We start from the raw sequence: 270120 nt of genomic DNA on the forward strand, positions 1-270120 counted from the left end.
AATTGCATATTCATCTCCTCTGTTCCTTCAGGCCGTTTCTGACAAAAGCATTCTAACAAAAGCAAACAGTTTTCCTGTTCTCATCTTCAGTGTTTCCATTTCCCTCCGCGTTGTCACCCTTTGTGAGGCAACATCAAATACAATTATTTTGTAGACTGTAGAGTCCAATCAGCATCTTACTGTATGGTGCATGGCACAGACACACAACTACAGAAGATCAAGGCAATGAGGCTAAAAGAACTGCTATCTGTGCACTGTTTGACCAGTCCAAAGGGCAACTAAAATACAAGGTTACTACTGATTTCAGTTCTAAATATTTTTTTGGTGGAAGGAAGGCAGTCCCAAGTAGAAATGTAGTGGCTTAGAACCACTTTAAAATGCTGCCAACGAGGCATCAAGAACTGTAGTTACAGAGCAAAGGAGAAAAAAAGAGGAACAGAGAGTTTTTCATTGGGTTCGGTAGCAGTGCAGTTGTGTAACCCCTGTGATAACCAGTAGAAGATGTGGACTGAAAATTCTGATATACAAAGAGGAAAACAGAATTTAAAGATATTGCTTACAGGTAAATTTTGGATGCTCAGAAAGACAGTATTTCCTTGGTTATCTACACTTTCCATGATTGCAATGATTATGGAGGAAAAAAGGTTATTTGCATCCACTGATTTCAAATAGCACCTTCAGCAGATCCTCATTTTTCTCTCAGCTTCCCACAAGTCGGTTCAGGGAAACAGCTCAAAGAATCTGGGGTCACATGATAAGTCTGCAACAAGCACATAAATAACAGGCAATAAAAATGACATTGTCGAGAAAACTAACTTAAGACAGCAATTTTACCATTTTCTTATATACTTACTTGCAGTTGCAGTTGTAATGATTATCAGCTCAGGCTTCTGGAAAGAAAACACATGCAGAACAAGACATTTTCATTTTCCAGTGCATTGCAATAGCGTAACACTACTTTTTTTCCTTTTTGAGAAGAAACAAGTCTCCTATCAGAACCAATAGAGTAGTAGGAAGGAACTAAAACCTATGGTTTTCTATTGATGTTTTGATACAGAAATGAAATTACTGAAAATTATTAACATGAAACTTGACAGTCCTCCCTTGACAGGTGATGACACTTTCAATCTCTGCTCACAAAGAAGCATTATGTAACCTTTGACTAAAGCTTCCTGACAGATTTTTCTACGCCCACAACTGAGTAGTTGCTTTTCACCTTGGGTCATTCATTTACACTGGAAGGTGGAACCAGACGATCTAACAGGTGCCTTCCAACCAAGCCATTCTATAATCCTATGACCCTATATTTTAGCACAAAACTTTGTTTCCTAACTCAAATGCTTTTTTTCTTCCCCTTTCTATTCTATTCAAATGTCTCTGATCTTTTTAAGTATGTTTCCCTAGATTCGCATACTATGTTTAACCACAGAGAATGGCACACATGCTCCTGCTAATTTACTTCTCAGAGGCAATACTTCCTGTTGGTATTAAGTGCAGTTCTGCTGCTTGTGACAGAAAGGAATGTGATTTGCAACTATTAGTGGTTCAGCTAATTATTATATCTATTATTGCCACAGCTCATCTTTCTGAGGATTTACATGGTGGTAGGCACTCACCAGAGCAGAAGGCAGAAGTGAGGAAGATAAGAGTCCATGGTGGGTCCCAGTTCCAGTTTGGCAATGCAGATGTGGATGTATTTCTTCTGAAGCTACACAGCTTGGACAAGCCAAGAAATGTATTTTCTCCTCCCTCCAATTCCAGTTATGCATACCTGCTGTGATGCCCTTTGCATCAACATTAGCACATTTCACTTGTCAAGGAACTGCATTATTTCACTGAACTTAGCAGAAAACTTATGAAAAGGAAAGAAAAAAAAGCATTAACTGACCAAGTGATGACTTACACTGCTTTGTTTGTTTGATGCGATTTCGATTGTTTAAGATACAGATAAGCCTTGCATTTTCCATGCATGTAACCTTACCAGTTTGACACACACACACAAAGAATCACACAGAATAGCCCAGGTTGGAATGGACCTCAAGGATCATGAATCTCCAACCACCCTGCCACAGGCAGGGCCATTAAATATCCCCATTTAATACTAGAACAGGCTGCCCAGGGCCCCATCCAACCTGGCCTTGAACACCTCCATGGATGGGGCATCCACAACCTCTCTGGGCAGCCTGTTCCAGCAACTCAGTGCTCTCATAGTAAAGAACCTCCCCCTGACATTCAACCTAAACCTTCCCTCCCTCAACTTAAAACCATTTCCCCTTGTCCTGCTGTTATCTACCCTTTCAAAGAGTTGACTCCCCTCCTGTTTATAGGCTCCCTTTTGGTACTGAAAGACTGCAATGAGGTCACCCTTTTTTATTTTAATCTACCTTACTTCATTGTGTTGCTTTTGTTTTTATATCATATTCTCACCTGGGAGATTTTTATTTCATAACACCTTCTCACAGTTCATTTCTCTGTTTGTTTCACTACCTGAGAAATACTTTCTCCTTAACTTCAACTCCAAGTATTTAATTTTAATTCCCTTCTTAGAACTTAATCAAAATCAAGAATATTTTTATTACTCTCCCTTTTAAGGTCAAAATGGGTTCATAGTACATCTTCAAACATTTCCATTATTGTTTCCACTGAATGCAGGGAAAATATAATGTTGACTTCATTAAAAAAGAATAAAATCACACCAGAGATAATTTTCATAAATCCGATGTACAGATTTCATCGCTCAGAAACAAGGATGTCAGATGTGTCCAGCTTGTGCAACCTCCTACACAGAACCGCAAGGTTTCAATGATAAGTTAGTGAAACCACAGCATTCAGCTTTTTGTCCAAGACTACCAAACGGGTGCTGCTGCTTCAGTGCAATGACTGATCACACAATAGTTTTTCCAGGCTTCGCTAAAGGTGCTGACCTGTGAAAAAAAATGAAACTCATTATGCAAAGCAACTGTCGCTTGGCTTTTAAAATGTGCACGAGTGCACATATAAAAGATGTATCTGTGGATGCGGGTGTACGCATCCATGTCTGTTATATGCATCTGGTGGTAGATGAAGGCAGACCAAACCTTTCAGTATCTGAAATTGTGCCTCAAATTGTGCCAGGGCAAGTTTAGGTTGGATATTAGGAAGCACCTTTACAGAAAGGGTAGTTAAGTACTGGAGTAGGCTCCCCAGGGAGGTGGTTGAATCACCATCCCTGGATGTGTTTAAGAGCCATTTGGATGTGGTGCTCAGGGATATGATTTAGCAGAGGGTTGTTACAGTTAGGGTACTATGGTTAGGTTGTGGTTGGACTTGATGATCTTCAAGGTCTTTTCCAACCTGGGCAATTCTATGATTCTATGATTTCTGAATAAACTGACCAAATAAAGCTTTTTTTGTTGTCGTTGTTGTTCCAGAGATACTGCATTCAAGTGTTATCTTTAAGTACTGTACTAGGCAGCCACCTCCAAGCATTCCCTAACCCGCTGCAAGCAATGAAACAGTACGTTTACTGAAGTGTAAAGTCATAACAAAGTGCATTACATTCAAAGAGTGTGAGAAATGGGATAACTAATATTCCTATTAAAGATAATTCTATAATGGTATAGTTGCAAACACATCAGAGATGTTATTGATATAACTGCCTAACAAAACAAAACAAACAAACCAACCTCAACAAAACAGTGACATAATACCTGCAAGTTTTAAATGTAGACCAGGCTGCTGAGTTAAGACTTTCCTAAATTCTCTTCCTTAAAATGATTCTGTCAGAAACTATATTTCAGCCACGGTGAAAGGGCTTAATTCAATTTGCACCTGCAGCCAATTAGTGTTCCTGGAATACTGCTGCTCAGTGATACACAGTGGCCCCCTCAGCCCTGTGTGCTAGGAGATACTTGTTGCGTAGGCGATCCATGGTTTTGATCTGCAGCAGAGCCAGTAGGAGTTTCTGTCTTCTAGCAATGCATTACTGGTTGTAAACCTGCCAGTTGTGCTATGGAGAAAGCAGAGCTGATAGTAACATAATTATAATTAAAACAAAGTAAAATGAACAAGCAAACTCTCAAGCTGTCTGCTAGAAGGATTTTTAACTTGGATTGCTTCAGTGATACCAGCAGCTGTTATACAGGCTCCTGAAAGATCAATACACTGTGATGCAGAGCCACAAGAGAATGGTGGTGACATGGAGTAGGAAGTTCTTTAAACAGCCTCGCTGCTGAAGAAGACACTCGTGTTACTACAACCGGAGGTTTGCAGGGCTGGCTCCTTTGGTTACACAGCGTGACAATAGAGCCTCTTCTCCGCTGCAGGAGCTGAAGCACGAGCACCTGATGGCTGGTACAGTGGTTTGCAGCACTCAGTGTAGTAATGCACAATAGAAGCTGAGGAGCTGGTCTGCAAGCAGATACGTGGAGTCACTTCAAGGGGAGGCAGACCACATCCTCCTGTGTATTCTCACGCTGCTCCTCCATATTCACCATTTCTCACTGTGCCACAGAAGTGGCCCAGCATAGTATGGCATGTCACAGTTCCTTGACCTAGGAAACAAAAGCCATGGCAGGAGAACAGTGTTGATGAGTTTACTGATATTTAAACCAGAAGTATCATTAAATAATTCTAATAAAAACTGTGTATGCACACACAGACACTTAGACTTTTATGTTCTGTAGTACAATCTAGACTGCAATATTTTGGTACTACAAGAGAACCAGAAAGAGAAACTATTTAAAAATAGAAGCCATATTCAGTTACCTGCTTCTACCAAGACATGCCAAAAAGTAAAACATAAAAAGCAAAAAACTGTATTTGACTTTAAAGATAAATTGATGTAGAAGGTATTTGTAAGGAAGGCAGAATCGGTGCAGATTTGCTGGAGAGGAGAGAGGCCACGGTCCCTCACTATCTGCATCCTATTGTTTGCTCTAGACCATGCAGTAGGGAAACAATTTGCAGCACAGCAGCCTCATCAGACCCAGAGAATGACTTCCAAAATCCATAACAAACCTCTCATTTTGAAGCTGAAATACAGACTGTAATGTCAACACTGACACCACAGGAAGGCCCAAAAGCCAGTGGAGTAGTTTTTGTATGTCATTCACAGCCAGAAACTGCAGCAGATTTGCCTATTTTGAGCCTGTAATTGTTTGGTTTTCACTCTATTGTAAAATAGAAGTAAATCTCTTTCAAATTCTGTTCCCTCACTTCATAAACATTAATAAATTGTTAACAAAGGTGGACTTTTTCTTTGTACTGTTCTGCTTTCCCTGTTCCCTGTCCAGTATCCGCATAAATCTCATTTGACTTTTCTTTCTGAACATTTTGAACGAACAGGACATTTATGTTTGGGTTTCAGTACCACCACATCACAGTCTGTCACACCACAGGCCGTACTGTCCCTTAATGGAATTATTCCAAAGCATGTTACATATAGAGAACTCTCCTGCGGTAGAAAGACTGCACACTCGTTCGCCATGTTTCCTAAGATCTGAAGAGCCACAGTGAAATGCCACCATGCAGTAGAGTTGCAGGAGATTTCAATGCTGCAATACAGAAAAGGAGCACTGACTTTTCTTGCTTATAGCCCTCAACTCCCTGTACTCCTGTGTCTTTCAGCTGAAGAACTACTTTCTGCCCTCAAATTGCTATCTTGATATGCTAACAGCAGTTGCCTTGTCTTCTGAAGGTGGCTGTTCTTTAGTATTGGGGAAAATGTGCTGTAAATAAAAACGAAGACGCCCTATAGAGGCTGGAACACAGTACAAGCACAGAAAGAGCTCTGAGTTCTTATCATTACCAAGATTGAACTGATAACAACTTATGCAGGAGCGCACAGCTGAGACGTGAAAGAGGCTGGATGACGTGGATGCCTGCAATGGCAGAATACTAGACTCAGTGACCCAGCAAGGCTTCCTTCACCCTACATGCAGAGAAAGGTGCTACCTAGGAGGTGGGTGGCTGCTCCAAAATTAAAGGAAATAACACTTGAAGTAACATGGCCTCAAATGGAGAGCTCTTCTGAGTATCTTGTGCTGAGCATAGCTGGTCCAGCCTTGTCTCAGGCTCTTGGTGTCTCAGTGCAGGTATTTCTCAATACACTTTTGTTATTATTTGTTGATAAGAAATACATCAACCACACTTCACGCGTAACAAACATCACTGGGTTGACCGAGGAGCAAAATGCGCCTGGTATTTAACAAATATACAATTATTGTTAATGTTAAATTGCTCTGCTTTGCAGTCACAGTCACTCCTTCTGAAAAAAAAAAAGGGGGGAAAAAAAAAAAAGGAACACTAAGAAAATAATGCCCAGAACAAAGCAAATGAGACAGTACGGGAACATTTGCAAACGGCTTTGCATTACTCACGCATCTTCACTAGCTGAAGCTGTTTCCAAAGCTTAGACAAAAACACGAACAGGGTTGCACTAGATTCAGAAAATCTCTGCCTGTTCTTGAAAGCAGGTTCTATTTTCCATCCAAGCCTCTTTCGTTCTTACATTGCCTTTTTCTGTTGCGTGGTGTCATAGCATCTCAGCCCTAACTGCAATCAAGAACCAGAAGTTATAACATAGCTGATGTTTGCTACTCAAAGTGTAAAATAATGACATTTAAACCTTGTAATAGCCAGAGGCTGAACACAGGCATACCCACAGCACCTAGGTACCAGTTCAGCCCCTACTATGAACCACCTTCTTTGACACTCATGGAAGTTCTCTGCAAACAGAAGAAATCTGTCCGCTGGATTCCTCTGTACTATATACCAGGTCATATTTATCTCTTCTCAATGACCTCTGGATTTGAAAAAATGTGTGGGACAGATATGATGCCTTGCCAGCTCCAGGGCTGTGAGCTAGTTCTGCTCCAGGTGTCCGTCACTTTGTACAGACACAATAACTGGGGCTTGTGCAGTCACATATGTAGAAGACACTCAACATGTTTGAGGAATTTCTTGCTCACGACTTTGGTCTGGTTGGGCAATTATGGTGATGGAATCTTTACCGTATCATGAAGAGTGAAAGGAGGGTGATTCTGCTTTTTCAGTATCCAGAAGCAAGGAAGATGGAGTACAACAGAGTTACTTTGACTGGCCAATAATGAATAATATGAATAATGAGTAAGATTCTACTTCATAACTCAGCCAGATGAGCACTTGTGCTCTTTTCCTTGCTTCCCAGCAACTGGAAGTTGTCACAAATACTCAGCTCAGTGTAATTGCCCTTACATGATAACAAGAAGAATCTTCTGTAATAAAAGCTCTTACATGACATCGCTTTTATTTTCAATTCATTATTTAAGGACAAAAATACACAGTCTCTTGGCACAGGAGCTCCCTTTGTTCTTCCAATTCCTTCATCTACTGCATGAGATCTTTTTATTTGCCAATGTTAGACTTCAATGTGGATTAGAAATTGTCTGTAATATAACACTGTGGAAGAACATTATGGAGAATCTCAATAATTTTATTGTCCTGTATACAGTCTATTAATTTTTCAGTGTCTTTTCACCACATTGAGAGTTGTATTTATTCTGATTTTCATAGTAAATACAACTTATAGCTAAGAAGAGGTTTTTTCTCCCTGCTCTTGGTAGCTCATTTTCTTCTTTTCTAAGCAAGGTTAAATGGCAGAAGAATTACACAGAGTTAACAAGAAGAATATAACATTCGGAAAGAGTTGTCAGAAATATTTTATAAACTACTTTCCTTAGATCTGTTTTACAGAGGTCCTCTTCTCAGCCTCCCATTTTCCAGTTTGCTTTCCTACACTCTCCCCATGATGCAGATGGCACCTGTGTGGAATGTCACATACATAAGTTACAAAAATTCTTTGAAAGCAGCTCCGTTCATTACAGGCTTCTCTTTTTTTTTCTTCTTTTTTTGGGGGGGGGAGGCTGAGCCATAGCAATGACTAAGCTATGGGAAAAGCCTCCATTCAGCTACACTGTAAAGGAAAATGTGGGTGGGGAAACTGGGCTTTCAGGGTCGAAGTCATTCAGTACTTGGGTGTTGAGTAGCAATGTCGCAAAAAGGAAAGAGGAGGACTCAGCTTAATGGGACAGGGATGGGAGGTTTTTCAGATTTCCACTCTGCAGCCATTCCTCCATGGCCAGGCAGGCGACAGTGTGAGAGTGAGTGTCATTATTTGACTCAGCATGTTCCTAAGCCACAAAAGAGAAGTGACGTATATAAAAACCATGTTGCTCACTCTTATCTGATGAGAGGGATATCAAGGAGTTTTCTCCACTGCCGAGACACAAAGGAAGTTCTTTGTCCTTATATTTCACTTTCTCTGTCAGTGTGCCTTTCTTCAATTTTTATGCTCTTAGAATCTCTAACACAAAATAGAAGAGTGTACAGCTTTAGATAAATGATATGCAATCACTTGTTATCACATTACCAAATAACTGTTTAGTTTCCCATTCTAAATGCTCCATCAACTTCATAACTGATTTATGATATAATAGATATAACTTAAGAATATTTTGGATAGAGCTGTCTCATTAGTATACCTCAATAAACCCACGAATTATCCTGCTGGACAGGTAAAGAGATGAGGTCTGCCATATTTCTGTGATGCTTCTGTGTATTAAGTGACAGTGCTTCATTAAATGCCTGCTGCCCGAGTGCTCTCCTGTGCTGTTGTACAGGCATTCTTTCACACAGAAAGTTTCACTGTAAAACACACAGGGATTTTAAGCACTTCCTACCATTCCCATTAATGTCTCCTCTGATACTATAAACTGCCTTTCACAGTGCATTCATATAAAAAGGGTTTTTTGGACTACATGCAGCATGCACAGCCTGCCAGCTATGAGCAGGGTTCTCCCTTACTTTGCAATGTCATTAAATATTCCTAAAAGTGAAGGGAGAATCAGAGTCTAACAAAACAGCTTCTTTGTTTAAAATATGAAGCTTGCATTGACACAACCTCCTTTGAACAAGGAGAGAATTTTAGAACAGTTCTCACCATGCTTAAGCTTGGTTCAGGGAATTTAAAGCTGCCTTTGTCTGCCATTGTAATTATTTCCTTTCCTAAAGTGACTTATCTCAGGACCATCCATGCACAATTATCTCACTGTTTTTCAGACTATCTCTAGAAACGGCAGTAATTTAACCTCTGATCACTGCATTAGAGCCTTAATTATCACAACTTTAGGAAAAGAAAAAACAACAAAAGATGACAATTGAAATGGTTGTTAGCTACACAGGTATGGTTCTTCTATACAGCTGTGGGACGTGGTCAAGTGCGAGAATACAATCCCAGGAATCTGGAAATGACTCCCAGAGACACAGTAATATCCAGAATGCAGCCGTGCATTACTCCTGTCCAACAAATTATCAAGGACCAACAAAAACGCAATTTCAGTCAGTAATATGTCAAGCACTTCCAGATGGTTCAATAAAAAATTATAGATACTGTACAATGAGATGTTGGGTCCTCATCCAGAATATTATCTACCATTCCAATAGAGATGCCTGCCAATCAAATGGAGGTGTGCAGAGCAGAATGGGTGGGACGATTAGAGGACAGGTACACTTCAAGGCATCAGTTTGCTTAGTCTGGCGTCAGAGGGGGTTGGACTGCTCTCTCTATGCAGAGCAAATGAGGAAACATCGGTCAGAGGAGAAAACGATCTAAGGTGAATGACAGCATCAGTGTAAGAACAGAAGAGACTAAGCTAACAATCAATGCATCCAGGCTGGAAGTAAGAATGTCTCTGATTGCTAAGCACAGAGACTTTAAGAACCAACTATGGAGGTAAACACAACTGTTAAGTAATTGTGACATATTGTCATGGCAGGGGGTAGGAGCTGATGCCTCTGTGTTGCCCGTTCAAGCCCCGAGTTCCTGAAAATACACCGGCAGCACTAACTGAAGTTCTTGAGTGGTCCTGAAGTTGTCTGGTCAATGCAGTGGCATTTTTGCATTAGTAACTGCCAGCCATCTAATAAGCTAACAGAGTCATCCTCACATCCAAATGGAAACCTTCTAACCTATCAACCAAATAAAGCTGCCTAAAATAAAAGCCAGCAGAGCTACCATGTTCACCCATAGAAGCTGAGATCAAAGAAACTTCTCAAAAAAAATTCAATTTTGAAATGCTAACAAAAAAGGCAGAAACACATCACCGGTCTGCTCCTTAACTATGAACATTTCCAACGGTATTATCAAAAACTGGATTGAGAACACAACGTATGTTTGTCTAAATTACTAGTCAATAGCCTGGAGAGAAGATGAAGATTCAGGTTAAAGAGGAGCAGACTTTAAGAATCAGCTTGAATGATAAGGAATTTGTATACAGAAAACAAACACATCAGCTTAAATGCTGAGAGATTTTGAAATGGACAGAAATCCATCATCCCATCTGACTGTCTGATTGACACACCAGACAGATAAACACAAGCATTCTCATATTACACAGACTAGCCTTCCAAGCAAAGACAACATCAAACTGAAGTCCAAACTCCTACTTTGCAGAGCATCCTCAAAGCTGTCTAAAATCTTCAAACTTCAAGAGGCCGAGATTTAAGACACTTAGGTACCTTTTCATTTATCACAGTGAAGGAGCGCAATTTTATTTGCTCTCTACCAATTCTACACAGCAACTTTTTAATGGTCATACAACAGTGTTGATAACCATTTATTACTGACAGCACATAACAGTCATTTAAAGACATTTTACCTCCTTGCAATGAAGTATTAGGAGCAGTGGAATTGAAAAGATTCCTAGAGGTGGCAGCTCGGAAGTCCCCTTTGCTCACACAGGGCTGTTCTGTGTGCTCAGCGCAAGTGAGTGAGAGCAATGAAAACGTGGCTTGGGCTGGAGGAAACTGATAGTAAATAAACAAGTAAACAAACAAACACACAAAATGAGTACATTTGGGAATGTCTACAAATACCACAGCACTCATTTAGCAAGAAGGCAACTGAGGTATCCCCCATAAGAGAACATTCCTTACTGACATCTGTTGGAAAAGCTCCTACCTTACGTGTCTTTCAAGTAACAATCTCAAATCTGCTTCCTCAAAAGTAGCATACACACTTCATTGCAGTAAGCAACAATTTTGAAGGAAATCATGGGAATTTGACTTATTTCTTAATTCAGATCATTCTGCTGTTTTTATTCTCTGTTTAAATTTTGTTAAGTGCATTTTTAATCTATTTCACACCGCATAAAGATATTTCTTCGTTCTCAAGAGAATTCTCTGGTCTCAGAGAACTTCCATTGAAGGAGTTGCATAGAGAAGCGAAGCTAACATCCAGCCTAACTGCAATAAAACATAACTGAACATGTTTAGCTGCCATATCCACTCAGTCACAGCCTCAATGTGATAACATTCTGAGGGACTGAGAGCAACTTAGTCCCTGGCCCTCCAGTATCGTGCCCATCTGGGCAATGGGCATGGGATGGGAATCCACTTCTCCTGTAGCAATGCATCTCCATGAGCTCAGACCCCTGCAAATGCACTTTCAGTCCCCAATGGACATGCTCATTAGCACAATGATAAAAAATGTAAAATTAGTTTGAAGTAAAAAGTGGACCTCAGCTGGCTTAAATGTGAAAATGACCTACTCACAGCAGTTGCAGAAATCATGCATGAGTGTAAAGGTTCAAAGACATCAGCTTGGACAAGCTACATATCCTCTGGAGTTATAAAGAAAAGTAGGATAAATTAGCTTTCTGAAAAGAAGTCCTGTCATATTTCATCAGCATGATATGAATGAATTACAATTGGATTGAAGAGATTTGTTGCTGCAAGAAGCAGGGAAAAAAAAAAAAAAAAAGAAAAAAAAGCAGAATCTTTGTTTACCTGGGCCTGTGGTTTCTAAGCATCTACTTTTTACTACGTTCATTTTTTGACTCAAAGCGAAAATGGGAATTCACCCTTCTCTCTTTTTTTCCTGTCCAATGTGCAGATGGGGCATATTTTAATTCACTCCATCAATCCCTGCCCCCTACGCACAAACTCACCTTGCCAATGGAAAAGAAAAAAGGGTTACTCATTAATCCATTCTTCAAAGCTTTCCAAACTGAAATGGGTGGGTTTTACATATGCATCAAAGACCAATATATAGGTAGGTGCGTGGCATACCTGAGCACTGCTCAAACTGAAGTGTTCATCTTGGATAGCACAACTTTGCTCCTGACACAACAAAACTCATCAGTATGGAGAGGATGATTGTTTTCTGTATGCTCTTCTTCTGTTCCAGTATGGTGCTGACTGCAGCTCCACCAAAAGCAACAAAATACAAACAGCTTGCAAAGACAATTGACCAACTAAAAGATGTAGTGAAAGATAAGGTAAGCAAAGCATTTGTCCTAATTCTGAAATTATTTTCAAGTATGATGTATTGAGTGTATCTTTGGAGGGCATTGCTCAAATGCTAAACTTTTCTAATTTAGATTTGTTTTATTGTAGGATGTTGAATTGCTGCATACACCAGAAAACCCTGTGGTGAGACTGCTTTAACATTTCTTTCTAACTATATCAAATGTATTTTGTATTGGCTGTTTCCACTGACAAATGGTAGATGTCTTCCTTTTCACATTTATGTCCTAGAACACTTAGTGCAAGGTGGTTTGAAAATGCTTTGATAAAAGTTCCTTATTCCTGGATTTTTCATGCCAGAAGCCTTTATATGATACAGTCTTAGTTACTGGGTTAGTGATAGGTTAAGTTGTGCATTCTAGCACATCCACAGACTCAAATTTCTAAGTATTCCCTTTACTCAGTGCCATGAGTACAAAATCTACATGACTAGCAATGCTCCTGAGGATGCAGTTTTTGGGCGAGGAAGTGTCTGCAGGTACTGTGAGCTCCAAGTGCATTGGCAACACTGCTGACCAGACCCTGAAGGGATCCCCTTTCCCTCCCACTGGAGATAAATGTCAATATTATATTACATAGCACCTCCTTTCATGCAGTCACACTGGTTTCTGTCAGACTTCTTGTGAGCAAAGCTTGTGTTACCACATAGACGAGGAGACACAGCTGCATTATGCAAGTATTATCTTTACATTATGACTTGTTAGAATAACCACAGCAGGTCCCTGCAAATCTCTTTTTATACCAATATTTATGCATTTTAAAAATGATGATGTTATGTGTTACTCAAAGTCAGGAACTTCTCATATGTATTAAGTTACGCCAGTCACAGAAAGCGCATGCACATCTACACACTGGCAGGATGTGAGATTTACAGCACAATGAAAAGCTACAAACAACAGCACGTCTTACAAGTTTAGAAACTTGTTGTGTTCTGCATTCTTTTGATAATCCCCAACACGCAATGAAGACCTTGTTATCAGTTATCTTAAATTTACCCATTGCGTTTGTTTGTGGGTATGGACACCTATTTTAGAATGTAAGCAATTTTAAGCAACGTGCAAAAACAATCATTGTGCATATTTAATACAAAAACAAACCCACTTGCAGAGTATAAAGGTGTTTCACTCAGCACTGTAAACTTTTTTTGCAAACTGCAAGAAGAAAGGAAAAAAACTCACCTCTTTTCACAAAGCTGTTTGCTTCCTCCTAAGATTTACAGTTGGGTGCATTTTTGACTTGCCAAAAAACATAGAGGAGCATGACCAAAACAGATACGTTCCATTCCGTCTTATTGCTAGAAACAACTGCAGCGCAGAAAGCAATACAACCAATATAACTGTTGGGTTTTTTTCACTAGCACTCTTTCTAACTCGTACTGTCAAACTGAAAAGAGCCAGATGGTTCGCCGTCATTTTACTGCAGAGTTTACTGCTACCTCTGAAACAAGCAAATACAGCCAGTGACTAATCACTTCATCAGGTTGTTGCTTTTTTTTTTTTCTCTTGAAAAACACCATCACCTCAGGAAGGAAGACAACAGTTCATTTACAGCACAGGGCTTTACGGGCTGACTCTGGGGGGGTCCTGAGTACCTCTGTCAAAAAGTATAGGAGATAAAGAATTTAGGTATTTAGAAGGTTCTAAGATCGATATAGGTTTGACCCCCGATGGAAAGCTAACAGTAATTATTAAGAGTAATTGTTAACAGTGATTATTACCAGCAATTACACTGATAAGGCTTTCATTCTTTGGAGTGAAATATACATTTATTGAATTATCCAAATATATATATGTTATACATTCTGTTATTATACTATATATATTATACGTCCTACCAGTACCTAAAGGGAAGCTATAAGAAAGGGGACAGACTCATCAGCAGGGGCTGCTGAGATAGGACATGGGGAAATGGCTTCATACTAAAAGTGGGGAGATTCAGATTGGTTATAAGGAAAAAGTTTTTTATACTAAGGGTAGTGAAGCACTGGCACCGGTTGCGCAGAGGTGGTGAAGATACTCAAGGTCAGGCTGGACAGGGCTCTGAGCGCCTGATGTAGCTGTAGGGATCCCTGTTCACTGCAGGGGAGCTTGACTAGCTGGCCTTTAAAGCTCCTTTCCAACTCAAACAGTTCTATGATTCTATACAAATTACAGCACGCTAATGTTGCAGTTACACCTTAATGCACGAAATGGGATTTAATAAGAAGTATTTCAGATAACTGCACTTTGAATATCATAGTATTACTTATATGATGTAGATTTGAATTTGGCCTGGAATATGTAGGAAGATGACTATTTTTATTACATCAAATATTTGCTTGTTCAGGAAGTAAAGGATTTTCAGGGCAATCTGTAAAGTTAGAGTCAGTGCAGAATGTCTGCCCCTAACACAGCTATTTTTCACATTTACCTACTGCCCCTCAGACTTCACCAGCAATACACACTTTTTTAATGCCTCTTCATCAAAATGCCGAATCCATCACAACACACTAAAAATGCAATCCTTGTGACCCTCTGACTGTTGGCCTGCCTACAGCTAACTGTTAACTCAGCAAAATAGAAAAAAGAAAAGGCAGCATGTATGAGATGTGCTGGTTTCTCAGCTCATCACGGATGAGGCACAAAACGTTTTCAGTTTCAGCTGGAAAATCGATCTCTTGAAAAAAAAGAGGGCTTTTTTTTTTTTTTCCAGTAAGCAAGTCTGGTTACGGTAAAAAGCTTGAAACAAACACAAAAGTGTGGTTTTTAATGAAAATAAAATGTTGTATCTAACCAACATAAGATGATGCTATTAATGTTTGCTATAGTCAATGTACACCAAGGTTGCCTTGTCTGTGCAAAACCAGCACACTGCAGCGACATCTAATAAATCAGCTTTGGTGGCTGTTGGTATGCAAAATAAAGATGACGTCTTTGGAGCCATTCTAATACGCATCATCAGCATTTCTAAGTGTGTGTTTCTTTGGAAAATGGAAAACACGTTAGAAATGGGCTACAGTAAACACTGCTTTTCGTTTTCTGTTGACAAGAGGCTGGCTTTGGCGGTATTTTCCACAGCTGTATGCCTAGTGAGGAAAACAGCTACCACACAGGAAAGGAGATTCTGGAGTTTGTAGCCTGCTAGCATAATAAAAATTAATGTGCAGCCACACCATGAAAGAGAAAAGGCAGGCTGCTGTCATAATTCATACCCAAAGGGAGACTTTAGGCACGTATTTCAGGAGGACATAAGCAATTGTCAAAGAATGGGAAAATGAAAGGATTCTTTGCACATCTAAAATTATATATTAAAAAAGGTACTGTTGGATCTTCTCAATACGCATCTTGGATTCTTAATTTTGCATGAAAATCACAACTTAACACTCATGCTGTGATGTTCCTTTTAAAACGGTTCCTTTTTTTCCTGCCCTAGGATGGATGCCTGCACACAGCTGTAACCTGCTTCCAGAATGGCATACTGAAATTACAGCCAAAAAACAGCCATGTAAATGCTACATTCAACAAAACTGTTAAGATCTTGAGAAGACCCATTTTCCCAGACTCTGGAGAGGTAGGATTTCCTGCCACTGCTCACAGTCTTGCTCATTGCTCCTTATTTTCTGCAACAGACACACCTCTAACAGTAGAACTTCTAGAGCTTTTTAGAAAACCAGATCAATCTTTCATTACTTTGGAAATGAAAAATATCATTTTTTCTGCGCTTCGAAGAGACAGTCACTCTGATCCTATCAGTCAATTGCATGTATGCGCTTTAATGATTACAACTACATATTGACGTACAGGGCAAAGGAACAGGGAATACTGCAAAAATTGTAAATGAAAGGTGTAGCAACTATTTTCAATCCCTTTCTGAAGTAGCCCGTGCCTTGGTTTTACTATTCATAAAAGGCTTTGATTACAATCAGCTAGATTTTTTCAGTAAGAAGTCTTCTGGTATTATTTACAGTTATGATGACCTCCTTCAAAGTGGCACACTCTGCTTTATCTTTCAGCAATGTGAGTCTTCATGTGAATCTTATGAGAGAAAAAAACCCCAAGAGTTTCTGAACAGTTTTTCAAAACTGATGCAAAAGGTAATCGATCACATTTGGATCTTCCCGTCTGGTTTCGGACATTTTGTACATAAGCACCGATAGCTGTATTTTCTGTTATTCCTAACAATGCATTTTTTTCACAGTTATTCAAGAACTGTGGATACACCAGAGCTGAAGGCTGCTGAAAGTCAACTATTTAAAACAGACACTATGTTACTTAAGACAATGTGAAAAATGTAAATATTTCTCATTGCTAATTTGCTGTGCTGTGTGTGTGGTAAGTGAAAGCTTCTCCCCAGAATATTAGGCTTATTTGGATGGCTAAGCATAAGAATGATGAGGATTTGAAAGTAATCCTAGTCTCATCTCACAGTGAAATTCAAACAGTAATTTCATAAAGCAAGAGTCACTTATGGGATTTTACTGTCACCTTATGCTGAACTAGAAATGCATGAGATGGCTGCTGGTCTATTTTTGCATTCATCTCAAATGAATCTCATACTAAGTGCCCGAAACTTTGTAAAGAAAACAGACAAAAAATTATCAGTATGTTTGAAGACTCAAGTTCCTACTTGGACTGATCTCCTTATCTACAACAATAATACCACACACACAGATCTATTTATAAGTTTTTAGATTATCTTAGCTCACTAGGAAAAAAAATCCTTCACGAACTATCACAGAACTAGTGAAAATACATTTACAGAACATACCGTATGGTATGGATCTGATACGCTTCCACATTGAAGTTAATGGCGCATTTGCCCCTGGTTTCAGTGGGGAAAGCATTAACTCAAATGCTTGAAGTAGAGATGTAGAATTCACTGGGAAAAAAAAGCTTCTCTCAGGAGGCAGAATTCCACCTCGACTCCTTCAAGCTAACATGGTAAATTCATGGTTGATACAACCAGCCACTGCAAGAGATCCAGCAAATATAGTAACAGGATTATTCAGAGTGAAGCATCTCATAAACCCAGAATACTGGGTTTACTCTTATATCCATGTACCATAACACTATTTCTTCTGTTCACTCTTGATTCACCAGAATGGTTTAAATAGCATTTTTTTTTCTTTAAAACCTGTCAAGTTTTTGTTATGTGGAAACTTCACTGTACAGCTTCTGCACCTCGTGCATATCTGTAAAACTTTGGCCAGAAACAGCACTTGCTTTTTTTTTTTTTTTTTTTAAGTTTTTAATAAAACTAAGGATCACATCAAACTTAGAACTAGTTTTTAACAACTGAACTATGTACAACAATATTCTGCTTGCTCTGACTCTGGACCTTGATTCTTCTGTCTGTGAAGCAGCTATTAATGTACTCCCCAAAGAGAGCTTAGACCCACAAAACACTGCACTTGGAAGGGAGCGTAAAGACTTCCAGTAAAAATAAACCTTCCATCTAACTTTCTCTTTACTTAGTAGAAATGCAGTGTAGAAAGGAAACTGGAAAGCTAGACCAATTGTTACAATGGAAAATGATAAGCTCAGTTACCTCCAGAAACAGTGAGAGGTATTATTAAAAATATTTCCTTTCTTACATTTGTCGGCCTGTAGGAAAACTAACAGAAAAAGCTTTTTTGCCTCCACAATTTTACTGTCCTAAAATGCAAACGTCTTCAAAACACAGATATGTTAAGAGGAGGAAGGCAGATCCTCAGGGCAACAGTGAACAAAGTTTCCACAGCAAGTTCTTTTGCTTTCCATCTTCTTGTTTCTTGCTGATGTCAATTTTGCTTCAGATTGTCTTTATTTTTTGCTTTTCTTTGTTTCAAAAACAGTTTTTCCTCTGAATAATGTTCCACTATATCTCAATGTTTCTGCATTACTGAATGAAAACTAGCATTCTAAAAATGAACTGCCTCTTGTATGTATGGGGAAAGAGCTTTGTTTTTGTACAAAATATAAGGTAGGCATTGTTTTTTTGGTTCACGAATCTCTTTTCCATTAATTTAGTATGTGCATTCAAATCAGTGTTTTACAAAACCCTGTTATAATCACTGCTGCAGAGGCAAAATGTGATTAGCTTGCTTTAAGAGAACACTGTACATTATATACTTACTGTTTATCATTATAAATCACTGAGAAGCAGCTCTTAACATGAGAAGGATCTATTAAGAGAAAAAAAAAAAAAAAGCCATTTCCTTACCAGAATATCATAAGCTAACTGGTTATTCCTGCCTACACTGAAACTGATTGTTGTTGGCTTTCTGTTTGTTTTTGTACACAAGGCAGCATGTAACAAACTAAGTAATGTAGCTATTTCTGTTTAGTGACTTGCCCCAGTGTTTTTAATTTACGGATCATATCACAGCAAGTGCAGTGGCTGAAGGTTGGTTGGTAGGTTTTCAGAATCTCAATATACTCATTTGTAAAGTAAGACTGTTTCTTGTATCTGCAGAGTAACTGTAATCAAAATGCTAATGTTGTGATTAAAAAAACCCAAAACCCACAAAAAAACAGTGAGAAGCTATAAGAGATTTAACTTAGAGGGTTAATTGTCCCTAAATCCTGAAGAAAACGGTATTGACTGGATAATCCAGTTCAGACATATGGGAAAGATTAATCACAACATCATCACAGTTGCTCTTAGTAAATGCCACCCTTCTGGGCAGTGCCAGCACAGTCACTCTGGAACTCTCCGTACATTTAAAATGCACTTAAGACTCACACAATGCTGATGCCTCTTATTAAGTCTTTGATTTGTGACAACTATGAAAGATTGAGCGAATTATTCAAGGATGTGCTATTTTAACCCCGAATGAAGAACAAGAAAGCAGCAAAGGGCAGATCAGCCTTCAGGACGACATCACCTTGTTCTTCAACACTATTCTCAGGAGAATATTGTGAAGACAGTCCAACTCGTCATGTTGGGAGGACTAGTAACCACAATTCCAGACATGAAACAATCCTGATGTATTTTTATTTGTAAGGTGAACTCTCTTTGTACTGACTGCATTGTTAGAAGAAGAATGCTTCTAAGTGCATAGAGTAGAAGTGCATAGAGTAAGCCATAAAAGCTCATTACCTCCCAAGGAGGTTTAACAATGTATTTATGATTTTGGTCATAAGTGCTCATTGTGAGCACTTCAATATGTGTCTTAGCATGGTATATACAGTTCTGTATAATACGTACTTTTCTTGAGAAGTTTCTTTATTATTATACCAATTGTCTCATTTAATTTAATTATTTATTGTATTTTGTGAATTGAATGTTTTTACCAAGAACTTCACCGTTTGATTTATTTATATACCTATGATATTAAATAATTTTAGCTAATTCAGTTTTCACTTGTTTTTTTCTTAAAAAGCCTCCAGCCATTTCAACCCTTACTGTGGTTCATAAGACTCCTCATGTGAACAGTGTTCAACACACAGCAGTCCACATGTGCCATATAGCTTAAATGAGTCAACTACCATCAAGTTCAGATAGCACACTTACTGCTGACAGAACCCTTTCTCTGGCCTCTTGTCCCCTGGTCTGTATAGACATCCAGGGTTGCCCTGTCCCCAGGTGCAGAATCCTGCACTATTTCTTTTTAAACTTCCTAATGTTGGTGACTGACAGAGATCTTGTGATAACATCAGCCAGCTCTTTGAGTACCTTAGGTTGAATCCCATTGGGCATTCAGCTGAAGCAGAAAATCCTGCACAAGTTCAGAGTTGGCTGGGAGTTCATCACTCCCCACAGTGAGTCTTAGAGCCCTAAAAAATGCATTAAATACCTCTGCTTTATCTACATTCCTATTTGTGATGTGATCAGTCTCAACAAATAATGGTCCAGTGTAATCTCAGCAAGAATCAATGAATGTCAATTTGTGCAATTTTTTCACATTTCCACAGCTTTGCTTCACACGTACTTCCATGTCAGACATCACTCTGTCAGACTGCCCCTCTGCTGCCACTTGGCACATGACAACAAAATGTAAGAGAATATTGGTGGGAAGGTTCAACCTCTACTGCATTACCACCACCACCTGCCTCTGTCATCACAGGCTAACATCATGGAATAGCAGGCATTATTTTCAGAGCAGCCCTCATGAATACAGATTAAAGATGTTAGTCTGATTCCAGAAATATTATTAGTAGCTGATGAAATAGTGTCTCTGCTGTGTCCAGTCTATTCTGCATAAATAAAAACCTTGATGCTGCCCCGTGACAAGCAAACAGACCCTCTAGTCCTGTGATCAGACTACTTTATCTTCCTAAGAATCTTGCTCATCTGTGGTCTCTTAACTCATATTATAGTGCTCTAGTCATAATACAACCTGAAACAGATTTCTCAGTTTTAACATAAGGCTTCAGGCTTCCAATATGTTTAGAACTATTTGCTAGAGCAGAGGATACACTTTATGCAATACATGGGAATCTGCAGAGCCTCTAGAACCAAAGGACTGTGCCTACACTAAGATAACTCAACTACTTATCCCCACTGAGAAATTTAGGCACCATCATGTCTGTACCAGCCCAGACATCTGGGCACAGATGCTGCTGCATAGGCATACCACCAATATTTCAGATGTAGAACATCTCAAAAATGTTAGTTTGTTCTGTATAGATAATGCTGTGATCCTTCTCTCAGTTGTTCACATCTTCACGGATGTATTTTCCCTACAGCTGTGGGTTGTACATTGCTCTTGCTTTTCACTTTTACTAATGATCCATGTTGTAAAAGGTGCAAAGCTGAAAGCGAACATTTCCTACTCAAACATCCTTCTCCAAGTTAATGACCTGAATTGCTGTACTGCCACCTGTTGATAACTATAACAAAGTCCAAAACAGTTCCACATAAATAGATGAACTGAATCATCCTCATGACAATACGTTTTGCTATACTTTTTGTGGAGCAAAGCTGATTACATCAAATATTAATATGCTGTAGAAAGAAAATACAGATTAAGTTCTCAAAACTCACTGCTGGTACCAATTTGCCAACAGATTAACAGTCAACTAAGACAGTTCACAACAGCTCCCTCTCCTTATCATCTGTACACCAAGTTTAAAACTGTCCTCATAATCAGGAACTTAATAAAGTTAGCAGTGGATATGCCTGCTGTTCTTATCACTGTCATTGGGCAGAAGTAAGATTGCTGTTTCTGTATGTATATAATTGCTAAATATTCATCACACTCTGCCTTTAGGCAACTTGACATCCTTATGTCCAGCAGTCTTGCCTGTGTTTCTTCATTCACAGCCATACAAGGGAGATGCCAGGGGTACAAAGCCTGAAAACCTTTCTCACTAACAACCAATTCGGGAACACCGTTTCAGGAAAGGCTGCCATCACTTTAACCAACCCCTCGTGCAGAAGCAACTCAGTAACAGTGCAAATCTCCACTATTTCCAGTGGGTGGCACTAGGAAACTGCCAGCAACAAAGTGGTTGAGTTTGGTGAATACCCACAGTACTGTAGGGATAAAAGCTTCCAGATACTGACAATTTGTTTTGGACTGCTAAAAGCTTCCACAATTCAGTCAAACAATGAGAAACGCAGTAAAGCACTACTCAAAGTATCTTATGCTGCAGCACAGCTCTTCCAGACACCAGAAGTTATATTCTGATTACATGACAGGTATTCCAGTGAAGGACAGACTGAAGAAAGATTAGAAGATATCAAAAGTAAGCATAGGCTTCAAATCACAAGGGGAACAACACAGACATTTTAAATGATCTTACTACAAAGATACATTTTTCTCTTAATATTTTTCATGTTCTCAGTTATAAAACTGCAGAAAAACTCACATTGCTGTGGCTTGGTCTGTGCAGAGACACGCTCTTCCCAACAAGGACTTGCATGTTCCTGCTGGGCTGGAGCTTGTTTAACAGCTTCCATCTGTTTGGTGTGGGACTCTATCCTTTCCATTTAGCACAGAAGCTGACGATGTTTCTTGTGACACAGAGATTAAGGCACTCACTATACACACCTATGGTACCAATGACTTCTCTTCAGCTGTTAGTCTGGTGAACTGGGGACCAGGACTTTTGGGTAGTGATGGAGACAGACACGACGTCAATGCTAACTTTCCCTTCAGAGAGAAAATATGGGTCAAATCAAGCATTTCATCAAATCGGGTGGAAATGATTTTTAATGTAAGTAAACAGAGCAGTGTAAAGACCAGATCACAGCACAAGAGGGCATCAGGCAACTGAAAACAGACCTCCCTGTTTCAGTTTTTTAAGGAAATAAATCCCTCTAATCCTTAAATGCAGGGAATTAATGTTCAGAAAGATTTACTGGAACCAGCAACGGTGCTCTCATTCCTGAGAAATAATTAAGGATCAAAAGTTATAAAGTTGGCTTTTTCAATACAAAATAAGGTAATTTAGGATATAATTACTTGTTTGGATGTAAATCCAACATTTACCTGCAATGGGCTTAACTCAGTGGAACAGATCTAATCAGTCCTGAAGTTAATTATCTTAGATTAAGAGGATAATGCCTGAACTGACAGTATTAACTACAATACTAAGGATAAGGAAGATTATTTGAATAAATTAGTAAATCTCAGTTTATACATCAGACATTTCTAAAACATACCATCATTTTGCTTGAGGACTTCATAAATACTACTTCACCTAATCATTACTATTATTATTCCTTTCTTAACAAACAGATAAGTCAGGCACAAAGTCATCAGACATTTTTACCGACACTACATATAAGCTCTGTCAGAGGCAGACAATAAAGAAGAATGAATCTAACAGATCCAATCTAGTCACCTTTGTCAGATGGGTACAAGCGCGACACACAGTATCTACATTCTTCCTAATGATTCACATGGTATTTCCAAATGCTTTTCCCAAAAGTGTGAGACATCAGTCAGACAAGGCTCAATTTCTAATGCCAAGGCTATTTCAGGAGGAATACACAGTATTTGCAAGAAAGCAGGCAGGAATTTTCTACAAAGTTTTGCTCCCTACCATACTCACTATCTCTCTTTCCAGCACTGCTTAATAAGTGGAGTATATAAGATCACAAGTAAATCAAGTCAACTCAGCAAGAAACATCTGGTTTACCTGCTAATACCACAGTGAAGTTTTAAGACAGTCTGTTGCCGTTTCCCTGTTGTGTTCTCTTTTCCAGAGACAGTTTTTCAGTTCAAATATGATTATTCAAATATTACTTTGTTTCCTCTTCCTACATTAATCTCTTTCCCAACCCTAATTTACCCTCTTCCCCTTAACAATTTTGGCCTCTCTTTCATCTGTCCTCCTTCTCTCCTTTAGATAAAGCAAGTTGAATGGTGCATGATATATCACAGAATCACAGAATTACCCGGGTTGGAAGGGACCTCAAGGATCATGTAGTTCCAACCCCCCTGCCTGGCAGGGCCACCAAACATACACATTTACTAGATCAGGTTGCCCAGGGCCCCGTCCAACCTGGTCTTGAACACCTCCAAGGACGGGGCATCCACAACCTCCCTGGGCAGCCTGTTCCAGGGCCTAACCACTCTCCTAGTGAAGAACTTCCCCCTAACATCCAACCTAAATCTTCCCTCTTTTAACTTAAAACCATTTCCCCTAGTCCTGCTATTATCAGCCCTTTAGAAGAGTTTACTTCCCTCCTGGGTGTAAAGTTCCCTTCAGGTACTGAAAGGCTGCAATGAGGTCACCTCGCAACCTTCTCTTCTCCAGGCTGAACAAACCCAACTCCCTCAGCCTGTCCTCATAGGGGAGGTGCTCCAGCCCCTGATCATCTTCCTGTCCCTCCTCTGGACCCTTTCCAAAATCTCCATGTCTTTTTTGTACTGAGGGCTCCACACCTGGACACAGTACTCCAGATGGGGCCTCACAAGAGCCGAGTAGAGAGGGACAATCACCTCCGTATCCCTGCTGACCACCCCTCTCCTGATGGAGCCCAGGATCCCATTTGCTTTCCGGGCTGCCAGAGCGCACTGCTGGCTCATGTTGAGTCTTTTGTCCATCAGGACCCCCAGGTCTTTCTCTGCCGAGCTGCTCTCAAGGACAACTCCTCCCAGCCTGTACAGGTGCCTGGGGTTCTTCCGGCCCAAGTGCAAAACCTTGCATCTACATCTATTCTATTCTACATCTACAACTATTCTGTATTAACACAAGGAAATACAAAGTATTGGTAAATCTTGCCCTACCATATAGCAGGTCATTTATTTCCAGTCCCCGCTGCACTTTGCTTTTATAGAAAGTGAAAATATTACATTACATCAAACCTTTGCTGTTGGGGTATGGAACATCTAGAAAGAGTCCATATCACTGCTAGCTTCTCAGCTAAATACAGCCTCTTAACCGATAATAAAAGGACAAAAGCCATTCATGCTTTTGAATCTACTTATGAAAGCTCAGAAACATCACAACCAAACTGTATGATCAGAAGAAATGGAACTTGAAAACTATCCATACAAATCACAGAATAACAAGAAGAAAAACGTACAACTTCCTTACTGTTCCTGGAAGAATTGCACTTTCTTTCTAACAGCTTCTAATACAATTACTTGCCAGCAGCAATCATAATATCCTGCACAAATAAAGTGCCAATTTTGTCAAGGAAGCACAGCCGGTCCAGTCAGCACATAGTGAGGATGACAAAAGGAGCGATAGAGAAGGAAGTGGTGGAGAGCTCAATGCTCAGCACAGCACCACGGTGGCACCAAACCAGTCCAGGATGTCCCTTTCCACGGCACAGTATCTCTGCCCACCAGGATCAGAGCAGGCAGCCCTTCCTTATCATTCCCTATGGATCTGCTGCCTCCCTTCTTGATGGATAACACATTTTTCCTTGAATTCTCATTTCTTCTCACATCCCACGCTCTGTTTAGACAGCTGCTATGTTCTACCCTCCGCCACCCGCCCCACAAATGCACCTTATACAAAGTTTATGTTTGGCAAAATTAGCATCAGAAATTCTTGTTTCTTTCCCTACCACCATCCACTCTTTGGATTCACTCAATCCTAACCCTTCACCGCTGTCTTAGCTGGGAAGTGCTTCTGCACATCTGCACTTCAAACCTGAAATGAGTCAGGTTAAAAACAACCTTGGCCCCTCTGGTGAAACAACAGGAAGTATTTTTGGGGATATTATTATCACTGATTCTTTCTGAGATCAGATTTACACCATGGTACTATCAACAGCTGAATAAGTACCAAGTACCAATGTAATTTGGTAGGAACTATTTTTTATGGCACTAAAACTACTGGGTGCTTAGGCTCCTTTTTCACCTGTGTTTCACTGGAACAGGGTCGGCTTGATCCAATCCCAGTTCTGCTCCCATTAGCAATCCTCAAACAGTTGTATGTTTGAGGGGAAGCTTGGGTGAAGAGGCAAGTTATATGTGAACTGCATGAATCCTCTGACCCAGACAGGTGCACTGCACAACCTCATGAAGCAATATGACGGTACGAGCAACCAGAGGACGCGAACAAGAATCAAGCATCAAGATGAGGATAAGCCCACTTAGCTCAAGGGGCACAATCTTTTCCTCCTTAAGAATGAATGTTCTGCATCACAGTAAGACTTTCCTTAAAAACATTTTTACAGGGCAAACTCAGAAGCTGGCTGGGAATTTCTTCGTGAAATATTTTTCCACCGGAGGATAAGAAATCTGCTGAAACCGAAACATTGCAACTTTCACTGAAACAATCTGACAAATCTTTCAACCATAACCATTTCCCAGGTCCAGAATTGAACTCCTGTAACAAAGCAAGACAATGTGCACCAGAGCAGAGCAGACTACTGGTTTCTGGTGTGGGCATTTGACAGGAAAGTGAATGCAGGAGCTGAGTCCCACCCCTGCTCTGCTTTATTTGACTTTTACATTTGGACATGCTCCACCAACATCCCAGAGGAGGTACTTACTTAAAAGGCTACTGACAGATGTGGATCATCCTCTTTTTTTTTTTTTCCCTTTAAATGAAAATAGTTGAAATTTGCAACTTCATTTCAGTGTGACACAGGGGAAAAAAAAAAAAAGGTCAAAATTGAAAAAAATGACATTTCTGTGAGATGGGAAAATATTTTTCAGCTTGTTCTACCTGATTCTCATAGGTTTTCTCTCAGGGTTGAGACAATGCTCTGGCAAATTTCCCAGTCTGATGCATGCACCTTATTTACCCTTTAAGCAAAATCCAGTGGGCGGCATAATGACGAATGTCAGATGAAGAACAGCAGAGTTATACTGTGCGAACAGTAAATCCCATTGTGGAATAAAGGAAACTGTAGACTGAAAAGTCAATAGGAGAACCAAAATGGATAATAATCTCATTAAAACTTCTCCCTCTACAAAAGTTTCCATATGAATATCAATCAATCAATAACCCATTTCACAATCAAAAGCACCTAAGGTGTTTTCCCAGCCTCCACATATGTCCTTATTTTCCACCAAGATGAAGCACCAACACAACTAACTCACTTCAGTGAAACTGCTCAGCATCAAGTCAGGTATCAGCAGCCACATGATGTTGGATAGTTCATGCCCAGTTTTTGAGTTAAAGATGATGATTTGTGTTTTGAAATATATCTTAAACTACTTTGAACTTCAGACAAGTAAGCAGCTCCAAAAATATGTATTTCGTAATTTTAATCTAATCTATGATTAAAATCCTGGTTCTTTCTATTGTTCTGTATCAATGTTGCTGACGTATAAAAATTCATTCAAACATATGACCTACATAACACCACATAGCTCACATATGTGCAACATAAATGTGCTTCAATCCTATCAGTCCTAGAGATGTACGATTAAACAACTTACATTAATGTGCCACATTTCACTTCTCATAGACATGCTCTTTTATTGCCTATTCAACAGGCAATACTGAATAATTAGAGAGCATCTAATTAGAAAGCAAAGGTGTTGGAATCAATGTTCTTTGGAGGTCTCTTCCAACCCCTTCAATCCTGTGATCTCAAAGAGCTAGGACAACAACATTAAATAAACAGGAAAAATAAAATCAACTTCATATAGTGAGAAAAAAACTTGGTGAAGTTGGCAGTATTTTACTCACTGTGTAGTTAGTGTCATTTCCTAAACAGCATTTTTCTTATGAGCACTGTCACCAGTGGAAAAGGATTATAAAAGATCAGGAGCATGGTAAGCTTCTGTCACTGAAAACACAAGGAACCGAGCCAAATGAGAACTGCAGGTGCTCCGTGCCACACAGGGATCACAGAGATTAAACTCTGCACATAACACATACCCATATTTAGCAGACAGATGAGGATGCACCAGCAGGTGGTGCCCCAGAACAGGTACCATACGAAACCTCTTCAGGTTTGTTAAGCTCCACGCAAGGACTCAACCTCAGCAAAATTGGCTTCCTCTGCAGAAGCTTCTGCAAGGTGCTCTTACCAGCTGTTGTCCCTGAAAATCAGGAGGCGATCATTTCAGTTTCCATAATTATCACTTTCCAAAATACCCATTCCCTTAATGAAAAAAAAAAAAACCCCAAACTTTTATTTAAAAACTTAATCACAGGAAAAACTTACAAAGAGCAAAAACCTTTTACAAGAAGTCCTTCAGAGAATATGACTAATGTACTTGTACTTATAAAATATTATAAAACATTGAGTCAAAGCCTACTCATTTTCTGATTATTTCATTTGTTGTTTTCTCTTTACAAACTTTCAATCATTTTCTGGATGGAAAAAAATGTAAGAGTAGTTTCTGCATACAAGTGAAAGTCCTTTCACTTCTACTTAGAATTCAGGATTCTCAAAAGCGCTGTGGTGTGAGAGGCCCCACACATCCCTTTTGCCTACAGCAGCAAAAGAAATGCTTTTCAGCACACTGCGTGGTACAACTGTTGCACTCCCAAATCCAGTGAGCTTGATCTTGTTTTTCTTTCTGCATTCCAGATTCCCACGTCTGCTGCCATGCTGTTCCAATTTTGTTCACTTAATATTAATTGGTCTTTTCCTCTAGTTTAAAACTTAGTATGTAGGAATTTCCCTGTGTATTAAGGAATTTAAACAACTTCCTCCTTGTAGAAGCATATTTGCTTCCATACAAAAGGTAAAACAGCATGACCAATATGGCAATACACTTGAGCTCAGAGACTACTGCCATGTGACTGATTTTGCTGCTAGCATTTCAGAAGCTCTTTTCACCTGTCTTTCAAATTCCACAGGAGAAAAAAAAACCACACACCACTTAATCTTGTTTGTAAAATGCATTATGATTCACAGTCAACACTGCTCTTCAAATGTTATTATTACAGAACATCAAGAATAAGAAGCAATAAGAATCTACCGGTATAACATAAGCATATAATGTTAATGTTTAAGTACGGAGCAATAAACACACTTCCTTTAAAAAAGAATTTGGTTTTTTTTGGCACAATGCTACAGCATTAGTGAGCCAGTTGACTTTTCCCCTCACCATCATCCATTTGGTTGCCTCACAGAAAAGATAACTCTTTTCATTTCTGTATTTCCCAGCTTTAATATTAAACTAGACCATCTGTGTTATTTGAAGTTCCGTAAGTGAAAGAATAATCTCTGGATAGAGGTGGGTGCAAATTTTAACACGTCTACACCTTCAATAATATTAATGAAGCCTTTGCTAACATTTGCATTGAGTATTTACACTTCCTGCTTAACACCGGAAATTTGTCTCCCCCAGAATTTGGTTTCACTCTTTTTTTTCCCCCTTAGGCATTTAAATGGAATCTTCTGACATTTTTGTTTAGCCACACACTGAAGTATTTGGAGGCACAGTAATAAAAATCATAGAACATACTTTAGCTCATAAAACATTCCTCCAGTTTTTCTGAATGTGGAGTCTGAACATTCAGATTTTCACAGATTTCAGCCTTCATTATAATTCAAGCAGTAACTGAAGAATTAAGTCTCAAAGACAAACTCAACAAAGGGATTTTCCCTTTCTTTCCCTAGGCAGTAACCACACGTACAATAGATGCTAGCAATTACACACTCCCTGTGTTCTACAGTTCCAACTCTCAGTAAATCACTGGATTTGAAGAAAAGAAACAAAACCAAAGACAACCCAGGCACTTACTTTGCAAGGAAGATTCACAGGTTTCCTTGCTAGGACTAGGATCTGACTTGCAGATTGTTGGGTTTTTTCTCCCCTCTTCCTAATCTACAACTACACAGAATCTCCCACATAACAAATCAAGAAAAAGAGTAAATTCAATAGCTATTAGTGAGCTCGTGAACTATTTATTACCACACAAGAAACAAAGAAACCGCCAGTAAGAATTTACATGGAAAAAAAAGGCAGTGTTAAGAAAAATCATAATAATAGAAAGCATACCAGAAGTAACGTAATTAACAGAAGAACTAGGCTGGGGAGGTAGCTGTAATGCCTTTGTGGATATTCTGGATATTCTAGCATATCTGGACAAGCTCCTGCTATGCCAGTCTGAAAAAGGCTGCCAAGGAGCTGAAGATACATACATACATCTGGCTGAAACGGCACAGTTACAAGCAACAACAGCATGAGAGAAACTTACAGCACTCCCAGCACAGTGTTATTTTCCATATATACGTAAAATCATGCAAATATTCCCAGTAGACAAACAATAGTCTCACACTCCAGACAGTGCTGCTCTGGAAGAGGTTTGGTAGCCAGGCTAGAAAGCCCACCTTCTTCTCTCTACCTTCAGTGCAAGCTGTAAGATGCAAACAGGATAATCAACCACATTCTAGACATGGTTTACAACCCAAGGGGTAAAGGTAATGGAGTCATAGAATCATAGAATCACCCAGGTTGGAAAAGACCTCAAAGATCATCAAGTTCAACCACAGCCTAACCATAGTACCCTAACTCTAACAACCCTCTGCTAAATCATATCTCTGAGCACCACATCCAAACAGCTCTTAAACACATCCAGGGACGGCGACTCAACCACCTCCCTGGGGAGCCTATTCCACTCCTTAACTACCTTTTCTGTAAGGAAGTGTTTCCTAACGTCCAACCTTACCCTGGCGCAACTTGAGGCCATTTCCCCTCGTCCAGTCACTTGTCACTAGTGAGAAGAGACCTGCCCCACTCTCACCTTTCAGGTACTGGAAGAGGGCGATAAGGTCTCCCCTCAGCCTCCTTTTCCCCAGACTAAACAGCTCCAGCTCCTCCAGCCTCTCCTCATAGGGCTGATTTTCCAGGCCCTTCACAAACCTCGTTGCCCTTCTCTGGACCTGCTCCAGTACCTCCATGTTTTTCCTGTGCTGAGGGGCCCAAAACTGAACACAGTACTCTAGGTGAGGCCTCACCAATGCCAAGTACAGGGGCAGGATGACTTCCCTAGTTCTACTCACCATACTATTCTTGATACAAGCCAGGATGCCATTGGCCTTCTTGGCTTCCTGGGTACATTGCTGGCTCATATTCAGCCAACTGTCCATCAGCACACCAAGGTCCAAAGTACTAAGATTTCCTTGGGAACAAAGGCAGACTTCACCTGTAGCAGTAGATTTTTCATAATTACTTACTACTATTGTTAAATACAAAGTGTGTTATTTTATCACCAATTCCAATGGGGAGAAAAAAAAAAATTAGAATCAAAATTAAGATATTTTTATAAGATAATTATAGGGTTATACATCAGAATGAAGCAAAACACCAATGCAAAGTACTTATTTGTTCCTATGAGATCAGGATTAAGACTGGATTATTCAGAAGGAGACATAAAGTTCCCACAAAACATCTTGGTGAAATTTCATTTTCATTTACTCATGAGGAAGATTAAAGAAGGGCTCAGCAACTTCCCCAGGTAACAGGGAAGGCAATGTCATTGCAAGAATGACAACATGGGAGTTTCTAAACCACATCCCCACTTAAAGTCACAGTTCACCTTACCAGGCAATCCTACAAAAACCTGTCAGGAACGGACAGAAGGGAAGAAATTACTATATAGACATGCAGGAGAAGAAGTGTTAGACTGCATGCCTAACTGAACAGGCATGAGAGGAAAAAAAAACCCTGAATTACCACAAGCAGGGATATACTATACACTACAGGGGGAAACCCCTGTGTTCTATATATGAATTGCTCTTGTTAGCAATGAAGATATGACCTAAACCACAAAGGGTATTCTGCATTCATTCTGACAAACTTTTTAATTAAAAAGGTAAAAAACAAGGGGTCACACTGGTTATTTGTCTTGCACTGTATCTCAATTTCAGACTTGGTACATTAGATTTGTGAGGTACTTGCAGGTCTGTTTTTAGCATGAAAAGACAATACAGTACTTGAAATAAGCATTCTGAACAAAACAATATTTTAGACAGTTTTCTTAATGCTTAACTCAAGCAAGAAAGAAAAGCAACAAACTGAACAATAAAACAAACCACAACATCCTTCAGTGCACTAGAGCAACCTTCATTACTTGAATCAGAAGCCCCTGGTCCTTCCCTCATTCACTTTTTTTCTCATCTCACATTTGGTTGTGAAGCCACAAGAACCACCCTACCTCAAAAAAGTCCTTGAACGCAAGGTCCTCACTGTGGTCCCTACATGCCACTGTTATTTAAGTTGTAAAGTATAAGCAACACGAAGGAGAGTATCTTAACAATTATTATTATTGTTATTTTAAATAGTGCTCAGGAATGTAGCTGCAGGGAAAACCCAGTCTCTACATGTTATGGTGCTTACTATGAATCAAGTGTTGATTATATCTAAGGAAAATGTAGCCTCTGAGATGAAACAAACCTGAGTCCACTGTCGTCTTAAAATATCTCACTTGAGTACTGCACACCATCTAAATCTACGCATTACAAGCCTGAAGACATTTCCCCTTGTTCTATCATCACAGACCCTGCTGAAGAGTCTGTTCCCTTCTTTCCATTAACTCCTCTTTAGATATTAAAAGGCCACTATGAGGTCACCTCAGAGGCTGAACAGCTCCACCTCTTTCAGCCTGACAAGACAGATGGAGATACACAACAGTGGTTTATTCCACAAGAAAATGCATGAAATTTTAAGTACTGAAATATTCAAGGAATCTCCTCCTGAAATTTAATCCAAATTTTCTTATAAATGCTACTTCTACATTACTATTATCTCATATGGCATCAGCTTCAATTTACCAAAATAATAGGTTTTCTCCATGAGTCTTAGCAGCACAGTTGAAATTTCAGTTTAAGAAGTGGAAAGACAGTAGACTTGTGATAAATTCTGAAATGTTGAAGCCTCAACTGATATTTACAAAGAAGTGCTATTTTTTGATTGGGAAACTTGCAAAACAAACCAACCAATTACCATGATCTATGATTCTATTGAGCCCCTTCCAACTCAGAATAGTCTACAATTCTATCTGGGCAATTCCAGTTCAGGACCTTCTATGATTCTATGCTCTTCTGCACACATGTCACAGCATTTCAAAAAGCACACGGTGAGATCATACAGCTCTCTATTACACAGTACTTTCTACAGAAGTTAAGTTGCATTTGATAAGTGATCTATCTTCCATAGGAAGCAGAATCTCAATTGCTCTAACATGAAGGTCACTTTTAACGTTTTGGCAGCTACAGAAGTAAGAAATTTGGTGTACGATTTACAAAAATGGAAGAAAAGAGGTGCAGTGTTAGGACAACTCATAGAAGTCAACAGTTCTTTTTCATATCTCCACAGAGATAATATTAAAAAGATTGAAAAAAAACAACCCTTTGAAGAACTACGTATAGCAAAAAATACTATATAGATTTGTCATTGAAATAATAGCAAACATCTTCCAAGAGTCAGTGACAGCATTACGCTTTCCCTTCCTATAGCCTCAGCCTTAGACAAAAGCACTGAATAGACAAATATGGTACCAGCTTCACACACTCTGCACCTGTGTAATTATCCTACCTGAAATCCTGAAGTGTCTGAAGAAGTGCATCCTACTTCTATTTACAGTATTAATATTTTGCATCAGATCACAGTCTTGTGCTTTACCATTTTCTACAGGTGAATGGTATATTTACACTATCAGATCACGTTTTTTCCCCCACTCTACCCTCCTATCCCAGGTTCACATCTGCTGCAATGCCACCTTTCAGGAAGCATCATCCTAACATCCAGATGGTAAATGTCAAGTCTTCTCCATCAGGATATCAGCTCATCCCATTGGGAAATCCATGATAAGTTGATTACAGTTTAGCAAGCTCTAATCATCTTCACACTTGTTGCAATAACAGGTAATCTTTGTAGTTAAAAACAGAACTGATCAAACATTCACTGTTCCTCACTTGATTTCATGGATGCCAGGCTATAATGGGTGTTGTACACAACTGACACTTTACAGCAAATCTAAAAGTCATTTTTCTTACGAGTCTTAAAACTCAACAGGTACAAAATGACATGTTCAAGGGTCTCTCTGCTCCTACTCAGAACGCTTACTTGGGTCTGAATGGGGTGAGAGAGCACAATGCTTACTCTCTCAAGTATTTGGTTGCGGAATATATGACTGAAGTTGCTATGATGCATTTGACACCAACAAATCACTGTCAATCTTTCCCTCAGCGAGATATGGAAAGTAAAAAGTACAGTAATTTGAATAATGTGGGAAGACCAATACCCAACCAAATTTCTCCATCTCTTTTGATTCCATTGCCAAATTTGTCAAGAAGAAATTCCAGAAAGCAAGTGAGAACTCCGCACTAAAATGTTACCCTTACCTTCTGCAGTGCAATCCTCTGACTTTTGTATTTAGTTATTGAAGAGAGGAATCCTTCAGAGTAAGTCAAGATTGTTGCAAAACCTGTGTGCAATTTCAACTCTTTGTGGTTAATACGTTTCTCATATTCTATCAAGATTACAAAAATAAAGTGAGACTAGAATAAAGCCTAATCAGATCACTGTGGTCCTTTCAGAAACCTCTAATGACACGTTCAAAGTTTCAGTTTCCTGAAATTTTTATTACTGATCTGCAAACATAAATGTTCATATACGGACGTCCTGAACTTATGAAGAAAGTGATTTTGCAGTATTTGGATATCGTAGCCTGCTTTGATCAGATTCCTTCTGTTGCTTTCAACGGTGCGGCTTTTCCTGTGGAAGTCTGGTCAGTCTGGTCAGTCTTTCTGCTACTACGCTGTTCAGTCTTGACTCTCCAAAAACTGCTTCCAGAGCCACAGAAACGTAAAGACATCCTTCTCAAAGTCCAGCAAACTTAGAGGTGACACAATTACCATTCAAACCCTACCAAACACAGATTTTCTAGGGATTACATAAGAGTACTTCCTATGTAATAAAAGAGCACAATCTCTCCTCTAGGGTTTATAAGGTTAATAAAATGGATTTGGATTTCACTTGTCATGCCTGAATATTATTTTAACATAAAAAAAAGCAAAGTGATAGTGCATACATTTAAACAGTAAGCGTGCTCTGGGACTGAACTTTTCTTGTCTCTCATGCCATTTTGTCAAGCAAGTACTCTCTACTTGTTTGAAATTTCATATTCCCAATCTCCAAAATGTCCTAGTTTGCCAGAGAAGTGCTCTTCCCCTTCCAACACAAGTCCTGAAAAAAAAAAACAACTTGCTTTTACCAAGATCCACTCAGGGCATCTCATGATGTTCTTTATGCATTAAAGAATTAGAGTATAGCTTCTGATTTCGGCATTCAGACCAAGTGATAGCTGGGAGCTGACATGGTAGCTATACTAATCAACCAGATCACAACCTAGCTAGAATGCGCAGCATCTCCTTTCCAGCCCACGCAACTGCATTTCCTTTCTGAGAAAACCAAGGTACAGGAGGAAAAGTGACGCACATAAAGGTCTTGCACGGTATAAGGTCATGATGTGGCTAGGGCACACATGCACATCTAGAGGCATGCATTCTTTTAAAGTTACCACTGGACTTAATATGTGATGTGTAATCTCTGTATAACTTTCTACTGAGGTATTTGATGGTCATTTTTTTTTTTTAACATAATTACTACTTTCCCCAGAAGTAGCTGCAAAACATATCCTAGATGCTGCTGTCCTGCATTGGTGAATCACTTGGTAGTAGTCATCTTTATGTCCTCGTAGCTACACAGGGCACGTCCTAGCCTTCTGCTCCAGCTCAGTGCCAAAGCTCTCCCATTTGTTTATGCAAAGGTTGCAAATAACACTACACAGAGCTAACTAACCCAACTACTTCACATCAGTCTCTGCTCTAGATTTTAGACATGAAAATCTTATTTCAACCCCACAAATGTCTGCTCCTGCTCTGATGCTTTGCTGCACTTTATTAGTACTCACTAAGAGCGACACAGATCCCTTTCACTATCCCTGTTCTTAGCAAAAGGCTTCCTCAGCCCAGTTAACAAGGGAAGCTGGGTCACAGAGAAGCTGCAAAAGAGCTAAGCTGTGAACAAAGGAAGAAAAAAAAGATTACTCTTAACCTCAGAGTACATTGGAAATCATACTAAAAAAGCAGAAGTAACAGTAAATAACTTTGTCAGACCTTTTAAAAGTCTTAAGATAGAATAAGACTTTACCCTACATCAAAAAGGCATCCAAGGAAGAAGAATCAAAAGAATGTAAGAGCATAATCACCTCTACAGCTAGAAATGAAAGTGCTGAAATAAGGTTACAAACAGAAATTATGATGGCTTGGTAAAATCCCATGCCTGCAACATACTTGTTCCTTTGGATTGCTAAATACCAAGTAAAGTTCTGCTAAGTGGGGCTGCACAGGAGGAACTAACAGAAGTGACACCTCAAATTCAGCCTTCTCTTTCTCATGCCTATGTTGTCATGACTGCCCCCTCATTATAAAAAATGAAGAGATCAGTTCCAAAGCTGCAATATTTATTCTTCAATACAATATATATAAAATATATTTTTCTTTTTTGCGGCTACATTATTTAAAAGAATCTGATTTTAAAATGACACTAACACACAAAGGCAAGGTAAGATAAAGTGAAATGAGAAGAGCAGACATTGTCTGCTTCAGATCTGGACTCCAGAAATCCAAGGTTAGCATAAAGTGTTTTGCACACTACACAGTGCAGGACTGTGTAACAGATACAACATAACTGCAAATAAAAAATTCAATGCCATTTAAAGCTTACAAAGAAGATTTGAATTTGAAAACGATGACGAAGACATTTTCTGATTCGCACTAACTATTCTGTAAGTAAAGATATGCAAAATTTATGACAGATTGAATTCAATATGCCTTCAATATCTGCCCAGAATTTCACACAGACAGGTACAGGTGAACAAAAATCTGATGAAAGGACTCTGTCTAAAAGCATGTCCACTTCCATCAGCCTATCTAATAGAAAACTCCATCTCCCATCCTTTCTTTGCCAAAATGATCACAGCTAGAAAATAATGATATCTTATGTTTGATTTATCAAGATCTGAGGTTACTTTTTTCAACTCTCAGCATGAGCATGATACAAGCAGTCCCATGACATTGAGAATGACTTAACAAAGGCAATTTAATATTAGTTAATTCAATGGAATCTTAATGAGGAAGGTATAATTTGCATCATATCAGAAATGCAGTGTGGTGGTTTGGAGAAGTACTCCAGAATGCAAGTCATACAAAGAACAGCTATGAAAAATTAGCTCCTGCCAGCTTTCCAAAAACAGCTGAGTGAAATTTCAGCTTCCATATCATCTCATTGTAAAGAGATGTTCATATTGAAAAGCTCATCAGTATGCTTATAAAACAACAAAACAAACATTAACCATTATGGCACAAGTAGAATGTCTCAGAAATAACTCCTGAACATATACTGCTTCATATTGCAGTTATAAGTGTCAAGTGTTAATAGTGTTACCTGAGAAAGTCTCAGCACTAACATTTTTACTCATTATTGAGACCCTGAGTTTTTTGCTCTGATCGTTGTCCTGATGGCTTTATAGCAAATCAACTGATTTGGTGATTTTTCTATAAAGAAACAAAACCCCCGTGACACCATTGATTTTAAGAAATCATTTACTGAATTACTGTGCCTCAACAGGATCGTGTGTGGGGGAAAAAAAAAATTGCATAAAAACAGTGGTCCAGATAGAGGAAAAAAGTAATAGTAACAAACCACTGCAGATGCATGACATCCTGCAAACTACAGCATTTGTTTTAGGACAAAAGCTAGCTTCACTGCATCTATTAGTAATGAATGAATTTTCAACATGAGTGGAAGGGAAAGAACCAGGAATATTCCTTAGCTCTGAATCAGCCACTGAAACTCACTGTTGATTTTCCTAATAACATTTTTTTTCCTCTTGTTTTTACGTTCAAATTCAAGTCATGTGGGGCAGGTAGTATGGAAATGTGCCTTAAATATTCCTTAAAACTTCTCCTCTGAAGACTGAAACAAGTTGCAAATTTCATTTCTTTTTCAAAGTTGCTAAGTGGATTTATCAATGAGATTAAAGAACTACCACGTATACTCACATGCTGTGTTTGCGACAAAATGGACATATGAGCAAGGCAGAATTTTAAACACCGTCTGTGCTAAATAAAACTGGATCCACAGCCTCCTCATTTGATCAGCCTCCTTGTTTCCCTGATCTGTGCATCATTAACAGCAGGGAAAATTGCAGAACAGCTTAGGTTGGAAGGGACCTTAAAGCCCACCCAGTTCCACCCATACGCCATAGGCAGGGTTGCCACCTACCAGATCTGGGTGGGCAGGGCCCCATTCAACCTGGTCTTGAATGCCTCCAGGGATGGGATGGGATGTGTGAATTTTTCTTAGGAAGTCTTGAACTCTGTTAGGGGCTTAAGACACATTTGATATTGATTACTGCTTCATCAGTTTGATCCTCTGATTAATTAATTTCTAACCCACTGGCAGAAGAAGACAACACCGGCCAGCACTTCTTTGAGACGCTGGATAGAAAAAGCCTAAAGAGATGAATCTCTTCCTCAGCAAATACCATAATATTTGGTATACCGCAAAGCATTCAAAAAAAAAACCAACAAAACACCACCAAAACAAGCAAACAAAAAAAGGAGGAAGAAACATGGCACATACAGAGCACTCTGGGCTCACACATCTTATGGTTTAGAAGTAAAGCAGAACCAAGTAACCATGTAGTTCCAAACGTCTGAGCATTCTCTCGCACTCAGGTGTACCTGCCCAGTCCTAAGAACTTCAGAAGACACTCATAATCAATTGCTTCTCACTCCATAAGAGGACAGAACCATGCTATTTTCAGCGGTGCGCAGTGACAGAACAGGAGGCAAAAAGACATGAACTGGAACATCACCTAAATATCAGGCAGTATTTCTTGTACTGTGCTGGTGACGGAGCACTGGCACAGGCTGCCCAAGTAAGAAGTGACCTTCCCCAACCCACACAGAAATCAAGTATTGTACCAATGAGCTACCTACTGTGTTTGCCAAATTCCAGTTTCTTTGCAGCCACAATAAATAATCTCCTTGTTTCAAGTCCACCAAGGTTATTTTATTGGTTGCCAAACAGCTTATGTGTCAGCAGTGTTTACTCCTGAAGTTACATAGTACATACAACATCACCTTGGAATTTAAGAGTTGGTTTACATCACAACAAGTAATTTTATAATAACTTCAGAAAAGAATCTCCACAAAGAGACAGTTTGTGATGTTCTCACTCCGTAGGTCCTTCTTATCACACTGCACCAATAATAGTTAACACAAAGTGACACCATTCAACAACAGTGCTCCGATCTGATTTCCTTTCCTCGTAACACCTCACATTTGGCTTTCCTTCGTCTCAAATAAAGAACTAATATGTGTCCAGAACACACAACCCAGCTGGAAATTGCAAAGAACAAGAACCTGAAGGAGCTACTCAGTTTTTCATCCATCTTGAAAAAAAAAAAATCAGCGAGCCAAATTCACAGAACTGTCTGATCAACAGTGCATTCATATTAGTCTCTGTAGATTTTCAGTTAAAAAGAAGTGTGAAACAAAACTAGTAGAGGTTAACACTTGTATTGTTTTGTGGGTGTACTGGGAACACTTTCAGAAGGTTTGGGGTACATTCGACTAAAAGGAAATTGGTGACTTAAGTTTTGTTTGTGGCGGTGTTGACTGCGAAGACTGTTCTTACAGAAATCCATGTGGCTCCAAGAGGAAAAAACAAACAGGACAGATTTTATTTTTCCTGCCACTCTCCTTATTGCAGTGCCCTAACTGCATTATATTTACCATGGCCAACAATTAAATGAGAAAAGTCAAGAATGGGCAATATTTACCCTGTTGCCTGGCTTCTTAGACATTTTGCATTCTTGTTCTAAAAAAGTTCTGCAGCAAATCCAACACCTACAAGTACCCCTGCCACACGCATATTTTTGCACACTGACAAGAAGACCTGCTGATATAAAGATCTACTGGACATGCTGCATACAAGGAAAACACACCAGATCATTAGAAAGAAGCATCAACTGTTAATGTATAAAGGCCAAAAGAAGAGCATACATGCTTCCCCAGAAACCACATGACAAGAGATCTCTACAACAGAGACCAAGACTTCCAGAGGCTTGATAAACGGTATTGTGTGTCAGGGTACCTGCCAGAAGGTTAGGAAAAAGTAGCACAGTAAAGTCTTCTCTTGAAGTTGTCTAAGACCAAGCCACAATCCCTGGAGGCATTCAATAAACATTTAGATATGAAAATAAGAGAGATGATTTAGCAGGGAAATATTGGCGGTAGGAGGATGGTTGGACTATATGATCTTGGAGGTCTTTTCCAACCTTGGTGATTCTATGACTCTACCCCCCTACAAGGACAAGCCGAGAGCTGGGGCTATTCAGCCTGGAGAAGAAAAGTCCTCAGGGAGATATGATAGTGGCTTTTCAGTATCTAAAGGGAGGCTATAATAACAAAAGGGACAGTGCATTCAGCAGGGGCTGCTGTGGCACAGAACAGTATGAGATAGTTTCCAACCAAAAGAGGAGAGATTTAAATTGAACAAAGGAAGAAGATTTTTATGGTAAGGGTGGTGAGGCACTGGCACAGGATGCCCAGATATGTGGTGGATGACCCATTCCCTGGAAACATTGAAGGTCAGGCTGGATGGGGCTCTGAGCAACCTCATCTAGCTGAAGGTGCCCCGCTTATTGCAGGAAAGTTGGATTGGATAGCTTTTAACAGCTCTTTCCCATTCAAACAATTATATGATTCTATGATGATTCCATGATCTCACAACCCCTACAGATAACCATCTAAATTATCACCTTAGATAACCACATAATTCCTGTGCAGAAACAATCCTTTTAAGTATTTTTTCCACTGTGAGTCCAGAATTCCTCTGCCTGCAACCCCTGATTGTTCCTCCTGTCTTTTTGTTGCATGTCCCCAAGAAGAGCCCTGATCAATTCTCCCTTTAATTTCCTTTTAGAGACTGAGAGGATGACTTCCTGTTCAATCTCAGAAACTTCAATGCCCTCAAACACTCCCATTATATCATGGGTTCTTAACCATCACTGTAGTATCTCTGAGACAATAGACTCTGTTCAGAATATCAGTGCCTCTTCTGTTCTGGAAGCACAGAACAAATGTCTTGAGATGCAGCCACAGGAGAACAGTGTGGAGCATGGAACAGCCACTTCCCTTGATTTCCTAAGTAAGCTCTTCAGTGCAGTCCAGTATGCCATTAATCTTCATCACAGAATGGCTGAGGTTGGAAGTGATTTCTGGAGGCCATCTGGTTCAACTATACTGCTCAAGTAGTGTCACCCAGAGCCAGCCACCTGACGGCTTTCAAGCATCTCTGAGAAGGGAAACCCTACACAGCAACTCTAGACACAATACAGACACAGTGCTGACTTGTTCAGCTTTTCTACAAGAACTTCTGGCTTGCTTATGGCAAAGCAGCTCCCCAGCCAGCCAGTCCCAAGCCAGTGTTGTTGCATGACGTTATTCTATTCCAGGTGCAAGACTCAACATCTATTCAGCTTCACGTATTTCCTATCAGCTCAGGGATTGTGGTGACTCTAGCTCTTCATCTTTTGTTCTGGTTGTTGCTCTTGCTTTTTCCTAGTCATCGGAGGTCCTCAATCATCATCACCTTTGTCTGCATTTCACATGCCAATAGAAATGGACGATCAGAACATACTGGAAAGGTTGGTTTATAACTATTAGAACTGTTCCTGGTCTATCCTGATGTTGATTTTTCTAATGAAAAATGACTTCAAAACAGGTTTTTAAGAAACATTCCTGCTTGCCAATTATTTTTAGATCTGTTGAATTTGTAAAGCCAAAAGCCTTTTTGTTGTTGTTACAACTGACATTTCTTGCAGGAAACATTATTTCACTTTTTTTCTTGAAGAATTATTCCCTTTGGGTGTTTTTCTGTGCACCTGATACAGTGTGGGTACTTGCCCTAATCAGGAAGAATATTAATCTAGCTAAAACCACTGTTCTAATCCAATATGGCAACTTCTGACTTCCTATTTCACTCTTTGCTTCATTTGTCCCTGTTCTACAAGCCATCCGAAGGATCCTTTCCTTCATCCTCTATGTCCCAGTGAAGATGTTATCACATGCACTAGTGAATAAAAAAAACTGTAATCCTACTAGAAACAAGAAATACAAGAAAATCATTTCATGGTTCCTCCTGTCTTTTCTTTCCTTTCCTTATAAACACAGCCAGCAAATCTCTCCTGTATTTAACGTATTCTGGAATCCCTTGTATTCATCTGAGAATTGCTCTACTCCTAGTACCTACTAAAACTATGCCGCAACAAGGGCAGATTATAGGTCATGAAGCTCTACCTTAGCTTGATTGAGGAGAAAAACTGACAATAGGCTGTAGAAGGACCCTTTTTGAGGGTTTAAGATCTAACAAAGAACTACCACCAATCAATTCTTTATTCAAACCTTTACTTCAACACGTTCACAAGTTTCCCTAACAAACCAACTAATAAGGGCATCCTTCTAGTGATTATTGCTTAGAACTATGAGATCAGTAAACACCAATTGAATTTCAACTACTCAAAATTATTTTAAAAGGGCCAAGAAAACATTTAAGGAGTTAAGTCAATGACAGACTGTGATCACAAGCTGATAGTTAACACCTCTGCAAGAGATACAAACTTCACTGTGGTTCCTATGACTCTCATCGATACTAATCTTGTGAAAGCATGCTACTGAAGTAGGAGTTTGAAAAACTCCTGCACACGAACTAAATTCTACCAAACATGTTGTACACGATGACTCCAACTGAATGCCACTTTGTTCTGGTGATGGAGAAAGGAGGCAAGCACCTTGATGAACAAAATGTCTAATACCTCAATGAAACCAAAACTTCACTCCAAAATTCACCTGTCATCAAGTTTGTAAGGAAAAAAGAAGCAAAAAAAAGAAGAAAAAAAAGCAAGCTTTCAGTTTAGAGATACCCAAAAGAATAAGAGCCAGAAGTGAGAAGTATCAGATCCTATGTTAAAACTTTTCCAGACTTTGAAGGCATGCATAATGCATACCAGAGGTTTAGTCAGTGAAATCTTTATTTCATTTACTTGAATTCCCAGAAGAAAAAGCAAGCTCTTCTTCTTTGTATTATACACAAGTACTACAAAAGTATAAAAAAATCCACAACAAGAAAAGATTTAAACATTCTTCTCTCTAGATCCACAAATATTGCAGAGCAACTTCTAATCAATGCTAAAAACTACTTCAGAGATGCTTCAGATTCAGAATTCCAAATTCACTGCTTCCAAGTGCATTTCCAGGGACTACTTTACAAACAGGTGAGAAGCCTCCATAATATTACAGAACAGCTAAGACCAAGCAACACTGAAAGTAGTGAGCAGGAATTCCAATTCCATTATCAATAAAAAGGTCTTCTTTGTGCTCAGCATTGAAGCATTTCTTAACGCCTTGTACAAAGTATGTTAAACCAAAAACCTAAAATCCTTGAATAAAATGACCAAACTGTACAAGCACTCTTAGAGAAAAAACTCACAACCTACTGCTCAGCAGCTCACCTCTGCAGCCATAGCTCTTGTCTGAAATTAACTACTATCAGGAATAAATAGGCAAGATAAAAGATGCAGTGCCAAGAAAGGTTGCAGACTTCACCTCTAGTATGCACTGCAAGCTACAATAGCTACTAAGACTTCTGTATGACATGTTAAATGTTTGCACTTATTTCAAAGCTAGGAAATGAAAACTCAGTTATCCAGGTACTGGGATGACACCGTTGATTAACACCAGTTTTATGGTTCTCAGACAGTTACACAGGCACTAGGAAAAACAATTACAGCAATGGACTAACCCTAACCCAAGCAAAAGCATAATCCGAGGTTGGACAGAACTGTTCTCCCAGTCCCCACCCCCGTATATTATATAGTCAGAACCTACAAAATAGATTTCCACATCTAGTTTCCACACACAGTAATGGATGAAGAGGCAGTCACCTGCCCAGACTTCCTCATTCTGAATGCTACAACATGTAGACCCACAACAGTGTGCATAACCTGAATGTATTCCATGTGGCTTAAGCAGATAAACGCAATGAGCCTAAAAAATGTTTTTGGCATGGAGATTTCTGGGCAGCAGGGGGAGTATGCGGCTCAGAACTACACGCAAAGTGAAGAAAACTGTGATTTTTGAACACTGCTCACAGCATTCCCAAGATAGCAATGAACAGAAGTTTGAACCAGGAAAGAAAAACAGGCAAATTTATTAAGCAAGAGTCCAAGGTCAAACGAGTGCTGACTCTCAACTTGCACACCACAAAATGCAAGTGGTTTGGCTATCAGTATGAAAATCTGTAAATATTTTCAAGTTGGAGAGAAGAGAAAGGTACACACAAGGAAAAATGAATGGCATTGTGACCTACTGTAACAGAAAATTTGGTTAAACATCCCAAAACAAAGAATCCTGACGGATTTCTTTTTTCATAGACATTTTAAAGTTGATCATAGAAAAGACTGACCTACGTGCCTAAGCTGCTTGTAACTTGTCTTTGCAAACGATGACAGGTAAAACCACCTTCAGACAGGAAGCCAACTTTCTTCCTGTTGTTTAAACAACAATTAGTAAAGTGAGAGTATGTCTGTCTCCTGTGCTTAAATGATGCCACAGGATTTGTAGAAGGACAAACACATTCCAGTAGACACAGTGGTTAACATACACATCTTTAGAACATTTTGTATGTCAGTAGCACACTGTACAGCACATTCTATGGGGGAGTGGGACGGCCCAAGAGGGAAAAAGTGTTTCATGCAAAAAGCACACAGAGACAGTGAATGCCAAAAGTGAGTGTGGGCTTCTCTTACACCAGTGAATGTAGGTAAAATCCCTCTCGCAGTAAAAAAATTCCAAAGTGTCATCGGGGAGGAAAAACAAAAGTAATGATTCTTGCCATACAGGTAAAGCATATGAAAAAATGTGTAATAAAACCCTTCTTTACATGACGCCCCCATCTTTTTCCCCCCAGAAAGAAGAGTATAAATACTAAGCAGTATAATGACAACTTATCACCTTGCATTGCACACCACAATTTGAATACTAGCATACAGATAACCAGGACACTGACATGATGTGCAAAGTACTGATCTTCGCCTGCATTTCAGTAGCAATGCTTATGACTACAGCTTATGGAGCAACTCTACCGCCAAAAGAACAGGATATTCTTCCAACATTAATTTCGGATTTAGAATTACTGGAAAAGAGCAAGAATGTAAGTGGACGTTTTTCTCATATTAGCCTTTTCTGCTAATGTTTTCTACTTACTTTTTCTATGCGTTTTGTCCTCAAAAATTAACTTTTTCTCCCTCTTCTCTACAGAAGATTCATCTCGAGCTCTACACACCAAGTGAGACCCAGGTGAGCTTTAGCTTTCTGTTTTCAGAAGGACTTCTAAGATATGGCTACTTTTAAATGATGCACTATTGATTTAGATCAAAACAATTCACTTCTCAGAAGGGACATTATAGAAAGCAGATTTGAGATGTTTGAATTCAGTGTGAAGGAATGGTTTCCTAAACAACACTTCAGACTTTGATTCATATTCTTAAACATTCACAAGATAATGAATGATATTACTTTCTTGGTCTGTGCAATACAAAAACATGAAACCAATCCTCTGTATTCATTTTGCTTACTACACAGTTCAATTCATAAAAAAAGCTCTATGAATCAATTATATGTTGTATGAAATTTACAGGAGGCAATACTGTTATATCAACACTCATATAAGAATGATTCAGAGAATGAAGAAAGAGTTAGAAACTTTTTAAATACAGCAATATCCATGGGAAAATGCCCATTTTCTATCAAAACCAGATGCAGAGACACTAGTTGGTTCTGTTTAACAAGCTACAAATCTCCCATATCTTATCAGTAATGAAAATTATGCTCTAACTAGCTCTTTACAGAAGTAAAACTTAACCAACTCATCCTAGATGCATTTAGCTATACATTCATATTTTATGGTGTTTAGTAAATATGTAAGACTTAGTTCCGTGCCAACACCATCACTGTGGTTCCTTTTTCTTCTTCTAAAATACTGCATATCTGAGTCCATGAGCATTCTAAATACAGCCTTATCACAGTCTGCTTACCACTGACCAGCTGCTTTGAGCCTCCAATTAAGTTTTTAATCCAGCAGTATTCTCACTTAACAGAAATTTTGTTTGAGTAAAGATTTAAAACCAGATTCTGCAACCACTTCCTTATCTGAGTCATTTTTCTTCTATGCTGGCAAGATCAAGATATAACTACCTCAGAGCTCCAGTGCTCAAGTATAGATGTGTAAGGCTCATTTAATAGCATGTTATCACCAACTGCCTGAAAGAGCTTGTAAGAGTGATGAGTAAAGTGATGTGCCCACACTCAAGGTCAGGTAGGATGCGGCCCCGGGCAGCATGATCTAGCTAATGGCAGTCCTGCCAAGGGTGAAGAGTTGGAATGAGAGTCTATAAGGACCCTTCCAACCCAATTCTATGATTCTATGACATTCAGCTGCAAGACCAGATATAAGCAGTACATAAAGGAATCAAAGTGCATTAATTGAAGATTGCCACTGTAAAATAGAGGCTTTACTAGTAACCCTTTTCTTAAGTCAGGATTTCCACACAACAACTGGAAATAAGGCTCTGTTTAAGAGCAAATACAGCAGATTCATGTTCCCAAGAGATATTCCATCATTTAAAATGTCCTGAAAAGATCGTCTACATTTCAAAAGCTACAAGAAACTAACACAGAACTAAGGCCACGAGTAGAACGTTATAATGTGACTTGGAGGGAAAAAAAATGAACCATACATTGTATAAAGGGAAACAATTTCTTCCTCATACAAGGAAAAAAAAAAGAATGCACAATTAAGAAAAAAATATTCAATTTTTTTTCGAAAAACATTTTATATAAATACAATATATATGTGTGTGTTGACTTTGATTGCTGTATTAGGAGTGCATCCATCAAACTCTGCAGTGTTACCAGAAAGAAATCATTACTCTGAGAAAAGAAATTGAAGATGAGCCTGAAATTGAAAACAAAGTTCGAACTGCTCTTCAACATATCGAAAATAATCTCGATACTCTTATGGTAGGTAATCTTTATGGTCAATTAGTTAAAAACAAACCTGTTTCCACAATAATGAAATAGAACATCAGAACACGTCTTCTTGTTTGTTTGTTTTGCCTTAAGGCCTTTGTGTTATGGCTGCTCAAAAACATAAGAGTTTTGTACCAAAATATTGTAATGCCAAACTACTTCACAACTGCTTGCATGAAAACCCAAAACTTTACAACAGTTTTGAGCCAAACTAATTATACAAGTCAACGTTTTAAGAAGTATGAGATCTGTTTTCTTTGCTATATGACATAAGTCACCTTACACTGTTCTTAGAAGGGTAACAATTATTTACGTAAGCAGTAGTTCAGAAAATTGTGCCATAAATTCATGACTCTAAAACTATCTGTCAAGAGAGCTATCGCTGATTAACAAAATTTACTGTACTGCAGGAGCAGACTCCCATAGGAGGCGAATGCAAGATCTGTGAAGCTAACGACAAGAAAAGTTTTCCTGACTTTCACCAAAAACTCACCGACTTCCTGAGATCTATGCACAAATAAGCAACTAATAACTTTATTTTTTTTACTGCTATGTTATTTATTTAATTATTTAATTACAAATAATTTATATATTTTATCCCGTGGCTAACTAATCCTGCTGTCCATTCTGGGACCACCGTATGCTCTTAGTCTGGGTGATAAGACGTCTGTTCTAAGATCATATTTGATCCTTTCTGTAAGCCCTACGGGCTCAAAATGTATGTTGGAAAGCTGATTGATTCTCACTTTGTCAGTAAAGCGACAAGCATTTACTGAAAGAATTCTGAAAAGTCACTTCTGGATGACATTTAATAAATTTCAGTAACATACGAAAATCACGTTTAGAGTCTTCTTTTTTAAATGATACCATCTTTCACTGGTGATTCATAAACCTGCTTTAAAAATATATGTAATTAAAAAGCCAACAACATTTACCAGGATACAAGTCTACAGGCGCTATACTCAAAACGAGACGCAGCTAATCTAGGACATCCCAGCTATTGAAAATTGATATAAAATACCAGATTGTGCTGGCACACAGCAGAAGGTATATCATGGAAAAACAAACACAAGATTGCCAAACTACTTGCCCCTCCAAAGAATACCCAAAAGAATTCCAAACTACCAAACTTATTCATGACTCGTTCTACTTAGCTACACAGCCTCACATACTTTGTGCAGGACTATTTTTCTCCATGCTGCAAGCAAAATACGTGGTTCTCAAAAATCTCCAAACTCAACTAAAACTATTAAGCACTTGCAATCATAAATATAGAAGTAACTTAGGTACCAGCATAAAAAAAACACTTACATAGCCAATTCTTTCCAGCAATGAGTGACATAATATTGCTAATTAATGTTTAAATCCAAGCAGACACATACTGCGTTAAGTACTCACAAAAATCTTTCTGTGGAACCTCAGAAATGTGCTTCAAATGAAGATGGAGTCAGTCATGTGACATTGTAAGATTTATGCAGAAGGAAACAAGTAAGAAGAGCATCTTTTACAACCCAAAAAACCACCACTAAATGCTAGCAATGCAAATTGCAATTGATGAAAGTACGCCGTACAACAGTTATCATCTTATCATTTAGTCTTTGATGTGTTTTGCTTGTGGGTGTGGTATGGAGTATTTCAAGTCATACTTAAAAACAGATTAACAATGGAAAACACGGCAGTTTTCTTGAATGCTGCAAAGAGAAAATAAGCACTAATGATAGCTTTCTGCCAAAACTGAGACAATACTTACAGCGTTGGTATCTGTGTTGCTCTACTTCTCTTCCCACAATGAAGTGCTTTGCCCCCACCCACGATGACTCTGAAAAGTAAAATGCTGTCAATCACCTCAGCCACAAAGAGATCAGCCCCACCCTCTTCTCAATCAGTTGCTTTCCAAGCGACAGCCTGTAGCAACAGTAAGAGCTAAATACAACGAGATTAGAAAGCAGAAAATAACTGTTATAAATTGTTCTCTTTTGTCAGTATTTACAGAATGCTACATTTCTGTCACACCCTCCTTCTCATGGGATAAATTCTTAAAAGCAGCAATAAAAAAATCTCCTTTAAAACAAAGTGGAACAATAATAAGCATTGAGCCCATAAGACAGCATCAAATTGAGACTAGTCTTAAAAGAATCTGGGAGTGCATGATCTGAACTGTGCTGACTGACCACTGAGTACTTCCAGTTGCAGATAAACTTCAGTGTGCAGAACCTTGATAGACCACCTGAGTTTAAGTGACCACAGCAATTAATCCAAATATGGCTGAGACAGCTAGCAGTGATATTAACCAGCACAGCCAAATCCAGAGAACACCTGCTGCACTCTCCATTATGTCCAAAAAAACTTAGTGTGGGAAGCAGGGAGGTAGGGGAAGCTTGCCTGAAACCTGAGTGTTAGGAAGAGAAGTTACAGTTCAATAGCAAATAACACAAGTATATGCTTTTGTTGTTTGCTTTGTCGGCACAAACTGCTTTGGAGTCAGGTTGTAGTTAAAAGAGATGCAGGTTGCTTACAGTCAGTCCTGGAAAATGGTGGCTTGGTAATTCTGGAGTTAGTTCTGGGGACTGTAACATCACTTTAGTACAGTAGCCATGCTCTGCTGTGGATTTCCCAAACTACATTTTCTGTCTGGCCCAAACCCTATCTAGAATTTCAAAGTTCAAGTTACCTTTTCAGAGAAGTATCTGCTTCACTACAAAGACTGCTGAAGCTGGTTAAGGCAGCCATAGGAGAAAAGCTGCCTTTGTTGTCGCTGCTTGTACTCACAGGGCCTTTCAGATTCTTACTTCTATTTTGATATTTCAAGATTGCACGTTTCCTAAAATGTATATAATATATATAAATAGCAAATATATTATTGAGCCTCATATAAAATACTTAATGTACATAACTCATTTTACTTTGTAACATTTTTTTTTATTTATTAAATTAAAACAAAACTCTGAAACAAGTGGGATATTTGTCCTTGTTTTTGTGAAACTACTGCATAAATGCCTGATTCAATAGAAGCGGGTGCAATTCTTAGTGTTCATTAGAGATTTTTAAATTAAATTTATCTCTTCCTGAGATACCAAGGGCCAGCTGGTTTGGTCTTGACCAGTCCCATAAATTCCTTGCTAACACATTCCTCTCCATTCTATCTTTATGTACGTGTACAGGGCTCTGAGTGTCAATGTAGCCATAATGCCACTGCGTACACAGAGCAACTAACCCAGCAATAAACAAACAGGATGAGCTGGTGAGTAGGTTTAGAGGCTTGGGAGCAAGAGGGTTCTGAGTTGGGCTCTAAGGGCTATTCGGGATATAAGAACAGCACCATAGCTCCAGGGTCAAGAGCGATGGGATGAGGGGAGTCCTTGTCAGCTATATGATTGCGTGCCTCTACAGGTGAAAACACAGAAAGGCTAAGAAGTAGAGGCCTGGCCGTTGACTGCATGCATCAGCCTGTACCAGCAACCAACCCAGGGCTAGAGCCTCAGAGACTTTTACATTCAGGTCCAGAAACCACAACTAATTGGCAAACACGGTCTCAGCCTACTTACTGGAGGGACCCACCTTGCATGCATTTTAATCAGAAGATCTCCATCCTGCTCAGCCAGAGAGAGCAGCAGCTGAGCTCTTAACCACAGGACAGGGGCGCCGCCTTCATAAGAGTGCCCTCACCTGCTGGCCTTTGAGCTCAGGGGCTGGCTAGAGGGGGTATATACACATGCTCTGCATGCATGTGCCTCACAGGAATGCCCTTTCAGCCTCATGTCAGGAGGAGCAACAGCAATCACCTCTCAGGAATTGGGATACATGCTTGGACCTGTTTTCCTTCAACAGAAATAGTTTCAAAAGCACTTAGAGAAGCGTAGTGTATTTTGGAACTATGTAAGTAGGTGAGAAAAACTCATACAGCATACGCATGAATTTAATACCTGAATGCATTATTCATTTGCTCCTAATTCATTAACAGCCTAGATATAAAAACTGAATCCATTGTTGTAATCAAGTGATGCCTCAAGGATACAACTACAAGACAGAGCTTACCAGATCTCATTCACAAAAGAACTTTTCTCCATGAAAAAGCACCGTAAGTTTCAAAGTCTTAGTTTGCCACAATTAATAAAATGCCTCAAGTACACAAAGAAAACAGAGTTATTTGTACATATTTAAGGCTTCTAGCTTAATAACATGAAACACCTTGCTTATGTCCCTAAGAAGGTCTAAATCCATACACAGAAACTAACCAGGAGTACAAAAACACGTTAAAAAAAAAAAAGTTTTAATATCATGAAAAAGAAACAACTTTGCTGCAAGGTTGTCTTCAATGGAGATGTTGTCATGTTTTAGTCACTCTACAATAAGAAGCCAAAATTCAACTACTACTGATACACCAAAAGCTTGACCTACCAGCTTACCAAACTTGTATGAAATACATTAATAATAATAATAAAATCAAGAAACACAGCACAGAATCCAGCATCAGTACATGAGTATTTCACAACACACACAACAGTCTGAAAAAAACCCAATGATGATTAACATCCAAACATTGCCAAATCGTCACTGTAATATTATGGTAATTTACAAGGAAGCAATTTCCCACTCAATAAAAGCCACACTCTTTAGACTATTCCACAGACACAATTCCACACGGACAAACAAGCACACCAAATAAGCAGCCTGAGGAAGGTGTCCAACTAGTCTACTACTGCATCTGACAGTTGTTAAGGAAGCCCCAAAAACTGACAGAATCCCATTACTGATGACTTCTACATCACACTATCTTTATTTACAGCTCTGAAATCCTTATAATGATATAAATTCACTAGCGAAGAGTGAGTGCTTGTCACAAAATGGCTGAGTAACAGCTTGATAATTCAGCTTCACTTTTTGAAGTACAAAGACCACTTTTTAACCATTCAGTCACAAAGAATATGTTGTGAATTACAAGCCATGTGATTAATCCATTCTGAACAAAAATCATTTCCAACAGAAGACACCTACAGGCAAAGCACAGATGGTCAATATTGCTAATTCTGAAAGTAACACACGGGTATATCTATTTATTAAAGAAATCCTAATTTTATTGATTTTTTTCCCCCAAAAAAAGATAATTACGTAAAAGGCATATGAAAAGACTGAAGCACAGCCAACTAACAGGAAAAGCGCATAAGTAACTCCCATAGCGTGGGGAAGGAACAAGGTGATGCTGGGAGGTAAAAACAGACACGCAATGCTGTTACGTGCTTCTACCTGTGAAAACACTTCTGTGTTACAGACAGTTTAACAACTAAATTGACAATAGGAAGCTCTACAACATGTAGTGGGTGTCCAACCTTTTATCTCGCCTGGGCCACAGCGTGGAAATCAACTTTCTTGTGTTGCATGCAAGATAGAGAATATAGTAAAAGTAACAAATCTTCACTTTTTTTATTAAACAAGGAAAAAAAGGAGGGCAACATAACATAAAATTATAAAACTGGCAGGTTGGACACACATGCTCAACAATTTTCTCATTGCAAACATGAACCCAACAGTTAAGCATTCTATTAACAGCTAACATATCTATTAATTACTATCACGTTTTACCAAAAGAAAATGGACTCCACATACAATCCACCTTGTAATCATTCAGTGAACTGTTCAATAAGTGGAGACTTCACAATCCAGGATCCATAGCCATGTTGCTCTAAGTAGCTGTGCAGCAACTTCTTAGCTTCCTGATACAAACGAGACTTGACCTGAAAGAGAAAAAAAGTAGGACCTTTAAGGAACTCAATATAATGGTTACAGTGATCTGCACTCATTAACACTATCATGTAATATGCATAAGAACAAGCCTTGCTAAAAGCAAAGCCTACAAACCTTACAGTTCTGTTTATTGCTGACAGCATGGAAAACGTTCAAGAATCTAAAAATACACTAATTCTGTACATTCAGTCATTTATTGGAATGGGACAACGCCTTTGTTAAATAAAATGTGTATGTTGTCCAACATCTCTTCAGATCCGGTAACATCTTTAAGACAGAAAACAATGAACAGTCAACATTGTTCAGAGCAAATCTAAATACACGGTGAACATGCAGTCACTTAACGAGCCATTCTGCTTTACAGCAGTTTAAAAAAAAAAATCTTTACTAGAAATAAAACAGCACACCTGCAAAAAACCCACCTGCAGAATATTCTGAAAAGAAAAATGCTTTCAACAAGTTTAATATGAAATTCATAATTATCTCACAAAAATACTTCCTGGTAGAAAAGTTATCTACCAATGTATGATTTGAGTATAAACCCCTGTTTTAAAAACATCAAACCAAGAATTTTCCAGTATGGAACTAACCTTACTGTGAGAAAAATGTGTTGTCTATCCTGAGCCAAAGTATGGAAGATGGAAGACAACTGGATGTTGTGTTGAGGGACATGGTTTAGTGGGAGCTATTGGTAATAGGTGAATGGTTGGACTGGATGATCTTTTAGGTCTTTTCCTACCTTGGTGATTCTGTGATTCTATGATTCTAATAGGAAGCGTGCCAAGAATGATACAGGGGACGGATTTTACTTGAAAACAGCAATTTCAGACATTTCCATGTAAAAAATACAGGCAAGAAAGGAAATCCACCTGCTCATGCAAATCTAGAAAGCAATACAGAGTCACCCCAGCTAATTTTTGAGAGCAACCACTAAGAGAGCTCCTTTATTTTTCCCCCCTTTCCAGCTTACCTTAGCTTCATGGTATGTAGCAACTTTAAGCAGATCAGTTCTTTTTGCTCGCCCAGCAAGGCATTTGAAACGACTCAGCATCGCTGCCTTACAAAGGCGGCTTGCCATAGAAGAGCCACTTTTGAATGGCGAACTATAGATAAAACAACAACAAGCACATTAAAGCTCAGTAAGAAATACATTACAGGTATATTGCTTTGATCATTACATGGTGGGGTTTTTTTGCCCCAGTGCTCTGAGAATTCAATCACATGATGTTACTTCTCTGAATGAGCAAAGCTGATACAAGTCCGCAGCTGAGAGAATTATAAAGTAAGAGGACCAAGAACAGTTTTCAAACTGGAATTCATCTGAACTGCTTGGTAGCATGTATTTAGAAAAGTAAAGCATTCACCAGAAAAGGCATATATGGCATGTCACTGATAGATCTCTAAAACTGCATCCAAATACAGGATACATACATTTAACATAAGAAAGAGTCCCCTTCATCTGAATTATATTGCAGCCTTTACAAGTAGCTTAAAAGTTAAATATTCGAATGCACAGAACAACAAAGCTAAGCATTTCCAATGAATAAAGAAAAAAATCTAACCTTTCGGTGACTTTCCCATTTAGCCCATCCACAACCTCCAGCTGCGCATCCGACATCATCCAATTCAAACTAAGAGACCTCTGCTTCACATTTACTTGAGTTGGCTGTGCAGTGTTCACCAAGTAAGTAAACGATCTGTTGACCACGTAAAGCACTGGAAGCTTCGATGTGAGCCCATCGTCGATACGTTGTCTTATAGCTATTTCTAACCCTTTCAAACTCTTGCAATTTCCATTTCCTAATAAAAACAAAGCCAGTCACATGCAATTACATCAACAAACAAAAAATAAAGCAATAAAACATCTGTTTCCATTGGACATCTCCTTTCCAAAGTAATTACCACTGTGTAATTCTCTCAGCATTGTCCATACTGAAACATACCTCACTCAAGAAAAGTTCTCAGCCTTTCACACCAGAAACCACCAAACTGCAGATTTCCATTACACGCTTTCACTGACTGCTTAAATAAACTTAATCTGGTCCACTGCTTCTCAAGAAATGGTCATAAAATATCTACCGAATAAACGTACTTTGGTCCTTGGCATCTTAGAAGAATATTCTTTTCATACATTACTCTTCTATTTAGCATTATAGATTTACTATTATTTACCTCAAACAACACTTAAGCGAACTTGAGAAGCTTCTGTATTCACCATATCTGACCAAACACTTAACACAGCATCCATCACAGGTACTTGGTACTTTGTCAACATTTAACATTTTATTTGTTATATAAACATAATGACAAAAGAATGAAACTGAGTTTTACATTAGGGCAATTCTAAAGTAAGGGAAAACAAAACATTCCACAGCTCTTTGGAAAACGAACAAACAACTGAGGTTCTTTAAAGAAACAACTTCATTCACTTCACTGATCATACTGTATAATAAAATTAAAGTAAACTTGAAGATGAAAACATGGAAAAAAGACTAAGTTTATTAAGCTTACCTACAAGAATGGTGTTGATATAAACTGGTTCAATGAAGTAACTCAGCAGCGCTCCCTGAACTCCAACCACTTCCCATTTTGTTAACTTGTCACTAGCTGACATACTGATTACTCTCACAGTTTTAGAAGGACAAGAAAGAGAAAGATAAATCTTGCCTTCTATAGCAACATGGAGACTCAGCTCCTCAGCAGCTTGGCAAGCAGTTAGAGAATGTGGATTAAGACACCTAAAGTAAGACAAGAAAAGAAATCCCTGTGAAGAAGTATTCAAAGAGATTATTATGAAGTGCTGTTTCTCCATGTAAAGGTGATAACAGAGGATGGTTTAAAGGTGGCTAATATAAAGATATTGACCAAGATGGTGATAAATAGTCAAAGGTTATTAGTAAAGAAAACTCACCAACGTTGATGCCTGGAGCTGAGGCAGTCTCCACTGAGGAGCGATTTCCAAGAGACGCTGCCTCAGTGGTGGTCAGCCCTTAAATGAGGTCTCAGAGGAGGTGGAGTCGAAGTCCACCCCTTCCGGGAGCACAGCTACATTACTCTCACCTGTGCTCCCACAGCTGACCCAACACCTGCCTCAGCTGATTAATCAGTGGTTCAAGCTGTGATTTCCCATACACTCCAACACCCAACCACTTCCACATAAGTAACTTCCTTCTAAAAACCCATCCTTAAATTAACTCACTTGATGTCTAAGTCAACCTGCTGCATTAGGAGAAAGCATTTCCCAGGGTTTGTCTCTGTAGGTCACTGAAACAAACTAGCTTTCCATTACAATACCTCTGAGAATACCTGAGTACTTACAGCTGTGTTTTTATCTGAGCAGATCCTTTTGGCAGCTGACTCATATAGAGATAGATACTTATATTCCGCTTCAGGGTAAGCAGCTTCGAGTCAGGTGCAGAGCAAAACAGGGATTGCTCTCTGTGTGCTGGATTACCATTATAGAACAGCAAAAGATGTCGATAAAAATACCTAAAATGAAGCGGTGACAACAGGTGTAAGAGATACTAAATTGTTTAGAGATCAATGAACATTCACATTTCATTTACATTGATTCAAAAATAATCTAAAGGGACACACACTAAAGAAATGCAAATGTATTTACTCTCAGAAAAGTAAAACTAAGAACTGGCTGCCAAAGTAGAGGTAACAACTGCTACACACAGTCTCACCGGAGAAGAGAACGTCGTGCAGTAACAATGGCATGGCTGTCGTGCACCACTCTTCCCTCAGGCGAATAATCACTGCTGTAATTACAGTCTCCTGTTCCTAGAGCTACGACTTGATGCTCTCCACCTAAAAAGAAAACACACTTGCAATAAAACACAACTGTCAGTCAGTCAAAGCACAAAGTTAAATTAAAAAATAAGTTCCAAAACAAAGACCAAGCAACTGAGACAGAGTTGGGATTACTGGTATATACAGCCTTAGTGATGCATTCACAAGAACTCTGGTTTTCTTTTACCACGGGGCAATTTACTCAGCACCTGGCCTGATAGCTGCAAATGGGTCTCATTGTCTCAAAGGGGAAAACAGATCCTAGCCCAGGAGCTGGCAGGACTCTTTGAGAAGGCTTTCAATGAGACAGGAAGGGGAAAGCGGATAAAACCAAATTTGCTAGAGATGAGCCTATGGGAACGATGATGGGAATGGGGGGGGGGGATGTCAAGAGGCTCAGTTGAAGAGCATCTACACCAATGCACCAATCCAGCTGGTGACAAGTCATGAGTGGCGCTCCTCAGGGGTCAGAACTGGGGCTTGTCCTGTTCAATATCTTTACTGATGATCTGGACGAGGACATTGGTGCACCCTTGGTAAGTTTGCAGATGACACCAAGCTGGCAGGTTTTGGCAAGGTAGGGGTTGGCCTCTTCTCCCATGTAACAAGCAATAGGACTAGAGGGAATGGCCTCAAGTTGTGCCAGGGGAGACTGAGGTTGGGTGTTAGGAAATACTTCTCTGAGAGAGTGGTCAGTCTCTGGCACAGTCTGCCCAGGGAGGTGGTGGAATCACCATCCCTGGAAGTTTCAAGGAACACCGAGATGTTGTACTGAGGGACATAGTTTAGTGGGAAATATTAGCACTGATGGATGGCCAGATTGGATGATCTTAGAGGCCTTTTCCAACCTTTGAGACTCTAGTCCAATTCCTCTTTAAAGTCAGCATGTTGAAACACCTATTCAACATCATTGAATACCTATGATGAAGCCATCAGTAAAGAGTATATCAAAGAAGAACAGCTACTGTTGTTGAGCAAGGTCAAAAACACAATGAGTCAAGGCTCCTGGGAAATACAGGCTAGATTGCTGAAGCCCCAGTATTTGGTATCAAAACATACTTGCCTTTCTCAATGATGAAGGCAGCCAGTGAACTGCCACAGCTTTGGTACTCAGGATTTTCAGCAGTCAGGCTGTTAAATACTCCTTCAACTGTCTGCAAAAATTTCTGATATATATGGTGTCGTCCTTCTAAACAGAACAATAAAAGCCAGCAAGACACAAACGTGCAGGGGGAAAAACAGGCAGCATCAAGCACTGAACAGACTGTAAATTTACAGACACATAAAAGCACGAGCACCATCATATACTTGTGCCTCTGACAACTACAAAGAAAGACACGAATAAATGAAAGGATGCTGTCAACACTTTATGGTTTTACTATTCAAGAGAAAGCAGGAGCACAGATAAAGTTTCATCATCTACAATACATGGTACTTCAAAGAAGGACAGCAATGCTTTATTTATTCCTATCCCTGCCTCAAGATTTTACTTCAAGAAATTTACTTGAGCTGTGTCTGTAAGCATTTGTCCATGTGCTACTTAAGTGACCAGTCCTTCCAGTACTCATTGAAAACAACACATGTTAAATAACAGAACCTTCACACAGATCACAAAGCCTTTTAAAAGAAACATTAAACCAAAACAGATTATTTCCTTTATAGATTCAGATCACACAGCTAAACAAGGCTATTCCTTACCAAAGCTGATCCTTGAAACATCAACAGGGCTTGCTGCAGTTTCAGGCTCAACCAGACTACGGGGAGGACCTGAAGATTTAAGACAACTTCAAATAGGCGTCAACAATACCAACTTCAAAACATGGATCAAACAATGTCCAGCACGTTTAACCTTCTGATTCCTTAAGAAAGAGAGATTTTTTTCTGAGGTCCTTTTAAGCACAGAACTATTTAGGCAGTAATCCTTAAATAAAAGTAAACTTAAGTGTAGCTTCATTCTTTTGCAAGCAGTAACACAAAGCTGAGGACATAACTATAACAATTCAAACATAATCAGGAACAACTCGATACTGCTGTAATCTAGCAATCAGCAAATCAAGTGCAACAGCAACAGATAATTAATTCTCTTCTGCAATTCTCCCTTCTGTGCCAACAACTCTGATGCAACTCATAGTACACAGGAGACAGTTTCAAAACTAAACAGTAAATAACTGCTAAAAGGACTGAAAACTGACAGCTGTGGTGACACCAAAGCACTTCCCAAAGCTACGCAGGGATCTTGGGTTGAAAACCTCTAAGCAAGTCTTTTCAAGTTCTCTTCAGGTACTGCCTGAATACTTACTTGACTTACCAGATGCTGGTGCCACCACACACTCCAACTTCAGTAGCTCATCAAGAGCCAATTTAGCTGCACTGTGCTTAGACTCCTTCTTACTTCTTCCCAATCCAGTCTTGTAGTAAACACCATCCAGCACAGCACTAATGCCAAAATAAGGACTTATGCCATGTCCTTTTAAGGAAAAGAAGACAATCATGACTAAACAACATATTCTTTTCCATAGCTTCAGGCACTTAGATTGATTTCAAGCATCAGTACAAGAGAAAAAAAGATGATAATAACAAAAATACCTTTCACCTCCATGACTATTCTGACAGTATTCACTCACTGCACTTCTCACAAAGCTCTCCTTCAGCTCTAACAGTTATTAACAAACCACCACATTTTCCAATCAACCGAAACCATCTCCAACACAACTGCATGTAAAGCAAGAAGCATTTACCTGCCACGCCAGTCTCTTTAAAATCCAGCTGCATGTTGTACCTTTGTGCAAACTGGTACAGGGCCGATATGGGGTTCATTGTGCCCTTCTTGTACCCCGCAATGAGCTCTGCCAGCCACACGTCCTGAACTACTGCAGGCCCTGGGGGCGGGTGGGCTGGGCGAGGCGAAAACACTGCTGCAAGGAGAGCAGGAATAAACGTAAAGAAAAACACCGAATGCTCTCTTCAACAGTTTGTGTTTGGTTAAAAGAAACGCTTTGTAGATGCTTCTCAGTGCTAGAGAAAATGCACTGACAAGGAAACCCAAGTGTGAGCGCCAAAGCAATACGAGATCCCCTCAGTAGCACTAACAGCTCATTCACACAGCCAGCCCCAACGAACAAACTGAAAGCTATAGCAGGGTTTGAACAAACTGAAAGCCATACCTGTATTTGAACAAACCGAAAGCTATACCTGGGTTTGAACAAACCAAAAGCTATAGCAGGGTTTGAACAAACCAAAAGCTATAGCAGGGTTTGAACAAACTGAAAGCCACACCTGGGGTTTGAACAAACCGAAAGCCATACCTGGGTTTTCTCCCGTCTTCGGGGCGCTCGGTCCGTGCTGCCCATGTGAAGGCGGGATCCTGGGCCTCACAGCCGCGGGGCTCAGCAGCTGGGCGGGATCCCGCAGCAGCGCGGTCTCCTCCGCTGCGAGCTTACAGGTGGCCGTCCCAGCCCGCTGCACGCTGTCACTGCTGGCGGCCATGCCCGGTCAGCCCGACGGAGCTCCACAGGAACGGTGCCGGATGCCGAAGCCCAGCAGCGAGCTCCTCTTTCCTCGGCTGACACCGCTTCCTGCGAAGCCGGGAAGCACCGGCACCACGCCGGCTCCAGAGCCAGCACGGGAGCTGCCAGGGCCGGCTCTAAAAGAGGTGGAGCAGCGAACAACCACCACCTCACAGCGGGGCGGATCACTCCGCAGCTCCGACAGCCACGTGCCGAGGCTCGAGGAAGAAGGGCCCGGCCTCCTTTAGGCACCCACAAATGAGGCTGGATGCGACGTTACACTTAAAGCACTTTTTTAATCAAAGAAGGTGAACGAAAAGAAAACCAACTAAAAACCCAAAAAACCAACGACACTGTACAATAGTTAAATTTTATTACAAGTGTAATAAACTTAAAGATTTTTTTTTAGCACTAAGGCGATCACAGTTTCATAAGTTATATATATATATAAATTTACACAAGTCTACATTGACAACTCAATTACCAGTCACATCAACGAAGGGGCTGTGTTATGGCAAATGAAGTTTAGTAAAATTCACAGTAAATCTGCAGTATTTAAAAGATGCAGGAATCATATTGCACAGAATAAACCAGTGGGTGCCGAGAAGCGACTGCCAGTGTTCGGGTGCTCCTTCACAGAATATACATTGGTCGTAACCATGCAATACTTCCAATACAGAATGGTAGCAAGTACCACAGTAAACAGTTACTCACAATGTAAGTTCTAAGTAGAGTAGCAAAATGCTGTTAGGTTTTTCTTTTAAACCATATATAAACCTTGTAGTAAAACACTTTGATACAAATCAAATGGAATGGTGGTTGTCACATTATCGCTTCAGTACTCCTCTTTGTCTTTTCCTTTCTTTTCCTTTTCGTCCTGTAGTGCAGTACCAAGTTTCTTTATCAGAACGGACAGAACCTTGTCCAAAGGATCCATCACCCCACGCTGCAGCCACTTGGGGATGGTAGTCCTGGCGTGGTGGAAGCCCAGCTTTTGGAGGATGTAGTCAACACCAACAGGGTCGATCTTCCTCCCAGTCCAGGATATTAATCTAAAAAAAATCCAACAGAAACAATAGTAGGCAGACTCAATCTCAGGTGTAGATAGCAACTATCTGGAACTACCTATCTTTATCATTATTAACGTCCATCTCACCTTCCAGACCAGCACTAATAGCCAAAGATAAAGCTATTACAGCATCCGTGCAATTGATCTGTAGCAGCTGAACAGCACCAGCTTGGAAACATTTGTGGTGCGAAGGACAGTACCCATAAACAAAACGCACAGACAGACAGATTACAGGTAAGCCTGCTCGTTACCTGAGCGTGGGCTCCAAATGCCAAGTATTGCAGATAAATTCTCTCCAGTCAACTGTAGTGTAAGTAATGCTTTCCTCTGCTTCTCTCTCTGTGGAGCTGTCCTCAAGTACACCAGCAGAGTTTTTCTGCCCTGGACGAGAAGCCAAAATGCGAGGAGGAAAAATAGCTACAAAATGAAGAGGGGCAGGGAAAGAAAGCAACCAGTCAGTTTGAGCATCTCATATGAATCTTCATATATCTTAAAGGAAACTCCAGACCACATTTCAAACAGGAGAAAACCAGCTCGTGTTTCACCTTGTTTTGTAAGAACTTCTGAATTGCCAGCAGTGGTTCTGGTTTCAATAAAACATATGATAAGAAAAACTTCAGCATCAGTGGATGGTACAGGAATATGGAATTGTTTCCTCCGCCACCCAACCCACACATACGCAGGGTATTTCTTTCAAACTCATCGTGGCACACAACAAAGCATATTGCATTCCATAGGCTACATGCAAACACATGCTTAGTTTTTAATGATTATTTTGATTGACAACATATTCTGAGCAGGAGGATGGTGGGGGAGTAATTAAATTTGCCCAAAGGCATGAGGGGGACCTGAATCCAGCTCCTCCTGGAGTTTAAATCCTAGAACGAAGAGAAGGAACAGCAGCCCTTTCTCTCCAAACAGCACAACAAATAAAATGTAAGCAAATATCTGAACTGAGATTGAATTTAGAGATACTTTGGGTAACAGGAGCAGAGTGCCCTGAACAGCAGAGATGCGACAGTGTGCTATTTGTACCATCTGTATGCAACTGCTCTGCTTCCAGTCCTCCAGGGCCTAACTTAGAGTCAGCTGAAATGATTCCCATTCAACAATATTTATTGTCAGTCAGTGTGTAACTGTCTGAATGGTGTTACCTCAGATACCAACAGCTTACCTTTTTCTTTTTCTTTTAGATAAGCCGACACCAAGTCGTGCAGAAACATGATCAACTCAGCATCCATAGTTACGCAGATGTGGTCTGTAAATTCAGTTACCACACTGCATTCCACCTTTGGTTTAACGCTTGTATCTACAGTCAGATGGAAACAGCATTAATACACTTTAAGTACATATTGCGTCAAAGTATACTGAATTTTTATTACAAATGATCTGTAAATCACACTACTATTACTGAGCAGGCATTTCCCCCTATTCCATTTGTAGTCTGCAGACAATATTTTGAAAATAGGAGCATGATGTTTAGCTTCCTCTCTCCTATTTCCTTTTTCAGAACAGGCCTTTTCTAACTTATAAACCAACTCCCTCAGAACAGCCGGCCTGGCTGTAACACTCTTATCCATTACTTAGCAAATGGGTTTTTTTGTCTGTTTTGTTTTAAAGCAACCAGTCTCTGGACTAGGCCTTCACTTCCTAATCAGAATTCCCTCTGCATTTCATTACAAAAACGCATCCTTTATTGCATATGTCTGCTGTAATTTCTAGAAAAAATTCCTCTTATTAGCGCAGTATCTTTGTATTTAACTCCTCATTTATGAGAAACAGCTTTAGACCAAGGAAAGCAAATGGTTTTTACTATACCTTGTAATGAAGGCTCTTGGGGCTCTTGGACATGAATAGATTTAAAATCCAGCTGCATCCTTGGCAGTGCGAAGATGGTTTCAGTTTCATGATTGTAACTAGAACCACCTCTGAAACCACTCAGCAAGCTTGAGCTTTTCACAGTTGTGCTGCTCTCTGGGTTATTGGCATCAACATTTCGCAGCAGGTTTAACTCTATAAGGACAATGGGAAATGCCTTAAGTCAGTAATCTTGATTTAAAAAAACAATTCTGTCAGCAGTTCTGTCTTCCAAGAAGCATAAATAGTACAGCATATCAATACCTTTAAAGTATTTTTTAAGAAACCATAAACTGCTCATTTCTGACTATACAGCATAATCTCTTATTCCACACTTTGCTTTAACATGCTGTAGAAGAAACAGCTTCCATTTGAGCTCTCTTCTTAGCTCACTTGAAGTTTAGCACAATGTGCATTGACTGACAAGCAGACCAACCCCAAAATGTAATAGACATGAATCTTACCTTCATTCCTGGTGGCTGTAACATAATTGAACCACTCTTTCACACTGGCAACTCCATGTGGGGGGTTTTCATGGCGGCGCCTTGTTATCTTAGTGATTGTTGCCATGGGGCTTTCGAGCGCTCCACATGGTTTGGTGACCATAGTGTTATGGCCTAAATGAAAGTCTAGGGTTTGCACGATGTACGTAGAATGTTCACTGGTACCTGCATTGAAGGTGTGATGGATACAGAGCGGGAGAGAAAAGAGAAATAGAAAAAAAAACACACCAACTTAGTAAGGGTAGCGTGATTTCTCCTCTCCTTGCACAGGTATCTATCAGGAATAATTACTAAGCCAGTAGAATAAAAAATCTATGTTATGCTTACAAAAAACAGAAACATTTAAATCCTCACTATCTACAAGTAGTGAAAGCTTCCCAATATTTAGACAAATAAATAGTAAGAAATTCAAAATTCATTACGTAGAAATGAATGACTGCATCAATGCAGTCATGCAATTAACAAGACAAACAGTCCCCTTCCTAGACACATGATCAGGAACAAATCTAATACACTTCAATTATATAAGAATATACTTGGCTTTTTTTTTTTTTTTTTTAATATGCTTTTTTATTCTGATATATCAATATATTCTTCAAAAGTTCATTTAAATGATTTTAAGATATGAGGAAATGGTTTAAATTACCATCTTCCCAAACTTTCTGTGCTTCTGTCCAAAATGCTATATTGGGTTCTTCAAGGTGAAATAAGGCCCAAGATTTTGAACGGAAATTAGGCCCATGGAAACAAGCCAGCGTCATATGGTTCCCATGCAAGCTCATGGATCCTCCAAATTGCATTCCATCTTCTGGCAGTGGCATCTGAAATAAGGATATATGGCATCCAGACACCACCTTCAGAACTCCTGGCCAATGACGATGATGGGCTGCATCCAATACTAGAAATGAAAAAGGCGAAAACAGAACCAAACTTCAATAAAGAGAAAGAAACAGGAAAGCTTGCTGCCATGGTTACATATTTGTTAAAAGCAGAAACATCATGGGTAATTTCACTGACATTGTCTCATCTTTGCCATCTAAGATGGTTTTAGCTTATGAATACCAGAACAAGCGTATTTATGTTCAGATAAACAACAGCTTCAGCTCAAGATGAATAGAAAAGAATAGCACCACAGCACCATGATTTCACAGCTACTCAAAGTAGTAATTTTTTCTTATGAAATAGACTTCATAAGTTTGCAGTTTTCAAACTGCAAAAATATTTTAACAGAAACACACATTTTTAACAAAAGCCTGAAAATAACATAGTTTAGTTCATTCTTGTACCCCACAAATATCAGGGGTACATGTATACTTGAGATATATCTTCATTGAAAAGTTATTGCAAGCCCCCATTTATAGGGCAACCATACTGAAGATATTATTTTAAGTCAAGTAGATTTACTTGCACACATGAAGTTTCTCAGATTGATTTTCACAATTAAAACATCCAAATTAGAAAGTATACTGCTTTTTGGTTCTACTTACATTGTTCATGTGAGCTTCTCTCCAAGTTGTTGGCCATTGTCTTGGGAGGCAGATAAGGAACTGGTCCCCATGTAGACAAAGCTCGTTTGCTTGTGTCAAACTGTTGAGTAAAGAACTCCTGGAGTTTCATTCCTATTTTTATTAGATCTGGTGTAGTCGATCTTGAAATCATCACTTGGAAGATATCCCATTTCAAGTCCCCATGGACAAATATTTCACTAGGTATTGAAAACAGCAAGAACATGTACAATTAACCAATTTCCTACTGACAAAAAAAATGGATGCTTTGATTTCTGGCAAACTTATGATTTTAGTTATCAATACTGGACAGAATCCATACAGGCAGAATTTTACATTATAAAGTATTATAAAATTGAAAATCAGGAAGCAGCGTTACCTTTTATCAGAGATGCTTGAGTCCAAAGCGTTATACAGGTTAATTTTCCATTCATCCTGTAGTTTAAGATCTGCATTACTGAAGATTCCCATTAGGATACTGGACCCCATATAGTCAACACGTGCTTCAGTAGAACCCATGGTAATCTGAATTTTATGACTGGGCTGTTGGTTTGGGTGCTCAGAAATGTGAGCTACAATAGAATGAAAACAGCACAGAAACACAGCATTAAAGGTAATAAGATTTGTTTTTCTAGCAATACACCCTTATGCAATCCTAATGATATAGGGGGACTGAGAAAGCACTGATTTCTTCCTGATGCACTGGGAGACCCAGAACATCCAAAGTCTTTCCAAACCCACTGTTCCATTTCCTAGATTGTAAGTGCTTGGGAAACTCTAGGAAGAGGTGAAATGCTGTCAAATATTTTGGTTGCCATCTGTCTAGAGAGCTGAAGGAGGCTAAAGGGTTGCACACCTCATTAGCATAATTTTAGGGCAACACTAACACTAATTCCACCCCTAATCAGGAAGCTACTCCTTGAATTCAAAGTGTTTTTCATAGTGAGAAGACACAAATAAGAATGCAAAGCTGGAATATGCTGCCAAGTTTACAAAACTGTTTTAGCTGTTGTTCTGAGCATATACCAGTACCAGGCAGCTTCCCAACTTACCCACCATCTCCAGGGTATTAACATCTATGGTACCGCCAACAACTCCACCTCTAGAGTCCAGCTGTGATCTTCCCAAACCAACAGACATGCTAATTTCCCGATCTCTGCTACTGCCCACAGACAGACGACCTTGGCTTTTCAAACCACTGGTGGTCCACCTTGAACAGAAGTAAAAATAGACAACACTTTTTCAGAAAACAGACAACATTTATCTATGTCAAAAGAAAAATGGAGAATGATTTACCGCAAAGAAGTAAATAATGTGGATTAAGCACACTCGCCTTTATGATTAAGCATCTACCAGCATTCACAAGGGGTTACTTTTGTGGGTTTTTTAGTGTCCCTAAAACAACACTGTCTGCTAAACCACAGTTTATCCTGTTTTATACTCACGTGGTATTGCCCATTACGTTGCTCATATTCATTTGGACATTTAATTGCTTCAGGTTCATAGCAAATACAACCAGTGTTTCCCATGGTGTTCCTTGGGGGCTTCCAGCTTTATTTGATTTATTAAATGGAGTTGATGTTTTTGAGAGTGCATCTAAATAAAAAAGTAGGCAAAACTTAAATCACAAAAAAAAGGCAGATTATAAACATTGAAAGATATTACAGAAAGACAGACATACACCACACTTAAGGGGCACCACAAAACTACAGGTGAGGATAAGTGAGATCTTGAAGATCTGCATTACATATTGCTTTAGCTGTCAGAGAAATGAAAGTATTTTACACATTTAGTTTTACTAATATCCTTTAGAGAAAAGATTTTAAATTTGCCAGCAGGCATGCAAGAGTGTGCTTTTAACTCCTCACTTCTTTTTTTTATAGAAGTTTACTCAGAAAATAAATTAGTAGCAGTAGAATATTCATGCAGTGCTTATTGGCACAATGTCAGCTTAGAATTTCAAGAATTAGAGTTCTCACTCTTCTCACAAAAATCTAAAGAAACTCTTAAAAGACTGTGCAATATTTCCTTTGAACAAGCCATTCTATCAGCCTTATATTGTTTTTCAGCTGTTCTACCTTGAAAGCTAGTATCTTTCCTTCTAAATAGAAAGTAAAATAAAATAAAATAAAATAAAATCTGTCCTTTCTCTGCACAGACATTTTTCCTAGAATGCAATAACCACTGTACATCTAAATCTCCTGTCTCTAATTCCATAAATGTTCCCAGCAGCCAGTGGTACACTGCAGTAAGACACAACAACATGTAGTAAAAGAAATTAAAAGTTACTTTATTTCTTATATAAAAACTATCCTTATTTAGATCTTTGTGGTTATTGCTTGGAGGAGAAGGGAGGGCAAAGATGATGGTGCAATCAAATTAAGCTGGAAAACTCATCTAACCTCTGCCCTAGTAAAAGAAACAGCAATTTTATCGAAGTATAACGCAGTTTCTTGGAGTACAGTCACCTGTTTCTCCTTGCTGTAAGCCATGGACTTTCCACTCTCAGGCACAGTGGAAAAGAATATCACTATTTTGTATGCTGTAGTAACAGTATCTTTTTAATTCAACTAATGAAAATACTTGAAATACAAAACAAAAAACAGTCAAAAAAACAGTCTACTAACCTCTCTGAGGCACTGAAGAATCAGACACACTCCTGGATCTTGTAACAGCTGGAGACTTTAAGTTATGAGCTGCTGTCCCTGGTGACATGCTACTGTTTGCGTTATGTTCATTAAAAACATTAGGTGACTGTGCCATGTGTGTAAATGAAGCAGACTGGCAGGGTTGCTCCCACGTCCTACAGTAAGCTTTCCGTGATGATTCAGGAGAAAGATGTTGGCTGACTCCTTCGATTGAATCTGGTGTTCCAGGGCCTGATGCTACTGGAAAGAAAAACAAAAAGAAGTATGTGAATAACAACAAAATTATTTTGTTTTTGTTGATCAATATCCTCCCACATATCAAATACTGTTTGCACAGTTTCAAAAAAAAGCTTCATTTATCGTAACTACAGCTTAATTAATGTTTTAACTATTATTAGCATGAAATTCAATTGCTACTTCACAAACCCCTGATTTGTTTTTATTTCTGGAATCTTTTAATTAAATTTACTGGAGCAACAGCATCTAGAGCAACTTAAAATATGTTTCTACTTCTGTATTTGTATCTTGTCACATATGTAATAGCAAACAGGTAATACATGATTATATAATTCCTACTGTAACCTCTTGCACAAGAAGGCTTTCTATGATAAGTAGCAGAATCCTACCTGGCAGATTTATGGTTTGATCACCCAGGAAAAGTCGTCTAGCAATGCTTCTCCTGTACCATGCTCTTGGGAAGGCTAGAATCTCACTAAGTCGACGCATATCGTATTTAAAAGATGCAGATCCTATATCACAGACAGCTGAAAAATAAAGTATGCATACAACACCATAAAATGTCATTAGCAGCAGGTTTTGGTAACCACATCTAATTAACAGGTCTGCAAAATCATCAAATACCTCTCTATCCCATTGATACAGCCCACGCTGTAATGAAAAGCAGTTACTAAAACCTGCAGTTTTCTTGAGGCATTGTGATATATCCAAGTACAACATTAGATACACAGAGATTTCTTAAAGAGAAGATGAAGCCTACTTATATAAATGTTGTTAAGTCCTACTTGTGTTGTATCTGCCTCTAAGAATCCACATCTGAGTGCTTTAAGATTAATCACAGCCATAATGCTGTGTCTGACCACTAAGGATCCTGTGTGCAGTGGGGAAAAATAAAATCATGAAAACATAATGTTATTTTGAAGTTCTTTTGAATATTTAGGCATTCAGGTCTCACTGCAGCTTTGTAGGCACTAGGGGGCAAGGTGATGATATTTCACTGCCAGCAAATGAACAGAGACTGCAGAACTACATCACCACATTAGACGTGTAGCACTGCAGCCAGAATTAAGATAACCACACACAACAAAATCATGAAGAAGGAAGCTTGTGAAACAGGAGATTGACTTAGCTGTCATATTTAACGTGCATGGTGTATCACCTCTGTAATGCTACATTTAATTGCACTACATAGTTCACTTTGATTTTTTTCAATGGGAAAGCAGTTTGAATATTTCTAATTCTCATAAAGGAAAAAGAAAAATAATGAGTATCTGTAACAGATTTTTACTTATTCAGGTAACAAAACAGTGCTCTGAAATACCTGTTTATAAGAGGGGATTATGAAAACAGGAGGTCAGTGGTTAGCAGATGAAGACCAACTGAAAACCACCTCTAGGAATCAATTTAGCATTAAGCTCAGTTACATTATAGAATGTATAAAGAGATGAATCAGCTACAAATCCAAAGCCCATCTTACAAGCTCCTGCCACAAAAGTTAACTCCATCCTAACCAGGGCCAATACTCAAAATTTTCAAGGGTCATTTTATAGTCACTTGAGCGGCTATCAGAGATGAGCTTGAGCAAGCCCATTTGTTTACATTTAATGAATCAGGGAGATAAAAAGGTGCATCTGCAACCAGGTATTCCAAGTACACAGTTTAAATAGAGAATCAATCCCTTCTTCATTCAAAACTAACAACTTCCTTAACATCTTCAAAAGCGGCTGAGCTTTGAGTACATAACTGGAAAGCAGTTCTCTAAGTAGCTACAGACAGGGATTAGAATGAAAAAAAAGAAAGACTCACCAGAGATGTTTATCAAAGTCGTATCTATCTTGCTTGTAGCTTTGCTTGCAGACTGACTCTCAAAAAATGAGGAGCCTCCTGAACGCCTTATTCGTGACAGGCTGACTTTCACAAACTCAAGGTTAATGCTCAAGGAATCCTTCCGACCAGTGACTGAAGTTGGTTCCTCATCCACATTCCCTAGAGAAACAGAAAGTTTAATCTTTCAAACACCTCCACACCTTTGTTTGGCTTGACTTTCCCAACCTGCTCTATGTTCACAAAGCAGAAATTTGTTCTGTACCTAAAGCTCCAGACCCAGGAGTTAGAACAGTAACAGCAGTCTTTTGTTTTCCAGCTCCATATGGATGGAACACATAAAGGGAGAAATCAGACATGCAGGCAGTAAAGCTCAGGCCTGATGAGCTGCTGCTAGAAGTGGTCAAGTCTGACTGGCTGCTGCTGTGGCGTGTTCTGCCAAGAGGACTGCCTAGTCCAGGTGATGAACCTGAAGGCAAAATGTTTTCAGAAGTCAGTTTTAATATGAAACCATTTTCAAACATGAAATAATACTAAGAACACATACAAAACAGACCAAATGAACATCAAATTACTCCCTTGTAGCAGCAATGTAGCCTAAGTATTCTGTGTAGGGCATTTTATAACAGATATCCAAACTTGTTTAACCAGGGGAAGAAAAATTCCAATATACAGAATATGTGCAATCTTCTACAAAGGATAAAGAACTGACATAATACAAGCAATCCTACTGAATTCATTGCATAAGATAAATGTAATAAGAATAAACAGTAAAAATAAATGTAGTCCATAAGAATAACCGTAAGCTCTATAAAAGCATATATTTTGTTCTAATTTTACACAACACACTACATATTTATGCTACAAGTTGTATGTAGAATAGTCATTCAGGTAGATTTTACCTGGTGCTCCAGATTTACTAACTGAATTCTTTGAGCTGCTCTGTGGAGTACTGCCACCAACAGACACGTTTTCTGATGGGTACATTGTACCTAAAGTTTCCAGTTCTCCTCGGTTTGAAGAGAAAACAAGATCCAGGGAAGGCAACTTCAGCATACATTCAACTCTTGATACTGGCAAACAACTGAACTTGATTTGAGAGGGCTAAAACACAGAAAGATAATAAAGCATTCAGCATATATATTAAACACTAAAACTATCCCAACTTTTGCTTTTAAATGCATATATATCTAAAAATCTAATAAAATAACAACCTTTTCAGAGTGGTTCTATAATTAGTAAGGTAACTCCACACGAGTTCGTAAAGATACATTAATTTAGGGAATCTCTCCAGTGCCAGATGGATTATTAGGAAAATGTTTTAAGTAAAGAAGAACAAAAATCTTGCATGCAGATGACATGAACACACCCCACTCTTCCTCCTCCCCAAGTCAATTCACGGTTTCGTGCACCTTATGCAAGAACTACAGAGAACCAGTTGACTCTCTAGCTTGGCCGGATGAGAATGCAAAAAAGGTTGAGAGCAGCACCTTTCTCTCTGACACAAAAAGGCCAGACACATCCAATATGAAGCAGTCTGAATATGCGTGCAGATGAGAATTGTGCCTTCCTGTATTTCAGCACTACCCCATAGACTGAGAATATCTCTAATTATTACTTTTGTTTTGTAATGGTACCCCATAAATAATGAATGCAAATAATCATTATTAATAGTATTTTGAAAGATGCGTTTTCATAACAGATGAGGCAGAAGTAGCAATGTATAGAACTTTTATCATTTCTCAGAATGACTGTTTTCTGTTGGTCTCCATGGGACTGAAAGATGTCAGAACTTCTGCTGGAAGAACTCTTTATTTATTATCATGCTACACATCAATATCTCAAAATGGGCACTTGAAAATATCTTTCTATTTTTAAAAACCATACTCAGAAGCATAGACTGTTTCAAAGATAGTGATTGAAATCACTTATAATGAAAGTTAAAACCTCACCTGAACCCGTACATAAACCACCACATCTACGGGAAAGGATGAATATGCTGATGTCGATGATGATACTAATGATGTTGTGGACTCTTCTAATTGGTCTTGTATGTCAAATTGTCCCATGTCTTCATCTTGCGAGCTAACAGCTTTTAACAAGCATAACAACTCATTAGAAAGTGGAATTTAAAGAAGGTACAACTCAATGCCACCAGAAGACAAAAAAAGAAAAGCACAACAGAAGACAGAGATGGAACTTACCTGTGTAATTCCTTTCAATTGGTGTAATTGGAATGGTTTCAAGCGCTTTCTCTAGGAAATCCAGTAAGCACGGACTAATCACCATTTCCTCTGGCAGCGACTGAAGTGCAACCCATGCGTACAGCTTAGCAGTTTTCACTCCACCGCTTCCTTTTCCTTTGGCTGCAACATTTGAAAGATAAATTTGTCTAATAATCATGCCACAATGATAGCGCTGAATACCATTCAACTGTAGTTGGTAAGTATATGCTGAAAAAGCATATATCTGATCATTAAGAAAAATATAAACCATAACATTGTGCTAAGAAAAGGATGTTTAAAGGACTGTTAGTTTAGCATGCTTGATTGTAGTTGCACCGTGCTTGCTTCTCACAAAACACTCTTACATTTTCATTACTTTGCCTTTATTATTATTATTATTATTATTATTATTATTATTATTATTATTATTATGTTAATAGAACTTAAGTTAGCCACACAACATTTTTCTCCTAATGGGAAATGATGAGGAATTAGAAAAGTGAAAGAGCTTTGGAAGAATATCAGCTTACACACACACACACAAAAAAAAAAAGCAAAGAGAAAAACCCAACAAAGATTAAAACTGTAAACGGCACGTCCTGTTACGTCAATGCAAAAAATAACTGAAGATTTAAAATGGCATTTTGAAAAGCCTGGAGATACAAAAAGTGTAAATGAAGAACCTGTTGTCTTATAATTATTGGAAAAGAGTAGTGCTTGGATCCATGCTCATCAAAATATTGAACTATTTTTGGTAAATCATGCACAGTAGATAGTAGAACCAGTTGGATTACTATCTGTACGACATACCACAATTAAAATGAATAAATTATACCATTTATATTTGAGTAAGAGATACTCCTGAGAAACTCTCCAGCGAAAATATGTAAGCTGAATGATAAAACAGAGCTTAAAAGTCTCTTCATTCACTAAAATAAGCAGCACTGAATTTTCATTCTACATAAGCTATTCCGTCCAGTCCCTCTGACTATTTAGACTGTTCTTTTTTGCTCTTACTGCAGACCACAGGCAGTAAGAGAAGGTGGTTTCCATTCAACGTGAAAATTAATATAAATAATAATAAATAATAATCTTGGGAACCTTCTTTAGTAGGGTGTTGGACTAGATGATCTCCAGATCTCCCTTCCCAACCTCTATGATTCTGTAATATTAAAACAAATCAAAACTAATATATATTTATAAAAATACAATATAGAGAGAAGCAAACTAATTGCAACCCCTATTGGGCCCTATTGGATGACATTCATACATCTTCCTACTAGCATGATGTCCAGAAGTCCTCTCAGGTGTAGAGGGTGCAGATATAAAAACAACATGATTCAGTAACTGGACACGATATGGTAGAAATTAAAATGCAAAGACTGAAAAGAGAATTGGTAAATAAAAAACAAAATTGAAAAAAAGCAATATAAAGCAAGAGTATACAAAATACAGTAAGCATAAAGAAAATGCACATTTTCAGGAGTAAGAGCTAATGGCTGAGCAGCACGGGTAACTGAAAAGGTGATACATTTTCCTGTTCTCTCTCAGCATCTCAGCTGCTCTTATATAAAGCAAACAAATGACATCCTTCAGCTATTAATTTTTCCTACTCAACAGATTTTGACAAAGTCTTTGTTTCCTTTTTAAACTGATGTTCAAATGCTGAAGGAGAGAACAGTAAATGTCTCAAAAGTTGGAGGTGCCATCTACATACCTCTAGATCTGACATGATTTTGCAATGGGCTCCTGCTTGAAAACATAAATCGTTCGAGATAAGACAATCTAAGTTTTAGAACTTAGGTTCTTCCAAATCATAGTTATTAAGGGACTGCAATAGCTGAGAACAGTAGTCTGGTATTTTCATTAATACAAATATTACTTTCTGGAACTGGGTATTCCATGTAGTACTGACAACACTCTACGTTCCAGAAAGCAGTATTTACACATCTCTTGCTTGGCAAAAAATACTGGAGAGTTTCAAGGATTCTCCAAGTGATGTAATGTGTGGAAGGAAGGATTCATCTGATATTTATTTGTTTATGTATTTACTACAAAGAACGAAATAAACAGCAATCCCTTTTTATGCAGATATGTAAATTTTGCTTTACAGTATTAAGCTTCAGTGATATGGTGTCTGTGGCAAATATTACTGAGACTGGTTTGCCAACAGCTTCATGAACTGCATTCAGGTATTTGCAGATAAAATTAAGATTTGATGAATATAATTTTTCAACTAATAAGCAGGCAGATCTAAAGCTGGTAGATTAAATGAAGGAAAAAATATATCCATGATAGTTTTAGAAGGTTATTGTCTTTAAGTACCTGATGGGATGGGTGGGGGTTGGGGAGGAAGTAAGGTGTTAGTCTTGCTGTGGATAGTGCTAGATAAAAGAGGAGATGTGGCAGTATCTTTCATACCATACAGTTTGGACTCTTTGGAAAGGGTTCTTGGCAAAGATGATCCTCGAGAAGTATTTGGCGATTCAGTCTTTAAAGTCTTAGAGTTGTAGTGTAACTGAAAGAAAAAAAGATGAATTTGCTTCATAAAATTGGCTCAATTTCTGTACAGAAGTTTTGTGTCATTCTGTTTTTTCTTGTTCACTATTTACAAAAATATCATTGTAATATATGTTACATTCCAATTGATGTACTATGGATACAGCATATCCACAGAAAGATCTGAAATCTTTGTCCAAACAAACAAACCCACACACATACATTATAACACAGAACAGAGAAGATTAACTATTTAAAAAAAATTAACTAGTCAAAAATAATGTCTAACACTTGCTCATATTCTCTATAACAGCTTATAATTCCTGTGTCAGCAGCTATTTCTTCCCATCCATGCACCTTTTTTCTGTATTACTGCATGGTGAAAATATTTCACTATAAGTTATCTGCACTTATAAAAGTGCATTAAAAAAAATGCAGAGCATGCTGACCTAATATATGTGAATAATACACTACCAATGAAAGTAGAAAGTATAATAAAAGCTGTAGATAATATATACTGATTCCTAACTTGAGTCTAAAAGCCACAGGCTGGACCTGAAACGTAACTTACCTCTGAAGACAGCCTGGAATACAAAGCACTGGATGAACATACAAAGCATTTCCACACTGAAGGCTAGAAAAAACAGGCTACTTCAACTGAATAGCATTTGACTTATACATCTAAAAGGGCATACAATATAAATTCCCTGTCAGAGAAAAAAATATCAAGATAAATATCTGATGTCAGTTTTCAGTATAGTACTACAGGAATCATTATTCCTACATTAGCAATACTTAGAGAACTGTAAAGATATCCATGAGGTGCTATGTATATATAAACTCACTTATACCACAAAAACAGATGTGCTTCGAAATCATATTTGAGCAGAGAAAAAGAGTGTTTCTATGTTCAGTTATACATTGCTTTTACCTTCACATCCACCCCAGGAATATAAAAAACTGTTGTTTCCACTTCACTAGATTTTGTTTGCAGAGACGATGGCACTTTCTTGCCAGCAAGTAAATGACTGGTAGATGCATAATTTGTCTGGAATTTCTTCTTTTTTGAAGGAGACTCTCGATCCAAGCTTCTGGAACTCCGATCATAACTCCTAAAATAAACATAATGCATGCTATTATACACACTTAATACTTTTATTAAACAGAGTGTCTTTTCTGATATAAAAAGAACCTAGACATATCAAAAGCAAATGTGTAGCATAAAATATATAAAGAAACCTATCAACATAAATTCATATGAGATTATTTTTCTTTGTGTACTGTAGGAAAAAAAATGTTATGGGAGGAGAAAAAACCACCTGCTTTCTAATTGCAAATCTCCAACACATACCTCTCAGTAAGAAAAATCATTTCTCAGTTGTTTCTATTTGTCTTATACCATATTATTACAAGTTAATTATGCTGACAAGTAATGAATCTCACGATGCTGTTAATATCCCACCAAAGGTAACATCCTACCAAAGAAATGTAATGCTGCCACTCAATACTTAGCCATATCCAAATGAAAAGGAACAGGAAAATTTAAAACCTGATTTGAGATCAAAATTCATTCAGATCAGAAGCAAAGCACCCATGTCACCATAGATGGTAAAACAAAAAATCTATTTAACTAAGCAAAGCAACATGAGAATGTTAGCATCCTTTTACACTCAGGACATAATGGCAGTCTGCAGAATAATAAGGAAATACTGCAGTAGTTAACTATTAGTCAAGTTATTGTGTTGATTTATTAAGTTGTAAAGGTACTTCTTTGGAGGCTGAAATAAAAAAAAGAATTCATGCACTTTGAAATCTTTATATTTATGGAAGAAAAATATGATTTAAAAAGAAACAAAATAATAAAACAGAAGAGAGGCTGATTGTGTTCTTCATAAAGCAAGTGTGTAACACATCTCTCACCTTCTTAAACTAATGTCATCGTGTTCTTGTTGAAGCGTTGTGGGGTGCAGCACACATTTTCCACAATCGATTTCAACCCTGATATCAAGTTCAAAGTCAATATTTCTCTCTGTGGTTGTACCAGTCATACTTCTGTTTGTAGGTGTTGTTGGCCAGCGCTCAGTGAAGAGTTGGTGGACAGCAGCAAAACCTGTTGCCTTCTTGCGAGATGTACTCCTGCACCAGCACAATAATAGATTAGATAACTGCACAGCATTTACTTGAACAGATGGTAGGAGACATTCCTAGATATTAATAAACCCACTTTGTGGAGGTACAATCCTGGTAAAGACAGATGTTAAAATTCAGCATACCTGTTGTCATCTGTTCCCACTAAAACCTCCTTCCCTCACAATGACCTTCCATGAACACAATTCCTGACTCTTCCACATAAACGCTTGAGTAGAAATTCGTTCTTCCATCAGTAACAGATTTTCACAGAATCACCAAGTTGGAAAGGACCCACAGGGACCATCCACTCCAACTCCAGACTCCACACAGAACCACCCAAATTCAAAATCCACTGTTCAAATTCTTCTTCAACTCCAGCAGTGTGGGGCCATGTCCACTGCCCTGCAGAGCCTGTTCTGCGCCCACCACCCTCCTGAGAAGAATCCCTTGGGCCCTGTTGCTGTCACAAGAGAGCAGAGCTCAGTGTTGCTCCTCCACTCCCTGTGAGGCTGCTATGAGGCCTCCCCTCAGCCACTCCTCATATGTCATGTCCTTCCCCATCTTCACAGCCCTTCTTTGGATGCTCTCTAATAGTTTTCTATCCTCCACACATTGTATTTTTCTGAAAGACTTTTTGTAGACTTTAAAATCAATATTTCAAATGCATTTCCTCTATTTCTGTGTTCTTCCTTAGAACTGCTACTACTTACTGTGGTTTCCTATAAAAATAGGTTCTCTCTCGTTCGTGATCATCTTCCTTCTCAGAATCTTCACTGCTTGATGATAAGCTGTCATCCCGACGTCCTTCTTCAGGCTGGAAGGGAATGCCAGGTGAGAAGACTGCTGGAGTTTTAGGTGAACCAAATACTGAGCATGAGCCTTCACTAGGAGATGAGTAATGGGAGGGACCATCAATAATTACAGACAAAAGGTCCATTTCTGTCTCCTCTGGAAACTGATTGTAAAAAGAAAAAAATACGTATTAAATTGATAGAGATATTTCAGTCAAGAATGCATAAGATAGCTCTGGAAAAAAAAAGACGAAGAGTGTTATGAGAAACTTGCAGTTCCAAGCTCTTCATAATACAGCCATATGAGGTACAGAAATCACAAAGTGAATTATGAAAAAGAAAGAAATGAAAGCTTGGTATGGAGACGCTTGCCATTACCTATTGATTGAGCTCAATCTGTTAGCTAAAGATTTATCATGCTCTGGTCAATTCATCCAATCAGAGGGAATGGAAACATCTCATACAAATTTTAAAATATTTTGAGAGAAAAGAGAAAAAGCAAAATTCGCCATGAATCTTGTAAAGGGGATGTGCAGTCAGAAGCATTAGTGAGGTGTGCATGCAGAATGCTAACGCAGAATGTACAGTCTTGTTTTGCAATTCTAGGCTGAGATCCTGGACAACATGTTGGACAAGTGATTAAACATAATATAAACTCCAGGCCACACTGCTGAAAAGGGCCACTGATTTCTCCCATACAGCACACTACAAGCAATTGTCTAACACTATCTTCTTCACTATGCATGCAAAAAATATCTAGAAATTTAATGGTAGTACTAGCTACACAGGGTTACTATAGAGCTACAAAGTTGTCTGCAAATTAAAATGAGATCTGTCCTTGAAATTAAGAGCTGGCATTGTAAGGGAGGAACGTTCAAAATTTGACAGTTCAAAGTATTTGATGAAATTTTGCTACACCAACAAAACTAAACCTAACTGGGCTTTTGTATATATACATGCATATACACATACACACATGTATGTGTACATTTTGTATTTTATACAGCCTACTGCTTTTATGAAACAAACAAACAAACAAAACGCAACACAAAAGGCAAGATAGCGAAGATATTTAAATGTATAAAGCACAGCTTTTTTTTTCAGCTCCCCTTCACCCTCAGAAATACGAATTTATTCCCAGAAGGGTGAGGTGACTTGGAAAGTACAAAGGGTATGTTACTATGACTAGAGCTGTTTGGTTGTTTTGGGTTTTGTGTGTGTATGTTTATTTAAAATAAATAATACATATATAAATAAAAACTAACGAAACCTTTGCTGTTATTCTTAGACACTTTTTTTTTTAAAGCATTTTAAGAGAAATTGTCTAAGTTTTGAAATATACACTACTCATTATTATTTGAAAACTTCTCTCTGCGTTAAATATAGAAATTCCAATAGAAAACGTGAGCAGACATCCTCCTACCCAGCAATAACTTTGCACTGGTGTTGATATATATAATCTTGGAACACAACCTAACAGACAAGGACAACTGCACAGACTAAAGTCCTCTTCTACAGAACGTTCATAAGTCAAAAGTTAGGTCACTTCACACCAGCTCTGATCAGTCTTCACTAAGATATGAACAAAATTCCAGTATATCATTTTAAAAAGGTCACTAAGTTTTGGGGCTATAGGAGGACATACCTGGGGAGTTCATCAACAGCCTATCGTATTCTTCTGTTTACTTTACATATGCCAATTTAAACAGTTTTAGATTTGATATACATTCTGTTTAGCTGCATGCTAAAGAGATGGAATAGTGAAAAGCAGCTCCCTGTGAGAAAAATTAGTTCTCCAGCAAAGACTGTTTCTTCTTAGAAATACCTGAAAATACCCTTCCCCTGGACAGCTGGATTGTTGTGCAATCCCCAAAACCGTTTTATTCAACTTAATTAGAAATGAAAAAGAAAAATAAAAATTAAACAATTACGGTAATCTCAGCCATGACGAAAACATAACAGGAACATTTTTAAAATGAGAAATCATAGCGACTAAAAGAAAAACAACCAGTTTCAAACACACAAAATGACAGATCCATAGGGATACAGTGAACTTACTAGTGTCTATTTCTAAAAGCCTAAGGGTGTTTATGGACAACATGATTTTTGTACACATTAAAAGAACTACATTATTATTACATAAGCCTAAAAAAATAAACAAAAACAAACAGAAAAAACATCCCGCCAAAACAAAATACTACACTCAATTAATTGCTATGTTAGGAACTCAAAACACATCTATCTAATGTCAGAACAAACCTGTGTTCCAAACATCAATAATGTGAGGCACACAAACGAAACATATCAGCAACTCAGGTCTGCCTAGGCATGCCCATCTTGTGAACTTATAACCAAATGTTATGGGAATATAAAGTATATAAAGAATATAAAGAATATAAAGTAATTCTTACAGAATCCTGTATGTTGAAAGTAACTCTTGGCCCAGGAGATGCAGCATCTACCCGGATATCTGGGAGATCTTCACTGTCTCCTAGTCGAGAACTATAAACAAAAACAAAACACAACATCTTTCTTTTATTACAGGACTTTATGTTCATGCAAATATTTAACTACACAAATAGAATGTAATACAAAAGTACAGTCAGTACTTAAGATTTTGATACAGATGCAAGCACTGCATCGTAACTGATATACTTAGGGTACATGGAAAGGAAAATCAAGGGGAGAAGAGAAGGAAGTTGCACATTACTTGTCCAGTAGTCTATCACTAAACAATCTTTGCTTTATTTAAATTCTTCAATCTTAAGCCAACATGCAGCTCTTTTAAGAAGCAGGTGACTGAGAGACAAGTAGAAATCAAAACAATTTACACTATGCCTACTATCCTTTTATTCATGTTTCCCACATGTTTTAAAAGCAGGATTCTATAAAAACACTGGAGTTTTTGAACCTGTGTAAGATAAAAATTTCTCACTTGACATGCCACTAGGTCTGCCAAAAACACAAGTTTGATAAAAGACAAAAAATTACTTTTTGGAATAGATATGTCCATCTTCTAAAACAATCACAATAGCATGTTTGAAGCAAGTGTGTCACCGAATTTGTACCCCACCGACATTCATTGATGCTTGCTAAGTATTCATTGAGACCAGCCAGTAGATGTGAGCACAGTGAAATGGCGGGTGGTGCATTTCAGGAGATGTGATGTGAAAGACAAGCCCTGTTCTGGATAGCCGTGCACATTTGTCATACCAATAAATGAAGAGTGTCTTAGCTCACCTACATGAACTGGTGGATTATAACCAAGGAACTGTGTATGAAGCTAAGTATTGACTTGAATGCACTGGAAATTACAGTGACAACATTGGAATACTGTTAAGTTTGCACAGGGTAGTTCCCATGAATGCTCACACAGAACAGAAAGAATACTATATATAAGTTTGTCAGGGCCTACTGAGCCAATACAAGCCTGAAGGTGACAGTTTCCTTGATCACAGCATTACAGATGATAAGACATAGTGTCAGCACTATGAGTCAGAGTCAAAACAGCAGTCCGTTGAGTGGCAACGTGTGATTTCCTAACTGAAGAAAAAGTTCAGATGCATCCCTCAGCAGGTGAAGTAATGTGCACTGACTTTTGGGATAGAAAAGAGATAGAAAAAACCTCCTGGATTTCCTGGAATCCAAACAAACCATCAGCTCTGACCACTACACTGCAATACTGACTAAACTTAAAGCTCAAGCTCCCAGAGTCAGTCCAGAGAAGAAGACAACCTTTCTCTCAAAATGCATGAATGCCAGGTCCCATACAGTTTTGAAGACCATGAAGCACTCTGTCAGTCTTGGCTGGGCTGTCCTACCACATCCACCATATAGTCTGGATTTGTACCTTCTGACTTCCATCTGTTTGGGCCGACGAAAGATGGACTGTGTGAGCAACATCTGATGCCATCATAGCATAGAGTGGGTCACCTCCACTGACACTTTTTTTTTTTTTTTTCCCCAAGAGTGCAGCAAGCAGGCTCTAATGCTTGGTTAATGGTAGTGACTAGGTTGAAAAGTAATGCTTTGAAGCTGAGCATTTGTTCTACTAAACGGTGTTACTGAGCTTTTTGTAGCTGTTTCCATGGAAATAAATAGGAGGCATTACTTAGATGTCTAAGAAGAAGCAGCCTAACAGCCCAAGTCCAATGTTTCCTTCTTTACATATGTTGTTGTTACCATCACCATTTACCTCGTTCTGTCCATTCTCTTCAGAGGTGGTCTTCCTGATGCTGAAATACTCTTTGATCGGCTGTAGCTAGGTTTGTAGCTGAGACCCCATTTGTCTTTCAAGGAAGCGGCCTAAACCAAAAAGAATATTTAAATACAGCACTGAGGCTAGTGAGAAAGAAACTCAAGAAAGCAGAAGTCATTCTTCAGACAGGTATGCCAGTAAAACAAAATATATTTACATACAACAGGAATGAAAATGCATCTCTTTATCAGCATTTGCCAGCACCTTCATCTTTACCTCTGGATAAACATTCACACTTGCTGGAATTTGTAGTGCCCTTTTGCCAAAAGGGCAATCCATCAGTTCAGTTAAGAATCATTTTAAACCCTCCATGAAGAGCAAATTACATCTTCATACACACATTTTCAGACATGTATTTCTGATCTTGTGAATGTGCAAATACATACATCTACATCATAGCATCTATGAAATTTCAATTTTTCTATCACTGTTATTATAACTAAAGGGGTATCTAAGCTACTTGATATTCTTAATCTTTCTTATTCTGCACCTTTCTTTTCCTTTTTAACTAACAACCAGAACAGAGATATGCCATGCAAGTGCAAACATGTTTTAAAGTAACTTCATACTGCTCACCCTCATACTGGATCGACGCAGCTTTTTCCTAACATCTCGGCGTATATCATTCACAGCCACTGACTCCAGTTGCTGATAGCGCTGAATTTCTTGATTTATTGTTCCTTCACTTGCACCCAGTTTTCTGGAGATAAATCACAGTTGAGTTAACTTAGAAACAGGTAGCACAATTCCCACTATCTCAAAATCAGTGTTGCAGTGATGTTCTGCTTTTACTGATAGTCCCCAGGAGTTTTATCAGCACCAAATAAAGCTTTAGAAGATTTATCCTTATTTCAACATGAAACTTCTATTTGGGTGCTTTTTCCTTGAAGACAACTCTTTGATTTTAAGGTTTTAGTGCCCAAATCCATTAGCAAAGCAGATAGAGAATGCAGAACAAACTAGTATGCAAGAATACACCAAACAGCAGTATTAAAACAGGCCTGACTAATATGGAGAACAAGCGCAGCTATGCAACTCTTCTTTCGAAGTTGTAGCACTAGGTTTAAGAACTTCCTATACACTTTCAATCACATGACAGTTGTTTAGTCAAGAACAAACAAAATGGGAAAATCTGAGAATCCTCCACGTGATGAAGAAAAATCCTTCTCTTTCAATAGTCCAAAGTTCTGCCAAAATCAATGAGTCTTCCACAGAAGATTATCCTCTGCTGAAAATCAGATCACTAAATAAATTAAGACAACTCTGTAAAGTACCTGCTATTTTGAAAGACTCACAGTTTACTCCTCGTACGGTCAGAATAGACCCAAAGCATTTTTTGATTCTTGAACCCACATTAGGTAAATATTTAACCTAAAATCCAATGTTCAGATTCAGTTGGCCTGTTAACATTGACAGTAATATTATTCCAACTACTGCTATTTAACACCTAATTACCAAGCTCTATATTCCTCTCCATGACTGAACTATAAATAAGTCTTAGTTCGCCTCAAGTGAAAAAAAAACGAACACAAAAGCCCAACAAACCATCAAACCATGCCTGTAAAAAAGAATACATTTTATAGATGAAATTTCCGAAATTTTAAACAATTCTTTCAACGTTCCATGAAGTGCATCACGTGACATTTACTTATAGAATACCACATACAAAATGCAAAAAGAGTCAATTTATTCTTCCAGTGTATGAGACTAAGTTTACTACAGATACAAAATAATAACTTTGTTAAAGTAGTCACCATAATAGTAAATCAAGAGGGAATTATAATTTTGGATCAGCAAGAAATTGTTAACGATTGCCACTGTAATGGAGAACCACAGAGATTAATTTGACACCTGGGGAAGAACATGTGAAAATTTCTAAGATACTTGCATATATTCTTCTCCATAGAGAATCAGAAAAGACATTTTTTCTCCCTCCTTTTTTTTTTTTAATAATAAAAGAGCAATTCCCATTTGACTATCACAATGCTGCAAGGTACATGATAAGAAAAGGAAAGAAATAAGTCAGCTGCAGTCTGTCATCCCTAGGCTTTGTGTGAGTTAAAGCAAAATCCAACTTACTTTAAGTCATCAATAACTTTAGCTTGTTCATTGAGTTCTCTGATATCAACTAAACGTTTCACAAATTTTCTTCCTCGCTGTTCTCCAGTTTGAATACTAGAAGCTCCCTGCCGCCGGTGATCAACAATTTCCTATTTAAAATAAAGATGTATCAATGCCCTCGTTAAAAGCTGGACAAGAGTATGATTTAACAAAAAAGTGAATTTCACACCTCAGAATTTGGACTAGAGCATGCAAAGGAATCACTTTCAACTCAAAAGGCAGCCGATTGGAATTCTTCCAGTGATCCAAACCCCATCATTCAGTTAGACACAATTCAGCTACTACATACATGTCCCCATGAGCAGGATCTGCCTGCTTTCATATGTGATCTGCTAGACTGAAGAGAATCACACTTCGCTGACCCCAACAGATATTCTACAGGAACAGAGTATCGTTGGTTTGTGGGACTCAAACCCAGCAGGTGATTTACAATCCGCTGCCCAAATGTTAGCTTGCGTGCATCTCCATAAAATGAACCTCCACCTGATTTCTAAACAACAAACAGGAACATTAGTGTTCTGGGATGAAATCTTCACCAGTGGCAGGCAAGACACATCTAAGGTAGCCATTAAAGAACACCTATTAAAATAGTTTTACATGAAATTGACAAACAAGTTAGTAGCATATTAGGTAGATGTACTAAAAAAAGTTTCTTGCATTTGTTTATGTTAGTAATAGACTCTACACATTTATAAGAAAATCTAAGAAAACATATATATAGCTACAGCTTTTCCACTTCAGGCACCTGATGTTAGTTATTGTATCTCCATGTTTCCAAATTCAAATTCCAGATAACACCAGTGGAAATATGATCTGATATGATCTGTGACTTCTTGTGTTTGAAATACAGCATCAGAAAACTAAAAGATCTTTGTTTCCTTGAAACATGAATCATACAAGCTATGAAAGTAGCAAGTTGAACTCAAAAAACTCAAGACAAAGACCTTTCCTTTTGACTGAAAACTTTGTCAGGCTCACTGCAATCAATAATATGCATTTTGGTTGATTCACTTACTGCATGTATTGTAGGAGACATAGTGTCAACTTCATCCTCATCTGACAAGTCTGCTATGTTCACAGAGTTGAGGTCAGCGATATCATCAATATCTTCTTCGCCTGTCAGTGTAGTGAGGGTGTTACCTAAAGCATTCAACCTTTTCCCAATGTTTGGATCCATATGAACATCGATACCACACATCTTCCATAATACATTCAGTGTCCAGGTTCCAGCACTGCTACTTTCTGAATTTATTAAAAGAAAAAAAAAAAGTATGTTTAACTAGTTAGAAAAGACAGCATGGATCAGTTATGAAGAAATGTCTTTAGTCCCACTTAGGGACAACTTTGAGGAAAACCTAACCCACAGCTTGTTGCTACAACTTTGTAGCCACTAAGTTAATATTTCTTCAAAAAAATGACTTACACAGACAAATCTAATGAAAATTAATACCCTTCAGCAAAGAGGAAGATGAAAACAGGGTTTCTTATAGCAGGAAGTCTAAAGGACGTTCATCTGCATGAAAAGAACACTGTTTTTTTTAATCTGCCCCCCTCCTCTTCCTTTTTTTTCTTTTAAAAGTGTTAAGTCCTTAAACAGTGAGGCTGGAGGATGATATAGGTACAGCATGTCAGCTGAATACCATGCCTTCCCAGGATTTTTCTAATGAGTGCCACCTTGCATCACCAAAATCTAGAACTTTTTAAAAGCATAGCTACAGAATGTATTTTTTCCTTCTAAATGAATGCACCCTGTTCCTCTCCACTCAGAATTCCTCCCAAGATAAATATGCAGATATAATAACTAGGACAGACAGTGTCATTTCTTTTTGAAGTGTGTCAGAACTCAGCACGTGTGGCTGAGAGTAGAAAGCCTGGGAATAGCAGGAGCTGTGTCAGAAAGCAGTAAGACAGAACTGCTATTACAATGAACTGTTCTCCAATCAAGGAACAAACTTATACACACAAAAAAAACCACACCAATTAAATTAGTACATAGTTATCAAAGGATTTAATTTTCCTGTTTTATCAATCCCTTATTTATACTTGAATTTAATTATTAAAAAAGTATATTACCTGCTGCAGCTTGTCCTGTTGTCCTAGAACATACTTCATATGTACCATCTGGCACAACACCTACATATTAAGCACAGACATAGGTTAGGCAAATAGTTTGAAAGTTGCTTTAGACCAGCCCTTCCATATTCCCCCTCAAGTCTCTTGTTCTCCATAATCCAAGTTTAAGCATATTGAACAGGATTTTTAGTTTTAATTCCCATTGAATTACTTTATTCATATTTGGTAAAGTTATTTTACACAGTAACATCCAAGTTCATATCAACTTGAAATTTCTTATGAATTCTAGAACCTTCAGTCTAATATAAATGAAAGCCATTTATATTAAAACCCTAAAAACTTACTGGGACATCATACAAAAAGCAATACAACTAATTCTTCCAATACTTATCAGACAAAACTTAATATTAATGCTTACAGAAAGACAGAGTTCCTTAACAAAGGAAAGCAGTGTGTCTTAACAGTAAAACAACATTTTAGATTCACATTATTTTGCTTTCAAAAAGCCAAAAGTTTTTCTTTGTGAGGAAAGCTGGGCTGTTTAAAAAGAAGCAATGAAGGGTATAGAAGATTTATAGCTGCAATTCTACTGCACAGCGTGAAATCTTACTTACATGCATTCATGACTAGATCTCCTCTTATTTCTGGCTTCCAGTCATCCCAACTTGTCTCAAAGCCGTCAGCAAAGCGGATACAGAAGTTTTTAAAGTGACCTTTGCTAACTAAAGACTCTGAAGAGCATGCAGTGATTAATGTGCTCTCGATGGTCAGGACTAAAGCAGAGCCAGTGTCAAGATCAGCAGTATGGTTAGACTGGAAAATAATATCAGAGAGAATTTACTCAAAATTGCAAAGTTGAATATTGACTACACACTTAATGTTTATCTTTCCCTATCAGAAAACGGATCCCTTTCTCATAGCTTTTTGCGTTTCCCCTTCTCTGCACAACATTTCAAAACTATCATATCTGTCCATATAATGCCTGGAATTGCTGTTTTCTAGCAAAAATGCCTGTGTTGTAATGATATTAGGGCAAGGAAACTTGAGCTCATCTGGAAAAGGAAAGAAAATCCACATTTGATCATGACTTGACTAGATAGTCAAGTGCTATGAACCATTTGACCTCCTAAGCACAAAACAGAAATTCAGGGCTTTAGTCAGTAAAAAAGAAAAGGTTGTAAGATGATTAAATAATGATGAAAAGCAGCTTTAAGACTCGCAGGATTTTTTGGTGCTTATTTTGTTATCTACAGTGATGGAAAGCACTGAATATACAGATTGTCTGATTAATGTTCAGCTCTCTGTATATGATAGTTTAGCATTTCGTTCACTGGCAAAAAAAAGATAAAAGAGCCCACACGCTCCCTTTTCTAAAGCTATACTTCTTTTTATACAACATATTTATTGCAAACATACTGTTTTATATACAGCATCGTTAACCAGATTTTTTTAAAAAGAATTTACTATCATTTTTTTTTAACATAAAAGCATAAGATTCCTTCTGCTTTGTCTGGAGCTGCCAGATACAAGATTAAGTATCACAATATTAAGCCATTATAAGTTCTTGCTTATTGCCTCATTACTCTGCTGTATTTCAGTGTATTATGACTATTCCTTTCTACGTCATTAAAATGATTCATTTCTGTTCTGGAATTATTTCCCTTAAAGAATATTCCCTGTTCAGCACTGGAACAGTCTCTGAACTCAAGGTTTTCTCTGGAAGTTATATTGCACTATCCATCCTTATAGTGTTCCACTGTTACATGTATTTTATTTTTTCAAACTTCTGTCAAATGGCAATGTAACGTTTTCCATTTTGTAGTTACGAGGTGCTGATCATACTTTTACATATGAAGAGACAGACACAACTGCAGTTATTTCTAAGGCAGGAGGAACAAAAGGAATACAGATTACAAAGAATTGTTCTTTAACTGAGAATAAAGCTTCATACTTCCAAGAAAGAGAGAACCACTGATTTAGCTACCTTCCTATTTATCTGAGGAAAGAATTAGTATTCAGATTTGCGTGTCAGAACTGAGGAAACTTCTACAGTGACTACATCTCTTTCTAGAATCTAGTCTGAATTCTTAAATGAAAGTAACTGCTTGAAAAATACATAACAAGTAGTAATTCATACCATCATTCCTTGTTTTGATTAAACAACAAAGAGTTCATTTGAGCATTTTAAAAAAGTTTTCTATTTTCAAGCATTTGGAAAAGATTAGTTGAAATTTCTGATGCAAGCTTTCAGGGAAATATGAGCCACGTGAACATTTCCAGGGACTTTTCAAACTGTTGTGCAGGCATATGGCATAAATGAGAATCCAGTACACTTCCCCTAAACAGAGGCACCATAACTTTGTCTTGTCAGTGAGAATGCCATTTCCATCATGAACATTATCACTACTGCAATTATCAGCATCCTACAACTTTTTTGTTGGTGTAACAAAAAAGTACATTTATGTACATAAAAGACATATACCACATAAAAATGGGTACTTCAACAGTCTCAAAAGCCACATTGTTTCATATCCGTTGATTACCTGAGGTGTGTTTGTGATGGGCAGGCAAATTCCTAAGTCATTTACAGTCAGCTGAAGAAATAAAGTCCCAAAAGCCTGCGCAGAGGTTTGCTGGATTCCAGGCAGCATGTCTACTACTTCTTTTGTGGCCATATGAATATCTTTATGCAAGGCCATTCTCTGCTCATTCCAGTTGTCATATGCAGCCTTGTAATTCAGCCAAAACAGCACAGCTTTAGGAAAAAAACAGAATGCTTGTTTGAACTGAACTCATACCAAAAAAAACCAAAACAACAACAACAACACATTCACTAAAAATGTTGGGTAATTTTTTGTTTTTTGGTTTTCATTTGTACTGTTTCTCTATTATTTTTATGCTCTGAATGCTTAACAATGGACATGAGTGCATATACACAAATACGCATACTCAGGATACTTAAGAGGCCCATGCTGCAAAGGACAAGACCAGCAAAGTTTGTTCACACACTAACATACAGAAAACAATGCTGTTCTCAGATTCAGAAAGACTTACAAAAGCATATTCCTCCAAACCAGGAATGAGGAAATTTTAATCTGTTGGCAAGCAGCAGATATCCTATAAATTATATATATTTCATTAAACATTTTGGTTTGGCATGAAATAAACTGAATCTCAAACAAGTGAGCCTGTTTGCAACATAACCCTCCAAACATAAAAATAAAATAGCTTGCTTTAGTATGAAAAGAAATCTTACAGCAATTGTCTCTTCCATACCTCTATCAAAGGCCACAGGCTGAGCAAAAACAATTGGCCTGTTCAAAGTAATAAGGACAGCTTCTCTATCTGATGAACCACTGATTTCTTCTCGGAGAGCATTTCTCAATCCAATTCTTGTCTTAAAATAGGCGACTTGATGAAAGTCTGAGCCAGCTTCTTCATAAACCTTAGAATGTTCAGAAATGGAGAGGAGGAAAAGTTCGTGTATATATATATATACATATACATACATATATATATATATATACACACACACACATACATATACATATTTGTTTCTAAGCATCACAAAATATTTCTCTATCATAAAATGGATGATACCAGGTGATACCTACTCCACTGTTTGATCAGAACAAAGAAAATGAAACCATCTGTTGGCTCAGTACTGTGTTTCGAAATCATGCTCAACTAAGTCTGAACAGCACATGGAAAGACGGTGAGCACCAACCTGATGTTTAACAATCTGTCCTAGTGCCAGATTTAAATCCACCTGGCATTTCCCAAACAGTTTGAGGTAGCTGCTATTTCCAGGCATTGCTTTGGTTTGAAGTCTGTTTGAGAGTTCAAGTTCTATCAATCCAGTTTCAAATCTCACAGCTCGCATCGAGGGTGTTGTAGCCGTCACTTGAATTCCCTAATGAATAAGAACAATACAAGAGGAAATTAAAGTGTGGCTCCAAGGAAGAGAAGTGGAGGCAATAAAACAAAAATTCCTTTACACAATAAGATTACTGGAACCAAACTCGAGATGCTATCTTCATGCAGAGTATTCTTGATTCAGTTAGATTTCAGGTATAAACTAAACTATTCCACCATTAACAGCATATCGAACCATTGTTTTATCATTATAAGATTACCTTAAACTGTAGGCTCAATGAGTAAAGAAGAATTTTTGGTTTTTCTCCATCACTTGTGCCATCATGTTCATTCCAAAGAGGTATTGGCTGCTCACCTCCTATGCAAAATAAATATACACATTCAGAGCTTTAGCACAGAAAACATTGTAAAACAAACAAGCATTAAGAAAGTAACACTCATTTCAATCAGTAATTTGCTAAAGTTTTATAAAAAACAGATATAGGTTGAAGACATGACATACACAGGTGCAGGTTCAGCTTGTTAAATGTAGCTAGTGGTTCCCTGCTAGAAATGGAGACAAGGAGGCATGATCCTCCCTCATCAGACTTTCTGCAGAAGGACCCAAAGCCTGTTAGGCAAATTGAAAATCTCATTTTCAAAATATATTAGTGCAGGAAAAAAATACATATTTTCTAGTTATTAGACAGTACAAAGTAAATGCCAACCAAATACCATGCATGGAAAGAGGCACTGAAATCATATCAATATTCTTCAATAATGGAGAAGAAGGTACCTTGTAGCAATTTAATTGAGCACTTAGTTCCTCATCCTGGCACATTTCATGCCAAGTTAAACATCCCTAAGTTCAAGCAGCAATCCTGTCTTAGCTACCCCTTGAGATCTGATCTACATTCCACCCTAGTTTACAGGAACATGTTGTTACTGGGAAAGGCTAAGGCCATTAATCCTCTTGAAAAATGCCAACTCTTCTAATTAGTTATTTGGTGATAAAAACTGGTAGTTACATTGTGGACTTATAAAATGTTATATACAGTAAGTTTTCATCACCCAATATTTATCTGATTGCATTTCCTCTCCGCAGTGAAGTTGTGAATGCCTCCTCCCTGGAAGCATTCATGGCCAGGCTGGATGGGGCTTTGAGCAACCCGGTCCAGGGGGAGATTTCCCAGTCTATAGCAGGGGGGCTGGAACTAGATCATCTTAAAGGTCCTTTCCAACCCAAACCATTCTATTATTCTGCTTTTTTTATCACCCTTAAATATTCTTAACTATGACCATGCAAAGCTATAATAGGAACCTGAGGGCTCTAAGAAACAAGAGGAATTATTATTTTGCCTTATATTATCCATGTAGATACTAGGAGCTGTTTCTACAGTGCTCTGTTCATTAATTAGATTGTGATCTGTGAAACTCCACCTTACATTGTTTGTACTTTGCATATTTTCCTTGTGTAAAAACTAGCTATTGGTATTTTAGTGAAACAGAAACCACATTTAGGAAATCCACTACTGTCCATTAGGCTAATTGGGAAGCTCAAGCTATACAAATTACTTTGTTATAAGCCAAAAGGACAAAGTTATCTTTCCCCATTGCTCCGCATTCAGCACCCAGGTCTGGATTACTGGTGCCTGACCACCCTCCTGTTGAATTAGCCCAGTACAGAAGGCAGCAGTCATACCCAAAAGAACATCAGGCTACTATTCCCAGTACAAATTTAGGGTCTGAAAAAGTAAAGAACTAGCAAATGGTAATACATCTCTCACATAAAAAGAGAGAAGAGACTGAATATACCAAACTATGAAATGCTGTAAAAGATATAATATATATATATATAATACATCTTACTTATTTTGCTGCTTTATACTCTTTCAAAAGAAAAGAAAAAAGAATAATGATAGCTGTTAAAGTTTTGTTCTTTCCCATGTGTCCTCTTACTACTCTACGCTGATGTACTTTGCCTGGAACGAACAGAAGGTGGAATAAAACTTGTTTCTTCCTACCATTCAGCAATTCTGACATGTTCAGTTTCCTTCACTTCATTTTTTGAGTATATCTGGACCTGCAGAGCTGAATTATGTACATTTATGTGTGTGTGTTTGACTGTGTAAAGACACACAAACAGTCCTTTCACTTACACACCACTTGCTAAGTTACCTTTCCACTGTTTCCAATTATTAATGAATTCTCCCACCAAGTAGTCACTTTATAATGGCCTTTTCAGATAATCAGAAATGTATTAAAATCCAACTACTTGAAATATATTCGTTTGTTATTCGGAAGCATCCTTTATCCTTCATCCTTCTGCCTTTAAAACTTCAACTAAGAAAAATCATATTTTCTTTATTTCTCAGTTATTTTGTGCATTTTTCTTTATTATTGATTAATGAACAGTCTATATATTTTACATATTAGTTACTGCTTTTCTTTTTAAATACTCATTTGTTTATCCCATCTACCAACTCTTATTTTAACCTAAAGAACACCGAAACTTTTCTACAGATTTTTACTTCTTTGCTTTTCTGTTAACCTCCTCATTTACTGTGTCATACCCACAGTAAATACTGTGTATTTTTTTAACTACCAAAGGAAAAATAATCTGTAAAACAAACTTCCAGTCCATTCTTTTCCCTCCAAAGTAGCCCCATATAAGTAAAAAGCAGTTTCTAACAGGAAGAGCTAGAAGTGATTGGAATTATTATATAATGCTATGCAAATCCTGATTCAGCCTACAAACTAAAAAACCTTTTGTCCATTAGTTTATGTTAGAAAATAAAGGCTTTGTAACTTTGACTGTGCCTAAACAGATAAACTCAAACATTTCCATTGCACACTGAAATGAGAGAGCACCAAGTGAGTTTGCAGCTTTGGATTAACATGTCAAAACTATCGTGCTTTCCTGTAAAACATCCTGTCTCTGGAACAGCTACAAGAGTTTCCAGAGTCTCAGTTCTCACCTGAAACTCAAACCGTGTTGCTTCCTTCTATGCAGTGTTAGACACAAAATGATGGTGTTGGAATTAAATTCAGAGAACTACATAATGCTGCCATCAAACAAAGTTGAATAAATGTTCATTTTAAGTGTTTCTGCTTACCTGAAACTTTTTGTATGACTTCATTTACTTCCTTCATGAACACTTTTTGCACAAACACTAAATGATTCAAGAGATCAGTTGTGAGATTATGTTCAAAGGAACCAACCTACAGAAATTAAGAAAACCCACAACTTTAGAACAGTTGTCATATGCATGCTTTTCAAACAATATATTTTTAACTCTAAGGCATACATATTTTCAAGACCAACCATATCATTCTTGACATAGAAAAAAAACAACAGTGTGGAAACTGGTATGCAAATAGAACTTGTGTGTACAACACTGCACAAATAAAACTTTAAATGATTTGCTTAAGTTGCATTTAGCTGCTCCTTACAGCTGTGCAGCTAGCTGATCAATCAAATATGTATTTTTAGACTTTAAAAAATATGCATAAAAAGTATGATACAGAAGGATAAGCTATCTGTTTAAAATTATACTTGAATAATCAGCGTAATATGCTTTTACTTGACTGATGAGAAATATTCATTCCAAAAAAGAAAAACAAAAGGAAAGTTTCTAAGTACATCTCCCTTATTTGTTTACACAAAATAACATATCCAGAATCTTCCAAAGCTAAGTGTCTTTGACTGCTTAATATGTTGGCTGCTCATCAAACCAAACACTGAGAACGTTCAGTTTCTATTTCATGCAATTACAGTTACATTTGAATCAACTCATAAATTTGAGAGTTCCGGAGGAAGCAGATAATTAAGCTAAGATGAAGATTCACAAACATATACAAAAGAACAGTTATCAAAGATGTCCACTGTTTTCAGCACCTACTTCAGCCACGCAACGTAAATAGTTCCCCTGTAGGTAATAGCCTTGTTTAGCAGGCAGTTCATCTATGCTCCATATTTGGTCTGAGTAAGTATCATGCTCTTCCATGATATATTTGCCTGACATAGTCACAGGAGGAAGGTTGAGACTTGCAGAAGGAGGAATGGTTGACATATCAGTGGCAGAGACTTTTGAAGTGAAGCGCAATCTATGACTTGGAAGCTCAAAATTAAATCTTGTCTGGGCACCTGTTAAAGGAAAAAGGAAAAAGAACCACACTTATGCTTAAATTTAACAACACTTTTAGAATTAAAAAAAAATCTTAAAATGTTGTTGAAAGGTGTATGTCCATAGAGCTATACGTATCCACCCACATGAACTGGAATTATCTTACCTTTTTTACACAAAATGAAGATGCCTCTATTATTTGATGAAGCAGAGGATCAAACTAGCTCATCAGCACTGAGGTCTTATAATAGTATTGCTGAGTAGCCTTAGCAATCAAAATTTAATAAATCAAGCATAAACTGATTTTAATAGTGGGAGAAAGCTGTACCTATCACTGTATATATTTCCTTAGTCTATTTTTGTATTCTGCATTTGACAATCATCTATTAAAAGCATAAATCCTCTTTATTGCCCTATCTGATTGAAGTTCAGAGTAAAAGAAAAAAAGGCAAGAGCAACAGTCAAACTCTCACTGTGACTCTACAGAAATACCCCGACTTCTTGGTTTCTTCTGTCAACACCAAACTAAAAGCCGTAATATTTAAAGTTTCAGAGAATTCTTACCTGTCATTCCATGACTCCGCATTCTTCCCATCTTATATTCTGCCTTTAGAGAGGGCAAGAGTGCTGCTCCAATAGCTATACCATCTATCATGGCACTGAATTTAAGAACTATAGGCTTCTTTTCTAAGCCTTCTGGCAGCTGTGGAAATTCATTTGTTTCAACAGGTGTTTGATTAATACTTGTCGGAGTCTTCTCAGAAGGCAAAGGAGTCGCAACATCCTCTTTTGTGGGCTGAGAGCTATATACACAATGAAGATCAGAAAATACTTCTTGTCATTCTAACACAATACACTCTCATGCTTAAAGTAGCACCATGCCATAAACGGACAGCATTCAGTCAGTGGCATGCTGATGTGCCAGACAAACACTTACGCAGTTGATGGCTGCCTGATGAGATCTGAAATCTGCTTGGAGAGCTGGTGAGAACTGCGCACCATCATGCTGTGCAGTGTGGCAGGGTGCTGTGGAATGTTGATGCTGATGGCTCCAACTTTGACCACAGCAGCATTGTTTGTTTTCAGCCCTCTCTGGGCACTATACAAGGCTTGGGATTTGGCAATACTGCATTTCACTACAGTTCTAACAGAAAGGGAAACAGGATTTATTTGCAAGTCTTTCAAAATAGTTAAAGCTTTATGTTAAAATGGATTTTAAGGATTAGCTTAATTTCCTCTTATTCAGATGTTTGTTTATAAACTACATATGCATTAATTTTTCACTCATTTACACACACAGATGCACTACATGCCACAGACAACTATGCTACATTTAAGAAACCCACAAGGCATGCATTGCAAAAATACCAATACCTGGTAAACTGTTATTCTTGGGTAATCTAAGATCATCTGAATTTACACACACTAGGCTGCACATCCAGAGAAAAATTTTCACACACATAAACAAGAGCCTTCCATTTCAATTCCTTCTCAGGAATACACTTGAATCATCCTTTTCATAAGATGACTTAGTGAAATCTGATTTCAGCATCCATAAAGGTCAGGAATAGTCAGTGAGCAATGAATATATAGAAAGCAATAAATGGGTTAATCAATTAATACAGTCTTCAATAGGCTTAGTAATTTGGATTAGTATGAGCCAAAACTTTAATATTAAGTTAATGAGGATATCGTTCACAATGGTTATATAAGATAAAAATAAAAATGCACAAAGATGACAGTTGTAGACTGTAGAATGAAAATTTGGCATAACAGAAATCACTAAGCTCCTATTAAAAAGGATGCAAGGGACAACACGTTTATGTTTCTAATTTCAGGTGAATTACTGGTGGGTTTTGTTATTAGAATTTATTATGTAGCCAGCAAAGAGTATTACAGCCTCAGAGTGAAAGACAAAGAGTTTGGAAATCACAGCACATCAGCTAAAACGTGCAAAAACTAATTACTCCCTCAGTAACATTTATTCTGTGAGGTTCTAACACATTATGCTGAACACCAGTTGGCCTAAAGCATCCCAGGTGCAGAAACAAAAAAAACCATCATCCCTCTGCCTATAACAAAGAAGTCCAGAGCACTATTACACAACCATGGGCCTATCTACAGTGGGCCTATCTATCTACTTCCAGAAAAAGTTTCAGATTTTCACAGTTACAAAAGAGCTATAAGACACCTAAAGCAGTCACAGACTAAAATTTTATAGAGCGGAAGCTCAGTATGAAGAAGGAAACCAATCTTAATTTGCAAGTATTTTCAGGAAGAAAACATTTATACAAACACATACTACATAAGAAAAGGGCAGATTTGACTCCACATGGCACAGAGAACAGAACTAAAGGGTCTTTAAGATCCTTTCCAACCTAAGCCATTCTATGATTCTGATTCCTCCATTGTTGTTTCCATATTTTCGGCTCAGCTCCACCTGCTAAGCTTTCTGATTGAACTACCATGAGGCCAATCAAGAATATATTTTTCTTCCTTCAATAATGCAAAAATACTACTATATAAACTGCTCAGGGTGTCAGGGCTTGATGGACAAGGACTCAAGGGGAGCTGCAAGATCTCTTCCTGGTGCATACCATATAGACATTATAATCTTAATTTAGACTTGCTTAAAAAAATTAAAACCAGTTGGAGCTGAAGTCTGTTTTGCATTTATAATGAAATCTGAGCACACGCTAATTCATACAACTTGAAGCACTACATAAATAGAGTTCTCATGGAAGAACCAGATTGGAAATAAAACTCTCAGTGTGGACCTCCCAAGTACCGAACAAGATTAACAATGAATCTCTGCTCATATATTTGCATACTTTATGTAACTGATGAATGTCACTGTCAATTGTCTGTCTACTTACAGTCTACTTCAATGGCAAAGTGGAATTCAGAACAACTGGGTGGCTATACACTTATTCTGAACAGTCACTGCACACTACATGTCTGTATTTTTACACTATGTAAGCAAACATCTATAACACTCTGTTAGCACAGCCTAGTCAGCATAGCTAGTAACCCAGCAGTGAAGTAAATAAAGACAAAAAAAGCAATGGTCCTTATCATACTCAGATCACAACAGGTACCACCACGACAAGCACAGAAGCTTCTTACCATGTTAAAAACAATCTATCTTTTCTTTCCCCTGAATTTATCAGCATTATTTTCATTCATTAAAATAAGCACAGAAGCAAATCTAAAGAACTCAAATCAGTGAAACCACTCTAGCATTACAGTACAACGTAATAACTGCTCCTTTGGGACACATACTTGCAGGCCACATTAAAATCTTACCTAGCCATTATTAGATGTTAAACTGAAACGTATTCAAGCAACATCTGCCTACACAATCACACACAACAAATGCAGCTGTTAGCTATATAACACAGTTAGTTGCAAGACTATTAAACATAATAATATGACATACAGAAACTCTTGTTTGGCTGTGCTTGTAGGAGATGTAGGAAAATCCTCCAGTCTATAGATGAAGATTGAAGAGAAAGCAAGAAAAACAAAAACAAAGCAAATAAAGAATAAACATTCATGCAAAATTAGTCAGTTAATTATTTGTAACCCACAATATGACATTCACTTTCAAAGTAAATAATTTTAAGGTTTGGGATTTGTTCGTTTCTTCTTGTTCATCCAAAGATTCAGTCAACGTTTTCCCCCTTTTTCCATCATTTCTATATTAAAGTTCTGTAAGATTATGGCATAGAAAAAGACACAAAGAACCTCAGCCATCTTCAGAAATGTTGCATGGCTGTCAGATCAGAACGCCTGTTCTGAAATATGTTTATCAGGTGCAATTTAGCTGTGAGTATCAGTACATTTCTACACATTTTAAGTTCTTTATAGTACTTTCCAAACTAAGCAGGAATAAGTAAATAAAAAAGAAAAAAGAAAACAGAGAAACTCAAGTGAAGTTATTTATCTCCTTTTCCACAAAATGATTAATATTCTAAAACCAGATCACATACTGAGGGTTACTCAGCTAACAATCAAACTGCATGAGGGTATTCTACGTTACAAAGAGTTGTACATTAACCGTTGTTTTGCAACTCAACAAATTTCAGCTAGAAACAAAGAAAAATAATGCATGCATTTCCTGAGTCGATGAACCCGGAAAAAAAAAGATTATGTGGATGTTGAGAAAGTCAGTCAAGATGTTCATGCACAGAATGTGATTTTCTTTCTTGTCTTTTCTCAGTTGTATCAATTACATAAAGAGCAGAGAATGGATATTAATGGTAAAAATAACAAAGGAATCATGCAACAGGGGAGCTCATAAAGGTTTCTATTAGAGGAATGATAAAGACCTCAAATAGGATAAATCAGCATTAGTAAGTTAAATATTACATATAAAATCTTGTATATTTAATAGGAACTACAAGTTTCCAAAAACAATTAGAAGCATAATAGAATCATTAAGTACTATGTAAGAAAGATTCCATGAGTACATCACATCAAATAAAACTGGTGCAGAAAGGTCTGACTGTATGACTTATTTATTTATAAGAGTGAATCTGTTCCCCACCATTTTTCACTAAGGTCACCCACTTACATTGCGATCAGTTCACTAACACCTGTCATTCCAAATAGAAAGAAAGAGGAGTCTTTCTGTTCACAGAACTACAACTAAAGCCTGCATGTTTGGGTGCCCTAGGTTGAAACCATCTGTACATCATAATCCTTAGCTCACTTAAAGATATGCCTTTCATAGAAAAGCCTCCAGTCAGCGAGAACACACAATTAGCTTCAGGAGTCAAACTCAAGCCGAGTTCTGCAACAGGTGCACAGTCACCATCAGACACTGTAACTTCATGGATTCTACCTAGAATCACATCGTCATGGCTTTCTCCATAATAAGTCACATGCCTCTAATGTCACGCAACTGATACTGATGCTACACAATATTTCATATATATGTATATTGAGATATTTTAAATCATCAGGCATGATACTTACTGAATATTTGGGGTAATTCCCTCCAGCAGGACGATATTGACACCTCCTATGTGAGCAGTGGCACATGTCTCAGTCATCTTTTGATGGAGTACATCTTCAAGAAAAAACAGCACTTAATAGCACATAATTCCATCTAATACTTCCAGGTAAGCCTACTAGTTTCAAAAATGTAGAAGCAACAACGCCATTAAAAGATTACAGTTTAAGTGATCACATTATACTATATTACATTTAAACCTTGACAAAAAAAAAAAAAAAAAAAAGACTTTTGAAAATAAAAGAGGCTTTATCTCCTGAAAGAATTTTTCTCTTAAGTCATTTTATGGAAATCTTGCTTCCTTATAAATATCTCATCATCCCAGGAACATTCAGTATGTTCTTCTAAAAACTGCTATTGTATCACCCTCACTCAGTCACAAAGTACATTATTTATAAATAAAACATACCACAAATACATACACATTGGTATAGGTATGCAAATACATACACAATGTAAAGCCACTATTGAAATTAATTACAATGTACACTTTAGATTAGCACACCTTTCATTTTTTCTTTCAAAGTGAAACTGCCGTGGATTCTCTTCAGCTCTGATTCCATTGTCAGACCACCAATATCTGCCTCCAGATGGGTTCGATTCACCATGCCTATCCCAAAGACTATGAGAGTCACGTGCTGCGGCTCTGAAGTCACCAGACTGCGCTTCCTCTGCACGTCTCTGCCATTATCCTGTTCATTCTCAAACACCACTCTGCATGTAGGTTCAGTTGGGCTCCGAACACCTGCAAGAAGACTACTGAGTTACTTAAGGATATTTCAGAAGAAATCCTTAGCATATCTGATGTACTCTTGTGTTTGAAACTAAGAATAGTATGTCTTGCATGGTTTTAGGCAAATCATCTGAGCCCCATTTACTCTGTTTTAATAAAACTGGCTCCCCAAATCCAAGACAATAGGGACGATAGTAAAACGGATTTACCTGTTGGCCCAAAGGTTTCAGAAGACTTTTCTAAAATCCCAGTTGGATCAGAAATGAGTGAATAGAAGTTCAACAGTTTATACATATTTTGCCAACACTCAGCAGAGGGTTCACTCTGTTCTGACACGGTAATAGAGTCAGAGTCATCCATGTGAATAGTCATGTCAACCACATCTTTTGAGCCTTTCCTGGATACTTTAGAAGTTCTTCTTTCCGACCTGCCCAGAGAATTCTTGTTTCTAGACTCTTTTTTATTGTTCTCATTGTTGGCTCGTTTGTTCTTAGCGTTGTTCACTCTGTTACCTCCATTAAGACTTCCTCGAGAGCTTCGGCTAAAATCAGAGGAGCGAAAGTCTCTGTGTTTTCGGGTTTTAAAAGTAGGCGTTGGAGAGGCAGAACCAGCTGTGTATCTGCTAAGTTTGATGTCTGTTTGTGTGGCTTTGATATCATCAACCATTGTACTGAACTGGTGAATAAGACGAACCAGTGCCATATCTACGTGCTGGCTTATGGACTGGCAAGATATCGTGAAGTTACAATGAAAAGTATTATAATAGCGTTTATTCAAGTCATGAAAAGAAAGGGCATTGGCGGAGTTATGAGGTGTGCACATGGATTTCTCCATTACAACTGCACTAATACTGAAAGTTTCCAACATCAAAGCTGGTTTGAATTCAAGAGGAGGAAGGTTGACAGCTCCTTGTCTAGGAAAGAAAAAGTACAAGTCACACTTTATTGCTCTCTAGAACTAGCATGGAGTCAAATACTTTTCATATAATAGTACAACTGATTTAATGAATTTAACCTTTCCTCTCATGGTATTGCATTCATACTATAGTATTAAACATTGGAAACAGACTTCCATATAACATAGTAACGGTTCAGTTCATTGAAAACTTAGTTTGGCATGCAATTTTTCTATTACATTCTCAAACATCCCCCAGAACACTCAAGGGGGATGGAGGAGAAAAGGAAAAAAAAAATAAAATAACCAATAGGTAGGCATTTAGACAGAAAATAACAACCGCACTGCAGGGTGAATTACAAAACCCCAATTCAGAGTGTCTCAGATTTCTCCCACACTAAGTCCTATCTTCTACCCTTCTCGTTTTCATTATTTAGTCAGTATATGTGTTTTCGAATATTTAACAAAATACCTTCGAGCTCGCTTGCTTTTTCTGTCCTTTGCTGTATCTGAATCAACAATATCTGCTCTGAGGCAGTCCAAAGTTCCTGAGAATGAGAGATACTCTCCAAAGTACATCCGGTAGCAGAGTGGCATTGCATCCTGAGACTGAATCCCCGTGTAACTTAGAAGAGGTTTGAAAACAACCTATGGAACAAAGAACACTGATTTACTTCACATTGTCTAGATTATTTCTATCTTCTCATTTCCCTACACCTTCATTTGCCTTTTATCCTTGCACTGGATGCATGAGATAAGCACATACAAAAATCAGGATAAATTTTTAATTACTGTTTAATTTTATTAAGTAAATAATCAGTAATCCACCCCTACCTGTGCATCTGCTAGCTGGACAGCAGGAAATCCCTGGTTACCTTCTTCCACACCTGCAATGTCATCCTGACTGGTGCTGTGCTGTGAATGTGTGCCATCCAGGGTGTTCTGGTCACTGGACAGAACTGTGTTGAAGTCTGAAGCAGAGGGAATGGTGGGAAGATTGGGTGCAGCACCTGAAAAATAAATACCCTTGGAACACTAACACCACAGCATTTTTTTTAACATGACTAACTCTATAAACTCACCAAGGTTTATAAAACATTATAAACATAGGAAGTTAGCCTCCTTATCTAGTCCATAACCTTGAAAAAAATGGCATTCAGAGACAGTATGATATTGTGCAGCTCAAATTTGAAAAGCAAAACATTTTCCCTCCTTTCTGTCCTCCTTCCTGTGTTGCATTCTACTGGGTAGTTAATACACCTGCTCACCCCACAATAGAAAGCTATTTGCCTGTATCATCACAAAAAAAAAAAAAAAAGAAAAAGAAAACAAAACAAAAAAACAGATAAACCACAGTAACAGATATTTATATCTAGTGTTGAGTGTGCTACAAACACCTGGTTTTATTAGCGTCAATACAAGACCTGATAGATGGATCTTTATGGATTAACCTTTAGTCAAAGATGCTCTGCAATGCAAAATTTCTAGCACCTTGAGTTTGTATTGGACTTGCCTGCTGTGAGACAGAGATGCTCTGCCAATGCATGCTCAGCCTGATTCTTCAGAACTCAACATTACAGCACTTACCAGAGAGCCGTGACTATCTGCTTTCAGAGAAGAATGACTGGGGTATACCTGCATCTGAGTCAGAATCGCTAAGTCTAATTTCAGGAACATAAGCTTGTGAACACATCTTTACAATTTCAGCAGGAAAAAAACCAAAACAACGTAACTTTATCTGAAAGCAAAATTAAAAGCTATACTTTTACCATATAATTCCTTTTGCAGAGAAGCGCATTGCATTTAATAGAAGGGACACACCAGTTAAGCAATATGTAGAGAAGAAAGATGTTCTGGGGGATCAGACTTGATTAATTTCTTCAATATTAAAAACAAACAAGAAACAACTTTAAAGTTATCAACTACAATTAATATGTTGTGGCTGGAAGGCTGCTAATTAAAAAAAAAAAATTCAAATTCATTGCTGCAGAAAATTAAAATTAAGACATATTTCAGAAAAAAACAGTAAATGCAGGAAGTCAACCTGTAGTCACATCTTAAACTCAGTTGCTACTAACAATACCTGTTGGAAGACTGTTGTGGCCAGATTTGGTGGCCGGACTTTCTTGTACTACACTCCCTCTGTTGCCCACAGCATTTGACATCCAGTTGTAGAAACTCACAGAAGATGGTTCAGACAGCAAAGGATGTTCAGATAACATATCTGTGGCCACAGTATTTCCTATACAGAAAGATCAGAAGATTTCACATTTCAAATATCAATGTCAGCAAAAAGCAGGAGCACAGTACTGAGAAAGCACATCTACTATCAAAATGGCAAGTCTAGTTCTCAGTGCATATTCCAATGGATTCTGTGCCAGGCAGCAGCCTTGCAAACTACACACACTACTACAGAAACTATTCTAGGACATTAATAGATGCTTCACTACAGATGTTTTTGTTTGCTAATTCATTTCTACCATAATTGGGTGAAAGTAGTCATTAAGAAACCAAAGTACCTTTTCTTCTGTAAAATGTCTCATCCTCTGTTAGCAAAGGAGAGAAGTTTTAGAGAAAATGCATCATCAAATTTATCTTTTTATACGAATTGCAACAAGGCACTCTCAACAATAACACAGAACGTACAAATTTCAGTACATGTAATTCAAACTTACACAGTGCACACACGTTCCAAGGACAATTAGTCTGTAAACAATACTAAAAACCTGCAAATGACTCATTCAAAAAAGATACCTATCAACATATGTATGTATCTCAAAAAGTAGCAAGGCTATATAGAAGGAAAACATCTTAGATTGTTAGTTGCCTTTTTTTTCCTAATCTAAAGCACTTGCTGTTTGCTTCTAGGAAGTTGTTTGCATGTTGCAGAGATCTCTAGAACTCAACTGAAAACTGATTCTTATTTTAGGGTGAGGTCTTAAACAGAAACCACAGTGAAAAATATATCACCTTTTCTACTTAAGTCAGTAAACTAAAATCTGTCCTCTCTTCCTGCCCCATTAACCCCTTCAGCTACATCATACCTGTTCTTGTTAAAGAACTACTTTTAACTGCAGATGTACTTCTTTGAGGAGTTCCTTCCAGAAGATTATGCAAGCTAGGAAAACTTCCAGTAAGATAGCTGAGCAGACTCTCTTTCCTTGGACTTTCCTTGACTGCCATACCAGAACGGCCAACATGCACTGGTGAATCTGTAGCTGTATCTCCACTGGTGTAACTCAAGGAATGATACGGATGTATACCCTGGTGGATAAAACATAAATAAACTAATGAAGTATTGCATAAACTCTAAAAAGGAAGTGGCATTTGTTCTGAATATGAGATTGGATCACAATAATATAAAGTGTCACTCAAATATATTTTAGGCAAGTAGCATTTTGCTTAGGCCAGGTTATACACCATACGGTTATTGGGCATTAAGTTGCTTTTAAAGTTGCTATATCATTTGAAAAATAAGGTGTAAAAATAGTTTTTAAAGCAAGACATAACAAATGGAATTGCATATGTGTATAATTAATCTAAGACAAATATGTAGAAGGAACAGTACACCAACTATAAATCTCATTTGGATTTAGTCTTTGAAGACCAAATTCCTTGCACTCCTAATATAATCATAGTCCACCCTCAGGGAAGATAAGGAATGGGAGCTGGGAACTTTTGGCAACAAGTTGAAGCCTCCTGCTTACAGCTTCCAAACAGAATCTGAAGAACAGTCAGATGTGCAGAGCATCTGGGCTACTAAACCCTAAAACATGCAAGACCAATAGCAAGAAGCAGTGAGTCAAAGGACTTGTTGACCCCCAACTGCAGGGACAGGGGCGCTTTATCTGCTGATCTGACTTCTCATCTAGAGAGGTTTGCTGATTTTGGGTAGCCCCAGATGGAAGACAACAAATTAAAATGCACAACTCCTCCTGTTCAAAAAATAGAAAGGAAAACAAAATCTTCCAGTTTTCTGATCAGTCTATGGATAGAAAAACAATGATACATCAATTTTGCAAGCTACTGGAGTGCTTTGTCAACCTTACATTTGAGATAACGAGAAACATTTCTGCTTCCATAAGCAGATTAAAAAGCCAGTGATTTGCAGCCTTAAATGACAAATACAAATGTTTTTAAGTTTGGTTCTGAAGTTCACTGGCAAGAAAAACAACAAAGAACAGAAATAGAATGGACACCAACTAATCAAACATCAAACAGGACAAGAAGCACTTTCTCTGTGTATCAGTTACTTTTTCAGACCAGTACTCACTCACCTGCAGCCTACATAATTGATTCTAGACAGACCAGCTATAAACCATTTTTTCCCTCCGTGCACTATGCTGTAAGCTTACCTTTATTTTCAGTACAGAATCACTGTGAGTGTGAGTTTTGGACAGTTTCCTCATGATCTCAGCACCGGTAACAGGCCCAGAAGAGCCACTAGTAGGTGGAGGGCGATTAGCTGTTCCTTCCAAGAGCATTGTATGCTCGCTGACAGTAGCTGGAACCAAGTAAACAATACTTCCTCAATTGTATGTATTACAGGGAATAAAGATTATCTAATATTACACACTTAATTACAAACAGTCGTGAACTTCCTGGTTCTGTTACATACCCACACATAGTTGTCTTGGGAATACTAAGACACATAAGAAAACATCAAACACAATTAAAATCTTTTTGTCTTTCCAACATCCTACAACATGGTAGAGATCCAAAATAAATGTGCTATAGTGCAGGTGAGCTCGCTTGCAATACTCCTGCTTATCTCCCTCTCCTAATCCATTTATAAGAGCCCTCACAGGGGACAGCATCCTCCACAGCACTCCTATTAACTTATTATATTACTGAGGACAGTAAAACTGAATGGAGATGCTAAAGACACAAAATAACTGAGTTAACTCAAGACAGTTAAATAGATTGTTCTAATGACAGATATTTATGCCCTTCCTTCCAGTAGTTCTTAATTAACTCAGCTGTAAATCAACTGAAGAGACAGATGAATACTTTTTGTTACATTGGCAAGGTGTAAATTGGTAGTAGACATCTACCACAAAGTAGTAAAAATGGATAAAACAGAATTTATGAAAATATGTCTTCATAAAGGGAAGGTGGTAGACTTGAATTTGTTCCTGAGTGTTCATAGAATTGTGAGTTACAATCTCAGAATAAGATTATAATCTTAATGACAAAATTGTAATTGCAAGCTAACAAATAATAAAGTTGATGAATTTTGTGCTGTAAGACAAAGCATGTGAAACAAGACATGAGGTTTCCTGTTTTGCTTTACCCCAAATGGGATACAATTATAATATTATATTAACACTACAAACAGTGGTTTCAAAATGAAGATTTTATAAAAGAAGCTTGATGATTCTAAAGAAAGAATATAATATCTTCAAGGCATTAAATGCTTTGAGAGGAAGTTATTTGTCCCTATGAGCTTTTAGGAAGAGAGAAGAACACTAAAATACCTGCGTCAAATTCAAACTCTGCTCCGTCAGCACTTGTGTCACTCTGAAGACCCCCTCCATCCAATCCAAGCCCATCCTCGTGCTCACGGCAAACATTTGCATGCAGTTTCACAGGCTGAGTTGGTCTGTGTAAACTGACACCTTTAAAGGCTGGTGTCACTACAATGAACTTCATCCACTGCCTCGCCAGGGCAACCAGACCCTTCTTTAAGGTAACTAAAGCAGGAAGGCCATCACTCTTAAAAAAAATTAACAAAAATGGATATCATAGTGTTTTAAAGTCAACTTAGCATCACAGAATTATTCTTTCAAAGACAAAATGCTCCTTTTCCTACAGGCATATAATGGAAGCGTGCTGGTAGCACACAATTTCCATTTAAATATATGAAGTCAAAGCACTAAGAGACAAAAACCGCAGTCTCACCAAACACAACAAACACATTAATTTGCACGACCTGAGGATCGAGCCCAATGGGACAAGGATAAGCAACAGGAAACAGGATTATTAAATATGAAATGAAAAAGTATTTAAACAATTATAAAACTCTAAACTATGGACTGAAAATCAGAGCAGCCCTAGAGCGATTGCAGAAACAATTAAAAAATGAGGCTATGGGGTTTTTTGTTGATTAGCAGTCATTTGAAAACATAAATATGGATTGTTTTGAATGCATCTCTGAACAGCACGAAAAAAAAAGGAACAAATCAAAGTAAATAAACCAAACAGTGCTATTCTTGTCACAAATTGTGCTATTTCTGATCAGGAAAACAGTTCAACTCTGTCAGGCATGTAAACAGATTATGAAAATAACACATAATCAGGGACAAACACTCTTCCTTATGCCCAACACATTTGTCCAAACAATTATTTATCATTGCAATTCAGATATTTCCATTCTAAAGCCACCAAAAGACTACATCCTTCAGTTTTAAAGGTTTCTACAATTCTAGCCTTTTGAAAATCATTAAGCTCTCTGCATTACTGAAGCATTTCTAAATGACAAGAAGTCTAGTTCTGAAGAGAATATGTGAAATATAGTCTAATTACTGCATGCACTTACATCAATAATTGAGATTTATTTCTTTTTAAAATCACAGATGCAATTTTTTACTACTTTGTCATTATCTTTAAGTAAAATGAAATTTGATTAAAAGGCCATTAACAATTTCAAATATATGCACTTTAGTCTAGGATTTTGTACATAGTTATGTAAAAAATAATGCATATACACAGGTCACACACAGAGAAAAACAGCAGATCTAAAAGAAAATGATAAGGATATACAGCAGTTTGTGTTTTATTCCTCAATTTCTTAGCTTTCCATATATAGTTGCCTAATTCGAAACATTAGAATTGGTACATTTTAAACAAATATGCTGAGTTATTTACATTTTACAGAGTTACTCACCATAGTTGCATCCTCAATAATTGAGTAGTTTGCTTGGTGCAGGTAATGGTGCAATATGTTACACAGTAAACAGGAAGGATTTTCTTGCAAGAAACGAGCCACTTTGGTGAGCCTGTTGTACTTGCTTCTCAGAGGAAAGTGCACGCTTTTATTCTAGACAAAAATGCAATAGGTTTTCATTAATATATTTGCAAACAGAACGTGCATGTGAACAACAACTTCAGGTAACTTTTAGCACAATATCATTTTGAACTTCTACAATAAAATTCATGATATGTGGGTATCTAGCAGGATTTTAAAAGTGCTATATGAAAAATATAACATTTGAAGTTAATTTATACAGTAACAAAGTAAAAGGCAATGTTACTTCTGGACTAAAGGACAGACATGCATAGCTGGATAAGATTTCCAAAGGAACCATCTATTCTTAAAGAAAAAACACACGAAGCAAAATCCATAAGGGGAGTTTACATAGGGGACTGCTGCAAAGGTTGATTTTGAGACAAGCATAAAAGCTAGCCTGACACTATGCTCTCAGTCTTGAACAAGATGGGATCTAAGCAGGTATTACCTCTCCAAGTCTTCCCACTAGGTGGTGCTAATTGAACCAACAGCAGAAAACTGCCTACACAAACACAAACTCTCCTTACCTAATCACATTAAGACCTGATTTGTCACAGGAGATTTACCAATCCTAGTTTTCAACAACAACAAAAACATCTATTTTGCTCTTCTTGCAAGAATTGGGTTTTTTTTGTTCTCCTTTCTTCTAGTGAGGGGATTTAATATGCATAATGATTTCATACACTGCAGGGGCACAAAAGTTCACATTTCTCTCCCAGAAGATAATCTGAATAACTCACAATTCAAACCTTCAAATTTCATAAATTATATCAGGTACCAGAGCTATACATCTTTCAAGAGACAGAATCTCCAATTTCACATGGAGAAGTGCTCCTGTGAGAAGCACAAGACATCATCACTAGTAATAGCTGATTTTGTTCCCCCTGCTTGAATATAGATTCTGTATGAAAAGCAAAGGCAGTAAATTCTTGTAACCAATTCATGCAAGTAAACCATCATAAAAGGCACAGCATGAAACTTACTGTGAAAATAATCAGATCTTGAAATGAATATATATAAAGAATTACACTGTTCTGATTTCCATGTTGGTTTTATAAAGTTCATTTACCTCTAATGCTTCTGTCATAATGCAACCCATAACAGCACAAATTCGCAGGGTTCCTTCAGTCTCTAGTTTATTTAAAGATGATTTCACTTGATCAATGGGAACAAGCCAAGCACCAACTGCAGGAGTTGCAGTACTCAGGAGGTTCAGCTGCCTAATGGAGGAAAATTAAACAAAAAAAAATAAGGCATTCACATTCAGCAGCAGTAATTAGCAAGTCTTTCTACTACTATTATGAATTACTTTCAAACCAGTAAAATGCAAGAGAACAACGTTAAAAAGCAATGAATGTAAACTTATAACCCAGAAAATGACAACTTGCAGTAAGGACGTAATTCAGATTTTGTTTTACACACGCATCCAAGATTCCAGTCTCCTGCTGTCACTATGCCCCAGGTTTCCTATTTGCACTTTTTACTGCAATCATATAGTTTAAAATGATCAAAATTCATTTAATTCCAAATTAATTGTTATATAACATATCATGAATAATTTGTGCTGAAAGACTGAGGCAAAAACACTCAGGAAAAAAAAACATCTTCTAGTTTATTGCTGCATAGCAACAAAGGTTTGCTCTGTTATATCTTTATATTGTATTTATTCTATGCACATGTAAATACATTTATACCAAGTTCATTTTAAGCTTTAGAGATGCTTAAGTATCTATTATAGAGTATCTAACATTATAAATGTTCAAGCGTTCTTACATATACACTGTACAAATAACTCCTAGAAAGAGTGCAGTGGTAATAAAATCACTGTTTAAGAACTAGATTGAGAACTTAACTAGCAAGCGGTTCTCCTCTCTCCCATCTCTCCTACTCAAAATCAGCCTTCTTCTCTACTCCCCTCTTCTCCTTCATAAATATCATTCTCACTGTAAATGTTTCTTTTTCATTTTAATGAAATAATATCCAAAAATTTTCTATCAACACCTCCATACACATGATGGCAATTACAAACTGAAGCCAGAGTTACTGTGACATACATACATTCCAAAGCCATCTTTGCCAGAGAAGCGCCAATAATTACTGAAGTAACATTCAGAATCTACTAAATATGACTGTAATTTACCAAAGAAGAAATGATGCTATTTTCTTTCAAGTCAGGTAAAGTCATACCTTGAAAATACATGGGCTGGAGATCGTATGTTGGTGGGGGCTGCAAAGCTAAACCAAATTTCTTTGATTGTTAGCTTCATGCTGCAAGAGTCAGGTGGAGGAGGCATCAAAGGGATATCCTTTTTCAGATCATCAGATTCAACCCCTTCGTCCTTAAAATACAAAACATAGTCAAAAGTCTTTTCCAAATCAGTTAATGTTAAAAAGCAGTAACGTATCCTACAGTGCACTGTTTGCAATGAGCAGTTTCATATCATTGCATTCATATTTAGGCAAAGAAAAATAAAACTAATGCTCTCCAATAACTATTCCAAGACCCTACTAAGACACAGTAGCTTAAAGCTTAAAATTTAATGCACAAGCTGGGAGTTTGAATTCAGGTGGTACAACAACAAATCTATCAATTTTCAGTTTTAGACTACAAATTATAATCACCTTAAAGAAGTACAAACTCAGTTGTACTTATCTAAGTACATACTTACTTACATACCTGCTCATCTGAAACTGAGTTTCCATTAATATCTGAAGAGGGACTTATTCTATCACAAGGAAGGTTATCATCAGACACATCAGTATTATAGCCACTACCAGTTGGAGAATCTGAAGAGTTATTTGATGCAAGCAGTCCACCTCTCTCGGTTGCACTTGATTTACCCATGACTCCAAATGTATTATACAATACTGCACCAGACTGTCTTCCTCCTAAAAAAGCACACACACCAAAACTGTGAATGTTTGCCATGCATATACTTCTATTGTTACATCCCATACCGTATTTAATAGTAGAAATATATGATTCTGATTAAACAAGATGCACTATCAATTTACATACAACTTAAAATCTATTTCTAGAGCTTTCTGTAGATTTCAGAAACTGAAGCCACTTTCTATGGAATTAATTTCTATGCTATGATAAGTAGCATTAATGACTAAAAATGTATTTGTTATAGAATCTACAGTGTTACGTGATTTATGTACAATAGCTGTATTATTTAGCATTACCTATATTCAGCAATTTTAATCTGTAATTCCTCAACCAGAAGACCCAGCAGCACAACTGTTACAAGTTTCATAAAACAAAGAATATGAAGCACACAATAGTGTTACCTTTTATAGTTAAGTTTTCAATTCCACATTCGAACATTATCCAACCCCACTTCTCTTGACTAGGACCAATTCGAGTTACATCGGGAACAGCTTGCTGGTCTGTTTCATCCACAAAAGTAAACTCATCCAACTCTTCCAAAGTAAAAAGAACTTTTGATTTCCCAAAAGGAATTGCTGTTATTGCACAAGTCCCGATATCTGGAAACAAATATGTTTAGCACCAATTACTAAATAAAAGAAAAACCTTACATCTTCAAATAGCAATCAAGTTTACAGTTTTTGGAAGTGCTGCTTGTTTATTATAACTCAAATCAAATGGAAAAAAGATTTAAAAAAATCCAACTACAAGCAATTTTTAAGATGTATTGTTCTTCAAGTCTAAATACCTTTCTCCTAGAATGTTTATTTGGGCGGTGTAATTCCTAAGCGTGTAAAAGCAAGGAGTGAGTAACACCAAGTTCAACTTTCAAGACATTCCCAATCCTAACATAACTCCTCTCTTAATTATTTTTATAGTCATGGCTCCAAAGATATGCATACAAACAAGCTCTTCAGATTTTTATCTAGAAGCGGCAATCAGCCGTAAATTATTTTGTCAAAAAAAATCCTACTAAGCACCTGAAGTTTTACAGCAAAATGTGATTGCAGTACTGACAGTGCTCCTGTATAAGACATGTGTGAGCAGAAATGTATGGGGGCATTAACTCTAGTGTACTCTACAGATATTTAAAAAGAAATTTCTGATTTTAATTTAAAGACTGTTTCTAGGTTGGAAGCATGACTATGTCTATAGGAAGACAATGAAAAGCACCAAGTCTCACTGGTTCCTAAGGGAACACAGACTTGCTGTCTAAGATCCTGGAGGGGACAATGCCACCTTGATTCCTTTGATATTAGGACACAGCCTAAATATAAATCCTTTCTTCGAGTGACATTTCTAAAGGAACATTTTAAATAATTTTGTAACTGCTTCATATTGCCTCTCACACAGAGTTAAATGCCCAATATCTGGGGAAAAGAACCATACTAAGTCAATTTATATTCCACTCACAGAACTCTCTGCCTACGACTGATAACAGCAATCACTTTCATAGCATAAGTGAAATGCTAAGTTCCCTAGAAAGACATTTCTCAAACCTTTTAAATAGAAGATGAGGTTTGCCAGTTAGAATAAAGAATTATCTGGCCTTCTTGATTATATGCAGCACACCTACCGCAGAACACTACTGCCAAAATTTCATCTATAACTAAATTAATTTGAGCTCATCATTTTAATATTCTTCTACTGATTTTGTTTTCCTCCATTATTTGCTCACTAGTCTTAACCCAGGCTTTTTTTGTTGAGTGATCTTTAATCATCCTTATGTTAGAGAGTATCTCCATTCTCATGTCCTAGAGATTCTTTCATGGTACGAAGCAAAACTAGCTAATTAACTTCCTCTAGGGTCAGAGGTTATAGCAACTGAACTGAATTCATAATCTCTAGAAGGAACTACCTGAACACAAACAAGAATGAACACAATCAGGTAGATCTCATTTCCTATTTTACAGATATGGTTAAAAATCTACCACCTGTAAAGCTGAAATTGACAGTACAACAAGCATTTTATATCTTGAAAGAGCTACAAAGTACTAAGGAAACTGATAAGCGTAATTCATTCCCAGTATCAAGTGACAAAAAAAGGGCAGCTGAAAAGGAAAGATGAGCTGCAAGGAAAAGTCTAGGCATTAAATTTTACAAGCATATGTCCATCTTTACCATGTAACTACACAAACTGCTTAGAAATCCATCTTCATAGCTTTCACTCTGCCCATACTGAAATAAGTCTCTCAGTAAAATAACTGAATACAAGTCAGAGTAACCCATCCCAAAATTCTTTTAAGATTACCTGCAAAATTTCTAGGTTCAAGTGTCTTTTCATTTGTGTTGACAAAAAATGAGATGAAGGCAAACTATCACTACTTGCCTCTATAAAAAATGTTATTTCCACAACTGAAAAACAATAATGTTTACCCGTCGTATCAAGCCCTCTAAGCTGTCCATGAACACGATGAATATTCAGTTTAGCAGCAATTTCTTTTCCTTTTTCTGCTCCAGCATTGGATCTCAGTGAGCCAGAAGACTGGGGCTGCATTTTACTGGCTTGGATGTAACGATCAAATGTGACAGAATTCCTCCCAATCTCTGCATTGTTCGAAGACTCCTCAACTATACCCCTTTGAATATAGAGGAGAAAAGACTATAAAGCAAATATCTGACAGACATGGTTCACTGGATTATTTGAGTTTTAAATTTTAAGTGCCACTGGCATAGCATATTAGAAATTCTTTGTAAGGCCATAAGACAATTACACTTTGATTAAAAAAATTAACTTTATTCTGTATGACAAAATTGAGAAAAAGTTAAAACTTAAGTTCCAAAATGATTACAGATGGGTTCCTCCACTTCTCAAAGAAATTGCACTTTTAATTAGATATTAGATGTTAATTTATAACATATGGAAGACACATTTTGTTGTTTAACTCTCTCACGACATATTTTTTAAATATTTCCCTTCGGAACTGCAAGCCACGTTTCAAAAGACCTGGCAGCACTTTAAGTTTAAATTAAAAGATTAAAAAAGCAACAAATAGTGACATTTTAATCTTACCTATTCATACGAACTTGTGTAGCAATTCGATCAAAGCACAAAGCGACTAATGAAACATGAGTCACAGTTTTGCCAGAAGAAACCCCTGGAGATTCATCAACAGATGCTTGCAGTAAACACAGGTTCACCTGAATGGAAAATTTCACCAAAGAGTAAATAAATTTAGAAAAACAGAATCACAGAATCGTGAATCACAGAAAACATGTTACGTCACAAACTTCTGATACAATCTTATTTTATAAGCAAGATAAGTGGTCTTATACTTCTCTTGAATATAATGAAGCTCTTAAAGATAAAAGACATCACTGATGTCTTTCCACACCTACATAACAAGATTAGGCATCTCCAAAACAGTCTACTCTATTCAAAACATTGATTACCTATCAAAAATACGTAGTTTCACTTACGCTTTTTAGGAACTGACAGGGACTCAAAAATAAGGGTAATTTATGAGGTATACATCTACTAAATAAAGTCACTGAAAAGTTCTTACCTTTGGTACAGTAACGTTGGCCTGAAGGCCTTTAATTGTCACATTATCTTGCTTAAGTGAGAGATTTGTCTGTGCTGGTCCCTGGTTTGTTGTTCCTGTAGTAGTAGCATCTATTTTTGTTCCTCTAATATCCTGCTTAGAAGATAACTTGAAAGGGAAAAAAGGTTTTACCACTTAATAATTCATTCTCATTGAAAGTCAAAGCTCCTATGCTAAAGAACTTCAGTATAGTTTATCAGCACTGAAATACGAAGAGATTCTGACTTCATTTAATGCACAATGCCATGATTTCTAGAACAAGGAGTGCAGCGCTTATGTTATGTTTAGATACCATGGGGTAGCAATGGTTTGAATTTTACATGTATCACTTAAACTGAAAAAATGGTCATGAAGAAAATAAGTGTCAGTTACACTGCAAAGTCAAATAAATTCTAATTAAAAAAATATTAGCTTAGTCATTATGTTAGACAGGAAGAATTCTTAACTTTGCAGAGATACCGTACAACTATTTTCAAGCTAAATTAATTTTATAAGTTATCAGATGAACTGCAAGGAAAAGCACAGACTTTCACAGCTTTATATCAGCTTTCTTCTATTGCACAGACTCCCTTCCTGACTGCTCTAAATAATCAATTAGGTATTATGATATTATGCAATACATAAGAACGTCAGTAATACTAATTTCTAAGAAGAGAACATGACCTTAGGCAAATTGTTGTTGCTACTGACTAGATCCTCCAAAGGGAAAATAAACTTCAGAACCAAAAGTAAAGAATTTTCCAGTCATTGAACAACAGTTTGTAATAATTGACTGTGAAAATGTACATCAAGAAAAATATTAAATGTATTTCTAATTCATGTACTAGTTAAGTCCTGTACCTCAAAATACTGAATTCAATTAAATCTTTTTCTATGTAAAACAGCATAGAAAACAGCATTGTTCCAAAGCTTTGGATAATTTTCTTGTTCCCCTTCTTACATTTTCTGAGAAGCTTGTTTTACTATTCTGTACAGCATCTCGAAGAACTTTGCAATGAAGATCATCAACAATGGCTGCTGGATGTCGTGAGCTGGCACAGTGCACCATCGCTTCTATATACCTGTGAGAAAGAACAAACCCACAAAGGATGCTGAAACTTCCACTTTCACATAACACACCACGTGTAACACTTAACTAACACTGCAGAGAGACAAATTAATCTTCTGGCCTACAGAAAGTGCACTTCCCAGGTCAGCATAACACCCTTCTAGCTTTTTTACAGGAAATGCAGAATAATATTCAGTGTGCACTAGGCAATGCCATATCACTCACATCTTATTCTTCTACCTAATCTTTCACTCAACTTAACAACTTTGATTTCAAACAGCATTTAGAATAATCAACCAACACTGAAGTAGCAAAAAAACCATAATTACCTGTCCAATGCCTCTGCTACAAGAGGAGTCAGAACTACATCTACAGTTCCTTTTACTTCTACTATTGCTGTTGTCCTTGTCTGGAAGACTGGATGATCCAATGTCCATTCTTCAGTTATAGTTTCATCATCTGTATTTTCTGCAGACTTCTTATCCAAAGGAGTATAAGGTGTACTAAACAAGTCAAATACATATTATTAATCTAAATTTGCAAAAAATATCAAGGGGAACATCAGTAAACACCTGTCTATTGTATGATTTTTTTTTAATACTTTAATAGAATTCCAACAGTACTAAAATATCGGTCTTCGATGGTAGATACAACTAAAGCAAGGGAAGAGCCTAAAGGCATTAGTAGAGTCAACTGCTTCATGCAATAAATAATGAGACTATTCAGAATAAAGTGATATGAGGTTCGAGTCACATACTAGAAGAAATTCATTGCCAGGAACAGTGTTTAACCAGACCTTCAGCTTGCAAAAATTCTTCTGAGGCACTCTTGGTATGATTTTAATACTCAATAAAGTGCATATAGCAAGAAGTTTATTTTTCTGCACAGCTCAGAAAGCACACAAATAAAATTCCAGGGCAAAGTTCTTAACAAGATTCAAGTTGTGCTTTGGGCAATGCAATTAACAACTGCTATAAGCGCTTCCCAAAATTACCTAAGTAAACTGCAATTAACAGTCTTGAAAATAGGCAAGTGAAATCATCTGATGATTTCATTTTGACCCAAACCAAATGTCTTGCAATAATACACTTTGCTCTAAAACAGATCTGTACAGAAACTACTGCTATGAATCAAATTTTGAAAGGCCTAGAAAGAGTCGAAGTGTCTAATGAGTATCAGGCAAATCTTTTTCACTTTGAAAAAAAACCATATATGCTAATAAAGTTATGCAGTTTCAACTTACTTAGACGTTGATCCTGTAAGCTGCATGCCTCTGTCCAGTAACGAATTAGCTGTGAGACCCTGCTTAACAATCTAAGAGAAAAGTACAAAAACTATATTATATTCCTTCTGTATATGGAAAAAAAAACCAAACCAATGAGTCTTCAAATTAGGACTCTTCTTACAGGTTCTTTTAAAATAATCCCTTACACGTACATTCTCCAAAATAATGTAAAAACAACCTTTTCAGTTTCACTTCCTAAACTACTGGAGATATTAGATTACAAAATTCTTGCACGTAATTGATTGAAAAGAAATCATCTATTAAAGGTTTGGAGGAACAGATAAAGCTTTTGCTACAGAGTGATAACAAGATTAATTTATGAATCTTAGATACTTATTATCTACCAAGTCATTTCCATTATGTTTCACATATTTCATCTCAGCTCCTTCCTTAAACATGTATAATCATATTACAGATATCACTGGAGAAAAAAATAACAAACATTTTACAGAAATAATATTATAGATCTATGTATTTCAAATTTACTCTGAAGTACTGATCACCTAAGATATATTTTCTCAGTACTGAATGTACTGCAGCTAAAATTCTGTGTAATGTGTATTTTAAACCCATGTAAATATCCTTCAGCTGCATGTCACTCAAGAGGTAGCATTTCTAATGTAATGACAGTTCAGCACATATCCTACCCACACAATTCTGACACAGTCTTTTCTTGAGCATAATATACCAGCCACACAGCCTAAGATGTGAAGTCAGAAATCCAAGGTATTCCTTGCCTAATAGCCAAGTTTCCAGTGTATCATGACTTTATACAATACAATTAAACAATTTGAACTTGTTTTGAATTTTTATTCCTTTCTCTCCTGTTCTTTCCTGTATCTTTCATACCTTAAAAGTAGGGATAGAAAGTTGCTCAAAAGATGATGAACTTTCTTCACTTGTTGGTGTGTCAAGGTCTAAAGGGCGATGTAATGAGGATTTTGAAGTTCTTTTGTTAGTTGGATGCTTTACTGACCAATTGATCACCTGGAACTGTGTAAGATAGTTTTGGTAACATGCCATTACAGGCTGCTGGGAAGTTATTTGTTCACTTTCTACAGTCTTCTCAGATTCCATGACATAAATGTTCTCAATGTGCTCATCTTCCCCTCCTAGAGCTGAAACAAACGAAGTCTGAGAAGGATGAGTCTTAATTGGCAACGCTTTAACATCCTGATTAATTTCCCCGTGGACAGAACTTGTTAAGGGTCCTTCCACACTGTGATAAATAGATCCTCTGCTGTACTCAATTTTCTGAGCTTGCTTTTTTCTCTTCTTTCTCCCTGGGTAAGTTCCTGGACCTTCATCACTACTAATTGGCTCAAACTCTTCTGCTGCAGAAAAATAAGCTTCGCTATCAGCCATTGACATACTGGAATCCATTGAGCGATACTGGTGAAATGAATTTGAATCCGCAGATGGAGTATAAGGAAAAGAACCAAAGCTCCTCCTTTGCTTTGGGGAGTCTAACACATTCTCATCACTACGAGACACATCACTACTGAACTGCACGCCGACTGGAACGGGCTGCTTGTCTCCATAAAAGGCTGCTGTGAGGCTCTTGGTGCTGCCGAGCCGGGTGGAACACACAGATGCCTGTCGCTTCAGAGGAGACCTCATTGGAGACTGACCAACAGGCCTTTCCTGGCTGCTAGGGGATGCAGGGCTTCCCTCCGCACCATCAGCTGAGACACTGGAAAACACATAAAACAAAATAAAATAGAGTCATAGAATAGCCTGGGTTGAAAAGGACCACAATGATCACTGAGTTTCAACCCCCCTGCTATGTGCACGGTTGCCAATCACCAGACCAGGATGCCCAGAGCCACATCCAGCCTGGCCTTGAATGCCTCCAGGGCGTATTTTATTCTTAATGCTTCCTTTTACATTAGAGGAGCTGTCAAATGCTTCTCTGATTTTCTGCTAACATAGCAGTTACTTTCATAACTCTGATAACATATTAAATTCTGACACTTGTTAGTCTACTTATTTACATACAGAGGAGATATAAGTGACTGGTAATGGCAAGTGTTGTTGTCACACATGCTGGAGTTCCTAACCAGATCAGGTATTTATCCCCTAGCAGGGGATCCAAATTTGCATTCAAACTAGGAAGCACATTTTGGCAGTGCCAATATAAGTAACCAATACTGAATCAATTGCAAAATATAAGGCATATAAGGTTCTGTACTGAAGTGCTGAAGAGTCCTTCAGTCAGGACAAATGGTACTAACCTTCCATGACCATCCTCTCTTTTTGTACCAGGCAAGAACTCCTTCTGTCCCAAGTGATCCTCAGCAGTTGAAGATGGGCTGTCCTTCTCACCTGCAAGCAATGGGAGGGCAGCACTGGAACTGCTCGTTTCCTCTGAAGATGATGAGGAGCTATGGGAGCGCAGTGGCACCTGAAGGCTTAGATGTTGTGCTTTTCTTTCTATTTCTATACCTATAGATCTACAATCCCAATCTTTCCGTTTTACACCATTTGTTTTACCTAGGATTGGAAACAAGAAAGAAAAACTGAACATCTGATACCACTACACAGCTACAGTGGTTTCTTCCTTGCACACTGAAATAAGAAGTTTTATTAAAAAAAAAGCCCTCATTTTGAAAATGCATGTTTCCTAATAATGTAAAATCAGAGCAGCAAAATATTGAATTCTTTTAATAGACTGCTTTCTAGACAAGTAAAATAGACACAAGTCAGAAAGCTTCTTTTTACTCACAAAGAAGCTGCATGTTAATATAAAAAATTCAGCATACGAAATTCATTATTGTCAATCCATTGTCTTCTCTCAGAGGGTCCCATACCACCACACAGCCCCTCTCTCAACTACTCGATAGCCAGAATCAGAAAGACCATAAATACCAATGCGAAGTCAGGAAATGATACTTTTGGGCAAAACAGAATGATGTTACAGCACAATGCATTCTCACCATCTAAAATTTTAGGAATCTCTTTAGTAATTATCCATTCTCCTGGCTGCAGTAATGACTGACCATAAAACATATCAGATTCTGCACTTGTACTTGAAAAAGCAGAGCTGCTTGACGGTGTCAGTTCCTCAAGTTTGAAAAAGTCCAGTCCTGTTAGCGTCCCACCAAAGAATCGACAACCACCCAGGCAGCCACACTTGTTCTTGCTTCTCTTATTCTTCAAATTGTCATCAGGCCACAAAAACCACAATCTACAGAAGGGCAGGAGGGAAAAGAAAAAAAACAGAAATACAACCACATCAAATTTAGTGCATTTAAAATTAGTTAAGACAAGATAAAAAGATACACGCTAAAATACATTCAAATGCATCTCCATCAAATTTCCTCTCTCACCTTTTAGTTCGACTATCATGCATCTCCAAGAAATGTCTCTGCACTTCATGTTTAGAAGGATGATCCGCAGCTAAAGCAATGTCAGCAGTGATGAGCCCCAAGTTGACAGATCCAGCTTCCAGCCAATATGCCCTCCTTAGGATTGGCTGAAGACCAGTTCTGCAGTTGTTCACCTGCTCAACATATTGCCTCAACTGAAGATCTTGAATAGCAGCGCTCACACCTTCTCCAACAGACTGGTTGTGGAGGTTGCAGTTCGCAATACGTATAGTACCCATCTGAAAACAAATAATAACATGAACTCTGAATACTTAAAACTGAAACAAAGAAAAAGTAGCCTTAATACAATTAACATAATATCTAATTAATTCCAAGAAGGCCTCAGTAAACTACTGTCTCCAAAAACAGCAGAGAACCAGTTTGAATAAACTACAAGCATGAACACACGCACATAAGAAGGCAAGGTTAGAAAGTAGTTTCATGCAGTTTTCAAACAACAAAAACAAAGTCTGGATTTAGCAGTATCTTGCTGTAAAAGGATTCAAATAGAATTCCCAACTTTAGACATGTTATGATGAACCTCTAAAAAATTAAATCATTATTAACTTATTTGATGTAACCACAAAAAACAAGTAATCTGACACTTGACATCACTATGTCCATAGACTAAAACAAGGACCTCATGTTTCCAGTACAAAGCTGCGTTAACCTGCAGAATACAGGCATTTAATGCCACACTTAGTAAATACTTCAGTAAGTGATTCACATTAAATAGTGCAAAATTCAAAACAGAAGAAACTTTAAGTCTTAAGTCTTAACTCTGATCCATATGCATTGTGTAACAGTCTTTTTATGACCACAATCTACTTCTCTTATAGGTATAGCTCCAGCAGTTCTGTTGATTCAAAGTAGAGACTACCCATCTCCTGCATCTGGAAGAAGATCTTGCTTTATCTTCACTCTCATCTATGGAAACTGGTCAACTCACAACCAGCCTACCTGTCCATACAGAGCCAACCCTCCCCCACATTACAGAACCCCAATAAAATATGATGTAGCCCTGCCACACATGTCTTAAAACATTCTGAAGGTGGATGAAGTTTTCTGCACAGCTTCAGTAGTTTCCAAAAGGTCTCCAGGAAACACCCAAAACTTTGCAACTAAACATTCAAACTTTCCAAATGGCAAGTAAGGAAAGCTGCAAAAGAGCCCAGTCATGGAAGAGCAACACAAAGAGTTAAATATTTACTTCTCATCTTTGTCACAAACCATAATGAAGCACTGGAAATTCTTTTTTAAATATGAATGGAATGGATTAGTGATATAATTTTCTATAGTGGTTCAGTTTATTAAGCCGCTTTTGAAAATACCGTCATTCATATTTATGCCTACAAACAGAGTTAATATTTGTACTGATGCATTATAATATTAGACTCAAAAGATGTTATAGATGAAAATGCTTTTTTTTATTGCCACAAGGTGCCCAGCCAGTCAAATGACAAGATATCACATCTCAGATCACACAAAATGTCTAAAATAATTGTCACTGTCCCTGAGTTAGATTCCTGCTCATAAAGTGAAGCTGTCCCCCAGACATCAAATATCAAGTTCAATTTTAAAACTAAATTTATTAATGGACAGCACAACTTCTAGTCACTTACTAATTCTAGTCAGTATAATACTTCTCTCCTTTAGTGCATTCCTATATCATCCCTTAACATTCATTTTGCCATAGTTTTCTCTTGTATATGATGAGAGAGAATGTCATTTCTTCTCTGTACATTCTTTTTTGAACAGGAACACTCTGCAGTATTTTAGATTCGGTCAGTTAGCAACACTAGTATTTCTCCCAACGATCCTAATTCACATGACGTGACTTTGAGTTACCATGCAGTGAGCTGTATACATTTATTCCCAATCATTTCCAATTGCTGAGTTACTAACTCATAGAAAAAGTTCTAAACAACCCTCAGATGTAGACAACAGCTTTTATAGTGCCCAGAATTGTTTTAATTTACTATGCCAATCTTGCAGCTCACATTTTTAATTTTGGAAGAGAGACCATTTTCCAAAATCAGCACTGGAAGTGTTAAATATGACCCAAACTGACCTTCTTCTTGCTCAGTCCGACCATTTTAACCTTCTATCACTTCATTCCACTACAATGAGCAAGCCATTAAAACAGGCAACTGTTATATCAAAAAAACACAAAGACCTCTATTGACAAAAACATTTTAATTGCTGTTACAAGTAATGCCTTTTACCTTTATATTGGTGGCACAGCCATGTTCTACCACATACAGATCTGCACCATCCATCGCTAAGCGTGTCATTGTGTACTTTAAGTCATCAGATGTTGGGCATGGCCCAGGGACACAGTTCATCTAAGAAAAACAAAACAACAAAAAAACCTTCATAAACAACATCACAAAAACTGTTTCCTATATGTTAAAACCAGGATGAGGTCAAGAGATGAAATTCACGAATCATGCCAGGAAAATTCAGATAGAACCGCTTTTCTTTCTAAAACTTAATTAGCTATAATTTATCAAAGGGAGCATCCAATCTGAGTACATGCTCCGTATATCTTGATAACCTTAAGGTTGGGTTTATAAAGTTAAAAAAAAAAAAAGCCTGTACAAATATAGTGAGTAATTAAGATGGATAAAAGGGTACCTTAGAGTCACAAAAACGACGGTCAATTCCATGCTGGCATATTACTACAGACTTTGGTCTTTCCAGTTCAAACTCACGGCAGACTACATGAAACACAAAGGTCTGCCCCCATTCCAGAAGACTTGCAAGCTGTAAGCAAGTAATATGTTGTATAATAGTAAGTATGCAAAATGAACTTACACTATTCAACAGATTACTGAAAGAACATCTCTAAAGGTTGGAAGGTTAGGAGTAAAACCAGAGGTCCTAATCATAATACTTCGTCTTTGTTACTTTGTTTAAATACAGCCTGTTGACCATTACTAAAGATTTAATTTTGTGTGTGCTAGAAGATGCAATTTTCTGTAGCTCTTTACATGTAATGCTGTGACATGAACATAAACAATCCCTAAATTACATCTTAATCTAAGGAAACAGCTTTACTCTTAGTGTTAGGTAGGCATTTCATTGCAAAGATGGAGATCATCTTATTTTTTCTCAAAAAAAAAAAAAAAAGCCTCTATACACCCTACTACCTTAAGGGTCCCTTCCAACTCAAATGATTCTATGAGTCTATGAGTCTATAATTTAAATGTCATACCTCCTTGTATGTAAGTAACAAGGTTATATTCAGAAAGCATAGAAGGAAACTGGCTAAACAGAATACTACTGAATCTCACTGGACCTAGTAATTACCCAATTGTTGATTTAAATCTTTTATATAGTTAGCTTATTCATAAAGGAAATGAATCATGACTGTCGAGCTCTATTATGAGAGGGAAATGGGTTTTCTTAGGCTAATCAAAGGAAAGGGGACTTTAAATCAGGAGCAATTTAATTGGAATTTAATATAGCTATGACTGTCCTCCACATGATCTCTTGCCCTCCCTTTAGTTGTATACCTTCACAAATTCTTACAATACACTGTGTTATGAAAGGAAAAAGGCAATGACCCTGAAGCATCAAGTTCTGCTTCACATCAATGCTGACAACAAAAAAGCAAAATTAAAATACTCTATATAGTATTCAATTGAGAATTTTTAGAAGATGAAAACTCTTCATTTATATCAAACATTCAGAAATGTTCCTTAAAGCTTAGAACATTTTGAATCAACTCAGTTTAAACTTGAAGCAACTACTGCTGGAATAAATACTATATCTAATCTAAATCAGTAGTACCAATTTAGGAAGTCTCTCTACAAAAGCCCTCATATGCAGTATGAAAACCTGGAGCCTATTCTATAAATGTAATGTAATTGCCTGTAAGCCTTGTTTTGATTTTATATGCTTACAGAAGTGTTTAAGCCTTGAAATTAACGCCAATTTTTAGAAGAATGTGAGGATGCAGAAGTGTCTTTAAAAAAATCAAGAAATAATGTAAAAAATCAAGCTAAGTACAGAATAAAAAAAAATCAAGCTAAGTACAGAACCTGATATTCTCGTTCCTGATAGCATTCCTGCAAGGAAATGCCTATGTATCTAAATGAACCTTACATGTGAGGGATAACCAGCTGCCTTTCAGACTGTAACCATAAATGGGTACTTAATTTGTTCTTCCCAGATCATTAACCAGTAGGAGTAATGAACTTCAATCTCCAGAATTCAGCATCATATAATGAAAGTGATTTTAGAAGAAGTCCAACAGATTCACTAAGAATCCTTTACTTGATTTTTTTTTAATAGAGTTTTTCTATCTACTCTTTGTTTCATTGCTTAGTTTATGGCCGAAAGGGTCCCAAAACACTGGATCTATTTACAGACAAGCGTTACTTATTGTACAATCAAGCCACTTTAAGTACAAGCAGTTACTATGGTTGATTTTCTAATCAGAATTCAAGTATATTAACATACAGACAAAACAAGCATTTACACATATTATCATCAGTATTCACTGCTGATTTGTTCATGTTTGCTAAATATCACTCTTTTAAACTCTCATTTAACACTAGACATCCTGTTATATCTAGGTGAATATTAGATTCAGCTCTGCTGGAATCTCCTATTTTTTCCATGTAAATGGTTAGATTTCTAACCTGTATACTTAAAATTACTGAAAGCCAAGATCACACATTTTCTGAAGTTCACGCTATAGCAGTTTTACAAGAAAGAAGGAAGTTAATGCTTCAAAGCAAACAGTTTATAGATGATACCTGTGGTGCTGTAACTTTGGCAGTAAGACTTCCAGCCTGCACATCTATTAGCCACGCATATTCTAAGGTATCACTTCCAAGAGGCAAACCTTCTGCAGAAAACATCGCATGGGCACGCAACTGCAGACCTGACAGACTAATGTGGCCCTCTCGAAGGACTTCATCAGCTGCAGGTCTCTGTCAACGATAAGGTAACAGTTAAATAAGCTACTAGTATTTGCAAAGACTGTATAGAGAGTGCAAATAAACCAAAACCAAAACACGGTCAGATATTTCATATACACTCATACTCTCTTCTTAAAACCTGTTGACTTTCATGCAGTTAGTCAGTCCCAAGGCTTCTCAGCATTACGCATGCAACAACATACACGTAAATCTCATGTGGGGAAGCAAACCTTATCTGAAAATTCTCAGGGCTTTTTTGACATACAGGTTAAATTCCAGTTTCAAACAGTAATTCTCATTGCCTTCAGCTGTGCCTGTAAATAGTAAGTCCTGTAATACAAACACTTCGCTCCAGAAACAAAGATACAAGGGAAAGAGGACTGCCTGCCCTGTGTCATCAATATATACAATTCAGGCAGCTGTCCCGAAGACTATTGTACTAATCCTACTGAGATTACTAATTTGCAATTGCTGCAACTCCACACCACCACTTTTTCTCAGGTTACTATTATAGATAATCACAGTGTTTTACCCAAAGCCCAGCAGGCTGCGATTCCACTTTCTCAATGGGGATATTTTCTTTGCTAATCAGAGCTTAAGAAGGTAACACTCTCAAAATACGACTAACATGGAAAGTCCTAAGATGCTGTTTAATTTCATGTGATTACGACACTACATTATTTCTTGCAATGCCTTTATCTTCTAGTCAGTCTACAGACAGAGGTTATATATAAAGTACTTTTGTGCTTGGGCACTGGGTCCAAATCTGGAAAGTTTAAACAAGCATCAACCAATTCATTTCATTAGCTTCCTGACATAGCAGGAAGCAGAGGGATGTGCTTCTTAGACTGTGTATGGTTAGAAGTATAAGGTTTTCAAACACTGCAATATCATTTCTGGCAGCAACATATTTCAGTATAAAAGGAATGAAAAACAATGTAATCTGTAAGGCCCAGTTCAAGTAGTGTAGTTTTAATGCAACCAGCACGTGCATAAATAAAACAGCCACCGACTTCACTGAGTAAGGATAATTGCTCATGCTAATGAATTTCTATCTAAAATCCTCACTGAGCTAAATTTATGTATGGGGGCAATTTTTGAAAAGTTCACTAATAATCATAGTAAATTAGTACACAGTTAACTAATAAGCCACAATTAATGCTTAATTTTGTTTCTAATTATTTTCGTTGTACCCCTACTGGAGGAAAATTACAGGTCATGCCAGTATCTTGATCGTAAGCTAAAGATCCAGCTCTGATTTACTCTAACAGAATAAATAGAGATGTGAAAGATGTAGTTATTCTATTTACTACCACTTGTCATTTTGCAGCTTAAAGTGAAACATCTCCAGGCACTGCATAGAATTTACTTGAATTACTACTTACATTACTTACAGACAAAAATCTTTAAAAAGATTCAACAGTTCTAAGACCAATGTGAATATTATTCTCAGTTTCCTAGAGAATATTTTCAAGGAAGGCTTAAGTACAATTAAGAGAACATACAATCTTTTACACGCCTTTCACTTAAAATGCATGCTGGAGAACCAAAGATTAAAAAAATATATGCATCAAAATTTTCTTTCATATATGATTCAAAAGCCTTTAACTTCATATATATCAAAAGAATTAATATTAAAATGGTTACAGTTTCCCCAACACAGATATACACAACCAAACAAAATAGGCTAACTACCTGATAATTGTCATTCAGAAACAAATTCACTGGAGACAGCACAAGTTGAAGCATTGTTTCTCTAAATCCTTTCTTCATCTCGAAACACAACCTCTCCAAGAAAGCTGTAGGGCACTCAGGACCATCAGGACTACAATGCTAAAGGAAAAGAAAATAATAATCAAACAGCCATTTCAGAATCTGAAAAGGTACCACACTGCTGAAGCCGTTAGATTAGAAGCAAACCTGTAAGCAGTAGGTATGCTAGCTTTCCTTCAAGTTGATAATTAAGAAGAAATCTGTGCTACTTCAAAAACCTTTGAACAGCTGTATAAACAGCAATTCAAATCCATCTGAGCAAACCCAAACCTTTATCTGGAATAGTTTTTAAATTCTAGGGAAGCCCTCACAATGCAGCTGCAAAGAGCAGGATGTGTTACCAGGAGATAGCTTTGCTATTTAGCAGAGAAATCATAATTGTCAATCAAAAATAATGAACTACTGATCACAAAAAAAAACATCTTCTATTTTTTATTCAATCATTTATAAAATATCCAGTTCACATTTCAGGTAAGCAAAGCCATCCATGTTCCAAACTAATTTAGATAGCCACAACTTTGCTGAAGCGTACATGTGCGTTATAAAAACAGCTCCCTAACCTAACCTAACGTTCTAGAGAGTTACATTTAGCTCCAGATCACGCAACTGGAAAAAAAAGAATTACAAGCAACAAAATACTTTAAGGTCCTAGAGCTCTTACCACTGGCAATCGCCCATGCACTTTGTACAAATTAACAAGGACAGTAATATCCCACGGACGTAGAGTAAGAGGGTGAACTGCCTTGACTGAGCTTTCATTATCCTTCTTTTCATTTTCTACTCCCACAGCTGTCCATCCAGAGCTTGAAGATGTTGATAGAGACAAAACAGGGCTTGAAATAACTTCTTCAAAATCAGTGTACATGTCATCTTCTCCAAAGTAGTTTTCCTAGGAAAATCAGTTATTTGCAATGACTGTAGGGAAAACACTTTACAAAATTTTATGAAGGTTATTGCTAACCTCTTCCCTTTCCTGCAATTCATTTGCCTGCTAAGACTTCTCCATTCTTTTCTAAGCTCAGATCTGTAGAGCAAGCAAGCAAAGAGGAAATGCACAACACAGAGAAAGTAAGCAATTGCAAAGTGCTCGTGTCCTTTGAAAAAGGTCTGCAGGAAAAGACAGGCACATTATTAGCCCTGACATGATGACACCCCTGGATATGTAATTTTATCGTCTCACATCAAGTCTCCAAAGTATTTTTTCTGTTAATACACTACACATGAACTAAGTACTGCTCAGTGCACAAAACAAAAATTCACAGAAGTTAAGCAAAGTTAACTGGCTTTGCTTTTTAACAAAGTGAAAAGATAAAAGTCACTGTGAGGCATCCTGAGGGTTTTAATGTTGTTGTTTTCCAAAGCAGATCCAGCAGAGGGTGCTAAGAACTCCAGTAAGTTATTCTTGGTGCTTTCTAACAAGGCTTGTACATCATTCATTCTCAGTAGGTAGGAAAGCCCTAGGGAGCCCAATCCCTAGCTAGCATAGCTAGCATATTAAAACATAACAGAGTAACATCAAGGCAAGACAAAAAATTGTTCCTAAATATTCCCTGAAGTAGCTTTTCAAATTTAATTTATTCTCACATCCTCTCCCTCTATGACCCCAACTGCACAAATTCCCAACAACCTGATTAAAACAAAAACCAATCAGGATACTCTGCAGAACTTAAAATGCCCTAAAGGCACCAATTCTGATACATCTTCGCTTAAAAGTAGCTGGTAATGTACACAGTCAAAGATTTTTATGATACCATATATTTACACGCACAACATCACAAAAGAAAAAATATGCTGATACAGATCTACTTCTGTTCTGTAAGCCTTCTTATAAGCCTGTGCCAACTGTATTCAACCCAGCCAAGTCATATCATCAAACCAAGCCATGCCAAACTACTCCTTATGAAAGGACTGAATTCACATATTCTGCAGAATTCTGTCTGTTTCAAACAAATTACTTCCCTTTCCAACACGTGGCCATCCATAAGCACTGTGAGCCGTGTTTCTATGCTTACCTTTATAGATAGAAAGGCTTTAAGCAGTGGTCCATACAGGGTTATCTGGGAATCTGGAGAGAGCTCCAGTTCCACATGGAGCTTATCTGGGGGCAGCTCTGCAGGGTCAAGGGGAAGGCGGGTCGAAGCAGTGGGAGATGAAATCACACTCTCAGATGTCTTCTGTGATGGCCTTAGCACAGATAGCATTGTTTCTTCCATTTCTGACACTTGGGAGAAAATGAAAATGGATTTTGATTATGTTAGGTTTCTACCAGACATAATTATGAAAATATGGAAGAGTAATAAATACACAACTTCTTGCAGCTTTCTAATTTGGATTCTATAACTATGCTAATATACCTATGCTACTGAACAGATTTCTCATATCTAGTAATCATGAGAATACAGAAAAATACAGAGTATTTTTGTCAACATGAATTATGCAAGAGATAAACAAGCCCACAAGTTACAAAAAAAGATCAATTTATTTATCTTGTTTTTCAAGTTAAACAAAGACCTGCTTTTATTTCAGGGTAGCAGATTTCCCACAACTGCATAGCTACTGCAGAATAAACAGAAGTGAATAAACAGAAACAAAAGTTGTATTAAAAATCTGTTCTGAACCAACAACTGTATGATACAATTTCCTCTCAAACGTAATTACTCTAGTAACAAAACAGTCCTGAAATTCAAGTTCTATTTCTTCTTTTTACTTGGAGCTAGGGAGAAGCATATTGTCTTTTTTAAGTGAAGAAAGGCCAAGAAAAGGAAGCAAATGACTCAAAATCATTTTGGGTTGTAAAGCAATTGCTTTATTTGCATATAGTGTATTTAAACATTCAAATAGTAGGGAAAAAGTCACAATATCACAAGGGAAAAGGTTTAGAAAGGCTGAGTAACACAGTATTGCCAAAAATACTGTACTTCACATTTATTAAACTAAGTGATAATTTTCTTCAGGTAACAACCCATTTAAGACATCTACTGTAATGGATACTGAGAAAGTAAACACAGATAGTATATTCTTTTTTTCTATGGGGAATTTGGATACTTTCTGAAATCTTTTATTGAAAAAAAATGTTGTTAGGTTTGAAATGAAAATAGGCAGTCCCACCTTTGACCAAAAAACAAACAAACACAAAAAAAAACCCACCAGAAGTTCAGTTTAAAATTAATTTCTGCAAATGTATGAACACAATCACAGCACTTCCTGGAATTAAACATACTGAGAAGAAAAACATATTTGCACTTACAGGATTGTTTTAACTGCTCATCTGCCTTTTGAGGATAAATTGGGTGCCATGAGTAGTCAATCGTAAACATGACACTCGGGACTGTCCAGCATTCAACCCATCCAGCCCTTTCAAAAAAAAATATTTGTAGCATAAGTTTTGCCATATATATTCCATTAACATACAAAGTTGCTTTCTTTGTGGAAAAGCAAGTAAATATAAAAAGCCAATATAGATACGTGAACATAAATCAAAAGCAGACTCACTCTTCCTGAGTAATGTTCCTCCACTTGGGTTTCCCTGTTTTCTGACCACTTGGACATTCACCAGAAATGCAAGATTCAGGATTTACTTTATTCGGTTGACAATCTTTCACCAACATAAAAAGAGAATATTTGCTAGGATGACAATCTGGTAGATACAAATGAAGATCAACATCTTCTCCCTAAAATCAAAGAGTAACAACAAGAAAGTATATTTCCATTCATTTTCTGCATAATGCTCATTTTATTTACATGCTCACATGTACCACCATCTTCACAAAGATGATGATATGGTGATGCACAATGTCTCCGTCTTTACATGGTTGCTGACCACAGCTCCCACCAATTCACTATAATATCCCAAGAGCTCAGCATTTCTTAGCTGTTATGCATCCAGTAACTTGCATGTAAGATCACATCGTGGCAAGCAGCAAAACACAGGTGCACAGCTTTGGGGGATTCCAGTTATTCTTCTGTTCAATCCATTATGCAAAAATTCAGTGGCTTGCTCACAACTTACCAACTTACTAAAATCAACCACACTTTTTTTCCCCTTAATTTAAACGTAGCCTTGCTTATTTTGTTATCAAATTACACAAGCTTACAAACATCACCTTCAAGCAGCTCTTAATATTAGTAACACCACACAGCTTTTATTTTAAGGAGGACAAAACAAGAAGTAAAATGTTCCAAAGAATTAGTTTGGCATATCAAAAATACATCTGTTATTTTATAGAAGATATAAAAAAATCTGAAGACAGCTTTCCAAAATGATTTGGGTTACCCATTTCAAATGTGTATATATATTTATGTGTGTGTGTCTGTACGTCTGTATATATATATCTAAAATAAAAACACTAAAACACTCCATGATTGGATGCTTCACGTAATCAAGAGAAATTATTTACTTCTGGTTTATTTAAAGAAAAATTATATGATCAGGAAGTGAAAGAGTGTATTTTTCTTTCAGGAAGGAGTTTACCACAAAGTTCCTGACTGAAGTGGAAAAGGAAGTAAAAATATTTCACATTCAGAAAACAATTAAAGAGAAGGGCACTGAGAGAACAGAACTTACCTTTAAAGAGAATCTGGTATTGCATGTAGTTGGAACAAAGTCAGTGAAAGGCAGAGAGAAAACAATGTTTAATGTTTCTCCACAAGCTGCTAGATAAACTGGGAGAGAATAGGAAAAGCAAACAAATAAAACACTGTCAAAATGACTCCCTGTTTTGTTCTTAGGCAATTATCAAACATACAGGTACAATTAAGGAAAAAGGCGTGAGCTCATCACAAAATGCTGTGTATTTAGAGTATAAATCACCAAATTATTCAGAACATTCAAAGGATTCTCAAAAATGAATGCTAAAAATGTGATCTGAAACTACACTTCCAAGAGAAGGTATATATTTGTATCAAATGTACAAAACAAGTGAGGACTTGCAGCAGTTTTAGGACGGTTTATGCATAACAACAGTAGCAAAATGAGTAGTTATCACTGAATTCATTTCATAGTAAACATGCTAGAATTTTTGTCGCTGTGTGTACTGTTTCAAATCTTAAACTGACTTTACCATTTTCTTGTTGTTTGGTGGAACAGTCAATCCAGTTGTGTTGATTGGCTGCCCAGATCATTTCAAATTGATGGAACATGACTTTGAAGTTCCACATATAAGGAACAAAGGAATAAATATCAGGTGCACTATCACTAGACCAGTCTTGGATCAAATCTGAAATTACATAGAGTAATAAAAGATGAGTTAGTGACAATCAGGTGAGAGATTTCCTCTTACATGTTAACCTGGCTTTTAATAAAATTAAATTTTAACTTTTAATAAAATGTAAATCACCAACATTGGTTACTTCACAGAAAAAGGAAAATGAGGGAAACTACACAAAACATCCATTCCTCAAGCAGATATTCCACAAATACTTCCTGTTATTCCATCTCCTTGCTTTCTAAGCTGGAATGGCATTGGTTTAATCACGCTTTCTAGTTTAGTTTTATTCATTAACGAGGTTTCACACTTATCCAAAAAGCAATGGACTAATTAATGTTTTCCTCTGATTTTCCACTCTAATACTATGAGCATCAGTTGTATTTCCTACCATCAAGTCTAATACAGCAAAACAGTGTTTCTGAAGAAGCTCACCGGTTCACTCTGCATAGATCAGTAGATTATGCTGTGTACGACAGCAGCCTATAAATGATTACTCTAGCCTCACTAGGAGATAACTTTATTAACATCACACTATGCTTGTACTAATTAATCCTCCACTCAGCAGGGCTAATTAGAGCAGGTAGTGCCCCACTGATAGGGCTATATTCATTCTATTTCTACAGCTGGAACATTCAGCAACAGTTTGGCAATGAAGGGCTGTCTTGTGTACACGTGTTCTTCCCCATAAGCCAAAATCCTAAGGAGCAAATTACTTTCTCTCATCATCTGTCAGCCACACAGACAAGACCTAAGCCTAAATAACTAAAACTCAGTCAGCCAAGGAAGAGAAATATCAGAGAAATCAACATCCTAGTGGCAAATATTAAACAAATCAATAGCTCTGGTTAAAAAAACAACAACAAAAACACAAAAAAAACCCTACATCTGAAATTTAAGATTGCTTAGCAAAACTGCAGATCAAATTTTACTTAACTGTTAGAAAACTAAATTATTCAGTATATCTACTGAAATAAAAGAATATCATGTAATTAGACACCGATAGCCCACAGAAGGCATTGGGAGCTTGGTCCTCAGAAATAATTTGTTTTCCTGAAGATGTGAAATCTCTGTATCTGCAACTCTAAGTTTGAAGAAGTGGTAAAAAAAAAGAACATTTAATTTGATACGTAACTTATTCAGTAAGGCAGTTACCTGTAAAGAAGCTTTTCTGAGCAAAGATAAAATGATATGTTGCTTTATAAACCTCAAGTTCACACTGCCATGTCTGTGGCATGTTCCATATCCGGGGATAACTGGCATTAATGTGAAACTGTGAACAAGATATTAAAGCATTAGAATCATTTGAAAACATGACAATGTTTGGCCCCGTAGCGCAGCAGTTTTCACATATGCACTTTGCTGAATAATTAAAACTCTTTTCCTGCTGAGATGAACAGAAGGCCATTCCAGTTCCTTAATAATTTAATCTCACTCTCTGTCTTTCTGAGTTTGAAGGTCAAGTGTTAGTGTATTCATTTATTTGGAAAGGTATTACTACAAACTTCTGATATGGCTCAACGGATGTAAAGTCTGTTGCACTAGAAGTACCAAATGACTGATATGATGCTCAAAAACTAGATTAAAAACATCGCTCTAATAAGTCATTTAAAAACTAGTGTGAAAGGTAATTGACAGAATTACAGAAGTTGAATGTCAGGAGAATGAAACAGAACACAGCATCATTTCAGAAAATTTAAGTCCCTTGAAATAGCTACATATGCAGATATTCTGTAGCACAGCTCCAAGTGTAATGAGTTACTAAGGTAAAGTCCATACAAACATGCAGCTACGAAGCCAACTAGGCAACCCACCCATAAGTTTCAATTCACAGAAAACCTTCCCTATGTATCAACAACTTATAAAAAACAACAAAAGTTGTATTTCTGCACTGTTCACAATCTTGAACATCAACTCTATAAGCAAATGAATATGCTCTTTATTAAAAATTCTTCAAGGAATGAAGTCTTGTTCTTAACAATGCAAACTTACAGCTAGCATTTCAGCTTCTAAGAGAGTCCGGTACTGCATACTGCTGGTGGCATCAACATGTAGAAGTTGCCCTTTAATTGTAGGCGAATAGCCTAGCAGATAAAAATACAAAAATAATCTTTTCGATACAACAGTTACACAAGCATTTAAATAATTATTACTGGTGAATTCAGCAGTCCCCAAACAACCAAGAAATGTTGCTGAAAACTGCTAGTGTGATAATTCCATCCCCTGTTAGTCAATGAACAGCTTACTGTGCTCTGTTGGAGGGATGGAATGGCTTAAGTTTCAGAAATCTTAGTATGAATTGCACAGGAAAATGCAAATATACCAGAGAGAATCAAGAGAACAAACACATCAATAAAAAGGTTTCAAATCAGTCAAGAAAATGAGTAAATCAAACAGGACAAAACAACGCAACTTTACATTTATCTCAACTTCTTATAGACTTTGGAGTTTATTTTGAAAAAGTATTACTAGATTATTTTTCGTAATGTATTCCTCAGCACAGCTCAACTATGACACCAATCCTATCAAAGATGACTTCTTGCTTTGAGTTGACAACGAATACATCACTTGCTTAAATACAGACATCATTAAATGATGCACATTCTAGTGGTTAGAAATTTTGATTTAGGTTTCTCAGCCCAAATAAAACACAGAGGTAACAATTATTTAAATTCATAAATGCTTTAATAACTTCACTGAAACGCAAAAGGAACCTCTTTTTCTTTCCTTGTGTAAATGTACGTATGTATTTACATATAAGTATGTGTGTATATACACATATACTACCTATGAATATTTATTTATCACACATTCAAAGGGAAAACATTGCAAGATAGTCATGCTCATGGGATAAAAGACAAGTGCTCATGAAAAAAATTAAGAAAACAAATTAATCCTAGCCTTAACTCACCATTCTCACCAACTGTCATGGGAATGTTTACTTCCAAATATGATCCTGCACCAACATTTACATGGACAGCATTTGTTTCCTGCATGGATTAGAAAAAAACACAAAAAAACCCACAACTATTACTTCTAGACCCTCAGTGTCAACCAGTATATTTCATGCATCTGGATATTATTATTCACACACCTGGGTTAAAAAAAAACTCATGTAAAATTACTAACGGAGTAGCCTGTCCATTGAAACCAGACATACAGTGAAGTTATACTGCACCCCATTTATAACCCCCCCCATATATGCATCATTTGTTTCTCCTGCTGTCATTTCTCCAGTGATATTAGATACTCATCCAGTATCAGAAGAAATTCTGTATTCATCAGGGCAAGTTTAATACTAATATACACATATAATCACAGAAAATAAATACAATTTCAAACACAGTGGAAAAACAGTTGAAAAAAAAAACAAAACATTTTACACACAAGATTTCATTATTTACCCTGTTTTTGGTAAAAAGCAAATCAATGGTGGCATCTGCAATAATATTCATCCGTAGTTCAAATGCAAGAATCTGTCTTGGTTTCCCAGGCTGAGCAATTTCAGAGATTTTCATAACTTGGTAGTCTGGTGGGAAGAAAAATTTCCACAGGCAATCTCTAGTGGGGAAGAAAGACAAAACAGTTGTTTTAATTTACAGAACAAATATACATAAATATGTATATTTATGTATTTAGTTCACTTAATGATTTTCCCATTGGTGAGTCTTCAGACAACCAGCAATCACACTTTAGGAAGGAATGCTTGCTTTGAAGGCTCCCTGATGATGAGACTAGCTCACAACCAAAACAAAACTCAAAAAATTCTGTTATTAAGAGATGTCGATTGGATATAAGCCATAGTGGACAGATCATAAAAGAATTTTAAAAATCTGATTGCAAACTATGGTGTTCTTCTTACTCCTTTAGTTTACAAATCTATCAGAAAATTGTAAAAGGAAATAATCTGTTTATGCTTCAGTTTGTGTGTAATTGATCATTGTAATATCCAGAAAGAAACAAAGTACAAAATGTTTAAGACTTCTGAAAGGAAGTGAAGCTTACATTTCTACATACACCTATCAGAACATTTAGTTACATGGAAGGAAAACCACAGAGACTGAGTACAGACAGCAGAGCTTATTTAGTTCAGAAAGCAAAGGTGAGGAAGCAAGTCCTTGAGCTAAGTAACAGTTTCCGTGCATCCAGCACCTGACCACTAAGGTAAGTTTAAAGTTAGCACCAGTAGGGCAAAACAAACAGACAAAAACAATAGCAAAAAGAATCAAACCCACAACTTCAGTAAGAAAAAAAAAAACAAAAACAACAACAATCATGCACACAGTCAACAATCATCACAGTAACACTGATCTGGGGAAACCCAAAGCATTACTGCATGGAGTAATTAAGATCAGTATTTATGGAAGCTCTTACATGAATTGAGGAGTACAAAGTCCAACCAATTTCCACAGACCAGTGCTTTGAAAATATACATGTACTTTCCAAAATTCTATCTTCTATCCATGGCACGATGAGAAAGTGTACCCAGGTGCATATGCCCATGAACCTTGAGCATATTGTGCGCCTTGGAGCACACTGTGCACCAAACTACCTGTTGGCTGGCCACTTGGAACTATAAAAAGCATACCATCACAGTTCTGTTTTTCTTGATAGTGTTAAAAATGTCATTAGTGACTCACTGACTTTGTTCTGTTCTAAAAATCAGACTCTTCCCTCAAGTTCTACAAGACACTGCTGTGTCAACAAGTACAACTCTAACCAGTTGTGACAGAATTGTTTCTTCCTTACAAGACTCTTTAGTCAAACCCATACAAATTTTAAGAGAAGTAATCACACTCTGGAGACTCCAGAATGTTTGCTGAATAATAAAAGATATTAAAGATTAAAACTGCAGTCATAAATCATGATAATACCTCTGCCTATCAGCCCAAGGTCCATAGTTGAAGTCTGTTCCTTTCCCACAAACAATGTCCAAACCCCAACATGGTGGCAGATCCTGTAATTTGCTGTCTTCGTTGTTAGCTTCTCCATCATTACTTTCCTCTGTCTCCTCTGGTACAAGACCTATATTACATAATATAATAAAGAGATTATCAAAGGAAGCTCCTTCAAATTAACATGAAAAATGTCAGCAAAGCACAATACAATTGAGTTTTTCTTGTTTGCTTGTTTGTTTTTGAGAACTCTGTAGTTTGTAGTTTGTATCAAGCCACAATTCAATATAGACTCTCATAAGAAGAGCAAAAAAATGACCCAAAATCCCCGGGATATTCTCAGGTACTGGTATCTAATGTAACTGAAACACTGGCAAAAAAAGCAGTTTTATCTGCTAATTATGCTTTTCACCAATTCAGGTCTTCATGCAACCACCTTCAGTTCTCAGTCCTACTTACATTTTCTGAAACATGGCATTCATCAACTCTTTCCAATTTGTGTGGAATTTGGGGGAGAAAGGGTTATTTTTTAATATTTCAGAAAAAAAAAGAATATGACTACTACTTCAGAATGCCTTCTTTCCACTTGAAAATATTATACATGAAAATAAATTATACATACCATGATATATAATATAGATATGAAAATAAAATGAAAAAAAGCATGAAAATAAACTATCTAACAAGCTCAGACAATTAAAAATACAATCAACACTTGAATCCCTTAAAACTTGAAATTTAACACAAGGTACCTGGTTCATCCATATAATAATAGATGTCAACATCATTGGACTGCATTACCACAAAACCTTCTCCCATCAGCCTTGGTGGTCTGAAATGGAAGAAAAGTGCAAAGACACATTAAGCATAATGAAACAGTAACACAGGTCAGATTAACTCATAGCTCACAAGTAGTAAGTATCAAAGAATCATCAATAAAACTGTATTAAGCAAGCCATTCTAAAGAAGTATTTTACTGAAATAATACGAAAACATCTGTATATGCCTATCAAAGATTTTCACAAAATTCCAGTGTCTTCCATTTCAGAGGAACTGCAGGCAGTTGCATATCTCAGTAAGGTGAATTAAAACCCTCCCATTTGAAGATTCCAAAGTATTAGAGCTTGAACAAACCAAATGCCAGTTCTAACCCATAAGCAACACATTATACTCCTGGAAAAGTCTGCAGATTCCAGGAGATCATAAAAATCCTGAAAAGAAGCCTCATCATAAATTTACAGAGAACAGAAGGGGATATGCTTTGTGCAGTTCCTCAATAACCACACAGCAAATACAACCACTGATATAGTTTTGTCCATATTTAAGTGGAGTGAAGAAAAGCCAGTTCCGAGCAGGAAACCACATGGATACATTAAAACCCATTTCCAGAAGTCCCTTAAGTGCAATTTGCTGTTATTGTTTGACCTGTGATGCCCATTAAGTTTTTGCTGAACAAAGAGACCTGTAGCGCTGGAAATACGCTCTAAGGAGCATCTGACCAAGAAGATTCTGTTGGAAAAACTCCAGTTTGATGCAATCCCAAGACAGCAGCTCCACTTGTCTATACCATGGCTGCCAGCAGCTCGACTTTATACTGACTGAAACAGCCAAAGGCCATTTTATTTACAACCCTTTGATCCCATGACATTACAAACAAGGCAGGGTGGAGACGTGGAGGGGTCCGGGTACATGGATGCACAAGGCACACACCACATTCTGTTCAATCTTGCTGTTCTGAAGTCAAAAGTACAGGTAATTACTTCAGTCAGTCTTGTTCCTTCCCTACCAGGCTGTGCTTTTTTGTCTATCTTCTACCTAAAGCTACACATGCTTAAGAAAATAAGCAAGGAATACTCTCTGTCTGGTCTCATCTCCCCTTAACAAAGGCAGATGTCATATTGCTAGGTGATATCAACCCTGAATTGCAGAAACTATTTGATCATTACATTATTACTACTATATAAAATAGCTAAACACTACAGTTATTTCACACACTAAGATTCAAGGTTTCTCTTTGCACAAAGACATTTCTCAGGTGTCACAACTCACAATCAGCTACTAAAGTTCTACTTTCAATGCTACTTCTCTACCAAGAATTCCTTTCTCCTTGTCCTACATCATGTTCTTTCACCCGCTAATAGTTTATTACTAAAATAGCACTCTGAACCAGAGGGACCAGCCATCTTCAGCTCTTCAGTAATTAGACCATGAGTTAAAAAAAAATACCACACCAAAAGCAAGCCCTCCTCTTGCTTAATAATGTTTCACTTTAAAAGATCTAAATAAATGTAACAGTTCTCCTAACACTACCATGCTCGCACACTATGGTCCTTTTCCTACTTTATTTCATATTGATTTATAAAATATTTTAGAGTAATAATAAAAAAATATTATATTGTGATTTCACTACAAGAGATGTATTTCGCACTTTTCGGCCACTTCTGTATGTTTGCACTTCTTAACAAAAAGAAAATCCAATGATAAAAATACATGGTGCAAGACTATCGGGGTAGAAGCATTCTGCTTATGGCACTGCACCTCATTTCAAACACAGTAAAGCTGGAATATATGAGAGGCAGCAGATGAAGAGCCCATGTGCTTCCAGTTCTTCATAAGCAACTTAGTGGGAAATTTCAAATCAATTTCACTTTGAGAGTAATAGCAGCAGTGAAAGATGAAATACTTCCTATTCACTTTAATTTTCCAATTATTTCTTCTTTCTGCCTAAAATTGAATTGGCCTCCCTAGTGAGATGCAAATAGAGTAGGATCTGAAATTAAAAAAAAAAAAAAGATTTAGCAGTTTGTGAATAGAAGTGGGAAGAAAAGTACTTAGATATCTATAAACATTAGTTCATGGAGAGAGCTCAGTTCATTCTGCTCGCACCCCACAGCACACACTAGAGTCACTGCATCTGAAAAGTGCATCTCTGTGCAAGCAAGTCAAGCTGGTAGCATCAGCTTCTCCAACTAAGTGTACCACCAAAAGGGCTACAAAAGGAGGGCTTCTCCTGGCACTTTATTTTTCTTTTTAAATCCCAGGTTTTGGAGAGTTTACATGCAAAAAAAGTGATGGAGGTGTTGAGGAGTTCATATTAAATGACAGCCATTAAGTCTGCTACTTGATGTTTGCATAGATAAGTCAGTCTGTTACAAATTTAATCATCACTTTACTGTTCATACGCTGCCTGAATGTTAAGACACACTGCTTAACTTTTATGCCAAAAAAGCCTAAGAGGGCAGGCTCTCAAGATTCAAAAGCATTCCCATTTTGCAGTGAACTGGGACATTTATTGAATCTACACAGTAAATTAGGGCACATGTTTTCTGCACACATGCTATCCTTCAGCCATCAGGAGCTGCAGGGATGGCAACCGCATAAAAGGAAAACACGGAAGCAGGAAAAAAAAGCTAATAGTTCCAGTATCTTAATCCTATTTCGTTTTAATCTTGTTAGCTTGCATTCAGTATTAATTGGAGAAGTTTCCTTTGTCGTCATGTTCAAAGACTGAGATATTTTTTATACACCCACAGAGTACAATCTGAAGTTGAAAATACGCAATGGCACTTTATATAGGTGACAGTATTTGGCTGATACAAACCTAATTAACATACAGACTAATGAAGTAGAGTTTATTTCCAAGTATTGTAATTCATTCTCCGGATACGGTTGCTTAGGAGCTAATTGAGATTGATATTATCATTAAACATGAAATCATACATGCAGTTGCCCAAGGATAGCATGTATTCCTTTTGTTGAGCAAATAATACCTGTGAAAGACTGAAACTCCGCAGCTTTGTCCAAATTATCTGTTGGCTACAGCACCACAAGCACTGAATAACATAATGCAGAAAAATTCTGGCTGTGAGATTCATATCACAGCAATGGTTTTCATACAGTGTGCACATAAATGTTTAGTTGGTTGAAGTGCAATAAAAACTGAAGCCCAGTATGAATTCTTTTCATGAAAGCAACCTATTTTTTGTTTGTTTGCCTTAGTATCTTTCAGTTTGTTAAAGCTCCATAACCCTGTCTGTCTAGGAGTAGAACACACAGAGGTACAAGGATCAGCCTTCAGAAGATAACACAATTTCTCCCACATCGAGTATCGTGCAGCTTCTCTCTGCTTTTATTTTTAAATGTTTTTAAGCATTTTCCAAACTATATGCAAACTATACCTACAGAACAGAACATCACAAATATTGCATTTATCCTCAAGTGTTATAGGTGTCAGAGCCTGCATCCAGCCCTGTACACACAGAGTGAAGAAAAATAAGTGACTGCAGAACATTAATCACGGAGCAGAATGCATTAAACAAAAATCTAGAATGAGATAGAAAAACAGTACATGTTTCAATGTTTCAATGTTTAAAAACTTCAGTGCGGTAGAAACGCCAATCATCTCAACACATTGAGAAAAGTAAAGTCACAGAAACACAGCCAATTTTTTTACTTGTTTTTCTTACAATAAATTCTGAAATAATAAAGAAGCTTTAACACAACAGAACTTACTCATCATTTTGAAGACCAACATATCTTGGACTTGGAACCAGCATGACTCTAACATTCTCCAATTTTCCTTTCACAATATGCATAAACTGATCAAGGTGGCTGGAAGGCGGCTTTGTGGTGTATGTCAAAAAAGCATCATCGAAGTTAATGCAAAGTGTTTGTGGTTGATAATGATTCCCAAACGCCAGGCGACCCTAAATTGAGAAGATGACCAATTACTTCTAATGCACTGCTTTTTCATATGTAATTATTTATAATTCACACATAGTAATAAACAGTTTAACCATTTCTAAGTAAATAAAGACTGGATACCTTAGCCATAATCTGTACATAAATAATATACTGCCCTGCACATTCAAACTCCAAATGTTTTATTTCCTATCAAATCAGTTTCTTTGTTTTTCTGCAACAGCAGTAACTTTTAAACACAGTGTTTCAAATATCCCGAATAAAAGATGCACAGAAACAAATACTAATAATAAAAATGTGTAACACTCATTACCGAGCTTAATTACTCAGTTACATTTTTTAAATTATTACAAGCCTAAGAAACATTTTATTTCCCCAAATGGAAAATATGACTTTATTTCTCTGCATGCCAGGAGGATCTATGACTGTGTAAGGAAAGTGGTGTGGGGGGGTGGTGATGTCATTACAAAACTTACACAAAGCATGAAGGAAAGCAAAAAAAAAAAAGAACATTCAAGAAAAATGAGTACATCTATTCTTTATGTATGTACTACTAAACACTTTCATTAACAGTGACTTTTTCTCCCCACTTACCGTGCTCACATTGACTTTAATGACAGGAATAAGTGATCTCCACGAAGAAGAAGGATCTTGAGATTCTGTTTTTACTTTCACACTGTGGAAAAAAATGTTTATTATTACTCAGTCTTTTCTGTGAAAGAACTAACCAAGCTTGTATTCTAGGGATCTTCAACGCACAGCTCTTTGAAAACACTTCTTCCCACAAGGGTACATCCTCTAAGGAACCTGCTGGCAGCATACTGCAGACTCCTCCAGAGCCTGGAAGAGTAACCTGAAGCTTGTACCTCAGGTGCTGGCATACTGTGAGCTGACACAGGCAGAAAACAAGAGAACAAGTACATCACCCTTGAGGAACTTTGGGTTTTTTTGCTAAATACGCTTCAAATAATCCTTTTAAGTCTTTCGTGTGTGATCTGTCATTTCCCAAAGGCAGAAGTCCTTCATGCATATGTCAGTAAGAATGTAAACAATAAAACATGAAGAGACTGGTTTGGGAATTCAGCCCCTATCAGGACTCAGCACTGTCACAGCCCGCTGCAAGCAGCCCACTACATAATTTAGGCCTACAGTTGAATAGATAACACCACTACAAATAAGTTATGCAGAGAAACTCTCTCTATGCCCACACCTTGTTTTATAGTTTTATAGAGAGGAATGAAATAGTTAAGGTTTGTGTAACTACACACAGTCACTACTAAAAAATCACTCTGAGTGTAAGGCTCAAAAAACTGTTTGACCTCCCTACATCACACAGATAATCAGACTCAATATCTTGAGGGATTATTACTACTACTGAGCAACACCGTTATTATTCTGCAAGCATAATCCTTTTCAACACAACCTCCCTTTCCACAGCAAGCTTCAAATAGATTTTTCAACTTGTCTCTGATCATTAAGCCAGGGGTATTTGGTTTGTTTGGCCATTTTTAAAAATTACTGTAGTGGGAAGATTGAGGAAAGGAAAAAGATTTAAACTGTCAGGCTTGTCAGTGCAATTTCTCTACTGTGCTTCAGCCATTTGGCCTCCAGAGCTTACACTAACAAAACATTATCCAATTAGTTCAGCACTTCATAGAACAAAGCATCAACAAAATAGCAAAATGAATAATAATTTACCTTTCAAGATTGGTATGTGTTCTCTGCCTTCCATTCACTTGTGCTTTTTCATCATCTTTCTTTGCTGGAATTATTGTGGGATCCAAGCCAAAAAGCTCTTGAAGTTGTCCATAAAGCTCAGAACGGTTGTAAACATGAAATTCAAAGTCATTCACCATAATATACAATCTTGTTTCTGCCTTTGGGTCTAAATGAAGAGTAGGAAAAAATTCCTCATTCCATCTTAACATTTATATAATATTTAGTTTTATAGATTTACAGACTACTGAAACAATCTTCATGGTAGCGAACAGCTACCGAACTACATATGAAGAAGCAGTTAAAATCCACACAAAATAATTATGCTATTTCGAGCAAATCAGTGAAACTCAGCAAATACAACAGCTGTATACAAAACATAAAATCTGAACGAAATTCCACCCTGGGGTCACAATGCAAAAATAAACCCAGGAAGAAGCTGTACAGAATGGTTTATGTGGGTTATTTGGTCTCATATATAAAAACAAATCAAAACCAAAAAAATAATCACTTGCAGCACTAAATCCCCGCTGCCAAACTCTCTTTTCAGCAGCACTCGATACCAATTTGATCCCAAAAACTGAAAGATCTTCTAATAAAGCTCTGCAGTACAGAAGGTCTAAATTGAAAAGAAGCTTTCTTTTATTTAGAAACAGAAAGTAAAAGCACAGAGAACTAAGAAGCAGCATATTTTATGCAATCAATCAACATTTTCACAAATTTTAAATGTTAACTGTAGTCTCAGCTTGGCTCTTTAATACTTAAATCTAAGTTTAACATTTAACATCTTGCATGCAGAGCTTTTCGTGACATACTTTGACATACTTTCGCCTTAGATAGTGTGGCCTAGTTATATAGTTCATGTGAGGAAAAAGCTCACACAATTTCCCCCTAATTACCCAGTTGAAAGAGTGCCCGTTACACATTTACTCAAGAGACCTGAGCTGCTCTAAAATCTGATCTGGTCTTTGTAAGTCAAACATACCTTAGGAAACAGAAGCACTGATGGTTATTACAGCATTCACATGAAAGTGAAGGTAATATTTCCCACAAGAAACTAGAAATAAAGAATCAGAGCTAACCCTGCTGCTGTGGTCAGCGTCAAGAGGAGAAACCATGCAGCCCACAGTATATGTGTCCAAGAGCTTAAGTTTAGAGACACTGACTTTATTAAACGCATTCTCTTCACCAATAAAACACATCTCCCCCCTTACATTATGTATCTACACAACAAACTGTCCCAATAAGAGCAATCCATCCTTTGCCCTAGTACCTGAGGGGAAAGCACCTCTTGGTCTGGAAAATATGGGGGTAGCAGTGGATTTTGTCTACCTAGACTTCACTAAGACCTTGGACACTGTCTCCCACAACATCCTCAGAGACAAGCTGTTGAGACAGCCTGGATGAGTAGACAGAGATGTAAGCTGAAAACTGCCTGAATGGTTGGAATGCCAGAATGCCCAGAGTACAATGATCAGCTGTAAGAAGATTACTTGGAGGCCAGTAACTATGGGGGTGCCTGGGGCAAATACTGGGTCCAGTCCTGTTTAACATCCTTAGTAATCTGGATCAGCAGGTCACGCTGCCATCCAGAGGAACCTCAACAAGAAATGCAGAGAAATGTGCCAAGAGGAACCTCATAAGGCTCCACATGTGTAAGTGTAAGGTCTGACATCTGGGGATGAATGATCCCAAATATGGATCTGGCGTATGTTGGGAGTTATTCAGCTGAAAAATCTTAAGTGAAGCCTCCAAGTACTTCATGATTCTTCACCAGCCTTGCCTTAATAAATAAAAAAAAGGAAACGTCTTCTAACATCCTTAAATACATCAGAACAAAAATACACTGAGGTCCCATCAGATCTATAATAACAAGACTTTAAGTAATCATCACTGTTAACAACCAATTCCCATTCCTGTTTCATGCAACCATTAGAACTACCCAACGCTTCAGTTGTAGAACTTATAAACAAGCCCAACACACACACAAACACAACAAGCCTAATATAAAAATGCAAACTAATCATTACTACTTGTAAGCCTTGAAGAGATGCACACTTGTCAGGCAAAAATCTTAACAGACTTCAAGTTAGTGCTTTTGTAAGAATACAGTGGGGTTTAAAAATGTTTATTAGCCCAGATTCAGACTTCGCATTTTCCTGTAGGAATGTCTCATCTCTTAGCCTAAACAACGTGGTTAAGTACTTAAGCTTTGATTAAGTAGATTAAAAAGTATTGGGAAGAATATATTTCAATAGGCTAAAAGTCATTAATGATTTTAATTTTCCATTTGAAAATAAAATAACCTTTGCTAGGTAGTTACAATGTAAACTATCTTTCCTAGGAGGAATAGCATTTCTTTAAGAGAGTAATTTTTTTGTTGTCAAACCAATAGACCTCTGACCTTCTCAATTACTTGGATTATTTGTCTGCTAATTAGGCAATCTTAAGTACCAGCAGTAATGATTAAAGCATTCAAACACTGACTAGCAAAAATACCACTAAAGGCAGTGCAGTAAGAATAGCTGTGTCTAAGTTCAATTTATTTTCCATTCTTTGAGCCACTAGAGAAATATGTTCTAACATTCAGACAAAAAAAAAAAAATCTATGAATACCTGTTGCACAGTAACCTGTAGTTATGAGAACATAATTAACTTTAAGGGTTAGTTCTACTTTCTGAATTACTCATCTTACTGTATAAAGAACTTGAGTCATGCATCTTGTCATGTAATGTCTCAATAAAAAGAAAGCGAGCAACTTGTTCCAATTTATATCAGTAATTTGAAAGGTGTCTCATATTTACCTGCATAACATGCACGTACTACTCTTATCACTGTTGAGCTGGTACTGAATAAGCAACAGCTGTGCAAACTTCCTGGCAAATCTAAGAGGCTTTAATTTGCAACATTAGAGGCCACTTCCAAAGAAGAGAGGCAGAGGGAGAGAAAGGCCCTCCAAAGTCCAGTCATCTTCTCAATTAGCATCCACAGTGACATACAAATTCTATTACTGTACCTCCTAGAACTAGCAATGGAGCTGCAATGCTTCAAAAGTTAAGGGAGGCAGCACTTGAGACACCTATCCAACTAGATTCTCAACCTATAAATGTCTAAAAACACATCACAAAGGTTGTTTGTGTTTTCTCAAAGCGTTTTCCACAGATATAATCAATCTCTTCTACCCAGTGTTATTCCTCCCTCTTCAGTTGTGGACAAGAAAGAAAAATAAATGTGTTTTTCATCACTTGCTCACTTCTATGACCACAGCTATCAGCAAGACAGGCTATCAACTACTGAGCATCCCTCACTGTAACATTTTACTAAAATACTGACACGATAGCAAATCTTGAAAACTAAAATCAGTTCAGAACAGCAGAGGCTCTATTTATCATAGTTATACACTTCAGTACAGAGTCAATTACTCTCAGACTACAGCTAATGAAGACTACTATTAAGATTAATCATGTTTGTCTTGAGAATGTTTGAGTCCTTGATTATAAATCCTGTATTTATTTTACTATGTTGTTTTAATACCAAGGAGCCAGCTTAAAGAACTCCTACCTCCTGACGTTTCAACATAGTCCAGGTACATACTAATAAATCAACAACTTGCATGCAATTGTGCAGGGCAAGTACTTTTATGAAGACAGTAAGTAAACAGAATTTAAACTTGGAAGCCTTTCTGAGATGCTTACCATGCTGCTTCTGTTTAGGGTTGTACATTTTCCACCAGCGAAATATGATAAATCCATCTTGGATTCTAAATTAAAGTACATAAAACAGGAATTAAAAGATTAATCATCCAAAATTCTTTCAGCAGTTTCTTGACATTCTGCCTCGTGCACTACAGAGATTTGCAGTTTCAATAGTGTATAAGTAATATCAAAGGATGAAGAAATCAATGTCTCACAGTATAATATTACACAATTACCCTATTAGTTGAACTTGTACCGAATTCTACACCCATTGTCTACTTAATGTTTTCCAACTTTTGTGATTAGAAAAATGTTATAAACTATTTGCTACTTTGCAGTTCATTAAACAAATTATTCCCAGTTCCAGTATTAAGGAAAACTTCTTGACCAAAATCAATCTTCAAGACATAAGAGCAGAAGCATGAAGTAAAAAGACATCATTAAAATGTCTTTTCTTCAAACTCTAGAATATTTTCATTTAGAATTATTGAGGTCAACAAGAATCTTATCCAGCACTCCATTTCAACTATTAATGCGCAAGCAGCAAATCAGCAAACAACATGCCTATCTCAATCATCCTAACAGTGTCAAAATACTATGATGAAAAGAGTCTGCTTATTTTTTGGATTTATAAATACCAGTATTACTCACTGGTAAGATGGCACTTTGATTACATTACTTAGATATACATTAAAACAATGACTCCCTTGGAAATCTGTACCTGATAGACATGTCTTCTGTGATGAAATAGATTTCGCGAACCATGACTTTTCCAGACAGCACAGAGAACGAAAAGGAACCTAAGGTGAAAGAGATCACAGTGCATTAGCTTCAATTTATTGGCACTTTAGTTATCTGAACTGTGTTTTCTTGGTATCTTTTCCTTTATTTCCTTTCAAAAAGGCACGAACTTTCAGAGAAGATGGGAAGTCAGAATATACATGACAAAAAAGTACACAGCTCTAGGAGTTGCCAGTTTTGGCACCAACCATGAACACAACAGACCACCAGAGAGGCATCAGTCACTCAGTGATGCCTACACGCCTTGAAAAGCTTGGGAGACAACTTAAGGAAGATATTTTGAATGTTTTTAGTATCAAGCAATTTTATGCAAGACTTTAATTAGGGAAATAAAGATTCTCGCTTGAAGAATTCTTCATATTTTAAATGGCTATCAAGTTTTCGGTACAATTGTAGTGACAAATTGTGTCTACAGCAGAAAAGGATTAATAAATACAAAAAGACCAGAAGGCAGACCAATAGCCTATATTTTTCCTAATGCTTTTCAGTTCAGTCACACATAGTTAAGTAAACCATGACTTGTTAAAACAAAAGAAACAACGAAAAAAACCCATCACATTAATAGACTGAAGGCAAGCTGTTAATCACAGGAATGTATTGTTATGTTCTCCTTACTGATTAAGTTCATGAAGAACACCATATGTTTTGCCAGCTATGTCTAGCTGTCTTTACTTAATACTAATTTCACACTGAAATTTTAATAAAAACTTATAGCAGACGGTAAGATTTTCTGTATCGCTGTCAAAAAATTCAGATGTGAAAATAGTTCAGATTACATTTCTTAAAGTCTTGAGGCCACACTGAGGTTGGCTCTGAGGCAGATGGGTATGTGTAAAGTTGTTTTCTATCATTTTATTTCAAATTTACACAATATTTATGATCAATAGTTGCATTAAACGTCCAGAACTAAAGCAGTCATTCTAGAAAGCAGAGAGAGGAAGGCATGGAAGAATAAACTGAAAGGAAGTTAAAAGTGCAATCAATGTGATGTTGTGGGATACAGCCCTTTGTCTCAAAATTAGATATTTCTGAAATGTGGGTGAGTGCCCAAGTGATTTGTACTGACCTTATTCAAAAGTATTTTAAATTTTATTATTTATTTAAGTTAATGGATTTTGATGGGAATGTTCTAGCTAGCATAAATTCAAGATAGCACGTTCCTAGTACAGATTAATATCGTTAGTTGTTCCAATAGCTTCTTTGGAAAACAAGGACACTGCTATAACAAGGAGTCAAGGCTTGAGTGTGCTTCTTCAGAACCCCCTAGCAGTTGCTAACCATGCTTCAGATGCTGTATAAACACCCATAGAGGCACTGGGGAATAGGAAACTGTCACCCCTTAACATCAAACTACCAGGCTAATTCAAGCAGATCTTGGCTGGCTCATGCCTACCTCTTCCTTTTACAGAAACTGATTATTATGATTACAGGCTTTTGGAAAAGGTAATAGAAAATGTACACATTTTATGCACATTCAAGCATAAAGACTAAAACAGTCAATAAAACAACATCAAGTGAATTTTAAGATAAAATAAGACATCCATGAACAATTAGGTGTTTTTCACAGAATGGCTCAAGTTGGAACAAACCTTAAGGGAGGCTCAAATACCAATCCTCTGCCATGGAGTTTCTACCTACACTTAGAGCACCATATTGAACTTTTTTTTTTAAACATTAAATCCAAGCCGATTGTTTCCAAATTCCTTTAATGTGGGAATGCTTTGATTTTAGCTACAGTTGGTTTTTAGCAAATAAAAGCATAATAAAAAGCAGTAAATGAACACAGAACAGCGTTACTGTAATCATAACTTACCAATATGGATGTAGCCATGTTTATACAGTCTGTTAAGAACCAGTGTTAAAATTAGTCCAATGTTCCGGGAATTATAATAAGTTAGGTAGATAATCCATCCACAAGACAATATTGTCGCTGTTGAAAGATTAAAATGAATTAAAATACTTTCAAAGTATACTGACCTGGATAAAAGCCTTACCTATTAAGACTATAAAACTCTTGTCTATTAAAACTATAAAGCACAATGTTCTTCCTACAATCCAAAAAAAAAAGGAAAAAACTGATACTGATGGAACCTTTGGATGAAAGGTGTGAAAAGGGGAAAAATGGAAAATGGCAAGTTCAGAAAAGTACAGATTCTTCACAGCTCTTCCACTGCCCAGTTTGAAAAACTGGCCTACTGAGGATCTGCCACAGGAATCGTATGTTTCAGTGTCATTTCTTACCATGCAATAAGTTACATTTCATAGATCAAATAATAACTGGCATTATCCCACACAATCATTTATTTTAAAGTTTTCTCAGTGACCCACAGAAGCCATACTACGTTCCTTCTCCAAGCCACGAACTCTAACTTAGATTTCCTGAACACTGAAAATTTTACTATCAAATCTGAAATTATTTCCCAAGTTTTTGTAGCCTGAGAAAAATAGATCAGTCTTTGGCTTAATAGAAAGATGGCAACAGTTAAAACATGAACTATGACAGGTTAAAAAAGAAGAAAAAAAAAAAAAAAAGGAACAGCAGTCAAGTGAAAAATGTGTTAAAACAAAACAAGAAAAAAAGAATTAGGTCTGTTAATCCCCAAAGTACTTTTACTTTAGTTGATTAAGAGCTGGTAACCTATTTCTAACTCCAACAGTTCTCAAAGATTCCAGAAGGACAAACCCAAAAGGAACGCAGCTGCCAGAGGACAGACTCCTTCTAACTCACACTTGATAATTACCAATCTGCTTCGTCTGAAGCAGAGTAGCAAATCCAGCAATATTTGCATTTATAATACCTCTATTAATTACACTAACTGACCTTTATAACAGAAGTAACAGAAGTTTTCCATTTGTATATACTTCATATTTAACTCAGATTTATTGTTCTTTTTATGGGAAAACTGAAGTGCAGAAAAACATCCGGGTACGCCTTCACTCTGAAGAGACTTCAGGTGGTTGACACAAAAATATTTAGAAAAACACCTTCAATTTTTTGCAACTGGACGCTCCACTGCTTTCTAACAATGCCTGTGCTTGGTTTGACAGTGAGGAGAAAAGACAGAAGAGAAAGGCTTGTACAACTTCGTCTTTTCCTTCCTGGAAGATGGATTCAACGTGACCAACACTCAAGCAGCTCATGCACCCAGGCAAGTAAGCTGCTTGAAATACAGAGCAAGTTGAATCTCAGATTTTGCACAGGTGCTTGCATGAAAACAAGAAATGGAGGGTTAAAACTAAATTACTGAAAAGAAACTAATGATAGCATTCAGTGAAGGCATACACCATGGACTGCATTTACCTCACCTTGCTTTTAAATGAGCAAGCTGCTCACTGCTGCTCCTTCGGCAGTACAGGGAGAAAGGCGGCATGACTCACACTCAAGGGGGTCTCATTCCAGTCATAAAATTTAAATTGAGATTAAAGTTCAACTAGACTCTTAACCTAAAGCCACGAATGTCAAGGTGACATTCTAGGAAAAATAATAATAATAATAATTTTTAAAAATCAGCAAACTAATCAATTTTCCAGGTGCTATGGTCTTAATTGATAGTCTTTACCACCAGCCTCACATCTGCCCTGGATTTTATCCCTTTTCTCTCCTCTCAACAAATATGGTCTCCGCTACTAAATGACAGATCCTATAAACTCCACTATTCTCATTATATTCCTTTGTTTTAAAAGCCTCTTTGCTTAAGTTACGCTTTGGAAATTCCATCTGGAACATCTAACTGAATAAAACCTTTTGCGTTTTAAAATCATTCAAGAACTAAGCATCAACTCTTTGAAGAGCATGTTCATCTCTAGAATTCATCACCTCTTTCACTGTTTCAGGATTCAAGCGAAGATAAATTACTGACATCTTTTTTTGTTCTGTTATAACAAGATGCCACAGATCAGCATATGAAAACAGAGGATGGCTGGTTGCAGCTGGGTCGGTTAATAAACATTAATATCTTTGCATCCAAACACCATGTAAATGGGAGGCTACCAGGATTTTGTTTCTGTCGTTGCTTTTAGAATACTAGGCAGCTTCTTAAAAATTAAGAGATCAACAGCTCCCCAAAACTATATAATTGCTCACAGGTCTATCTGACCTTAGAAGAAGGGAGCAGAATAGATAATTTCTTGAATTCTCACTCGCTCTTCCTTGAAACATACAAACAAGTAAGAAAGCTAAACAAAGCTTTTGATTTAACTTATAGTTGATGTACAGAATTGTTTATATTCTACATACTTACTAAGTAGTATTACTTAGTTTGCTTTGTGAATCCGCTGTGAAGAGTGAAAAATCAGAGTAAGAAAACATACTGCTGTCTGCCATTGACACTTCTACACCTGGTGAACAACCTGAGCATATCCAGGTTTCATTCAATGATTGTGGAGACAATTTTTTCAAATCAGTTCCACATCCATCACTTGTTTTATCACAAGCAACTGTCAGCACGGTGACTTCTGCTATTTTCATGTTGATTACACTTAGAATTTCCATATGTCTCGCCAGGACGATGCTGTACATCACTTAATAGTCATATGACAAGAAAAAAAAGCTATTTTCAATGCTTTGATGTCTTTTGGCAAGGTGAACATTTTGTGAAGCATGTTTAAAAGTACACCAAAAAACCCAACCAACCACTTAACCAAAACAGCATAAATTCACCTTACCTACTAACAGCCAAACAACATTGGAGTCATGCTCTGTTAAGAAGTCTTCCAACTGTGTGATACTTGGGACAAAGCTATCATTTTTTCTTTGATCCATCGCTAAATTGTTTTTGTACCAGCACCTGTAGAACTGAAGGAGAAGAAAAAATAAATAAATGAATAAATAAAATAAAATAAAATAAAATAAAATAGTTCTAAGTATATTACACTGCGCAGAAGAATGCGCCATGTTAAACAGTCCTAGACAGCCTGCTTCACACAAACATGAATTTGCTTTGTTCCTTCAGTGGCATCTTTGTGAAATCCCTTCTCCTCTAGAGCAGAAATACAGAGCAGAACACTGCTGTCTGCTGAAACTGTTTCCAGGTAGGTGCCTACCTAAACCAGACTGCAGATCAACAACATCTCAGACTATGCTCTCTAAATTTAGTAGCCTGACTGCTCTTACAGCACATAATAGCAACCGAACCCCCCAGTAACTCATGGATTTTATACTCATTTTTATATGCAGAACAGCAACCAGATTATTTGAAAACAAAAAGGATACGTGCTATTTCTTGAAGAGATGAACCACTCTCTAAAGGTGATTTTAGTTCAAATCTCTATTCATGTACTCAAGCATTTTATAAACCTACTCCTGACTTTTCTGGGCAACACAGGAGAGAAAAGAAGGCAGTTTCCTGTACCAGCAAAAAAGTCATAGCCCAGAACAGAGATTCACAAGTTCAGTTTCCAGCTCCTGAACAAATGGAGACCAACTGAAGCATTTGCTCATGTTTGATTGCTTCCTTCAGTAAATAAGCGGAGAAAGGTGATTTCCTTCTATACATAAGAAAGAAGTAGGTGTTTATGTCAGAACATGGAAGCATCAAATTGTTCATGGGTACGTGCAGAAGCCCAAAGGTTGAAAGGCAGCTGAACTTGATCCAAGGTTTTCATTCCTATTGTGAGCTGCACTAAGCCAAGATCTAATTCAGAAAAGCAACAAGTTAGACCTCCTGTCCTGAGGAGGTATCACGGAAGTACAGCTACCTCCTCTGAGAAGCAGAGGTCTGCTCTGTCCACATATCTTCTGCCTGGGCAAGTACGTGTGCAACCACATGTGTACACAAAATCAGGTGGGGATGAAGACCAAACCAGCACAGGACTGTGCCAAGGTATCAGTACTCAACACAGCTCTGCCCACAGCTCAAGGCAGCTGCCATGTGGCATCCTACAGACACTGCATCGTGCACACAGCCTGCAGCGCAAACCCTGCAGCCCTGAAGGAAAGAAAGGCTCAAGGCTGCACTCCCAACTAATCGAGAGTGACAAAAACTTTCCACAGCCTATTAATCCAGCATGCCCGCTAATTCCCTTGCTTCACAATGGATTTGCATTAGTCACTGTAAAAACTGACTACACAGCATTGCTGTTACACAGAGCGTGGAAAACCAGTCCTTCTGATCTTACGCCTTTATTCAAGCCACCCATAAATCACCTCACAAGTGGGTTATATTAATTAAGCATGATTAACAGGGAGTAGCTCAACTCAATAGCATTTGTAATCACACGGCAGTATTTTTCTTGTATTAGTTTCATTTGAAGTTTTTTCCCTTGGACATAAGCTGTCAAGCCTTCTTACAGAGAAATAATTCTTCCTTTTTTTTAACCACCCTCCAGCTCCTGGCAGCCGGTCTTGCTGTCAACATTCAGCCTCCAAGAAAAAAAGAATTTATTTCCTGTCTATGTGAAGTCTCCAACGCCTTCCATCCAGAGCAAAAGAACATAAGAAGCACATCATCTGTGAAAAAGCAAAAGAACTAGTATTTATCCAGTCTTTCCTGTGGTATCCATACCATCTCTCGGTATTATAACCTGAGAACAAAGCATGGAAGGAGAAGTTGGAAATACTCGCCTTCAGCACGTTTGTTTCTCTCCTAGTTCTATAAGTAAAGTACCTTGGAACTATGATGTGCTGGTGAGGAGCTCTGTGGTGAGGGACCTGGGCTGAAGAAAAGACAAGGATCTCCTAGAAGTTGTTCAGCAGTGAGCCATAAAGATGATAAAGGTCTGGAGCATCTCCTGTACGAGGAAAGGCTCAGTAACCTGGGTCTGTTCAGCCTGGGGAAAAGAAGACTGAGGAGGGACCTGATAAATGTTTATAAATAACTAAAGGGAAGTGGCCACTAACTTAGCTCCCTTACAGACAGGGGAAAGCAGAGTGACTCACAAACATCTCTTAAAAAGAAGCCCTTGTTTTAGAAGAGCCGTTACAATGGCTAATTAAATCACATGATGACACTGCCATGTGCTGTAAGACCATCACAATACCTTAATGAAAACCCCATCATAGTAAAGGATGCTCTGCAAGCTGCCTTTGGGAGCCCTGGGTCTGTGAATGGCAGAAGAACTGGAGAAACTGATGAACACACTGCAGCATGGACGAAAGAAAACCTTTTTTTTCTCCCTTACTCACAAAAAATAACCAAATTCTATTCTTGTGATCAAGGCCACAGTAAAAGCACTGCCAAAAAATAAGGATCATCTTAACAGACAACACTATGCCCCCAAGAATTTTTAAGAGATCACCATTGAAATTCCTGGCAATTCAGGAAATCATACGTTTCCTAAAATACTTCCAAAGAAACAAAGCCAACAATACACGATACAAAGACAGGATACTCAAAATGGTTATGGCCCTAAGATTGTAGCAAGACAACTCAGAGGCTGGAAGCCATGGGATCCTGATATTACCTACTTAGAGTCCACATCCATCATTTTTTCACATCACTACCTCACCCATAGGCTGGATATCCTTGGACGTTTTCTGGATAACACTTGCAGTTCACACACAGCTAAGCCCAGTAATCCCCTGTCAGACATCGGTGGCAAGTTTTGGAGCTGCACGCTGATGCTTGACCCCACTGACCTCAGCTGAGGCCTTTGAGGAGGGAGCAGCACGGTGGTGGAAGTGCTGGTATCCAGAACAGGCAGCACTGTACTGGATGTACGTGGATCTCAGGGGCACAGGAGCTCATTTCGATTACAAAGCAATTTCACCTACGTGAATTAGCTTAACACAACCTTGTGCATTTATATGGCAAAGGAGGACAGACAGGAGGGATGAGGATCACCAGCAGCATCGAGAGGAAGTAGTGCAGTCTTCTGGGGACACATAGCAGCTACTCTCAGTGTCCAGCTGTTACGTACATTCTTAAGGCCAAAGTCGCTTTGCAGCGCAACAAGAGTGCAACCCAACTGCTGCAGTTTGCAGGAGCACTGACCAATATCTTGCTGTACCTGTAGCTTAAATGTAAACTGTTAGGGCACTATTGCACAGGAGCAGTGTGCTTTCCTAAGCTCTGGGAGGCACAAGGATGGGTGGGAAGCAATCCTTACAGCCTGCCAGCATCAGGCAGAAAACAGCAGCACGGACAAGAAACCCAGAAATACACATGTAGCTCTTCTGCATTTATTTACAGCATTTTATCAAGGTTTCCACTGTCTTGTGATGATGCTCTCATTAAACAAAGAACATGCTCCAGAACCACAACATACTTTATTTAAACACAGCCTTACTATTCAGTACATCACTTCTGACTTTCATGACCGCATGCCACATTAACGCATACAAAAAGTTCATTAAGTTCCTCCTCAGAGGATGAAAGGAGAAAGGCCAGAGTCTGAAGGCACCAAAGTGGAAGAATCACAGTACTCATTGTCATGGCAGCCCTTTAAGGTGTTGTGCAGCCATCTGCCCACAGATGAGATGTGTGGAACACAGGCAGACAGAAGGTCAGAGCTTTGTTTGAGATGGCACACTGGAACACTGGGGCCTGCTTCCCAGGCTCATGTTTAGAGGCACCTGCAGATGTCAGGCTTCCCTGTTACTCCAGACCTGCTCCTCCTGGTCAGAAGGTCATTATGTATAGGAGAAACATTCACCTAATAGATTCAAAATAATAATTATTATTAAGTCACAACTTATTCAATTTTTCTCAGTACTAAAAAGATGTAAGCGAAGGAAAATGAGGTAAGTAATCTTGCAGACCTGAGGGGATGCATCTCATTTCCAGCCTGCATCCAGTATTCCCTGGCAAATACACCGTTCCTAAAAAGCCAATCACTCAAAAGCAGCAACAACTATCTATAAACACACTTCAGTTACACCAAATCATAGAATCATACACCAAATAATAGAATTACCCAAGTTGGAAAAGACCTTGAAGATCATCAAGTCCAACCGCAGCCTAACCATAGTACCCTAACTCTAACAACCCTCCACTAAATCATATCCCTGAGCACCACATCCAAACGGCTCTTAAACACATCCAGGGACGGCAATTCAACCACCTCCCTGAGGAGCCTATTCCAGTACCTAACTACCCTTTCTGTAAAGAAGTTCTTCCTAGTATCCAACCTAAACTTGCCCTGGCACAACTTGAGGCCATAAATCAGTAAACTAGATTAACCACAGGGTGACATGTTAACACTTAACCCTGAGACAAACCTCTGCTTGAACAACATCATAAAAAATGCACAGAAAATATACATATATAAGAATTGACTCCTGAAAAGTGAGACAGGAGCCAACCCAAAAGCTGGACAGGTGAGGCAAAAAAAGAAAAACACAAAAAAATGAAGCCCAGATCCAACAGTTTTGCTACCCAGATCCTTTATCACACTCTGACTTCACCCCCGCAACAACACCAACAAAACCCTTATTATTACTAAAATGTATGGGGGAGATGAAATAGCAACTTAAATTCACGATGGGTATTGCTTATGTTTTCACAGAAATTAAGTGCTTACTGGGTATTTGTTAAGCAAATATGAAAAGCAAAATCAGCTTCCTAAAATAAAGCGCACATTTGCTTCCTCATTATTTAAAGTTAATTTCCACTCTGAGACACTCAACTCTCGATTTCTATAGTATTTGCTAGAAGGTAGAGTTACAATTACACTCAAGACAACAGGCTGAACAACAGGAGGTAAATCCTGCTAGTCTAAATGAATGTATTTAGACAATATGCATGGATGCTTCATATCTGTAGTACATGGTTCCTTATAGAAAAGCAAAGAAAAGGCATTTCTGTGCCCTGTTCATTCCTTGCTTTCTCTAAAAGGGTCTCCAGGAATACCTGGTACAAAATGAGAGCTTCAGATAGGTAGGAACACTGCTTTCCAACACCAAGGCCCAGGTTTGAATCCCCCCTGTGGCGCAAGTGGTAGAAGTGCCGCTCTGCTACACAGAGGCTCGAATCCTGGGGGTTGGACTCGATGATCTCTAAGGTCCCTTCCAACCTGCATGAGACTGTGATAGTGTGAGATAACTGAGTGATGTCAGAAAGAAGCCCTACAAATGTCAACAGACCTCAAGTGAACTTGCCACAGATGGTACAGCGATGCTGTCAACACCTGGATGCACCTCTGGTACACCTCACAGAATGCAGAGCTGCCAACCTTGGCTATCCCCAAACATTCCAGCTGAGTCCAGTGACTTCCAACTAGTCCCCAGCCAGCCCAGGAAGCTCAACTGATCTGAACCAGCAAGTGCAGTAAAGAGGAAGGAAGAGAAAGAAAGTTGCTGGTGTGCTTGAACTAACAAGCAGTAAGATGTAAACAAGCTGCGCTACAGCCTCAAACAGAAACAGGTGACACACCTTGTCAGACTGCTGTGTGGATGGTAGCAGCTAATTCACACCACAGTAGTAAATATGTTTACTTAAGTAATGAATTCAATCAGAATTGAAGAGCTCTAAGATATAAAAATCATTTTTTACAGCTGCCTACCTGATAAGATTTGCTTTATCTAGAAGAGAACTCGCAACCACCAAAGAAGCAAATATATTAAATGTTAACACTCTTGAGAGAAGGAGGAAAAACAAAACAAAAACCTGGTTTAAGTAGCTTAGACATGTATCACATCCAAAAAAGTACAATGAAAAAGATTATTGTTATCACTAATCCAATGATTAGGTATCCAACAGTGTCTGAATTGATGTATTTCTTACTTCAAACCCTTTGAAACACCAATGCTTTTGGTACACAAAAGTTATCTTTAGAAAAAACAAAACACCATGACAGATGATACCCTCTGCCCTTAAAAAAACAAAGAAACAGAAGTATAGATTTTCTTCTTACTATTTCTTTTAAAGTACAGGACATCGGTTATAATACATGTGAAATTAAAGAAACTTCTGCTGTGGCAATCAAGAGATAACACTCCTTGCACCACCCAGCTCCTGGTCCAGCAGTTTTCATACTACTTTTAATATGGGGGTGGGAGGGAAATTATCTAAGCATGTCTCCCAAACTACCTCATGGGAAAGTTGTTTGGTCACTAATGTTGGCAGCTTTTGATGCTTAAAAGGAAAAAAAAAAAAGCAAAACAACAAAACCACAAGGGAACCTAAAGGCTTGTGTACTTTTACTGTTAGAAGTTCCCTTGTGTATACTCTATTTAGAAAAAAAACAAAGCCTTTTTTGATGCAGTCTCAACAAAATGACTGACTTCTTGTCTTCCTCTTTTTTAGGCCCGCACAGCAGCACTGTACCTCTGTACCTCTGTAATATTCCATGAAATAGCTTCTTATGTATCTTTCCCAAAGCATTTCCTCTAAGTTTCTCCTCTGACACATCATCAGATTATAAGGAAAAAAGGGAGCAGTCTGCTAGAAATCAAAACTGAAAATGAATGTTATTACCACCTATCCCATCATCCTTTTGTGAGCTAAAAGTGGATGTTCAGTAGCATCTGTGCCAGCCTGGAGCCAACCCAAACATTTTGGCACAGCAACAAGTGCAATAAGAAGTTATAGAAGAAGATCAGTTGGTAGAGGAAAGCACCATCTCAGCACAGGAAAAGTCCACAGCTGCCCGTGAAAAGAACAGTAAACTCTTAGCTTAATTCCCTAATGACACCATTATGTAAAGGGACAGTTACCCAAGTGCAGCTGACACACACTCCACATGCCACAGTTTCCAACTGCCTACCCAAAAAGAGTGCGCTCCTTCAACACAGAAGCATAAGGTCAGAAAACACCACTAAGATCATCCAGTCCAGCCATCAACCCACCCCTGTCACACCCCTGACCATCTCTCTCAGTGTCACATCTCCACGTTCCTTGAACACAGAATCACAGAATGACCCGGGTTGGAAGGGACCTCAAGGATCATGTAGTTCCAACCCCCCTGCCTGGCAGGGCCACCAAACATACACCTTTACTAGATCAGGTTGCCCAGGGCCCCGTCCAACCTGGCCTTGAACACCTCCAAGGACGGGGCATCCACAACCTCCCTGGGCAGCCTGTTCCAGGGCCTAACCACTCTCCTAGTGAAGAACTTCCCCCTAACATCCAACCTAAATCTTCCCTCTTTGAACTTAAAACCATTTCCCCATGTCCTGCTATTGTCAGCCCTTTAACACCTCCAGGGACAGTGACTCCCGCACCTCCTCGTGCAGCCTGTGCACTAACACTCTTCCTGGGAAGAAATTTTTCCTAATATCCAACCTGAACCTCCCCTTAAGGCCTCTACCGTGGCCTTATCATTAGTTACACAAGAGAAGAGGCCAACCCCTCACCTCACCACAGCCTCCTTCCATGAAGCTGCAGAGTCACAATGTCTTTCCTGAGCCTTCTCTTCTCCAGACCCCTGGGTGCCACTCATAAGACATGTGCTCCGACATGGCACACAGAAAGATGTGTACACTCAACCAACCCAACAGTGTTCACAACCAAAGTCCACACCTGCATTGATGTGTCCACAAACACACACACAGGCCTCACCCTGAGGCAAGAGTCCATTTGGAGCCCACTGCCAAAGTGGGACCTCAAACCCTGTTTGGGATAAGCTGCTGCCCACGCTTATCCCAACACCCCCTTGCATACATTCGTGGCGTGTCCCTTCCTGCTCTCCCCACGCTTCCCAGTGGCAAACACTTCTGGCCCAACCGGTCACTGCACGCAGAGATGGTGACACCAACACGCAGCTATAACCTGTGTGCCACTCACGGCTCCTTCGGGCAGCCCGCCCCGCTGCACCCCCCAACCCACCCGTAACGCAGCACAGCAGACGGCCCAGCCCGGGTCACCGCGGTGCTGTGGCTGAGGCCGGTACCGCGGCACCATCACAGCCGCTCTGGACACCCCGCAGCGCCGCCCCAAACTTACGCCATCGCCGTCCGCGGCGGCTCCACTAGGAACCCGGAAGCGGCGGCGACATCCCGGGCCCTACCTCACCTAACGGCGGACACCGGCCCGGCCCGGCCCGCCCACCGCGCCGCCCTCCCGCAGCCAATCGCCTCGCGCCGCCGGCTAGCGGAGCCAATGGCAGAGCGGCGGCTCGCCGAGGGGGCGGGAAGAAAGGGCTCTCCGCGGCCAATCGCAAGAGCCGGGCCGCGGCGTCTGAGCGCGTGCGTGTGTGAGGGCAAAGCGCCGCTCCTCTGCCCGGTGGGGAGGCGGGTTGCGCATGCGCGGTGGGCGGGGCTAAGGGTGTGAGGGGCAGGGTCCGTGTGGTGCAGCCCGGCCCTCTGGCACTATGTACTATGTACTATGATGTACTATAGTACTATAGGACTATCTAGGACCATGTCCCCGGTCTGGGCTGCCCCAACGCACCAGGCAGGAGCCCTTGTCTCAGCCGTGGGCAGTCCCGCCCGGATTATCCTTACCTTACGTGTTCGCCCTCTTGTGTTTTCTCACCGCATTCCTATCACGCTGCAAATAGCAATAACAATATTGTTGGCGTGCCTTTGGTTCTCATCACGCAGGTCACCTTCCCACCTCACTCCCCTGCTGCCTCAGGAGCACTTGGGGCACCGCCCCATGCTTTGTCCCTATGGGGTCTGTGTGTTGCCCCTGTGGGTCAGCAGCAGCATTGGGGAAGGTGGGCCTTGGTGTGGCACCAGGGGAGGAAGGAAAGCTTTGACATTAATACATTCCTGGCTAGAGAAGAGACAGCGCGGAGATCACTCGAGCAATAATATTTACCCCTCCGCTGCTTTGAACCTATTTGTTTCACACGGGGCACAAATATTTACCCTCTCTGTAAAAGAAACTTGCACTTTCTCCTCGGGAAAATATTTTTATGTTTGAAAAGCACAACATAAATTTATTTTTAAACTCTTATTGATTACAGGGCAGAAGGTGTCCCAGAACAACCAAAATACAGTGAGGGGGAAATTGTTTTTGTTCTTAGGGTCACACCACCATTTAAAATTACCAGGATCAAAATGTAGGAGCCCGGATGGCCAAATTGCTGGGCCTTAATGCAGCTCCAGTGGTAGGGAGGAAAAGCAGAGCCTTAGAGTCTACTCGTGGAACAGATAAAATCAAGAACACAAGTTGTTCTGTGCAGTACTTTTATATAAAGGCCAGCTTAAGTCCAACATGCCACTGTCTTATTTCATGTTCATACTGCCTGTCTCAGAGTTCAAAGTTCAGCTCCTTCCACTTTCACACTGAGGGGTGGATGCTTCTCAGCCAGCGTCATCCAACCCTGCCCAAATAAACCCAGTTTTCACTTGCTCTTGCCAAAGCCTGGGGCTGAGTGTGCTCAAACTGTAGCTGGTGGTGATGGAGCACTGGGTGCTGGGCTCTTTTGCATGTGGGTGAGATGGGATGGCTATCCTATTTTAGCACTGCCATGAGGTTTGTGGATTCTCACAGAACCCCTGCCTGATTGCCTGCTGCTCCCTTGAAGATTGCGTTTTTTTGGATGTTTGTCTGTGTTGCTGATTTCCATCACCAGTTTCATTCCTTCCATTACCTCCTGTGACCTTATGGGGGAGTGTCCACAAATCAGCTCACAATACTTTCCTGTGGCTTCTTTTTTCTTCAGTAAGGATTTTTCCCTTCATTTTCTTCCCAGTAAGAAATGACCGTTGATTGCTTCTTTCAACTTTTCCTTCCATATGCTGATGCTAAATGACGAAATATACTTGACATTTGAAATTTATTTGTAGAAATTACTTCTGAAAGGGTACGCAGATGATCAGAGCTTCAAGATATGTTACCCACATGAACATCAACTCTCAGATTGGACTTGATTGTTTGCCTTTGCCTTTTACTATCCAGTCAGTGATTCACATCTGAAGAACAAGAGAGCTTCTCCTGACACACCCAGCCATTTGCAAGGTGTCTTGAGGCTAACAGGTGAAATACAATGTATTGTAATATGATTAGACACCTAAGGAGGAGTATAACAAGATGACTGCCTTATCTAGACTCAAAATTCGTGGAGGGGAGCAAGGCCAAGGGTTTCTTTCACTGCATCCTCTACGTCCCCTCTGGGTTGTACCAGAGTCTCACTCACTTTGCTGGGGAAACAAGCAGCTTGTGATGGCATCATGTGCATGCACACAGCACCATCAGCCCTGCCTGGAATGCTGTCCCTGGGGAAGAGCTTTTCAAGCTTGCCCAGCTTTTTTTCATGATCTAGAATCAGTCATGCTTAATTCTTTGCAGTGTATGATGTTGCATCTCCAATTATCAACCTGGGAAATGAAAAGAGATTTTATAAATGTTATTTCAGCATGTAACCTTTAAGTTGAGGAAAATTATAACACTGTCCTCTACCTTTCTTTTAATGAGGTGACACTCCTGTTTGCCTCAGGGTGTTTATCTTTATGCAATGCTTATTTTTATCCAAGGGTTTTTTGTTTGTCTGTTTTGTTGCTGTTGTTGCTTCACTTTTTATGTTTTAGGAATGAGGAATAGTCAAGTGAAAGCACCTTCTTTAAATCCATTTTTACCTCCTCTGTTTTGCAGCCAAAGACACCTATTGGAACATTATACTAAAAGCTCCTGTATCTACTAATTTATATGTTTTATCTTTGATTAATGTGTTCCAAGGTTTGAAATTGAGCTAATTTTGACGTTGACAGAATTTATACAAAACTGGAAGCTTCTGGGCACATGACACTATTTAGCAAAATAAAAAATGTGACTAGAAACTTTCAATCTCATTTCTTGGATTACAGTTTACCCTTATAATGCAGCAGGATACTACTGCAGTTTCCAGGGAAGTGAATAGTCACTGCTTTAGCTGACAGGACCTTGAAACTCCCAAAAGCATCAAAGGGCTGCAAAAGTCTCCTGCCAGCAGGGTAAGCAGGATCACACATCTACAGTCAAGGAGCTAGAAGCTGACTCATTGTCATCAGTTGCTTTAGGGGACAATTCATTTAATCAAGAAACTGTAAGGAATCTTCTTATGATTAGATTGAATAGCTTTTGTCAGACAACCCTCTTGTACGGAGCTCTCTAGCAATATGGTTGGGAAATTGTTTTCTTGATGCTGTGCTCAATAGCACAGGAGGCTGCCAAAGTGCAGATGCAAACTTCTTACAGCTTAGGCTTCATTCACTTGGACCAAGAGCAGCAGGGAAAAAGCAGGAGCAGTGCTTTATGGAACTGCCTTCTATCTCCAGCTGTGCTGTAGTGAGCACTTAGAAGAGAACAGAGAAGTGAGTGTACAAACAGAAGTTCTGCTTGGTTTACGCTATCTCTGAATGACATCAGTGTTTACTATAAGAGTTCATTCCAACTGCATTCAAAACAAACACGGAGTTTAGGCATAATTGTATAAAAATAAACATCCTTCTCCTTCATCCACAAAATCTGCAGAAGCTTCCTACAGCATAAGTCAAAAGGCAGCAGTTAGAGGCCCAGAAACACTCTTGCTTTAGCTTAGTGGTAACATATTAAATGCTTTGGTCTTGGCAATTACTAAAACAGCAGTGAGTGTCACTTACACTACACCTTGTACAAGTCTTCCACAAAATCCTTCACAGGTCATTTTGAAATCCTTCTTCCTCAACTTTCTTCCACTTTGCTCACTAGATGGGCACTCCGGAAGCCTAATGGTGCTGCAGCTTCCTTTCTTGGTATGGATTACAACTTCCTCAGTATTAAGAGTATGGTTGCTACTGAGGAAGTTATTGCTCTTACTATGGTCCCTGAAACTTCCTGTTTTCCTGCGATCTATCTTCTGAACACATCAAAAACCTGTGCCCAGCTTTGGGTGTGCATGGGATCCTGCACAGATCCTGCGCCTCCTCCCTGCCCCCTGCTGTGTCTGTGAGCATCACCATGCGCACCATGGGTGATGTCAGTATCCAGAGCTGTGGGGTTACATCTTCAGCCTGTCTCCTCATACTGTTTGTCTATCTGTATTAATGATATAGACCGTGCCTTATTGGGTGTCTTTAACCCTATGAATAAATGCCTGATAGGTAAGTTAAGCAGTCATTTCCTTCAATGTTCATGTGTCACAGCTCTACAATATCACATTATTATCAACACCCTCTTACTTTGAACACAAAAAGCGTTCTACAAAGTAGAAGATGATTCAGAGGCAAACTGTGGCTAGGTTTAAAATGTGCTCTAGAATAGAGATGATTGACTGTTCCCTTTTCAGATCCCAGAGGCACACCACAACCAAGATACCCAGAGCGCAAGTCCCAAACCTCTTCTAGCACAAAGGCACCTGGCTTGCTGTCCACAGATCTCCAGCTGCAGATGCTGAGGACACCTGGCTCACAGCAGCACAGAAGGGAGCATAGCAATCAGCCCTTGCTATGAAGGGCCCAAATGCAAAGAATGCAAAGAAAGGAGGAAAGAGTGGAGCCTGTTACATAAAAGAGAAAGGGCTGTCTAAAAAGCTGCCTGGAGTACAGTGGGCATTGCAGCTGTGTCTTGCTGATTACCTTTTATGGTGTCCTGATAGAACTAAATTTCATCAGATTGTAGGTTAGCTTTAGTTGTCATTTTTTGAATTTCTCTTATTTTTAGTTATTTCTGCTCTCAAAGGAAGTGCATTGTACCAAAACACGCTATTAGAAGACTTTTTGTGCTACATGTACAGGCGAATTGTATAAGCTTTTTGTCTAAGTAATCTAAAACCTATTTTGAACATATAATGACAAGCATTCACCAAGTAAAGTTTCTTTTTCAGACTGGAGCTCCCATTACTGGCCCTACTGGTTATCTGGAAGAACGAACTGGCACACAGCAAGTGGGTGGAACACGCCGTTGCCAGAGAAAGAGGTGAAAGCAGAGGCTTTTTAGCGGTTCACGACTATTTTTAACTTCAATTTCCTTTGTAATTATTTCCTTTCCTGGATTCATAAATTTGCAGTAGCCTGTTATATAAATCTCATCTATCCCATGTTTACAAATAATTCTGACTTTGATTCTGTGCCTTTTGCACTTTGGAAATTCCCACAGACTTGAAGTTTAGGTGTACAAAGACATACATGGGGTACCACCCCACATTCATTGCTAGCTCTATTCGATAAGCCTGCTGTAATGACAAATACCCACCTACATTTTTTTTTAACCTCCTCTCGTGTTTTTGTTGGAGAAGCTACATTACACTCACTGTCTTAGCGACTGCTGTGTTGTAGGATCATTCTGAGACTTTGTGGGGGCCCATTCCTTTCATCGCTCGAGAAAAAAGAATGGGGGGATCCAACAGTGAGTTCTCCTTGCTCAAAAATAATGTGGATTTTAAGGGGCGATACACTTGTGCAAATAGGGAATAATCACACTTAAATGCAGCTTTTAGAAAAGTGATTTTGAGGTTAAAGAAGAGACACAGAGGAGAAAAATAAAACGTACGCTGCAAGAATAAAGGTATCTGTGTGAGGTCAGTAATCATGGCAGGGAGAACAAAACCAAATGTTTTCAGAATGGTGTTCATTGAGAACCATTTAACATGTACCTGGGTGGCTCTGCAACAAATTATTGTACAATGTAACTTACCCATGTTGAGTGCTTGAAATTGTTATTCCCTGTGAATTCAAGGGCTTTGGAAGTTGCCTAACAGATTCTACTACACCTTGTACATCTGTAGGGTCATCTTTCTAATATCTGGAGCAGCTGCTTTTTTGAGCTCTGTGACTGGGGCATGGCAGAGACCACGCTCAGGTGAAACAAGGCCAGCTACTTGCAGTGGGGGAAGCAACAGTTGTGTAGGCATTTTCCAGGTCTTCTGAGAACCTTCAAGGATAAAAGGGAAGAATACAGGCAGAACATTGACCAGGCTGTAAGAACAGTAGGCTTTTCCACATGTAAAGGCTGTAGTGTCAGATTGGAATCTTTTTATGAACTTCATCGAATCACAGAATTTCCTGAGTAGGGAGAGACCCACAAGAATTGTCAAGTCCAGCTCCTGGCTCCACACAGACCACACAAAAATCAAATTCTATGCATGGGAGCACTGTCCAAACACTCCTTCAACTCCATCAGGTCAGGCCTATGCCCACTGCTCGGGGGAGTCTGTTCCATGCCCACTTACATCAATGGAGGCATTGTGCAGACCCTTGATGTTCCTCAGGTGAAACACTGTTGACACATTCACAGTGTAATTAGAGCCGATCTCTCTCTCTTAGCCTAAGTAGTTCATAAAGCAATACAAATAAATATATTATTGGTAATAATACAATGAAAACCACCCACGGATAATATTTAGTAATAATCTGAGTATCATTGCTAGCACTTAGCTCATAACTTTAGAGACATCTAATTGTGTGAACTATAACCAATAAATACTTCATAAATTATATTTACAAGCCGTAAGTAATTTGTAAGTAATCAAATTATTGCATTGGCTTTTGTTAAACTCTGCTGCATCCCTTCTTCTACCTTGAATATTTAGTTGCACTGTTTGCTGTTGTATGAGACTGGGCTGGTTTTTGCCTTCAATGAGGATTTTTTGCATTTTGCTGCCTCTGTTTTATTTTTATCACATTCAACTAGAAAACGCTGGCTCAACTTTTTCTGTTAGCACACCGTGTCTTCTCTGTCCACCTGAAGGCCCTAAGCCATCCTTGGCAACAGCAATCCCCAATGAGCATCCCTGAAATGAGGGTGGAAGTTATTTAAGCTGCCTGTGTTAAAAAGACAAAACTGATAACAGTTTCTGTGCTCTTTCAGAAGCTGTTATCTCAGATGCCGGATGCTTCTTCTGACAGTGGTGAAAATAGCTTTCTCTCTGTTATGACAGCGGGTTTCAGCTCTGGGCAGAGGGGAACGTCTTCAACCACAGGATACTTCCCCAGTGCTGGAAGGATATAAAACAAAATCGAACAGCAAACTAACCGCATTTATTTGAGAGAGCAAAAGACATCACAGCTGATCCGCTTGTGTTGGGCTCTGTCCAGCAGCTCGAACATTCCCACATTTCCAGGTCTCTGAGCCATGCAGCGCAGAAGCAACGCATGGACACAGGCTCTGGGGAAGCGGGGAAGTGCTGCCTATCTCCTAGCAAAAGGAACCTCACCATTTCCCTTTCAGCCTGCCCAGCAGTTCGCCTGCTGTGCGGGGCCAACATGCACAGGAAAGAAGGGTTTTTCTGTAGACATATCCCACTCCCTGTGATGCAAAGGAAGCTTTATTTTTAAGTAAGGAAAGGGTAACGCTTTGGGAACCAGCTATCGCTATGTGCACATGCAGGAAATGTTTATGCTTTTTTCCGAGAACTGAACAAAATATTTTAGGAACACAGCACAGCGCTGATCTGGACAGTTTGTGAATTGGGAGATCTCTGAGTTTGCTTTCAGCTCTGTTTTGGTATCCTTCCTTCTTCCTAAGTGTTCTTCAGGAGTACATGTAAATTCGCACCAACACCTCTACCTAACCGTGCACAGAAATGAATCCAATTATTCATTCCATGGCTATATTCTTTCTGCTTTATGTGCTGCTGTGTTGTGACAAACGTGACAACACTGTGACTGATGTTAGCATGTTTTCCCTGAGGTGCCCAATGTGTAGCTACAGGAATGCAGCCTTCTTTGTCAGTCAGCAGAACAAACCTTGGCTTTTCAGACAAATGCCAGCACACACAGCTTTTGCCGCAAGTCAAACAATAGTAGAGAACTGTTAGAAGATCCAAAGATACATTTAGGACCAGAGGGAGGGGATTCAGCAAGCTGTGGCAGGGGAGATTCAGGCTGGACATTAGGAAATATTACTTCTCAGAAGGGGTGGTCAGGCACTTGAATGGACTGCCCAGGGAGGTGGTGGAGTTACCGACCCTGGGGGTGTTCAAGGAATGATTGGATGTTGTGTTGAGGGACATGGTTTAGTGGGAGCTATTGGTAATAGGTGAACAGTTGGACTGGATGATCTTTTAGGTCTTTTCCAACCTGTGATTTCCTAACCACTGCATGTTTCTGTAGCAAACTTCCCTTAGAGATGCTACCAGAAGACAAGATGCAACATGAAGTTTCAGAGAGCATTGGGGGATTTTAGATTTCTCCTTCAAAGCCTTATTGCAAAGTTTACATTTTATTACTATTAAATTGACATTTGCAAGGGACAGAAAAAAAAATGAAAAACAAACTTATTATGGAAACAGTACTTTCTTTGCGGTATAAACAACGCTTCTCTTTCCACATTTCACAAATAAGACTTTAACTTCTTTAGGATTATGCTTACACTAAATTGACAGTATTCCTCTGATTTTGACCATATTGCTCATTAGTTTTGCAGACTTAGCAAGAAGGAAAACTGCTTACTTTAGCACCAGCACTTCCATTAAAAAGCAAAGCTTTCTTTTGGCTTAGTGCATCGTATATTACAGTCCAGAATGAGTAGTTGCATCAGACCAGTCAGCTCTTGCTGGAAGACAGCAACACTGTCAAAGCTCTGGATCAATTGGTCGCCCCCCAAGATCTATTTATCTTTGTCACTGTTACCCACAGACTCTGAAAGCAAAAGGCAACACAACTGACTGCTGAGCAGGGTGCTTCATTCACATACTAAGAAGGCTTGTGACTGGCTCAGCCCCTAGGATTGTCACTGCCACTGCTTTTAATCAGCTCTTAAATGGTTTATCTTGATTCCAGTACTAACCCCAAACCCACTGAAATCAGTGGGGTTAGGCTGTGGCTGGGCTCTGGAGACAAATGACAGAAATGATGGATTTCACATGAGTATCTGAAATCACATAACCTTCCTGAGGACTGATCTGGTGGGCTTGTTTTTAACATCTACTCTGTAATTTCTTCATGGTTTTCTTCTTTGCCATGCGCTGCTGTGTCTCTCACCACCCTATCTCCATCCTCACCCCTATCCATGGAGCCCATCTCCTTGCTCAGCTCTGGTGGTGGCTGTTTTGGCCACCTCTGCCAGAAGCACTGCAAAGTTTGGGGCTATATTTGTTTGGAGAGGTGCAGTGGTGGTGTTTACATTTGAGACTTACAAGACTTTCCCCAGCCAAGCAGAATCTCTTCTGTGCTGTTTTGTTTTCCTTGCTTTAACTACGGAGCTGTGTATTTTAAATTCAGAAAGTAAAAAGCTCCAGCAAGTACTTCAAAACATTACAATATATTTGATGCCATATTCCTTTAGACTCTGTGCTAAACCTATAAAAGAAGTCAGCTGCTCTCTGGGCTATGTACGCTCTCCTTCTGTCCTCTTAGCTCAGTGCAAGTGACAAAGCGACTCCAACAGCCTTCCATTCAGCTAACTACTTCCAGATGACAATATAAAAACTTCATCAGCACCTCATTGCAGCACAGTTCCCATAAAGGAAAAAAGACATATGCGATATTGAACTAAACATATCTTGTTTTCCTTCGCAGGTGCAAATGCTAAAGGGTGTACTTCAGACAAAGTATTTTGCATAATGTTGTAGACTGTTTCAGTAAGAGCTGCCGTAATGAATCCCAGTATCTGTTGAGCTGTCTTGCCTCAAACAGCAGCTGCATGATTCTCAAACATCTGAGATATTCCTTCTGTAAAGCCTCTGTCTACTCAGGCTGATAAGGCCTCTTTACAGCTCTTAATTTCAGTCTGCCGAAGGTAGCACCGGCAGCAGCACTGGGCTACCATCAAGCAATCTATCCCAAAGCTATCATCTCCTATTTGTTAGCAGCTCTCTGCAGACAGTCACATCCTCACAGTTCAGCCAGGGGGTAGAATAGATGAGCTCTCTTCACTCGTTCCAGTGTAAAATCTGCTGAGTTACTTGACACAGCCACGGCATCATTTTCAATTAGATCAGCTGACTTCTGCAGTGCTGTTGATGAGGAGCACTCAAGTGATTTGTTCCACTAGCTGAACTGAACAGGTAGTTTCTGGCAGAGAAGTAACAGCCAGCTGTGGGTATCTATGTCTTGAGCTGCCTCCATCTTTCCAGCAACAACTATCAGATCATAGCTTTGGTATAGGAAATGGTTAAATTACTGTTGGGATTTACAGCACTGTATCATCCACTCAGGAGTACATTTTATCATCACAGGTTACCAGAGGTTTCCAGAGCCCTTCTCTACACACATGTTCCTAACAGTGGGTATTCTGAAGCGCTAAAGGTTCATGCAAATACCCACGATAGTAGAGAACTCATTCTTGCTAACATTGCTGACAGTATTTATAGGGTCAGATGTGAAGTCATAATGTTTAAACTGAAGAACAGTGCTGTAATACTTACTGCTATGCATAATGCCTTTGAACGTAAGAACCACTCCTGCCCTGAAGGAAACCACTGAAGGCTTTATGAGAATAATTTCCTCCATAGAACTGTGTGGATCTTTGTTCCGAGATGCAGAAGTGGACAAAGTTAGTTCTGTGATGACTGAAAAATTACCATAAATTCACATAATATCCAGCAAATCAGTAGGCAAGCAGGTCAGTTTATGCTTTTGTGATTCCATGCATCATGTAGCCCTTAGGTGCTATTATCTGGAGATGAGCTCTCCTGCCTGAGCTCTAATACACTATAGTCTAGACTTAGCAGCAATGGGCTGCACAAAGCATGTGGTTTAGCCAGCAATATTTTCAATCTCTTCTGTTTCATTTGTCTGTAAACTCTTCTGGTAGCTCCTGCCTTTAAGGACTGCATCCATTCCCGGCCCACAGAGCACAGCAGCCTGTGTACATGCAAATGTTTGCAGGAACTCAGCATTAGCTGTCCTCATGCTTGCACAAACCAGGACAACTGCATCCCAGTTGCTATGGGGAGGTACATGCTTTCTTCCAAAAGAGACTGCTGTCATGAATGCACTTCTTTGGAGTGATCATAGCTCTGGAAAAGCTTTTTATCATCATTTCAAGAGTGGCATATCTTAACTCCACTACGGTTACAGTTTTAGCTATTATGGATCTTCATTAATCTTAGTTCAGCCCAGGGCCATCCATGGCTATCCTTGGCCAATCATCCACCTGGCTTGTCCTTTCTGACTACACCTCTTAGGTTTGTCTTACTTGCTCTGCAGTCTGTGACAGAGAAGAGTACATGCAGGTATTCTCATCTGCTGTGCCCCTGAACTTGTCAGTTCGCTGGTCATTCCTAAAGAGATCTAAGTTTTCGCAGGTTGAGAATGGATAAAAACTGGAGCAACAAAAGAAGAAAAACATTTTTTCCACCTCTGTGAGTTTCTCAGAAGTTAATTACCAGTAAAAATGTGAAATTAAGAACAAGATGGAACAATATTGCTTCTTATTGAACCATATGCAAAGACTAAATTTTATTATGGCTCAAAAGGAAAGAATTTGTCATCACGAACTGTAATATTTTTGGGAAGGAGGTTACATAGGAGACTTAGCATCATTAGCTGCTTTTAATCTAATGATTTCCTGCTTCAAGTAATTGTTCTGAAGAAGTAAACACACAGAGATTATACAATTCATTCTCTTTATGGTGTTATTTGTATAGGCTCACTTGAAGGATTTTAACAGAACCTCTGGGTGTTTTAATTTATTTTCTTATTTAGCAGATGCCTTGCAAAACTGTGACTAAATAATATATATTTAGTGTTCATTGCATTGCTACTAGATCAATCCTTTGAAATTTGGTCGCAAATATACTTCTTTTGTATTGTTAATTTCCACATCTAAGTGGCTTGTCAACTGATAGTTTTATCTGTATGCTGCTATACTCAGTGATCTATATGAAGTATTTTTAATGGACTATCTGCTCTAATACAACCCGTATTGGCTATCTTGTTATTCCAAATGCTCTTCCTGTTCCTGTTCTCATCCTGCATTCTGCAAGAAGCAGAATTAAAACAAAAGCGAGTGAGCTTTTTTTTTTTTTTGTTTAATAAGAATGTATCAGATGGGAACTATATTTTAGGTCAGTACACAGACAGTTGTGCACACACTTGTGCAGGTGAGCACTGTTTTGGGAATCAATAACAACACCTGTATTGTGTTCTATTTGTGAAAGGAATTTTATGGAGTTTTTCCAAACAGGTTTCTTCTCATATCCTTCAGTAAGACATTTCTCTAAAGGAACCTGATGAGAATTATCTGTTCTTATACGGCAGGCATGGTCTATTAGAAATTGATGTTAAACTTACTTTCCTGTTTGGAGCAGCATTTTAGCAGCTATTAGGACACAAGTAAGAATCCTGCCACCAGCTAATTGTCTGATTACAGAATTTGAGTCATTCACAACTGGAATAAATCACAAACACCAGAAGGCATTGCTGATGTTTTCAAAACACCTCACTGTACTCACAGAGGCCTATTCTGCTGAGGAGGTAGGTAGTCCCTCGCAACACAGATTAAATAACAAAAGAATTTCATGTTCATTATCTGTATTTCCTGCTGGTCTTTCTTCTTGTAGTATTAGTACTTTCCAACGCTATCTGATAATTTACCTTTCTAAGCTTACCCTGCTCACCATGAGCCCTGGATACCTTGCAGGATCTTTAAGCTTTCATTTTCTGATCTGTTTTTCAGCATGTTTGTTTGCTTCCGGTATTATTAATCTCTGGTTAAGAAATTAAATCTATTTTTGTTTTCTATCCTAAGGGTAGAACCTCATCCTCCAAAAAAGATTTGTCCCTCCCTATTCTGCAGAGCAGTACAAGACTAATTTTTTACTGCCTTTATTATATTACTTCTCAGCCATAGCTCTCATTGGAGTCTGGCAACCAGAAAAGTGAGGGGTAGTAATCTGCCACTTGCTTTCTCACTAAGAGATTTAAATCCATTGTGGTCTCCAGTCAAATCATATTGGAACAGCTGGAAAGGAATCTAATCATTTGTGAAGCATTTTGACCATGCTTCCATCTCCTTCAAAATTGTCATTGAATGCTTTTTCCAAGTTTAAATCTGTGGCAAACTGCAGGAAGCTTGGTGAAAGAAACTATAAAATCTGTTACTCCTTAGGAAAGTATATATTTTCCAGTATGCTACTATGTAACTTGGATATAAAATATTGTTAAGCTTAAAATAAAAAGAAAGGAAGAAAGAAAGGAAAATGGCAATGTAATCTGCTAGAATTCAGTGTGATGCAGTTCAGCACAAAGAACATTATTTCCCCCTTAGAAATTTACACGTGCCTTAGGGGGATAACACCAGAAAATGACTTTCCTGACCATTCTTCAGCTGATTCTGCAAGAAATATGAGGACTCAAACAATGCAATACACAGAAACTGATGCCTTCAGGAGATTCCTGGTCTCCAGTATGAGCAGAGAAGACTTATACCGCAGCATATGAATGCATGCTGGAGTAGCATTGGAATGCAGGAAACACTTGCATTGCCATTTTACTCCTGCTCCTGTGTAGGACCTGTGCCACTCCAGAAGAGAGGGCAGAGTGGAGGAAACCTTCATGAGAATGCATTGTTCCTCCTTTTTGAAGAGCTTCCTTCAGCATTGCTCCCTCCTGAAGACCCTGGGACCCTCTGCTCCAATTTGCCTACTTCTTTGTTCCCAGTGGCACACTGGAGAAAAGGGAGTGTTTGTTCCATGCCTGTTTCTTCCTGAACAATGAACAGTTCTTTCTATTAACTGGTTAGCACTTGACAACATACAAACTTTAAAACAATATATTAAAAAATAAAAATTAAAAAGGAAAAATTATGTAGTGATGAAAACCTCAGATAACACAGACGCTTGACAGCATGTTTTGGGACAACTACCTCCAATACTGCATCAGTGGGCATGTGATCAGTAAGAGTGGTTCTGGGCACAAAGGTTCTTGAGAATATTGTGCAGTGTCTTGGGATTATGTTTGCAGAAGCCGAAGAACTGCAGGTCCCTGATCTCTGGGATAACACTGCTTTGGAAAAATACAATACTCTGTTTGAGGTTTCTTTTTTCATAGCATCCAAGCACACAGGTGGGATGTAGCTCTCCGCCTACAAAGCAAAAATACACAAATGATTAATAAAAGCTCTAGAATTCGGGGGATTATTCTGCCTGTGTCTTAAGCCTGAGGAGGATCATTATCACCAACAAGCAGAGTATCTAAAAATAACCTGTGGAGCTGAGTTTAAAGCAGCAGATTAGCCTTTCAGTGGAAATTCAGTGCATTCTGTTAGTGTGGTTAGAGGCAAATATTATCTTAAAGCAACTTATTGTTTTACTTCACAGTGGTAAGGAAATAAGCATTTCTTATTATTGGGACAGCTGACGTTATTTCAACCCATCCCTAAGACTCGTGACAGAAGAGAAAGAAAGAATAAGGCAAAGCTGCAATTCCCCAGCAAGCACTTCTTCTTGGAGATGGGAAGAAGTGGACAAATTAATTCTGAAAAGCCTGACTAATAGCGCTGGAAATCAATTCACCCTACCCACTCATGGGCAGGTGGAGTAGAAGCATCAGTAATACAGCCAGCCCCGCTCTGCTGGGACCTGCCAGCAAGCTGCCCAGAAGCAGTGCTGGGAGAAGTGCTCACACCCCATCACTCGGCTACTTCTGTGGGGCTGCCAACAGAACTGCTGTGCAGTGCGAGACTGGCTTCTTTGTAAAGTGGGTATTCTACCATAGAGAGCTAATCCCAGTGCCGTCTATTTTAGCACAGAGAATTAAACAACTTTTTGTCACTGAAGCCTTTAGCCAGATTGCAGCAGGGACAGCCATCGTATTCTCAGAAAGGACTAGGATGGACTGGACTGGTGGACAAGTGAAAATAGGGCCTATGTAGAAGAACTGAAAAAAAACCTGACTATTTACTTATAGAATGGAGAAATGAAGGTGTGGAGAAAGAAAGGAGTCACAGAACAGAGAAAAAAAAAAAATGTTTAAAGAGTGTGGTGACCAACTGTTATTGTCCATGCCTTCAAGAACAGAACAAAAATCCATGTACTCTCTTTATTGCAAGGGGGAAATTCATCTTGAATATCAGGAATAACTTTCTAATTACATGTTATCACTAGGAGAGAATACTTACACATTCTATGGAGTTTGTGGATCCCTGTTCCTGACATGCCGAAGAACAGATTGGAAGTGTCTGTGACAGATACAGTACTTGATCCCAGGGAATGGAATCCCTGGTTCTTCGTTTCTAAGTTTATGAGACCTCTGTTACTGAAATGGTGTCCTCTGTATTGCATCTTCTTGCAACTTAGTGACCCACAGGTATCACCAGCCCCAGCTATACCTTATTACCTCATTACCTTAAATTGGTCATTGAACAGTTCCTCAGGTAAGAAAGTTGGATGCATTACTGATAAGTAATGTTGCACAATAGTAATGGATGCACACTGACATGCATTTTCTACAATCAGACCGAGAAACTCTTATCACACTTGGCAAACCTACTCACCTTGCTGCCTAAAAACACAGGAAAGGAAATACATTTACAGAGTGGCCAGCAATAAGTGGGGTGAGCTGAACACATGCCGTATTTCATCATCTGAAAGACCAGTTGTATTTACTGTTATTGCAATCACAAGACAAAAACACATTCCCAGAAGTGTTCCCTGGAATAGAGCAGGGTCTGTTAATACAGTTGCAAGATGGCCAGTCCAGATTCAGGGGCAGAAGGAGCTGGGCAATGACCCAAATAGATCTTACTGAGTTGTGAATTAGTGGATGAGAAACGCATGTTATGGTTGTTTGAGATCAGCTCTCACACAGAATGTTTTATTGGCTTTATCCCCAGCCTGCACTGATTCTAAATGTATGTTGAATTTATGTTTTATCCTTGAAAACTAATTAAAATAGTTTAATTTCTCATGCAGAAATTAAGGCACATATTTTATATCAGCTTAAGCATATACAGATATATTTGCAAATGATTTATTAAACAGCTCACATAATTAATGCTTTTGTTCCAATAAACAGGAAAGAACAAGACATAAATCCTCTGGGGCATGATATTCCCTGTCTGCATAGAAATGCACAGCTGTGGGCAAGCCTCACATAAATTTCTACAACCTGGAAGCTGTAGTAAACCTTAGGTTTAACTCTGTTCTGGAAGGCAGCAGGAGTTCATGGGCATATGCAGCTTCAAGGGATGTAACTCTGCTTGCCCACATGCTCCAGAGAAACAGATTGAGGAAGCAGAAGGCAGGCAATTTGGGAATCAACCTCTACGTGTAACTGCCTTGACTTATTCAGAGTCTTCTTCGTTGTCCCTACTTTCATCATCAGAGGTTTCTGAAATGGCTCAGGTTTGTGCCCAAGCTGTCACAGCATGGAAGGTTATCGCTTTGCTTATTGTTTTCCACCTCTCTAAAATCCTACAGCTGTAACATCTGCACAAAGATCTCTGCAAGCGTGGAACATGAATTACAACCACAACATGAGTATGAGGTCACCTCATACCAGTTTAGAAAGCTTATGATGTTGGTATGCATTCTGTAAGGAAAGTAAGTGTTGCCCCTGCATTCAAAAGAATGAATTCCCAGCTTTCAAATCATGATACGTAAAGTGTTTTCCTGATAGAGCCATTAAATCGGGAAAACAGAAAGTATCTATTTGTTACCTCCCGGCTGGCTGTGAAACTGTTTCCATCCTCATTCAACACACTGAGATATGTAGCAGTTAACAACCTAGCCCAGCGATTCTATCAGGGCAGTTTTCTCCCTCCTAAAAGCCATCCAGCTACGTTATCTCTGTGTTTCTGAACAGCAACAGCATGATAACTACTAATATGGACTGTGGTGTTTAAATGTCCAGAGGAGAGGGAAAGTGAATATGGTTTTAGTTTTCAAATATACTGTATAATTTTATACTGGAAAGAAGCCACATATTGAAACAGTAAATATGTTTTTGAGTGGTCTGATAGAAACTGACAAGCAGTGTCGGTGGAGAGCTCATGAAGCAATGCAAAACCAGAATCTTCATGCCATTTCCAAACTGAGTGTTGGAGGCTTGTTTTTATTACTAGGTTTACTTGGCCTTCTAAGAGTGTGGACTCTCCACAAAGAAGACAGGAGAATTATGTAATTCTGAGGCATTTATCTAGTCCAGACCTGCCTTTACCTGTAAAAAGGTTAACATGGTATTTATGTCTAAGTGTTTGGTAAATTCTGAGAAGCTTTATGGCTGTGAGGTGAGTATGTTTTGGCATTATACTTTCTGAATAATGGAAACGGTGATCATTGAACTGTATCTCTACTTTCCCAAAACTACTCCCTTCATATTACCCACAAGCAGTTTCTGTGTCACTGAAGCATTTCTCAGTTACACAGACCTTCAGATCCTACTTGCTTTTTTTAACATGGCCATTTAGAAAGCCTCTTCGACCAACCCTGTTCAAGCAAAGCAAATCAGAAATGCAACTTAGATAAAATAACTCATCGGCAGCAGAACTTTTCCCTCTTAGATTGCAGAAGAGTTCTTTGTCTTCATATTCAGTCTCCATAATAAATTATTGTTATTCTGAGGTCATCTGTAAAGCAGACTGCTGCACTGAAACCACAAGGGTACACAGAATAAATACACTTTAACATAAATCTTATAACTTAAATACAGGGAAGTTCAGCAGGACACACACATTTACTTTTAATACCAAATTTGAATTTGGAACAATGCCTTCCTCCAGTCAGTTTTAATTGGAACATAGAACCTGCCACGCTACATTTAGCCAGTGAGCCATCAAGTCCAATATTCTCCACTCGGCTTGGCAAATGCAAGATGCTTCACAGGAAGACAAATTGCTCATCATGCTCTTGGCCAGTTTTTCAATTTGAATAGTCCATTGTGCAAAAAACACTCCATTCTTCATGTTAAGGCCTTGTCCCATATGGCTACAAATGTTGAAGTAATCAAATGATACGCATGACCCAATGTACAATTTCAATAACATTTAAGCCTATGGTTATGCTGTGATCCAACCTGTTTCTCTTGAACTGTCAATTGCTTTTGGGTACGAAGTTGCTCACATTCATTTTCATTACATCTCCAGCTTCTTCTGTACTTCAATTCAGCAGCAAAGCATATCAAGTGTATTCACAGATCCTTACGAATTTGCCTCTGTTGAAAAATCAATTATGATTTGTAAATAGCCATTCAGAGATATTTCTGTTAGAGAGTTACTTGGTGTAACACAACATCAGGCACCAATCAGAACATCACGAAAGTACAACCAACATAGTTTATATTCTACATTTTGTGCTGATTTGCTCCATTACCCAACAGTAGAGGAAAACAGTCTCTATTGCACAGTCACCGGAAAGCATTTAAAAAGCAGAACCAAAAATCTTTAAATCTAAGTATGTGAAAAGAGATGATACATCAATTCCAATAAAATGCCGGCTTTTCTTTTCTCATCTAGGCTATTTCGGTGTGCAGCAGTGAATGACAGATAACATCTGAGGGACTGGATGACTCTAAGGGACCGGGGGAGACAAAAAAGTAGGAATAAAATACTAGTGGGAGGGAAAGCTAGAGGAGACAAATGATGAAAATATTCATAAATATATATGAATAAAATATAAAATATAAAATATAAAATAAAATATACATAAAGTTAGCAAAGAATACAGAAGAGAACAACCACTACTTTGATTGCAGTCCAGAAAAACAGTGTAAAATGTAGCGAGGACTGATCAAAATGGCGTGGTGGCATGTCTCCTGACATCTCTTCCACCAGTTTCAGAAAGAATTTGTGGCAGTTACAGGTATTTGCTGTCAGGGCTTTGCTGCTGAACTGAGATGTAAATGCCTGGGCTAATAGTTGTTTCTTTGCTGTGTGCGGATGGTAGAGTAGGGGGGTGAGAAGAAAGATGGGCAAAGTAAAGGAATGTCAGTAGGAAACTTACATGAATACAGGAAGCATTATGTGACTTGGTACACAACGTTTCCCACTTGCTTTTCTTCTGGGATGAAGAGTCAGGCTTAAAATCTAATGTATCTTGGAGATCTTTCAGTTCCTGTAGAACTCAAAGGCAACCTCACACCATTTGGCTGGATATCATTTGTGGTTTCCTCAAAACTAAATGCTGGTTTTTTTGAGTTGACATGGCATAATCAGACAATGAGGAATGTAATAGATCCACAGGGGGACACTGTTAAGGAAAGTGTCCATCAGTCCTTTCACATCTAATGAGCTGCAGACTAATAACTCTTTTCACAGGGAGAAAGTGCTCAGACACTCATGCTTTCACTCCTTCATCCCATCTCAGTATCTACTGAAGTTCTGTAATGATGTCATCTTTGAAGTTGGTTGAACAGAAATGTTGCATGTTCCTCAAATATTTTTCACTTTTCCTTATGTATCTCACTGTTTCAGACAGGACACTCATTGGCTTTTTTAGAAGTTTGCTTGTATTCACAATTCTTCTTACCCTCCTCTTTTAAAAATGCATAGGTACACTATTAGGTGTAATTTTTGTCTGATACAAGCATTCTCATTACAAAGCATCCAGAAGAAGCAGCAGCTAAGCCAAGACACCTTTTTGTCACTCATGTGTGACTGAGATGCCATTTCCATCACTCATGCAGTCATTTGCAACCAATCCTTTCCATTATTGAGTGTCATACGGAACAGGTAACATAATAGGTTTGCTCTCATTAAAAGGTTTGCTCAAATTATCCTAAGTTATGTTCAGCACTAAATCTGAACCCAAAAACAGACTGCTCAACAAGGACAAAAAGCGACTCAACTGTTACAAAGTTAAAGGGTCCACGTTTGGCAGACTATGATGTAACTTCAAAACACAATTGCATCTAATACTATTAGGCTCAATATTTTTTGATGACTACATTTCCACCAACAGCTATTTCATCTCAAAGGGAAACCATTTATATCACTCTTTGCTCATAGACCAATATTAATGCTCAGTATTCTGTTTGTTCTTCAGTGTTTGCCTCTTTCTTTTAAGAAGAATTTGAGCACTCTACAAATCCCTTTTAGTTGAATCTGGAAGTCTTGCAGGGAGGTATTCCTAGACATAGAGTTCATTGTTTAATGCTGCTTCCACACAGGAGCTGTGTCAGTGTAGTGAAAAATACTGTGGGAGGTGGAAATACCTCTGCTGCAATCAAATAAATGCTTTCTATGTGAAAGATACTTCTTATGTCTGACACGTTACTGCAAAATAGTCTGCATTCTACCACTCTGCTGCTGAACAAGCATCTCTGGTTTCATTTCTAATGGGAACTGGATTTGCTGTTTACTCCTGAAAACCAGGACAGGGGCACCTTGAAAATGAATGTCACCTGACCTGTGAGAGCCTCCTGAGATCTACTTTTTCTCCTTGGTATGTCTGAGGTACCAGTCCAGCTGAATTCAGCTGGGAAAAGCCCTGGGAAAATCGAACTTGGGTTACTGTTTCTATGAGAAGCAGAATGGGAAATTCAAGCTCCAAAGACAGTGACTGTAACATTTCCACTGATCTGAACTCACCACAAACTGACATCTTGCTAGATTTTGTTTCCTAGATAATTCCTGAAGTTCCCAAGTGAAGTCCTGAGAACAGAACGTCGGGGTGAAATCAAAGCTTTATGTCTGTGTCAGCACCTGGTCATCTGTGTGGGGTACACAGGGCCTGCTGAAGGCCTGCACTGCTGAGGTCCTCTAACCCTCCTATCACGTTTCCAACCATCTTCCTCCTCAGAATATGCACTAATTGAATAGGACATCCGCCTGTTACTGACAGCAGTGGAGTTTTTCTACTTTTCATGGCAAAATATATTGCATTTTCAAAGAGCTAGGAGGCTTCAGAAGACCCACTGAGTTGCTGTCACTCAAGTAACACCAGTGTCTGAGTGTTATCTCCTGTTCCACAGCAGCTCACGGGAGGAAGGATTATGTCTGCAATCAACACAGAGGAATTTGATGCTTTGAGGTACATCAAGTAGTCAGTACCAGACAGCATTCAGCCCAGCTTTCTGAAGCAGTTTAGGAGAATTAAGCTCTGAACTATGACAGTCAGGTAGTCTTCCCATTACAATATTGCCAGCTACCCTAGGCAAAGGAGTTTTAACTGGTGGAAACCAAGATGAAGGACGTTTTCCTTCTCAGGAATCTAAAAACCATTGCAACCTGTTTGTACTTGTTATGTGATCTGTTTGTCTTTTGCTATTATTTTTAATATGTCCTGCTTCTCCTGTTCTCACCCCCACAATGACTCAAATCCTTCCCTTCAATCAGAGAAAGATCAAATTGTGTTTGAATATATTCAGACTTAATTCCGTGCACTGGACAGAAATCATTGCTAATTTGCTAACAGAGTAGCTGCTCTGCACTCCATACATCCGCTCGGATACTCCATCTCATTAGTAGTTATACAAGATATCCTGCAAGAAATACACTGTCCAAAAGAACCCCACGTTCAGCTGATGTTCTGTGACAAATTTTGCCCATCACAAGGTTGTCAGCATCCACAGTGACAAAGTAACAATCGTTTTCATTTTCAGGAAATATTAAATGAAATGGAAAAAGAAACTAATTTAAAGGAAGAAAATCCAGCCTTACATAAACATGGTAAGTAAAGCAAATCTTACAACGAACATGATAGGTAAAGCAAATCATACTTACAGCAAATCTTACATGGAAGTATGCTATTTTTAAGTTTGTAAGTAGAGCTCTCAGGGCAATGTACAGATAAGAGAATTGATTTCATAGAAGTACAGACATTAACTTCTAATTTCCATGCATAGGAAAGAAAGAGGGGAAGAAATTTTTGCTGGTTTAGGCTCAGAATCCTGTGGGCTTCTTCAACAGTGTGCAAACACACTGGATTTGTTTAAAGAAATATCCATCTTGCCTTAGAAAAATGGAAATAATGAGTGCAAATACATCAGTGTACACACAGTTGTTACTTAATGTAAAAAGAGAGAAAGAAAATTGTGCATTTTGTGCAAACAGCCATTTTGCAGACCTTTGAAAATGTAGCTACTATCTATCTAATGGTTGTATTGGCAGGAGACTTCAGAAGCCTTTACAACATCATAAAGTACAACTGTAATGCACAGCTCTGAGGCCTGGTGTCCACCAGGAGATCTGACAGCATTTTTACAGCCCCTCACGTCGCCTGGGCCTGAATGGCTGCACAGTGTGTGTGAAAGCACAGCCTCAAATGTCAGGAATGTATTTTTTCATCTACTTTAAAAACATTAAATCGCAATATTAGTTCTGAGGCTGAGATCTGCTTACAGATCAGTGACATCACATCACTCTTCCTTTTCTCCTCATGCTGATTAACCTGTTTAGACTTTCATAGAAGTCCTTGGTGTAGGAGCTAAACGTCCTTGAAAACACTGGGTTCTTGGCAAGTAGGCAAATTCCCAGTATGAGGCAAAGAAGGCCAATTTTGCTTTCATTACACTGTTGCTATTCCCACCAACTTCCCAATTTTCATGAAAGTAGTACACAGACACGTTAGACAAGGGTTGGGCGCACTGCACGACCTGGATTCTATTTCTAGCCTTACTGTGCCTCTCTTTACTTGTCTCTTCAAGCAAATAAAAACCGCTGTTTTGTCTCCTGAGAGAATCTACTCCCACTTTTTAATAAAGCTCCAAAATAATCAGTTGACATAATTGTACGACATGAAAGGTTATTCTGGAGGGGAAACTGTTGCTACAAGTTCCTTGTACCTTGCTCATTCTTATATCTACATCACTTCAACAAGGAGGTCTTAATATCAACAATCCTAGCCTCAAAAAGCAGGGTACGTACAAAACGAAACCCATAAGGAAAGATAAATACGGAACTCGTGTTTTCGACAATAAATTTCAAGGAAATTTATTACTGTAGGTTGACACCTTACTTCAATTTAGAAATGCTATTTTTGATGACTTCTTTCCAGCTGAAGAATACCGCATACTGCAGCAGTTATTTTTAAATCAAAGTTGTACGTTACTCATAATTTTGAGGTCAGAAAAATTCCATCACAGATCAGTCGGTCCATACAAACAAAACGCCACTCCAGTCTTACTCCAACCTGCCATGACCAAATCAGCCTGGTTAAGTAAAGACTGAAGAGTTGTATGCTGGCTGCAGGTCCCATGGGAACGTGAAACACTGATGGATTAGTACTGCAGATTTAATGTCCTAAACAGACAGGAGCATGGGGAATAATCTACCAAACAGCACCTCTAGTAATATTGTATTGTGTCTGCTGTGCTTCACTATGTGCTGTAAATATTTCTAGCCTATCCATGCAGTCTCTGTCCTTACAATTGCACTCCTTCTTTCCTCCCTTCCTTCCCCATTTCCTCCCTTCCTTCCTCCCTTCCTCCTTCCCTTCCCTTCCCTTCCCTTCCCTTCCCTTCCCTTCCCTTCCCTTCCCTTCCCTTCCCTTCCCTTCCCTTCCCTTCCCTTCCCTTCCCTTCCCTTCTTCCCTCCCCTTTTCTCTCTAAGCAATGTCCAGGAAACAGTTTTCTAAATTAAAATGTCATCATTCCAAAACTGTAAATTCAGGTCAGCTTTCACCAAATGTACTAGACTGGAAGCCATTGACTGTAGTCTCTGACTAGCTGAAGCACTGGACAGAACAAGGTTCCCTGTGCTGGCCCGCCTGCTACTTCACTTGCTGTTAACATCTACCCGATACTTTAACAGTATTGAATATTTTGGGAAAGAACAAAGACTTCAGAACATTCGGACTATTGGAATTATTAACGTTTTCAAAAATGTGTAAATGATTTATGAAACAAAAAGTCCTTTTTCGGGTTTGGCTGCGTCTGGAGCTGAAGATGCAGTTTGACTAGGCAGATTCTTTGCTCATTCTGGTGATTCCAAAACGTCATTACATTCATTTTATTTATTTGACTCTGGCACTTTGGAGCCTCAACCACAGTTCTTACATTCCTGTCATCAAAGATGCAGCGATGGTTGAAGCCTAAGCAAGGATTCTCACATCCTTGTTCTGATACTGTGTTCTGGTAGCAGCCTGCTATTTTAGACCATGTGTGTATGATGACTGAGATTGTTTTCTTACATGTTTCTGTTTGAAATGCATTATGTGCATACAACAACAACCAACCAACCAAACCTTCTCCACTGTCACTGGGCTGGAGAGCTCAGATGCAAGGAAGTGCTTGCCAAAAGTGTCCAGACAGCAAATAAAGCAGGATGGGCAGGGTGAAGAAGAGCATTTCATCTAAAGGCACTTCAGGAACATAGAATTATATCTGCTTGGTAGCTTTGGAACACTATGATGAGACTATTTGGTTGGTCCTTTTCCTTCAGAATCAAGACAAAAATGCCACTTTTTAATGCCACTGTCTCACACAACATTCTCAAAAGCAAACTATGGACAAAGTTCAGGTGTAAGTTCTATGAGATTAAATATATACTCTAATAAATAGGATTGTAATTGCTTAGAGAGTTATCGGCCAATTAGCTCTTAAAATGGAGGGATGTATCAAGATGGGTTCCGCACTTCCAAGAACAGTTTCTTAGTGGCTTGGATAAGGGAATAGATTGTAGTCACTAACCATGACTGCAGAAACAGCAAACTGATTTCTATTTAGATAACACTCATATCATGAAAAACTAAAGCCCATAGAACACCTAATACAAATCAGCAATACCAAGAACAACATAGGAAGCAGGAATGTGCTTTTCTTACAGCTAAGAACCAATATTAAATAACCCTTTTATTCATTTCTCAAAAGAAAACAAGCTGTGATAATGTGGAGGCCTTGCTTTAAGAGTACATTTGGCAAGCAAGCATTCCTCATCTACTTTCAGCTCTACTTTTACATTTTGATCTTAGGGGAAATTCTGGAGGCAAATGAAAGCCCATTCATGCAACCCACTGTGATAACAGAGGATTTCTTTTTGTGTGTGTGAAATGAAATACAATATGGGCACTATTTATTTATTTATTTATTTTAAAGCTGAAGGGGCCCTTCCAGAATACAAATTTTGATGCAAATGGATTGCTGCATGCTTATGCTTTAAAACATTTAATACTGTTATAATATATATAGTTATGGTGGACACCAAGATTGTGCTAAATGAGAAACCCGGAGCATCTCAAAGCTACAGTAGCTGCATCATACCATCAGCTTCCTAGAAAGCAGAATTTGCTCAACCACGTATGTAATTCCACTGAAACTAAATGGGATTTTCAAGTGACAAAAGGCACAAGAAAGCACCTCCCTAAATAGTTCAAGATGCAGACAAAACAGACACAAACAGCCCTTCAAAGCTGCAGCAGAGTCATTTATCTCTGTGAACCTCTTGGTCGATTGTTCTTTTTTTCCCCCTTTCCCCGTGTTTCATCAGTACAAATCTTGGATGTATGGAAAAATTAGAGGCAGAAGCTTGGCTGACACCAAAGGCATGAGGTAACGAGCACCTTGTATGGCCAGCCCACGCTGCTGGCTCAGCAGTGAGAGCTCTATCTGAGCAGTTGTATTAGGAGTCAGAGCCCACTTACTCTGCAGTAATTGGAACACTTCACAAATTTCAGTTGCAGTAGGATCCAAGTTTTGGAATACAGATTGGCCACATAATGCTTAGGAAAAGTTTAAAGCTAGAGGAAAACATCATCTCAGTTGGATGTAGACAAAGGAATAGATGTATTGCATAAGTAAACCAACACACAGTCCCCACATACCTACTGTTCAGCATATTCCATGTGTAACAACACACTCTGCCTTCGTTTTGTTCCGGCTGCGGTTTTGTGATGGAATATTTTCCCTACCACACTAAAAAAACTCCCAGCACAAGAAGCTGGAACGCATCTCTGTACAGCAGGAACCGTTGTGGCTGGTATCTATAGAGTATAATTACTTCTGACTGTATGCGATAGGCGTCTCAACATCCTCCCACTGCTTTTAGCTCGACACCACGCAGCATTAAACCAGCCGTTCTCAGGTAGCGACACCTGGAATCCTCTGGGAACCTGGATGCCTTCATCCCTGGTAAGCCACTCAAAATACGCTTTTAAAAGTAGATATATATATATTTTCACTTAGAGATGTTGATCAAACTGCTCCCGGTGCAGAGGGAAACTGTTTCTGAACACCTCTCGTGAGCTCCCCGTGGCTGCGATACGCCTCACTCCGTGCCGTGCCCCACAGGCCGGACGCTGCCCTCCAAAACCCCGCACCCACGGCGACCGACCCCGCGCCCTTCTGAGGTGCGCAGGCAGGAGGCGGTTGGCTTCCCCGCCCACCCCCTGCCTTTCTTTTCCATGCCCCCACCCTCCCCCTTTCTCTTCCCCAGAGCCGAGGCGGCCGCCGGGCGGAGGCGGTCCCGATGCCGGCAGGTGGGAGCGGCGGCTCCTCCTCGGCGGGGTGCCCGCGGCGGCAGGCGGTCGCCCCGCTCCGCTCAGCCGCGATGCTGCTCTAGTGAGGGATAATGACAAGGAGAGGCGAGGGGCAGAGCCGCCGCCGGGAGCCCCGTCTCTCGCTCTCCTCCCCGCTCGCCGGCGTTCCCCGGCTCCCGCTGTCGGGCCGCCTCGCTGACAGGCGGCGGGCGGAGAGGGCGGAGGGGCGGCAGGGAGATCGCGGTGCGGCTGCCGTTCCCTCCGGGCGCTCCGTGCCCGGCCGGGCAGCGCTGCCCGCGTCCTCCTCCTCCTCCTCCCGCCTCCTTCTTCGCCTCGCACGCTGCCCGACGAGGTCGGCCGGGAGCAGCAGCAGCGGCCGCCGCCGGAGGAGACCCCGACCATGTCCAGCAAGAGCCGGAAGAGCAAGGAGCAGGGGAAAGTGACCTTCCCCCCGCAGCAGCAACAGCAGCAGGAGGAGGAGGAGGAGGAGGCAGAGGAAGAAGAGCGGCAGCGCCGGCGCCGCGGCTGGAGAGGCGTGAACGGTGGGCTGGAGCCCCCGCCGCCGCCCCTGCGCGCCGTGAAAACCCTCCGGGAGCCCTACGGCTACTACCCGCCGCCGCCCTTCGCCAGCACCATGTAAGTCGGGCCCGGGGGCCGCCAACTTCCCCGGGCGGGCAGCGGGGCGGGCAACAGCAGCCGGGCGCCGGGCGGCCTCCGTCCCGTCGAGCCGAGCTCAGGTGCGGGGCAGGGCTCGGAGGGGCCGGGCACCGCGCGCCGCTCGTCCGGCCGTCGTTCTGCCGAAGGGAGAGGCGGGGTAAAGCCGGTGCGGACGGGAGCTGCCGCCGGGACCCTTCGCGCTGTGCGCCGCAGGGATGCGGGGTAAAGCCGGGGCCCCGCATCCCCCCGCGCCCCCTGGCGGCCCCGCCGCGCCGGGCGGCCTGGTGTGTCCGCTTGTTGGTGCGATGCGCAGCCGAGATCCGAGATCTTCGCTAAACTTTATTAGTTGCTCGGTAGCGGTTTTGAGAAAGAAATCAGCTCGTAGACAGAGCGTGTCTGGTGAGATTTGTGTGTTGTGTCGCTCCCTGCCTGCTGCTGTAGGTGCCGTGAAAACCCAGTCATCGATTTAAGTAAGGCTCGCTGAGCCCGGTGTGCCCCTTTTTTCCCTTTGTATCATCAGAGCCCTCAGAGTGCTGCTTAAAGGCGGCCACTGGCAGAGAGCTGAAGCACCTGCACTGGGAACATCGGTGTGTGAGGTCCTGCTCCTCCGTTTGTCTTGGACGGTTTCTGTTCCTTGTTTTTAAAGGCTCCGTCAGGTCTCTGAATCCCAGCCCTGGGCAGTATTTGCTGCAGGATAAATAAGTGCAGTTTTACTGGTAGGAACGTGAACTTTCATTTCTCTGATTGACTGAATATGTCACGTCTGTGACATCACTCCCTGTGTAACACTCTCCTTGAGTATTTCTTGAGCATCTGATACTTTCAAGGCAATATTTGATCATTAAGTATCTTGTTGACTAAATGACAAAAGCATTGAGTTTGAAGCTAACACATTCAGCATTTATAGAAGAAACCTTGAATAAAATCACCCCAGAGACAACAGTGAAGTACAGGAGTAATGATTTCAGTCTAAGCCCTATTTTAATCACAAATAGAGCCTGAGCCCTGTTTTAATCACACTGCCATCCCGGCGCAGAAATTCTTTGCAAACATTTTGTACTCAGCAATTCAGCCTCTAAGTGAAGGGATTGTTCACTGCTGTTGAGCAGCCTGAAACTCGTGCTGAAGTCATTTGCCTGAGCTCTGACTGCAGTCAATGAGATGAGAGGATGTGGCAGTGGGCTCGCCAGCCTCGGTCATCAGTCTTCTTGAGGTGCTCATCTCTCCTCATTCCCCACAGAAAGAGCTGGGAAGATTAGTTCAGGCTCACACATTCACTTTTTAGACAGCACAAGCTGGGCAGAGGAGTTGTTATTTGGTAGCTCTTCTGGGTTCCTGTCCTTGGAATTCCTTTCTGTAGCAAACTGATGTTATGCCAACTTGGGTTAAAGTTGAGTTCAGTTTACACAGCAATAAGCTTTTGGTCCTTTGGAAGCCCTTTGAACTGGCAGGGCATCGGGGCTGCCATTTTACCTGTGGTATGTCCATGTTCATACACAGTGGGCTCTTCTGGAGTAACACTTTGTGGTTCTTGCTGGAGCCTAAAACTGTAGCATCTGTGAATGGGATGAGTGAGCATCAGATTGCTCATAGTGTACTCAGGTGGATGTGCTTTGGTTTGCATGCAGTGATCAAGAAGATCCTTGGCGAAAAGGATTCATGATCTAAACTGCAAGAGAAAAGTGAAATGAAAGGCAATGTGAAAGCAGCTTTACAATCCCGTGTTGCTGCAGCTTTATGATCTTGGTTCTCCCCTGATGAGAACCCTTGTCTTTTTCTCTGTGTGCACCAATATGATCCTCTCGTTAAAACGTAGTGCTCTTATTTCCACTGGGGTTCAGACAGGTGGTCTTTCATTTGGAAGTGTTAGTGATGAGCAGTGGTAGGGAACAGCTCTGCGTAGTTTTGGGGATTTTTAGGAGGTGGGAATGAACAAACTAAGTGTGTATATACCTCCTCCTGATGCCTCGTGGTGTTTTGCTCCTTTTTTGACTGGAGTTCTTTCCAGCTCCGTGCCAGAACTTCTGTGAGCTGACATGAGGGCATTTTGGATGATGGATTATGTCATTTCAGAGCAGTGGGAGAGCACAGACCGGGGTCAGATCTTGCAGCTGGCCTGATTTATGTTCTGTGTTGGGCTGAATCTGTCTCCATCTGATGTGAGCTACTGCCTGGGCTCTCCAGAAGGGAGAAGGAAGCTGTCATTTCATACATTTTAGCTTTGGTGCAGATTCCTACATTGTGTGAAATACATGCAGACTTCCTCAAAATGCAGTATGCACATACATGCACGTTACACCATTTCTTCTGGGGGGGAAAAACAAAGCAGGCATTTAACAGTGGCCTCTTTTGGCCCATGCCCATAACTGAGGTTGGAGAGCTAGCAGAGAGTTTGCTTGAGAGAGGTCGGGTGAGAATTGCCTGTCCAACACTGTGCAGCCCTGCCTGCAATGGGGACAGAGCAAATGTTTGAGATTGCTCTGTTTAAGAGACCTCAGGAGTCACAGGCTAAAATGCTGTGTGTACATATGTGTGTGTCTGTGCACATTCTGGGTGTAAGACAATCTGTTGTTCTGTAATCTCAGAACAGGACCTTGGAGGTTACTTGTGGCAGCACTGTAGGCACAGTGTGTGAGTGCTGGGTGGCATTCAATACTGTGGCTGCCTGTGGAGGTGGGTGCATTGCTGCTCTGTGATGTACTTGTCTGATCTGCCTGCAATCACAGGGCTGCGTTTCATGGCTGCAATAGGTTCAAGGCTGCTCATGTACTGCAGTTTATTAGTGGGGTGCTTGTAAGCTGTGGGTGCCATCCTTCATTGCAATTAATAGTTCAGGAAGAGTAACTGCTTGTTCTTCAGTATGAAAGTTGTACAATTACTCTGTAGCTCAAGGCTATGGAGGCTGAGAATGAAACTTCTTTTTTTCAACTCCTCTCTAGTTTTATTTCATACGTAATTTACAGAAATAAATATTAAAATAAAGTCTTGGAAACACGATTACAGGTCCTCTCAAATGCATCGTCCCATATTTCTGTCCTTCTTCCATAACTTTGAAAGGCAGAATAGATAAATAGATTTAGCAGAGGTTGGCACAGCGGGTTGAAGTAATCCATGGTAGAGGCGGAGGAATCGTAGTGCATACTCTGGTCCTGAGGAGCTGTTGCTTTGCTGAAGTTTATAGTATTGTACTTAGGAATAATTCTGCCCAAGGGAAGTAAAGTCAATTTCAAGAATACTCTCCTGTGACAGGCAGCACTGCAGTGTAGTATAAGGTCATAGCGTATGTGATGCATGTAGGACCCAAGAGACAGACAAGGGCATTGCTTGCTTAATGGGGAAAGGAATATGTTTTTTAGCATGCGTATGAGAGTCAGACTTGTATCTTAAGCGTTTTCTCAAAGCAGCTGCTTCTGAGTGTTTTTATGGCCAGAGAAACATGTCCTGATGGGGTGAGACTTGGGCTATTGCAGTTAAAGTGACTGCTCTTCTCCAGTGCCATCCTTATTTGTGCTGAGCACAGAGGCTTTATCAGCTCCTTCACCTTTTTCCTGCTGTGAAATGTGAACAGTACTGGTGCAGAATGATGGAGGAGCTCAGCTTCACGCAACACTGTATTGTGGTGCATCACTGATGCAGAATTAATATGTAGTAATTCAACATTTTTCTGTGTTTTTTTTTTTTCCTTATATTCTATAGGTTCTCTTTTTAATTTTTTTTTTTTAATTTTAATTTTTATTTTTTTGACTATTGGGAACTGAAGTGAAGAAGAACATCATAATTTCCATCTCTTCTTCCCTCTGTTAATATAGGTTGTCACCTCCTTATGGGGCCAAGGATGAGAAGATGAACTTTAATGCTCTAGAAAACAGAGCATGAGCTTTTATTTTAGTCACGTTTTCAAGGCAGTCCAATGATGATCAGAGGGCTGGAGCACCTCCCCCATGAGGACAGGCTGTGTGAGCTGGGGCTCTTCAGCCTGGAGAAGAGAAGGCTCCAAGGAGACCTGATAGCGGCATTCCAGTACCAGAAGGGGGCCTACAGGAAAGCTTTGTGGGTTGACTTTTTATCAGGGAATGGAGTGACAGGATGAGGGGAAGCGGTTTTACACTGGAAGAGGGTGGATTCAGACTAGAATATATTCTTTACTGTGAGAGTGGCAAGACACTGGAACAGGTTGCCCAGAGAGGCTGCAAATGCCCCCACCCTGGAGCCCCTGGATGAGGCTTTGAGCAACTTGGTCTAGTGGGAGGTGTCTGCCTATAGCAGTGGGTTGGAACTAGATGATGCTAAAGGTCCCTTCCAACGCAAATCATTCTATGATTCTGTGTTTAGAGACAGGACTTGAGATTGTTTTGGTTTCCTAAGTTGACAAATATGGCATATAAATTTTACCAAAAACTGTTAAATAATGTTTTTGTTTGTTTTGAGCCATGTAGACAATTTTCTTGATGGTTTGGGATAGTTTAAGCATCTTAGTTAGAGGAAAAGGGGAGCAGAGGTTGGAATAGTGGCCTTGTACTCAACCCTTCCTGCTTACAGTGCACTGACTGGAGCTGCTCAGCCTTCAGGGCCTTGCTGCATGATGAGGGGAGGATGAGAGCAGGGAGGTACAGGTGACCCTGACTGAGCACCACAATGTCAACAAACTACAAGAGTTTTTGCTCCTTGTTCTTTTCAGAAGGCCTTGACAATATTTTAGTCATGAAAATACCAAGCAACCTCTATCTTTGTTTAGAGAAGATGTTGCAGTCACTTCAAATACATCATTTCTGTAACAAGATTTATAGTGAAGGAAATTTTCCTTATTGAGTATGGACATTCTAGTCTAACACCTTTGGAATGATATATCTCTTTTTACAGAAGTCAGATGAGTCACCTCAGTCACACACTGTGTTTTGAAGCAAATAGATAAAACAGAAAATAAAAGTGACATATTTCAAATTATACAGAAAAATTACCCTGTATATATGGGAGAAAATGTGTTATGTATTTCATAAAAAGATAAATGAGATTCAAGGTGAATGTTTAGAGTCTTGTTCAACCAAGAGTCAATCTGTTCAGTCTTTCATTATGGTGTACTTGATCTTTTTCTTTCTTTATACTATTACAGCAAACAATTACATTTCTGTACCTGTATGTTTTAAGATGTGGAAGAGGAACAGAAGCCTATTAGTGCAGCAGACAATAAGATCTGGTTATCTTATTTAGAAGGTAACAATGAGATGGCAGTATTTCTTGTTTTATGTCTGATTATTTGGGGAGTAATGTGGCTGTTCACCACGTGTGCTCTGGGCCAAAGTCATCATATCTCAGTACTTCCAAGCATGAAATATGTATACGCTTTAGATAGTAAATCAACCCCCGTGGTTAATGCAGTTGCAAATTCCATCTCCTACACAAACATTTTCATAGGTAGAAGGAAGGTGGTAAGGAGTGAAAAAGAATGGATGTGGTACGTGAGGCAAAGCAGCTTTGGGACATTTTTCTAAAAAGTAAGCACCAAACAGCATAATCAATGCTCCAGTGCCACCCAGGTCACTTCTATCAGCACAGAAATACTTCATTTAAGAGAGTTCAGATGCTACGGGGACCTGCCTTTGGTAATGAGTCACTTCACTCAGTCACTTTCACTCCAGTGAAACTTCCCATCTGTGCTAGCCTGTGTGCAAACCAGCTTTTACAGTGCTTGTAGCTTTGATAAAGTAAGATTTAATGTTCTGCTAAATTTATTACAACTGATGCAGACAGCTGGAAACCCAGGCATATTCTTGTAATCTGAATAGGATTAGGTCTGCCCAGTGAAAACCTGTAGGGCTGACATGGCAATATATGGTTGACATCCCTGGATTTCCCCATTACATGTTGCATAGTAGCAGTGTAGCTGAGCTCTTTGCTAAAAGGTCACACACACAAATAAAAGACCACATATAAGGGAAGGTTGCTCACATTGTGGATCTGGTCCTGCAGCATTTAGGATTTGTAACTTTTGGAGCTGCCCTGCAGTTTCCACTGCATTCCCTGAATGGTGGTCATAGTGCCCAAGGTATGGGTGCCATTTCTTCTCTTGGTTCTGTTTTGTTGCAAACTGACAGGGTTTGCTTAAAAAGGACCTCTAACTATTTTGCTTTGCCCTCCATCTCTTCAGGTGCACTTTACTTGGCTTTTGCACTGAGGATAGATGGATTAATTTCCTCTGTGGCTGTTTATTCTCATGTCTGAATTTTTCAGTGAGATGAATGAATTAATTTGCACAGTGTTCCTGTAAAAATGGAGGCAATTGTTTTTTCAATAGATGAGGAATGGAGACGCTGAGGATTTACTTTACCAGCTCATAATTCCAGTTTGTGTTTCTTCAGTTAGTTAGTTCATCCATTCTTTTCTCCTGTGCTCTTCTCATTTCTCCCTCTTTCTGCTTTTGCAGCCAGTGTTGCAGGGACTTCAAGGCTTCCCCAGTTAGTTCCCTGTTTCCATTCCCATACAATCTTGTCCTCCCTACACTTGTTTCTTCTTCACCATGTGTCTGCCATCCCATTTTTCATTAATTAAATCTTCAGCTTTTATATTGTTTTGCTCTTATTACAAGAATGCATGTGTTTTGTTTTGTTTTTTTAAATGAGCACTCAGTGACATCAGACAGCTTTTTCCTTTCAGTTCCTGCAATGGCAGCTGTGTAGTAGAGGTAGGCCCAACATAGCTCACAGCACTGCAGAACTCCAGTTGCAGAAGAGCTCATCCCAGTCTAGACTGCATCATGTCTGTTGTCAGGAATCTGTGAGTAGTTTAGCTACTAGTATCCAGAAAGTCTGCTGAACACGTATGCACTGGTGTTTTTCAAAGACGTCTAATGCGACCAGATTAACTTGTGAGTAGACCCTTCCGAATTCTGTTGCTGTTCCTTGTAGTAAGCACTAATAGGCGTGAGATCAGGCTTCACTGTATACTGTATGTAGTTTATAAGACACTCACATGTTTAATTCCAGAGGCTCTTTCTGTTTTGTTGGCATGGTCAAGATTTTTGTTCCCCTTAATATCAGATGTTGCTTCTCTTCATGAATCCCTCTCAGCGCACTGTTATATACAGAATGAAAACACATCTACAATATTAAGTTGCACTTTTGATAGCAATTAAATGCCATCCACCACGGGGACTCAATCTGCTGGTTGAAAGGAGGCAATATTTACACATATTTTATCATACTTGGCATAAATCAAAGGTGAAGGAAAGTGTTCTTTGTGCTGCCTGCTATAAGGGCAGATACTATGAAAGAATGCTTCTAGTTAATGGATGGGCAAATGGCAGGGGGCAAAATGAGGTAAGTGCTCATTTTTGTGGCCGCAGTAGAGCCTGAAACTACAGCTAACCAAGACTGAAATTTTGTTACTTTTTTACTTTTCTCCCCATTAGGTACATTGAAGAAAGTCCGTCTCTGAGGCGTATGACTATGATGAGGGAAAAGGGAAGGCGTCAGGCCATTAGAGGCCCAGCATTCATGTTCAACAACAGAGGCACTAGTCTAACTGCTGAGGAAGAGCGCTTTCTAGATGCAGCAGAGTATGGGAACATACCTGTGGTGCGCAAAATGCTGGAGGAGTCAAAAACACTGAATGTCAACTGTGTTGACTACATGGGCCAAAACGCCTTGCAGCTTGCTGTAGGGAACGAACATTTGGAAGTGACAGAACTTCTGTTAAAAAAAGAGAACTTGGCACGGATTGGAGATGCCCTGCTGCTCGCAATCAGCAAGGGCTACATTAGGATAGTGGAAGCAATTTTAAATCATCCTGGGTTTTCAGTAAATAAGCGACTGACTCTGAGCCCTTGTGAGCAGGAGCTCCAGGATGATGATTTTTATTCCTATGACGAAGACGGCACCCGCTTTTCTCCAGATATCACTCCCATCATTTTAGCTGCTCACTGCCAAAAATACGAAGTCGTGCACATGCTGTTGATGAAAGGAGCAAGGATAGAAAGGCCTCATGATTATTTCTGCAAATGTAATGACTGTACAGAGAAGCAAAAGCATGACTCTTTCAGCCATTCTAGGTCCAGAATCAATGCCTACAAAGGACTGGCCAGTCCTGCTTACCTGTCCCTCTCCAGTGAAGATCCTGTGCTCACTGCTCTGGAGCTCAGCAATGAGCTTGCCAAATTGGCTAACATTGAAAAGGAATTCAAGGTAATGGTAGTTTTGTATTTCTTTCTGTCTTTGTTGTTTGTTTTGATGTTGATGCTGCCTTATAATGTCCTTATATGCTTGAAATAATTTCCTGTCTCAACTTTTTCAATTGCAAATTCTTTTGTATTTACTCTCTGTAGCTCTTGATTTTGCATTCTCAATACTTAAGTCTTTAAAAAGGATTTTTAAGTGAAATGGGAATGCTTCAGTGCTTCAAATGCTGCATATGGAGAAAGCTGGAAAAGGAGATGGTGTGTATTCTGCTAAACTTGCAGAAGATGAAAAACAACTGCATTTGCTGTCGCAAATAGTGTTTTCAGTTACAAATGCTTCATAGCATAAGAGCAGAAAGCAGAAACATTAAGCCTACTGCAGCAGTGACCTTATTCACATTTTGTTACTCATTCTAATTTTGAATAATGTCTCTAAATTGTTAAGAGTACAGGCAATAAATGTTCTTTTAATGCACCTTTTAGAACCGTCACTTGTTCAGAACTGTCTGTTAAGCTGATTACGGGTGTCTGCTGTTACCTGTTTCAGTATCTCAGCTTTTCTGTATGTTTCAGCTTCTCCATCAGATGACTAATGGCTTAGTTAACTGTTGCTCAGTGATGGTTTGCGGACCTGTACTTTTTTTTAGTGCCTTGAAAAGTGTGCCCTCTTTGTGTGTCTCCCTCCCTCCCCCCCCAAAAAAGCCTCACCGCCAACAAAATGGGACCAAACACACGATCCTCAATGGCAGTAGCAGCAGAACACTATGTGTAATAGGATAAACTTGGCTTGGGGAAAGTGACAGGTTATTCTCAATGAGTAGTGATGTTAATAGCACCATGTCTAGTCATAGCAAAAATGTTAATGGGGTTCTGCAGGGTCAGTGTTGGGTGCCACTTTTTTTCACTAATATCTTCATAAGCGATCTGAGAGGGGCAAGAGATGCATTCGTCTTTTAAAACAACAGCAAGACTTGCTAATGCAATTTCTTCTTCCCAGAAGAAATATGCAACAGCTTGCTGGAAAATAGGCAGAAATGCAAAAATGAAGTTTATCAAAGGAGAACAAATGGCTCCAGATATAGCTAAGTAGGTTAAAATACAATTTAAAAAGAAAGCTTCTGTGCTGAGGATGATTCAAGTATTATGCTGCTAACTAATAAATATATAAGTCAGCTTAAACCTTTTCTCTCCCTCCTTTGCTATAGGAACCTTCTCATATTGTGCAGTTTTGCACGTGAATTGAGTATTTACTGGAATGTATTTATTCAGTATGGCAAAAATGTCTGATTTTTCTTATCCTCTGCTGAAGAATCTCTTTGTGAACATAAAACTGAGGAGTTTGAGATCTGTATTGGATATGTTGAACCTGTTGGCTTTTGTGCTTCCCACAGTGAATCAATCATAGTTACAAGCCTCATTTAGAGATCATTACAGAAGGTTAAATCTCTGGTGTGTGTGGCTCAGTCTGGTTTCGTATTGATTTCTTTTCAACAAGGCCAGCTACTGAAGAGCCACAGAGTGTCCCAGAATTATGCGCATAAGATGGAGATATGTGGATTTTCTGAGTAATGCTTTGGTGGCCGAGGATGCAACCTCTATCTATCTATCTATCTATCTATCTATCTATCTATCTATCTATCTATCTATCTATCTATCATCTTTTTTTCTGACATCTGGTTGCCCTTCTTGGGAAGAGGAGAAATAGGAAAGGAGGAAAGAGGAAAATGAGGTGAACAATTCTTTAGCATCACCGTCAGACTGAGGGTCCAAGAAGGGCTGAAACTGCATGACTGACAGCAAGGCTGTGTGCTCCAGTGGGGCTGTGTGTGGGTGTCTTGGACTACTGGCAGCATAAATGTTACATGAGATGCTGCACTGACAGCCCCGTGTGGAGGTAGGTTTAGGAGAAAGCAAGCAGTGCTTCTGTGGCTGACGGAAGTTAGCGGTGAGATCTGCTTAAAGGGATTTTTATGATACTAATTAGTTATTCGTAAACTCTATGGGACATTAAGGCCCTCTGCATACTCCCCTGCATACTTCAGCAATGCACTTCTTGGGTGCGGAAGATGAAATATCTCTCTAGGTGGCTTTCCCACAGAGAGTGAGTGTAGGATGAAGCTGCATTAAAACGCCCGAGGACAAAGCTTCTGAGTATATGCTTGCTGAATTGAACTTTACATCTTCTGCATATGCAAGTCCAGTCTGCTCCTATCTCTTAGCATTTATGCTAACAAATTCTGACATTTGGGATGTGGGAAAGTGACTGAGGACATTCATTCATGACAGTCAGCTCCCCGTTGAGGTCCTTAGTGTAATTAAAAATGTTACTACACTGATTCTGTTTTTTCATCAGAAATAAGGAGCCAGGATTTGAAGAAACCAATGAACTCACATTTTGCTGGGAAGATGCAAGACGTGGACAAAAGGAAGTTACTGAAAATGAGTTTAAAAAAAAAACAACAGAAAAGATGGGGATACTGGAATCCCGAAGGCCACTGTACTCATTCTCTTCTGTCCTTAAACCTCCTTACTTCTTACTCCCTGTGAAATCCCTTTTCCAAGCTCCACTTGCTTCCTTTGCTGTTCTTTATCTATTTCACTGTAGTTCTTCTTGATCTTGACATCCCCCTTTGTTCTTTGCTTCTGCTCATCTCTTTTTCAGTTATTCATTTACCTCTCCAGATTTCCTTTTTTCACCTCTTTTTTAAAGTACTCTTCTATAGTGTTTTGTTTTGTTTTTTAATTCTCTATTTTTTATTATTATTATTTTTTAATTTCTATCATCCTCCCATTAGATTCATGATTCATTCTCGCTTTTTTCAGCCTAGTAAAGCTTGGCTGGCTTGACTGAACCTGCAGGCGGCTCCTCTTTAGATCTGTGAACTGGCAAAGGGAACATCAGAGGTGATTGTTACCTGGCAGTCAAAGCAGCAAGGTACCATTTTAGTGGCTGCAAAAGCAGCATATCATCCCTTTGGCCAGAGCAAGAACTGCAGCGTTTCTTTTCCTTAGTGATTCCAGTCCTCATTAGATAAGTTGTCAGCAGGATTCCAGATGGAGTCACAAATTTCAGTTTGTTTTGTCCAAGTCAAGGCTGCTACCAAGGCCTAAAAAAACCCCCACCCTTTATTTTGCTATAGCTGCTGCTTTCACATTAAGTGTTGGTCTATGAAAGGAGCTGATCGGATTCTCAGGTGTCACATTTTCAGATTGTTTTAGGTGTGATAGAGATTATTAGAAAGAAATTGGCATGTATTTCTGTGTTTAAGATGCAAGACTAGGATTCTACATCACTGGTGATGTAGAAGTTCATAAGTGACTTTATAATGAACGTGCTTTTTTTCAGGGAGTGTGAACAGTTGTGAGTGAGAATTGCAGAAGCTCATGTCACATCAGAACTTGGTCCATTGGAGCAAGTATCCAAAAGGTTCTGCTTTCTATAGGATAAATCCCCATTCTCAGCTTTGCTAAAAACTCCCACTGAAACCAGTGGAAGACATGGACGTGCATCTAAAAGTAGCATTTGTCACTAATCCAAGTAAATTTACATAGTGTTATCTCAGCTGAACTAACAAAGAACATTCGAGCTTGAGCTACGTTTAGGTCCAGCTTTTAAACAGCAGAGCTCGGATCCGTAATCGTTAGTGCAATTATGTTCTTGATTTGCATATACAGTTCCTACAGTTCTGTATGCAAACTGTCTAGCTATATTTGATCTCAAAAGAGCCGTTTAATACTTAATGCATGTGTGATTGTGTGTAATGCCTTTGAAGTAGTCATGCCAGTGAGCGTAGTCATGAATTGTGGCACTTATGGAAATGCAACTCCTGTATAATAAGAAACATATTCATATGTTTTGCCTAACTACATGTAACTGCTTGTTATAACATCTCTTCAGAATAGTTAAATGTTATTGATTAAATCATTGTAATATTTTAATTCATAAGCTTCATTCTTTGCACACAGATGACTATTTTCTTTGTCCATAATCCTGCATAAAAACTCATGAGGTAGTCTCTAATATTCTCTTCTTGCAGAGAATAGGCAGAGTTGGACATGCTGAGATGTAGCAGCCAGTGTGTGATGGCACTGCTGGGGAGGCACTGCTCTGCAGTCCCAGTCCTCATCAGTTGTCTGTTACCCTCTGGTGTCAACTGTGGGCTGATGCTTTTGACTGGATAAAAATGCCCATGCAGCCATTAGGGGCTTTTGAAAGAGATGTTTTAAGATGGTATAGCAAGGAAAACTGGCTGAGTCAGGCTGTGAGTTAATTGAAGAGGCACTTTGATCAGGGAGACAGAGTGCCTGTGTTATCATGAGAAACAGGTTAAGAACCCCACTGTGTAAGCAGGTCTGTTGGTGCCTCACTCTTTGTTTGGCATTCCCCTGAAAAATAGCTTCACCTTATTGAATTGGCAGCATGTGCAGGATGTATCAGGGTTTTCCTACGTGGACTTGGATGCTTCAGACAGAGTTCTGATGGCATTTTTTAGGGCAGGGAAGAGATGAGTGATCTGGTGGCTTAATTTGCTCTAAGTGTCTTCTCAAGAAGGCAAAGATGTGTGTGGGTGACTGAGACACCATGGATCTGGTTTCTGCTACTCATGCAATGCCCTAGAGACAGAAGGTTGCTGGAGAACCGGGTCCCGTGATTGCAGTACGGGTAGCATTTGGCTGTTTAATTCTATCAAGCAATCAAATATCCTGAGAGAAATTTGATTTTACTAATATGTAAGTAAGGACCTGGAGATGGAAATCTGATGTGTTCTCCCAGTGTAAGATTCAAAACTTGAATCAGATATTAGCAACTGACACTTCTTCACTCTCATAACAGCATCCGAAAGCAATACAGCCTGTATTTAATCCTTGGCTTTACAGAATTAAGCTTAATCCATCACTTGTCCAATGTTGCTTAGCAATATGCATAGCTGTTATAGGAAAGTGGTCTATCCACTTATCAAGAAATGTTACAGCACTGTTAACTACTCAGTAGATATCCAGGTAGCTCCTCATAGTGGGCAGGTAGTACTTGTGAAGCAATCTGTCCTTCAGCAACTAGCAGGGCTGCTCACAGAGCAGATGGGTGTAATTCTGGGTAAATGGTGTTACTCCCTCGCTCTTAAAAGCACATTACTTCTCCAAATGTTTCTTCACAGTTAGCAGAGGAACCAGGAGGAGTGTTTGAAGTGAAGATGATTGCCTCTGAATGGGCAGTACACTCATTCATGTGGGGACTTTTATAAAGCCATTTAAACTAAACTTTGTTAAGCCTTAATGAGATGCCACCTTTGTTGGTTGATTCTCACAGATGTCCTCTTTTCACTTCTTTCCCCTAAATAATTGGAGTGTGTATTTATACCTCTATCCCATTTTGTAGATGCTAAGTGAAGAAGTAACAAAACTAGTGGTACAAGGAGGGAAAAGTAATATACTGAGGCAAAGGTGAGGAAGGTAAGGTTTTCAGGAAAAGAAAAAAAAAGGAAATGAAGGGGTGATGAAGGCAGAGGAATAGAGCAGTAGAGAAGAGTTTTTGAGAAAGTGAGGGCCACAAAGGAAAGAAATTTATACCCAGAAAATGATTTTTAGAAGATGATGTATGAAAATGAACAGTTGACCAAGGAACAGAGAATGTAGGAAAAACAGATACAGAGGACTCAGACTGGCATGTTGATGGCTGCGGCAGGGGAAGGAATGTTAAGAAGAGCAATGGAATAAATGAAAAAGGAGGCTATAGAAATGGAACACTTGATGCAACAAGGTAAGACAAGGAGATGCAGTCAAGCTTCCTCCTCCACCTGTGACTTTTTGTGGGGAAATTGGAGGCTGAATCTCAGATAAAATCATAGAGATCTTTCTGAGGGATCACAGACAGATGAATGAAGACAGATTTCTACCAAGGTAAATACAAGTTTGCAGGTAATGGCACAGAGGTGATGGAAGACACAGAAGCATAAACAGAAGTGTGAACAAAGACTCAAATTTGTGTGCTTGGCAGTTGGCTTAAATTTTTGAGATGTAGCCACAAACGTTTTGTTGGAAGAGACTGGAGATAAATTGAAGTGTTTGCAATACTGACATACACAAACAACTGAGAAGATTAAAGGTCGTGCTTGAAAAATAGGCATAATCTTGCTTATAGGGAGACAGCATGAAGTTGTATGTTCTTTTTCCCTTGGTGTTAACTCTTAAGCCTGTTCCTCACATGTCATTTTCTCTGACCCTTCTGTTTCAGAATGACTATCGCAAGCTATCTATGCAATGCAAGGATTTTGTAGTTGGAGTTCTTGATCTCTGCCGAGACTCAGAAGAAGTGGAGGCCATCCTTAATGGGGATTTGAATTCAGAGCCAGTTGAAACACAGAGACATAGAGCATCACTGAGCCGTGTGAAACTGGCCATTAAGTATGAAGTGAAAAAGGTAAGTGCTTTCAGATGACGTAATATGGACAGTGTCATCTCACTGTGCCATGGGTATTAAGAACTGATGCTCAGTTGCATTAGTGAGATGGTGCATGTAATCGAGACTCTCACAAGGTGGAAGCTGGCAGAAGGGAGCTGCAGTGAAGAAGTTCTGCTTAATCTGTTTTACGCTTCTGAGAATTGGCAGGAGGTTTTAATTACATAAATCAGCTACGCTAGCAAGGCTATAGGCAGTTGTTCAGATCTTTCTCTTGATTAAATAAATCTAAAAAAAAATAAATAAAAAAATACGTGGAGCCAGATTTCCACTTAGTGAAAGTAAAGGATGTGCCTTCCTGCCAGTCTGTGATAGCCTTCTCTTTTGAGTAGACATAGTTTATGTAAACAGTTGGCTTCGGCAAACCAAAAAGTGGACTGGTTTGTTCATTATGTTTTCTCTTACCTTTGCTTTCTGCCTTCAATAACTGAACAAGGCAAGTCAATTCTGGAAAGTAAATTTTTGAAAGTCTGGCAGCTTTCTACGTGTGAGCACACACACATCTTCCTTTGGAAGTGTTCCTTTTCCTGCTTTGAAAGGAAAAGCGAGCATTTAAGTTGCCTTTAAATTTATGGTTCTTTAGTTTATTCTAAAATATGGTGGTAAGATAAACAGTTTATCTGCAACTGTGTGGATGTAATAAAAAGTGGTATTGTAGTGAGTAATCTTAAATCATTTACTTTCTGTATTCCTCCCAGAAGATTGTTAACAATCAGTGCTGAAAATGTTGGGAATATTTTCGTAGGTGGTTTAATCAGTTACTTTCACTTTTGCATTTATGCACCTGTATCTGTCAGTAGTTTGTAAAGTGCAACGTATTTTCAATTGGTGCCTGTAGGTATTTTTAATGAACAGTTACTTTTGTGAATGAATGCTACATGTGAACAATAAAGCTGAGTACATTCAACATAATGTATATCCATTTGCTGCAGCAATTTTCAGTATACATCCATGCTGTTCTCTTCCAGATCCCACAGCACTAGCACAGAAAGTAGCTAACTTTGTGTCCTGCTGTGATAATACTCAAGAAGTACCGCAACACCTATGTATTATTTACATGGACACGTTGTTTCCATTCTTAACAGCCATTACAGGTTCATCATCTCCTCCAAGAAGTCTGGTGTCTTTCAGAATAAATAACCCTCTGTAATGTGGCCACCTGTTGAGCCAATCTGCCATATACAATGAATTGCAAGCAACCTGCTAGAACATCTGGGAAATATTCATGTTTATCATATGCCCAGAATGCTGTAGCAGAAATGGTAAACACAGATTTAAACAACAAATTTCTATTTCCAATATAGAATTGTTCTATAGCAGATAGATATGTATCAACTGCCAAAATCCAAAGTAAATATTTGTAGTGAACTAGGAGAACGGAATGGGGAAAAAATCAAAGCATATAAACATGTAATCATACCTAAATAACATATGGATTCTTTATGCTTTTGCATTTCAAAATTCTAAACCTCAGCAAACCTTTGCTCTGCTTTCTTACTGAGAACTGTGGTTTTCTTCTAAGAGTTGTCGCCAATGACATTTATTTCTGAGCAAAGGACCACCCAGATCTGTTAAGAATAACAGCGCAAAAAAGACAATTCCATGTAGCAAACTTGTTCTCTTCTTCTGTGAGAGATTAGTTATTTGTAGATGAACTCAAGAGTTTGGCTTCAGTTCCTAACAAGTACAGTTCAGAACCTATGAGACTAATGATCTTGGTGGGAGGACATAAACAGATGGTGCAGAGTTATTACCATATTCATACATGGTCTGTGCTGTGTAAGTGGCCATTGCAGAGGGCGTGACGAAGGTTGAGCCAGGACATTTCTCTGCTGTGGTGGTCTTTTGATGCTGGGATTGGCTCCATGCAGCTGTGGGAGATGACTATGATATTCTGACTTCAGATCAGATTCAGACGTGGGAACTTTATGAGAGTTACTTTGAATGCTAAAACTTGAGGAAGAAGGCAAGGATTTGGCTTACATTTCTTAGCTTTTGGAATTTCTAGCTGTGCTTTCAGATCAGGTATGCTAAGGTCGGTTCACTGTTGTAAGAATGATAATACGGTGAAACACAGCAGCAGTTCTGTGAATTGGTTAATGAACCATATGTCCTTTGTGGGGAGAGGAGAGACAGGAAAAAGCGTATGATAAGTGAGCAAATGCTCTCAGAAGTTCTCCGTTGGGAGTTGGAGGTTTTGCTTCTATTACTAAGGAAACTCTTGCACTCAGTACCATGGCTCTGCATTGAAGGGCAGCCCATCCTTGTAAACAAGGTTTAATTTTTGAGGTAAGGTTCAGACTAAAACTGCAGGCCCAAGAGTGAAGGTCTAAGGGGATCACAAGCCCAGAAAAGGTGTTTACAAGTATTCTTGCTTTCTCTGCTGAATTGTTGTTGCTATATTGCTTTTAGTAGTGCATCTTAACTCTGTCTGCAGACTGCCAGCAAAATTTGACAGGACTTGCTGACACTGAGCCAAATTCTGCTGCTCTGCTGAAATGAGAATCAAAATGGAATTTCCAAGTGAAATCAATAAGGTTTGAGTAAAATCACAAGACTGAATTCTCGAATACTGAAGTTTCTAATAGATGTGAATGAGAATTCAAAATTCTCTGTGTTGTGTGCTGGTGAATCAGGTTATGCCTGGATCTGCTCCTGCCAGATCTGAACTCAGTCATTAAGATGTTAGGAATAAAGAACATGCTAATCATTCTTAGTCATACAGAAAAATAAGTCTATACTGATCACTTGATTCACAATCATGGAACCGAATGCTTCTAAAAAGCTGCAGCCAGTTATGCACTGTAAAGCAGATAAATTACATTCTGGTATTCCTTAGTAACCAGATGTGGATCTTGTGCATCTCTGTGTATGCTTGGGTTTGGGGTGTGTCCTAATGTATTAGACAAATATGATAATAAGCTGAAATCAGCATATGTAATGAGAAGCTGGTGACTGCATGGGAAGTAGGTTGAGAAAAGAGAAATATGGAAGGAAGAATGTGTAGGGTGTGATTGGTAGGTGAAAGATGATGTATTCTCTGAGGAGATGAAGCTGGGAACATGTGGAGATACAGGAAAAATACCAGAACAGGCTAGAGTTGCTTTTAAAACAGTAAAAAATCAAGTATTTCAATAAATCCAAAGAGAAGGATAAGTTGCAGAGTTCTTTTGGATCAGACAAATGCCATGAGTTGCTGTGAGGGATTGGAAGTGGTGCATGTTGTACAATTACCAACAATTAAATAAATTACTAAGATCTTAAGTGCCCTCAGACTTACTGCCAAAGAAGAACTTGCCATAACCATTGGCATCTCACTTGCTAACTCCTCCTTTGGCTGAGGAAAGTTGCAGCACAGGCCGATGTCCTCTTAGCATCGCAGCAGAACGTTGATGGATCCAGAGAAATAAAGGAGTGAACAGCTTTGGGTGAGATGTAAGGAGGCCCTCGGGCTGATTCCTAGCCTTGGGCAAGCACCCTGACAACTCCTTTGCTGTTTTTTTCCACAGCCTTCTGGCAATAGGAGGTATGATGTAGGCGTTTCTTTCCTCTTATCTTCCCTACAGGTTTAAGCCTGTTTTTTTCTAAAAAGTCTTTGTAATTTTGAAATGATTACTTACCTATCTTTGCCCACAGTTTATCTGCTGAGGTGTTTGTCCTTTGGCCTGACTTGAAGAGACAGGGGCATATGTCAGAATGCACGGTTTACACAAACACACAAAGAGCCTCTTTTTCCTGAGCCAGGCTGGCAGTTTTTATGGTGCATAAGCTCAAAAACTGACAGTCTATTAGAGAGAATAAAAATGTCATTTTCGTTGTTACAAATTTCTGAAAGATTTTTGAGCCTTTTTTTATTTATTGCTGTAGGCCATTCCATGATATCAACAAACTGTGCCAGTATGTGATCTAAACTACCAAATAGCATATCAAAATACATAGGGGCTTCTGTTTTAGAGCAAAGTGTTTTAGAATATGAAGATACTTCCCTCTTTAGAGTTAATGCAACAGCTTCAGATCCTTCCTCCTGGGAGATTTAAGGTTCCCTGTTTTCATTGCCAGTGATTTAATTTGCTTTTTCTGAAGAAGTCTGCCCTCTTGTACTACTGTATGCTCTTATTAATGATTTTAGGAGTATAAATGGAGTTTTGCAGGCAAGACCTGGCATACAGCAGTGCATATGGTACATTGTGATCTCAGCAGAGTACAAAGCCTAATGAAATTGATACACAACATTTACAGTATTATTTTTTTTAAACTACGAGTGACTCAAATATAATCCCTTTTAAACCAACATGCATTCATCAGAATTATTTTCAAAACCTTGTTGTGAAACCATTCTTCACTCTGATTTACTAGTAATTGTTGCCTCATTTTGACAAACATGTTATCCAGTAGCTTCAAATGGCTGTGATTTACTAGGCTTCTTACCCTGCTGCTCAACCAACACCCCATGTGCTCTTGTAATACAGCAGTCTTGTGGAACATGGGTTAATTACAGTAATAGTGATAATGATGAGTGTGACAGTAGACTTGACCAGAAATGTAAATATAATGAGAAGGAAGCATAGGGAGCTGCAGCACTCTTCCCTCCAACCTCTTATGCTTCTTCTGCACTCTCTTAGTTTCATGGCATGATCCTAATAGAAGTGGCTGTACAGTCTTTATCCATGTAGCAGATGGCTTCATTCTATAAAAATACAACAGTGCTTTAAAAATGGGGCAATACATATTTTCAGCCTGTGCAACCCTGCCCTTATAGTGCTTGTTTTAATGAACTCAGCATTTTCTTTATTTATTAACATTTCTTTTAAAAGAAAGAGGAGAAGGTATGTTTTTAGGGTCTGCATTAACTGCAAATGTTTGAGATTTGCTGATCATCTACGAGGTGTTCATATAACTCATTCAAAATGTTAAATTTTTACTTGTTTTCTTTACAGTTTGTTGCTCATCCAAACTGCCAGCAGCAGCTGCTCACCATGTGGTATGAAAACCTCTCAGGCTTACGGCAGCAAACCATAGCCATCAAGTGTCTGGTTGTGCTGGTTGTGGCACTGGGCCTTCCGTTTCTAGCCATCGGTTATTGGATTGCACCATGTAGCAGGGTACTGACTTCTAAAGATTACAAATCATGTACTGTTCTGGGTACTGTTTTTCTGGCATTGCAAGTGTCATGATGTGCCTCTAAGTCTGCTGCTTCCAAATTTAACTAATTAATGATATTTTTAGTAGTCTGTAGTCTTAAGCCAAATTATGCTACTTGTTTTATTTGCACTGTAAGGAGAGGGCCACGTGAGGAAGCATGAAAATACTGTTAAGCTTATAGAAGGAAAAAAAAAAAAAAAGCCCTTCTCTGTGAGGTGAATGATCTACAGAAATTTAAGGGAAGAAAACCCAAAATTCAATCCATGCTGTGTCATTACATTCTCGTACTTATGGTACTATGGTGGATTGGTTTGTTCTTTTTAAATCACCACCCAGTTGGCCAGAAGGTTCTGTAAGAGTTCTCCTATGGTAGCACCTGAAGATCTGAGGCTGCTCCCATATCAACAAATAGCAGAACATCTGTTGACTTCACTGATGCAGAATTTAATCTTAAGTAAAATATTTGTTATTAGTCTGTTTGCCAGGTGAACCATATAATAGAAATCAAATTAAACACAGTTTTTCAACCGTGCGCTAGAGTATATTCTTAAGAGCCTGTAAATGTAGAGACTTACCTTCCAAAATGATAGGAAAATACAGCTTTCTCAGCGATATAAAAATGAAGTCCTTGTGTTCTTTTGCATGTCAAGTGTCTGAAAATTAAGTACATTACTATGTCTTCATTAAATTGGAAGGAGAAATATTTCTCCAAGTTACATTAACATTATTTAAAAATGTAAACTTACTTTTCTTACAGAATGTTGATCTTTTAGTTTTCTTTCCTTAGCAAATCTGCAGCAGAGAAATGTTTGACTCATTTATATACTTTTCTTGTAGTTTATCTCAAAAAGGAAAATATTTTTCCCCTCTCCTGCATGTTTCAAGGGAACCTGGTATTTCTCCTCGGTTGAATATTGGTTTACTTTTAAGATAAACCTTTGTGATAGAATATAATTGTTGTTCTGATTATTTTCTGAAGTTACTTTGTGATTATCTTTAGTGGAGATATTCCTCACAGCTCCATGCCATAGAAATATTTTTTTTTAGGTAGTATCTAATATGGAAAAGTGACATTTGTCCTCGAGCTTTAGTTCTCAGTACCAGAAATTCCTGACTTTTCACAGTGCTCATGTCAAATAAACGTACTGTACATTCAGATCAGTTACTTGATGTTGTAATTTCAAAATGCTTCATAAAAGGTCAGGAGCAGGAAAGGAACCTGGGATTGTTTGCACAGGTAGCAAATGCAGTTCAGTGTGTGCTGGTCCGCTTAGTTCATGGTAGCTGACCCCAGTTTCAGGAAATCTGTTCCTTGAAATAAGAAAGCTACTTACAGTTCCCCACCTGCTGAACTCAGCCTTTTTCGTCTTACACAGTACACAACACTGCTGATAACGCAGCACTTCACATGATGTGATTTTAGGATGCTGAATAATATTTCTTAATGTATGTGATAATGTGTCACATCTGAACTGGATACTAACATTAATAAAGACAAGCATTATGTGTGCAGCAACGTGTTCTGCTCATGGAGGAGACCTTTAACATTAATAAGTGTGCTGCAGCTAGGTCAAAAAAGTCTGCCTGGCACCCAGTTACCAGACTTTGAGCAGAGGAGGAACAAGCCTTCCATTCAGAAACACAGAAGGGAGTATATTCTGAAGGTACAACTCCTTCCTTCCAAAGCAATGTAGTCTGGAAGGGACAGTTAAACTCAGTTGTGCAGTCCCCCCCAGAGTACTCCAAGCAGGGCCTCTGCCGAACCTCAGTACCAGCTCCAGACAGTGACAGTGGTCTTCTAGAGGTAATCATTCCTCTCTTGAGCTGAGGAAGAACTGTCTGTACATATGCTGTTCCATATTTCTGCCAGGTGCAATTGTGAATGCACCAGCTTAATTTATTTGAAAAAAAGTATTATTTCTGATATTTTCATTTGTAGTCCACTGTGATGGAATAGTCATTAGTTTTAGCAGACATTTGCAGGTTATTTATCTAGGATTTTCTTCTCTGAATATATATTCTCCAGGCCTGCATTGGCAATCTCTGGGCATTAGAAACTATTTTCTATGACTGCCATTGTACAGTTGTAACTTCTTGGGGCACTTCCCAATAAATATTGCCATCTAGAGTTTGTTGAGTAACATAAATGTTCACTAACAGAACAGCATGTTCCATGTGGCTGCCTTTGAGAGAGTTTTGTCTGCAATGGCAAACCATCACAATTCAGTGCATTTGGAACCTTTGAAAGCAGCATTTCAGACTGTCCTGAACAATGAGTGCAATGCTTCTGAAATACGCAATGTATAAGTTTGTTACTTCAAAAAGAAAATGTGACTGCTTTCATTCTGTCTTTACAGCTTGGAAGAATTCTTCGAAGCCCATTTATGAAATTTGTGGCACATGCAGCATCCTTCATCATTTTCCTAGGCCTGCTGGTGTTCAATGCCTCTGACAGATTCGAAGGTATAACAACGCTACCGAATGTCACTGTTACTGATTACCCTAAGCAGATCTTTAGGGTGAAGACTACTCAGTTCACCTGGACAGAAATGCTGATCATGGTGTGGGTACTTGGTAGGTATATTGCCCCTTTGTCTCTGTGTCACTGTTTATCTGCAGTTGTTACTTCTAAAAGAAAGAATTGCAGGTCTCAAACCTTTGCTTCAACTGCTGCATTGTTACAGTAAGCCTTCACAGCAGAGCAATACATCAGAACCAGTGAAAGTATCTCTGTGCCTGCCCCCTCTTGTAGTGCAGAGCAAAACCATTGATTTGCAATGACTTTGATGCACTGTTTGGTAGTTCTGACATTTGTAACAGGAACACAGACTTGTTGGAGAGAACACAATAGAAATTTTGCTTTGAAGTGGTTTACTTAAGTAGGATTAAGAAGTCTACTGTGCTGCTGTATGCATGAGAAGATCAAGAGTTTTCACTGCTTAGTTACTGTACTGACACATCAGTGCTTATGTGGCATTGCTGCTTAGGTAGCATTTGGAGAAATCACTGTTTCTACCAAGGGGCCAATGAGTCAGTTCTCATTATTCAGTATTCATCACAAAACCTGATCAGATATCAGCCTGTTAGAAGCTGTGTGTCAGAAAGTGCCATCTTCTAGCATTTCATCAGTCAGGTTCTTTATATAGGAAAACATCAGGTAGCCACATGATAATGTAGCATTCTCAGCTTTTACAGGCTGCAGAAAAGAAGTATAACTGTGGCTGCTACACAAAGGTGCCTCACTTTGCCTTTTGAATCACCTGTATGTCCTGGCTAAAGCACTCTCTTTATGTCAAATTCTGCTGGGGCAGGGAGGTCAGTGCACCTTGATCAAGCTGTGTGACAACACTGTGACACTGCAAATCATGGAATTTAAATGGAAGTGTTGTGGCTGACTTTGCTATATTGTTTAAATTTCTTGTTGCAGGTATGATGTGGTCAGAATGCAAAGAGCTGTGGCTGGAAGGACCCAGGGAATATATCTTGCAGTTATGGAATGTTTTGGATTTTGGGATGTTGTCCATTTTCATTGCTGCTTTCACAGCGAGGCTTCTAGCATTCCTGCAGGCCACTAAAGCACAACAGTATGTGGACAACTACATCGAAGAGAGTGACCTCTCTGAGGTCACACTTCCTCCAGAAATAGAATATTTTACCTACGGTGAGTTTGAATTTTCTGCAACACAAATCTTAATAATGAAGAAACTGATAAGATGCCATTAGCATTTGAAGACTTAAAATGAGTATTTTTATATGTTTGTATTCATAGCATTATTTAGTCAATTCTGCGCCTATATTTTTCATTCTCTTCTATTTAAGCTATAATCATTATGATGCTAATTTGTCAAATGTTTGACAGCATGTTAAAACCAAGTGATAGGCCAAAGTAAGGACAAAAGTCCAAATAACTGCTTATTATTTAACTGCCTTCTGTTGTAACCATTTCTACTGAGCTCAGTTTGACAGTCATGATATTCAACATTTGCAAACTATATTTTATTTTCAACATCAAGCACAACAGATACAATTATGATGAGAATTTATTTTTTGCTTACTTCAGTTGTTCAATAACATCATTCATATTGTGAAGAGCTATCAATATTTTGTGCTAGAGGAAGGATGCTAGACCCAGTAATCTGTTCAAATAGAAGGAAAGTACTAATAGTTGTTGCAGCACAGAAACTGTAATCAGAGATGTGATGAGGCTGTTTGCAATGTCAGTAAAGACTGCATTTGCTCTGGGCAGTAAATTTGAGTGAATGTTTTTTGAGTGTCTATGTAGTACAGTAGTAGAATTGGCTTTGTTTACTTTAAGTGCTATAGAATCGATTTGAAATTGGACATATGGAAATACATACTTAGAAATACTTGGTATTTTGATGTCAAACACTGAGACAGCAGTGCTGTGCTAAGATGGTGCAGTAATTTCTGCAATGAAAAATTCCTGAATCTATATGTAACTGTTGTTTCTGTGGATATTGTGGGTAAAAGTCATGGTCTTCCTCCCACTGAAGTCAATGGCAAAATTCTCCACGACCTCAGTGAAAGCTATGTTATATCCTAAATTTTTAGCAGTGGCAAAATCCTTGTGTGGTTAGTAAGTTCACTTTTCATTAGCGTAACTTAAAATATGAATAAATTTGTGGCATAGTGTTTACTAACAAAGCTAATAGTGCAGTCATACTAAGAAAAGCACTTAGAATTGCTTATCCTTATATACTCTTGTATATTTTTACTTTGGGTTGAATTACAAATTGTAGAAGATGTTGTCCTTGTTTTTTCCCCAAGTATAATTTTTCCTCTAGCAAAAAGCAATGTAATTTACATCCATCATTTGTGACTTACAGGAAATAGGCATAGACTCTCTAAATATTTGCTTTAACTAAATTCAGACATGTTCATGGCAAATCTTATCAAGATTTATTTTTAACCATAGTGATAAATGTGTAACACTTCATATTTACTCCTCTATTTTGTATCTTCCAGCTAGAGATAAATGGCTTCCATCTGATCCTCAGATAATATCTGAAGGCCTTTATGCAATTGCTGTTGTTCTTAGCTTTTCTCGGATTGCATATATCCTGCCTGCAAATGAGAGTTTTGGACCCTTGCAGATTTCTCTTGGAAGGACTGTTAAAGACATCTTCAAGTTTATGGTCCTTTTTATTATGGTATTTCTTGCATTTATGATTGGGATGTTCATACTGTATTCCTACTACCTTGGAGCTAAGCTAAACCCAGCCTTTACTACGTAAGTATGAAGTTGTGTTTAAGTAAAAAGCAGCTATGAAACTCAGTTTTCCACTAAAAAATCTGTCAAACTACATATTCTCTCCTAAGTGTTAAAATAAAACCTTAGAAAGGGAATACAAAGTACCAGTTCTTTCCTACTTGTATAATGGAAACTGTAATTTCACTATAAAATAGTTTTACCTTTATTTTGTGATGATCAAGCAGGCTTGTGAACAGCTGATGGCAAGGGAATATTACTGATTTCTCCTAAATTAAATTAAAGCAATTGTTAGAATTGTAAACATCAACTGAACTCTTTCAGGTCAATATGGTAAACTGAGAGGTTAAGCCCAGGTGTCAATAACAGGTCTCCCAGTAACACTTCTGTTTTTCATGAGTGGAAAAGCAGGTTATGTGGATGACATATTACTTTCTTAGTTCTGTACTGAACAATTTGTAGGCTGTGTTGGATTCTTTTGGATCAGAGTTACAGTATATGTGGTAACTTTTTTGGTTGGATGAATACAGAGCAATGACAGTGAAGCCTGTTTTCAGAAGATGTGATGGATTGCCATGATCTTTAAAGCTTCCATCTTTTCCATTTCTTTATTCAGTTTACTTCCTGAATCCCATGCAGGAAGGGATAATTATTAAGGGCGTTTCAAACCAGGGGTAGTAGAAGTCCTCCTTTCCATCCATCTTCCTACAGGAGACATGACCTCTGTAAATGTATTTTCCTGTGGCCAATTCCATGACATTTTCTTAAATTGATTATATCTTTCCTCCAGATTGTTGTCTTTTCTCTAGATAAGTAAGTTGTGAAAAACTGTAACAAAAGTATCATTCTATCAGATATCTAATATGCTTAACATTTGAATGCTTATTAGTTAATTGTTTAAGCAGCGATGTTATTCTACTAAACAATATTACCCGATCATATATTATTCTTATATAAAATTATACAACAATGTTAAAACAGGTAACTCAGTATTTGCGTACTGGCTTCTTTTTGTTTTGCTGCCTAGGACACAGCTGTCAGTTCACTTTTTAGTGACACAGAGTAAGAAGTCATTTCCAGTAACTTCTGTAGAGTACAATAAAAGGCACATTTTAAGGGGAGGGTCAAAATTTTAATGAATATCTATGTCTCTTAGCTTACATTTGTTAGTCAAGCTCTCAGGGAGGTGGACTGTGTGTTGCAGTGAGCTATGTCCCCATGGTGTGACAAATCAACTTACAGCAAAAATACACTGATGGAAAGCCAAACTCACTTGTCTGTCCTTTGATGCCAGCAGTGGATCTGTCTGACCTATCTGATGGAAGCAAGGGTTAAACACATTACCTGTGGGCCAAATACAACAGTGATTTTCCAACAAGATTCTGAAGGTTTCCTGGTGCCGAGTCACAGTAATCTACTCTCAGATTCCCTGAAGGTCTGCAGGGCTGTCTGTCAGCTGTCACAGAGCTTTGGCAGCTCAGGAATTGCCCAGACCAAGATATGGGAGTATAGAGGTGCACTGTGTCCTGGGCCCAGAGCCTCGAGCATTTAGGTGCCTGTTTCTTGTTGAGTGCCCGATTTCCACTGATTTAAACAGCAGTCTGGAACAAATCCCATTAAAATCTGTTTGGATTCTGAGTTTTGCTGCTGAACTTGCTGCTACCCATTTTTGAATGTACCATGCCTAATGTTAGACTTAAGTAGAAACTGTTGAAAGAAGCACAATAGTTTTCTTTGCATCAGCCCCATTGTTAGGGCAGGGAAGGTCTGCCCCCTGCAGAATTAGACTGGAAAATAATGAGAGCATCCTTCATCTTGAATCCTGAAAATATGATAGGTTACTAATTACCGGACCTTTCATTTGCATGCTTTACTTGTGTTGTACCTATGTTATCTACAACATGTAGTTACAGCATGGTGGGGGAACTGAGCATGACATGAAAAATACTTACTTATATTTGTGATTTGATCAACTCTCTACAAACCTGATTCATGAACAAATTGCTTGAGATTGTTTATCACTTGCTATAAGCACAGATTATGTATTTGCTTGTGTAGTTAGTACTGATGGCTTCCTATTTTTTTTTTTTTTCTCTTTCTCAGAGTTGAAGAAAGTTTCAAAACCTTATTTTGGTCAATATTTGGCTTATCTGAAGTGATATCTGTGGTGCTGAAGTACGATCACAAATTCATTGAGAATATTGGATATGTTCTCTATGGCATATACAATGTCACGATGGTGGTAGTTCTGCTCAACATGCTGATTGCTATGATCAACAGTTCATATCAAGAAATCGAGGTAGGACTCTGTTCTCAAATGGTTCTTTTTTGCAGTCATAGAATCATAGAATTGCTCAGGTTGGAAAAGACCTTAAAGATCATCAAGTCCAACCACAACCTAGCCATACTAACTACTCTTTGCTAAATCATGTCCCTGAGTGCTAATATCTGAGAGGTGCTTACAGCGAGAGTGGGGTTGGTCTCTTCTCACTGGTGACAGGTAACAAGAAGAGGGGAAATGGCCTCAAGTTGCACCAGGGTGAGTTTAGGTTGGATATCAGGAAAAACTTCTTTACAGAAAGGGTTGTTGAGCACTGGGATAGGCTCCCCAGGGAGGTGGTTGAGTCACCATCCCTGGATGTGTTTAAAAACCGTTTGGATGTGGTGTTATGTTGAAAGAGAGTGGCATTATTAAGAATTATTTTAATGATTGCATCTAGTTATGCAGAAGTACGGTCAAGGTATTGATTCTCAGTAAAGGAGATCACAAAAAATACCATGTCCTACAACTAACAAAAAGATCTCTGCAAAATCTTACAGAGTCTGTATTTCATCTTATGGCAGCTGTATGCATCCAATGAGGTGCCATCCGTCCAGAAATCTTAAAATCTAAAGTAATGTTCAAATGAGGACTGCTGTGAAACAGAAAACAAAGCTACTGTGCTTATGATCTTAGACATGGCTATATTCCTAGCCTCATTAAGGTGCATGCTGTATGTTTTCCTAATATAGTGCACTTCAGTCTTGGAACCATTTGGATGTAGTTTAAATTACCTTCTTAGGTAACTGTGCAGGAGTTAGACGCTTTGGTCATTGCGCTACTACCGTGCACGCTTTATTACATTTATTTGCATCTGTACTTGGAGTATGATATAGGTGTTTATCTTCAGGACTTATGACCGAGTTGCTCTTTGCAATGTTTAAAAGCTTTATTTGCAGTGTGCTGGGGTTTTATTTCTGCTTTAAGTACAATATTAGGACTTGATTGTAGGTTTGCTGCGCTTTGCCATATGCCCTGAAAACACTGACGCAGATTTCTCCAAATCTGGCAAATGGCTTTGTGGAATGAATATTCCTGTGTCACACAGTGTTCTTGGCTGCACTGCTGATTATAGAGATATTTTATTTGAATTTCATAATGGTGACAAAGTATCTTGAAAGTTGAAGATAATTAGGGTATTTAGTGTTCAGTTCCAATAAAGATTTAGGAAAACTCAAACTGGGGAAGATAACAGCTTTTATAAAGCAAACCCAAGTTAAACCACACACCCCCCAACACACACACACAGCAGGTTACAGAATATAGTGTACAGTTGGTTATCATACTTCACTGACTTCTGGGTGATGTCAGGGAATTCAGCAGGAGAAAGCTGCTTATATTAAAGCAACTTTTTGCCCTTGAAATTAACCAAATTAAGCCTTTCAATATAGTTAATCAGTTTGTAACGTGATTTCCTCATGACAGTTTCTGTTTTGTGTATGCCTTCATAAATCAGTTACTTTTCATGGTTATGTAAAAAGCTGTGAAAACTAGTGCTTTACTCCATGTCTGCTTGGAAGCCAGTGAATACTTCATCGCTTTTTTGAGTACCATGTTCAAGTGACCAACTTAATTAATAAAAAAAGTTCCGCTTTAAATAACAAATTTTTATGTTAGCCCTCACTCAGTGCAAAAATAACACTTGTTTAGATTGCTCACATGCTTGAACTAAATACTGACAATGAGATGTTGACATAAAGTGACAGCCGAAATTTGTTTGAAATAGTCTTGATAGAATAGTCACATTTTTTTGTACAACTATTTTGCAGCTTTATTAGCAAATAAATAATACTTATGTAAAAACAGAAAGGGTAGTTATTTCTTTTGGAGAAAGTTTTTACAGTTCTATAAATGAAGTGTATGCCTGTTTTAATGTCTTAACACAGGATGACAGTGATGTGGAGTGGAAGTTTGCTCGTTCTAAACTTTGGTTGTCATATTTTGATGATGGAAAAACATTACCTCCACCATTTAGTCTTGTACCAAGCCCCAAATCCTTTTTCTATTTCATCATGAGGATCATTAACTTTTCTAAGTGTAGGAGGAGGCGGCTACAGAAGGACATTGAAATGGGAATGGGCAATTCCAAATCGAGGGTAGGTACTGAAATCTCTTGGTTGTTTTCAAGAATAGTTTCCATTGCAGCAGTTTACTTTTCTTTAAATTTTAGGGTATAATCTGTATTTCTGATGATAGTAGTAGATAAATCCAGTACTCGTATTTACAGATCTGTAATTCAGATCGGTTTTATGTAGTACGTTTAGGCAGATAATAGCAATATATTTTATTAAGACAACAAGATCCAAATACTGGAAGAACACAGGTAAAACAAAAATAACTGACTGTTGAAAGATAGAGATAATTCCCACAAGCAATGACCTAGAAAGACTTCTAGTTGAGGATTAAAAATGAAAAGAAAACCACAACAACAGTTGAGGGTATGGAAAGAGCTTTTCCTTTCACTGGGCAGGCAAGGGAAAAATGTGGTCAGGATGATACCTTACATCCTACTGTCAAAGGTATGTTCTCAACAAAAGGCAACAGAAAAGAGGGAGGATTGGTGGTCATCATCTTCAGCACTTCCACAGCATTCTCAGTTTGGGTATCAAAATGTTCCTTACAGATATTAATGAATGCAGTGTCACCTCACTCTTGTGAGGATTAGGTAACAAATTTCTTTGTTTTCCTGATATGGCAACTGGGGCACTAACAGATAAAAGAAGAAGCACATGGTCCCTTTCTCCTCCTCCTTTTTGTTTTTAATTTTAAATAAATTTGTGTATATCACAAAGACTGAAACAAAAACAAATTTTATTTTGTTTTACTGTAAATTACCAGAAATGGCAAGTCCAGTTATCTTTCCTATAAGTTCTTTCTAGAGCTGAGGATGTTTTTTGGATTGTTGGTGCTACTGATCCTTATGCCTGCAGGAAAGCAGCAGCCTGGAGCAGGCAGAAATCCCTTACCTGGGGCCCTACTGAGGTGACAGGCTGTGTGCAAGTAGGGACACAATACACGTGTCAGTTACAGAAAGCATCCAACTGACTGCATAGATGCAGGCTGACTACAGTGAGCTCCCTTTGCTCACCAGAGAGGTCAGCCATCATTAATTCAGTGACTAATTGAAAACAGTGGTGAACTAATGACTGATATGCATAAGGAGGCTAGGCCTTTACATCACTCACACTGATATATCTGAGGGAAATAGGTTTCCAGTTTGGTAGTCACAAGTGTTTGGCCTTAGTCTTGAGAAAGCATCTTGTACAAGGTAGCTCTTTTCCTTTCTGTTTCTGGCCCGCTAGTACAAAGATAGCGAATTATTTAGGGCCTAATGAATATGTGGTGGAATCTGCTGATCCAGAATGACCATTATTCCAACTGTATTACTGGAAACTGTACTTAAGCAAAACACTTCTTACTGAGAAAGAATGGCTATGTATGTATTTTTAATTAAATGTATACCTAAGAGTGCAGAAGTGCAGCAGTGCTTTTAAAACCAGATCCCCTCTCCTTGTTGTGGCCACTCATCCCCACCACCAAGGCATAACTAAGCTCCTCAGCTGTATGAGCACAACTGTTTTGGAGCTGTGCAGTGAAAACTATGGCTAAAGTAATTAGCTTTTAAAATAATTAAGTAAAATCAGGGCTGCCTTGGTGATTTTATTTTATTTTTTGAAATAATATTCTGATTTAGTGACTATGGGGACATCCAAAGGGGAAAAAAATGCATTGAACTGATTTCTGAATGTGAATACTCTCACATGTGTTAACTTCTTCTTATTGCTTCCTAGTTAAACCTTTTCACTCAGTCGAACTCCCGAGTTTTTGAATCACACAGTTTTAACAGCATTCTCAATCAGCCGACACGCTATCAGGTAAGTACCTCCCTGGTCAGTGTTCTGAGTGATAGAAGTGTATGAATGTACCAGCGGAATCTTGTCTCAGGTACATGCTGCCTTCTCCAGATGAACAAAACCTCCTGTAGAAAACAAACTCTGGGATGCTACTGAGGGGAACAAAACCAACAAGACTGCTTTTGTTCAAGCCTGATTATTGGAAGCATTTAAAGAAGCCAACTCAAATAAAACTTAGTTTTTTCCTTGATATCCCAGTTCTGAAAACCCAAGAAGCACACTTTGAAAACTGATTTCTGGGGAAGAAATCTGAAAGCTCAGTGGGCTGATGAAGTTAGCATCACTTTTCCTTCCTTCCTTCTTGTTCTGTGACATTTGAAACTCCTGCAGATGAGAATTCTCCTCTCTGTTAAGAGGAGTCTGTCAGATATTACCTTCCTGACTTCTTTCCTGTTCAGAAATAAGAGTAAATAGGAGCTCTTGTTCCCCTAGTGAAAATGTACGAAGTGTACGAAATGTACGAATTCTGTAAGGCAAGCCACATTAATTTTGATAACAGTATGTTTTAGAAAGTAGATATGTACTGCTATTACAGACAAATCCTCACATGTGAACTGAGTTAAACAAAGAGTAGACCTATTTTTGTAGCCACTTAAAGCCTAAATTAGGTGTGCTTAGACACCAGGCTTCTGGCATCAGTTCTGACAGATACTTATGTACATACTTGTCTGCAGCAAATTTGAATAATTTGATAGTTTGGTCTGCAGCAGAATGGGCTTAGTGTAAAATTACTTTATCTTGCATTTGCTGTGCTTGACAGTATGCATGAAGATTACTGCAGTGCAGGTGACATGAGGTAACACACTGAATTGCAATACACTATATGTGTGGAGCCTCAGAAGTTAGGAATTCATTACACTAGGGATTCATTATATGGCTTTAGCAGCCTGACAGCCTCAATGTTATTTCATTGCTAATCACTTTAATGTACAGAATCAATAGTGAAGTTTAAAGCTGCAGCATTCTTTCTTGCTTTGTTACCCAGAGTGAGCTCCTTATCAGCATACTGTATCAGACTGAGCAGCATTTTCTAGGTAGAGCTTTGTGTCTTTAGGGACTTTGCTTAGGTAATAGTTCTGTGTTGCGTTAATAACTGTCATTATACAGGTGGCTATGTAAGCGCCAAAGGCATTTTGAAGTCATGGCATCAAAGCATTGGAGAGAAAACACAGTGTCCTTAACTAATACAATTTAGTCTCAGTTATGATGAGGGTAATAAATCTTGAGACTGGGTGTGTGTATGCCTCTAAATCCTGATGGTGCATCTGATGACTTCTCACAAAGCTAATTGGTGACAGGAAGCCAACCTTTCTTGTCTCCACCTGCTTGCTGTATAAAAAGAAACAAAATATCATTCTTTATTTCCCTGTTGTGCTATTCCTTCCAACCAGCTGCGTCCTTCTGTAAATTAAGAGGTAGTTGGTTGAGAGAAAGATGCTTTGTTGTAGTGATGAATCCCTGTGTGCCACCAAAAAAGCCCATATGAGACAACTGCTTGATCTGGGGCTGCTTTTTCACTTGCTTATATCTTTTCCATTCTTGTAAGAAAAAGTGAATAAAGTTCTACTACACGTGCTAACCGTGTCTCTGTTTTAATCTGACAGCAAATAATGAAAAGACTGATAAAACGGTACGTTCTGAAAGCACAAGTGGACAAAGAAAATGATGAAGTAAATGAAGGTAAGAGGCTTCTTCACATTTCAGAGGGAATGTTTGTCACATTTATTAGAGTCTGGCATTACAGTGGTGCATGGAGCCTCCAGTTAAAATGAGTTTATTTCTACTTCATGTGCACTGAAGTCATATAGCAATGGAAGTACGTGCAACAAAAATGGACAAGTAGGACCGATAACGTGGAACTGAGAAAGTTTATGGGCCCCATTTACAGATGTAAAGTTGGGGTGCAGACATGGTGCACACACAGTCACAGAGGAAGTCTGTGAGGAAACCACTATTGATGCTTCCAGCGTCCCAGTCAGCCGAATTTGAGTATCTCTTGGCCAGATATCTTATACTGGAAACCCTGACATATCTTGTTACAAGCCCAACCTTGACTATTGTTTCCATTTGTTGTTGTCCTTGTGTCAAGTTGTAACAGTTTTAAATTGGCTGACTTTTTCTGATTCAAAGGATGTTGGTAAGGAAGAGGAGAGAGACTCAGAAGCTGTGAGTTTTGTTGCCAGCTCTGCCACACTTTCCCTGTGTGATCTCGGCATATCACTTCAGAAACAAATCTCTTTTGCCTTTTCTCTCTCCAAGGGGGTACTAACATTTACCAGCTGTTTAGCAGTGTTGCCGTGATTAATTCATTAACCTATGTGGAGGGCTTTGATGTTCTGTGTATGTGTGAAGCACAACACTGGAGTTGGTTGGATCTCAGAGAGGATGAGGAAGAGGGAAAGCCTTCTGCCCCCCTTACTTAGCTCTCATGGATGTTCTGGATGAGCAGGGGATCATCTGAAATAGGCACTAATGCGACTTATCATTTAATGAACGTTTAGCAGACTTTGCTAATAAGTATTTCTTTCCATGGTTAATACAGGTGAATTAAAGGAAATCAAACAAGATATCTCCAGTCTTCGCTATGAACTTTTGGAGGACAAGTCCCAAGCGACAGAAGAGTTAGCGATTTTAATACATAAACTCAGCGAGAAACTCAATCCCAATATGTTGAGATGTGAATGATGCGACAAAGGAACCGTGGCTTCGACTACAGCACAACTATTTATTGGCAATAATATTTCAGTATCTCATACTTGAAAACAAAAAAAAAAAAGTATTGTAGATTTTTAGCACTAAATAACTTTATGTACAGCTGCTCTGGAATTTAGTCATAGGAAATTTTATTAACTCGTCACCAAAACGTTGTTGTCTTCATCTTAATCATCTGAAAGTTAACAACTATCAAACTGTTGTGGTTTTTTTTTTTTTGCATTGATGCATTAAGAAGGTATAGAGATGAGAATTACTGATATTTTAGCAGGTTTATGGATACATGCTGAGAATCCTTTGCACTGAATTTGCAAGAAAAACAAATGAATAGATGTAAGGTAGTGTCGTGCTCCTGGCAGCAGCGAGGTGGGAACAGGGTGTTTGAGCGTGTGGTGGATCAGGTAGAGTGGGGTAGGGTTGCGCTGCTGATGGCAGTATGAGCTGAGGAGCAGGTGAGGGTGAGCACACAGCTGCTGTGCCATAATGCAGTGTGTTATTTCCACTGGTGAGGTGTGGTGGAGGTTGGCTGTTATTTTTTGTAACGACATTTGAAGGGACCGTGATCTCAGTCCAAAGCTCCTCTTCATGCGGTAGAAATGATTTTTTTTTAATTCAGACTCTGCGCAGGGCCGGTATTTTGTGACCCGATGCCTCGGATGCTTCATTGTTAAATAAAATATTGCGATACTTTACTGATACTCGGCCTGCTCCTGCTCGGCCCGTGTGGGGGCGGTCCCGCGGCCGTTGCTCACGGCACTAAGCGCAGCGCCGCCCAGTCGCCGGCCACGATTGTGCGGCTGGGAGCGCTGCCGTACGCGGGCGACGGTTGCCGCGGTGACGGGTAACGGCAGCTCGGGGCCGGGCCCGGCGGAGCCATGGAGCTGAGCCTGAGCCGCGTGGACTACATGCAGGTAACCGGCAGCGCCGCTCCCGGGGCCGAAGGGCCGGGCGAGGTGAGTGAGGGCCGCGCTTCCTTCTGCAGGTGGGCGTCACGGCGCAGAAGACCATGAGGCTGCTCCCCGCGTCGGGTCGTAGGGCCACACAGAAGGTACGGGCCGGCCCGGCTCCTCTGGCGGAACGTGACGTACCGAAGTACGGAACTGCGGTTAGCGGAGCGAAGGGGTGTGTAAAAACCCTTCGTGTGCGCTGACGTAACGCTGTGCTCTGCTTTTGAAGGTGGTGGTGGGTGATCAGGACGGAGTGATTACCTGTTTCGGCATAAAAAAGGGGGAACCTGTGGTAAGTGTCAACGTGCTGTTTAAAGGGGGTCTGGAGCACAGGCCTTATGAGGAGAGGCTGAGGGGGCTGGGATTGTTCAGCCTGGAGAAGAGGAGGCTCAGGGGAGACCTTATTGCTCTATAACTTCCTGAGGGGAGGTTGTAGTGAGCTGGGGGTTGGCCTCTTCTCTCGTGTAATCAGTGATAGAACTAGAGGGAATGGTTTTAAGCTGCGCCAGGGGAGATTCAGGCTGGACATTAGGAAGTATTACTTCTCGGAAAGGGTAGTCAGGCATTGGAATGCACTGCCCAGGGAGGTGGTGGAGTCACCGACCATGGGAGTGTTCAAGAAACGTTTGGATGTGGTGCTGATGAATATGATTTAGCTGGGAAGTATTGGTAATGGTTGGACTAGATGATCTAGGTCTTTTCCAACCTTGATAATTCTGTGATTCTGTAAAAACGGGCTTTGTAAAGCTTTCTCCCTAACAAATCCAGAAGGCATGCGGTTAGCGTTGCTTTTTGTCCCCACGTACTTGGTAGTATCCTTAGTTTTGCCAGTGGCTGTAAAGCAAGTTTAGCATCCTTTGCGTGAAAAGTTGACTGTAATCACAGAATATGATTGCGATTGCGTTTCTTCTTTACAGACAGTGTTCAAAACGCTGCCCGGCCCCAAAATTGCCCGCCTGGAGCTGGGGGGAGCTCTTAATACACCTCAAGAGAAAGTTTTTGTGGCAACAGGATCAGATGTCCGAGGTTTCACCAAAAGAGGGAAGCAGTTCCTCTCCTTTGAAACTAACCTCACCGAGGACATCAAAGCTATGTGTGTACAGTGCCTGCCGCTTCTTGTCTCCATGAAGTTATTCTCAATCTATACTTGTATGGGGTTTTTTTAACCTTATTGTGTGCATGTAGGCAGCACTCGGTGCTGCTCTGGCTTTAGCTTGTGCCTTGGCATGTAGGAAGGAATCTGGAAAGTGACGGTGCAATTGGAAGAGTGTGGGGGGGCTTGGAAGGGGCTTGGGGGCCTTTCCAGCAGTGTGTGTGTGTGCAGGTGAGTGTAGCTGGGGTTATTGGCTTTTTAGCAGCATATTCTTTCCATCTGCCCTGCATGTAGGAGGTCAGGAATAAGATTCTTCTCTTGTTTTTTTGTATGTTCTTGGTTTAAGGTGCTTGTCTTGTAAAAGGTGATGTGTGGAACCTGCAAGCAATAACACATTCATATACTAACCTAACAAAGACATGACTGCAAATATTCTGGCAACATGCTACAGTGTTTTCTTTTTCTCAGGCACATTTCAGGAGCAGATCTGTTTCTTTGCGCAAGCTATATCTATAACCACTACTGCGACTGCAAAGACAAGCACTACTACCTGTCAAGAGATAAAATCAACGACGTTCTCTGCCTTCCTGTAGATAAAGTGAATTGCATTACCCCAGTACTTGCGTGTCAGGATAGAGTCCTCAGAGTTTTACAGGTTAAAATATTTGCTTGTTTTATGTGTTGACGCCATAGCATTGGATTGATTCTTATCGAATAAGCATAAGCATAACCTTATTTGTAAGTGTTGCTGTCTACAGTGCTGGTACTTGTAAAATTAGGATTGATTGATTGATACTACAAATAGTCTCTGGAATTCATGGATAGAAGAAGTAAAGAAATTGTTATAAGTGTTTACACAAAGGAATTAAATGCGTGAGTTGTTGTAAGTTTGAAAACTCACAAATTATTGCTGTAGCAAGTCTGAGTGATATCAAATGGTTTAGCAGAATTGTTTCTTAATGCCACATGTCCTCGGATTATTATGTCATAGTTATTTTAAGTGGTAACACATTTCAAGATGTGCTTTTCTTATAGCCATGTTTTAGTTATATGAAGTTTTCTCTGTTTTGGCTTAAAGGTGATTTTATGCAAGAAAATCTGTGTAAATGAAACATGTCCATATTAAAAAAACAATTTTGTCTTTATTCTTGATTTCTCCTTTTGAATAAGAACTCATTCAAGGTAGTTCTCTTTGTCCCCAGGGATCTGATCTACTGTATGAAGTAGAGGTTCCTGGACCACCTACTGTTCTTGCTCTACACAATGGAGATGGAGGTAACAAATAATGGACTTCTGCTGTTTTTGAGATTGTAACGTTTATATTTGTTAATTACATTTCTTCTTGATTTGAAGCTGATTTGAAAAGGTAGTCAAAAACTATGTGAAACCATATCTTACTGCCCATTCTGTTTATAGAATGTAGTTGTAGAGCATCTGTATGTGTTATGGTGAGAATGGAATTTAGTTGTCCCATATACTGAACTGATGAACAACTCTTTGGTGAGAAGGGGGAGTACTTGAAGATACTTGCTTAAATTATTCCTATCTGGAACACTGGAGGAAAAACATACTTTTAGCAGTATTAAGGGCTTTTGCTGCTGGTTTTCTGATAGAAAAGGTTTATAGGTGGGAAAACTGGAGATCAAAAGCCTGTTGGTAGTAACAGAAATCACAAATATGAAATTTCTGTTTTCATGCAGAAAATCTGTTACTGAGACATAGTTGCAGCATGAAGTAAGAGTGAAAGGCTGGTAGGATTTCAGGTGAAAGCTGGGGAGAAGGAACCATGGGAGTTTAGGTTGGGATGCTGGTAAGATTGCTGTGGAGATTTCAGAGTAGGGATTATTAGCTTCGTTTTTAAACTCCTTTGGATTTTTGTTTGTCTGCATATTGAGGTGTTATTTGTAAACATACAATACATACACGTATAATAGATAATAGTCTCGTGCGGGTTGAAAGGGACCTTAGAGATCATTGAGTCTAACACCTGGGATTTGAGCCTCTGTGTAGCAGAGCAGCACTTCTACCACTTGTGCCACAGGGGGGATTCGAACCCGGGCCCCGGTGTTGCAACGTGGCACTTCTACCACTGCGCCACCAGGGCACACATATGTGCTTGACTGTTTTAGTTCTAAACAATATTTACGTTGCATGAAAGCCTCTTACAGTGGTGGTGAGTTGTAAGGTGATCTTGTTGTGTAAATGGGAGCTGGACTGTTGGGGGTGTCTCGTTCAGGCACTGGGTTGGGTTTCTCTTACATCTGGATTTCTGTAAGTAGAATCACTGCTTCCTTCCATCCATAGATTGATGAGAATTGTGTAGAGCTCACATAAACTAAGGCTGTGAAAGGATCAATCTTAAAATAGTTTGATCTTCCTTTTCGCTAATCTCTTCTACCCTGATACAAATCCCTTTAGTGTGTTAATCTGGTGCTTAATTTAGTTTCTGTTAGATTATTTGTCAGTGTTCAGGTCTAGATTCAAGAAACAGTTCTTACTTGCTTTAGGTGCAGTACAACACTCACAATTAGATGTGTGTTCTGAATAAATAATATAAATGGTTTCTTCTGTAAAGCACATTAAATAGCCCATATTTCCTAAATTCAGGAAAAGTTTGTAAGCAGAACTCCAGAGCGAGGAAGCATTTGTTTTAAAGTGTGTCCTATTACGTGACCTCATTGCAGCCTTTCAATACCTGAAGGGAACTTACTCCCAGGAGGGGAGTAAACTCTTTGAAAGGGCTGACAATAGCAGGACACAGGGAAATGGTTTTAAGTTGAAAGAGGGAAGATTTAGGTTGGATGTTAGGGGGAAGTTCTTCACTAGGAGAGTGGTTAGGCCCTGGAACAGGCTGCCCAGGGAGGCTGTGGATGCCCCGTCCTTGGAGGTGTTCAAGACCAGGTTGGACGGGGCCCTGGACAACCTGATCTAGTAAATGTGTATGTTTGGTGGCCCTGCCAGGCAGGGGGGTTGGAACTACATGATCCTTGAGGTCCCTTCCAACCCGGGTCATTCTGTGATTCTGTGTGTGATTCTGTGACACTAATGGTAGGATTTCCTTTTTCCCCTGATGGGATGAATATTTTCAAACCTTTTCAATAGGTGCGTTTTTATGATTCTAAACTTTTGATTTGTTTTTATTTTTTAATTTTTTGTAGGTGATTCTGGAGAAGAAATTGTGTATGGAACTTCTGATGGTAAACTGGGGCTTATCCAGATTACTGGTTCTGCTTCTGTACCTAAGTGGGAAATTGAAAATGAAAAAAGGAGAGGAGGTTTGTGTCTCAGCATCTCCCTCTTTAGTTTTTAAGCACAGCTGAGGCTTTGTTACAATATAATCATCAAGAAATACGTTTCATAGATATTTAGGAGATGTATTTTAATATTGTCAATATGTGATATTAATGTGTTAATTATCTTCCATTCTTACAAGTAATTCTTGTCTGTTTGCCAAGTATCTTGTTTCCTGTACTTTAGTATGTTTTCATACTTACAGTACAATGTTAAAGTGCCATTTGTAAAACAGTTTCGTTGTGCATGATCACTTGGGATTTTTATCATGTTGGTGACTTTTAAAATGTAAATATACGTGCTAGATTTTTTCAGATATGCAGTGACCTGAAAGTCCCCTCAGATTAAAGACTGGCATCTTCACTGCAAGACAAAAATAACAACAACAACAACAAAAGCAGGGCAAGGATTTTTTTCTAAAGATGGAATAATGCTCTCCTTAAGGCTCCATAATATGGTGTAACTTGTTTGGGCATAGTACAATACTTTTCCCTGTTATAGCCTTGGTATGCTGTTTCTGCAGCGTGTTAGTACTTATTTTTGTGTAAAGGAGAAGAATAGTGATATATGTGGTTTTTTTTCTAAGCTTTCACGAGGTAATTAGATCTATTACTTAACTCTTCAGTTAAAAATCTTCTTGGTATGGCTAAACTTCGAATATGAAATATGAATGGGTTCTTTTGCTTCCTTCTTCCACACCGTAACTCTGTGTCCATTCTAGCCATGGTTAGCTGTTACAATACATCTTAGCATGTTGTGTAGCAGCACAAACCTAACACGGGTCTGGTGCAAATCAGGACCCTGTGTCTGCCCCATCAGCTGGAATTCACAGCAGTCCATTTGGCTTTCTGTCGGCTATAGGAGACAAAATGTGCTCGCTTCTTCAGCTGGTAGAGCTGATCAGACAAACAGCGTGGGAAAAAAATGTGGACGTTAGTCACAGAGAAGAGACTTCAGCCCTCTAGTGGACTCTTCCAGAAATAGCATCAATAAAAAAAGCCCAGCAAGAATCTCTTTCTATGTAATTTAATGTGGCCTTCATATTAATGCGTTGTAAACAACCAAAGATGAAGCAGACAGTTTTTTTTCTTTTTCATTAGGTATCTTATGCATTGATAGTTTTGACATTCTGAGAGATGGAGTTAAAGAGTTACTTGTTGGGCGAGATGATGGAGTGCTGGAAGTCTATAGCTTTGAGAGTGCAGATGATCCTGTCCTTCGGTATGATTATGTAAGCTCACATCCAGTGTCTTCTTTCTTGCTGGAAAGATGAATTTAAAAACTCTGTACTTCAAAATATCAAGTATTCACAAGATTGGTTAGAGCTAAAATATATTTGTTGTTTTTAGTTTTCTATGCTCTATAATGCTGACAACACAAACGTCAAAGTGGTATCTATGTACTTAAGAACCAGTTATTGCAGTGGTCTTGATTAGAGCAAAAAATAGTGCAGAGAGCTATTAGGCTTCTCCTGGGTGAAACCTAATACTGTGCTTCTCAGCAAAAAGAAAGCAAGACAAAAAACCTACCTCCACATTGTGTGCGGTTTGTTTTGCATGTAAAATATTAAGTGTAGCTGTTATGACTTTAACAACTCACAGGCCAAGTAATTCTGCTCAGTAAAGATGTGGATTTGATCCATAGAGTTAATTTCATCCTTCAGACAGACTGTAAATCTTGCTGGAAAAGTGTTTTCCTTTAATGTTTTCCTTTAAACCACTTTCTACTGTCTGTATTAAGCAGAGTTAATTCAGAATGCATTGTTTAAAGCATCTTGCTTTAGCTGTGGTAATCAGCTAGCTCACTCTTGTGGATCTAGATATTTTGAATCCATGTTGATATTTTGTGATGTAGGTAAAACTCCCCCCCAAAAACAAACAAACAAAAAAACCCACCAGGTATTTAAAACAAGCGCAGTAATATTTCCCTCTGCTTGAATGTATTTATTTGAAGGTTTTATCAGAGAGCATTTCATCAATCCAAGGTGGCTGTGTAGGAAAAGATGGTTATGATGAAGTTTTAGCATGCACGTATTCAGGTAAGCTTTGTGTTATGTACTCAGTAAGGTCTAGATAGGGAGATGTGATAGAACTGAAGCAGACTGCATTGATAGCACAGCTCACAGCTTCAAAGTTTTACCATAATTGGAATCAGGGTGCTTTGTTGAAAATATTTATTTGAATATAGTATTTACTCTTCAGGATAGAATCAATTGATTATTGCTTTTATAAGTAAATGGAATTAAGAAAAGGAGTTGAAAATACATGTAGATTAAATTCAGCCAGCAGCATTCTGTCTCAAAATGCACAGTGCAGTTTGTACTGTGCTGTATACACATTGCATATCTTCTGGTTTATTTTCAACTGTAGTACTGGTTAGCAATCACAAATTATTCGAGGGATTTGAACAACTGTTGTCAGAAACAGAAGTGGAAAAATGAAACTTAGAACAAAAATGATGCAAGGGTGTTTATTGCACAAAGTGCTTCATGAAAAAGTAACATTTTCCAATTTGTAAATCAAGAACGATCACCTGCTGATAAAATTCCATGCTCGTTGTCTAGCTTAGTCCTCCAAGATTAAGTCTTAAGTCTCTTTATCCAGTATCTGAAACAAACATTGTTACACACATACAAACACTGAGGGAAGATTTTATTTATAGCATATGAGGAATATGAACTTCATATGTTGGTTTAGGCTGGCTGACAGGACTGACTACAGAACTTGCATATAGAGAAGGTGGATCAGGTGAAGAAGTAAAGCTAAGTCAAGAAATGCAGAGCAAGATTTCATCCTTAAGGTAATTTCACTACACAGAAATTGAAGTGGAAGAATTGAAGCATTACAAACTGAAATGCCCTCTTTCCTTCCTATGTCATTAGATTTTCTGTATCATGAGTGTACATAGAAGAACATACATATGAGAACAGCGTTCTCATCCCATAATCCTTTTCTATATTGCCTTTGAGTGGCTGTGTTTTGTTTCCTTCTTCCTTGGTTTCATCAAGATAAGATTCCCTTCTCCTGTGCTACCTGTAGCTTCTGAATAATGACAGAAAAGTGGTCACCAGCATGTCTCTAAAAATACATGGTGCTCTTGAAGGAAATCACTGCCCCCTCCTGTATCTCCTGGATATTTCCTTTGTCGAAGTACAGTAGAATCTACATTTTCATGTGATGCAGTTTGTATTTTATCTTCAATGTGTTGGGTATGGAAGGGGAATTAAGTCACCTCTTGTTGGAAAATCCTGAACAGAAGTGAAGAAAGATTGCCTTGAAGCCCAACTGACTTATTGTCTATGGTAGCTGTTATTGTTAACTCTATGGTGACATTACACCTGGTTTGTCTTTTCTAGGAATGAAGTGGAACACTTACAGATGAAAGTACTTGGTGAACGTGAAAAGTACCAGCAGTCTGCTCAGTCCAGTTCTGCTGTTTCATCAGTACCTGCATTCAGTGTGAATGATAAGTTTACATTAAACAAAGATGATGCTAGCTATAGTCTCATCTTGGAGGTGCAAGCAGCTATAGATATAATCCTGGTACAGGTGAGATAAATTACAAGCAATCTGCAGCTCTGTAGTGTCTGCAGTTTCTTCAGTGAAGTGAGGAATAATGAAGTTGGTTGGTCTAGGCTTGAATTTAATGTTGAGTACAGAACTAATGGCTTTTTCTGTAAAGAAATACACAGTAATGCCTGGCCTCCTTCTGTTGTTGGAGAAGACGATAAAACTGTTTATAAACTTTTTGTTTTTAGGAAGCATGCTTAATTTTTATCAGTGTTTCCTTGCACTGCTGTGAAGTTAGAAGCAGCACCAAATCAAGTAATTAATCGTTTAGGAGCCCTTTAATTTTGTTTTCATAACAATATTAGATTTAATTGCATAGAAAACACATCTATATAGGAAGTAGTCTGTGTCACAAGCATAAATTTAAGTAAAGGAATCATAATCAATCTCTAACTTGATTCTTGGTTTTGTGAATGAACATTGTAATCCCCTTGTTTAAATAGAGGAATGCTTCAGTCATACTTTCAGTCATACTTTATGTATGTCTAAAAGTTGCACATCTTATGTTAAAGTTGTTGTAAGCCACCTGCACAGGAATTCGGGACACTGTATGAGAATAAGAGAAAGATCGTAATGTTAATCCGGGCTTAAATGTTCAGGGGTAAGATGCATATCTACTAAGATTTTATCACTTGAATATAAATGATGAAGCAATCATTGCTTCTCCCGTATTGAAATAATTGGTGTCAGTGATGAATGCATTAGAAGCTATCCAGGAACTTAAGCTCTACGTTTTTCCTTCCTCCTGTTCTGCAGAGCGATGTCCCTGTAGACTTGCTGGACGTGGATAAAAATTCTGCTGTTGTTAGTTTTAGCAACTGCGATTCTGATGTAAGTGAAACAAAAGAGATGATGATGTTTCTGGAGACCCCACAGTGAAAAGCTCTCGATACAGTATATGTGAGATAGAATCTGGATTTATGTATCTGTAATTTAAAATACATAGAACTAAGCTACTTGGTAATCTGGGAGAGCTCATTTTCATTAGGGTTTGCAGAATGAGGTGTCAGTGACAAGTCATGGCATAGGGCAAAGCCAGCTGTGCATGAAAGGACTTTGAGAGTGACTGCTCCAGGGCTTTTTACTTGACAAATTAGGAACATTACAGGCATGCTCAGAGATGTTCTCTAGTTTGAATTTGTCAGTATTTTCTCTGTTTACTTCAAAGTAACTTAGGTGAAGAACATCATATCCTTTCCTTAGTGTATCTCAAGAAAAACAGGCCATGAAAATTCTGTTGTCTGGAGAGTCATATATTAGCACTTTTTAATGTACTGTTGATAAACTTTAATGCTTGTAGAATTACTTATGGTGCTTCTTTGGGAAGGGCAGGTAGGATGGGAGACTTAAAACTACGTTAACATTGTGAAAATGTTTTATAATGTCTTGTTAACAGTGCTCAGAGAATGTTAACTTGAAAAACTAAATTACCACATCATTTCTGAAATCTTCAGCATATATCAATTAAATTTATATTCTAAGTTTCTTGCCATTCATGACCAGTAATTTAACTATATATATATAAGTAAATACATATATACGTAAATACATATAAGTGTGTGTATATGTATGTGTGTGTGTATATATATATATATATATAAATAAGTAAATACAAGGGGATATATATATATATATATATACAGCTTTACAGTGCACGTCTTCAGTTAAAAAAGACCTGTTTTGTATTATTTTTCCTCTTTTTCTGCTCTTCGCAGCCAAATGGCAACTGTCTTCTTGCCACTTACCGATGCCAAGCAAATACTACAAGACTTGAACTTAAGGTAAAGTGCTGTAAATTATTTTCCATAAGAAATTGTGATGTGGATGTTTGCTGCAGTGTGAAGGAATCTTGCCTGACCTGGGCTGAACAATTAAGCTGAGTAAATGGTTCATCCAGTTTGTGTTTGTCCCTGCTCAGGGACATGATTTAGTGGAAGGCTGTTAGAGGCAGGGTAGTATGGTTAGGTTGCGGTTGGACTTGATGATCTTTAAGGCCTTTCCAACCTGAGCAATTCTATGATTCCATTATTCTAGTGCTGCTTGTTTCCTAAGCAGTGTCTAATCTGGGGCTAATATTTTTTTCTGATTGGTCCAGGGTTTCTAAAGCCTTCTAAAATTGTGTTACATCAGAGGAGAGCTTGGGATCCTTCATTGAGTACCCCTAAAATGAAAGCAGTTGAGAAATGGTCAGTAGTGAGTGTACTTGATTCTGTGGAATTGAAAGTGGAGAAGTGTGGGAAGGAGAGCACTGACACTTTTTGTCCTGAGAAGTGTTTGATGTGGCTATTCTCAGTTGTGTGGTTTCTTGTTAACAATCCAACACATTCAAACATTTTTGTAACTATAGCTGGGGAAAATGATAAGAGAAATCAAGATTATTGAAGTTAATCCTCAGGATAAATTGGACTCTGGGCTTTCTTTTCATGCAGTCACCTCACACTGCAGCCTCCTACCTTGATATTTGTTGACTGCACGTTTTAAAGGAAAAGATTGTGGTTAGAAATTTAAGCCTGTATAAAATGCATCAAATGTGGGGGAATTTCTATTCCTTTTTTGATGAGGTCAATTATGGAACTAGTGGGCAAGGTTAAGACTCTTATTTCCTGGGTCCCTTAAGCAATTCTGTTGGTGTGCATTTTAACTCTTGAGCAGGTCACTTCATCTGACTCCATCTTTGTGCTTTTTATTTAGGGATTACCAAGTAAATATTATTACTCTTCTGTAGTACTGCAGAAAATCTACAGATTTCTTTCTTATATTTTGAATAATAACTACTTCTCCAAATCTCAGTAAATCATTCAGTTCTCTCTTGTTCTTTTTTTGTGGCTTCTCTGTTTCCTTCTTCAGATTCGATCAATTGAAGGACGATATGGAACACTTCAAGCATATGTAACTCCAAGAATTCAACCAAAAACCTGCCAAGTTTATCAGTACCAAATTAAACCCCTTTCACTTCATCAGAGAACTCATTCTATTGACCATGACAGGTATTTGCAACAACTACAACAGCTGAGGGAGCTGGGTTGCGGGGTGACCTTATTGCAGCCTTTCAGTACCTAAAGGGAGCCTTTAAACAGGAGGGGAGTTGACTCTTTGAAACGGTAGATAATAGCAGGACAAGGGGAAGCGGTTTTAAGTTGAGGGAGGGAATATTGAGGTTGGATGTCAAGGGGAAGCTCTTCACAGCGAGAGTGGTGAGGTGCTGGAACAGGCTCCTCAGAGAGGTTGTGGATGCTCCATCTCTGGAGGTGTAAGGCCAGACTGGATGGGTCCCTGGGCAGCCTGGTCTAGTATTAAATGGAGAGATTGGTGGCTCTGCCTGTGGCAGGGGGGTTGGAGATTCATGATCCTTGAGGTCCCTTCCAACCTGGGCCATTCTGTGATTCTCTGATTTTTTATTTGAAAAACTGATGCAATCCAGTCAAAAATTGTACTCTATAGGCTTAAGCATGTCATTCCTAACCTACATTTTTGAGCCCGTATGAGTTTATAGGCTTTGTAGGTTTGACATAAATTACAGATTTAACTGGTTCCCACATCCCTAGCTTTTCTTTATGTGTTTTCAAGGTCTGTGTATTTTTCACTTTACTGACTTGTGCTATAGAGCAATCCAATTAATAGAGTTGAGGGTGTGGTAGAAAGGAAACTGTGCTGTGACAGTAACCGCAGTCTTTTCAGTTTCAGCCACAGTCTCCCCTTTACACCTATATTGTGATTCTTTCCCACAACTAATTTGACTCTGAAATTGAGCCAAGACTTTTCTTCCTTATCTCTGAATTTGAAATCTACTTATTTATGTATTTTCTACTTGATTACTCTGTCCTTAATTAACATCTTATGTTGCATGCATTAAAACAAAACTGACAAGTTGAAGGAATTGAAGGCCAAATGCAAATACATTCTATGCCTCATTCTTGAAATAAATGTCTGTGGTTTACAGGATGGGAAACTGTTGAAGCTTAGCTGTATTTCCTGTGTTTTTTAGCTACTTTTCAGGTTTAACAACTTGAAATGGTGCATGTCAAACACCTTCAGTTTCTTATCCAGTTCTGACATGCCTGCTATGATGTAAAGGTGGAATGTACACATAGGTTTTGGTTTAGAAAACTAGCATTAATCAGCAGTGCGTGGGGACGGGACTAGGGGTAATGGGATGAAACTTCAGCATAGGAAGTTCCGCATGAATGTGCGGAAGAACTTCTTTACAGTGAGGGTGATGGACCACTGGAACAGGCTGCCCAGGGAGGTGGTGGAGTCTCCTTCTCTGGAGATATTCAAGACCCGCCTGGACGCCTACCTGTGTGACGTGGTGTAGGGAGCCTGCTTTGGCAGGGGGGTTGGACTTGATCTCTAGAGGTCCCTTCCAACCCCTACAATTCTGTGTGATTCTGTGTAATCTGTGCTGCACGGCTACTTAGCAAGATAACTGACTTCATGGACAGAGCTGATTATAAAAAACCACCAACTTGGAACTAAACATTTTTTTCTCATATGGATTACTAATGCACTATCAATGCTCATCCTTTGGAGCCAATAGTGACTTTTGAACTTTCATCCTGTCATAGGCCAATGAATACACTGATGCTCAAAGGACAATTCAGTTTTGCTGAAATTCACTCTTGGGTTGTGTTTTGCTTACCTGAAGTCCCCGAAAGGACTCCGCCTGGAGAGACTGTCACCTTTTATTTTCAAAACACCTTCCTGGGTACCCAACTTGAAAGTACTTACAGGTAAAATACAACTACTAGAGCACCGTGTGGCTGCCTTTTGATTGTTCTCTTTTTCATTCTTGTTTGTTCGACGTAAAGTTTTTCTCCCTTTACAGAATAGGTGAGGGATGTTTCAAGTCTGACAATATTTCGACAATATCCATCCTGAAAGATGTGCTTTCCAAAGAGGCCACTAAAAGGAAGATTAATCTCAACATATCATTTGGTAAAACTCAATCTATTTTCTTGTCCTTTGCATCATTTTTATTCTCATAAATTGAGTGTGAATTTCTCATTCGTTTGTTGGGGTGTGGGTGTTTTGTTTTGTTTTCTGCTACTAGATATAAATGAAGAATCTGTGAGGCATACGTTAAAGCTCATCCACCCCAAATTAGAGTATCAGCAGCTGTTGGCCAAGAAGGTTCATTTAATAGATGCTTTGAGAGTAAGTATGTGAGCTCCCATGGAAGGATTTTGATAGGGATTGTATTGTCAGGTATCAAACTGTTGTGGCTCAAGTCAGAAGCATGTCGTGTTTCTGTTCCCAGGACATATACTTCAGTTACCTAGCAGACAGCCTATTGGTGCTATATCATTACTGAATAACGTGGGGTTACTGATGGATGTTGAGGATGCCTGAGTCAAACAGTATAAGGCAGCCAGCTTTGTCATCTAATTTTCTTTTTGCTACTGTTATTTTCCACTTCCATCTTCATCTCTCTGCACTGACCTGTGAAAGTTTTTTAGCTCTAGAGATGCGAGAGTCCCAGATTTCCTTGCTTTGGACTGTCATCCCAGCATGTCATCGTTTCTGAAGCTTCTCTATCCATAATTAATCACTGCCTAATATTCTCTTCAATGCTTAATCTCTGAGAGATGTCACTTTGGCACCTTGTCTAAGTTCTTGGATTTCTCCAACAGCCAGGATTGGTGTTGTGAAGTGTGGTGAAGGCTTTGAGCCTTCATTAGGCTTCATTTGGTAAGGGCTGAGCTGTGGAGTGATCCCGTTCAGCAGTACTCAGAGCTAGGAGCCGCAATACACAGGATTTTGTAAACCTAGTGTATGAAGTGATGAGTAACATCCAGTGTTTTGTTAGAAGACCTAAAAGATGAAGCTCTTGGAAAATAACCCTTGCTCGTTTAGAAGGGGTTTATCTCCCCTCTGAAGTGCTTCCTCCTGTTGAACCCAAGCTTAATTTCTTTCTACTTTTATGCTCTTAAGCTACTTAACCGCCTTTGATTTTTATGTTGTAAAATATCTTTGAGGAATTACAAGTTCAAGAAGGAAACGCGGACTTCTTGGTGCCAGAATACCGCAGTATTTTGGAAGAGGCAGATCAGCTGCTGGAGGAATACAAGAAACAACCTGCACATCTCGAGAGACTTTACGGTTTGTTGATCAATTAAACTTCTTGTCCTAACTGCAAATTAACGCTCAGAGAGCGCAACCTGGATGCTGCTGAAGTAGTTATGAGGTCAGCACTAGTAGAGCTGAGATGATTTGATAGGCTGATACACCTCAGTAGCTTTTTACATCTGTACGTTAAGCTTGTCTTTTTTGGCAAGACTGAGGGCTGTGAGTTGGGGTGGAGCTTAAGAATGTATGTATACCTGACTGATGGAGTTCCCAGCATTGAGGTGTTACAAAATAATAGACAAATGCACATGGGGTGGAAGGGGAGGATCTTAGGAGAGGAACTAATTGAGTGAAGGAAAGTCTGTAACCTTCTGTAGAGCTCCCTGTTCAGCTTTCAGCTCAGGGGCTCCCTGTCCTCACATACAGGGCCTGCTCTGTGAGGTCAGCTCCTTCCTCCATTCAGAGACAGGCACGTGTGAGGCAGAAATAACCACGTGGAAATTAAGCTGGTTGCTGGTCGTACTGACAACAGACATTTGACTTTTGCAGGTATGATCACTGATCTCTTCATCGATAAGTTTAAATTTCGAGGCACCAACGTGAAGAGCAAAGTTCCTCTGCTGCTGGAGCTGCTGGATGGCTGCGAGCAGGACCGGCTGCTCGCCTTCTTTGAGGCCGCGTCCTGAGCGGGACAGGACGGGCAGTGTGTGCAGTGTGTGTGTGCAGAGTGTGCTGCCTATTGCCAGGGGAGGGCAGTAGGCACTGGAGTTCATATATATATATATATTAGAATGGACACTCCATATATATAGAGTGCTGCACACAGCAATCTTCACACCTCCACTGAATATACACAGACAGCTGTATCCACCGGCCTTTTTCCTGTACTTTCAGTACAGTTAGAGACGATGCAGAGGGTAGGAATGTAAGAGCGATGTTTGTAAAGTACGTTTAGGATCCTGTACCTGAAGCTGCGAGTTTGTAATTAAAGCTAATTAAAGTTCTAATCCCAGCTGTGGTGTGGTGCGCTGCGCCTGCGCGGTCACCGGGCGGGGCGGGGCCAAGCGGCGCGCGGTGTGCGCTGCGCATGCGCGTTGCGGCGCTCCGGTCCCGCCCCCCGCGCGGCTGGTGCCCGCGTGACGCCTGGCCGCTGATTGGGCGATTCAATAGTCGCGGGCTGCTCGAACGGCGGCAGCGGCTCCGGGCCGCGAGACTGCGCGGCGGCGGGACGCCGGCTCACACCCGCACACACCCGCACATCCGCGCTCCGCGGCCGCCCCCGGCCCTTTCCCCCTCGGCCGCTTCTCCCCCCCCCCGGCGGGCACCATGCTGGCGGAGCAGGAGAACCAGGAGAACGTCCCCCCGCCCGCCAAAGCCCCGCCGCCCGCCGCCGGTACCCGCGTGGCGCTGGGGCTGCTGCGGGGCGGCCCGGCGCGGCCGGGGCTCGGGCTCGGTGCGCAGGTGAGCGGCGGGGCTTTGGCGGGGGGCGGCGGGCGGGCGCCATGTTGGGGCGTTGTGCAGCTGTCAGGGCGGCTGTCACGGCGCTGACCGAGCGCTCCCGCAGGCGGCGCGGAACGGAGAGGGCCGAGGCGCGGCGGCGGGGCGGCATCAGCCCTTCAGCGTCTACGTGGACGAGCCCGACGAGGAGCCGCGGCGGCCTCAGAGGAAGAAGGAGCGGGATGAGGAGGCGGCGGACGCGCCGGGGCTGCGGGCCGCCCTCGGGACCTTGGGGGAGCGGCGGCCCCTGGCGCCCCTGGGCAACGCCATGGAGCTCAGCCTCGGTAAGCGGCGGCACTGCCCCCTCCGCGCCCGGGGCGAGCGCCCGGCCCGCGCGATGTGGTGCCGGCGGCGGGACGCGGCCTGAGGCTGAGGAACGGGGCTGGAGCGCGGGGCTCGGCTGGAGGGAAGGGGGGAGTGTGTTGGGCAGCCGGGAAAGGGCTTCCCGGCCCTTCCTTAGTGGGGACAGCGGGGCGCTTCCTCCTTGAGCCATGGTTCGGCTTCCCCAGGGCCTGCTTGGCCCCCCTGCGTGGCCTCCCGCCGGCCAACAGCATCGCGCCTGCTGCACGGGGTTCTGCCGGGCCCCTTCTAACGAGGCCTTTCTCCTAGACTCCCCGAGTATCATGGATATCTCCATAACTTCAGAAGCAGAAGAGCGACCAAACGTTAACAATGTGCCAGACTATGTCAGCGATATCCACAAGTACCTTAGGGAAATGGAGGTGAGATGCCACCCGTTCTCTTGCTCGCATATTTGGGCTGAGTGTATCTGAGGATAAGTTACTGCCACAGTGACTGAAGTAAAGCTAGGAGTAAGTCCCCCTGCTTCCTGCTGGGAGGTTGGCTGCGCTCTGCACTGAGCACAAGCCACAAAGCACATGATGCAGATGTAACTTTCTGAGTCCAGATTGACCATTGCTTATTGTGACCTGTTAAAAACAGTCTGGGTATGGTAAATGGGAGTATGAGTGACTGCTTCCCTGCAGGCACCCAATCCAAACTCAGTCTTGTCTGTCATCTGAACCCACAGGTAAAATGCAAGCCTAAAATAGGCTACATGAAGAAGCAGCCTGACATCACCAACAACATGCGAGCTATTCTGGTGGACTGGCTGGTGGAAGTTGGAGAAGAGTACAAGCTCCAGAATGAAACTCTGCACTTAGCTGTAAATTACATTGACAGGTTTCTTTCTTCAATGTCTGTTTTGAGAGGAAAGCTCCAGCTTGTGGGTACTGCGGCTATGCTGCTCGCATCGTAAGTAAAAGTTCTTGATGGAAAATAACACCTACTGGTTTCATAGTGATGGAAGTCTTGTAGCTTTCATATGATAGCCTGTAATCATATTGTTTAGTAAGGGCTTTGTAATAGGTTGAAATATACAAAAGCTTGGCAGCCCATGTGAAGCCTTGCAAGTGAGATTCCAGGTTGTCTTTGTAGATTGGCCTAATGGGAGGATTTCCAGATGTAGGAGTGAAAGGCTTCACAAGGGAATTAAGGCAATAGTAAGAAAGAGTATGAAAAAGCTATTTAGTTTTCTTCTGGAATTTCAGTAACTCTTAAGTTCTAAATTACTTAGTCCCAAAATAACAGGCTGTTGAAACTCTTTAACTTCAAATTCAGGTGATTTGAGACCTATCAACCTGAGTGCAGCAAGCTTGCTCAGTCACTGTATCCAGCTACTTTGGAAGTCAGCACACAGTTCAGCACACTGGTTTTAATGAAGTGTTGCTGGTGGCCTGGTTCTCTAGTCCCTAACTGTTTGCTTCTGTTTCTCATGGCAGGAAGTTTGAGGAAATCTACCCCCCTGAAGTAGCAGAGTTTGTCTACATCACGGATGACACCTACAACAAGAAGCAAGTTCTGAGGATGGAGCACTTAATTTTGAAGGTTTTGTCATTTGATTTGGCAGCTCCAACGATCAACCAGTTCCTCACTCAGTATTTCCTGCACCAGCAGACGAACGCTAAAGTTGAGAGCTTATCAATGGTAAGGATTACTAGCTCAGTCTGTGGAACTGTAGAGTTCTGTTGTTAATGCATTTTACAAGAGCTGTTGTATGGGAAATTGGTAATCACAGCCTGAACCTCTGGTTAATCAGCTGAGGCAAGTGTTGGGGCAGCTGTGGGAGCACAGGTGAGAGTAATTTAGCTGTGCTCCAGGAAGGGATGGAGCTTGACTCCACCTTCTCTAGACCTCATTTAAGGGCTGACCATCACTAGGGCAGCATCTCTTGGAGATTGCTCCTTGGTGGAGATTGCTCCTTGGTGGAGATTGCCTCAGCATTTCCCAGTGAAGGCATCCATATCAGTGAGTTTTTCCTCATAAATAACCTTTTGAATGTTACCATCTTTGTATCATTCCACCTTACAGCTGTATTTGTACAGACCAGTGGTAAAGGGCTTTTTAGAGTGGACTTTTCCACCTCCTAATATGTTCAAGTGTGTGATCTCTCTGGGACACATCTGAGAAGTGCTCATGATGTGCCTCTGGCTCCTCCAGAAGCAGATCTGTACTGCTGGAAGCAATAGTGTCATTGCTGCTCTTTGAGACATTCCATTACTGTTACAGTCTGGTACTTGGCCTGGCTCCACATGAATGCTTACTCAAAGCAGGCCAAGACTGCTGCATTTTAGTTTGGGGTTTGTTTCCCTGTTAGGTATTCCCTGTGTTCCTGTCTAAAATTGACACGTGCACCTGCCCTCTCACTTGGGCAGGAAGGGTTTTTATTTTTCCCCTCCACAAGCGCTGAGCTCTACATCCAGAGGCCAGTTTCTCAGCAGAGCACAAACAGTGTCTCAGCTGAAGGTTCTGTATCACAGGTACCAGAGTTCCTACATGGAAGTCTTTGTTGCATTGTGCAAAGGTGAGACCAGTAATTCTTCCTTCTTGATTTTAGATGCCTCTAAAGAAGAAATACACTGAAAAAGCTTGCGTGAGAACAGTGTTAGACACTAGCTAACAATAGATTCTATAAGAGAGGTATTCGGGGGTTTGCTCCTTGTGTTCTGTTGCTGATCTGTGACTCTGTTATCACAAGTGGTAGTATAGCATGCTTTAAAGTTTTCTGCGTCATTGCCTGCTTTAATATGGGTAAGCTTTGTCTTGAAGAGTATCAGCATTAATCCAAAGGAACAAATCTATGGGCCAGGTGTAAGTGGGAACTGGTAAAAACTTCCGATTGATGGCAGGATTGGAAGCTTAAATTGCTGTCCAAGCGAAGCTGCTTAAATGCTCTTCTACTTCTTTTTGGAAGCAGATGGTTCACTTTCCCTTTGTCTCCCTTGCAGTATCTTGGAGAGCTGACTCTAATTGATGCTGATCCTTACTTGAAATACTTGCCATCAGTTATTGCTGCTGCAGCATTTCATCTAGCAAGCTATACGATCACTGGACAAACTTGGGTATGTAACACTAAGACCTGAGCATTCACATCCCTTGATGCATGCTTGGTGTATTGGAAGGAAGTTTTGAGTGCTGGGGCCTACGCTGTTGAGTTTTGGGCTGCTGGAGTTGGCAGCCCTTCCATACCAGTAACCCATTAATGAAGGATTGCAGTATTTGAAAAGATAGGGATGTACCTTTATTGGAAAGGCAGAGTTATCTATGGCTGCATTGTGTTCTATTCATCCTCAAAGCTATAAACAGCTCCATTGGGATGAGGGAGCAGGCAGAAAGCCTAAGTAATGGAGGCAAGGAATACTTCTGCCCTGCAAAGAATTCAGTAGTTCTCAAGATTCCTGTAGATCTACAGGAACGCTTCAGTTGTGAGCAGTGATTATTGAGCTGCTCCGTGCTTGAGATAGTCAGACTGCCAGTGTCCTGGGACAATACTGTTTCAACAGGGAAGCTTGAAAACCTCCCCCAGAATGACATGAATGTGTTTCAGTGTTCCTCCTTTTTCCTCAGCCTGAATCTCTGTGCAAGGTGACAGGCTACGACCTTGAACACATTAAGCCTTGCCTCACGGACCTTCACAAGACCTACCTCAAAGCAGCACAGCACACGCAACAGTCCATAAGGGAAAAGTACAAGAGCACAAAGTAAGTATCTGCAGACATGTGTGGCAAGCCAGTCTGCTGTGCCTGAGCTTTAACTGGGGCTGGGGTGGGTTATCTGGGGAAGAGTCTAAAGTCACACCAATGCGGTGTATGTAAAATGGCTGAAGAGACCCTCCAGGTCCTTGCACAGTGCTTTGTTGAGCAGTGTTTCATGTTCAGCAGGCCTGTTGTTGCTACCCAAACCACTGCCTGAACCTTCAAGTAAAAACTGGAGGAATTGAATTGGAAATTCCTCCCATTGTTAGGGAGGAGTGTGTATGTATGTAATGCTCCAAAAAGTCCAGGTTGGTGCAGTGGCTGACATGCTCCAAAACGTATCCAGCTGGCTGAGCCTTGCAAGGAATGTGCTTTACTGCAGTATCCATGTTATTATTTACAGCAGAGAGCACTTCAGCAACATTCCATCTTGCATCTCTTTGTGTTCTTTTTCCCTTCTCTAGGTACCACGCAGTATCGCTTATTGACCCACCAGAGACACTAGATTTGTAATAATCAAGAGACTTATCTTTTAAATACGCAGATGTATATTACAAGAAAATGATGTACAGTTTTTAAATGTGGTTAAAAGTTCTAGGTGTGATTACTCAGAATATTAATGCAGGTTTTGATGAGCGTAATTCTGAAGTTAGTTTTATGTGGTTTTAATGTAAATCTTTTGTACATGCAATCTTCTTAAAATATGTAGCTATGTTTTTATAAGAATGTTCTCTCGAAGCACAGAATTAACCATGAAGACCAAGTCAAGTCTGAGACTGCTTATCTAATTATAGACATAACAGTAATAGTAGCAGTGCATTATTATCACAGGACTTTTTCTCCTTCCGAGTAAGAGGGACTTGAATTCCGCAGTGGTATCTGTAGTGTTTTTATACTCCCTAATCTAAGCTGAGACTTAGTATGGCCAAACAGTTACAGTACTGGAAGAAGCTGTATTGCTATGAGAACACCTTGCTGAAATCACTTTTGTGAGGCTTTCTGGGAGGCACCGGTTACTGGAAGCCCTGATTTCTCTGTAATGGATTACCATCATTAAAGGTTCAATGCTCTGCTGCAGGAACTGCACAGCTGAAACTAGTAAACTACATCTAGAAAGCAGTCTTACTGTAGTTATTTTCTAGCCCAAGTGTTAAACTAATTTTAAGCCTGTGAAGTTCCCACTAATTAGCTTTTCCAATAGCCCATCAAGGTAGTAAATGAACCTACAGCCTGCGTACCTCCTGAGGGGTGGTGAAACGATTATGCTGCAGGAGAGTGAACTAATGCTCTATGCCCTAGAAAGGACACAATGTCTTCTGGGGTGCGTAGGCTGTGTGCAGAGTAGTACTAATTCTGTACATCCCTCTCAGCTGGGCAGGGTCCCTTCTGTGGCATGCAGCAAAAAGGTAAACCAAGTGATCTTATTTTTTCTTAGTTACTAGAACTGTTACATGAACAATCTAGTTGTGCCTACAATCTAGCGTGTCATTTGATGAAAAGGACATCTACCTTCAACCTGGATAAATGGAGTGACACTCCCTGTACCTACTGTTCTTTGTGTATGTAAAGAAGCAAATGCACGGAAGAGCTGGATTTAACTGAGCCGTTCCAGTTTGGCAAATAAACAAGCTTTACACCTGTTCTGTTCTTAGCAGTCTTGCCAATACCTTAAAATCACTACCTTGTAGTAACACCATCTCAAACCAGCATTATTTTTGATTCTTTTTGGCAAGTGATGCCCTGTGAGAAACCTGTACCCCTTAAACTTCAATTTGATTCAACACTGATTAGCTGCACACCTAGTATAAATTCTATGTATGTGTGAAGCAGTGGGTGTGGGCTATTTAAGAAAGAAAAGGAGAAAATTAATTAAAAATCAGCAGCCCTCAATCAAGCTGCCATATACGCATTGAGCCCAATTACCCATCTAGATTCAGTTAATAAAAGCTCTCTGTTCTGCCCCACTCTGCTCTGTGGTTCAAGCCCTCCATGAGCCATCTCAGTTACTAAACCAACCTAGCCAAGTGAGTCATCCAGTTGAGGCAAAAGTATGCAACAGAGGCTGCTTTTTGGCTGTCAGCCTTTTAGGTTGTGCTTTAACTCTTGCCCATCTTCTAGTGTTTAATGAAGAACTATACCATGTTCTTCAGTAGTCTTCAATTAGTTTAATTGCACTATCTATCTTGCCACTGGAAAAGCTAAAATCAGTTGGGAAAGACTGCAGTATATCATGTCTAGTGCTTAGTATTTGAAATGCTCGACCCTTGCAGGAGAGGGAATACATATAGACAGGAATATGTGTGCCACAGTTGTGACGTGAGTTGGTGACCTTGGAAGGTCAAAAAGCTGCATTGGTCAGCATGCTTTGAAGATCACGATGCTCATTGTGAGAAACAGGCTTTTGCCTTCTTCACCTTCCTGTGGCGTCTACTGGGTAACTTTCAAGACACTGAGAAAATGCACTGGTTTAGCTCCCGAGGGACAGGGCTTTCTGGGTTTGTTCCCTTCTCCTTTTTCTTGAAGCTTTCATTGGGAACCATTTTTTCTCCCTCCACCATTCATTTCTAAAAGCGATGCTGGGAAGCAATATCTGTGACAGCTACTTCTCTCCCGTTTACCTGTCATATAAAGCTGAAGTCACATGTAAACTAGTCCTACGTTACTCTTGTAAATATGTGCGCATTTCTGATTTACTTGGTTCTCAACACAAAGCAGACAGCTTTGAGACATCCTCTGTTCTGCCAGATTTTCAATTGGGAGCTTAATATAGTTCAGGAAGAATTTATGTCTGTGCATGGAGTGTTTCATTAAACTTTTCAAACAACTACTGAGGTAGGAGTTGCCTCTGTGTGGAAGTTCTGCGGCCTCTTTTCTTCCGACCAGAACTATTCATCACCTATGAGTCATTCACATGGGAATGGTGAGTAGGCTGTGCTGCAGATGGATGCTACCACACTCTCACTTACATTAACTTCTTTTTATTTTATGCTGTGTCCAGTTACATAAAATATAGAAAAAAGCAGAACCGGATTTGGGGTGCGAAGAAATAAAATTATCTACAAAAATAAGTTCAGTAATAAAACAACATCACACTCTATGGCTTTACTGAAGGGGATGCCTTTAACGAGAAGCTCTCTTCTTTCTCCTCTTTTTGTTAAATGCTTTCTTACTTGTGTTTTCTTGTTTCAAGTTGGTCTGTGGTCTGAGAGTAAACAAGACTGTTTATCAAATGACTGTACTAAGGAGTTCCATCTCAAAACTGTGCTCAGTGCAAAGTTGTTTCTAGAAAGCATTCTAAACACAGTGAGGGTTACCATGGTTAAAGCAAGGACACAACAGTAAAACTAACTTGAGATAAAACTTAAGATTAGCTATAATGTAGCAGTTCATTCAAGTTTACCTTTAAGCTCTGGTTCCTTTTGGAGTGATTAAGACAAGTCAAATACCTGACAAGCACAGGAGGCTGTGTGCCCTTGTGGTTATACCATGCTCAGGCAGGCCCAGGTCCCACAGGTGCTCAGCATGGTGGGGCTACATTCCAGCCATGCTGCTATGGAGCTGGAGCAGTGTATTTTTAAAGCAAACACACACTAACTTCTCACCCCATCACTCCTTAATGAAAGATGAACTGGAGGTGGCCAGATTGCACGGGGCCCCAGACAACTTCATCTAGTGAGGGGCAACCCCACCACTGGCAGGGGGTTGGAACTAAGATGATTTTTAGAGTACCTTCTAATCCAAGCCTTTCTAGGACTCTGTGATCCATAATCACCTCAGACAGCTGTAGATCAGCCACGGTGACTGGTCACCTAAAGGAGGAGCAAACTAGCAGATTTTAACTTCCTCACTCTGCTGTATAATCTCAATCGACCAAGACCTTCCTTGGCATTGGCAAAGTTCTAAGCATAGGCCATCCTGTTCTCAAGTATTCCTTACCGACTCTTTCCCCCTCTTAATCTCATATGGTGTTTACCTTGTTTTCTTTGGTACTTCCTGTGGTTCCAGAATGACAACTTCTTCCTCTTCACTGTCAGACAGAACAATAGGTTCATCTGGAAGAAAAAATGATTAAAAACATGAATTCACAAACTGATCCAATTTATATGAACACCTTCTGCGATCACTAACTGCAGCACTTTTAAAGAGATAGTCAGAAGTGGAAAAACAGGCTTATAACTACTAATGCTTATTCTGGAGCTCTTCAATATACTACAGAAAACAAGCTTTCTTTTGAAGAAAACAAATGTAAAGGTGAAATGAAAGTGCCAAATAAGTATAATGTCCAAAAAGAAAGTGACTACGATGGTCCTAAGGAAGACAGAACATCTTGCACATTTCTATTCTTTAATAATTTATACTTAAAGCAATGTAAATAAACGTATGTGGTATCAAGGGAAGTACCTTTGGCTTCACTCATCATACTTGTATCCTCTGTTTCTGCCCTCTGGCATTCAAAAGCAGTAGCGCTGCTTTCACCTTCCTCTTCTGCTGCTTCCTCCCTCTCCGATTCTTCCAGCTCTCCCCAGGTATTCTCTATTCCTTCCCCAATTTGGGCTGTGCCGGGAGTGTGCAATATTGGTTTGGCAAAACTGAAGTAAAGAAAATCTTGGAGTTAGTAATCGCACTGTATTAAGGCAAAATAGTTGATTTTCAGCTGTAATTTTTCTCCCCAGGCCTTCAATGAAAGTTAAGAAAGCGTGATCTTTCTCCACGTGGTGAGACAACTAGTTACTTCAGCCCTGTTTTGCACTTTCTGTTAAGAATCCAGTTAGCTAAAAGCAGTTAGAACTAAAATCAGTGTAAGGCTGTTTCCTCTGAAGGCTATAGGGCCACCCGGAGCCATCTGATAGCTTGAGTGTCTTACTAGCTTCTAGAAGGGCCAGTGCAGATAAGAGGAAAACTCCCCCCTGGAATAACGAATAGAAAACATACACTTCTGAAGGAGGGTCAGCTTTAGTTATGATTTCTTCTGCTTGTTCTTCCACATTGTTGGTATCTACAGCAGCACTGTCCATTTTGAAGGCAGTGATCTTCTGATTTGATATCGATTCTGCAAAGCCGAACTTCCCACCTTCTTTCCTAGTCATCCAACAACAGACGTTATTTCAGGATATTTCACATATATGAATATAGCAAGCATTTCCATACTTGTAATACTTGAAATGATTACAAACAGAAACAACCTGCTGTTTCATTATAAACTGGCATTAACTTTTCAATCAGTTCTTCAAAGTACTTTCCATTCCTTCCCCAAAAACTCACCTCACTTTCTGGTCGTTCTCCAAAGCTTTCTGAATTAATTCTGTTATTTCCGCAACCTTCACAGCTGTTATTTTACTGCATCTCAGAACCTGTACGTTACATACACGGTAACAGTTTAGAATCATGAAAACATGACTTAAAATAGAACCACAGAACAGATCCTTAAATGTTTTCCTTGACTTTTACCTGATCCTTTAATAGCATAATCCCTCCACTAGACTGGATGGTACAAATTTCCTGATGTTTATTCATGGCAATTACAAGGAGACCATCCATCACACGTTCCTCTCGTTCATTTGGATCCACCAACAAATACGTCCTAGAACCAAGTTTTTAACATAAGACAACAGAAGTTTGAGGTTGACTTTGACTCCCTTGTAACAGTTTTCTTCCTATCTGTGCAAGCTGCTGGCTACTATCACACTGTGGAGAACACGTATGAACGTGTTAAGAAAGCTGTCTGTCAACAAGAGTATTTTCACAGTGCTGTAACAATAATTTTGCACAACTGACAATAAGCTGTTTCTGTCAAGAGCTTTAAGAAGAATTCTTACCCCTGCTGGAAGAAGGCAAAACTGACACAAATAGGCATGTGGTGGATGCTCAGGGGCACAGGATCACGTTCCTCAGGAGAGTACTGAGAAAAGAATTGGTTATTGGTTACTTACATTGTGCAAGAGCAATGTAAAGAAACAGAAAGCAAAGAAAAAAAGTCTAGTCAACTAAATATTAATAAAAAATCTCTTTTGGTTCTCCTTGTATAATACTTCCCATTTACGACTTATGGAGGTAAACCTGGTATGACTTACCACCGTTATTTCTTTTCCTTGCACAGAAACATCTGGTCTGCGAAAATGGCATAGGGCCACGATTCCTGCTATGCTGGCAGCATCTATAATGTTACCATCGTGATTTAACAGGTGCAGATCCACACGGATTTGCCAGACCTGAGGGAAAACATGTATAACTGGCAATGTGTAACATAATTCCACAGAAGCTCCTGCTTTTCCAAGACACTTCCAGTTTTTGAATCACAAAAAAGAGCAGCTTACATTCCTCGAGTATTTGATTTAAGAGTTAGGATGAAAAAAGACCAGTATTCAAAACAAGACAGAGCACCTGAAAAAGTGACTTTTATGTTTAAAATCATTAAACATGTTTATATGTGATTGAATTCGAGAAATATTTAGATGTATAACTAAGGGACGTGGCTTAAGTGGGGAAATATTGGTGCTATGTGGATGGTTGGAGTGGATTATCTTGGAGGTCTTCTCCAAGCTCAGTGATTCTATGCAATGGTTTGAGACTGGTAGTTTTCTCCTACCTTTTCACCAGCAACAACGCAGAGGGATTCTGTATCTATACACTTGGAATTCCTCAGGCATCGTTCTATCAGTCTGTTCACTTTGACCAGTAACTCGGATTGCCTGTTCAAACAAAATCAACCCAAATTCAACATCATTATGGTACATACTTGTGCGTGTCCAAGCAGTGGTTCATACATTATCACAGTATCAGTCTCGTGCGGGTTGGAAGGGACCTTAGAGATCATCAAGTCCAACCCCTGGGATTCGAGCCTCTGTGTAGCAGAGCGGCACTTCTACCACTTGCACCATTATCCTTGCCTGGACTTCTTAAGAAAGCGACGTACCTGCCAGGCTCAAAGCCAGGTGCAGCCATGGGTGAGAGCTCCAGGTTACAGAACAGAATCCCTTCTGTAGCCCGGTTTGGCTTCGGGGGAACGAGTTCACATGAGACTTGCCCAAGGACCCTGCAGAAGGAAATAAGCAGCTAGGTCAGAAAGCTTAGCAAGAAAATACCTAACGATGGAAACAAAACATATAAAGAAAAAACAAAGACCCATGTGGATGTTTTCTAACACATTTCTCGTTGTTCAGCTCAAGTTTCCTTTCCTTCACCCTGAGGGCGGTGAATGCGCATAGAGCTGTGTGTGTCCCAGCCCGGAGACCCCCGGCCGCTCCTACCTGGTCTTGCCCAGCTCCACCACGCAGCAGCCGCGCTCGGGCCCGAAGGAGATGCGCACATTGCGGTAGTCGTAGCACTGCCGCCCGTCCAGCCGCTGCGGGGACAGACACACACACACACACACACACGGGGCGGTCAGCGCACCACGCCGGGCCGCGCCGCCCCGCAGCTGAGGCGACAAGGGCCCGGGGCAGGGTACGGGGCAGGGTACGGGGAGGCCGGTCCGGCACCGCACCTTCCTCTCCTGGATGGCGCGCAGCAGGAAGCGCCGCTCGCAGTTGGACAGCGGCGTCTCCTTCATGGCAGACCCCACAAACGGACGGCGTGAGCTCGGCTGCGGGACGTCATCAACACGCGGCGGCCGCTCCAGCCGCCTCACCACAGAGCGCGGCCGGCGGAGCTGCTGAATGGGGCCCCCTGGCGGTGGGCGGACGCGATTCTTCGGTGCAGGCGCCTAGTGCTCTTTGTGAGAGGAATTCCTTCTTCCCTAATACCCAGCCTACACCTCCCTTGGTGCAACTTGACGGCATTCCTTCTTGTCCTGTCACTGTGACCCAGAAGAGGCCGACTTCACCTCACCGTGACCTCCCTTCCTGAAACTCAGGACTTGGTCTTGTTGAAGCTCATACAGTTGGTCTCAGCCCACTGATTCAGCCTATCCAGATCCCTCTGTAGAGCCTTTCAATGTCATTTTGCCTGACAGTAGAAGTAAACACTTCTCTTCAATGAGAAATCTTCACTGTTATTGAACCAGCCCACATTAAATCAACTTATCTTGCTATTTCTTTCCACCTTTTCACTGAATCATAGAGTGGCCTGGGTTGAAAAGGACCGCAGTGATCATCGAATTTCAACCCCCTGCTATGTGCAGGGTCACCAACCAGCAGACCAGGCTGCCCAGAGCCACATCCAGCCTGGCCTTGAATGCCTGCAGGGATGGGGCATCTACAACCTCCTTGGGCAACCTGTTCCAGTGCGTCACCACCCTCTGTGTGAAAAACTTCCTCCTAATATCTAACCTAAACCTCCCGTCTCAGTTTAAAACCATTCCCCCTTGTCCCTTTGTTTTTTTGGTTTGTTTATTTTTCCCCACCACCTCCCTTTTCCTTTTTTCTATTTTTCTCTTTTTTGGGGGGAGGGGAGGAGAGGGTTGGAAAGTACAATGACTTACTGCCAACTGTATTTGGAATCACTGGTATTTGTGCTCCAGGTGTGAAAACTGGACCTGCAGCGTTTGCATTGAGGTCGACCACAGCAGGCAAGCAATTAAGCTTAAGCATTTTTCAGTGCAGTTTAATTCTCGTAGCTTCTGTGCAAGAAGAGAGAGAGCTGAATTTCATGCTTAAATGGACATTCTGTGCATGACTAATGCAGCAGTTCAGATATTTAGCAGGAAGTATCAGGGCTTCCTTGGGTATCTTAGCTGTCACTGTTATTGATTCAGCATGCTGCTTATCTTGGGAAGGATAAATTAATCAGTTCTACTTGGATCTCGTTCACTAGCACTGTTTTGTTATAACTGCTGCATTTGCAAGGGAAGATAATGCTTACCATCTCTCTAATACTCTTACAAAAAACATTATATTGTCTACCAGTGAAAAAGAATTGAAATCTGGAAATGGATGCATTGCTCAACAAGTCATCCACATTAGCTAATAAGTTGTACTATTCTTGCAGACTATATGGACAGTGGGATTTTTGCAGTAAGGGGTTGCTCAGTAGTGCAGATGAATGAAAACCAGTTTTGTGAAGCATTTGCATTTCAATATGAAACAGCTTTTCATGAAACTCTCTTCAGGTACTTACATACTAAAATTGTTACAAGGGTTTATTGGAGGCTCCTAGACCATGCTACCCTCTATTAATCATAGAAAAGGCAACAGGGGCATTGCAAGGTGGAATGATACAAAGATGGTAACCAATACTCAAAAGGTTATTTATAAGGAAAAACTCAACAATATGGATGCCTTCACTAGGAAATGCTGAGTCAATCTCCACCAGGAAACAACCTCCAAGAGATGCTGCCTTAGTGGTGGTCAGCCCTTAAATGAGGTCTAGAGGAGCTGGAGTCAAGCTCCACTTCTTCCAGGAGCACAGCTAAATTACTCTCACCTGTGCTCCCACAGCTGACCCGACACTTGCCTCAGCTGATTAATCAGTGGTTCAAGTTGTGATTACCAACTTCCCATACAGGCATACACTTAGAATTGTGCCTTAGAAGGAGAATAGGAAAAAATCTGATCCTGGGCCTTCATGCTAACTGTTTTTTGCCTTGTTCTGTCAGGCTGCAGGCAAAGTGCCCTCTGTGTGTGAAAAACTGTTGATCACAGCCTGAACCTCTGATTACCACCTGAGGCAAGCAATGAGTCAGCTGCGGGAGCACAGGTGAAGGTAATTCAGCTGTGCTACCAGAAGGGCTGGAGCTTGGCTCTGCCTCTCCCAGATCTCATTTTAAGGGCTGAGCACCACTAAGGCAGAATCACTTTCTCTGGAGATCATTTCTTTATGGAGTTTACTGCAAACCTTTAACATTGGCAAGAGTTTTCAGTTTCTCATAGATTCTCTTTCTATCATAATAATCTTTCTTATGAAACAGCTGTTTAACCTCTGTTTACCTATTGGCTTTATAACTGTACACCTCTGCCATCACATTTCTTAACAGAGATTAGCAACTGGGTGAGAGACTGAGGAGCTAAGTCTTGTTGCTTAGCAAATCACAACAATAGTTTATTTCTTCCCCCCAGCGTAGTTGTTACAGTCAGAAAAGTTAGTGCAGTGGAAAGGTGATGCAGGAGTGGAATAGCAAAAGGGACAAACAGGAATGGAATACACACCTGTCTCCAAGGATCTGGGCTTGCAAGGAAGAACTCCACGAGAGAGGAATCTCACAGTAGCAGCCAGCCCTTAAATGAAGTCTAGGAGAGGTGCAGCCAGGCTCTGCTCCGTCTGATCACACAGGTGAGTTGCCTTCACCTGCACTCCCAGGGCTGACTGGGTCCTTTCTCCAGGCTACACTATGGCATTATTAGTGAACATCAGGAGGAGCTGGATATGGTTCCATGGGGCTGGTGCCCCTCCCATGCAGAAACCAAGATGCGTGTGGGATGTAAATAAGTTTTCTCATTTGACTCACTGTATTCTTTATGCCTGTACATGTGCAAGGAAGGGTGAAGACTTTCTTACACATTAAGGAGGTAGAAAAACATATAGCACAGGAAACATGAAGCAAGCCACAAAGAAAATAAGGTCAACATTGTAGCTTAATGGAATAGAAGTTGAGCTAGTACACTATTTCTACAACATTTCTGTGCAGTAAATAGCAGAGTTACAGTTGTAATCAGGTAACAGAAATACTGTAGGTATTTGAAACCAGGAAGAAAAGCCACGAGTGTATTGCACCGCAGAGTAAATAAATGAGTGAATAAATCACAGGTGCTCAGGCTGAGCAGGAATTCTTAATAAGAAGAGCCTAATGATCTATTGTGCTCATATAGGAGTGTTTCTTCATTTGAGATGAATGCTCTGTAGACAGAAATGCATGAATTGGATTATCTTACCAAACTGAACCATGAGTGAAAATCGCATTTGAGGAGTGAAGAAAAAAGCAAACTGCATCTGAATCTCAGAATCTTGACTGCAGACCTCCAGCTGCTGCATTTTCTGTCCTTACAAAAATACATAAATGCTTGATCTCTTCTTCTCATGGTATCCATAGCTGTAATGTGCCCATATTGCTTAGCCGCAAGCTCTGCTCTCTTGTGTCTGCAGCATACGCGTTTACATATGTATAAACAACATACCATAGATATGGTATTTCAGCACATAAAACTGGTTGGGGAGCAATAATTTGCTTTTCTAAGAACCTTGGAGAGCTTGAAATAGTTACAGTTCCACTGGAATAAGAAGGTAGGTAACCACTGCATGCAATGCAGCCTGCAGAAGTAAAAGCTGAGCAGTACAGCCTGCTAAAATACTACAATTTAGGGATGTAGTTATATGCTAAAGGCATTTTGTTTCAAAAGCGAACCTGGAACGGTCACCGAACCATCTAAATACCAGCTGAATGCAAGTTGGGGTTTCATTTTAATCATCTTTTGTAGCCTCTGAGCATGTCCCAGAATATTTTCTGCCCAAATTGTAGACCTCGCATCATCTGCTGGTTTATGATGACGTTTTTTGCACCTAAGAATGAGTCCCACACAAACTTTAGACCCTGTAGCTCTTGCAGTCCCTTTGGGAAAGTATTTACACTGTTGGATTTGAGATCAGCCATGGAGTTATAAAAGAAATGAGATCCTTTCTTTCTTACTGCTGCTGCCTGTATCTGTGCTTTTCCAAAGATTGACCTGAAATGGCTGCAGTGCTGTCCTGCCACCGTGTGAGTGTGCTTAATTAATCTGCGATGTGGAGTCTCAGCACAATAGCTAAATATCAAGAGGTCTGCCATCTCTGCACTGTGCCATTTGTCACTGAGCCGCAGAGGTAAGCACTTCAGTTTGGCACTCCAAGCAAATTGCTCTCTTGAATTTATTGATAAAAGTTCACAGTGGAAAGCAGTTAGTAAGTTTAAAGAGTCATGTTAAGCCCAAATTGTTAAAGGCTTGGAACACATATAAGCCTGCATTAGGATTTTAGCGTTGTTCAAGACTTTAGAAGCATCTTCAGATTCAAAGGAGCCTGACACCTCCTTACACCAGATCTGAATGGGAGCAATTTTTGATCATTCTGGAAAATAACGAATGTCTGTGAAGTGGAAGCTATTGTGGACTTTCACATGGAGTAGGCAAAAATCAGTTTAAATGCTTTTAAAAAGAGCATTTGCTCATAACCTGGTCTCAGATATTGCTTGCCGGAAACATTGGGTTAAACACTGGTTTCTTAGCTTCAACAGGATAAACAAGGAGCGTGGCTATTGATTTGGATTCCATTTTCCTATGGGAAAAGCAAACAAAGTGTTTACTGATACTATGTGATCTTACCCACATACCAACACTCCCTCAGCACAGAGGAAATCCACTTCTGAAAACATCGCAGATCACCGTGCTGATCTGTGAGGAATGGTAGCACTTTTAGTCATACCTGGGGCTATTTTTCTATTTGGAAATGTGGATTATTTTGAATAATTAAGTTCAGTGTTGTGCTACCCTTCTCATAATCCACAGTACTATGACTATGCCAAGTCACTGTGCTGCCGTTGGTGGTGCTGGTCTGTGAGGTGCTCAGATACCTGAGCCTGAATCTACTGCCTACTTATTGAGTGTGCTCGCCTTTGCAGCTCCAACCAACCAGCCCCATTCCCAGATTCTCCATAACACTGCTGTGACTCAGACTGATAATTAAATGAATAAGTGTGTTTGTTTACATGAGGGAAATCTCACTATGCGCTTGCTGCATGGCCGGCTGTAATGAGACTAGAACAGTGTGTCTTGATGCAATTACAGGAGAGGTGCTACCTGTTCCAGTTGAAGTGGGATAAATAATAAATAAGCAAGTTCAACCATTAAATAAAAGGGAGGGTGTGGATTATTGAGACTCAGAGTGCAGAGCAGGGATGTGTGAGCACTGGGCAATGGTAGACACTGGTGGCTCTCCTTGTTTCACTAGGTAATATTTGTTACTCTATTAGTGATGTTAGAATAAAGTTTTGCTACTTCAAGAAAAGGTGAATAATCATTTTCCTGAACTGTTTCAAACTATTTATTAAATATTGTTATTAACTGTAGTGACAAAGGGCTAATGAAGATTGAGTGTAAAATGGTAACTCAGTGCAAGGTTATCTCAATGGTTCTAATTTACACTGGTGCCATACGTATATTGAAGACTCTGGGGTGCTTTATGAAGCAGATTTTATGCATGAATGAATTTATGCATTTATTTTACACCTTACTTCAGGAACTCACACCCTCCCTGTGGTCCTGACAAAACATGGAATATACACAGCAGTGCCCACATTCACTCTGTTAATCTTCAGTTCTCATTGTTGTAAATCCACAGAAGCATCAGGGATGTGACTCCAGCTGAGGTCAGCTGTGTAAGCAAGCAGACAGATGGTGCCCAAAATGTGCACGGAGGGTTTTCTCTGAGGAGCGTGGCGAGCTGACAGCCCTCCACCCTTTCACCTCACCTGCACTACTGCAGCTTCAGTGCTGGAGAGGGGGGACAAGGGAGGCCTTGTGCACTAGGCTGACAGCTTGGGATGCTTGAGCTGGGAGGTGTTTGATTTGGGGGGCATCTGATTGTTTCTCGCTTGGTACCACTGTCCCTAGGGGAACTAGTGCCACATGCAGGGGCCAGCTGAACTGCTCCACACAAAGGCCAGCAGTCTTCAGGCTGTGGGCAACCAGGGAGGGGAATGGTTACGGTGCCAGCTGAGGCCATGCTGCAGCAGCTCCTCAGTGACCTGCTCTGGATGGCTCCTGTACTCATCTCTGATCTGACTGCTGTCTGACTGACGCTGGGTAGTGATACAGTGCAGCGAAGAACAGCTGTGGGGTTTGGTTTTGATTTGTTTTTAATCCGTAGCCATTCCATTTGTACCAGTCATCATCGAAATCAGATCCGAGCAGTCAACATTCAGAGGAACCTTTCAACTTCTGTGGCGGTGCTTTTGATCCTGGCCCAGTGTCTCTCTTACACGTCTTCAAGGAGAGAGGTTTTCAGATACCAAGCAAGTTCGGGGGGTGCTCAGCGCCTGGGACTCTCGGCCTGGCAGCGGGACCCCGTGGTGCTCCCGGAGCACGCAGAGAGCGTCGCTCCCGCAGCGGACCCCGCGGTGCAGCCCGTAACGCCGGGCCGCCCGCTGGCTACGGGACCCCGCCGGCAGCCCCTCTCCGCCCAGGGGAGGAGGCTCCGGGCGCGGGCAGCCGAGCGGCGATCGGCACCGGCCCGCCGAGAGGAGCCACGGGCGGCATGGAGCGGGAGCTCGACCTGCCGCTCTACCTGGCGCTCTTCTTCCTCCTCCTCCTCCTGCTGCTGCTGCTGCTCTGCCTGCTCATCCGGCAGCTGCGGAGCTGGCCGCGCGGCGCTCCCTCCGCCCCGCCGCCTCGCAGCCCTCAGGCGGGTGCCGGCAGCCGCCGCCGTGAGCCGCGGGAGCCGCCCGCCGCCGCAGCGCAGGTGAGTCCGGGGCTCCGCGCCGTTCCGCTCGGCCGGGGGCTGCCCGCCGTCCCCCGTCCCCGTCCGCACGCTGCCGGCCGCCAACTTCATCCGCTGAAACTCTGCCCGCCGGTCCGCGGCAGCAGCGGCTTCGGCTGAGGGAGAAATCGAGGGGAAACGCGGCGGGCGAGCTTGGCCCGGAGCCGTTACTCCGTAACAAAGTATCAGAGAAATCCTTTCAGACCCCTTTGAGACGGAGACTATTTAGGCTTCGCATTGGCGAACTGAGATCTGAATTCAACCTGATTCGAGCTGTTTAAAAATGTAGCGTTTTCCTACACGCTGGTGTTTTTGTAAGACTTCTTGTTTTTCTTTATCAGCGTCTAACCCAGTCGTCCTCCATTTGTTCCACAGGGATTATAACCCACAAGTGACCAATACGCTAAGCCGGTGTCACCCCCAGGAGGGGACAGCCCTATCACCATCCCAACGCTCACCCCTACCCGAGCCCCCCGCCTTGGGGCAGCTCCACAGCCACAGGACAGTTTAGGAGGGGGACACGCGGAGAAGTTAAAGCTAGGTGCCACCAGTTGTGCAGTGAGCTTGGCAAAAGGAAATACACTCGTTACTGTAGAGCCAGCATTCTGTACAGGTACATAGGTTTTATTTCGGACTTCTGTTAGGTCATATTAAGTGGCAGTGGGGTGTTTTCTGCAGGGCACTGTGCTGCTGATTCAGACAGGCACCTCTTGCTGATTCAAACAGGATGCTCCTGTTCACACTCGCTGTGCATTTCTCTTGAGCGTGGTGGCATGCTGTGAGGACAAGGCTACAGCACCTATGCCACATTCTGTGCTATGGACCTCCCCCCAACTCCTCTCTGTCAGTGTATCTTTCCACTTCTTTTTCTGTGCACTGCTGGGTAGTTCGGCATGGAAATCTCTGGTGTGTGGCCTCTGTGGCCACGAGCTAAAGCAGCCTGGGGTAAAGAAACCGGTGAGAGTGCTGACATGATGTTAAAAGCAAGAGGGAGAGGCCATCCTCCGGTCTGTGGTGGCGTTGCTCTTATTCCATCTGGCCCCGACTCTTCACTTCAGGCTTTTGAAATTGCCGCACAGCCTGTGCTGCATGTTAGTCCCTTAACTGCATCATTTTGGATCCCATCATCTTCTGAACAGCATGCAGTACTATTAGATGTGGGCTTTGGAAGATTTTGTCTCGAGGGCATTTGATCTAGAGGCCTGAATCTGGTGCCATCCTTCTTCACACCCCTCAGGTCAGCCTGGTTTGTGCAGGTTTTCCTGTCCACGACCAGGCAAACTCTTACCTATAACGCTTTCATCTTTCTCTGTGAAAATGTTGGAGATGGCTTTGGCCTCATATCAAAGATCAGAAAGTGGCTAATGGTTTCACTCGATTAGTATAAATAACCATAAAACTGTAGGACATGTTCCTGAGCACAAAGAGATTACTTTATATCTAGCTGACTTCGCAGAGAAATAACCCTGAGTTATTTCAAATAGTGTAAGTGATTGGGGCACTTTTCAGAATCAAAATCACAGAATCATAGAGGTTCAGAGGGACCAATAAAGGCCATTTGATCTCCCCTGCAGTGAACAGGGACACCTAAAGCTACACCAGGTGCTCAGAGCCCCATCTGGCCTGACCTTGAGGCATCTCCAGGGATGGGGCATCCACCACCTCTCTGGGCAGTGTTTTCCAGTGCCTGACCACCCTTACTGTAAAAAACTTCTTCCTTATATCCAACCTAAATCTCCCTTCTTTTAGCTTGAAACCTTTTCCTGTTGCCTTATTATCTATTCCAACCCTCGCTTTTAATAACTTTGTTTGCAGAAGCTCTTCATACTTGTATTGCATAAAATAGAGATAATCTTTTAATTACTCTTCACAAGTGTAACAGACATGACATAGGCTGTTACATTTATTTGGGTATAGGAAGCTTATAGATGACGTTTCTCTGATGTGTATTTTACACCAATGTAGAGAAGTCTGTGGGGTGTTGGTTTTTTTGTTTTTTTTTTTGTTGGTTTTTTTTTTTTTTTTTTTTTTTTTTTTTTTTTTTTTTTTTTTTTTTTTTTTTTTTTTTTTGGTTAAACATTTGGAAGTCAGAGGATTAACAGATCTTTGTTTTGTTTTGGTATTAATATAGCATCACAAATGTCCTAATTTCACAAACACCTGCAGTGTAGGAATTAATTAATACTCCAAACATCCAACGCAGACAATGTGAGCACTCCTTGAGGGTCATCTCTGTATTTCAGTCCTGTTGCCTACAGTGTAAGTTGGAAGGATATCCAGGCATCCAACAGGTTTGTTTGGCATCACACACACAATTGATATCAAATGTCTCCACTGTTCAAATGGATTTCCATTTCTTCAGGTGTGGATATGGAGGCAACACCTTTCCATCAGCTGCTGGGGACACAGGGCTGAAAGGGTATCTATATAGTAGTACATGAAGTATCTATACCTCCAGTGTCCAACTGCACAACAAAGGATGTGTCTTGTTGTTTTTTTTTAAATCAGTGATGTAAGAAATAAGTCAAAGACTTGAAAAATATTGTCAGATGAATCATCCTTGGGGATGTAAACAAACTGCAGGATGAGAGAAACACAAGATATGATCATAAGTAGTAAATTAATCATGGGTTTGCAAAGCATCTGATGTGTCCTGTGTGTTGCCGCACTGCACACACCTAGATGTCCTGTCATGGGGATGGCTGCATCTCCTTTTTGTTTGGCCTTAACATGCCAGGCAGTGTCTGGACACCCCGTTATTAGGCTGTTGTTGACTACTGGAGGGAATTCAGACAAAGAGGAATTTTGAAGGAAAAATTAAAATAGTTAAATATGCCTGCTTTTATTAGCTGGCGGCTAAAGAGGAGCATGGCTGTCTACAAACACTACAGAATCAGCTCTTCTCACATCTTTAGATTATAGGATACAAAGACTCAGTGGACAAAATCTTTCCTGGCAAGGCCTGAAGATTTACAGCAGAAATGTCCTACTTTTGGGAAATTCACAAATCCTTTAAAATGAGTAGAATAACCTGTTTCTTTTCAGATGTTTAATTTGGCACGGGTATTTTCATGTTGATGAATAGCATAGCTCTGCTCACAGCCACAGCTGTGCAAGACCTGTGAAACAGCTTTAATTTCTCAGCATTCCCAAGAAACTCATTATTCTTTTGCTTCCCTTCAGATATCATTGCATCTCTCAAGTTTTACTTTGGAAACGTACCCCTTTGGAGGACTATCAAAACTGCAGTCATTTAAGAGCTGCGTTCAGCCATGTTGGTAGGACTTTAGCCCGATGGTTTTTCTGTTCAGGCATGCTGGCACATCTGAACTGTGTGCCTGCTCCTGTGACTTGTGTCGTGCTCAGAAGACACAGTGCTGGTTCAAGAATCCAGGCTCTTGGACTCAGGTGGGTGGATAGAAATCTACTTCCACTTCCAGGGAGTTTCTAGATCCCATGATGCAGACAGGAAGAACATAGTCAATCAAGGTTTTGTGGTTGCATCTTACTGAGAAGGCTTGATCCAGTTTTCAGGTATCTGGAAAGGACTCTGAGTGCGGAATGATTTAAATATGGAATATGATGGTCCATGAAATTTAGGCTTAATGGATTACTTTGTTTTGTTGTTAGATTGATTTGTTTGCTCCCTTCACAATACTGTCGAGAAATCTTAGGAAACAGGCAATGCTACTTGAAGTAGTCAGAAGAAATTCACTGCCTGTGTCCCACATCCTGCTCAATGCTTTGAATTGGTCTCATCCAAAGGTCTTTCTCTCATTGGAGGATCTTCTACCTTTATACAATCCCAGACTGTTTCTGGCCTGGGACATGAGTGTCCACATGAAAGTGGAACCTTGCATATGAGGTAGCATGAGTTGCTGCACTGGGATGTGAGATGCCTGCCATGTTTGTCATGCCTGCAGTGCTGGGAGGCCGCTCTTTTCTATTACCTTTGCAGTCATTCAAAAGTAGCTGGAGGATCTTCTGAGGATGCAGACAGTCCTTCAAATCACAGTAATCAAAAGCCATGAAGCTTTTTTTTGGTCCGTTAAACTGGAGCTCTGTTAATGTAAGGCAGTGTTGACTCACTAAGGTGATATGTTGGTGTTGCTCATAGTCTTAAGTATCTACTTTCCATTTTTAACTTAGATTTTATTGTGTTCCCTTTCCAAATGAAGTGAGCCTTCACTTGGGCACCCAAACAGATTATATGTCCCCACCAGCTGTTTCTTTATCAGTGCTATCAAGGTATCAGAATTCAGTAACCTATCATAGAATCATAGAATAATAGAATCACCAAGGTTGGAAAAGACCTAAAAGATCATCCAGTCCAACCATTCACCTATTACCAATAGCTCCCACTAAACCATGTCCCTCAACACAACATCCAGTCGTTCCTTGAACACCCCCAGGGTCAGTGACTCCACCACTTCCCTGGGCAGTCCATTCCAGTGCCTATGTTCCCGATGATAGAGTATAAATTCTAACTTTTCGATTGGTACAGTGTTAGTGTTTGTAGAAGACTTACAAGGAAGCATGCCAGCCATATCAAAACTTTCACAAGTGATCCATAAGAGACAATACATGAAGATAAAAAAGAAAGACAGTTGTAATACCAGAAATCCACTAATTCCATGGTTTGGCTGCAATATCAGCCCATATTGATCTAGAAAACATGGGATGATTTAGACTTATTTTCCTTATCTCCGAGTACCTGCAGAAAAAAAATTATCCATTGTTTCCAACCTTAAAACTGTTCCCTAATAACAGTGTTTTGAGAACACAATTAATAACACAAAAACACAATTTGTATTACCTAAGTGACTTCTTTAGCTGCTGTTTTGTAACAAGTGATGAAAGTAAACTGAAAACCAGACCTGGAGCCTGTACACACATGCCGATGTTTCTGTGGCATGTGATTAGCAGCAGAGATTTTCTGTCTTATCAGGAGAAGGAGACAGAGCTGTTTTTCTAAAGGTCGGCAGTGTCTGCAAGCTGCACTGTATCTGGTCAGTGGTGTGTGCCTTATTAATATTTATACCACAGGAGATGGAGATGTTAAGAGGCAACTCTTTGTCTTAACTAATGGTAATGAAATGTTCGGAGGTATCCATTCCTTCACAAGAGATCAGCTATCTCTGCTGGAATGGGTTTTGCTGCTGCCTTGATTGATTACTGAAGGCAAGTTGAACTGTTCTGTTCTGCAGGAAAGGTTTGCTGGCATATACTTTTCCTCTTTGGTTTTCTCTTTCTTTGAGGTGATTGATGTACTCAAAGCAATCCTTCCCACATGATACAAATGCCATGTAAGTTCAGACATGAGATGAAAACTTAATATTCTCCTGTCAAAACTGAAAAAGCTCAGCCCAGATGTTGGTATTATGCCTTTACTGACTCTGTGATAGTGCAGGCTGCTCCTGCAAGCCCTGTGAGGTGCTGCTGGCAGAGCAGGCCAAAATGAGCTGTGTGGGGAGGGGGAGGCAGGCTGGGAGCAGTAGAGAGTGGGACACATCTCACGTTGTCAGCAGACAGAGGGGAAGGAAAGCTGGCTCCTTTAGCTCAATGCACAAGAGAGTAGAAACCAAGAAAGTAAAAGCAATTCTATAGAACTTCCAGTGTTTGTGCAGAGGTTTTCTGTCTGACTGTGAGTGTAGCTTAGGATAACCTGTAAGGGTGCTTAGCACACCATAAGGCATGTCTTGCCTTATAGGGAGGTAAACCCTTGTACTCCTTCTTCCTTGATTTTAAAGCAAGTCTTTGTGGTCTTTTTATAAGCCCCTAATGAAATGATCTTGCCAAGAGTGACTTATGGTAATTTGTCAGAAGCTGAAATGATGTAACATACTTCTGTGTCAAAATGCACAATATGGTTAAAATAGAAGTCTTTAAACCTTGTGACTTTGATTTGGCAAAGTCAGACCTTGCTGGAGACCTCTGTGTGCATGTTGTCCTAATTCAGATGTGAAATCACTGAAGACTCTTCAGCTGTCAGAAGATTATGGATATTTAGGAGAGGAGTTAGAGGTCCACAATAAATTATTGCAATATGAATAAGTGGTTAAATTATCGCATAAAGAATAACTGTGGTGGAAAAGATGATTCATCACTGCTCTATATCAGTCCTATATTCACATAATTTGTTCAAACTCAGCTGAATTCAATCACCTTGTACACAGCTAAAGCTGGGAGGGAAATGTGCTGCACTTGATGTGTGTGTGCCCTTTCTTGAGGGTGGCGTTTGGGCAAACCCCATTGCCCTAATTCCTCAGATGGGAAACAGGCACAACTCTGAGCTTGCAGCAAGTCAGGGTGACTGGCAGGGATACAAGGCAGGTGGGTGGTGGGTTTGTGTGCCTCCCACACAGTAAGAGGTTGAGGTGACCTGCCTGCCTTGAGCCATTTTACTGGCTGGAGCCAGATCTGTGAATAGGCTCTGAGTGACTCCTGCATGTATTGTATCTGCTGCTTTAACATTGGTCAGAAACTCCTGAGACTGTCTGGAGTGTGTTGCAGGGATAAATGAATAAAGTTTGTGAGTTGGTCTTCTAGACAGGGGAGACTCAGCACTTTTTTCCTGTGGTCTGTTGCTGCTTGAAAGATTGGTGAAACTGTTTAGGGAAAGAGTGTTTGCAGTGCCATGGGTTTGTTTTGCCACGTGAGTGGCTGGTTCCTAGGAGATGCATTGAGCAGACACCCTTGATGAACCCGCAGAAGTTTTCCTCCTTTGATATTATGTTACTAGCTCATGCTGGTAGCACTAAGTCCCCAAATTCCCTTTCAGCTTCTTGGTTTTTGCTGCCAGCCCCTCAACAATGTCAGGGTCCAAGGAAATCTGAAGGTAGCAGTGTTTCAAAAGGTGAAAGATCTCAAGAGTAAACAAGCACCTGTGTCAGAGGCTGCGCCACTTGGTGTGAGGAGATGTGGAACAAACTGATCTGCTGCTTGTCTCAGCTTTCAGTCCTGAGAAACGAAGCATTGCTTTTGAGCTTCAGCAGGAAACATATCAGCTTTTAAAGTAAATGAATAATTCTGTAACTGCAATGTTAACTTAAGGAGAAATTACATTCAAATGAGTCTTTTAAGTTTGATATCTTTGCTTTAGTCCAGTTCTTTGAGGATATTCAATGCCTGACCTGAATTCTCTTTGACTGCTTGGAAGCTGTTTTGTTTGATGTCTTTTTATGAATATCAAAGTTAAAAAGCTTTGCCTGACTGAAATCTGCCTCGATTATACAGAGTTCACTGCCATGAAAATCCTTTCCCCTTCTGCTTTCCTCTGAGGAGGAAGTTATGTGAGTGTTAGGAAGTACTGAAAATGTACCCATTGCTAGTGCAGCAGAAAAAACCAAAGGCTTTTGTGAATCACACTGGTTTTAGTTGCAATTTGCTCTGAAGTAACCAGGCTTATCTATGGGCTTTACTGTTTTCTCCTTGTTTGTTCATCTTTTTCCTCACTGCTGTAGGATTTGCTCGTGTATTGTTTCTCTGGCATGGAATCTAATTCCTTGGTGTGTAACATTAGGCTTTGCCTGCAATTTTATCCCTTAAGGACTGATGACAAAGAACCTAAAGCCACAGGACCTTTCACTATTTTTCTCCATTTACTGTGCTGTGTTTGTCACAGGCCCACTTCCAGCTCAGAAGTCAGCTTTCCCACTCAAATACAAACTGTTTGCTTGAGGTGATCTACCAGAGTGTTTTACTTAGCAACTACTATCAGTTGATGGTAACCTGCTGATGGTTTCACACTGAAAAGATCAGAGCTAGCAGGGGGCCTGCCTATAGCTGTTGGGAGCAAGCAAAAGTGTTGTGGGATCAAACACCAGCACCATGAGGGGACAGTGAAGGTAAACAACCCTTTTCTTTCCATTCAGTGCCAGAGTCAGCTGCTTTAACTTCCTACAAATGACATCCGAATCACATTTCTGAGTGTGGATCTGTTACACAGATGAAGACTGAATGGCACTGGTCTTTTCTGTTTTTAGAAGGGATGGGGTACAGGGAAACAACTACTAAGTGTATGGTGAAAGAAAAGCCCATGGAATTTTTATCTGTTTGCATGGGGGCTATTTTTTTATTTTCTTTTAACTAATTATTCAGAAAGAGAAATTGTATGTACCCCTGGAATAACATTTTACCCCAGTACAGCATTTTTGAGGACTCTTGCATATCATCAGTGTTATTCCTCTGTTTCATCGCAGACTTATTCTGTGCTCAAGAGAACTGTTCGCAGTTTCTATCTGTAGTTTCACTTCCAGGGCGTTGCCACTAGATGTCCCATTTTCTATACACTTTACATTGCTTTAAAGTCACTTTGTTCTTTGGCGTATGGGAAGGTGATTTCAGTATGTCAGCACTTGCATTATTCACATTTTCACTTCCCCTTTGACTATTACCGCAGCTATTTTCAAATAAAATCGTTGCCAAGTACGATTGTAGATGGTTTAACAAGCTTACTGCAGGGGCTGGGAATGGGAATGCAGGTCTGACGCAAAATGCAGGCATTCTTCTCTGTCACCATATAGTGCACAGTAACTTGTTTTTGATATACTATCTAGCAGTGCTGCTATACTGGGATATGTATTTTAATGAAATCCTTGCACAGAGCTCATGCTTTCTGCTCTGTAGCTAGTATTCAGCATAAACTACTTCTTTGTTGGCTCCTTTAAAAAAAACATCCTAAAGAGATTTGTGAGTCACAGCTATACATGAATTATGCTGTGTGTTGCATCTGTGTGCAGGTCTGAGCAGAGGGTTTGTGCTCAAAAGTCTGTGAGTTGGACTGCAAAACACAGCCAGTGTACATCCAGATGGTGATATTCACCGCTCTCCCTGTGCAGGTTATATGCACTCTAGCTCCAAAACTACATATTGGCAGCCAGTGTGGATTCTACCTTCTGGATCCCAGAGGTCTGTTTCATGATTCTCTTGCCATCAGTCTCTATATGTTTATCCTGAGCCTCCTTGCAGTGTGTGCAGAAGCACCTTTGTAGCACAGAGCTGCAACGGGGATTCCTTCCATTAATGACTGTGCAGGTGGCAGCTGGTGTTGCTGTGATGTCTGCATGTTTGCTGGCTTCCTATAGTGGTTAGAGGCATAGCAGCTGCTCTCCATTTCCAGGACGTACGGCCTTACTTTGCTCACCCTCTCTGAACAGCTGCCCCCTAAGGCAGAAATGTAGCAAGGTGAAAGCTCACAGCTGGAGAGAGAAGTCTTGATTAGACACAAATATCTATTATTTTGGCTGGAAGAAAGAGGTAATTTGTGTCTGCAGCTGTCTCCAGCAGATAACATAATAGTAAGAAGTAAATAAGTTTGGTATTAAGAGTAAAATACATCTGCTCCTGTTCATTTTCCTGAATGCATCACACAGGTGTGAATATATACCTTTTTCAAAAGCTCACAGTGTAACTTTCCCAGAAACATAGATGTTATATCCTCTCACTAGAAAAAGTCAGGGATGCTGCCATTTAGGTTCATTAATTACTGCAGACACTTCTGTCAGTAGCATTTAATATGCATCTCTAGCTGTCTGTGAATTCTTTTTAATGTTCCTTCTGGTTGTGAGAGCACTAGATGTTCTATGCTAGAAGGTAGATGAGAAGGTAGGGAAAGAAAAGATGGAAGTAAGCTAAGTTCAGGAGAACTGATGGAAGCTCTTTAGGACGCTAATGCCTTCTGATAAAATCATTGGGTCATTGAGTGATGTTGGGTGCCCACAGACCAAAACTGAAGCACTGTGTTCTGATGAAAAATAGCTTGGAAGACTGAGATTGACATGTGTGACAGGTTGAAGAGAAAACAAGTCAATGTGGACTTTGTTTGGTTTTTGCTTCCAGACTTATCAGCTCATGATTAAAGTAAAATGTTGTGGGCCTGATTTTGCTCTTATTTATGGGAGTCAGTTTGTGCTGTCTCAGGGGAGAATAGCCATGCAAAGATGGGAGTGTGTTTCTTATACTGACACCTTTAAAATAATTTCTGGCTTCTTTTTCTTTGTCAGAGAATGTGTAAACTGAGGAGGCAGTTTTCAGTAACCCTGTAACTGCAGTAACTTCAGTAACAGTGGCCCTTCAGCAGTGTGAAGAAAGAGCAGAGCAGTGCAAGTCAGTGGCTTGTGACCTGAAGCCTGGCTTCAGTTACCTGTCACCAGCTGTGGCCATAGCAAAACCACTGGTACCCAGCTTATCTTTATTCTCCATCTGAAAATGGAGATAAGTGCAGCTGCATCTCATGACTCTCACGGGGATGCTAATGGTAGATGAGAAAGAAGTCTCACTGCAGGACCTTACCCAGAACTGTTTGGAAGTAATAAAAAGCAAAGGCTGAATTTACTTTGTGATGTTATGCCAGTTCCTTTCAGCCAAACCGTTTCATGTTCCTCTTCCCCCACAGAGAGAGATACATGCACTCATGGCTGACTTTTTGTTTTACTTTCTTCACGTAGATTTTTTCATATTTTTGCTATGCTACACCTCCACCAAATACAACTGAATGCTTTTCTCTCTGCTCTTCCTTCCAAAGTATAATTAATGGCTTAACTGGCTAAGGGAATTATCTTTTGGACTTACATTAGTTACTTAGATATATCTTAAAGGTTTGTAGTTACATTTAATTCTTTACACAATGCTTTAAATGCTTGCAAAGGGAATAAAAAGCAATCTTCTTCTACTAGTGATGGATGTCCCTTCATACACCCTGTGTGTGTATGTGTGTGTCTCAAAGCATGTGATTTGCTCCAGATAAAAAGTGTTGCACAGAACATCCAGAAATACAGCAATACAGCCAAAGCACCCAAGTTCTTTTCTCTCACTTGGCTGGAGACAGGTCTGTGCTCCCAGCCATCAGGGAGGGAAGTTCTGCTTCTTGGGGAGAAGTGGGCAGCCTGGAGAGCAAAGCTTGCCTTAGGATAGTGTTGTGAGGTTATCCTAGTATTGAATGTAAGGGTCTAAGACAAGTGTTGGAGCCTGGCTTGAGTGATGTCTTTATTTGAATTTGGATTATTACATTGCTAATATCCTTGCGATGTATCTTTATATAAAGATAACTTCAAAGAAAGCTGCACCTCCTCTGCCTAAAAGAAAATAAGACATTTTCGCAGTAAGATGAATTCAGCTGGCGGATGCTATTATGGCTATTAGTACTCCTAGCTCCCATTAACCTTTTCATATTGTACTGGTGTCCCAAGAGAAATCAAGAATCTGTCAGAGCACTGCACTCTAATGGGCTGTGGATTGAAAGTAATGATTCACTTACAGGATACTGTCTTTGCTGGAATGTAAACCAATGTGCAGTCTCCAAAGCAAGTCTCAGAGTGCTTTGAAAAAATAAATAAATGCATTTTCCTTTACTTTGTGCTCATAACCTGTCCTTCAGCAGCCCCTTGGTGCCAGCACATGCAGCATAAAGTAATTTCATGAACTTTCTGTGAGTATTAAATCACAACCTTTTCACCCTGCCTGTAAGTCAGTATCAGCCTCCCTCCCTCTTGTGTTAACAGTGTTACTGCTCAGCCTCTCTGCCTTGTCCTATTCACCCTAGGTGCCCAAGTGCAGTATAAAGCTCTTTTCATTTGTGCTGCAGGCTCGTGATCCTTGCAAGTGTAGGTTAGATTGAAGTGGTTGTTGGTTTTGTTTGTTTACTTGTTTTTCCTTAAGAAAAAAAACATAGCGATAACTTTGGAGAACAAAAGGTGACTTTTGAAGCCAGAATATAATCATACAATCACAGTGACCAGCTGACTCAGGTCTCCTTGATGCTGATGTTCTTTCAGCTGCCCACCCTGAAGCTGAGCACACCTTTGGGAGATGGAAGCCATCTTCTTCCAACAGGGAATGGTCCCCATCATAGCCTTCTGTCCTTCTCTCCTGCCACCTCCTCTACAGGAAGATGCTGTGAATAACATGGGGTTTCAGACCAGCCAAAGTACTCCTCACCTTGCAGGAATAGAAACGCACAGCAAGCAAGACTTGGTGTGCTTTAATCAACTGACTTTTTGTTGTTATAGTTCTGTTTTGCATTAATATATAGCTTTTAAAATCACATTTCAAGAGTCATAGTGGTCATGGAAGTGCTAAGGTCTGACATAGCAGCCAATGTATCTCCAGAACATAAAACTAAATTCAGAATACAGCCCTATCTTGATTCATTCCCATCTTTGCCTCCTGAAGAAAAGTAAAGTTGCAAATGTAGTCTGTCCTTCTGCAGTTACATTGGTTTTCAGGCTGCTGAGCCCTTGGTTGTTTAACCAAAGCTAACTCCACCTCAGTGAGGTATTCCAGCATTTTGTTGCACTTTGGAAGCGTGATTTTGAGACCACCTCCAGAATTTCACTCTATGTGGATAAGACCCATACTTCAAAGCACATTATTTGCTTGTTTTCTGTCATTCCAGGTGTTTACAGCTCTGTGCTAAGGACGAACTGGAATTACCTTGTGCCAGCAGCAGCACTGGGGAGCAGACTGCTCCATCCTGGTAAGATGCTCTAGTGGCTGAAGGAGGTGGAAGAACTGCTCCTAATGTGTTTTTTGGTCATGTAAAAATAGGCTTTATTAAAAAACAAGCAAACTAAATCTAATTTGTGGTTTATAGGTGAACGTTATTTAATAGTAGAGCAGCAGCCAGCTTAAACACTTGCCCATTGCAGCCATAAATGTTCTGATGTTAGGAGTCACCAAATGTAACCCTTCCAGCCTGACTTAATTTCTTTCTACTGAAGGTAATCAGTGTGATTTGCATTCCCTGTTAGCTGTATGTTCTTTCTGGATTTGTTGATACTGCTGTTTTCACCTCTTCGCTTTGCATTCAAATCAACACAAAAAGTAAAATTCTGCAATTAGGAGAGTTTTTTGGAAATCTGCTCTTGGCAAATAGACTGGCAAATCATTAATACTTTTGTTGCAAAACTCCTCTATGCCCAGTCGCTCCATGAAGTTATGCAAATATTTACTTGCTTAATCAAATCTTGCTAATATTTTAGTTTTAACTAGAGAAGGTTTTATTCCTAACTTTGTCTGCTATCAACAAGACTCTCTTTTATGCTCGGCTTAACCTTTTGCACCATTGGAGTCACAGTTCATCTTGCAGCATGCATTTCAGACCCCTCCAGAGAGGGAAAGTGCTCTGTTCTTGTATCCAAGATTCTTTTTCCTGTTCTTCATGAATTTGAAAGCCAGAGGTTATCTTTGTTTGGTTGAACAATACCTCATCTTTGGCTGCAAGTGAGGCTGCACACCGGACAGAACAAGAAGGTGCTTTGTGTCAGCTGCTCAAAGGTAGAAGAAATGAAATCTATACCTTAAAGAGAACGATGGTGAACTTCCTCCATGATATGGAGAAGCAAAGCACACACAGAGACAATGCAGAATAAGTATCTTAATTTGCTCCCAGATCCACAGCCTCCAACATGATGTTTATAGATGGAATGGGATTAAAGGCATCTCACGCTATTTGATACTTTCATATGTTTGGGAGCATAAATCAGTAAAGATATTAAATAAGGTACAGGAAACAAAAGACATATAATTTATATATATATATTCTCCTAGCTCAGAATATATGAGAAAAGCTTCTTTTTCTTTCTTATTTTTAAAATGTATCATTATAGGCATAGCAATTTTGCAGCTCTTTCATTAGGCCAGCAGAAATTTGGTGTCATATTGCTTAGTCTAAGCCATGCTTGGTGTTACGGGAAGCCAAGAATTCCAAGCGTGTACTGCAGCTCTATGGGAGCCAGGAGGGGCTTGCAGCAGCACGGGGGTGGGAACACAGGGACAGCTGGACTGCTGTCTTTCTGGAGTTGTGTGGTGACTTTCTAGGTATTCAGATGCTATTGCTAAATAACGTGTTAGACCAACATGCAATTACTTCTGAATTATTTAAAGGCTGCTTTTGTTACTTGTTAAGCTTAATAGATACATTTATCACTGAAGACGTGTATTTGCTGTAACAGATATTACTAACCTATTTCAAAGGGGACTGGAGCTTTGTTAGTTTCTAGATACCTGACTAATCGTTCAGGTAATACTGACAGAACCTCGTCAGAATTTCTCATTACCCAATAGCTGCTCCTTATCACACGTCTGAGTCACCAACGAAGTTTGAATTCCATTTGGCTGTGCTCACATCTGTGGCTTTTGGCACTCAGAATGCAATTACCTCCATTCACATGCTTCACATCTAATGATCGGGATTGTGGAGTGCATTAAAGAGGGCCCATTGACACCTGTTTGTGCCTGTACGTGTGCACTTTCTAGATTGTAAAGCTTAAATTGCAATCCTAGCGTGACCTGTGTCTGCTCTGGATATAATGTGGAGGGAGAAAAGGATTTCTGCTTTCCCACACAGGGATGGGTGTGTGCAAGTTTGTTTGTGCTTAACCTGACAGCAACAAGTCAGAACGTTAGCTATGATTTTTGACACCATTTCATAACTGTGTTTTCTTGAAAACCCTGATCCTACATCTAATCCATGTGTATGTTTTTAGATGTATATACTGTGCAACTCACTGTTCCCTTCATGCATCTCGCAGTGTGTGTAGAATGT

The 270120-nt window shown here is 39.5% G+C and overlaps 9 protein-coding genes and 1 long non-coding RNA gene across 22 annotated transcripts in view; 5 read left to right on the forward strand and 5 right to left on the reverse strand.

The window, feature by feature from the left end:
- BBS12 (Bardet-Biedl syndrome 12) overlaps window positions 1-12198 on the reverse strand; it is a 45152-nt gene extending 32954 nt beyond the window's left edge. Inside the window, exons 1-10 of the mRNA XM_032444351.1 lie at window positions 12088-12198; window positions 10677-10824; window positions 9415-9582; window positions 8198-8323; window positions 6360-7781; window positions 3690-4532; window positions 2697-2924; window positions 1617-1852; window positions 854-890; window positions 561-760 (exon numbers count right to left, since the gene is read on the reverse strand). The gene's annotated coding sequence lies outside the window, so the exon portion shown is untranslated. The remainder of the gene's footprint in view (window positions 1-560; window positions 761-853; window positions 891-1616; window positions 1853-2696; window positions 2925-3689; window positions 4533-6359; window positions 7782-8197; window positions 8324-9414; window positions 9583-10676; window positions 10825-12087) is intronic.
- IL21 (interleukin 21) lies at window positions 12150-16469 on the forward strand. The gene is made up of 4 exons (XM_015861940.2): window positions 12150-12296; window positions 12415-12450; window positions 15736-15873; window positions 16316-16469. Exons 1-4 carry the CDS (start codon window positions 12162-12164, stop codon window positions 16457-16459), a joined length of 453 nt encoding a protein of 150 aa, XP_015717426.1. The 5' UTR covers window positions 12150-12161; the 3' UTR covers window positions 16460-16469.
- Window positions 16470-26344: 9875 nt separating this feature from the next.
- On the reverse strand, window positions 26345-49580 carry LOC116653422. Its single transcript, XR_004307234.1, has 3 exons — window positions 48521-49580; window positions 27528-27691; window positions 26345-27435 (listed from the first exon to the last, which is right to left on the reverse strand). It is a non-coding gene; the product is annotated as an uncharacterized LOC116653422 (long non-coding RNA).
- LOC107313531 lies at window positions 44690-47599 on the forward strand. The gene is made up of 4 exons (XM_015861847.1): window positions 44690-44893; window positions 45001-45039; window positions 46624-46761; window positions 47181-47599. The coding sequence occupies exons 1-4, from the start codon at window positions 44750-44752 to the stop codon at window positions 47289-47291; spliced, it is 432 nt and encodes a 143-aa protein (XP_015717333.1). The 5' UTR covers window positions 44690-44749; the 3' UTR covers window positions 47292-47599.
- Window positions 49581-50685: 1105 nt separating the features above from the next.
- Window positions 50686-60024, reverse strand: ADAD1 (adenosine deaminase domain containing 1). Of its 3 annotated transcripts, none has more exons than XM_015861887.2 (11): window positions 59613-60022; window positions 59046-59222; window positions 58607-58774; window positions 58006-58074; window positions 57371-57496; window positions 56202-56325; window positions 55831-56001; window positions 55024-55250; window positions 54075-54312; window positions 53483-53615; window positions 50686-52502 (listed from the first exon to the last, which is right to left on the reverse strand). In XM_015861887.2, the coding sequence occupies exons 1-11, from the start codon at window positions 59791-59793 to the stop codon at window positions 52389-52391; spliced, it is 1728 nt and encodes a 575-aa protein (XP_015717373.1). In that variant the 5' UTR covers window positions 59794-60022; the 3' UTR covers window positions 50686-52388. The 3 variants fall into 3 exon arrangements, with proteins under 3 accessions (XP_015717373.1, XP_032299864.1, XP_015717374.1); XM_032443973.1 differs by having other exon boundaries at window positions 52378-52502; window positions 59046-59219; window positions 59613-60024; XM_015861888.2 differs by having other exon boundaries at window positions 52378-52502; window positions 58616-58774.
- Window positions 60025-60166: 142 nt separating this feature from the next.
- On the reverse strand, window positions 60167-160036 carry KIAA1109 (KIAA1109 ortholog). 11 transcript variants are annotated; one of them, XM_015861881.1, is made up of 87 exons: window positions 159904-160036; window positions 151748-151877; window positions 148896-149012; window positions 147003-147081; window positions 146282-146346; window positions 142569-142755; window positions 141465-141546; window positions 140682-140875; window positions 136922-137001; window positions 136149-136299; window positions 134679-134835; window positions 134186-134264; window positions 133267-133358; window positions 132430-132547; window positions 131131-131286; window positions 130635-130732; window positions 129563-129741; window positions 129318-129424; window positions 128083-128291; window positions 126732-126959; window positions 125993-126130; window positions 124133-124309; window positions 122004-122132; window positions 121592-121711; window positions 119328-119605; window positions 118998-119185; window positions 118233-118491; window positions 116848-117691; window positions 115957-116027; window positions 115043-115216; window positions 114606-114726; window positions 113627-113773; window positions 113134-113261; window positions 112497-112699; window positions 110483-110680; window positions 109866-110077; window positions 109376-109527; window positions 108258-108408; window positions 107066-107218; window positions 105657-105894; window positions 104535-104683; window positions 103224-103443; window positions 102263-102421; window positions 101014-101189; window positions 100652-100827; window positions 99495-100198; window positions 99058-99297; window positions 98516-98609; window positions 96975-97025; window positions 94473-94679; window positions 94100-94338; window positions 93311-93555; window positions 92525-92630; window positions 89690-89787; window positions 89281-89466; window positions 88830-88998; window positions 88097-88308; window positions 86168-86366; window positions 85554-85613; window positions 84496-84722; window positions 83770-83970; window positions 83439-83569; window positions 81936-82059; window positions 81297-81406; window positions 79513-79603; window positions 78927-78989; window positions 77021-77265; window positions 76101-76316; window positions 75112-75292; window positions 74007-74199; window positions 71661-71822; window positions 71409-71548; window positions 70359-70560; window positions 69722-69925; window positions 69439-69618; window positions 68022-68159; window positions 67375-67635; window positions 66193-66343; window positions 65800-65957; window positions 65127-65319; window positions 64730-64947; window positions 63889-64140; window positions 63204-63407; window positions 62701-62895; window positions 62057-62191; window positions 61134-61299; window positions 60167-60865 (listed from the first exon to the last, which is right to left on the reverse strand). In XM_015861881.1, the coding sequence occupies exons 2-87, from the start codon at window positions 151842-151844 to the stop codon at window positions 60649-60651; spliced, it is 15204 nt and encodes a 5067-aa protein (XP_015717367.1). In that variant the 5' UTR covers window positions 151845-151877; window positions 159904-160036; the 3' UTR covers window positions 60167-60648. The 11 variants fall into 11 exon arrangements, with proteins under 11 accessions (XP_015717367.1, XP_015717363.1, XP_015717369.1 ...); XM_015861877.1 differs by having other exon boundaries at window positions 101014-101150; window positions 118935-119185; XM_015861883.1 differs by having other exon boundaries at window positions 77021-77124; window positions 118935-119185.
- Window positions 160037-186084: 26048 nt separating this feature from the next.
- On the forward strand, window positions 186085-221397 carry TRPC3 (transient receptor potential cation channel subfamily C member 3). The gene is made up of 12 exons (XM_015861910.2): window positions 186085-186733; window positions 194160-194931; window positions 201157-201342; window positions 206319-206483; window positions 208881-209097; window positions 209951-210184; window positions 211510-211774; window positions 213857-214052; window positions 215960-216169; window positions 217865-217948; window positions 219592-219667; window positions 220530-221397. The coding sequence occupies exons 1-12, from the start codon at window positions 186498-186500 to the stop codon at window positions 220670-220672; spliced, it is 2784 nt and encodes a 927-aa protein (XP_015717396.1). The 5' UTR covers window positions 186085-186497; the 3' UTR covers window positions 220673-221397.
- Window positions 221398-221470: 73 nt separating this feature from the next.
- On the forward strand, window positions 221471-236672 carry BBS7 (Bardet-Biedl syndrome 7). Its single transcript, XM_015861908.1, has 19 exons — window positions 221471-221610; window positions 221682-221747; window positions 221876-221938; window positions 222564-222739; window positions 223208-223394; window positions 223942-224014; window positions 225898-226014; window positions 227131-227261; window positions 227984-228068; window positions 228727-228829; window positions 229386-229578; window positions 230356-230430; window positions 231315-231380; window positions 232447-232586; window positions 234165-234329; window positions 234425-234534; window positions 234650-234753; window positions 235575-235698; window positions 236215-236672. Exons 1-19 carry the CDS (start codon window positions 221575-221577, stop codon window positions 236349-236351), a joined length of 2151 nt encoding a protein of 716 aa, XP_015717394.1. The 5' UTR covers window positions 221471-221574; the 3' UTR covers window positions 236352-236672.
- A 304-nt stretch (window positions 236673-236976) lies between these two features.
- Window positions 236977-244020, forward strand: CCNA2 (cyclin A2). Its single transcript, XM_015861915.1, has 8 exons — window positions 236977-237126; window positions 237230-237446; window positions 237772-237884; window positions 238193-238416; window positions 238944-239148; window positions 240450-240563; window positions 241069-241202; window positions 241661-244020. Exons 1-8 carry the CDS (start codon window positions 236992-236994, stop codon window positions 241707-241709), a joined length of 1191 nt encoding a protein of 396 aa, XP_015717401.1. The 5' UTR covers window positions 236977-236991; the 3' UTR covers window positions 241710-244020.
- Window positions 244021-244158: 138 nt separating this feature from the next.
- EXOSC9 (exosome component 9) lies at window positions 244159-248815 on the reverse strand. Its single transcript, XM_015861913.1, has 12 exons — window positions 248680-248815; window positions 248444-248538; window positions 248110-248229; window positions 247783-247885; window positions 247268-247405; window positions 247013-247095; window positions 246645-246777; window positions 246459-246547; window positions 246129-246275; window positions 245598-245785; window positions 245170-245248; window positions 244159-244398 (listed from the first exon to the last, which is right to left on the reverse strand). The coding sequence occupies exons 1-12, from the start codon at window positions 248743-248745 to the stop codon at window positions 244317-244319; spliced, it is 1323 nt and encodes a 440-aa protein (XP_015717399.1). The 5' UTR covers window positions 248746-248815; the 3' UTR covers window positions 244159-244316.
- Between the last annotated feature and the right edge of the window lie 21305 nt (window positions 248816-270120).

Source organism: Coturnix japonica, chromosome 4, assembly GCF_001577835.2.
Source record: "Coturnix japonica isolate 7356 chromosome 4, Coturnix japonica 2.1, whole genome shotgun sequence".
NCBI lineage: Eukaryota > Metazoa > Chordata > Aves > Galliformes > Phasianidae > Coturnix > Coturnix japonica.

What these genes read in the sequence shown, in the direction of transcription:
- BBS7 (XM_015861908.1), top strand. Translation starts at nt 221,575, where the DNA reads ATGGAGCTGAGCCTGAGCCGCGTGGACTACATGCAG. An exon ending in AAATGAAAAAAGGAGAGGAG is followed by an intron (nt 226,015 to 227,130) that starts GTTTGTGTCTCA and finishes CTTTTTCATTAG; the next exon opens with GTATCTTATGCATTGATAGT. An exon ending in ACATCTCGAGAGACTTTACG is followed by an intron (nt 235,699 to 236,214) that starts GTTTGTTGATCA and finishes TGACTTTTGCAG; the next exon opens with GTATGATCACTGATCTCTTC.
- KIAA1109 (XM_015861875.1), bottom strand. Translation starts at nt 151,844, where the DNA reads ATGGATCAAAGAAAAAATGATAGCTTTGTCCCAAGTATCACACAGTTG. An exon ending in AGTCATACAAAAAGTTTCAG is followed by an intron (nt 89,788 to 92,524) that starts GTAAGCAGAAAC and finishes TATTTTGCATAG; the next exon opens with GAGGTGAGCAGCCAATACCT. An exon ending in TGGTTTATGTACGGGTTCAG is followed by an intron (nt 70,561 to 71,408) that starts GTGAGGTTTTAA and finishes TCTGTGTTTTAG; the next exon opens with CCCTCTCAAATCAAGTTCAG.
- TRPC3 (XM_015861910.2), top strand. Translation starts at nt 186,498, where the DNA reads ATGTCCAGCAAGAGCCGGAAGAGCAAGGAGCAGGGGAAAGTGACCTTC. An exon ending in TTAAGTATGAAGTGAAAAAG is followed by an intron (nt 201,343 to 206,318) that starts GTAAGTGCTTTC and finishes TTTTCTTTACAG; the next exon opens with TTTGTTGCTCATCCAAACTG. An exon ending in GTTCATATCAAGAAATCGAG is followed by an intron (nt 214,053 to 215,959) that starts GTAGGACTCTGT and finishes GTCTTAACACAG; the next exon opens with GATGACAGTGATGTGGAGTG.
- ADAD1 (XM_015861887.2), bottom strand. Translation starts at nt 59,793, where the DNA reads ATGGCCGCCAGCAGTGACAGCGTGCAGCGGGCTGGGACGGCCACCTGT. An exon ending in TGTTTCAAGGATCAGCTTTG is followed by an intron (nt 57,497 to 58,005) that starts GTAAGGAATAGC and finishes TGTTCTGTTTAG; the next exon opens with AAGGACGACACCATATATAT. An exon ending in TATCAACACCATTCTTGTAG is followed by an intron (nt 54,313 to 55,023) that starts GTAAGCTTAATA and finishes TGTTTTTATTAG; the next exon opens with GAAATGGAAATTGCAAGAGT.
- EXOSC9 (XM_015861913.1), bottom strand. Translation starts at nt 248,745, where the DNA reads ATGAAGGAGACGCCGCTGTCCAACTGCGAGCGGCGCTTCCTGCTGCGC. An exon ending in GCGCCATCCAGGAGAGGAAG is followed by an intron (nt 248,539 to 248,679) that starts GTGCGGTGCCGG and finishes CTGTCCCCGCAG; the next exon opens with CGGCTGGACGGGCGGCAGTG. An exon ending in GCTGACCCTCCTTCAGAAGT is followed by an intron (nt 245,786 to 246,128) that starts GTATGTTTTCTA and finishes TCTTTACTTCAG; the next exon opens with TTTTGCCAAACCAATATTGC.
- IL21 (XM_015861940.2), top strand. Translation starts at nt 12,162, where the DNA reads ATGGAGAGGATGATTGTTTTCTGTATGCTCTTCTTCTGTTCCAGTATG. An exon ending in AAGATGTAGTGAAAGATAAG is followed by an intron (nt 12,297 to 12,414) that starts GTAAGCAAAGCA and finishes GTTTTATTGTAG; the next exon opens with GATGTTGAATTGCTGCATAC. An exon ending in ATACACCAGAAAACCCTGTG is followed by an intron (nt 12,451 to 15,735) that starts GTGAGACTGCTT and finishes TTCCTGCCCTAG; the next exon opens with GATGGATGCCTGCACACAGC.
- LOC107313531 (XM_015861847.1), top strand. Translation starts at nt 44,750, where the DNA reads ATGATGTGCAAAGTACTGATCTTCGCCTGCATTTCAGTAGCAATGCTT. An exon ending in ACACACCAAGTGAGACCCAG is followed by an intron (nt 45,040 to 46,623) that starts GTGAGCTTTAGC and finishes TTGCTGTATTAG; the next exon opens with GAGTGCATCCATCAAACTCT. An exon ending in ATAATCTCGATACTCTTATG is followed by an intron (nt 46,762 to 47,180) that starts GTAGGTAATCTT and finishes ACTGTACTGCAG; the next exon opens with GAGCAGACTCCCATAGGAGG.
- CCNA2 (XM_015861915.1), top strand. Translation starts at nt 236,992, where the DNA reads ATGCTGGCGGAGCAGGAGAACCAGGAGAACGTCCCCCCGCCCGCCAAA. An exon ending in AAGTTGAGAGCTTATCAATG is followed by an intron (nt 239,149 to 240,449) that starts GTAAGGATTACT and finishes TCTCCCTTGCAG; the next exon opens with TATCTTGGAGAGCTGACTCT. An exon ending in CGATCACTGGACAAACTTGG is followed by an intron (nt 240,564 to 241,068) that starts GTATGTAACACT and finishes CTTTTTCCTCAG; the next exon opens with CCTGAATCTCTGTGCAAGGT.